Genomic DNA, 238,746 nt, shown 5'->3' on the forward strand with positions numbered 1-238,746 from the left:
AGGAGGCTTAGAGGAGAGGCCAAGACAGAGATGGAAATGTGGGGGCCAGGAGGTAGGGGGTGGTGATGATCACGGGGACAAGGAGAAGAATTGGACCAAGGGTAGAACACCAGGGAAGACTGACATATAAGAGGAAGCCTGGAGAAAGAGGAAAGTAAGTTGGGATGGCAGCAGAGCTCTAGTCTTCCTTTCAAAACCACAGATAAAGACCGCTGTCATTAGCATGTGTCAAAATGTGCAGGAAATTAGTTGTATCAGTGACAACATGATATTATAAAGTAACAAAACTAGCATTACATTGGCAGATTGTCTATACAAGACATTAATCATACTTTATGTCTTAACGCTGATTTTAAAAGTTATATTCTATCTATTCAGGAGGCAGAGATCAGGAGAATCATGATTTGAGGCCAGACCTGGCAAAAAGCTAGCAAGACCCCATCTAAACAAACAATCTGGATATGGTTATGCATTCTGTAGAATCTCAGCTATTCAGAAGGCATACATAGGAAGATCACATTCTAAGAGCAGCCCCAAGATGGCCCTGACAAAAAGCATAGTACTCCATCTTAAAAAAATAACTAAAAAGCGTTGGGGGCATGACTCAAGTTGTAGAGCATCTGCCTAGTAAGCATGAGGCCCTGAGTTCAAAACCCCAGTAGTGCAAATGAATGAATGAATAAATAAATAAATAAATAAATGAACAAATAAATAAATACATATTATGTTCACTTCAGGAGTGACTGAGTCTTCAGAAAAGATAATACTTTTGAAGAATAAGTTTCTTCCAACATCTTGACTTAAGAGTATAAAAGATTCATTCCCTGATCTTTGTTTGCCTTGCAAGTAAATTCCTCTGTATATCCTTTGCTTCGTAAAGCATCACGAAGTTTATCTGTGGATTAGCTGATAAATGAAATCAGGTAATCTCTGCCCTGAAGAAACTTGGGAACTGAGCACTCTGCGAGGGAAGGCTGGAAGACAGGGTGCTCTCCCCTTGAGGGAGTGGAGAGATCAAATAGAATGAAACACAAGGAAATAAAGTAAACAGAAGTGATTTTCTGAACGGTCTTCAACCAATGGAAATGTCACTGGGGAAATACACACTTTACATTCCATCTTAAAAGGAAACAAAAAGTAGGAGTGGGCTGTGCATCTTGCAGGAGAGGAAGGAACAGATGTAAACGGGATATTGTGTGAGAAGCCATTGAGGAGAAGTGGATGATTAATATGCCACAAACAGATTGCGACAGCATGATTTATCTCCATCTCGCAATGGAAACCTATGATGCAGAAAATGAGGTTAAAATGAAAAATGTAGGAATCCTGACAAACAGCAGAATAATGGATAATCTATGTTTAAAGTGAGGGCATCAATTAAAATGAAGAACCAAAATTCTTCACCTAAAGACTTCAAGAATCTTCCGATAAATCTTCACAAGTAAGCAGAGTTGGAATCCTTCTGTAGAGAACTTGGAATTTTTCTCTACCACAATACCAACTACAGATCTGGGATAAAATAATCCAGGGGAAATCTTCTCAGAAGATGATGATGATGCACTCCAAAGAAAGACAAGGTTATGGCAAGAGCAAGGGCAAGAAATGGAAGCCACACAGACTTTCTTTGATAGACACAGAGAAATAATTCAGAGTTCCAAAGAAAATAGCTGCCCTCAGATGATGAGTCATTGTAGAAATTAGATAAAAACAAACTAAAACCAAATTTGCTATTTGACGGTATTCTAATAACATTAATAATCAAAATAAAAGCTCTCTTGCATATGTTCCAAGTGCATATGTACAAAATTTATCTAAGATATAAACCTATGTATAGAATTTGTGATACATTCTGATCAACAGTATAAGAATATTTTAAATCATTAATTCAGTTTCTTTTTTTAGGTTTCTTCTCTTTTTTTTTCCTTTTTTTATTGTTTTATTATTCATATGTGCATACAAAATGCTTGGGTCATTTCTCCCCCCTGCCCCCACCCCCTCCCTTACCACCCACTCCACCCCCTCCCTCTCCTCCCCCACCCCCTCAATACCCAGCAGAAACTATTTTGCCCTTTTCTCTTTTAATGTGTTTCTCTACTAAGGGAAATTATAGTAAATTCTTTGGAAGTGAATTAAAGTTTATCTTCTTTTGAAGTTCTACTTACATTTAGTTTCCAAGAACTGTAATTTTCTACTTATAAGAATTTATGTAGACATTAGATCAAGGGTAAACACAACAAGGGGATTGGACTTTGATCACATGATTAAGCGAGAGCACACAAGGGAGGTATGAGGATAGGTAGGACACCCAAAACACTAGGTAGCATCTGTTGCCCTCAATGCAGAGAAACTAAAGCAGATACTTTAAAGTTACAGAGGCCAATAGGAGAAGGGGCCCAGGAATTAGAGAAAAGGTTAGTTCTACAGAATTAATTTAGAAGGTAGCACACATGTACAGGAAAGCAATGCAAGTCTACTCCCTGAATAGCTATCCTTATCTCAACTAGCAAAAACCCTTGGTCCTTCCTATTATTGCTTATACTCCCTCTTCAACAAAATTAGAGATAAGGGCAAAATAGTTTCTGCCTGGTAGCGAGGGAGTGGGGGGGAGAGGGAGGGGGCGAGGTAGGTAAAGGAGGGGGTGAGGTAGGTAAAGGAGGGGGTGGGGGAAGGGGGAAGAAATGACCCAAACATTGTATGCACATATGAATAAAAGAAAAAATTAAAAAAAAAAAAGAAAGATGGGAGTCCTGCCTCAATCTTTACCACTAGGCTACAGAATGTCCTTATAGTAGAGGAAAAAAACAGCACTTTTTAACTTTTTATTTTCTGGACAATTTCATAGCGAAGTGGTTCCCCCTTATCAACTGGGGATAGTTCTTAGAACCCCAGGGGATTTCTGAAAACTTAGATAGTACTGAACCCTAAATACAGTTTTTTCCTATACATACATATGATACAGTTTAATTTATACATTAGGCATAGTAAGAACAATAGTAAAATTTAAAAATAGTTGCACTGTAATAAAATAAAGGTTACTGAACACAAGCCCTGCTCTACTGTGACAATTGATCAAGTAATTAGTGAATAATGGGCAGGTAGCATCTATATATTGTGGAAATGTGTCATAAGTGTTCAAATATTTCACTTCTTTTTGAGTCAATTTCGTTAAGTCCTAGACATATTCCTAGAAAATCATAATTTATAATTACAAAAGACTGACTGTAACTGATTGACAGATATGGGGGTTCATTGTGTGATTCTCTTCATTTCTGTGTATGTTTGAAATTTTTCTTTTTTTATTTATCATGCATTAATAATATGAGGGGATCTCATTGTGATAATTCCATGCCTATGTACAGTGCACCTTGAACAATTTCACCCCTCTGTTATTTTCTCATTCTCCCTCTTACAAACAGTGTTGGTGGGTTTCATTATGCTGTCTTCATATGTATACATGTAGCATACTTACATCCTCTTCACCCCTCAGTAGCTGAAAATTTTCCATTACAGGTTTTTTAAGTTAGTAGAGATGAGAACCATAAGTTACATATATTTTATAAATATCTTTTGATCTTCTCAATAATTAACTTAAATATAAAAAATATCTGCAGCATTATGATCAAATATAAACTCGATACAACTTAAATCATACTTCCCATATCTATGTTTTAAGGGATTAAATGCATGGTAGTTTTATTTTTGAAAACACTCACTTCAAATACTTTTTTCTTAATAAAGTGGATATAGTAAAATATTTATACTAATTGCAAAAACATACAGCAAAGAATTTTCATGTTATGAAAATGTCAGAATCTCCCATCTTCTTGTCAACACCTATTCCTTAAATCCCTTCGATCAAATTTAGCCTCTTCCCAAAATAGATGCCAGCACTAACACCAATTTCATGTACAATTTCCCTGCTGTACACCTGCCAGAATCCATGTCACTCCTTCAGAACAGGGACCCCACTGAATCTGTCTGAGTTTATGCTCCTAACAGAGTACCTGGCCCATGATTCAGGCTCAACAAACAGAAGGGTGTGGTGTACTACTCCATCTCCTGCCTCCCTTGCTGGCTTAGATGAGCCTTAAAAGAGATGAAGGTCAAAGCCTAGTAAATTGAGTATCTAATTGTCTGATCCTCCCCCACAGGTAGAAAGCAGGCTGCTCTCACCTTTTGAAAGACACATGCTTGAGTCAAAGAGGAGGCTCTGTCCCTCACCCAGTCCATCACCACAAGCAGATGGAGATACTCTCTCCTGTGTTGTCATCTCTTCACTCTAATCTGACAGGTCTATCCAGAATGGAATGAAGAGGCTGGAGTCAAAAGGGCCAAAGAAAGGTCATGGCTTCCTGCTGCTCATACTATTACTGTCTCACAGGGCAGGATACTCAGGATATTTTGGCCCAAACTCAGTCACTTTGGATAATTCAAGAGAAGTATGGTAGGAATACATGTGAGGGCCCAATGTCATAACTAAAGGGCACGAAAGAATAGGGAGCATTCTCTGCGGCCACAATCAGTTTAAGGTATCTTCTTATGAAGCTCAAACCCAAAATGGAAATACTACAAATCTCATCTTCCCTCCTCTTTCTTGCTCTTGACAAGGTAAGAGAAGTTTGAGAGATCACTTACTATTTCTGCCTTTTTTTTTTTTTTTGCCCTTCCACAGGAAGGACAAAATAAAATAAATAATTAAATATGGCATATTAAAAAATGCAATTAAATATATTTCATAGGAGCATGGAATTATTTCAGTTAAATTTGCGATTGATATAGAACATGCCAGTCTGTCATTTAAATTGATTTCTCTGCACAAATTAAAAAACAGAAGAGGTCTTTTGGAGTGAATTCCAATGGAACTCAATACCTAGCCATACTGGGTAGATTTTTAAATTAAGAGGTGGTCTTTGTACATTGGTTTTTGTTTTTGTTTTTTGCGGTACTAGGACTTGAACTCAAGGCCTACACCTTGAGCCACTCCACCAGCCCTGTTTTGTGTTGGTTATTTTGAGACAGGTTCCCTTGAACTATGCTTGGGATGGCTTTGAACCTCAATCCTCTTGATCTCTGCCTGCTAAGTAACTAGGATTACAGGCATGAGCCACCAGCACCCAGCTGTATTTTTAAAAATTTGTTTTGGTGAATTTTTATGATTTCTCCTTTGTCTGGTAGATATTTGCTTTTCTACATGGTAGAAATTCAAAAATTTCACACCCAGAACCAACTGAGGGACCATTTTACGTTCGGCAATATTTAAGCCCTTGTGTCTACTTCTTCTCTTCTTGCAATGATGACAAACCCACTTCTCATATCCCCCTGCTATGTCTCTGGACAAGTTCTCCCATCCCTCCCAGAACACAAGTGTGTAATTAGTCAACTCTAGTGCACAGGTGCCAATAATACATTCTAGTAGCACAGAAACATTATTACAGCTTCCAGAGAGGACTTCCTCACCCCCTAGTCCCATGACCATTGTCATGGATTATTCAGTCAATAATCCATTTCATCCGGAGAATCATGCACCAATATACTTTGTACAATTTTCCTAGTGCCAGAGACATTTTATAGGGAATGTGTCAAGGGGCTACCTACACATTAACAAGCTCTCTTTTCTTTGCTCTGTAGGGAATTGGTGTTTCTTGAAACATTGGAGGAGGGTAAGTTCCCCTTTCCCACCTTCTCTGTTTTTCAGCTCTCTCTTGTCAGCTCAGGGGTGGCAGAGAATTGCTGTGGCTGTTGACACACATAGTAATCACATCTGGCCCACGTGTTTGTGTGCCCCTGAGATGGAGATGAAGTAAGGGTCTCCCAAACTAAGATCAGTTGCTTTGGTTCCTATTTCCAATGTTGGTTGGTTCATTTCTATTTTCTTTTCTCATTACCCACTTTAGTTAGTCACATAGTGAAGAAATTCATATGACCTGAAATGGGTAAGAATGAGTGTGTGTGGTGTTTGTTTAGGTGGCTTAGAAAAAGCATATTGTACTTAAAAGATAAACTAGTAAGTACCTAGAGCTGAAGTCCCATAACTCAGCTTCTTATTGTGTTAAACATCTATTACAATCACATTCTTGTCAGTGGCCAATTGAATTCAGAAGGAAAACATGCAGAGTCCAGGCTTAATCCAACCCTTTCCCAGGTTCCAGGGAACAGCTTGCAGTGGCTCTGTTTCATCAAAGGAAGCCTGGCTCCAGAGCAAAGATGGCTTGCTCATTCTTCTGATGAATTAGTTATATTAGCATGCCAGAAATAAAACAACAATCTGGATGTGATTTCTATAAAGCTTGATGTTTCACAAGGCCAAGAACTTTTGCCCTTGCTACTATGAAATAACTCTGAAGCAGAGGTGGAGTAAATCAGGGCTAATTTTTTGTTTGAATTTGCAGAATAGTGTCAGTTGATTTTCCTTTCTTTCTGGATCATAGTTTTTGACAGTCATAAATAAGCCTCTCGTTTCTTCAGTTTGAAGACTTTTCTTGGTAAGAATCAGCGTATGGAATCTGCCGGACTAGAGGTTCATCTGAGAATGCAGATCACATAGGGGGATTGTGTAATTATTCAATTATTTTGTAATCAATTATTCAAATTTTGTAATAAAGTAACTATTTGATAGATACTGACTTTTAAAGCAGCAATGTGGCAGGTCAGAAGCTATAAACATAGCTTTGACTTTTATACTTAGTGTGGCTAGATATGCACACTTGGACCTCACAACGAGTCAGTCTTTACACTGCCCCCTTCACTCAGTTAGAGGGGGAATGAAGCTAGTTGCTAGAGATTTCTCTATGTTTCAATTTCCCATCAAACAACCTCACTGAGATGGTTTAAGTAAAGCTTCTACCACAAGGTAAGTGCTCAACAAATCGCATCTATACCAACTAGTTACTATAAAATGGATATATAATTGTACTTTGGGTGATAATGATGTCATATCAAATTGGAAGAAATGGTGAGAATTCACCTTATTTAAATTACTGTTAACTCAAAATGTTAATACACTAATTTTCTCTATAATTCACACTGCTTTCTTCATGTGATGAAATTAGTAGATGAAATTTTTTTAAAAAACCAGTTATTACATGTGAGACAGCTGATGTACAGGAAGCTTTCTGAATACATGATGATCTGGTGGCAGCAATCTGACTCAGAGGGTGACAAACAACTCAGTGTTTGGGTACAGAAGAGAATTTCTATTTTAAATATCTTAATCCTTTAGACCTCTGTTTCTTTACCAACCCGTGTTTGAGATGGAGAGAATAGGGATTCCCTGATTCTCCAGTAAGTGGTGGGACCAGGATTAAAAGATGAATTGCGGAAGGGGAGCAGGGGGAGGGGAGACAAAAAAGGATAAAGAGGAATGACCGTGATTAAAGTATGTTATATGCATGTACTAAAATGTCACAATGAAGCCCATTATTTTTTACAACTAATATATGCTAATTTAAAGATGAATCACTTAGATACCAAAACACAGTATGTGCATCTAACTACCGAATTACACTGTTTCCCAAGTTCCAAGATTGGGCTGTGCTGCAAATCCCCAATCAGCAATAATGGAGAGAAGTCATACTGCACAGCAGCAAAAGGCATGGCCTGTTGGAGTCTCCTGAGTTGTGGAATCCACCTCTACACATGTGCTATAAAACGTGGGGAAAATTAACCTTTCCACAGTAGGGTTTCGTTATCTAGAAAATAAGGACAGAACAATACCTGCTTATAAGTTTGTAGGAAGACTAAATATGAAACATGGGCCTGACCTATTATAAGAAGTTGTTACCTGTTATTTATTTTGATGGGCATATGGGAAATATCCTATGGGTTTTGTTTCTCATTTTTTGTTATTAGATCTAAAGAACTTTGCTTTATTTGCAACACATTTTTTTAATTTTGTCCTAAAAATCTGGGAATGTACCTGTTATCTCTCGTACATTGCCTACTTCAAACACTGCTCACATGCATGTTTTTATTTTATTATTTATCTTTTCTATTTCATAAGGATTTCTGGAGATTGAAGGAGATATTTTTAAATCAGTTTCTCTCTCATGAGAACTATAAATTTTAATTTATTTCTCTTTGGGGCAATGGTTCCCAAATCAGTAAGCTTTTAAAAATTAGTTATAAGAACTGCTTTGTAAGCTGCTGAAAACAGTAAAATTATAAGATAAACATTTACCTACAGAAATTGGTTCTGATCACTGACCTAGGCTCTAACCTCAGCATCTAAGGCAAAAATTAAAGATAGTTAAATTACCCTTGAAAATTCCCCAGCGTACAGAATGGTTGTTTTACAACTAAACCCGTTATATCAACTTGTTTCTCCAGCTTTGGAACTTCATTTTTCTTCCACTGACCATCTGATGAGCCAAATAGCTTACATTTAAGGACTTCTTGTATGAAAAATATGTACAAACTAAGCACTTTATAAGTAGCATCTCATTTATTCCTCATAATGACCTTACCAACCTACCTGTGAAGCAATGACATAAAGCAAAGTGAACCACTTGCCAGTGGTCACCAGCAGGTGAACTGTGGAGAATTTTTATCTCACTTCTCTTGGACACCAAAGCCTCTTTATTCCTTCTATGACATGTTTCCTCTAAATTACTGTTACATGGCACTGAGGAGCACAAATTGTCTTTTATTTTGCTCAGGACTGCTTAGTGTCTATTAGAGGAAACACTGAATTTAGAGTTCTTGAACATCAATTGACTATGGAGACATTGGAGGTAGTCCAGAGAAGACTAAGCAAACGGTTTGAAAAAATTCCCAAGAGGGATTTGGTTTAAGAGTGGAGAGATTTAGAGAGGGAGAGAAAGGACATTACTGACTGCTGGGTTTTAGAGCCATAAATAAGTCATGCAGGCAAGCGAGGGAGATGCAGCCCCAGCTGACTTCATTTCTTGGTTGCAGCCTGCCTTACAGATGGGTTGGCCTCCTGAGATACTATATTATGATTATAGGAATCCACCCCTTGACATTACTAATAAATGTAGCCAAGTAAGCAAGATGGGACACGACTCAGCTGATTCCAGGAATGCCTTCATAAATGGCTCTTCAATGAGCACTTTTGCCACACAGGCAGCCCCACAGGTGCCTGCTTTCCATAACAGTTTTCTATGAAGATCGCCAAGGACATCACTGAGAGAGACACCAACTACTTACACAATGTCCAGGCCTACCCCTAGCCTGAAGGAGGTGTGCTGAGGGCATTTAGTGACTACCACTTGATGGGTTTGATGCTTGTTTCTTGATCCCAAGTTTATGTCCAGGTGAAGTCACTGATTGAAGATGCTGAACCAGGAGTGAAGAGTAAAGCAAGCACAAAGTTTATTGAAAGGACAGCAAAAGCTCCCTGTGTGGGAGGGGCTTAGGAAAGCTAAGCCAAAGAACGGCTGAAGTCTAGGAGATGATGTAGGGCTCTGCCTGATTTAGATCCACCTACTCTACTTTGAAACTACATTTTGATTAGATGTCATTTAGTTGACTTCCTGCTCAACCCAATCACCTAGTCATTCCCATCCCTTATCTAACTGGACACTCCAGGAGGGTTTGGTCACATCATCCTGGACTTGAGGCCCACCATTTACAATTTATAGCTACCTTTTGTCATCTTGGTGAGACCCACCATTTATACTTTATAGCTACCTTTTGGCCTCCATACCTCCCTTGTCTAAGATAAAAGCAGCTGCATTTTATTATCTTGGTGAGAGGCCTGTTGTTTTACTTCTTAGAGGAGCATGCTTCCTTTTAAAGCATGTTTACTTTAAAGATCTCTTCTGTTTCCCTTATCTGAGATAAAGTCACTTCTGTTATTTTTTCTCCTCACAGGTTGGTGTGATATTGCTGATGGCTGGTGCCACCTACCCACCTGAGCTGTCCACCTCCTCTGTATAAAAAGGAGCAATTCCCCAAAGTGCCTGATTTGCAATAAAGTCAAAATCCTTTCTTGTGCTTGCTAAAGAGTTCTTTGCCTTTTTAAATTGCTTTTTCTAATTATGTACACAATATAGTCCAACATATAAAAGGGAAAAGACATAAAAATAAGACAAACATCACTTCTGATATCAAAGATCATACATTTTATATATATATATATATATATATATATATATATATATATATATATATATATTCTTATAAAACTGAGATATGTATGGGTAATAGTAACAATAGTGACAACATGGCTTATGTGCCAGATACTGCTAAAGGTTTAATTTACATTATATCCCTAAATAAAAGCAAACCTAGAGAGGAGATACTTGTTTCTTTCTCCAGGCCCAATCCATTATAGCACTTTTAAGGAGTCAAATATTTTCTTTTCCCTTTCCTAAAAAAAATGCCAAAAAACTGGAATTGTTTCAGGGCTGAGTAGTCTAAGAAGACACTAGTCCAGAAGATCCCAAGTTCCTGTGTCACCTGAACAGAGAACTGGACAGAGACACAAATTATAAAACAGTAGCAAATAAAAATTGAAAGAAAAGGAAAGAAACAGTAAGAGGAAGCACCACAAGAAAAGAGAAAAAGTGATGGGATCCTGCCGCGAGACATGAAGGCATTAATCCCTTTGTTTAAAGACCAATTTATAAATTGTAAAGTGGGAAAAATCTGGTCAGTCTTTAGGGAGAGGTTAGGGTGACTGGCAGGGTTAGTTGACACAACCTTATCACATAACTTGGGGATATTTTGTGCATGTGCTTATGCTAACTTCCAGGCCTTTAATTTTATGTAGGAGATACAACCAATGTTTTTTTATAGTTCTTAAGTAGAGGGCTTTCCTGAGAGGTCAAATTGGGGCCAGACCTCCCTTTTACCAGGCAATCCCGGTTCAGAGACACCACTTTGGACACTATCTTCCAAAGATATTTAAGACTGCCGTGGTATTTACAACTTAGAGGGGATTTCTTGCTCTAGAGATGGCTTACGGTGGTGCTGGGGGAGTAGTACAGGGGAAAAAAAAAATCTCTAGCACAAGGATATCTGTTTGCTTAAGAGAAGGGAGTCCATGGCAGGCTATTTTCCTGTTGCTAACCTGCTTCAGAATGATACTTAACATCTAAATTATCTTAATTGTAGCCTCAGAGGTGTGGTTGATATTAAAACCTAAGGAGAACTAATAAAAGTTAACATGAGTGATCATCCTCCAGATTCAACTGATCTGACATTCAACAAAAGACCACCCACTTTAGTCCCCAGGCAAAGGTAGGATTAGCAGAAATTTCTGAATTGTTCAGAGTTTGTGCTTCAGTCACACTTTATTTTGATGGCCTTCCATAAATATCTACTGTTGAGTTTAGCTCTGCAACTTTTACTCATGCAACTGGTAAAGATGACGCTGATAGAAGCATTCCTCTAACTTTTGTGAAAGGTATTGTTTTCAAAAGACCAACATGTCTAAACAAAAAATTTCTTTTCAACTACAATTTCTTGACAGAATTGTGTTTGAAATAGTGTACAATATTGGACAATAATCACTAAAAATCTTAAAGTCTTTATCTGGGACTCCATATTTCCATCATCTTGTTTTCTCTTCACTTTAGTTGGCGTATATTCTCTTTTTCAGTAACTTTTCATTTTTCCACTAACTCTGAACATTAATTCTCCTCTCTAGAACTCAGAGACAATTCCTGATTTGAAATTCCTTTAAGGCAACCAAATTAAAAAATGTATTTTCTCAACTAAAATCTTAGCAACGGCCCACTAAAAGGTTTATGGTTGTGAGAAAACTTTTCATAACAGTTTTTCCTCTTTGCATTATATCCCATTTCTAATGATTACCTATAAGGTAGAAAGCTAGACTTGTCCTATTCACTATCCCCTTGTACAAAAGCAACTATGTCAAGTCATTCAGAAATAAGGTTTAAAAATATGAAATGTGAGCAAAATATATTTAAAGGCTAACCAGCTCTCTTTCTTGAGTGTGCTTCCCCTGGAATTTGTGTTTTGCAATGAGCTGCTAAGCTCAAACCATTGTCATGCAGGGGCAATGGCCCACAGAGCAGTAATGAGGGTTTTGGGAGACAGAACAGTACTTGGCCCATGACAGTGTGCTGTATTTATTTGATTGTTTTTGCATTTACTCACATGTGTATACATTATTTGGCTCACCCCCCCACCCCTACACTCCACCCCACCCACGCCCACACCCCACTCCCGCTTTTGAGCAGAACCTGTTCCACCCTCTTGTCCTCCAATTTTGTTGAGGAGAAAACATAAGAAATAATAAGAAAGACATAGCGGTTTTGCTAGTTTGAGATAAAGATAGCTAAACAGAGAGATTCCTAGCATTGCTTCCATGCACATGTGTATTGCAACTCACATTGGTTCATCTCTGCCAGACCTCTTCACTACTTCCTGGTCCCCTTCCCATAGTGGCCTCTGCCAGTTTAAGATTACTATATTCACTCCTCTACAGTGAGCACATCAACCACATTCAAGTTTTAGGTTTCCTTCCCTTTCTCTATCTCTCCTGTGTGCAAGTATTTGTAGAATGAATGAATTTGCATCAGATGCAGTGACTTGAGGAGTTGAGAGAGAAAGGGGTCTGTTCTCTGTCCAAACCAAGAAAACCTCAGATCTTCCCAGGTCCCATAAATGTCACCCCAGTCATTAAGTTTTTGTCTCACATCTCAGAGGGCCTCAGAGATTGGTTATGGTTGAGTTTTTGCCATGGAGCAGAGCAAGGTCTCTTCCAAAATGCTGTTGCAGCCTCAAATTGTGGACCTCAGATTTTTCCCCTAAGATCTTTGACATAAATTAGAGACAAAGCTGGTCAACAGTAGATATCTCTCTGCTCAATGTTTTTTTTCCTTTGGAGGCTCTCAGGTTTAAAACTCAGGGCTTCATGTTTGCTAGTTAAGTGCTTTACTGTTTGAGCCATGTCTCCAGCCCTTTTCGCTCTGGTTGTTTTTGAAATAGGGTCTTGCTTTTTCACCTGAACCAGCATGGATAATGAGCCTTCTGTTTTATGCTTCCTGCCATACCTGACAGGAATGTGCCTGGCATGTGCCACCATGACCAGCTTTTTCAGTGAGATGGGAATTTTGTGAAGTTTCTTTCCTGGGCTGTCCTTGAGCCATGATCCTCCCAACCTCAGCCTCCCAAATAGCTAGGATTACAATTCTGAAAGAGCAAAATTGTTTATATGGCATAGATATGAAGATTTGTGTCCAAGTTACAGTGACTCTTGTACATTCTCTGAACTGAATACACAGAGGATATGTTCTCTTTGAATGGTTACAACATTATATAAAGAGTACAGCAGTGTACTCGAATAATAGTTGGATAGTTTAATTGCATTATTTGATAAGTGAACATCTAAATAAATATGTTTCCTTATCTTTTATTTGTAACCTACATTGACAATTTAAATTTTCTCCATTTTAATTTACTTTGCAATTAATTTTATATTTGATAAGGTGAAATAGGAATCTCTCACACTCAGCTCTTTTCCATCTTTTCATAGATCAATGCTAATCCTTCATTACTAACCTCCATAATGGTACTGTCTAGCACTAAATATAACTTTTATATCAATTAGTTTTACTTATCACCTTGATAAGTAACTATTGATAAAGTATATACTGAATTTCTGGAACTTAGGTCTTGTTCAGAACAAAATTTATGTAAAAATAATGATCACATACTTTCAATGATATACAAATTTAGGTATTATTGTTTCAAAAAAATTCAATATTGTATCCTAACTTAAATCTTTTGCCTCTTGTATTACAGAATATAAAGATATACAATGGGGTGAAGAATGAAATTTGAAAATTACCTGGGCCTCACTAGGACGGTACAAAGTTCTCAGTTCATCTTTTAGGAAATATCTTAAGAAGATGGATATTCAGAAGCAGTGAAATTCTAAACCAACTAGAGGTCCCTAAGGATCATCTAAGACATTAAGTGAATTAATTTCATAAGAATTTTTAATGTCTTAGAGATTTCCTAATCTACTCACAGCAAGTATTCCTATTACTAAATATAAAAACTAAGCATTTCTGCGTGGATAGAGACACAGATTTCTTCTGTAAGAAGTGACTTCACCTAAAAGCTGGGAGATATCAACCTTTTCAAGGAACTGACTCTAGGAGTAGAGTCAAATGAGAAAGTCTTAAGAAGCTTTGGAAAACCAAAAAAAAAAAAAAAAGCCAAACACAAACAAAAGGACACAAACACCTAGAATCACAACCTGACACTTGCATCAGAGAGGAATAGAAATGACTAAGGGTTTCCCTATTGCTCACGGAAATTGACAGATCCATGAGCTCTGCTGAGCAGCACCTCAGAGGTTTCCTAACCAAATCCCCAGCCCAGGTCCCTCTGCCCTAAGGCTTTCTGGGCTATTACCACCTGAAACAATTGCCAGTTTTGGTACTGGAAGCAGCTTTGAGGGCCTTGACTCTAACATGTGCACAGAGATGAGAAACTCAAAGACTTCTTAAGAGCAAGACTGCACAAAGAGTAAGGGAGGTGAGTGTTGGTAACTGTAGCACTTTGAACTAAGGCTTTGTAATAGACTTGGTATTTATTATTTATTTATTGGTGGTACCAGGGGTGAGGGGTTGAACTCAGGGCCTTGTGCTTGCTAAGCAGGGGCTGTACTACTTGAACCACTCCAGCAGCCTTTTTTGTGCTGGCTATTTTGAGATAGGGTCTCTATGACCTGGGGGGTGGGGAGGAAGGACTGGACTATGATCCTCCCATTTGTGCTCCCCCATGTAGTTGGGATGACAGGCACACACCCACCACATGTAACCATGGGTTGATATGGGGACCTAACTAACTTTTTGCCTGTGCTGGCCTCAAAGCTCAATTCTCCATCTCTCCCTCCCAAGTAACTAGGATTACAGGCCTGAGCCACGGCACCATGTTGGAACTTGGTATTTTAATGGAAAATGTTCAGCTTCTGAGACAAAAACAATTTTCTTTAAGGAAAAGGAAAAAAGGAGAGAAAAAAGGAAAAAAGCACAGAGGGAGGAATAAATTCATTTAAGGAGGTATAAGACTTGTACACTGAAAATGACAAGATGATGTAGAAGGAAATTAAAGGAGACTCAAATAAGTGGGAAGACATCCCATGTTCATGTATTGGAAGACTTACTATTAATAAGATGTCTATCCTACTGAAACTGATTTATGGATTCACTGTAATCCTTATCAAAATCCCAATGTTCTTTTTCTTGCAAAATTGGAAAAGATGACTATAAAATTCACATGGGCTTGCCAGGGATCCAAAACAGTCAAACTAGTCTTGAAAAAAGAAAAAACAAAGTTAGAAGACTCCTAAGACTCGCAATTCCTGATTTTTAAAACTTACCTGGGAAAAAAAAAGCAAAACAAAAAGCCCATTAGTAATCAAAACAGTCAGTACTGGTGTAAAGATTTGTATATAGATCAATATGTAATATAATGTATGTAACAGAACTGAGAGTCCAGAAATAAACTTATACATATATTACCAATCAACTTCAATAAGGGTGACACGACAATTCACTGGTAAAAGAATAGACTGTTTTAACAATAGTGCTGGGACAAATGGATCTCTACATGTGAAGAATCATTTCCTCACAATATATACAAAAATCAGCTTCAAATACACCAATGGTGTAAATGTAAGACTCTTAGAAGAAAACGCAAGGGTAACTCTTCCTTACATTGAATCTGGCAATAAATTTTTAGATATGACCCCAAAAGCATAAACAACAAAAGAAAAATAGATAAATTAGACTTTAGCAAAATAAAAAAACGTTTGTGCCTTTTGTCAAAGGATGCTGTCAAGAAAGTGAAAAGACAACAACAGAATGGGAAAAAAGACTTGAAAATTGTACATCAATGTAGAGGTCATCTGGTATCTGAAATGCATAAAAAGCTCTTACAACTTCACAACCGAGACAAGAAACCCAATTGAAAAATCAGCAAAGGTCCTGGATTGACATTTTTCCAAAGAAGATACACAGATGTTCAATAAGCAATGCAAAGATACAACATAATGAATGATTACAGATATGCAAATCATAATAACACTGAGATACCACTTCATACCACCAGGATAGCTATAATTTTTTTAAAAAACAAATACCAAGTGTTGTCAGAATGTGGAGAAATTAGAGCCCTCAAATACTGATGGTAGAAATGTAAAATGGTACAGCTGATGTAGAAAATAGTTTGTCAATTCCTCAAAAAGTTGACCATAGAATTACCATATAACCCAGCAGTTCCTTTTCCAGGTGTATCCCCAAAATAACTGAAAAGTGGTATTCAAGCAAAAACTTATACATCAATGTTCACAGCAGTGCCATTCATTGTAGTCAAAAGGTAAAATACCAAAAAGTTCACCAAGTGAATAGATTAACAAACGACATCATATCCACCCAATAGACTGTCAGCTATAAGAATGAAAGGTCCACAGTTTCATCTGGGTGAAAGAGATCAGACAAACAATGTCACATATTGTGTACTATCCAGAGAGACAGAAAGATGACTGCTTGCCAGGAGCTGGAGGAAGGCAGAATTGGGAAGGGAAACATGGTTTCCTTTTGGGGAAAGGAAACACTTTGGAACGAGATAGAGGAGTTTACATAACAATGTGAATACATTGAACGTCATTGAATTATACATGTTAAGACAGTTAATTTTAAATTATGCGCATTGTACTTCAATGAAGAAATAGAAGGATAGTCACGTAGAACACAGTGCAAATCTCAGCAGCTATTTCATGAATGTACATTTTCTGACACACAGATATTTTCATGGTCTGCACTGTATAGTGAGTTAGGTTACAAATTAAATTATACACTTAGAATTTAAAAATTATAAATTTAGATAAAGCATAAGAGGGTGAGAAGACTAGAGAATGAAAAACACTGTGAGAAAGAGAGAGGAGGGGGAGGAGGAAAAGGAGGGGGAAGGGCAAGAAAAGAAGAGAGAGAGTTGGAGTTCATTCATACTAGTAACTTTGCAGGCATAATCACTGAGAAGAGGCATAACTTTTACCCCTCCACACCTCCAGTCAGCGCAGAGAATCTCCACTTCAAGTTAAACGGAGAAACCAGGAGGGCCCCCGGGCCACCAGTCACCGGCGCCAAGACAGCTTGGGAAGACGCAGACCAGGTGAGCTTCACGGTACCGGGGTACTCCCTCAGACAAGCCTGGGCCAGAGCAGCATAGCCCCCTGGACAGACCAACCTCCACCCAGGGAAAGAAGAGAAACTGACTAATAAGCAATAAGAACAATAAAGACACGTGGCAAAGAGGGTGAGGTGCAATGAGCGCCAAAGATTGGGGGAAGGGAATCCTTCCCAGGACTGTAAATAAATAAGCCAGGCAAGCCAGAGAGGCTCCAGCGGGAACCGAATGCGTGCCCAGCAACCAGGAGCAGGAAAGCTTGTGAGAGTGGCGGAGGAAGGAAAACTCCACAGGAAAGGAGGGAAGACCCACTTCCCACCTGAGCTGTAAACAAACATGACAGCCGGCAGGAGCAGCAGCACCGCTCAGTAATCAGGAGCAGGAAAGCTTGTGAAAGTGGCGGTGGGAGGAAAACTGCACAGGAGAGGGGGGAAACCCACCTCCCACATGAACTGTAAATAAACATGCAGGCCTGACAATGCGGGTGCAATGTCACCTTTCCCAGTGTGCTTCGAAAGGGGAAAGCGTGTAGCAGAGGCTCCTGCACAGGAGAACTCTGAGTAATCAAAGCCTGCAGGGCCAGGTGAGTACTAAGCTCACCCCAGAGATCTCCTTAAATAACACCGCCAGCAACAGCAGGCTGACAGCAGCGGGCAGGGAAGCCACAACTGCAGATACCATTCTCAGAACTGTCTCCAGACTCTTTTTTTTTTCTTTTTCTTCCTACCTTTGATGAGAGAACAACTGAATTACACCTACATGCTGAAAAACTTACTGAAAATATATTGCATTTGAACTTGAGACACTTGGTGGGGTTTGTGTGTGTGTGTGTGTGTGTGTGTGTGTGTGTGTAGTTTTGTTCTACTTTATGCATCCCCTTTGATGAGACAACTACAGAACAACATCTGAGGCACCATCTCCAGGATTGGAGACTGAGACAGACACCCAAATTATTAAGACCGAAACTTCATTGCATTTGAACTTGGAGGTTTTTTGGTTTTTTTCTTTTTTTTAATTTTCTATTTTCCATTTTATTTTAATTCATTTTTATATATAGGTATTTCTTTCATTTACTTATTTTTTATTTTTATTCTTATCTTTACTTTTTTTTATTTTTGATTTTCAATAATCTCTCTGTCTCTCTAATGTCTGTTCAGCTTACTGTCAATTAGTACACTAACGCTCCCTGTTTGTACCTTTGAAACTTTCTTGTCTGAACCTTGTTCTGTTTTCTCCCTCTTGTCTGTGTATTTGTTTTCCCCTTTTCTTTAACTTCTTGCTTTCCATCTCAGCTCACCCTTCCATTCTAAATATCACCATTGTTATTATTACAAGCTAGAAAATACTTAATTGCACACAGTACAGGGACAGTAACAACACCAAAGACAATGACGGGAAGACAGAAAAAACAGGGAAACCAGTTTCCCCACAGCAAAAAATTAGTACAGGAACCAGAGGGGAATGAAGAAAACAGAAAATCAGATCCAGACTCCAACAAAATAAAGATAAACTATGCCAAAGGACCCAATGAAGCCCACAAGAATAATTTAAAAGAAAACATACTACAGGTACTCAGTGAGAATTTAATAGCGATGATACTGGATAGGGTCAACCAAAATGTACAGGAGACACTCAAGAAATACCAAGACAACAAAAATAGAGAATTTGAAAAAGCACAAGAAGAAATAAAGGAAACCATAGAAGCACTGTATAAACACCAAAGTGAAAGAGAGAACACAATGAATAAACAGATAAATGAACTCAGGACAAAAATAGACAACATTAAAGAGAAAACCACCCAGGATATGGAAAACCTCAGAAAAAAGAATGAAACAGAACTGCAAAACAAAATGGAAGGCCAATCCAGCAGAATAGAACAAACAGAAGACAGAATCTCAGAACTTGAAGATGAAATGGTAATGAAAGGAAAAACCGAAGAACTATTAATTAAACAACTCAAGACCTGTGAAAAGAAAATGCAAGAACTCACCGACTCCATCAAAAGACCAAACTTGAGAATCATGGGCATCAAAGAAGGAGAAGAGGTGCAAGCGAAGGGAATGCGTAATATATTTAACAAAATAATAACGGAAAATTTCCCAAATCTAGAGAAAGATATTCCCATACAGATGCAAGAGGGCTCCAGGACGCCAAACAGACCAGATCAAAACAGAACTACCCCATGACATATCATCATTAAAACAACAAGTTCAGAAACTAAGGAAAGAATATTGAAGGCTGTAAGAGAGAAAAAACAAGTAACATACAAAGGTAAACCCATCAAAATCACAGCAGACTTCTCAACAGAAACATTAAAAGCAAGAGGAGCGTGGGGTGAGATCTTCTGGGCACTGAATGAAAATAACGTCAACCCCAGGATACTCTACCCAGCAAAACTATCATTCAAAATAGATGGAGCAATAAAAGTCTTCCATGATAAGCAGAAACTAAAACAATATGTGACCACAACGCCACCACTACAAAAGATTCTGCAAGGGGTTCTCCACACAGAAAGTGACACCCAACTTAACCATGAAAGGGTAGGCAGCACCAAACCACAGGAAAAGAAAAAGCAAGACAGTAGAGAGTAACCTCAACTTAGGTACACACAATCAAACCTTCAAACAACTAAGACAACTAAATGACAGGAATCACCACATAACTATCAGTATACTGACACTTAATGTTAATGGACTTAATTCACCCATCAAAAGGCACTGTTTAATGAAATGGATTAAAAAAGAAGATCCAACAATTTGTTGCTTACAGGAGACCCATCTCACCGACAGAAATAAGCACAGGCTTAGGATGAAAGGCTAGAAGAAAATTTACCAAGCCAATGGCCCCCAAAAACAGGCAGGAGTAACAATACTTATCTCTGACAAAGTAGACTTCAAACTTACATTGATCAAATGAGATAAAGAAGGACATTCCATACTAATAAAACAGGAAATAGACCAAAAGGAAATAATAATTATCAATCTGTATGCACCCAATGTCAATGCAACCAATTTCATCAAACATACCCTGAAAGACCTAAAAGCATATATAAACACCAACACAGTGGTTGTGGGAGACTTTAACACCCCATTATCATCAATAGATAGGTCATCCAAACAAAAAATCAATAAAGAAATCCAAGATCTTTAATATGCAATAGATCAAATGGACCTAGTTGATGTCTACAGAACATTTCATCCAACTTCTACACAATATACATTCTTGTCAGCAGCCCATGGAACCTTCTCCAAAATAGATCATATCCTAGGGCACAAAGCAAGCCTCAGCAAATTTAAGAAAATAGAAATTATACCATGCATACTACTTGATCACAATGGAGTAAAAGTAGAACTCAACAACAAAAAGTAAAGACAAAAAACATGCAAACAGCTGGAAACTAAATAACTCATTACTTAATGAACAATGGATCATAGATGCAATAAAAGAGGATATTAAAAAGTTCCTGGAAGTCAATGAAAATGAAAACACAACCTACCGGAACCTATGGGACACAGCAAAGGCAGTCCTGAGAGGAAAGTTTATAGCCATGAGTGCATATATTAAAAAGACTGAAAGATCCCAAATCAATGACCTAATGATACATCTCAAACTCCTAGAAAAACAAGAACAAGCAAAACAAATAGAAGGAGAGAAATAATAAAAATAAGAGCTGAAATCAACAAAATAGAAACCAAAAAAAACCATACAAAGAATTAATGAAACAAAAAGTTGGTTCTTTGAAAAAATAAACAAGATCGATAGACCCCTGGCAAACCTGACTAAAATGAGAGAAAAAACCCAAATTAGTAGAATCAGGAATGCAAAAGGGGAGATAACAAAAAACACCATGGAAGTCCAGGAAATCATCAGAGACTACTTCGAGAACCTATATTCAAATAAATTTGAAAATCTTAAAGAAATGGACAGATTTCTAGATACATATGATCATCCAAAACTGAACCAAGAGGAAATTAATCACCTGAATACACCTATAACACAAAATGAAATTGAAGCAGCAATCAAGAGTCTCCCCAAAAAGAAAAGTCCAGGACCTGATGGATTCTCTGCTGAATTCTATCAGACCTTTAAAGAAGAACTGATACCAACCCTCCTTAAACTGTTCCACAAAATAGAAAGGGAAGAAAAACTGCCAAACATATTTTATGAAGCCAGTATTACACTTATCCCAAAACCAGGCAAAGATACCTCCAAAAAGGAGAACTATAGGCCAATCTCCTTAATGAACATTGATGCAAAAATCCTCAACAAAATAATGGCAAACCAAATTCAACAACACATCAAAAAGATTATTCACCACGACCAGGTAGGCTTCATCCCAGGGATGCAGGTGTGGTTCAACATATGAAAATCAATAAACGTAATAAACCACATTAACAGAAGGAAAGACAAAAACCACTTGATCATCTCAATAGATGCAGAAAAAGCCTTTGATAAGATCCAACATCATTTCATGATAAAAGCTCTAAGAAAACTAGGAATAGAAGGAAAGTACCTCAACATTATAAAAGCTATATATGACAAACCGACAGCCAGCATTATACTTAACATGGAAAAACTGAAACCATTCCCTCTAAAATCAGGAACCAGACAAGGATGCCCACTATCTCCACTCCTATTCAACATAGAGCTGGAATTCCTAGCCAGAGCAATTAGGCAAGAAGAAGGAATAAAAGGAATACAAATAGGTAAAGAAACTGTCAAAATATCCCTATTTGCAGATGACATGATCCTATACCTTAAAAAACCAAAAAACTCTACTCAGAAGCTTCTAGACATCATCAATAGCTATAGCAAGGTAGCAGGATATAAAATCAACATAGAAAAATCATTAGCATTTCTATACACTAACAATGAGCAAATTGAAAAAGAATGTATGAAAACAATTCCATTTACAATAGCCTCAAAAAAAATCAAATACCTAGGTGTAAACCTAACAAAAGATGTGAATGACCTCTACAAGGAAAACTACAAACTTCTGAAGAAAGAGATTGAGGAAGACTGTAGAAAGTGGAGAGATCTCCCATGCTCCTGGATTGGTAGAATCAACATAGTAAAAATGTCGATACTCCCAAAAGTAATCCACATGTTTAATGCAATTCCCATCAAAATTCCAATGACATTCATTAAGGAGATTGAAAAATGAAAAATCTACTGTTAAATTTATATGGAAACACAAGAGGCCACGAATAGCCAAGGCAATACTCAGTCAAAAGAACAATGCAGGAGGTATCACAATACCTGACTTCAAACTATATTACAAAGCAATAACAATAAAAACAGCATGGTACTGGCACAAAAACAGACATGAAGACCAGTGGAACAGAATAGAGGACCCAGATATGAAGCCACACAACTATAACCAACTTGTCTTTGACAAAGGAGCTAAAAATATGTGATGGAGAAATAGCAGCCTCTTCAACAAATACTGCTGGGAAAACTGGTTAGCAGTCTGCAAAAAACTGAAACTAGATCCATGTATATCACCCTACACCAATATTAACTCAAAATGGATCAAGGATCTTAATATCAGACCCCAAACTCCAAAGTTGATACAGGAAAGAGTAGGAAATACTCTGGAGTTAGTAGGTATAGGTAAGAACTTTCTCAATGAAACCCCAGCAGCACAGCAACTAAGAGATAGCATAGATAAATGGGACCTCATAAAGCTAAAAAGCTTCTGTTCATCAAAAGAAATGGTCTCTAAACTGAAGAGAACACCCACAGAGTGGGAGAAAATATTTGCCAGCTATACATCAGATTAAATTCTCCCAAAACTAATGAACCAATAAAGAAATGGGCAAGTGAACTAAACAGAACTTTCTCAAAAGAAGAAATTCAAATGGCCAAAAGACACATGAAAAAATGCTCACCATCTCTAGCAATAAAGGAAATGCAAATTAAAACCACACTAAGATTCCACCTCACCCCTGTTAGAATAGCCATCATTAGCAAAGAGGATGCGGGGAAAAAGGAACCCTCTTACACTGTTGGTGGGAATGTAAACTAGTACAACCACTCTGAAAAAAAATTTGGAGGCTACTTAAAAAGCTAGACATTGATCTACCATTTGATCCAGCAATACCACTCTTGGGGATATACCCAAAAGACTGTGACACAGGTTACTCCAGAGGCACCTGCACACCCATGTTTATTGCGGCACTATTCACAATAGCCAAGTTATGGAAACAGGAAAGATGCCCCACCACTGACGAATGGATTAAGAAAATGTGGTACCTATACACAATGGAATTTTATGCAGCTATGAAGAAGAACGAAATGTTATCATTCGCTGGTAAATGGATGGAATTGGAGAACATCATTCTGAGTGAGGTTAGCCTGGCCCAAAAGACCAAAAATCGTATGTTCTCCCTCATATGTGGACATTAGATCAAGGGCAAACACAATAATGGGATTGGACTTTGAGCACATGATAAAAGCGAGAGCACACAAGGGAGGGGTGAGGATAGGTAAGACACCTAAAAAATTAGCTAGCATTTGTTGCCCTTAACGCAGAGAAACTAAAGCAGATAGCTTAAAAGCAACTGAGGCCAATAGGAAAAGGGGACCAGGAACTAGAGAAAAGTTTAGATCAAAAAGCATTAACCTAGAAGGTAACACACATGCACAGGAAATTAATGTGAGTCAACTCCCTGTATAGCTATCCTTATCTCAACCAGCAAAAACCCTTGTTCCTTCCTATTATTGCTTATACTCTCTCTGCAACAAAATTAGAAATAAGGGCAAAATAGTTTCTGCTGGGTATTTGGTGGGGAGGGAGGGGGCGGAGTGGGTGGTAAGGGAGGGGGTGGGGGCAGGGGGGAGAAATGACCGAAGCCTTTTATGCACATATGAATAATAAAAGAAAAAAAGAAGAAAAGAAGAGAGGAGAAAAGCAATTATGAGAAAGCTAGAGCAAAAACCTACTGATAAATTGTTCTCCAAAGTGGTTGGGGCCATTCCCACTCCTGCCGGCTCAAAGGAGGGTGCTCCCTGTTGTGTTGTGCTTTCTTCACAAATTCCACTGGGCAATATAGAGTGGGAACAGCCACACCACTTCGGAGAACAGTTTGTTAGTAGGTAATAATATGAAAATGAACATAACTGAAAGCTGTCTTCTGGATGGTTACCTTAGGAAAGCCATCATCTACATGCCCAGGGAGTCTTCTACACAGCATTAGTTTGTTTTATCAAAATACTAAAAACAACCTAAATAGTTATGGAGATGGATACATTATAATATACTAATAATATTATGCAGTCATTGAAAAGAATGATTTTATGCATATGTAAAAAGCGAAAGCAAGCTTCAGGCTATGTTGTCTAAGAAAGATAGTTGACAAATATAGTTTGATGCCATAAAATACGTATTAGTATATGATATATTTACATATTACTTATATGATAAAATATACAATAATAAAAAGAAAATGAAGGACATAGAGAAAGGAACTAGGGAGAATTATTGAGATATTAAAAATTGAAAGAACCCTGGAAGGAAGGAAGAAGAGGGAGGTGGAAGGAAGGAAGAAGAGGGAGGTGGAAAGAAGGAAGTAGGAAGGGAGGAAGGATGGAGAAGGAAGCGGGAGGGAAGGAAAGCAAGTCAGGCTGGATCTTACCTGGAAGCAGGATATTTAACAAATATATAAACTCCAAGGCTGAGGCAGGAGGAGGAGCAAGATGATGTCATGAGGAAGGTTCAAATTAGAGCTTTACCAGGATGAGTGGACTAAATGAGACATGATTTACTACTCCACCTGCACCTAGTTCCTTGCAGGAACATTCCTCATGTCGCTGTGCAACTTGCATTGTGTAAGCTGAGCTGTGTTTCTGCTGAGCCACAGCAGTCCTGGTCAAGAGAAGGAACAAAAGGACTGAAGGGAGGAAGGCTGTGGGTTGCAGGCGTGATCTTTGAAATAGAAATGCAGCAGAGAGTCTCAGGGAGCCACAGACCTTATGAGTGTCATTGTCTTAGAGCCTTGGTCTTGTGGAGACCCTGCTATGATGGAGGCAAGGAAATGCATGTGAAAGAGTAAGAAAGAGAAAAGCTAGAACATTAGGCAGCAATATTTAACACAGCATTCATCAATGAAGGAATTGCATTCTATGTGTAACTTGACAATTTGGGGTTGAATCCAGAGCCCTGAATCAGGATCCAGTGTGGATTAACTTTGTTTCGGGTTTTACAAAGCTGTAGTCGAGGCACCATCTGGTCTACATTCTCACCTGGATGCCTGACTGGGGAAGAATCTACTTCCAAGGTCACTTAGGCTGTTGATGGAATTCCTTTCCTTCAGTTTGTAGGAGACGGGCTCTGACTTCTAGCTGTCTGGCTGTTGGCTAGAGGCTGCTTTTCAGCTCCTAGAGACCACCCACACTTCCTTACAAGGAGACTTCCCCAGCATGGCCACTATTTCATCAAGACAGACAGGACCATCTCTAGAGGGAGCCTGCTAGCAAGAGGGAGTCTTTTATGATGTATTGTTGTCACAGGAGTGACATCCATCACCTTTGCTATAGTTGTTTAGAAGCAAGTCACAGGTCCCATCTGCACTCAAGAGGAAGGCTCCAAGGAATGATCTAGTGCTGAGAATCATAGGAGCCACCCTAGAAGATGTCACATGGCATATCTTTGTCACGTCTCAGTTTTTTAATTAAAATAATTCTGAATACTTAAAATTTGAAAATGTAGAACACTTGTGTAAAGCACAAGTGTTTAAAAAAATTTTATTAGTATATGATAGTTGTAAAGGGGGATATACTATGGCATTCACATATGTGCTTACAATATATCTTAATTAGATTCACCTCCTCCATCTTTTCCCTTATCTCCCCTCCCCTTACTTAGAACAAATTTTCATTGTTCTATTTTCATACATGAATACAAACTACATCCACCATATTTGCCCTCCTTCACCTTCTCCTTTTGTCCTCCCCCTCCCACTGGTACCCATCTCTGGACAGGAATTGTTTTTACCTTCCTGTCCTGCATTTTTTTAAGTGTTTATTGACTGTTCAAGGGGGTTTCGCTTTGGTTTTTCAGACAGGTATATATTATTCTTTAATCAGAATAACACCCTCTATTAAGGAAGTCAAATCTTAAACCCAGAAAACCCAGAGCACATCTGCCTCAAAGCTTATGGCCTTCTCACATCTCTGGCCATATCTCTAATATATATTATGGACTAGATCCAGTTCAACTGAATTTCCAACATTTGAGCAAATCCCAAGAGCTCAGTGGTTTCTAGTCATTTGTGGGGTGTAGGAATATGAGTATTTTTTGACCCTTAGTTCTAGCATCAATAAAATGGAGTTCATTTTGTCATTTATATTCATTGCTTCTGTGGTTATTTTGTCTCAAAAGAGACACTGACTACTCAGAAAATGCTTGTTCCTGGAATCATTGTTACCAACGCGGTTATGTAAAATGAAAGTGAGCAAGAATGAGGTAGATGGAATTCTTGAATAAGTTGTGTGCTTCACTGGGCCCTCACCAACCACCATAGGGCTTGGTCACCAAAACAAAACAAAATTTTGCTAATTTCATAGGAAGAAAAAAAAATGCACTTGATTACTACTTTAAATTGCATGTATTCGTTTATCACTTTTTTTGACTTTTTAAATACTTGTATTTTTAATTTTCTTTCCTTTAGTGATGGTCTACATCCTTTACCATTTGCTTTTTGACCCAATTACCCATGCTCATTGATTTGAATAAAATCTTTCTCTGGCCTATATATTTCCATATTACCATTCTCCTTCTGGTCACTTATCTCTTCGTTTTGTTTATGGCATGTGTGGAGAAAGGGTGAGAAGGCAGACGCTTTTCATTCTAGAGATCAGCTCCATCACTCTCTGCCTAGCATGATAGCGAGTTCTGGATTCATTTTATAACCGTAGGCAGTGTACACTTCGGGTAGACGTCTTTGGAAACTTTGGTCCACAGCGGCCACCAGGCTTCCCAGCAGTTTTGCCCGCGGGTGGGCGCACGGCGAGTTCCCTGGGGGCTCGGCTGCAGCTACCGCCCGGTTGTGTCCCGGAGCGCGCGCCCGCGCCGGCCCTCGCCCGCGCTCCGAAGGAGGCTGCGCTCACGCTGCGCCCTGCCGCGGGGAGGGCGCGCGCGGGGAGGGCGCGAGGCGCGCGCTCCGAGACGGGCACTGGGGGCTCCGCCGGCCCGCCGAGCCTGCGCGCTTCGGGGCGCGGGGAAAGTTCTGCGGGCTCCAGGCCGGAGCGCCGCGCAGGGCCGGGAAGGAAAGGTAAGGAGGGAAGCCCGCGGCGCCCAGCCGTCGCCTCCCGGAGCTGTCCGCACCTCGCACCTCGCGGCCTTCGGGTAACTTTGCGGGCGCGGCTTCGGCCCGGGCCCCGCCCAGGGGTGGGGGCTGCGAGACCGCTGACCCCCCAGCGCGGTACTTCTCCTCCTTGCGCCCCGCGCTCCCCGTCCCGCTCCGCCGCGGTTCTGCCCGCGCCGCCCGCGGGAACGGGTGTCGCCCGCCCTAGAAGCTTCCCGAGAGCTTTCTCCTAGGTGTCCCACAGGTCTTAGGCATCCTTGTCCTCTGCACTTGGAGCCCGAAGAAAAAGGCCAGATAGGCGAGGCCGAAAAACCGGTGTAGGGGCCCAGACGGTCTTGGGTTTCACCTTGGAGATGTCGCGCAACCGCCGGCATGTCCTTTTCCCTGCCTGGGAGCAAAGGCCCTGACTGCGGTCAATGTCTCACACCGAGTTGGGGGCACGAGAAGCTGCTCAAATGTAGCTGTGACCTGTTCTCTGCACTTGGGGATCTCCCTCTGCCACAAAGAACGAAATTTGCAAACCATTCAAAATTCTTATTACCAAGGTCTGTGGCAGTGGTATAGTTTTGAGGGTCTGTATTTTAGGAAGAGATTCAAGGCACAGAATCAAAATATAGTAAGAAGACTAGGGCAAAAAAAAAAAAAGGTTCTGGCCAGGAGACATGTGCAGAGAGTGAAAATTTCTGTTCATAAATAATAATCTACTTGAAAGTAGATTTCGACGTCAGCTTTTGAACATAATCTTAATTACTAAACTTCTTTCCTGACTTTGCACTGTGATTCCTGTACTGTGTTACCTTGAATTTGCAAGCCTGAAAAGTGCAATCGGGTTTTATGGCGACTTTAAGATATATGCCTAATTATATTAAGTTTAGTGGCTATTTTTTCCTCTCATTTGTAATTATAGGAACTGTTGCATGAAAAAAATCATTCGTATGATATTACAGTTACTTGGCATTGTTCTTTGTGGCAGTAGAAAACTAGACAAGAACTACATAAACAAAAATTGGATCTCAGGTTCCACATTTGCAGAGTAAAGAGATCTACCTGGCCCCAGATCCCAGATCATTTCTGAGGTTCTTTCTTGTCCTGAAAAAACTGTGTATATGTCTTCAGGAGTTTGGGACACAAACAAGAATTGAAATCTAGATTAAGATAGTCTCTGTTCTCAAAAATTTATACATTTACATGAGAGATTTGATAGTTAATCATATTAGTTTCTCAAAATAGCTGAATCATTGTGCTTCTTGTGCTTCTAAATGGTTATAGTCTGTGCTATTAGATAAAAATGTGTCATGGGAACCCCAAATCTCACACCACTTCCTGCAGGACTAATGAGGTTTCACACACAGAGCATCCAGTGTTCCTGCTTGTTTTGAAGACAGTGTGCAGAGTTAGGAGGAGTGTTACAAAGTATGTGTACGGTACATAACATGTAAGCAGCATGGCTGGCAAGAAATTTCAAAACTGCTTTGCAAAATATCTATGACGGATTTGCAAATCTGCAAGTTGCACTTGAGGTTGTTTTTGTAATTATGATATTGGTCAACGGGGATTATGAGTTATATAGAGTATGAATTTACCTCTCATTAATAGATGAGTATACTGAGTTATTAGATTTTTTTAAAAGAAAAGGGAAGATGTTTCTCCTTTTTATCTGAGCAGTTATGGAACTGTCTTAAAGTGAAGGTGACTACAGGTATTATCAAAATAAAAGAACCAAAAATTGCTGACTTCAGTTATCTACAGTGTAACAATACTGTGTCCTCCTCCAACCCAGAGTCCGGGGATTAATTCCCACATGCCTAGAATGAGACGTCAGTCATTTTGTGTTAGCAGAAAAATGTGCTGTAGGGGCGCTCACATGCTACAGCTGGGCAGGGTGGGATCACGGAGGAAGGGGTGTGGAGCAGGACTAAAAGGACAAGCAACTGACTGAACATACAGGAGCTGTTCCCATCTCTTTGAGCCTCATTTTCTTCTCTGAACAGTGCCAATACAGTACTCTGATCTGAGGTTTTGAAATCCAAAATGTGAAACTTTTTGAGTACCGATAAGATGCTCAAAATGTTCCAATTTTGGAACATTTCAGATTTTTATTTTTTGAGTCAGGAATGATCAATTAGTAAAGTTTATGCAAATATTCCCAAGTCCCCCAAAACCCTGAAATTTGAAATACCTTTGGTCCCAAGCATTCTGGATAAGGTCGACTCAAACTGCAAGGATAGATGGCAGAGTTGCTGTGATGCTTAGGTGGGTTGGTCTATACAGTCTGGTGCCTGAACATAATAGAAGCCCAGGTAACCTTTGTTCTCCTGGCTTTCTTGGAAAGCGTTTGTTCCTTGACTGAGAAAATTATACTGAATAGTATAATTCAAATACTGAATAGTATTTGCTTTTAATTTCAAAATATTGATGTGGCAAAACCTTAACATTTGTTGAATCTGAGTAATCTTAAATTATATGTATTTTTCAGATATTTAAATATGGGATAATGCAAATTACAGGGAATGGATAAGCAGAGAATGGCTCCCTATTATAAACAACAGAGCATTGGTATTTTATACTGTACTTCCTGTAGTCTCACTTCTACTCATATCCCAACTTTTTTCATGCACTTATGTTTTCATGTGAGGATCAATAATGTTAGCATTGTTTTATAAATCTCATTTCAGATATTATCTAGTCTTACGTTTTATAACTAAGTAGAATCACTGCTCATCATGGCATCTCAAAAATCAACCTTTAAAACTTTTATTCTTCCTTTCTTTTGCTAGAATTTTCACTGTGTGTGTGCGCGTGCACGCGTGTGTGTGTGTGTGTGTGTGTGTGTGTGTCTTTCAAAAAGGGCTCAATTCCTGTGTCTTTTTATGTTTGAAATGTGCATCTTTTATTCCTGTATTTGAATTATTATTTGGCTAGTTGTAATATCCATGAGCCACAGTGTCCTTTCCTCAGGATTATGTAGTCCTTGCTCCATTAGCTTCTATTGTGACCATGAAGAAGTTCTATGTCAGTATCAAAGTTTACCCCCATGCAGTTGACTTGCTTTTTCTGCCAAGAATCCTTATGTTTTCTTTCTGTCCTTGAAGTTTAATAAGTCATCTAGGCTGTCATGGTTAAGTTCTGTGTCAGTTTTTCATGGAACCTGTTGCATTCTTTCTTTTGAAATAATCTGTTGTTCTCAATTTCAGGATGATTTTTTTCCATCACGAATGCTTTTCTTCTCTACTTTGTAATTCTTTCCTTCAAAGACACCAATTATTCTTACAATGTCTTGTTTTTCTCCTACATATCAATTATGTTCTGTTTTAATTTATCCTGTTTTCTTTTGTCCAGATGATTAAAAATGTCACTCACTTATAAATGACAAGTTAGCATGGTATAAACAACAGTAGGAATTAGGATGTTAGTATTCTAACTTGCCAAGTCTTTGATAAGAATTTTCCTTGCTTGAAGCAGGAAAATATTACCTCTTCCTCCTGACCACCCCTTTCCCCGCCCCAGTATTCTTGTAACCATGAAATAACATATATAGAGTACTTCATACAGGTTCTGACACAGTTACTACTCAACAGATGTTTCTTATTATATTTTTCCTGCATTGGAGATGGGGGATGAATGGTGTTTACAATCAAGTTCCAAGTACATGTTACATTATAATTGTTCTGGAAGCCACAGTGCATGAATGATAGATAGTGTCTTATTTCATCTGTTATAAAAGGATATTGAATCTCCACGGGAAAAAAAGAAATAAACAAAAACACTTTTAAACTTTCTCTTTGGAATTTTAGCTTATTGTGGAGTCTAAACTTTGTCTTCTGTCCTTTGTGTTCATCTTCAAGTTTAAATTAAGTCTTTAGCAATTTATGGAAACTTGGCAACTAGTGGACCATCTTTGAGCAATACTTGGTTAGATCAGAAAATGGAGAAACAATTCCTGATAAAGAAATTTTGTTTGGGAAATGGGAAAGTTGTAAGTGTAGTCAATTTAGTCTAGATTCATTTGACCTAATAGAGACCTTAGCTCTTCTGAGTTCTCATGACTGTAGATTGGCAGCTTGCGGTTAGATCTGGCCTTTGAAGTTTTGCCTGGTTTAAAAGTGGCTCTTAATAGTGTTTATAAAAATATTGCTAACATTTTAAAGTCAGGAAGGTTCTCATAAATCTGAACTTCTGGCTTCTCCTGAACAATCAGGTGATCTGACACACCGAGCTCCTTCACCATATTCAGCTGTGAGGTGAGCAGGGGCTGCCCCTTAGTATGAGACAGGCACAGCCCAGTGGCTGTCCTTGTTCCATGCCTCACTCATTTACATTGGTTGGGTGCTGCAGGAACCATTGATATGTCCTGGTGATGAGCATACATTTTTCCCCTTATTTCAAGGGTAAACTGAGGCCCAGAAAGGTTACACACCAGAGCCGGGAGTAGGGCTCAGGTCTTTTGTATCTAGGTTGTACTTTTGACCACACCAAGCTGCCCTCCTCTTTGATCACAACCTCACACTCATTTTTGTAAAAAAAAAAAAAAGTTCTTGTCATTTTCACATCAGTGTGTAGTGCCAGTCAAGGACTGATTTCTGTGTGGCCAAAGAAATCTAATGAGAAAAGAAATACTTAAATATTAGTGTGCATCAAAGTCTTTGTGGAACTAAAGTCTTAAAACAATTTTTAAAGCTACACATGCATCATAGCAGGTATTTTTGGCAGACACATTAAATATTCACCATTAACATGGCAAAAATGTAAAAGATCAACAGGCTGGTAAAATGTTTTCAAAGACTAATTTAATAAAAGGATGCATTTTACTGATTCATGTTTAATTATTTGATGAACCACTTGAATACTTAATGAAACAGTGAATTTTGTCAGTCTTGTTTAATTTATGTTTTTATACTTAAATCCATAAGAAAATTATAGTTTTGTGATTATAAGAATTTCAGTATTTCCTTTAGGCATAATTAATTTTGTTGCTAAGAATTTGGGGTGGGGGGGATACTACTTAAAGTACACATTAGTTTATCTCTTCATAAACCTACAAACTTATTCTTTGTTATCCAGAAAAAGATTTATTAATATGTAATGTGTTCCTCCTGTAGCACATACAATGTTTGTGAATTCCTGTGTGTGAGGGGGTAGTGTTTCATCTTTGATGTAAATTCTAAGAAACAAGCTTGTTTGCTTGCTGGTTTTTAAGACTTTAGACTGTCTTTTAAAATCTAACAGTTATTTAAAGTTTAGTATGCAACAACTGATTTTAAATGAGTTTTAAGTAGTTTAATGTATATAGCTATGCTTTTAGCTGTATAGGATAGACCTTAAGATTTGGAAACCGAGCTTAAATGGTGTCAGCATTTGAATTTCACTAAAGTGCAGGCTCCATGAGGGCAGGAATTTGAATTCTTACATGATGACTAATAGTATTTTCCTGGCTGTTTGAGAACTGATGATAATAGTTAATTATGCTATCATGCAAGTTTTGAAAGCAAACATTACACACACAAAAAAAGAAAGCATTGTTCTGACACAATTGACATATTAGGGAACAATTTGAGTATAATGCAAGCTTCATGTTTCCTTATGTGTTATTTACTCCACCAGAATGATTGGCTAAGTGCATTAGACTGTGACCAGCTGAACTAAACCATGCAAGAATACACAAAATGCAAACACATCTCAAACATCTGTCAGCTACCCTGGTTCGTCATGTGTTTTCCTCTGAGGATATGTGTTGCTATCTTTCATAAGCATGAACTTTCCTATATAAAAACATGCTCATTCAGCATCCTAAGAATGTCTAAACATTTTGGTTAAAAACGCCACATAGTGTGTGCAAAAGGAAAGCTTTAATTGAAGAGAAGCTAAAAATAGTCAAGTGTACTGGAAGAATCAAGGGATTGTGTAATATCTCCTGAGCAGCAAGAAAAAGGGAATAATCCACGTTGCAGGTCATTAGAGGCAACACTGGCAAAGAAAAGTCTGTTGCTGGATTAATGCTCCGAGTATTGCTAAGTGAGTAACAAGAAGGCTCAAAGAAATGGGAATATCGTGGACATAAGGATTGAGACTAAACAGTTAATAATCTCCCTCACAAAGAGAAAGCCCTGGCTCTGTATGACACCATGCAAAGACATCACCCTATGCAGCACAAGTGCTCTTTCAGCCCTTGACGTGGCTGGTTTGGCATAAACTTAGCACTTTATGACAATAAAGGTGCTATCTACTCCTGGTATTCCCTGTCCTGAAGGAGTTCATTTGTGACAGAGAGCCAAAAATGACTCCTCTGACTCAGGTGTGTGGTTCACCTGGTTATTTAGCTAGAAAAAAAGAAAAAAATGTAGCCAATTAGTGAGCATACATGATCATGTTGCAGCTGTCTGCCAGGAAGAAACTTGAGAACCTGACCTAAACATAGAAAAGTGTGAGTTCATTTGCTGCATATAGGTCACTCGGAGAAAAGGGGAACATGTTTCTAACATTGATTTGTATTAAAAAAAAATAGACCACTTAATGCATCTAGCTTCTCTTACCTCTTTTATCAGAAGTCTCACTTTGGTTAACTTACTGCATGTTGTCTTAGCAGCTGATTAAAAGGGAACGGTTTCCCGAGTATACTTTTAATCATTTCTAGGATGCGGAAAAGCCAAAAGAACTCCAACAGAACCCAACATTGACTTAAGGCCATCAAATGGCAAGTTTGAGGAGAGGCTTCCTACTGCTGCTTCAAAATGAATATTTTTCAGAATTATCAGACTGAGTGGCTCAACTGCTGAGACCCACCCTCTTATCCTTTGCGATAAGAAGCTAGTTCCAAAACTAGCTCCAAAAACTAGTTTCTTAAGACATGTAAATTACTTGAATTTAAAACTGAAGGGAGAAAACAAGAATGTTGATTTATTCCAGTAACTCCGCATACTTTAGATTCAGATTGTATATGAAGCAGTGTATCATGGTGGCTAAGAGAGCAGACACGGAAGCTGGGGATGTAGCTCAGGAGTAAAGCACTTGTGCAGCTTGCACAAAGGCCATCACATATATCCTTAGGTAAACTACTTAACCCCTCTACCTCAGTTTTCTCACATGTAAAATGGGGATGATAATACTATCAATTTTAAAAAGTTGTGGGAATTAAGTGACATGCTCTTTAAAGATCCTTAGTGATGTACCTGGTGCATTGTGAGTGCTCAGTAAATGCTAGATGTTGGTACTAACCACTGGATATTGCACTGTCTCTCATTGGTCAGCTCATCTCACAATACTCTCAATTGTGTGAGGACTCACATAATTTAAAGAATTTCAGAAATATTGTTTTAAATTTTTCTGAGCTGTATTTTAGGTGTCAATGTATCTGAAACATCAAGTATTTGCCTTATCTGTATGGCTGAATTTTACAAAGATCTTGGTTGACCTGGAAGTCAACCAAGGAAGTATGGTATTCAGGGAGTTTTGCAGATTGGTGTATGAAAGTCACAATTATCCTGGCTCAAAGTGCTTTCACATTGTTGGGGCCACCTGACTAATAAAGGAAAGCCTCTAGTGTGTTGCTGAGAAACACAGTGAATTTAATTCCCAGGGCATCTCATAGAGTCTTGCTTTCCAGATGCTCTTGAGGAACTATTCCCACCTGACTTTCTTGCTTTAAATCTAGCAGGATTGAGTGTCCTCTGCTTCATAGATGTATTTTCTAAGGCTGTTGTAAAATACAGATTTTCAGTTTAGTGAAAAGCCTCAGAGAGTACACTTAACTCTCTGGATGTTTAGTTTCTGTTGCTGGGTGAAAAAAAAAAAAAACCGTCAGAAGCTTAGTAGTCTAAAAAGGAGTCCATGCAGTGTTGAACTGGATCCATTGCCCAAGGCTTTACAAGCCTACAATGAAGGCTTTACAAGCCTACTTCACTTCTTATTTGGAGAGTGGGATTCTCTCCCAAGCTTTCAGGTAATTGGAAGAATTCAGTTCCTGGTGATGTTAGGACTTAGGTCCTAATTAGCTTGCAAGTTATCTTGTTGTTTGGGGACTTCTTTGAGCTCATAGAGGCCACTTGTAGCTGGCAACCTGGAAGTTTGCCTTCTTCCAGGACTGTGGGAACACAACTCTGACTTCCAGTCCTTCTGGAGTCCTATGGTAGAGTCTGGGAATGACTGTTCTGCCATCATTTGTTGTAAAACACTACCTAATTAAGGGAGAACCTATCCCATCCCTTTCATAGTCTCTAGGAGACTCCACATTCATTGATAAGGAGAATCAAAGGCATAGTACAACTTACATGATTAGCAGTACACAGTCTCCCTCCATTGTGTAAAAGCAAAAACTGGTGTGAACCTTTGGAATCCAGAAGGGCACAATCCAATTGTCTGTATACAGATTACATGATTGTCTGAGGTTTTCAGGCCTGTGAGGTGTCATCAGGAGATGAAGTGAGAAAGTTAAATCAAGTAATGTAATTGCTTAGCAAAGTGGAATTCTCCTAATGCAAAAGGAATAAATATGCTTCCCGTGTATGGTAAAAGGACCAAGAGCTATAAGGGTTGGTCACCCCTGTAGGCAGAAACCAGATAGTGACATCTATGCCTTGGTCACATCTGACTGACTAGTGTGTGAATATCGTAGTCAATATAATTTTCATTTCTATCAGCTCTCTGTTCATAGTCTTGGAAAAGTCTACCGTAGTTATACATGTGTGCATTATCCATATTCACTGTTTGTACAGCCTTGTGCCAACTCTCATTTCCTCTCACCGTTACTTGAGAGACTCTAGACCAACATTGTCCAATAGAAATATAATACAAGCCACATGTGGAATTTAAAATTTTTCAGTAACAACATTTTTAAAAGTAAGAACAAATAGAAATAGCTTTAATAGTAGGTTTTGTTTAACTGTCTCTAAAACTCTCATTTCAAAATGAAACTAACATAAGAATTATTAGTGACATATTCTTTACTTCTGTCTTAAAACCCATTGTGAACAAGAGCATCAAGTTAAACTTGACTGAGTTCCTCTTTCCTCTGATCTTTTCTAACTTCCAGATCTTGTATCATCCCAAAATGTTTTCAACCTTTCTGTGTTCCTCTGTCTCAATAGATCCTTTCCCTTCTTCCTTATAGTCTAATATATGATTCCTTTTAAAAAAAAAATCCAAAACCTAAACATAGATTCAGGTACTGGTCATATTCCACTTGGATTTCTGACATATTATCTGCTTATTCCAGAACTGTATTTCAAACACTGCATCATTATCTTTATTAGTCACTGGACATTTATTGAAGACCAGGCCTGGCTTATTTTAGGAGAGAATAATTCCAGATATATATTAAAATATACATATAAAATGACCACTCATGTATATATTTATGTATATATATATATGTATATATACATATATATCACACAATTTATGTTTTCTTTGTAAAAATGCTTGAATATGTAACCTATGCTTTAAACAGGAAAAAATATCTAATGGTCACTATAGCAGTATATAATGGAAGCCATGTAGACAGATAACAAAGGCCATAAAAACTTAGAACCTAGAAGGTGCCTATTAGTTCACCTGCTACAGAACATCCACAGGTCTTGAGCCCTTTTGGAATGACGAGTGTGAAAAGGGAAAATACCTCCTGGCCTGAGCAAAGAAGGAAAATGAGAACATGTTAGCAAGCTTCCCATTACTGTAACAAATATTTTAGATAACTCAATTTAAAGAGAAAAGGTTTATTTTGGCTCACAGTGTTGGACATTTCAGTCCATGATTGATTTGCCCCGTTACTGTTGGGCCTGTAGTGAGGCAGCACATCATGGCAGGGACCATGTGGTGGAGCAAAGCTGCTCATCCCATGGTGGCAAAAAAAGCAGAACACAAAAGGTGCCAGGGCCCCAACCTGCCTTTTGTGGGCATGTCTGCTCCCAGTGACTGGGAGGCTTCCCACTAAGCTCTACCTCCTGAAAGTTTCTACCATCTCCCAGTAACACCAAGCTGGGGATAAAGTCTTTAATGCATGGGCCTTTGGAGACCTATAAGATCCAAACTAGAGCAAAACACACAGAGAAACGTGCCTTTCCAGTCCCTTAAAAATGAGGATCAATATCCATACCTTTATTCTTCAGAATAAAGTTCTGGTGCATTCCTCACTCCCTTCCCTATCCCTTAGAATAGTTTCATAAGTTCTTAACTCTGGTGCACATCAAAATCCTTAGGAAGTTTGTGGGGAAAAAATGCTAACATCTGGGCCACACAATAGGTCAATTAATTAACAAACTCTGAAGTTAGATCCAATCATAACCCTAGTATTAGATCTGTAGTCTTAATTCAGCTCTATCACTCAGCTCTGTATTTTGGCCCATGTTTGGAATAATATATAGAGCCATGTTATTTTATTGCTTAGAGGGCCTCATTATGTTGTCCAGTTCTTCCCAGTGAGAAAACAGGTCTAGTAAGGTTAAAATCACAAAATTACTTAGGGGCTCAGCTAAGACTAGGACCCTTCAGGTAAGTAGGAATATAAACTGGCTAGCTCAGAAAACAGATAGCTAGGGACCAAAGAGCACCACACTAAGTAATCAACATGGAAGGACAGCCACAGTCAGCCAGGATTGGACCAAGCCAAGGTTGCACAAACAAGGGTAGTGCAGAGATCTTTTAGGACCCACATAAAGTAATAGCTCTCAAACTTCAGTGTATATAAGAATCCACTGGGGGCTTCTTAGGCAGAGATATTCTGGATCCTATCTTAGAGAGCCTGGCTCAGTTATTCCAAGTGGGACTGGAGAAGGGGCAGTTTTAACTAGCCACCAAGGCGATTCTGATGTGATTAAATTGAGAATACCTGCTGGGAATCACTACATACTAATCTAAGGAAGAAAATTATTGGCTTCCAGAGACTGGCTTCTGGGCCTCTGGAAAGTGAAGATAGGTTTGTTTGTAGGTTTATACCTACCACCAATAGGTCAGAACACAGGATCATGAAAGAAATACAGAGATTACCCTGGCAAGATGGAGACCATTCATAATTTGTAATTTAAAAACTGATAACAAAGTAACTCATCTGTATTTCTGTCTACATTGTACTACATTCTAGTACCATTTAAAGTGGATAGAATAGGTGATATTTTCTCTACTTTTCTGGTTAATACACATGCCAAGGTTCACCTGTGTAGCAGAAAGACTAAGACCTAACTAAATCCTGGTCCCATATGACAGAAGAAGAATGTGGTATAAACTGTGTGTGAGCTCTGGAAGCAGGCAGACCCTGATGGAATCTTAGCTCCATTATAAGTAGTGTGAACCTTGAACAACTTACCTTCTCTGAATTTCAATTTTCCCATCTGTAAAATGCAGAGTATGGTATCTTCCTCAGTGGGTTATCAAATGAGATAATTGAAAAAATATGCTTGGCACGCAGTTGTTGAGTAAATGTACCACCTTGAGGATAAGTAGAAAAGAAAACAGCTTAAGAAAATGAGAATTTAGCATATGGAGCCCATACTGAAGTTGGGATCTGATTCTAATTAATGAGTAGAATATTGATGGAATTTTAAGCTTGTGGGTTGCCTAGCAACCAATGCTAACTCAATGCTACTGGCTACCAGAGTTGTTGTTTTTAATCAAAGCAATAATTAAACCGCTCTTCAGAAGCTCAAGATTGTAAGCAGACAAAAAGGATTCCTCCATGACTTTGGGATTGTCCCAAATACTTTGAAAAGGTGATGCCCCAACTTCTCAGTGTATTTGTGCTGAAATATCTTGGACGTTGAGAGCCTCCCCACTCCGTGCTCTCAAGGCACAGATGTTAGAACATCTCATGCCAAGTGCTTGCACTTCTATCCCAGCATATTCAGTCAACATTCATTGTGTGTGAGGGGTCAGATGTTGCTCTTCAGAATTTTAGAGTCTAGGAGGGGAATTGATGTTAACTAAAACAGCAAAATATTTCAGGAGTTGGCTGTCTGTGTCTCTAGCAGTATTCTAAGCATTATGGATTGAGTACAAGCTGATATAGCAGGTCTTAAATACCCACTGATAGGGTTTTTATTTTCCTGGCAAACCTATCGTGAAAGAATATTCCACTTTGTTTTCCCAACACATCCATACTACCTGAGTCACAGCCTTGACAGGCAGCTTGGCCTACTGGCCAGGGTATGAAGCTGGACAGAGTACAGCCTGAGTTTCCGCACTGCTGCATGTGTCTTACTGCCTCCTTTACCTGAAGTCAAGGACTTTGTCAATCTGTGCCCTGCTTTTCTCATTTGTAACCTGGGCGTGGTGATTTAGATTCTTCCTCCTCTAGGAAGTAAGTATGATGCAATGAGGTAACAAATGCAAAAGTAATGTGCAGATAAACACAATTTCTGAACTAATCTTCATCAGTTTGCCACCAGGTTTATATTGCCTGTCATTGATCATCCTTGTATCATCCTTTACATTTCCTTATTCCTTTAAAACTCACAGTCTTAAAGGGAAAAAAACGGGTGAATGTAGAGCTATAGCGTTTGCACTGAATTTTTTTCATCATTTGTGTTAACTTTTGCAGGGAAGATCAACTTTGTTGCTTAGGGAAACCCATAGTGCTACTTGGGCATTTCAGCATTTATATGCACAAATTTGACTTAAGGCCTAAGGACTTTTAAGGCATGCAGCTGGTGTATGAATCATGTTCAACATTCATGTAGTGCTGCTGGCACACATCAGAGAACGGCTTCTGCCCATCACCTGCCTCTGTCAGTTCTCCTTGTAATAAAGTACATCTGTTTTGGTGACTGAATAAAAACACACCAAGTGGAGAAAGGTTGGGTGGGGAGTAATTTAATCAGAGCAAGTAAGCATGCTTGAGCAACACAGTGTCAAGGATAGAAAGATGGTCTGGTAGCAGCTTAATGACACAGAAGTATCTGGAAAAGGCCGGAAGCACAGTTCCTCTTATAATTGTACTGGGTCACACTTCTGGAATGCAGGAGCTCTGATACAGCCCTCAAATCAAGATTTTTAAGGGGATAAGCGTTCCATAAGTTCTCATCTGAATTGCCACAAACATTTTACATGGCCTTTCACATTAGCATCATTTTAATATTGGGTTGAAGATTATAAATTTTTAAGGAAGTTCACATCAAAGTTCAGAAGTCCTATTAGCAATTTGTTTTCATATGGCTTTCATGGCTGTGTTCAGTATCCTGAAGAAATGATTGATTTAAAATACCCTGGTTTTAAAAGTAAAACAGCAGGGAGACTGACATTTGCAGACTGGTATTTCGCAGTTCTCATACTCGTTACATTTTAAAAATCTTTTCTGTGTTGTGACAATCCAGTACTATGGAATTTTGTGGTTTAGAAGAGCAGAAATGGAAACGTGTTCAGGCTGCTGCTCTGCCTTGACTCCCTTTGCCTCACAGAATGACTGCAGTAGGGGAAGAGAATAATTAGGAATCTGCAGAATGATTCTGATGTATTTAAGAACAAGTTAAGTAAAAATAACAAGATGATTGGAGGTGGAGGTCAAAGTAATTTTGTCCCTTCCTCTCCCTTCTTTTCTTTCCCTCCTTCCTTTTGCTTTCTTTCTGATTCAGTTGGCAGAGTTCTTAAAGCCATTACTTCCTGAGAAAAAGAATTCCCAACCAGGAACTTCCAACAACGGCAGCTCCTTTCTTCCTAGTTCTTAGTAATTATGCTGCCTCTTTTTTACTCCAGCTAAGTTATTTTCACCTCTGTGTGTATGTATACCTTTTCCCTCCATGGGACAAGGTCTGTGATATCTGCTAAATTTATTAACAGGTACTTGGACTATTTAAAAAATAAAACACTAAATGTAGCATACACATCCAAGGCTTTTGAATGATACTATGTTTTTTTGTTTGTCTCTCCTGACTCAGATCACATATTAGCATTTTCACCATATGGCTGAAAGGGTAGAAAGTATATGTGTAGAGGAACAAAGTTGGTAACATTTTTGATCATCTGGTAAATAAATGTGTAAGTATAACAGGAGTATTAATATTTTTCTTTATCTATGTAGCTACAGACATTAGCCTGAAATGACCGCTAGTACAGCCAAACAGCACTATACTAAATTTATATTTTCTCAGATGATTTAAACTTAATTTATTAAATTTTCAGTCCATTATGTGTCCTTAAAATCTGGCTAATTGTGTGTTTCTTCTGTTTATTGATTTAGTAGGGTTCCTTAGAGTGACAAATTTAAAACATCTTTCATGAGAAGCCACGAATGGATCCAGCACGTGGGCACTAGCACTGAAGTCCTCTTCTGCCACTGACCACTCTGTGGCTTTAGCTAAATTACTGGCCTTCCTGAGCCTCAAATTCTTCATGTGTAAAAAGTGGATAGCATCAGATAGTATCCCTCGGGGGGGGGGCATGGAGAACATGGATCCATAATTAGAATTACATGGGGAGCTTGTTCAAATTGTGAATGCCTGGGCCCCACTCTCAGTGACTCTGACTTTAGTGTATTTGGAAATAGTCAGTGAATCTGCATTTTTAGTCTTTGTCTCAGGTGATTCTGAGGTACAGTGAACTGCTACTATAAAGACTAGCCAATCATAGAGCACTTACTACCCTGAAGAATATGTAGCCAGCTAATTCTAATAAATATGCTTTTATATGATAGAAATTTAATTAATACTCAGCAGTGTTTGTGCTTTAAATATTCTAACTTCATAGATAGGGGGTCAACTTGCATAAGTAATGCCATTGATTCATTAAATATAGTACCTTTCCATTCTTTTTGTTTAATTAGATCCTTTATCCTTTTTTCTCTTGCACAGGAAATCGCAAAATATTTGTGAACTCAGTCAAAATCAGGAGCCCAGATAAACTTGAAGAAACGTGCGTGCAGTTCTTAGTTTCTCAAGATTCATACCCACTAAACCTTCAATCACTGCCAGCTCCAGTGTCCCCCTGGTTTTGAGAAGACTGGACAAAATTCTAATGATGAAAAAGCAAAGGACTTAATAACTTGGTTCAGTTTCATCTAATGCCCATTGAAAAGTGAACCAGACAATAGAACAGCCATGGAAAAGAATTCAAGTTTATGGAAGAACCTAATAGATGAACACCCAGTCTGTACAACCTGGAAGCAAGAGGCGGAAGGAGCCATTTACCATCTTGCCAGCATTTTATTTGTAGTAGGTTTCATGGGCGGCAGTGGATTCTTCGGGCTCCTTTATGTCTTCAGTTTGCTGGGGCTTGGTTTCCTCTGCTCTGCGGTCTGGGCATGGGTAGATGTCTGTGCTGCCGACATATTTTCCTGGAATTTCGTGCTCTTTGTCATCTGCTTCATGCAGTTTGTTCATATTGCATATCAAGTTCACAGCATAACCTTTGCCCGAGAATTCCAGGTGTTATACAGCTCCCTTTTCCAGCCCCTGGGAATCTCTTTGCCTGTCTTCAGAACAATTGCTTTGAGCTCCGAAGTGGTTACTTTGGAAAAGGAGCACTGTTACGCCATGCAGGGGAAAACTTCCATTGATAAACTCTCCCTGCTTGTTTCAGGAAGGTTTGTACTCTTGATGTCTGAATGTCTTTCCTGTGTTTTAGTTGTTTTTCTTTGCACTGTATTTTTCTGTCTGAGTATAGCATAGTACTATGTGGCATTTAGCACTCTGTGACCTGGAAAAGTCTTTGAGACATGAATCATAAATGTAGGCATTGAAGGGACATGGCATTATTTACTTGAAACCAGAAATAATCTAGAGCCTTACTTCTTGGTCTTAGAAATCAAATGACTTGGATCTTAAAGCTAATGTATGAATTTATTTATGTGGATATATTTACTTCCTAGCTAACCAGCAAGAGTCAAGAAGAGGATGATGCCAGCTTGAATTAATAGAATACTTACGTTGGTGCACAAAGTATTTTAAATAGACTCTTTGAAAAACTATTCTTTTAAGTAACAGAAAACTTTTAATTTTATAATGGTCATACATGTTCAGGAAGTTCTGGCAATTGGCCACTTTGAAAAGTTTGAGGGTGGAAACAATAATGTGTTAATTCTATGTTTTTAAAAAGCTTATAGAGGTACTTATAGCATATCTCCTTTATGTTCTTAAATGTCCTTCTCCTTAATTTAAAACTCTGGGTGTACTGAATCTTTTTTTATTGAAGTATGATATACACATAAGTGGACACATCACAAATGTGCAACTTGAATTTTCTGATGAATTTTGCTCAGTATTCCATATTCACAAGTGAGGAGCATTAGTACATGAATCTTATGTCATGTGATTTATTGTAGTATATGTATTTAATATATTGCCCTTCAAAATTCTAAAGGGAAAAAGTCACCAGAGATCTGGAGTACATTTCTTTACTGCCTTCCCCCTAATTATGTACTCTTTCTCTCCTTGCCTGATAAGTGTGATGTCCTTGTGTTTTCATAGGATCAGAGTGACAGTTGATGGCGAATTTCTGCATTATATTTTCCCATTTCAGTTCCTGGATTCTCCTGAGTGGGATTCACTGAGACCCACAGAGGAAGGCATTTTTCAGGTAAGGGATGACCCAACAACACAATGTCCCTTGACCAAGCAGACAAATAATATGTTTTTAAATAAGTAAGAAGCCCAAATTAAACAGTAGGTACCCAAGAACAATTTATAGTTAACTTTGGGATATATTTCACAGCGCATGTGTGTCCCAATTCTAGTTGAGTGTTGTTGACTAATGTCACTCACTTTATAGGTCCAGCAACAAAGAGAATGGGTATTACGTATGTCAGGAAGGAGTGAGTCTCTGATACATATGCAAGATTTCCTTTGTGAAACCTCATATTTGGTGATTAAAATGTAATTAATTGAGATTTCCATATAGACTAACACTACCAATGTGATAGTTTAGAAAACACCAAGAACAAAAAACTGTTTGTTACAAAATAAATGATTTTTTAAATTTAAAATGCTGATGGATTTCAGTATTTTCTAGTAATGTCACTTCTGTGCTGTCACATCTGGTAGCTTTGAAAGACTCATTTCAGTAGGTTTTATTTATTACATTATATATTTTCATATGAATTAATACATACAGTATGCATGTGTATGCAAATATAGTCATATGCATATGCAAAACAGGTAAATTCTAGGGTTAAATGCCCACAGTCTTTGTAACTGACTTGGATATACATACTTGTATTGCATGAGCCAACCTTATTTTTTGCTTTTAGTATCAAGTAGCTTTGCCTTTAGTAAAATGTGAAACATAAATACCCAAACTTAGAAAAACCAGTAAGCTGGAGATAGGTACAGCATTATAATTATCTGTATTATAAATTACATAAGTAGGAACAAATTATGTAGCTTTTAGATTTTTACAATATATTGTAGGTGAGCTGAATATTTTTAACCTAAAAAAGAAGTAAGTGAAATTCATTTAAAATTTGGGACAGAAAGCCAGGCACTGGTGTCTCATGCCTATAATCCTAGCTACTCAGGAGGCAGAGATCAGAAGGATCTGGTTTGAAGCTAGTCCAGGCAAATAGTTCGCTAGACCCCATCTCGAAAAATCCCATCACAAAAAAGGGCTAATGGAGTGGCTTAAAGTGTAGGTCCTGAGTTCAAGCCCCAGTACCACAAAAAACAAACAAAACAAAATTTGGGACAGAAAAAATGTGACTGAATTTCTTCCTTGCTAATCTCCATTTATATGTGGTGTTGTGTTTTTTAGGTAACACTCACAGCAGAAACTGACTGTCGATATGTTTCTTGGAGGAGAAAGAAACTATATTTGCTTTTTGCTCAGCATCGTTATATCTCTCGCCTGTTTTCAGTTTTAATTGGCAGTGACATTGCAGATAAACTCTACGCCTTGAATGACAGGATATATATAGGAAAAAGGTATCACTATGATATTCGGTTACCCAACTACTATCATATGTCAAGTCCAGAAATGCCCAGAGCACCCCTGACAGGACAGTTTCGGAATTCCAGGCAATATTGTAATAAATGACATCAAAATATGAAGTTTTATAACTATCAAAAAAAAATCTCTTCGTCATTCCCCAAATGAAGTAGCAAAGTACATAAAATTGAGCTCACTAATATTTTTATAACAAATTCAGAGACAAGATGCCATTACCAGCTGTTTTGTCTCAACTTCTTTGTTGCAAATAAATTTTACAAAGTTTTCTTGTGTTTTTTATTGTTCTGATTGGGGGAGGAGGATGAAGAATGATGGACAGTTTGCCCTTTTTCTGCATCAGAACTATGAGAATGTAATTTTCCATTCTCAGATTTTCTCGAATGTATTGTCTTGCCCTGTTGATTTAGGCTTTGCTTCTTAGGAAGTAGCCAGCTAGTGTTCTCAGCAGGAGAGCCGTTGCTACTGTTCACACAAGCGTTTCCAGAATTTGCTTTTTTGCTATACCCTTTGATGAAAGCAAGATGCATTATTGTTGTGGGAAGCAATTATTTATTTTACATGCAAAGTCATTTGATATGACTAAATAGTAGAATAAATGTAAGAAATAATAAATAAGCCAATCTTAAGGACTGTTTTCTTGCTACAAATAAGTCCTAAGCTTATTCTTTATAATACCATTCTAAAAGAGGCATTTCATAGAAAACAAAACTGCATAGTAATTACTGAGCAAAAAAGGAGGTCTATAACAAATAGTAAAAATGTTGCACAGCATTTCAATTTCATAGGCTGAGCTGTTTGACTGGATAAGGAAGGCCTCACAGTGAATACTCAGGCCACTACACACACACACACACACACAAACACACAAGTCTGCTTGACACCACTCCTGCAACCTTGTGAAGAAGAGTTTAAAAACAGATCCTTAGTTGCAGATCTAATCCTTAGCTTGAGAGAAATTGGTTGTCTGAAGATCACATATAGGCCATGTTTCTTGGTAGAAAGATACATTATACATTTAACAAATGGGTACTGAGCCCCTTCTGTGGCTCTGGGTGCTGAATGGGCACTGACAAATAACTGGACTCCATCCCTCATGGAGCTTAAATTCTGGAGTGAGGGAGAAGATATTAAAATAAATCAGAAAAACAAACAATTACAAAGTTGTAGTGCCACAGAGAAAGATAAATCAGAGAAAGTGGGTAGGAAAGGGCCCTGCAATTGTAATAGGGTGGTCAGGGACAGTCTCAGCAGGAAGGTAATTTTGAATGAAGACCTGAAAGAGGCAGAGGGACATTCTATATCTGGGCAAAGGGGACAGCATGTGAGAAGAGTAGTGGAAAGGCCAGGAGCAGAATGAGTTCGAAGGGAAGAGGGGGGTGGTGGGCAACTGTGGGCAGACAGGGTGGGACTTAATAAGTCATGGTAGGGACTTTGACTTTTATAAGTGGCCAGAAGCCATTATAGAATTTGAAGTAGAAGAGTGATGGGATCTGCCCTATGTATTTATTTATTTATTTGGTGGTATTCAGGGATTTGCTTTTGCAAGGCAAGAGCTCTAATGCCCTATGTTTTAATAGGATCAGTGGGTAGCCTACTGAGAACAGACTATGTGGCAGTGAGGACCATAGTGGACTTAGAAAAAAAGTTAAGGGGCCAGATGCCCACTGAACATTGAAGTATGTAGCTGAATATGAGTCTGTTCAAGAGAAAGGTCTGGGTTGGATACAGCTTTGGGATAGTCAGAATATAGATGGTATGTGAAGCCATCAGCCTAGGTGAGATGGCCAAGGAAATGAGTATACATTCAAGTTGAAATGGCTCAAGAACCTTACCTCCATTGTTAAGAGGACAGGGAAGTGGGGAAGTCAGTAGAGAGGAGAAGGAGCAGCCAGTGAGGTAGAAGAACATCAGGAGAGTGTGGGGTCCCAGAAGACAAGTGAAGAAAGTGTTTCAAGGAGAAGGAAGTGATGAACTGTCTCAAATGTGGGTGAGAGGTTGCATGGTATGAGATCTGAGAATAAACCATTGGGTTGAGCAACATGGAAATTATTGGTGAACTTAACACCCCAGCTTTTGTTGAGTGATTAGGAACAAAAACTTGACCAAAACAGGCCTAAGAAGAACAGGAGGCAAGATGTTGGAAGGGCAGGTTTTTTTTTTAAGCAGTTCTAGTGTAAAGGTAAATAGAAATGGACAGTAGTCTGAGCAAAGAAGTGGAGTTGAAAGAGAGGTGGCATTACTGTTTATTTAAGATAGGAGAAATAATGGCACATTTGTATGCAGACAGGCATGATCCAGAGTGATAAGTGACTTTATGGAGATGACCTTGAACAAGTGAATGATAATGGGATTCAGTGTTCTTAAACAGGTCCATGAACAATTCATCATGGGTAAGGAAAGGAGACTGAGTAGAAGAGAGTCTGGTTGCTGCAAGGGGAGTTTGGAGCAAGCTTGTGAAAGTTCTGTAGTTGTTCTTTCTGTTTTCTCAGTGATCGAGGTAGCAAAGCAGCAAGGAGCACAGGGGAGAGGGATAGTGATTATAAGTAAAGCATATTACTTTTTCTGTATGCTACCATCTGCCATAGTGGGACTGTGTGACAAGGTTTGAGTCATTAGTCTCGATGAGCTACTGAACTACAAGATCAGCTTGAACTAAGGGAGCAGCTGGGATGGTTTCCTTTGTCTTGCTGTACATAGTCATCATGGGTAGCTCTACATGCACAGTGGCAGAGATCTGTCAGCGCAGTCAAGTCCTTCAGGTAGCACCCAGTGGCTTGTTAGTGGGCTTCATAGTGGCTCTGGGAGAAACTTGGTTCTTTGTGTCTTTAAGATTTTGTGGTGTTAAGTATTAAAATGAAGAGCATCCCACCTTACATTAATACCAGGTAATAATTTAACACCTTAAATCAGAACCAGGTAATATTTTAACAGGGATTAATTATCGGATCCTTTTCTAATTATAAAAGTTAACTGAGAATAAAGCCACACAGAAATGGGGTGTAGATTTTTCACTCAGATCATAAGGTAGAGGGAGAATGAGAAAATTTTATATTAGGAGTTTTGCAGAAATCTATTTTTAGTATGGAGAGGAAGAGATACAAACATAGTGGGATAAACGGTGCTGAAAAGAGGGGTAACGGAATACACTGAACTTCAGTCTTCACTTTCATGCAGGGCTGGCCCCGTCCCTCAATACTAGCAGATATGTGATAACCCAACACCTTGTTTTGTACCCAGGATTTCGCTCTTGAACAAGTAACGTGAAAAACCCCTCAGTGACCTCATTATAACTATACTGTATGTCTGGCTTGAAATGACTCGCAGACCACATCTTCCTGTCTCAAAACACTATTCAACCCATATGTAAGATAGAAATGACAGATATCCTAAAAAAGTACCTCAAAGTGCAATTCCATGGTGTACTGCAAATTTAATTTCTATTAAAAATTAGGCTTATTTTAGCCTCAGCTTAATTGTTTCCACTCTTAAATTCCTTTTATCATTGGTAAAAGTACAGTAAAATGAGGAACAGGGTTATGTTCCTATGTTTAAAGTGCTTTATAAAAAGATCTGTATATTCATAAATAAATGGAATGCCTTGCTCAATTGTATTAAAATTTCAAAATAACAGAGCATTAAAACAAGCTGGGGCTCTTGTAAGCCACCACCCATTGTGATCACCCAGATCACATTCCCAGAAGGCTGGCCCTGGCCAAGAGTTGCCCCAGTGACTACAGAATTGGAGTGACTGTTTAGTGATTTTCTGTCGTCAATTTTGTGATCAGAAAGGACTCTGAAGAGTAGTGAGGAGGAAAAGAACTAGATTTGACATAAAATGAGCCCCTAAATACCCGCACCTCAGTCACCAAGCTCCCCGAGTTTGTGGCCCCTCTTGCAGGCCTTTATTTCATCTGGATATTTGGAGGCTTCCTGTGCCCTTGGAGCTATATTCTCTTGAACCTGATTGACCTCTGTGTGCAGTTACAAGAAAGGACTATGTGATTTGCCCTGGAGTACACACCAGGGCATTAATCTCATGCTCTTAAGTCTAATCTACTGTAAAGAACAGCATGAAGTCCTCCAGCACGTGTGGACTGAGGAGTTCTCTCTCCTCTTGAACAGAGGAGCAAAAGGAAATTCATTTGCTCTCTACTCATCTGGATAAACCCTGGATGTCATATTGTTACATTGTACAGACCCAGAAGGACAGAACTGATTTGACAGAGCAGTTACAAAGTGAAATCTCCTGACGAAGCTGAAAAAAGCCATAAGAAAAACAAACTAAGCAGACATGACTTATTATAAAAGCTATATGTATGATGTGCACGAGATGCCTCATTTGACTAAGGCCATAAATCTGTATGTACCACTGCATGGCACTTTCTTACTGAGTTCCATGTTCCTCTATATTGTGAATTGCTTGAAAAAATTAACCTTCAGAAACGATGTTCTTCATTAATATTATTTTATAAAAGTTTTATGCATAAAGAGATCAATGAGCCCAATTCCACTATTTTTTTAATTCTACTAAAATTTAATACATATGCCAAAAATATAAGTATTAGTATCATAAGCCTATTATAATAAAATACAGACTTAATTTGATAGAACTATATATTACTTCAAGACCAGAAATCTTACAGTTTCATGAAAGCAGCAAGATTGAAACATTACGTTAGTTTTTAGTCATCTCACGAAGAATATTACCATGATTCCAGTGACAAACATACATTTGCATATAATATCAGCATGATTTGAACATAATTTGATGTTATATTATTATGCAAAATTTGCTTGGTTTTAAAACCTGCTAGCTATTAAAGATTGATAGGGAACTTAAACATTTTTGCCCTTAAGAACTGATTTGTGCCTTGAACTGTAATTTCCCCCTTTAATCTTTTATTTCAATCAAAACTTTGGTGACCTTAATAAGTATAATTTTATTACATTTACAGGACTTCAAAATATTTGTTTTTTGCATACTTTTTAAGCAAGATTTTAGCTCCACGTGATATAGCACCAGATGTTTTCCATTTTTAAAAACTGAGATTACTACTCATTAAATGTAACAGTATTTGTCCAATTATATTATAAAACAATGTTTTACATGTATTTAGTACTTTATAGTTTACAAAGTGCATGTGTACATGTGATTTAATTTTCTTGTTTCTTGAAAGAATCCCATTTTTATGGATGAAGAACAGAGAGGCTGAATCACAGTAAATGGTGAAGAACTACAAGCGTAGTTCTTCAAATCAGTGTTCTTGCATTTTTTCATGCTACACTGTTTTCCTACCTTACAGAGTTCTAAAATGTCCTCAATCTGAGTTCAAGGAAAACTGAATGCCAAAATGCTAGTTACACACCTTCTGAATTTGTTAGTGATAGCATGAGAACATTAGCTACACGTGAACCTTTATTCTGAACCATCAGCAGCTAGCTTGAGCTAAAATGGGGTCTACAAGTAAAATATGTCATTACTGTAATGCCATTGTGACAATCAGTTTGTATAGTGAGAGTATGGTCAAGTTTCTTTATGCATTTTAAACTAATTAGTAAATTTCATTTTAGTTATTTCCACAGCTCATTTGAGATCTCAGTAGATGTTTCACTAAGAAGCCTTCATCTCATTTCATCATGCTTCATGCCATCCACCACTTTTCTTATATTATAGGAAAATTAATCCAGTGCTTTGTGGCTCTCTCTCTCTCTTTCTCTTTTTCTCCTTCCCCCTTTTTCTCTCCCTCTCCTAGCAAGTAGAATAAAAACTTCACTTTAATTTTCAATGAAACTTTGTAAACTAAACTTTTCCAAATAGTAGCCAGTAAGAAAACTCCAAGATATGGAAGGTATTTTTGGTGTGATATAAGAAGTTTCTGAAGAACAGGGCATTATTGTGGGATGTATGTTGGTCCCCTTGAGAAAAAGTTTAGCCAAAGCACAATATCTGTTTTTCTGAGAAAAGGTATTCTCCTTTTAAATTCTTCAACACTAGGCTACATTGCCTGGCTCATGATAGCAGCTTTGCAACTTCTTGTTGCATAGAGGGAAAGTCATTGTACCCGTTCTTCAATCTGTGTCTGAATTTTAACATTGAATCCTCCTTCCAATTTGATTTCAATTATGCAGTGCCATTGGCAGTTATATCATGAAATAAAATGTAAGGCCTGCAAAAATGCTTTTTTTTTTTTTTTTCCTTGCTGATGCTGTTGAAGTGAGTTTGAACAGCACAGGTTCAGAATGCATGGTTAGAAGTCTTTAGGATCCCAGATCACTCTTTGGGTTGAAAGACTGAAACTTGATTTACTTAGAGACTTTTTGTATTGAAAATGTTTTAAAAAATAAATAAATAAACTTAAGCACATTAAGCGAGTATTTGAGCACACAGTGTTTCATGAATCAGGCAGTGCCAGACCACAAAGGGTTCAATGCTCTCCTGGGTATGGGGGTAAGAGAGAAACTCAAGACATTGAAAATATATTGGATTAGTTAAAGTGGAAAGTCTGTATTAGAGCTTAGTTGGTGGTTTGTGGTTGGTAAAGTCTCTAATTAGGTGGTTTCTGCTTGGGTAAGCCTAAATTTCATTTTACCGTGTATGTTGGGCTTTGGTTTGCCAAAGGCACTGGAGCCCTTTCAGCCTTAATTTGTCCCCCAATTAATTTTTTTAAACAGAAACAGGTAATGGCTTATTATGTCTTCTATAAACAATTCCAGTTTAAGCGATAATTAATGTGACTTTTTTGTATTTCATTTTTTCCCCAAAAAGAATAGTTTGGGAGCTCCTCTGACTTCACATTAAGCTTTAATTATGTTACATTTAAAATTATATTTTTGTGCAAAAAATACTCATAATCTAGTGCCTGGAATGTAAAAGTGCTCACCAAACTTTTTTTGAAAAAACTGATATAGTGTGCAGCAGCTATAAATTGAGGAGACATTAACTCAGTATGTGCAAAACACCCCTTTCTGTTAACTTGCCATTGCTCTCATCCTGTGCTAACCCCCTTCCCAGTGATGGCAGAAAACACTTGATCCTGCCACTTAAAGGAAGTTTCTTTCCATTTTGAACAACTATGCTAAATGAATCCCTCATCTTTTTGTTTCTCTCTTTGCTTGAGATGTTCAGGGGTAAATTTGCATAGCAAGAGGGGTGTTTTGGCTTCACTCTGTCCTCTGAGTCCTCCTTGGACCTATACACTTAGCTACTTGGTTTCTGGGCTGCTGGCCCTGCCTTTGCCTCTAACATGGAGGTCCCTGCATTCTTCCCCTACTGCTACATCCTAACCTCAGGCCTTTCCCACCCATTAGACCACTCAGGGCTTCTGAATGAATGAATTCTGAAGGAATCTCAGGGTTAAACCTTCTCTTCCCTCCATCAAATATCCCTACTTCTTCCAAACCTATCTTTTCACTTTGTTCCTGTTCCATCATAAATCACCGAAACAGGAGAACAGAGGAGAGGAAGGTAGCAGGGGGAAAATGTGAGAGTGGGCAGAGGAGTATTATGTCACTATCATGGTGGGAAGGTCATTGTAATTCCTATAGGATTATCCAGTGTGGGAGAATACTAAGTATAGAAAAGTAATATGACTGTGCTATAAATAAGTTAGAATGGAAAGAAGAAAAAGGTAATAATTCCACTGTCATAACCCAATTTTTATTGACATGTTGGTGCATATGTCTTCCGTTATTTTTCCCATTCAGAATAATTTAAGTTGTGAAAACAATTTTTTAAAACTATTTCTTCTGTTGGAGAAATGTTTATTTCTTTTATTGCAAATGGACTCCATCATTTGATCAGCAAATGTTTACTGAGTTCCAACTATATGGGAATCACATGCTAGGTGCCCTAGAGATAGGAAAGATGAGTTAGACATACTTTCTATCCTCCAGGAACTTACAACTTAGAAGAAGAAAGAACACTTTAGCCTAAATTTGTAAAAAATAGCAAGTGAAAAAGGCCATAACAGAGATAGCGACAAGCTGCTTTGGGAATCACAGATTTATAATGTCACTTTAAAACAAGTGGGAAGCACACACCATGTTAAGCCATTAATAATGTAAGTACTGAACACCAAGTGATTAACGGTAATATTTTCTACCAGATTTTTTTCCATTTAGCATCAATTTTCTAGGTATTAGAAGTTTCATTTATTCATTAAACCAAGTCATATGAAACCTTCAAAACAACTTCATGATTTCCCAACCACATTATAATGCTCTTAGAAGCCATTTTCTGAGCTTATAATATATTCATACATGTCTCATCAGATAAAGTGTTGTGCTTGGTATAAAAAATGGTAGGAAATTCTTAAGTTGTGGGATGCAGTAAAACTGTGCAAGAGTTTTGTCTTCTGTGAGAAATTTTACCCAAAGGGTTGCTGCTTCTCCTGTACTCTAAACAGAGACTCAATTTCTCTAAAATCTCTTCCTTTTCAAAGTGAGACCTTTTCTTTTAAATACAAGCATGTGACATTCTCTGTAGTTTTCAAGTCAAATATAATTATAATCATTTTGTGCAGTTCTAAATCATGTCAAATATGTTTGATGGTAGACTAAAGAAATGTTTCATTGTGTTTGCCGTGTTGTCTGCAAAATGATAAAAATGATGGTATGCGCCTCATAAATATTTTATTAGGCTTTATATATACATTAAGCTGGAGAAGTCTCTTATTTTCATGAGTTTATTATAATAATTTAAATATTAGCAATAATAAAAATTTGCATTTAAATAATTGTTTTCTCCTGGGAACTCTGAATGCATTTGCACCTCAATTAATGCTGGCTAGCAGTGTCATCCCAACTTTATTGTTCCATCTTCCTAATGTATTGCTTTGGGTTTTTTGTTTCTAGCCTGACTATTATCAGGCCTCAAATTTGCCTCCAAAACCAGCCTTTTTTTTTCTCAAAATAAATTGTATGACAGAATGATATTTCACAATAGGAACCATATGCCTGAAAGTCCTGCTTTTATCAGATATAGATTAAAAGTCATTGTGTGGCATCTAAAAACTTTCTTATATCATCCAATTAAGAATTTCCAACAGGTATTTTTCCACAATTAACAACTTTTCACTTCTGACAGCTAAATACCTTAGATACCTCACATGAACAAGTTACTTACACGTTAAAAAACAAACAGTTCCTTGAAAGCCACCGTTCTTAGGGAATAAATGGTTGTAATACTTCTCTTTTCTGGAAGTAGGAGTGCCATCCATCAGTGGGCCTTGGGGGTCTATGAATTCCTAGAAATTTCCAAAATAGAACAAAAGACAAATGAGTTGTCTTTAGCGTTGGTGTAAGACCTTTTGACCTTTCCTTCTGGGAGTTTCTGCCTGGGCCTAGAACCAGTTTTGTTTTGAAGATCCAACCTGGCCCCCTGCCTTTAAGGCTTCTTTAGGATTCAAGTGAAATTCAGAGCCACTTTTCTGATCTTCTTTTCAAACTTAACTTTTTTTTTTTTTTTAAAACATGATTCTGTTGTGCCTGGCTAGTTATTATGAATTCCTTCTTTTAGGGGTAATTTCCGAAAGGGTTAGGAAGTTCTAATTACATGCTTCATCTGTGGACTTTGTTATTATTAATATTTCAGACAAATTCATGAATATAACTTTTCTGCTTTAGAAGGAAAACTATGTAAGAAAGAATAAACAAAGGGAATATCAGCTCCTTAATTTTTGACACTGTACTTACTGTATCACATTCTGCCAATTCCAAGATGGTGCATTACTGTAATTTAGTTCTACCAACTGCCCGGTTTCTAGAATCTATACTATTGCATATTTTATGACTTTGCCTTTGAAGCCAATATCTCATTTCTGGCTACTCCAGGGAAATCCCAAACCACTGGAAATTTTAGCATGTACTAAAGTTTTGCAATTTGTAAGCAAGCAACTTCTGTTTGAAATATCTGTGTGTGTGTATTCCATCTGTTTAAAACAGACAAATAGCAGGGCACAGGTGGCTCATGCCTGACATCTTAGCTACTCAGGAGGCAGAGGTCAGGAGGATTGCAGTTCAAGGACAGCCTGGGCAAAAAGCAAAACCCTATATCAAAAATATCCAATACAAAAAAGGGCTGGTGAAGTAGCTCAAGTGGCCAAGTAAGCATGAGCCCCTGAATTCAAACGCCAGTACTGCCAAAACCAAAACAACAAAACAGACAAATACATAGAAAATGAAACTCCACCTTAGTTATTTCATGTGTTCATAGGCCCATGAGTAAATGAACTATGTTACATCCGTATAATTCTGTGATAAAAGGAAATTGGCTATCAAGTTAGAAAAACACATGAAGTTTTTTGGAACACAACAGATACCACAGAAATACAAAGGATTGAAAGAGACTACTATGTTCCGGGAGCAGTGGCTTGCTCTTGTAATCGAAGATACTCAGGAGGTAGAGATAGGAAGGATCGTGGTTTAGGGCCAACCAAGGAAAACATTAGCAAGACCCCTTTTCAATAAGTTGAAGGTGGTGGTGTGCACCTGTGATCCCCGCTACAGAAAGGAATAGGTAGAAGGATCACAGTGCAGGTCTACCCCTGGCAAAAATGCAAGACCCTACCTGAAAGTTAATTAAGTAAAACATGGCTGAGGGCGTTGCATAAGGCAAACCCCAGTTTGAACACCTGCGTTCAAACCCCAGTATCAACAAAGGGAAAGATGGGGAGAGGGAGAGAGACAGAGACAGAGACTACTACTATGAAAATCTTATGCCAACAAACTGGATAATAGAAGAAATAAATTCTTAGACAACCTACCAAGATTGAAGAAATGGAAAATCTGAACAGAATTAGTAAGAGCAAGGAGATTGAATAAGTAACAAAACATCTCTCAACATAGAAAAGCATAAAACCAGATAGTCTCAGTTATTAATTTTACCAAATACTTAAGGAATTGACACTGATCCTTCTTGAATTCGTCCCAAAAATTGAAGAGGGAACTGTTCCAAACTCATTTTACAAGGCCAGCATTACCCTAATACCAAAATCAGACAAGGACACTATAAGAAGAGAAAATTACAGACCACTATTTCTTAATATGGATGAAAAATCCTCAACAAAATCCTAGCAAACCAAATTCAACAAACATTAAAATGATCACACCCCATGATCCCTGGGATACAAGGATGGTTAACATATGCAAATCAATCAATGTGATATACCACACTGACAGAACAAATGACAAAAATCACGTAACTCAATAGATGCAGAAAAAAATTTAACAAAATTCAGCATCTTTACATGATAAAAACTTTCAATAAATTAGAAGCTGAAAGAATATACTTCAACACAATAATGCTCATATATCAGAAACCCACAGTCGATAATAACAGTGTGTGAAAGCTTCCAGTTTTTCTTCTAAGTTAGGAACAAGGTAAGAGTTTGCACTCTTACCAACACAGTACTGGAAGTCCCAACCAGAGAACTTAGGCAAGAAGAAGAAATAAAAAGACATCCAGAGTAGAAACGAAGTAAAACTGTTTGTAGATGACATGATCTTATATAGAGAAAACTCTAAAGATTCCACCAAAAATGATTAGAGCTAATAGAAGTATTCAACAGGGTTGTATATGAAATCAACATACAAAAATACTAATAACATTCAAAATACTAATAATGAGCTATCTGAAATATAACTGATACAATAAACTTATTTACAATAGCATTAATAGTAATAAAATGTATAGGAATAAATTTAATCTAGCAGATGAAAAACACTGAAACCCATACATCAAAAAAATGATGAAAAGAAATTGAACATAACACAAAAAACTAGAAAGGGAGCCCATGTTCTTGGATTGGAAGAATTAGAATTAAAATGTCCATAATATCCAAAGTAATTTATAGATTTAAGGCTATTCATATCAAGATAGCATTTTTTTACAAAAATAGAAAAAAGTCCTAAAATTTGTATGGAACTACAAAAGACTACAGACAACCAAAGCAATTTTGAAAAAGAAGAATAAAGCTATAAGCATCATACTTTCTAATTTAAAACTATATTACAAAGCTATCATAACTAAAACAATATGGTGCAGGCATAAATACAGACACAGAGACCAGTAGAACATAATAGGAAGCCAAGCAGTAAATCTACACATATATGGTCTACTAACATTTAATAAGGGCACCAACAATACACAATGGCAGACTCGGGGTACAGCTCAGTAGCAGAATGCATGCTTGGCATGTGTGAGGCCATGGGTTGAATCCCTCAGCACCAACAAACAAAACCACAGTGGGGAAAGGACAGTCCGTCTTCAATAATTGAAAACTGGACATCCACATGCAAAAGAATGAAATTGAATCCCTATCTTACATTATTCCCAAAACTCAGAATAAAGACTAAAATATAAGACCTGAATCCATAAAATCCATAGAAGAAAAGACAGAGAAAAAGCTCCCCAGCATTAGGCTCAGCAATGATTTTTTTTAAATAACACCAAAAGCACAAGCAATAAAAACAAAAGTAAACAAGTAATAGTACATCAAACTAAAAAGGTTTTGCATATCAAAGGAAAAATTGATAAATAAAAAGATAACCTCTGGAATGGGAGAAAATATTTACAAACCACATATCTATAAAAAGTTAATATCCAAAATCAACAAGAAACTCATACAACACAACAGAAAAAATAGTGATTTAAAAATAGGCAAAGGAAGAAGGGTTTGGTGGTATCTGCCTAATCCCAGTGGTAAGGAGGCTGAAGCAGGAGGATTGTGAGTAGGAGGCCAGTCTGGGCTATACAGTGAGACCCTCCCTCAAGAAAACAATAACAAACAGAATGGAAAGGATCTAAGCAGACATTTTCTTAAAGAAGACATACAAATGGCCAACTGGTTCATAAAAAGGTGCTCAACAATACTAATCATCTAGGAAACGTAGATCAACATCTCAGTAAGGAAGTGAGGCTGACCCAGCTGGGACATTGTCTCTCCCTTGATCGTCAGGATTGACCTGGCTCATCTGACCAGCTAGGCAGGTGTCCCCTTCCTCCCTCACCACTCTCTGTGCACCCCTTCCCTTCCTTGTTGAAGAGGATGACCTTCCCTAATAGGAGAGGACCATCCTTTGGTCAAGGGGATACGAGTAGCTGAGGTCCCTCCAGACATGCTCTCAAAATCACAATGTGATAAACTTTGTGATACTTGTAGGATGGTTATTATAAAAAAGATAAGAGATAACAAGTACTGGCCAGTATGTGGAGAAAAGGGAAAACTTGGGCACTGTTGGTGGGAATGCAAATTGGTACAGCCACTATGGAAAACAGTGGGAAAATTCCTCAAAAAATTAAAAATGTAACTACTATAGGATCCCACTTCCAGGTATATATGTGAAGGAAACAAAATCTGCATTTGATGAAATGTCAGCACCCCCATGTTCATGGCAACAGTGTTCACAATAACCAAGACACAGAAACAATGTCAATGGATGAATGAATAAGGAAAATATGAAATAAACACACACACACACACACACACACACACACACACGAGAATATTATTTAGCTATAAAAAAGGAAATTCTGCCAGGCACCGTGGCTCACATCTGTAATCCCAGCTCGTAGGGAGGCTCAGATTGGAAGGATCACAGTTCAAGACCAGCCCAGGCAAAAAGTTAGTGAGAACCATCTCAGTCAATAAATAGCTGGGTGTGATGGTGTAGATCTGTCATCCCAGCTACTCGGAGGCATACAAAGGACTGGGCCCAAGCCGACCTGGGCAAAAACATGAGGTCCTATTAAAAAATAACTAAAGTGAAAAGGTCTGCAGGTGTGGCTCAAGTGAAAAAAAGAAGGAAGGAAGAAGAGAAGGAAAGAAAGGACAAAAAGAAAAATGTGCCATCTGTGGCAAACGTGATGAACCTGGAGGCATTGTGCTAAGTGAAATGAGAAAGGCAAATGCCACACTCATAGAGACAAGGATCAAACAGGGGCCAGGGTTGCGGGAAATGGGAAGAAGGTCTGAGGGCATCCACTTTCAGTTACAAGATAAGTAAGTTTTGAGAATCTAGTGTAAAGCATGGTGACCATAGTTCACAATACTGTGTTGTGTATTTAAAATTTGCTTAGAAAGTGCATCTTGAGGTGATGGATGTGTTAACCAATTTGAATTTGGTAATCATTTCACAACAGGTATGCGCATCAAGTAAAAAGAAAGAAAAGAAAAGGCATGGAGGAAGTGGTCATGCACACTCCTTAGTGGAAGAAGCAAGCTGAAAGGCACTGATATTTTGCAAAAGGTGAGAGGTTTGGGAGGAAGATAGAAAGAGGGAGAAAGAGGGAGGAAGAGGTGGAGCACAGGGGATTAAACCCATTCTGTATGATACCATATTGGTGGGTACAAGACTTTAGACTTTGGGCAAAATCTATTGTGAAATGTGTAAATAATGATGTATCAATATCGTTCTCCAACTATGACAAACATACCACACTAATACAAGATGTTCATATTGGGAAACTGAGAGGGGAAGTATGTGGGAACTTTGTTTACTATCTGCAAAATCATCTATAAATTTACACTTCTCTAGAAAGTCTATTAGTATTTTTTAAAAGCGAGAGAAATTGTAAGCAGTCAATGAGGTTAGTTGTCCAACTGGTCAATAAGAAAGTTAATATAACATTTAATGAGAAGACCTTGGGTTCAGATGTAATCTAGTTAAATCATTCAGTAGTTATCTTTGACCAGAACTGTCTGCTATAAGGCCATATTGGAAATAGCTATGGTCTCCATGCAGTTAGGAGCAACAATTGAAATAAGCCAACACTGATGTAATCCAAGGGCAAATAATACATAAAGATAACACTGCTTAACACTGCATGTGTATCATTACAACCTGTGACTCCCTCAGATCTTGTTTTAACTTCACAAAACTTACTCTGTCTGAACTTTGAAATCTCAGCAGGGTTTTGTCCAACTGGTAAAAGGCAGACTAGGATGTCCACAGAGAAATAAAGACATAATTGTTTATGCCAATTTAAGTTGCCCTAGCTGGTGTTTACAGAAGAGACAGGCTGCCTGCCTTATATTTCGTTATCTATGCCTCATGCCCTTTTCATTTATACGTCTGGGTGAGATACCTTCTTGCTTCATAATACTTTTCAAAGACTGCTTTGAACCTTGCAGGTTGATCTCCATGACCAGCAGGAGACCAAGGAGCCAAAGGAATTCCCAACCCAAGGTTTCATGTTTAGAATTCTTACTTAATTTTATAGTCAACATTCCTATATCTTTGATAAGAAACTGGTTTTGGGGGTTTTGTTGGTGGTACTGGGGTTTGAACTCAGGGCTCCATACTTGATAGGCAGGCACTCTACCACTTAAGCACTCTGCCAGCTGATAAGAAATCGAAATACACTAAGATACTCATAATAAATAATGGTTTTAATTCTTAGATGGGTTGCAGTGAGTGGAGGAGGTTTCCTGATCCCCCAACATTCCCTTCCTATAAAAACGTGGAGGAAAAACAAGACTTTCAAAGGCTTGCACTCAAATCTTACGATATCTAATTCGGTTCTCTTTTCACAAAAGTATGCAATCTTTATATTATTCAAACGCCTTCCAGGTACTCTATCCTGATAAGTAGGAGTAAGGGATATCCAGACCTTGGAGCCTGGCTCTCCCAGGTCTACAAAAGCCATTACTTGGCTCCACTTTTTTAATGTTTGGGTGTTTTGTTTTGTTTTTTAACTTTAAAAGTAACAATAATTGTAGGAAATTTAGCAGAAGAAAAAGCAGGTGGAGTTAGAGTTGGGAGAGGAAGAGGACAGGAAGGAAGCAAGGCAGAAAGGGAGGGGGGGAAGAAAACAAGAAAGCCATTTACAAGCCATTCACGACTGAGGAAATTATGTGTCAGCATTTTAGCACTTATCCTCACGTGGTAGGACGCGTAATATTCTCATACACACTGTCATAGCTTGCCTCTATTTCTACTTTATATCTTAACATGGGGGGTAATCCAGCTAGAGGTAGAAGGTGGCAGACGCAGGCTCTGAAACTAGCCTGCCTGCTTACATCCCAGCTCCCCTTCTTATTAGCTGTGTGATCCTGAGCAGGTTACTCAACCTCTCTGTTATTCCTGTTTTCCATCTATAAAACAGAGATAATAATATAGAAATTACTTCTTCATAGGGTCCCTTCTGGAAATAAATGGCTTAATGTAGTTAAATCACTTACAACAGTGTTTGGAACAAAGTGTACTCTATATTAAGGATTGGTAAACCTTTTCTATAAAAGGTCAGAGAGTAAATTCTTAGGCCTCAAGGTTTTCTGTTGGACTATTCCATGAAGCCTCTGTAGCATAAAAATGGGTGTGGCTGGATTCCAATAAAGTTTTACTGACACTGAATTTGAATCTCATATAATTTTCACATATCATTAAATATTCTAATTTCTTCATCCACTGAAGAATGTAAAACCATTTTAGCTTGTGGGACACATAAACTCAGATAGCGGGCTGCCTTTGGGCCATAGGCTGCTGACCATCGCTCTGTGGAATTTGTAGGCATTCCTACAATGTCTAAAATGTTTTTATGAGTATATGATAGTTGTACAGGGGGTTTCACTGTGATATTTCCATATGTGTTTACAATGTACCCCGGTTTGCTTCATCCGCTCCACTATTCTCCCTCTTCCCCAGCCCCCTTTTAAAATGACTTGGACAGGTTTCAATGTTCCATATTCATATATGTGTAGAAAACACACCCTCCTTTATCCTCTTCATTTACTCTCCCCCTCTTGCTATCACCCTACCCTTGACATGACCTTTATAAAAGTCCTGTTCTTCATTGTCTAAGTGTCTACTGAGTGTTCAGTGAGGTTTTGCCTTGATATTTTACCTGTAAATACAATGTACTTTAATCAGTCTAACCCCTCTATTACTCTTCCTCACCCTTTCCCCATACCCTTTATTGTTCAAGTTCCAGTGTGTTTTGCTGTATCTTGTTCCTACATAGATGTGATGTATTTCAATATTATCAATTCTCTAATATTCTCCTCTCACTACTGGAAATGCCTACAATATATTTCTATAACTTATTTTTAGTGGCTGCTGAGGAAAAGATCGTTTGGATGTTCTATAATTTTATTAATCCCCCATGGTTAGAATTTAGGTTATTTCCAATTCATTATTATAAGCCATCCTCCAATGAACACCATGTAGTGAACTCTTTGGGCACCTTAAATGTATTTAGTAGTGGCCACCAAAAAGTTGGAGGGCATCTAGAAAGACTGTGAAGAAATAGCTTTGAAAACTAATCCTGTATAGTTAGCATAAATTTCAGACATGTTAGAGATTTATAAATATACTATATACTTAGCTACATAGAACTTAAACACTCCAAAACCATACTAAGCCCTTTATATGTATGATACCATTTAACTCTTAGAACAATCCTGTGAGGTCCAAGTGCAAGCTCCATTATTATCAGCATCCCCATGTTACAAGGCTAAGTAATTTCTCCAAGGTCACACAGTGTATTAATCAGCTCTGTCATTGTGACAAAACACCTGAGTAATCAACTTAAAAGAAGAAAAAGTTTATTTTGGCTCATAATTTCAGACCCTGGCTGATTGGTAGGAGTTGCCTTTTGGGCTTGTGGCAGCACAGGACATCATGGTAGGGAGATGCTCACTTCATAGCAACTGGGGAAATAAAAAAAGAGGAGGAGGAGGCTGGGAGCCAGTGGCTCTCTCCTGTAATCCCAGCAACTCAGGAGGATCCTGATTTGAAGACAGCTGGGGCAAATAGTTCCAGACCCTATTTCAAAAACACCTATCACAAAAAAAGAGCTGGTGGAGTGGCTCAAAGTTTAGTCCTTGAGTTCAAGCCCTAGTACTGAAAAAAAAAAAAAAGGCAGGGCAAGGTCCCAATATCCCCTCCAAAGGCACACCCCAGTGACATATCTTCTTCCCACAAAGCCACACCTCTTAAAGGTTCTTCTACCTCCCAATAGTACCACAGGTTGGGGACCGAGCCACCCATGCATGGTCCTTTGGGGAACAGTCCAGATCCACACTACAGCACACAGCAAGCTGGTTCAGAGACAGGGTTCAAACCTGGTATGTGTGGCATGACAGCCCCTGTTCTTGAACACCAGGCTGCACCCCTCTTTACTAGGGATCTGTGACTACGGTTACACTTCCAGGTACTCACTTTACAGGGCACCTTCACACAGTGGCGGCTCTTAGATCACGTTTGGCACACATGAAAGACCTCATACTCCAAAAACCGATGCAAATTCCATCACACATGGGACAGTTGTGGAAAATCCCCACTTAACCCTTTTTTTTTTTGGCTTACAACCTTCCCCCACCAAGGCCAACTCTTCAATACTTTTGATATCTTTCCTCAAATCGTTGTCCAGTAAACAGTAAACATTGGCGCATATTCTCATTCTTATTTCCTAATTACTGGTTCCAAATCTACCAACTCGAAATGGCAAATTCAGGTGGGGGTTTGCCTACAATAGAGGGCCTTGCATGCACCCTTCTTTGAAAGCAAAAGTGGTGGCAGTGCCTGGCGTGGCCTCCGGGGAGGCGGTGGCAGCAGGAGCAGGAGGAGGAGAGGCGCTGGCTCCTCCATGGTCCCTACCGCGGGCGTCCTGCGTCCCGGTTCCCGGGGACCAAGCGTCCATCCTCCGCCTCCAGACACAGGCGCGGGCTGCGCGCTCCTCCCGCCATTCCCTACTTGTGCTGAGTTGCAGGCGAGGGTCCCAGGAAGGAGTTCTGCAAGTGGGTCGTTCATCTTGGAGGGAGATGAAGGTTCTGGTTCTCATTTCCTACCCCGGTTTCTCTCTCTGCTTCCCGAGTTATCCCGTGGGGAAGAACAAACCCGGGGGCGCCGCGATGCCGCCCGCCCCCACTCATGCCCAAGCAAGGACGCGGGATTGAGAAGAAATCGGAGCAAGGAGGACGACAGCGCGCGTTTCGAACCCGCAGCGAAGGTGTGCGGACTCCGCCAGCAGCAGGAGCCTGGCGGGCGTGCGGACCTTGCCTTGCCCCGGGCTCCGCCCGCCGGGAGCGCGTGCGGCCGGCGCGTGCGCGGTGCGGCCCAGCCCGGGTCACCACCGTCGCGATGCCTATTTTAGTCAAAGCCGCCGCGGGCGCGGGGACTGGCCCGACCGAGACTCGTGCCCGTCCGTGGAGTCGCCACGTCCGTGTCCGGGGTGTCCCCGGTGTCCCGCGCCGCCCGGGCTGCGTGCCTCGGACAAGCCAGGTAAGGGGCAGAGGGCGCAGCCGTCGCCGGCTCGCCTGGCGCGCCCCGGGCTAGATCGGGCCGGGAAAGTTGGGAGTTCCGCGGGAGCAACTTTGCCCGCCGGCCGGAGGATGCCCGGATTCCGCACCCCGGCCCCGGAGCGCCGCCCGTGGCCCCTCCTCGCCCGCCGCGCCTTCGCTGGGCTCCCGGCCTCGGGCCGCCCCTCTCCCGGATCAGGGCGCCCGGCCACAGGTCCTCGGGTCACGCAGCGCCGCTGTCCTCCACGCCCGGTCGCGGGCAGCCCCTTGCTGAACTTGGCCTCTCTCCATTGCGCCCTCCGCCCCCGAGCACAGCACCCCTCCTTGAGCTGGGGCGCCCACCCCGCGCTCCCCAGCGGCCCCTTCGTCACCTAGCTCGGTTGACCCGGGCCCCGGGGAAGCGCAGATCACTGGGACCAGTGGTCCTTGTCACTGATCCTGCACCATCATTATGAATTGTGGGAAATGGGTTGTTGGTCAGATGAGTTCCGCAAACTGCCGGCTTTGAAGCTGGAGTAAGTGTGAAAAGACACTTAGCAACATAGTGACATTTGCTGTTCCGAAGATGTGCAGAAAGACTGAGTTAGCAAAGCAGAATGAATTAAATCTAGTAGTGCTCTTACTCGGTACTGTTTTATCTTCATTTGTGTAATTTGGCGAAGCTTCACCATTCAGCTGTTCAGACTTGCACACACCTATTCGAAAATATAGGTGTCCTGGATTTTACTAGAACAATTAATTTAAGAGATTAGACTGAGGCTCCGATGAAAGATAACTTCTTTTGATTTAGTCAAAATTAATCTGAAAATTTACCAGTTCACCAGTCTAGCCTTCCTCGGAGAATGTATATTCTGTGTTTAAGGTTAGTTCATCGTAAGTCATTTAAATCCATTAAGAGGTAATCACACAAATAAACTGAATCCGGTAAGATCCTGATCAGTGTTTAATGACGGCCGGTAAGTGACATTTCACAAGACTCTCTTAAAATATGTGTGTGTGTGTGTGTGTGTGTGTGTGTGTGTGTGTATCTGTCTATAGCTGTATATATTTACTAAGTTGTGGTACGTTAAAATGTGTTTTAGGAAGACCCTTTTAAAAATTGTTACTACTGTTTTCTTGAATTGGTGGATTGTAGTTATCAATTCTCCGAGACTAGAAATTGATGCTTTTAGTGTCACTTTTAGAACTTTCAAAAGCCTGGAATTGAATTATAGTGGACTAGTTTTCTATGGAGGTGTAGTCAGGTGGCTATGAGAAAGAATATGTATTGATTAATTTGTTCTATAATTCTATACTAGAACTGTGGGCCACTAAAACTTGGAGTTTTAAACACCATGTAGTTCAGCTGCCTCTATTCCAAGGAGGAAGCGGAGGAATGGCAGCCCCTTTCCCTGGCTTATGTGGCTCCCTGGTGGCTTGTGAATAAACATCAACTCAACCTCAGGAAGGCAAGGCACTCTCCAGTCTTTACAACTGAAAGTGATTTCCAAAAGCCTCGTGGTTATGGCTCTTCCCGGATGGCTTCGGTCTCTGCCTGGTCTGCAGCAATCTCTTACCAAGGCCAGGCCTGGGAAGCAGGTAGATGAATAAATGTCATCCCTGCCTCCTAGAGGACATGGGATATTTGGAACAAATATAACAGGAGTGCAAGCACATCCTAAAGTGCCAGTAGAAGTCATTACTAACTTATGTAATGCTAGGGGAGTTGACATTAGCTATGAGTTATAGAGGACATTTAATATCACTCTTTGTCCTGCAGAAATTATGAGATGAATTCTGACTTGACCCTCAAAAGCAAACTTGGTATATAAATGGAGTTATTAAGATAATGATTGCTCCCTCTCATCTCAATAGCCTTATATTTTTATTTATTCAGACTTTTGGAAAGTAGTTGAATTCTTAATGTCTTTTTTTCTTTTTACACAAAATCAGTATTTAAGACAACTATTGCTATTTGTGAGCTATTGCAGAATTTTATTAAGAGATCTTCAGTTGATCATTTAATTCATAGTTTATAAGTTTGTATTTTTTTTCATCTTTAGAAATCTGGAATTCTTTCAGCATCCTTTCAAAGTGCTCAGCCTACATCAATTATTCTGCCACTTAAAATCTTAAAGTATGTTGAAAACAATAAATAGAAAAGTAAGGTTAACTGAATGACCTTATTTTATTTATTTTCTTCTTTGTCTTTTATTAATAATGACATGTGACAAAAACTTAACAGTTCCCATAAAGTTCAGAAGTGTCCATCAAATTGCAATTGATAGGAATGACCTTATTTTAAATGAAAAACCTATTTCTAAATTAAATTTAAAGGTATTTTGAGTCCCCATTTGCCATTCTTTTCCTTAAACAGAATAATTTGTGCATTCTGTAAACCTACCCAATTTTCGTCAAGGACCAAATTTGTATAATTAATGATGAAGTTTTTTTGTGAAATAAGGACCAAGGGCAAGTAATACAGTCAGGAAGGAGTTCTACTTTGTGTTAAGTTTTATGTAAGCATGTGCAAAATGTACATTCCTTAAAATGGATCTTGGTACTAAATAGTGACGTATGTAACCGTGACCCCCTCCTTCATACAAGTAAATTCTCAGTTTACTACTTTTTAATTTGTGAGATGCTACAAACTAGAACCATTATGAGAATGTGAACAGATCTAAGTTAGACAATGAAAGAAATTTTAAATGTTATGTCTTGTATATGTATAAATGTTTATAGAAATGTATATAATTAAAGATGTACATATATGATTATGTAGTATATATATGATACAATGACTTGATGGTGCAAAATAGAGCCTTCTAAATATACAAAGCCTTCAAATAGTAAATATGGATGTGTTTGTTCATTTTTAAGGTATTAAAAAAATCAGTTTTGGCAGTTATTTTTCCTGTGCTTGAATTCAGTGTCACCAGTGTCAATATGAAGGAAGACTATACTAAATAACTTTATAATTGCAATGATTTATGAAAATTGGTAGTTGTCTTTTAGACTTGTTAATTCACCTCCCTCCCCAAGTATGTATATACATATAATATGTAAACACATACGTGGATATATATTATCAGAGAATAGTTGTGCACTATGTGAAATATTTTATTTATTTCATTTCATTTAATCATAAGGCAAAGTAGGCATTATTATCACTTGACAGATAAAGAAATGGATACACTTAATATGTAACAGACCTGGGACTTGAACCTACCTAATTCTTAAGCACTAGAAAAGTCTGTTTACCAACATTCAATTCATAAGAATAATTTTGGTATAATACCTATCATAGGGTTGATAAGATAATTGCCATTTTTATGATTGTCCTTTTGTTTATTTGTTTTTATAGGAATTTTCAACATGAATTATACAGAATCCATCCCACTGACAGAATCAACTGTACTAGGTTTTACATCTGAGTTAGAAAGTATCATACCTGTGCCTTCCAATGAGACCACTTGTGAAAACTGGAGAGAAATACATCATCTAGTTTTTCATGTAGCAAATATTTGTTTTGCAGTTGGTTTGATTCTTCCAACTACTCTTCACCTTCATATGATACTTCTTAGAGGGATGTTAACCATAGGTAAGGCATCTGAGATTTTATGCAACTTTTTGAAAACTGACATCAGATAGGCTTTGGATTGGGCTATACAGTATCCCTTGTCACGTTTATAGAATAACAAGAAATGTTACATCGTTGTTATCAAATTAGCAGACATCAAGTAACTTCGAACATAGCCCTTCTCATACTGTTTATCTCCCTTACTTATCTTGGTGTAAAACTATGTATGCTTTTATATAGTATTTAAGTTTTCTATATACCACAAAACCCATTCATATGTAAGAGGGTGGACTTTGGAGCAGATTGTGTGATTCCAGTCCTGGTTCCACTGCTTGCTAACTGGAATCGGACAAGTGGTTTAACTTTCCTACCATCTGTTTCCTCATGTGCCAAAAAAGGGTGAAAACAAAATCACTTTTTTTTCTGGGGTTATTGTGAGAATTAACTCAATGTATGTATTACATATATGACATATACTACACATATGTATATGTGTGTGTGTATATATATATAAAACATACTGTAAGCACTATACAGTCTCAACCATTAGTATTTGAAAAGACCGTACTTGGTGTGGTCAGTAAAGCAACATTGGGAATAAAGCCAATTACCCATACACAGTAGTTCAAATAAAAGAAGGTCAGGTATAAATATATTTGGCCCTAATAACCCTGACTAAGCAAGTTAAAATGATTCATATCAAAATAGTAATACAATTGCATCTATTACTTTAGCTAGTGATGCTTGACAAATTTTTCTGCATATGGTTCTTTCCCTGGCTGTCCATTTATTCAGGCATGTTTTTGACACCTGTAATATGTGAAAGAAAGATTAAGGAAGGCAGTTTCTGTCCTGTAAAAACAGATGGGCATTCATAGTGTGGAGTGTGGGATGCTGTGATGCAGGTGTGCACCCAGTGTCTAGGGAAGAGGAGAAGACGAGGTTGTGGCCCAGTAGGAGATGGAGCAAGGTCCCACCGAGGACATGAGAGTGCAGCAGCCTTTGAAAGATGAGCAAGATTTCTTGCAGTGTGAGCCTGGAGTACCCTAGAAAAGGGCACAGAAGAGAGGGAAATTCAGTGTAATGGGGTGACTGAAGAGTAGCTCTTTGTGCCTAAAATATATGAAAAATGACAAGAAGAGTCTGGAAGGGTAGATTGAAGGCACCTTGTGGAACTTAGTGGCACAAGGGGAAGGATGTTGTGTATGGGGAAAAAAAAGCTACTTTACAGAAAAAGCAAAATCCAATTATGACTTTTAAGAAAGAAGTTTTGAGGTGGAATGGACCGAAGAGATCATCTTGTCCAGTACTTTAGTCTATAAATGAAGAAAGTGAGGCATAGACTAGTAAAGTGATAAGCATTATACAAGGACTCCCAAGTCATTCTGATGAAGTAAAAAATTATAAATGAATAACTTTTGAATGTCAGAAGTTAGCTTTTATATGCATGTGTGTCAATATATTTGTATCTTAGTGATAATTTTATTTTAAATTAAAAATATATAGTCACTTTCCACCATAAAATTGATCAAAAGAAACTAAGGATATTTCATATAACTTAAGAGAATTGGTAAGAAAAAACAAAGATTCCAGTAGACGAATGAAAAATCACCAAGTGAAAATTCAGATGGCTAAAAATTTTGATAAAGCATTTGTGCTCACCAGTAATCATGAAAATACAAAATAAAATATAATATATAATTCCTCATTATCAAATTAAAGTCTTCAGATTTTACAATATTTACAATTTGATACTGGAATTCCCAACTAAATTTGTACAAACCTTTTGCAAAAGAGTTCTTCAATATCAACTGAAGCCATGAGTTCATTTCCTGATTTACCTTTGGGTAGTTCACCTAAGTCAACAATCACAATTATAGGCTTTTTTGTGTATAAAGTTTCTTTTGCTACTTGTCAGAAATTATACCTACAAACTATCATCTGTCTATCTAGAGGCAGATGGTTAAATACATGATTTTTTTTATGAGTTAAATGGGAGAGTTTATTGAGATGGAAAAGTAGTCAAAAGTACAGCTCCCAAAGCTGGGGAGGGTCCCAATAGAGGGTGCCCATAAATTATGTTTTAATCAATTGTAGTAATTAAAAACTGTGCTTACAGAGAGCTTTAATAAGATGGGAAAGTCATTGCAATAAGTAATAAAGTAGGTTACAGATCTGTATTTGTGACAGGTTTGCTGTCAGGTAAAACTTCAGGGAAACTGTAATGTAGTATTAACTATCAAGTGTGAGTTTTCTTTTAGTAGTAGAATTATGGGCTTTTTCCCTTTTTAAAAAATACATTCTACACAGTTGTTCTGCAATGAGAGCATGTATTTTGTTTTAGTAAAAAACCAAAGTGAAACTTACTTTGATATTCAGCTTAGGTATTTCTAAAGTGTGTCTGATTTATATAGAGAGAATAAATTTATTAAGCCACTTGCTAAAAGCTATCTAACATGATTACTTTGTTATTCAACAGGATGTACCCTTTATATTGTCTGGGCCACTCTCTACCGATGTGCCTTGGATGTAATGATCTGGAACTCTGTGTTCTTGGGTATCAACATTTTGCATCTTTCATATCTTTTGTACAAGAAAAGACCGGTAATTACTAAAATTATTAAATAAGGAAGTGATTTTAAATGTAAAAGCTTTTTGAAGTAATTTGTTCAGGTTTGAGAATGAGTATTTAACATCTTTAATCCCTTCAATATCATTTCTCTGAAGATTAGACTTATATATGCCTAAAAGCAAAACATTTGAGAACTGTGAAATTTGTTCTACAAATAACTTTTAAAACTTTAAATCATTAGAACATGAAAAAATACGAATAATATTCTGGGTTTATTTCAGTCAGATAACTTGATTACTTCTTTGCTGATACTCAAATATCACTTGAGAGTATCTTTGCCTAGTTATAAAATTACTAATTGATAGTCAACTACCATGTACATGCTAATGATTTGCAAATAGTTCATGCTATTTTTTAATGTAATGACTATATTTTTTCTTATGCCTAAAATATTCACCTCAGGAAATCACCTTTTTTAGTGGGTAGTTACCATAACACCAATATTTAGCTTATTTTCAACTCTGATTTATCTTCTTAGGTTTCTTTGATCATACCAAGAACAAAAATAGAGTAGGGCTGGGTGTAGTGGTGTATGCATGTACCCAGCACTTGGAAGGCTGAGTCAAGAGGATCTCAAATTTGAGGCCAGCTTGGGCTACATAGTGAGGTTGAGGCCAGGCTGGGACTACATGCAAGACCCTGCCTCCAAAAAATTTAAAAAAAGAGTGGGAAAACAGAAGGGCTCCTAGAAATCACTGCAAGCATGTTTATGGGCTTTCCTAAGTACTAGCAAACATTTAAAAAGGTAAAATATATAATGCTTTTATCCTAATGCACAGGAGACTACAGTTTGATACACACACACACACACAGTAGACATTCCACTAGACCATAACCTCTTTAAAGACAGTCCTAGTCTGTGTTGCCTTTGCTGTATCCATTAGTCTTCTGGGTTAGGCTGGGTAATAACCTGAAAGTCTTGGTGATACATAATAGCAATGGGCTTTTTTCTCACCCACCTTATAAATTGACTCTTGAAGCTGTATGCCAGCTGTGATTCTATTCTATTACCCTATTTATTTCAGGGTCTCTGCTGTAGCAGCAGGTTTTCTTTGGACCATGCATTCTTATGGCAGAAGGAAAAGTACAAGAGAATAAAAGAAAAACACCCATTGTCTCTTAAAACATCTATTTAGAAGAGACATATGTCACCTCTCATATTTCATTGACCAAAGCAAGTATCATGATCAAGCCTACTAATGTGGCAGGTAGTGTAGTGTAAGGGGATACATAATCTTCTCACAGGGGTGGAACAGCAAATAATTAGGAACAGAAATATAATCCAGCACAATTGCTATTGTAGCTCCTATTCCTGTCAGTCATGATTGGCATACTGTAGGAGCTCAGAAAAACTTCTCATAATTGGTTGCTTCCAAAGAGGAGAGGAATTAAGACTTCATGTCTTCTTTTCATAAAGAAAAGAAAAAATTGGGTCTTGAGCTGAGGCCTGAAGGATTGAACAGAATATGAATATATGTTCAGATCCTATATTCCTTCTGTGCCACACTGGATAATGCACATGCTGGAAGTAGGACATATTCATTAATAAACTATTTTAAATGTTCACTACTAGAGCTCTGGAGTTAGAAGATTGGGAAGATAGATGATTATAATAATAAGGATGACAGTTCCAGAATATCAGAACTTTCTGGAACCCCAAAGTACCAAGGTTCCTAAGTTGCTGATGTGATTGGTAAAATAGGTAAAACTCAGTGTCTGTGCTTTTGTTTCTTCTTGGACTATCAACCTTCTTTTTTGAAATATATAAATGCTGGTTCATTATCAAGGTGAAACACCAGGACAAATAGGATCATTGCAAATGCTAGCGTGGCACTGGGTGGGAGCAACTCCTGGGCCGTGGTTCTGGAGGATTTGCAGTGTGTCTATCATAGCTTTCACTGGGACAGAGTTTGTTCACAGTACAGCACAGTTTTCCATTCACCCAGAGACAATTCTTGGCCTAGAAGAATCTGATAACAGAGGCAATGAGCCAGTTTGTTTTTCTGTTCCTCCAGTAGCCAGTCTTATTCACCAATGGGTTCTCCAGTCTGCAGAGTTTATTACAGTTTAGGATGAAACTGCTAACACTGAAACTCTTACACCCTTTTATCTTCCTTTACTTTGCTTGCTAAAGTAAAGCAGTGATTGCAGCTGTGTGTTTGTTTTTCTTTATTGGTGCATTAAATACTTACATAGAGATAAAGTGTAGTATTTTGTAAATTTGCTTTCCCATTGATTATTATTTTTGCATTTCTTTTTTTTTTCCTATAGTATTTAAAAGTTAATGAGGTTTCTTCCTGTGAAATAAAGATATTGTGTACTTAATAGAAGGGGTTAAGGTGGTGTGTTGTGACAACATCCAAAACTTTAACAGTTGTTTTATGGCCAGTAGAAGGAAGTGTGATCAGTAGGACCAGTCTTCTTCCTTATGCTCTCCAAAATGAGTTTACCTGCAAAAGCACCCTGTTGGCAAATAAAAGATAAGTCTTTGTGTAAGACTCCATTGATATAAATTCAGAAGGGTGATGGTGTGTGTTGCAGATTTGTTTATTCTCAGAAACATATTTAGATCACAAGCATCAGCATTTTAGGGTGCTGCTCCTGTACAGATCTCGTTATTGCTGCATTTCAGGTCAAGATTGAAAGGGAACTCAGTGGTATCTACCGGAGATTGTTTGAGCCACTCCGTGTGTCTCCAGATTTGTTCAGAAGATTAACTGGGCAGTTTTGTATGATCCAAACCTTGAAGAAAGGCCAGACTTATGCTGCAGAGGATAAAACCTCAGTTGATGACCGTCTGAGTATTCTCCTGAAGGGAAGGTAAGTGCTATGTGGAAGTAGGAACTGGGAGTCTTTTCATGGAGTCTAGGCAGGAACTGAGTAGATGGAAAGGTTGCCAGCCAATGGAGGAAGCAGCCACAGGGTGCACTGTTGGAGAAATCATTTGACAACTGAACTTTGAAATGCTGTGGAGCAACACGTTACAGTTAAGTATGATGTACTGCTCTGAATCTTGATACCAAAATTTTCGATAGTGAATATTTTTAGCCATTTTTGAATTTGATTAAAGTTAATGCATGACAACTGAAGTAGGTTTTCATCTGGCATTAAAATTCAAGAAGCTTATGCATACCACAGAGGTGATTTGCTTACTTTTTGAGTATCACAAAAATGTAATTTCTAAGAATATGAGTATTCTGAGGAGACAGCCTGTGTGTTGTGTGGGTATAATTGTTATTTTTGTTTGTTTGTTGTTACTATTTTAGATGAGGTCTATTTATGTTGCCTACGCTGGTCTCAAACTCCTAGACTCAAATGACCCCCTCCCACCTCAGCCTCCCAAGTAGCTGCCCAGCTTAAGGCATAATTTTATTAATAACATACCTTTCCCTCTCAAAAGTGTCTCAGTATGACAAATGATAGTCAGTCTAGCTGTAAGAGTGATGATAGCCATTATAATGAAGCCACTATGTGTTCAATACTGGATGCTATTTTTTCCTTACATTATGTTTTGAAATAAATACATGTGTCTCAGGAAGTGCTTTCAATAATGTCTGTCATCTGTGGAATCTTTAAAGGTAGTACAAAATAAAATCCCATTAGGTTATGGTGGCTTTAAGGATTGTCATGTTATTTGTGAAATACTGTTTATTAATATTGGTTTCTGTTATTAGGATGAAGGTCTCCTATCGAGGACATTTTTTGCATAACATTTACCCCTGTGCCTTTATAGATTCTCCTGAATTTAGGTCAACCCAGATGCACAAAGGTGAAAAATTTCAGGTATGTTTTGGCATGAATTTTAAGATTGAAACTACTTTGTTTCTCACTCAAAGCCCAATAAATATTAATAGAAAAGTGGCCATGATTTATTGCAAACAGAGGTTACTACATGGTATACATATTATAATCCCATTTTTAAAAAAAACTTAAAAGACTATGTATCTGTGCACAAGTAGAGATCTAGAAAGATATATCCTAATTTAGCCATGGTACTAACACTATTATTTCCAAGTTGTGAATTTGCTTGCTGTGTTATTTTGTTTGTTTTTTTGCTTATTTGAATTTCTATAGTTTTTCTGTAGAAAACGTGTAATGTTTTCATTATGAGAAAGGAGGAAAATGTCAGTTGTAGATAACCAGTGTTCCTAAAGCATGGCATTAATTATTTTTACTAGGGAAAAACAGAAAATTGGCTTGTCCTAAAGAATTTATTTTATTAATCTTTATGAAAAATATCTAATCACTTTGCCATTTTATACTAAATGAAAATGTTTAAGGGCAAAGAATGAAATTCTTCATAGTAGCAGGAATTTGAATGTGGACTATTCAGTGTAATTCTTTTTGTACTTTAAAAAAAATGCTCCATTTCGTGGCACTTGGTTCTGATTTTTTGTGTAAGTGCATCACCTTCCTTATTGTATTCATTACTGGTGAGGAAATAACCAAGAATATGGGTGAGAATTTCCTTTAGTCTCAGCCTCTAAATAAACAGCAGTAAATGCCATACAACTTGTGATGCCATAAAGTGGAGATAGAAAGGAAATTTCATAGGCACATGGTTTAGTTTATTTCACTTATTTCACCCCTGCCCCACTACCACCTGCCTACATGACTGGCCTGGTTTAGGCAGCTTGTTAGAGTTCGGTGCTGTATACTTAGAAGGTCTCATTTGAGTTCGCCAGCTATGTGTAATACTCTTCCCATACTGGCTGCACTGAACATACAGAAGGAGAAAGCCAATGCTGTGTTCTGGCTGTCCTAGTTTTCACTGTCACCTTGTTATTGTGGGAATCAGTTAGGCCCTGAGATTTATGTTCTAAGTATAATAATATCTTTAATCACCAACATTTACAAACTGGGGCAAGACCCTTCTTTCTTCTCTCCTTCTTTTTTCTGACCTCCTTGCAGATGCCTCTTCTAAAGCCCAACACTGATCAGTTGTATCTCCTCCTTTGTGTATAGTAGCAGGTGGTTTCATAGGGTAACTCAATCCCCTATTATTTTGACGGGACCAGGATTCTTGGGTGGAAACTAAACCTTGTTTCTAGAAGCAAGTGAGGGCAGGTATGCAAACATATGCTACCTTTGCCACTGGAGTTCAAAGTGTCTTTATAATTAAGTTAACAACAACAAAAAATTCCTACCATGAGGTACAGTTTCTTAGTGACTAGGGATTGGATTTTTGTAGTTGAGAATTGTTCCTGACAACTAATACGAAAATTCTAGAACATGACCAAAATTGAGGTACCTGATGAAAGACCCTGATTCATCCTTTGGTAATACCAGCAAGCTTTTTCTCTGCACAGAGCCTGGTGTGGCATTTCATAATTGTCCAGTGAATGAAAACTACATTAGCATCATTGAGCCTGTGCCAGTACAGGCAGAGCAAACACTATCAGAGAAAACCCTCAGGAGAGATTGTGCTTTGATTGTTTATAAAACATTCCAGTTGGCAGATACTCAAGAGTCAAAAATAGTTTTTGCACATCTGTGTAAGAGTGCTGAAACAATTTCCCAAGTGAACTCCCAGGGTCAATGTCTTACCCCTCTGTGACGGCACAGAGGATGCTTAAAATGTGAGTGGTTACATGTCACCCATATGCTTTTACCCTCTAATCTCATCCTTCCCTTACTCTGCCTGGAAAGGAAGCATTCTGACAAGAAGCAACGTCCCTTGATTTTTATTTCTTTAAATTCATGCTGTGCGCAGGGTGCTGATGAACTTGCAGTATGACAAAAGGAAGGTAGAACAGGCCAGTGGCCTCAGTGACTGTGACTTGAAATTTCAGGGCAGCAATAGAGTTGCTCAGGTAACGCAGTAATTAAAATGGTAATAGGTGCAGTGGAGAGGAAGAACACAGATCCTGAACTTCAGTTCCTTCTCCCTCTGTGTTGTGGTTATTTTGGTACTTACCGACGAAAGCTGCTGCTTATAACTGTTGATAGAATCTTCGCCATCATTATTACAAAGGCAGTGTTTGTGCTTGGTTTGGTTTTCTTTGTGCACTTGTTTCATATAAGTGAGCAATAGATTACACGTTTTTTTCTCTTGTACTCCATCTCATGCTGCTGCCTTCCCATAACCTGAGCATGTCCTGGTGCTGCAAAGCCTGATAATCAGTTTCGCTGACTTTAAGGGAAGAGAAATGTCTTGGAGACTTATGTCCGTGCTCTTGTAAAATAAATGAACACCAAGTTTTAACTGGTACTTAAAGAAAATAGTACCTTAATATTAAGTAAATACTTACAGAACCGTAGGTATGTATGCCATAATGGTTTTGAATGCATGTCATTTGTACAGTTGATTTCTATTTAATAAAATACCAGGGAGCCAAAAAAAAAAAAACTGAGTAAAGATTTCAGTGAAGCTGTAAAGCAGTTTAATCTGCCAATTTAGATTCTGCTGTATTTTAGTGCTCATGAGAACTCAATAAGCATCAGTTGAATGCACACTTCTGGGACATTTCCATGTTCCTGGTGTATGAAATCTCCGATGGCATTTATGGCTCGACTTCCTTGTATGAAAAGCTATATAATGTAAGAAAGTTACAAATTCTGCCCTCAGACCAGTTGACCAATCCTGTCATCAGACTGCTATTTCCATTCCAGTTCATGCAGAGATTCCCTCAGGCACCCTAGTCTCCCAGGATGGAGTCCTCTGTCTTCTCCTATGGCAGGATGTAGAACTGGTTTGGAATCAAGTGTGAATATCTCAGTCCAGTCAGTGCACTGAGATAATCACAGCAAACACAGTTGTAAACATGTAGTTTCATTCTCAATCTGAAAGATACTCTTTTGTGTCTTGCATGGCGATATTTGCTTCTATTTCTTTAGTGCAGTTCTTCATAAGAAATTAAACATGACACTGCTGAAGTACCCTAACAACATAAGAAGTAAATTTATTTTACAGACACTTTAAGCATTCTTGGGCTGGAGGAGTGATTTAAGCAGTAGAGTGCCTGCCTAGCAACTGTGAAGTCCTGAGTTCAAACTCCTCATCCCCCAAAAAAATAAATAAGTTAAGAGTTGTTATCAAATTTCTCCTTTCTATAAGGACCTAGTCATATTGTACCAGGAGCCCACCCCAAAAATTCTCATTAAAAATATACTTTACTTCACTGTTGTGATGAGAAATCACTAAGCTGCCTATTTGGCAGAAATGAAGTTAGCTGTCAAGTAAAATGGCATCAGTCATCATGCTAACTACTGGCTTCCAACTACATGCCTGCTTTTATGGACCTGTAAATTGCTCATGTGTGCTGTAGATAGAGTTTATTATTTGAGTGTGTTATTAAATGTATATTTGGTAATCATTTAAGCAGGTATAGATAATTTTCAACTCTTAAAAAATGGATTTGTGGTACATGTGTGAAAAGTTGTATACAAATTGAAATGTCTGTGTGCTGATCCTCAACACAATAAAATCGCAATTGTGAAAGAAAAAAAAATGGATTTGTTGGTAAAGAGAAGTTAAATGTCTTGTGTGTCCCTTGAGTAAAAGTTTCTCCTGGATGTTTTGTAAATCCTGTTGTAACTTCTTGCCCTTCTGTATGTGAATTGTATTTTCCAAAGTCACAGATGACATCTGCACAATGAAGGGACTTCAATTCTTCTTACCCTGTCTTTCACACTCAAGTGTGTGGCTGGCACAGGTGAATACCTAGTGTCACCTTCTGTTATTTCTCTTGTGGGACATTTTTTGGTTGCCTTCTATTTTCCTACCCACCTCCTACTGTTTCTAGGACTTCCTCAGGGCTAGTTTGACCTTAATTCTTCTTTTCCAATAAATCTTGCCATCTTTGGTAACATTTTTTTTTTATCTATTAACAGCTTCTTTACTAGAATGCAGACATCATGATATTATGTTTAGTTGTTCTTTATTAGGGACTGTTAATGGAGTGTGCAGCCAACCTTGGGGTCACTCAGCTAAATGACTTTCTCTATGATTGTTCTGATGAATATCAGTTGCACTGAGAAGGATTTGGCCTGGTGGGAAAATGTCTAGGCTGGCAGTCAAAAGTGCTCAGTTCACCACTAATTAGGATGTGTTTGTAAGTTTTTTGATTTTTCTCATTTGGTATCAGACAAATGGAGAATATTACCTGTGTTATTTTAATGGTAATTTTAAGGATCCGCTTACATGATAGAATTAAAAGCACCTTAAATATTTAAAAGAACAATATATTTATATAAAGTAAGTGGCATTATGTATAACTGTCCTTCCCTGGTTATTCTCTACCACTTTTACCTGTTCTGTGTTTGTCAAAGCACTTACTGTCAACTAACATTGTCGTATTTCTTTATTTATCATCAGCTTCTTCCACTAGCATGAAGGCTTATGGAGCAAGGATCTTATCTTCCTTTTTTCTTCTTTCCTCCCTTGTTTTTTAGAGACAGTGTCTTGTTGTGTGGTACAGACTGGCCTCAAATCCATGATCCTCCTGCCTCAATTCCTGAGTGTTAGGATTATAGGTGTGTACCACCACGCCCAGCCATTGGATCTAATCTTTCTTGTTCACCATTGTAACCTTAGTGCTTTGAACAGTATCTGCCATAAAGTATGTTTGTGATAATGTATATTGAAAGAATGAGTTAAATTTAGTGTTTTATAGTCTTAAGGCTGCAGATTCTTTTTTAAATCTGAACAAATTTGGCTTTGGCAATTCCTACTTTTAATGTAATAAATAAGCCTATACCTTCTTTTTCTGGGAATGTTGACCCACTTAACCAAACCCTCTAATTTGCTAAGATCAGATTTCAGACTACTGATGTAAGGAAAGAAGCTGAATTTTTCATTTTCTCTCTTGGTAGACTTAATATTTTTTGTCATCTGAAATTGTTTAATTTTGTGAATAACAAAGGGGAGAAAGCTCCTTTGGAAAATATTTACTCTGAGACCAGATAAGACCTTTTGTCAATTTAACAAACCTTCATTCATCTCCTACAAGGATGGGTATTTGTTTAATGTTGAGGATGTAAAATGGTTTTTGCCTTCAACAGTACCCGTGTTTATTTGTTAACTCCTTCATATAATAAACGTGTTGAGCACCACTGTTTATTGGAAGCCAGGTGTTCAGACCTGAAGACATACAATCCTTGTCATGAGGATTCTCAGGAGACACTAATATGTCAGCAGATGGGTTTGGATGTGTAATATGAGTGTCATAATGAAGAGGAGGAGCCCTAGTATGGGAAGAGGACCTGCTTGGGAAGAAGGGCTTATGGACACTGAGCTGTGAGGGCATGGCCCCTCGCTCTAGAGAAAGGAAAGCTTCAGCTCTATAGTGCTGTTACAGTGCCCTTCCGCTTTCCTATGTAAAAATACTTCAAGAGAGAGTATGGTTCCCTAGTTCTGAGCTAACTGGGGGACCTCTGCATATCCCCACAGGTCTACCCTAGAGCTAGCTTTCAAAGGTCACACCTGAGAAATACAGAAGGCCCCTCTGCAACTGGACTCACCAATAATGGCCTGAGGCCTTGAAGTTTTGTCATTCTCAGCATATATATTTATGGAGTGAGCTGGGCAAAAGGACTTTCATCTACCATTTGCCTCACCAATCTTACTTCAGCTCATTTGCTTGAAGCTCTGTTCTTTTTTTTTTTTATTCATATGTGCATACAATGCTTGAGTCATTTCTCCCCCCTGTCCCTACCCACTCCCTTACCACCCACTCCCCCCTCCGTCTCCCCCCCACCCCCTCTATACCTGGCAGAAACTATTTTGCCCTTACCTCTAATTTTGTTGAAGAGAGAGTATAAGCAATAATAGGAAGGAACACGGGTTTTTGCCGGTTGAGATAAGGATAGCTATACAGGGAGTTGACTCACATTGATTTCCTGTGCATGTGTGTTACCTTCTAGGTTAATTCTTCTTGATCTAACCTTTTCTCTAGTTCCTGGTCCCCTTTTCCTATTGGCCTCAGTTGCTTTTAAGGTATCTGCTTTAGTTTCTCTGCGCTGAGGGCAAAAAATGCTAGCTAATTTTTTAAGTGTCTTACCTATCCTCACACCTCCCTTGTGTGCTCTCGCATTTATCTTGTGATCAAAGTTCAATCACCTTGTTGTGTTTGCCCTTAATCTAATGTCCGCATATGAGGGAGAACATACAAGTTTTGGTCTTTTGGGCCAGGCTAATCTCACTCAGAATGAAGTTCTCCAATTCTATCCATTTACCAGCGAATGATAACATTTCATTCTTCTTCATGGCTGCATAAAGTTCCACTGTGTATAGATACCACATTTTCTTAATCCACTCATCAGTGGTGGGGCATCTTGGCTGTTTCCATAACTTAGCTATTGTGAATAGTGCTGCAATAAACATGGGTGTGCAGGTGCCTCTGGAGTAACCTGTGTCACAGTCTTTTGGGTATATCCCCAAGAGTGGTATTGCTGGATCAAATGGTAGATCGATGTCCAGCTTTTTAAGTAGCCTCCAAATTTTTTTCCAGAGTGGTTGTACTAGTCTACATTCCCACCAACAGTGTAAGAGGGTTCCTATTTCCCCGCATCCTCGCCAACACCTGTTGGTGGTGGTGTTGCTAATGATGGCTATTCTAACAGGGGTGAGGTGGAATCTTAGTGTGGTTTTAATTTGCATTTCCTTTATTGCTAGAGATGGTGAGCATTTTTTCGTGAGATTTTTGGCCATTTGAATTTCTTCTTTTGAGAAAGTTCTGTTTAGTTCACTTGCCCATTTCTTTATTGGTTCATTAGTTTTGGGAGAATTTAGTTTTTTAAGTTCCCTATATATTCTGGTTATCAGTCCTTTGTCTGATGTATAGCTGGCAAATATTTTCTTCCATTCTGTGGGTGTTCTCTTCATCTTAGAGACCATTTCTTTTGTTGAGCAGAAGCTTTTTAGTTTTATGAAGTCCCATTTATCTATGCTCTCTCTTAGTTGCTGTGCTGCTGGGGTTCCATTCGGAAAGTTCTTACCTATACCTACTAATTCCAGAGTATTTCCTACTCTTTCCTGTATCAACTTTAGAGTTGGTTGTCTGATATTAAGATCCTTGATCCATTTTGAGTTAATATTGGTATAGGGTGATATACATGGATCTAGTTTCAGTTTTTTGCAGACTGCTAACCAGTTTTCCCAGCAGTTTTTGTTGAAGAGGCTGCTTTTTCTCCATCGTATATTTTTAGCGACTTTGTCAAAGACAAGTTGGTTATAGTTGTGTGGCTTCATATCTGGATCCTCTATTCTGTTCCACTGGTCTTCATGTCTGTTTTTGTGCCAGTACCATGCTGTTTTTATTGTTATTGCTTTGTAATATAGTTTGAAGTCAGGTATTGTGATACCTCCAGCATTGTTCTTTTGACTGAGTATTGCCTTGGCTATTTGTGGCCTCTCGTGTTTCCATATAAGTTTAATGGTAGATTTTTCAATCTTTTAATAAATGTCATTGGAATTTTGATGGGAATTGCATTAAACATGTAGATTAGTTTTGGGAGTATAGACATTTTTACTATGTTGATTCTACCAATCCATGAGCATGGGAGATCTCTCCACTTTCTATTGTCTTCTTCAGTCTCTTTCTTCAGAAGTTTATAGTTTTCCTTGAAAAGGTCGTTCACATCCTTTGTTAGATTTACACCTAGGTATTTGATTTTTTTTGAGGCTATTGTAAATGGAATTGTTTTCATATATTCTTTTTCAGTTTGTTCATTTTTAGTGTATAGAAATGCTAATGATTTTTCTATGTTGATTTTATATCCTGCTACCTTGCTATAGCTATTGATGGTGTCTAGGAGCATCTAAGTAGAGTTTTTTGGGTCTTTAAGGTATAGGATCATGTCATCTGCAAATAGGGATATTTTGACAGTTTCTTTACCTATTTGTATTCCTTTTATTCCTTTTTCTTGCCTAATTGCTCTGGCTAGGAATTCCAGTACTCTGTTGATAGGAGTAAAGATAGTGGGCATCCTTGTCTAGTTCCTCATTTTAGAGGGAATGGTTTCAGTTTTTCCACGTTAAGTATAATGCTGGCTGTAGGTTTGTCATATATAGCTTTTATAATGTTTAGGTACTCTCCTTCTATTCCTAATTTTCTTAGAGCTTTTATCATGAAATGGTGTTGGATCTTATCAAAGGCTTTTTTTGCATCTGTTGAGATGATCAAGTGGTTTTTGTCTTTGCTTCTGTTAATGTGATTTATTACGTTTATTGATTTTCATATGTTGAACCACCCCTGCATTCCTGGGATGAAGCCTACTTGGTTGTGGTGAATGATCTTTTAGATGTGTTGTTGAATTCGGTTTGTCATTATTATATTGAGGATATTTGCATCAATGTTCATTAAGGAGATTGGCCTGTAGTTCTCCTTTTTGGAGTTGTCTTTGCCTGGTTTTGGAATAAGTGTAATACTGGCTTCATGAAATGTGTTAGGCAGTTTTCTTTCCCTTTCTATTTCGTGGAACAGTTTAAGGAGGGTTGGTATCAGTTCTTCTTCAAAAGTCTGATAGAATTCAGCAGAGAATCCATCAGGTCCTGGACTTTTCTTTTTGGGGAGACTCTTGATTGCTGCTTCAATTTCATTTTGTGTTATAGTTCTATTCAGGTGATTAATTTCCTCTTGGTTCAGTTTTGGATGATCATATGTATCTAGAAATCTGTCCATTTCTTTAAATTTTCAAATTTATTTGAATATAGGTTCTCAAAGTAGTCTGATGATATCCTGGACTTCCATGGTGTTTGTTGTTATCTCCCCTTTTGCATTCCTGATTCTACTAATTGGGGTTTTTTCTCTCCTCATTTTAGTCAGGTTTGCCAGGGGTCTGTTGATCGTGTTTATTTTTTCAGAGAACCAACTTTTTGTTTCATTAATTTTTTATATGGTGTTTTTGGTTTCTATTTCATTGATTTCAGCTCTTATTTTTATTATTTCTCTCCTTCTATTTGTTTTGGGATTTGCTTGTTCTTGTTTTTCTAGGAGTTTGAGATGTATCATTAGGTCATTGATTTGGGATCTTTCAATCTTTTTAATATATGCACTCATGGCTATAAACTTCCTCTCAGTACTGCCTTTGCTGTGTCCCATAGGGTCTGGTAGGTTGTGTTTTCATTTTCATTGACTTCCAGGAACTTTTTAATTTCCTCTTTTATTTCATCAATGACCCATTGTTCATTAAGTAATGAGTTATTCAGTTTCCAGCTGTTTGCATGTTGTTGAGTTCTAGTTTTATTGCATTGTGATCAGATAGTATGCATGGTATAATTTCTATTTTCCTATATTTGCTGAGGCTTGCTTTGTGCCCTAGGATATGATCTATTTTGGAGAAGGTTCCATGGGCTGCTGAGAAGAATGTATATTGTGTAGAAGTTGGATGAAATGTTCCGTAGACATCAAGTAGGTCCATTTGATCTATTGTATATTTTAGATATTGAATTTCTTTATTGATTTTTTTGTTTGGATGGCCTATCTAGATGATAATGGGGTGTTAAAGTCTCCCACAACCACTGTGTTGGCATTCATATCTGCTTTTAGGTGTTTTTGAAATTGGGTGCATTGACATTGGGTGCATACAGGTTGATGATTATTATTTCCTTTTGGTCTATTTCCCCTTTTGTTAGTATGGAATGTCCTTCTTTATCTTGTTTGATCAATGTAGGTTTGAAGTCTACTTTGTCAGAGATAAGTATTGCTACTCCTGCCTGTTTTCGGGGGCCATTGGCTTGGTAAATCTTCTTCCAGCCTTTCATCCTAAGCCTATGCTTATTTCTGTCAGTGAGATGGGTCTCCTGTAAGCAACAAATTGTTAGATCTTCCGTTTTAATCCAGTTCGTCAAATGGTGCCTTTTGATGACTGATTTAAGTCCATTAACATTAAGTTTTAGTACTGATAGGTATGTGGTGATTTCTGTCATTTAGTTGTCTTAGTTGTTTGAAGGTTTGATTGTGTGAACCTAAGCTGAGGTTACATTCTACTTTCTTGTTTTTTCTTTTCCTGTAGTTTGGTGCTGCCTGTCCTTTCATGGTTATGTTGGGTTTCACTTTCTGTGTACAGAATCCCTTGAAGAATCTTTTGTAGTGGTGGCTTTGTGGTCACATATTGTTTTAGTTTCTGCTTATCATGGAAGACTTTTATTGCTCCATCTATTTTGAATGATAGTTTTGCTGGGTAGAGTATCCTGGGGTTGACGTTATTTTCATTCAGTGCCCGGAAGATCTCTCCCCAAGCTCTTCTTGCTTTTAATGTTCCTGTTGAGAAGTCTGCTGTGATTTTGATGGGTTTATCTTTGTATGTTATTTGTTTTTTCTCTCTTACAGCATTCAATATTCTTTCCCTAGTTTCTGAACTTGTTGTTTTAATGATGATATGTCATGGGGTAGTTCTATTTTGATCTGGTCTGTTTGCTATTCTGGAGGCTTCTTGCATCTGTATGGGAATAGATTTCTCTAGATTTGGGAAAATTTCTGTTATTATTTTGTTGAATATATTACGCATTCCCTTTGCTTGCACCTCTTCTCCTTCTTTGATGCCCGTGATTCTCAGGTTTGGTCTTTTGATGGAGTCGGTGCGTCCTTGCATTTTCTTTTCACAGGTTGAGTTGTTTAACTAATAGTTCTTCTGTTTTTCCTTTAATTGCCATTTCATCTTCAAGTTCTGAGATTCTGTCTTCTATTTGTTCTGTTCTGCTGGATTGGCCTTCTGTTTTGTTTTGCAACTCTGTTTTGTTCTTTTTTCTGAGGTTTTCCATATCCTGGGTCATTTCCTCTTTAATGTTGTCTATTTTTGTCCTGAGTTCATTTATCTGTTTATTCATTGTGTTCTCTCTTTCACTTTGGTGTTTATACAGTGCTTCTATGGTTTCCTTTATTTCTTCTTGTGCTTTTTCAAATTCTCTATTTTTGTTGTCTTGGTATTTCTTGAGTGTCTCCTGTACATTTTGGTTGACCATATCCAGTATCTCTCTATAAAATTCTCATTGAGTACCTGTAGTATTTCTTCTTTTACATTATTCTTGTGGGCTTCATTGGGTTCTTTGGCATAGTTTATCTTCATTTTGCTGGAGTCTAGGTTTGAGTATCTGTTTTCTTCATTTCCCTCAGGTTCCTGTAGTAATTTTTTTGCTATGGGGAAACTGGTTTCCCTGTTTTTTCTGTCTTCCCGTCATTGCCCTTGGTGTTGTTACTGTCCCTGTACTGTGTGCAATTAAGTATTTTCTGGCTTGTAATAATAGCACTAGTCATATTTAGAATGGAAGGGTGAGAGGAGATGGACAGCAAAGAAGTTAAAGGAAAAGGGGAAAACAAACTAGAAAAAACAAAACAAACAAAAAATGTTTGAAAGATGTAAACAGGGAGAGACAGTGTACTAATCAACTATAAGCTGAAAAGGCATTAGAGAGACAGAGAGAGGATTGAAAATAAAAATAAATAAAACTAATAAAAAAATAAATAAATGAAAAATATATGTATAGAAAAAAAATCTCCAAGTTCAAATGCAAATAAGTTTCAGTCTTAATAATTTTGGTGTTCGTCCTTCAGCTTCCAGTCCTAGAGATGGTGGCTCAGATGATGTTCTGTAGTTGTCTCATCAAAGGGGAAAAATAAAATAAAACAAAAGCACACAAAACAAAAAAAATCCCACAAAGTGTCCCAAGTTCAAATGCAATACAGTTTCAGTAAGTTTTTCAGCATGCAGGTGTAGTTCGGTTGTTTTCTCATCAAAGGTAGGGAGAGAGAAAAAAAGAAAAGAGTCTGGAGACAGGTCTGTGAATGGCTATCTGTGGCTGTGGCTTGCCTGCCCACTGCTGTCAGCCTGCTGTTGCTGGAGGTTTAACTTATTCAGATCTCAGGGGTGATCTTAGCACTCACCTGGCCCTGCAGGCTTTGTTTATGCAGAGTTCTCCTGTGCGCGAGCTGCTGCTACAAGCTTTCCCCTTTCCAAGCACACTGGGGGAGGTGACACTGCACCCGCTTTCTCAGGCCAGTGTGTTTATTTATAGCTCACGTGGGAAGTGGGTCTTCCCCCCTCTCCTGTGGAGTTTTCCTCCCACTGCCACTTTTACAAGCTTTCCCACTCCTGGTTGCTGGGCGTGTGCCGCTGCTCCTGCCTTCTCCGGCACAGCTTGTTTATTTATAGTTCTGGGAAGGATTTCTCCTCCCCCCCTCTTCAGCGCTCAGGGCACCCCACTGTCTTTGCTACATGTCTTTATTGTTGTTATTGCTTATTACTCAGTTTCTCTTTTTTCCCTGGGTGGGGGTCTGTCTGTGCAGGGGGCTATGCTGATCTGGCCCTGGGTTGTCTGTGGGAGTACCACATACCACTTAGCTCACCTTGTGGTCCGCGTCTTCCCAATTCGTCTGGGCACTGGCATCTCTTGAAGCTCTGTTCTTAAACCTCATTGTAATTAACAGAGTGTAAAGAAATGTTTAACCATAAATTATATATCCAATTGAAACATCTGCCTAGCACACTCTACAGCAATGATATTGACACAGTGGCCATTCTTCTATACCCAGACTTCATAAACAAAACTCAGAGGATTTGCTTGTGCTTAGTCTACAGATTGCTTGCTTTTAATATAATTTTATATATAGTTATAGAAGCTTGTGCACATTGGCTTTTCAGCTAATTTGATAAATCGTTGCTATGATAATGTCTGCTAAACATTCTGTATTTCTCCCAAGTTACTTCGGTCATAATACACATGTGTAAATGTACTTTTTTCTTTGTATATTTGTTTTTCTGACAGGTCACCATTGTTGCAGATGATAACTGCAGATTTTTATGTTGGTCAAGAGAGAGATTAACTTACTTTTTGGAATCAGAGCCTTTCCTGTATGAAATATTTAGGTATCTTATAGGAAAAGACATTACCAATAAGCTCTACTCATTGAATGATCCCACCTTAAATGATAAAGTAAGTACTTACCTGAATTTTCACAAAGTTAATATGCATAGTGAGTGTACTTCACTTTCCCCAATGTGTTTTCCTGAGTTTCCATTAAGTAGACATGTGTTAAATGCAGAGGGGATACTTAAAATGCAGAGATTCTACAGTGAATCATTTCTTGAGAATGAGGAGCTATTCTGAAGTTGTTATATTTGCCACTACTTAGGGGTCTATAAGTATCAAGGATTTAATAAATCTGTAAATCTTTTAGGGGTCTATAAAGGACCGGCATTTATGGGTACAAGGTACTGTCTACTTCAAGAGTCTTTTAAGCAATTTCTAAGGAGGATGGTAAGGGGAGTGTGGTGAGAGGATTAGGGGTGAAGTAGGCCAGGGAAGGCAGCAGACAAAAGCTGCCTGACAAACAGGAATTTGGCAGATTAGCCTTGGTGGCTTCTAGGTTTGCACATCTCCCTGGTCAGACCCCTCCCAGGATACCCGTGGGTGATAGGAAGAGGGAGGACTTTCAGAGCTGCATAGGTCTTCAGCAGTTTCTAATTTGATCTTAATTTCTCACTTTTGGATATAAGGAAACTAAAAGGATGAGAACTTACAAGACATTGTTTCTGTGTTAGGTACTGATCTCTAGAACACTGAGTATGATTGTGTCATTGTCTCAGTGGCTGCTTATCAAGTTAAGTGAGAGCTAGGGATGTAGCTCAGTGTTAGAGCACCTGCCTGGCATGCATGAAGCCTTGGGTTCTAGCCCCAGCACTGAAAACAACAAAACAACAACAAAAACCAGATTGTGTTTGTTATTTCAGATTTATAAATGTTATTGAACATATTACAGTTTTAATTATGTCTTTACGGAAATGGCTAATAACAAAAGTGATAACTTTCATTTCTGAGGCACTTGATGTATACCAGATATTTTTATTTTTGTACTAACTTAGTTCAAGGAAAAATACATGCTACTTACAGGGACTATATGATTCAAGTCCCATAAATCTCAGACATTTTTAAATTTTGCTTTGCAGAAGGCCAAAAAGTTGGAGCATCAGCTCAGCCTTTGTGCACAGATCTCCATGCTGGAAATGAGGAACAGCATTGCCAGCTCCAGTGATGGTGAAGATGGCTTTCACCAGTTTCTGCGGGGCTCCTCTAGCTTGTCTTCTCTTCGTAAGTCACACGAAGGCTGATAATCCTTCACGGTCTGGCAGGGGCCCCTGGAAGAGACAAATGGCAATTGTAATTAGAAAAATAACTTTGAAAGTAACTATTTGGTTTCCTAGCATTTTTCCCTCTATTACATATATCAGCTAAAATCCATCTTTAGAACTCTTACTTCCAGTTCAAAAATTGTTCACTTGTTTTGCTATATACTTTCCTTCAATATTAGTTTTCTGGAATAGTATAACAGAGTTCAGGCTGGGTCCTGGGGTTTATACCTTAATCCCAGTTACATAGGAGGTTGAGGTGGGAGGCTTGCAGTCCAAAGCCAGTCCAAACAAAAAAAGCGAGAGACCTCATCTCAAAAAAACACTAAAAGCAAAAGGCTAAGGTCATGGTTCAAGTGGTAGAGTACCTGCCTAGTAGCACAGGACCCTAGATTCAAACTCCAACACTGCTTAAAAAATGATAGGAAAACAGTTGATAGATGTTTTACTGCTGGTTGATTGTCTCAGTGTGAGTGCCAAGAGTTAAAATGTGATTGGGTGAGGGGATATTCCGAAAATGATGTTCAACACCTGTGTGAGGTATCTCATTCACACACCTACCAAGAGAGGTTTTCCAAGACTGCTAGCTAGTCTGACTGTTTCAAGTCATTTTAGGTAACACTAATGACACAGATGTTGAAAATTAGACAGTAAAATGAGAGAAGCTAAATTAGTTTAAGAATTCAATGCTTAAAATTCATTGAATATTGTGAGTGTGAGAACTTGAACAAATTCACATGAAGCTGCAGAAGTCAAAATCTTTCATTGCCTAAACTAAAATCTTCATATTTACATCATTTTAAACCAAAGCAACTTTTAAAAAAATGCAAGCACTAATCAACAACCCTAACCGTATGGTTTTTAACTCTTGGCAGTACTGGAGTTTGAACTTAGGGCTTCTCGCTTATGAGGCAGGTATTCTATTACTTGAGCAGTGCCTCCAGCCCTTTTGGCTTTGGTCATTTCGCAGATGGGTCTTGTTTGTTTGTTTGTGTTTAACCCAGGCTGGCCTGGACTGTGATCTTTTTATTTTAAACTCCCTCTGTTGCTGTATTGACATGTGCACACCAACATGTCCACATTTTTTCTGTTGAAATGGAGTCTCAAAAACTGTTTTGCCTGGTGTGGCCTGGAACCCAGATCCTCCCAATCTCAGCTGCTCCCAAGTAGACAGATGTGAACCAGCAGTGCCTAGCCTTGTACTGACAATTTTAAATATTAAGTATTACATTGTCAGGGGAGGTTGGGATTTATAAGGCCATATAATTGTCATGCAAAAGAGGCAAAATGTTACCTCGTTCCTTTTAGGCTTTTCTTTTGGCTGGGCCTGAGAATTAAATTGACATAAGATAAATTAACAGGAGAAAAAGCATACACATTTAATACAAGTTTTACATGGCATGGAACCATCATAAGAAAATGAAGACCCAAAGAAACAGGGTCAAACATTTAAATGTACTGAATTGGACAAAGATGGGGAGTAACGGAAAAGCAACCAAGTTATGTTGAAAGAGTTAAATAAGGATATTTATCTTTTTTTAAATAAAGATGGCACAGAATTCTGACTCACCTTCCTGTTCTTGGTAAGAATGCTGTTTTCCTTTTAGTACAGGGAGGGCACCTGGGAATTTCATTTCATTTCATTCATTGTAAGAAATAGAAGGAAGGTCAGAGTAATAGTCTTCTACCTGTTTTTTAAGTGCCTTCAACTCAAAATAGGCAATACGCCATAATAGTATGTTTTTAACTTCTTCAGAAGTAGGCTTCCAAGGCAAAGTCTAGGCATAGAAATGTGTTCTGTACAAACCTAAAGAGGACTGTGAGGACAGCACACATTGAGAGCTTGGAAATGATTGCATTTTGTTCCATGGCTATTGTTTTGAAGGTGTTAAGCGTAGAGTGTGTCTTCCCACTCCAGGACCTGGCCAAAGGAGCAGTCCTCAGGACTGTTGCCATTGTTGTGGCTGAGGGAAGACAGCAATAGCACACGAATCCAAGACACTTAGAACTCTGGCTCTGGGGTGGTGTGCGCCACTGCTCACGTTCCCGGGCCAGAATCTCTACACCGGGGGTATGTTGTTGAGTCTTCCTGCTGGGCAGGAAGGGGCTCATGAGAGGGCAGTCTTCAGTCACCCAGGCCACCCCAGTAGCTATTACTTTACTTTTCAGATGAAGAAATAGGAAATGCTATGCATTCATTTCAGTTCCACAGTGTGGGTGCTGGGATACAAATCTAGGAATCCTGTCTGATTGTAGAGCTCATGCTTGTAAGGCCAGATTGATAACCACTCATTGCCCAGCAAGCATAGGAGCCAATACTGTGCCTCTGGGTTTTGGCGGGGTGGGGCGGGGCGGGGAGGGGGGGCGGTGGTGCGGAGATTCGTTTATTGAAGGGCAACTAACAAGGAAACAAGAGACAAGCTCAAGTCTGTCTCCTATCTAGTCCCCATTAAAAGAAAAAGGTAAGCAGCTGGAATAAGGGGAAAGAGAAGGCTGTTTATCACTAGGAGCCCTAAGTGGGATATCTGTACCCTGTAAGCTGAACTAGGTCCAACTTGTGGATAATTCAGAACTGTTGCCAGCACCCCTTTCTTTAATCTAGGCCTATGAGGCCCTGTTTGCATTCCTCAGCTTCTGTTCCTTGGAAATCTTTGGTTCTGCAAGGCTAACAAGGTCATTTTAGGTCAGGTCCTAGGGTCTTGACCCTGTGTCCTGAAAAACAGCTTGACCAGTTTTTATGAGTAGGGAAATTGTTATCTTATGGCTTGGTTTCAAAATTGCCTCTTTGTTTTAGAAAGAAAAAAGGATGCAAATAACATTTTCTGATGCTTTATGACTTACTGATCACTTTCATATCCATTCTTGAGTTCGAACCTGACAATGCTGTGAGCCAGTCACAGCAGGTGCTGTTATTCCAGCAGGATGTGTACATTGCATTTGGTGGATATATTGCCAAAGTCTGTTTAAATGCTCCCCTTCTATGCATCTTTCTCTCTGTTTCTGTGTTTTGTTTTTGTGTTTATTTTGATTTGTGTGTGTGTGTGTTTTGTCTGTAGAACATTGCTTCTTAAACATAGATGTGACTCACCCAGAATCTTATTAACGATCCTAATGTACCAGGTGTGAAGTGGACCTGGCAGTCTACATGCTAACACATGCCCAGGTGATGCCCATGTGGCTGATCTGTGAACGACACTTTGAGAGGCTGCAGAATTCCCTGCATTATGAAATTCTGCTGATTGCATCCTGTGCAGGTGGTTACACCACCCTCCTATTTCTTGTTTGTGGTAGGTTGGACTAGTTTTTCCATGGACTCTGGTGAAAGCACTGCTCTTAAAGGTCTCAGCCAGTATGATGCCACAAGCATACTTCATAGCATTGCACAGCAAATGCAACTCACAAAAAGGTGAAAGGAAACTTTAAGTGAACCGTTTGAATGAAATTACTGCCACTCCCACTTCTTATAGTGTACTCTATTTTTACACATGTCACAGTGCCAGCTACACAGCAAGATCTCTCTATAGTCTCCCACACAGATTCTGTGTTCCACTTCAAAATGTTATTTAAAAGGAAAAAGATGATGAGATAGTCTGGGGAAAATTGAGTTCTATTATTGAATAGCTCATAGTCCAGTTAACTCTTTTCTCTCTCCATTGCTTTGTTTACTGGTTTCATGTTCACATGTGTGATTGTGAGATAGGAAGAGAAGAAGGTACTGGATTTCCAAGATGTGTCACCAGGTGTTTGGTCAGATACAAGGTCATAGAACCTTGTCATCTTCTTGTTGTCTTTGCTCCTTATAAGGTTTTACCTCCTCACATACAATGATATAATGTATAAAGCTCTCTCTGCCTCTCAGTCTCTCTCTCACACACACAGTTTGACAGTCCATCCCTAAAACATGTTGCCAAGCACAGGCATTGCCATGAAGACAGGAAGGCTTCTTGTTTCCTTGAAAGATCAATAACTTTTTTTAGTTAATTGGTGTCAAATAATCTGTTGTTTTAGGATTGTGTGTGTGGTTTTTTTTCATATCATGAGACGATATGGGCAATATAGTCAGTTGGAACTCATCTTTGACAGTTTGTGAGTTTAAACTATGCCTTTTTCATGAAATAATTAAAATTTGTTATTAAAGATATTATGAAATATTTAGAGAGATATTTCTTCCTGAGAAAAAGTGTCTTAAGTAATTTTTGTTATTAGTGTCAAGGTAGTACTCTGGATGACCTACTAATTCCACATGACCTAGTTGTACACATATGTTTAAGTCAAGTTAGCTCATATCTGGTTAGTACTCTAATCTGCAGACTAGCAACACATCTGACAAAGTGAGTTTCCCTCACATCTCACAGGTATTTATTTACCTGGAAAGATACCAAAAAGCCAATATGACAGTCTTAGTTTCAAGTCTGTTCTCATGAAATAATTTGTTCAATTCAATTTGTATTTCATTGCCACTGTGAACAAACATAGACTTATAAACAGTAAGTTTTGCATGAATTATACAGAGAGAAGTAGAAAGGCGATGTGATCAGGCAGCTGGTGTATGGGCGAGGAGCCCGTGGGAAATTCTCAGATTCACCAAAAGGGCTAGAGAAAAGCAACACCTCCGTTTTGAAGATGAGTAAAGTATAGCTTTGGGAGCTGAAATAACTTGGTGTGGTCATTGGCTAGGCTTGAAACAGAGGTGTTGAATGTACGGCAAGTTCTCGCTTTGCTTTCTGCCCTGCTACAGTTACCATGTCCATGTGAGCGTGAAGTTATTTGGGGATATGCGAGGACAGCCTCTTTCCTTTGCACTGTCATTTAATCCTCACAACCACCCTACGGATAGATGTTCATTTTTTCCTTTCTAGTGAGAATGAAATTCCTTTGCACACTTGGTCTCCAGAGCCCCTGTGCTCCCCAGTCCACTGATGGTCACTATTCCCTCATGGTGTGTTCTTTTTTTTTTTTTTTAATTTTAATTTTTAAAAAATTTTTATTTTATTCATATATGCATACAATGTTTGGGTCACTTTTCTCCCTTTCCCCCTGCTCCCTCTCTTGCACCCCCCTCCTCCCTTACCCCCTCGCTACCTGGCAGAAACTATTTTGCCCTTATCTCTAATTTTGTTGAAGGGAGAGTATAAGCAATAATAGGAAGGAACAAGGGTTTTTGCTAGTTGAGATAAGAATAGCTATACAGGGAGTTGACTCGGATTGATTTTCTGTGCGTGTGTGTTACCTTCTAAGTTAATTCTTCTTGAACTAACCTTTTCTCTAGTACCTGGTCCCCTTTTCCTATTGGCCTCAGTTGCTTTTAAGGTATCTGCTTTAGTTTCTCTGCATTAAGGGCAACAAATGCTAGCTAGTTTTTTAGGTGTGTTACCTATCCTCACCCCTCCCTTGTGTGCTCTTGCTTTATCATGTGATCAAAGTTCATGGCGTGTTCTCATCTGAAGTGCCAATGAAGAGGTTTTACACAGGTAGACATTTTAATGTAAATTAAAAATTTTAAATTATCAAATTAATATACCTACCTAGAGTCCAGATAGCAAAAAGGGAAATCTTATGATGATAAATACTGACCCTCTCCAACTTAATTTTAGTCCTACTCCTAAGGAAAAATTACTTTGGAACAATTTTTGTTCAAATGCTAAGTGATGTGCTGTTCTTCATTGATGTATCCACTTCACCTCCATCTTCTAACCTAGGTCCTCACTGCTGACTTCCCTTCCCCTTTTTGCTCACTAGTTTTTATTTTTCTCTTGTTTGCCTTTGTAACATTGTAAACATACTTAACCCTCCCTTTCTTTTTCTCTCTGAACCATTTTTAAAGGCAAGGATATTGGTTTCCTTACCTTTTTTATTATTTTCTATCTTCAAACTGTTATGGGTCTCATCTTTATTCTGTAACTATTAAGATTGCTATATGTTCTGTTTTTAAACTATAATTAAATCTGCCTTGCTTTGTCTGTGGTATTTTGTTTCATAAACTTTAAAACAAATAAAGGTTGACATTTTGGGTCAACCTTAATTTGTGGCTGTGTCTACATTTATTTCTTTTTGGTTCCAGTGTCATGACTCTTACTTTGTTAAAGGAGATGGTTCCTAATATCAAGTACAAATGCATTCTTTTCCTTTTGTACACAACATAAAAACCATCCCACAAGTTTTTGTAATCTAGATACTTTTTTATTTTTGATTGCCACATAATATTGTATATATGTGGGGTACAATGTGATATTTTGATACGTGTGTACATTGCATAATCATCAAATCAGAGTGGCTTCACCTTATCATTTCTTTGTAGTGAGAACATTGAAAATCCCCTCTTCTAGCTATTTTAAAACCTGCAATGCCGTGTTGTTTAGTATAGTCACACACTGTGCAGTGGCACATCAGAAACTTATTCCTACTGTTATTTGTACATGTCATGCCACAGTTTACTCAGTACTCAGAGTGTTTTTTCCCCCTGACGTAGTTTTATTGCCTTGCTTTTATTGAAAGGAAACATCTTATCCACTGAATCCCCAGTTATCTTCCAGTTTCAGGTTATTCTTTTAGGTAGAAGCTCCTTCATTCTTCTTAAAGTCTCTCAGTGGTTGTTCTCTATTTGAACTATGCCTTTTCAACTGCTTTTTATTTTTGTGGTAATTCTACTTGCCTTTCATTTCCTTGTCCCTGTCTTTTCTGTCTTCTATCTCCACTCTCGCAGTGCACCAATTCCGTATCCTTTCTCTCAGAGCCCTTTCTCTCAGAGTCTCCCATCCTTCTGCCTCATCTTGCACTGGTTGTTCTCTGAGCTGTTGCAGAGCTGCCATCCTGGAACCTGCCTTCTCTCTCCCCCTGGCTTCACTCACCGTCTCCTTGACAATACAGCTTCCTCTTTGTAGGCAGGAAGGGCCTGTAGGACTTCTGCCTTTCCTTGGGCAATGTACCCTGGTGCCATGCAGCTGAGGGCTTGATCACCCAGTAAGGTAGTCAGGACATGATCTGAGAGTGACCTGTTGATCCAGAGAAAACCTCTTCCAAGAAGTCAGTAACCTACACCAATCTCCCCTTCTGCCCTAGTTTTGTACACTTTGCTCAAGTTCCTCAGTGCTGCAGCTTAGTCTATTTGAGGGAAAATTAGGTGCAAAGGCTGTGGTTACTCTTCATTTTTATTTAGAAAGCTTCAATTCAAGCTGGGTGTGGTGTTGCACACCTGTAATCCAGCATTTGGGAGGTGGAGGAAGAAAGATCTCAAATTAGAAAACAGCTCAGACTACATAGCCAGTTCAAGGCCAACCTGCGCTACACAGCAAGACCCTGTCTTAAAAGAAAAAGAGAGGGCTGGCTGTGTGGCTCAAGTTCAAACCTCAGTACCATCAAAAAAAGAAAAAAAAGAATGAAAGAAAGAAAACTTCAATTCAAACTAAATTTAAAAAGTCTGGGATGTAGCTTTGTTGGAGCTCCTGCTAACATCCCCAACAAAAAAGAATTTATAAATAGGCTATGGCAGGAAAAGAATGATAACCCTTTCTAGCAAAGAAAGCCATTAAATCCTTCCCCATTCCCATTCATCAAAAATTGTATAATCTAATTAAAATTCTGGGGCCTTATAAGGTTTTTAATTACTTGCTAAAGCAGTTGGTCAGATGGTTAAACATAATAAAAATAATAACGCTTTGAAAGGAATGAAGAAAATGTCATCAAAGTTAACAGGGGAGAGGAAAAAAATCTTAGAACATTATATGAGATAGATTATAAAAGTGTGTTTGTTAAGCCAAGGGAAAGTCACTTGACAAACTTCACATCATGCTACTTTACTTATTTGCAGCTTGGGATTGAATAGCTAACCCATCCTCAGGAACAGAGTGACCTTCATTCTGGATTTAAGAACAGTCAACGTATCTGTTTACTTTTCTTTCCTAGGAGAGGCTCTCAGGCTCCCATGTAATTAGAAGCACACTGAAATAGAAATGTGCTTAAGAGGCACAGAATTCTGACACAGGGAATTTCTCTTACTAAGTTTTACCTCCTCTGTACACCAAAATTTTGACGGATTGTAACATCTGATTCCCCCTGGCTCATGTGTAAAAAATCCTCTGTGGCTTTTCAACTCCAGACTTGAAGAATACAGAAAAGGGTCTGTGGGGTACCTCAGCCTGTTCTCCTTGGGGCCCTGGGTCTAGTTTGCACATCAGGCAAGGACACTCAAAGACACATAGTGGAACCTCATGGAAAGCTCCGGCCCTCCTCAGCTCAGAGCCTGCACTAGCCACTGTCTGAACAAGTCTGCTGAGACTGTGCTGGACAGATCCAAGTCTTCTTCTGGGTGTCCACGGTTCTGTCCCCCCCTATGTCTGGTATAGGTGGAGGTGTCTGCTGTTTGGTTCAGGGATCTTACTGCTGTGTCTCAGACTTCTGCATTTGCTCAAAACCCAGTTTTTGAGTTTGAGATTTTCTTTCTGACCCTCAGGTGAAGCCTGGTGCTGCACCTGAGTATTCTGTGAGTATGGCATCAGCACTGGCTGCACATTCTTGGTGCAGTGGCATCAGCAGAAAGGACATGAAGGTCCCTTTAGCAGGTGATTTTTTTGCCACTTGGTGTAATATGAAGTATCTCCTAAGCAGTAGTCACTGATGACATAACTGCTTAAGAGTTTCACACCTGATAAGTATGGAGTGCAGTTCAGTCTGAGACTATTTCATATATTTTTATAATAAATTGCAGTAAGTAGTAGCCAAAGCCCAGCTAGTTAGAAGGTGATTATAATTAATAACAAAAAATAATTATCTCTTTCTGATCATAATACAACAGGATATAGTTAGCCACATCTGTCTCACAACTGTAAAAGTGGTTTTAATAAAAGAAGAATAAGAATCAGTTTTTTGGAAATTTTATATATATGGAATTATTTTCCCATGCTCTAGAATTTGGAGTGTATGAGAAGTAAAACACTATTCAGATTTCATGACCTTATAGCAATGTCCTCAAATGACACAGTTACTATGAAAAAGCACTCAACTAAAGCTAAGCTGTATTTGTTCCTCTCCCCTCCTCCCCTGCTTTCACAAATAGTAGTTGGACCTTCTGGGAAAATTTCTAGTGACATTTCAGTGTGTAAAATTAATGAACAACCATACAAACTTGCAAAAAGAATGTTTTCATGTTCAACTTGTGAAATGTAAGATAGTTCCCTTTAAGTGTGATATTCCCTCACTTTCTGCTCATAAACTCCAAATTGGCTTTGAATTTATTAGGGGGCAAGGAAATAATTTCCAGCTGTGTGGTGATAGACTCTGAGTCTTTCCCCTGAACCAGAAGGTCTTCCAGTATGTTGGAGAGACCACAACTAGGGGCCAGGTGAGCTCCTTGCTCCTCAAAGCCAGTCTCTCTGCTATCTGTGATTGTTGTTTCTGGCAATTAACATCATACTTGGCCTTCAGTGCTACATGAGGCCCAGTCTAACTGAGAGGGCTGTAAAGAATGGATTCTCTCTGTGTCTTTGATGGAAGGGGTCAGTTAGCCAAGAGGCTCTGGATAGCTTCTAGCTGCTGTAAGTCAAGCCTGTTCCTCCAGTCTGTCATGGTGGAAAAGCAATGAAGCAATGTGGTGAAGACTGGGACTTGGGAGGTTCATAGATTGTAACTCAGCCATAGGTCTGAAGTATTCTCAGTATTTTGTACAAAAAATCTTACCAGCTGTTTGTTAGGGCCACATGATTTTTCATTCCAGATTTTTTTTTTGTGGTACTGGGGTTTGAACTCAGGGCCTCATGCTTGTTAGGAAGGTGCTCTACCACTTGAGCCACTCTGCTAGCCTAGGGTGTATTTCTGTCTGTGTAGCTCACTCACTGGTGAAGAATGAAGTCATCCATAGCGGCCAGTCTCTTTGTCTTCTTTCTCAGGTTGTTCTTGCTTCTGAGTGTAAAGTAGAAATACCAGTGTGAACATGGTGGGAATGGATGTCTTTGAGAAGCATTTTAAGTTCCTGAGAAATAAGACTGAGTCACAGACTAGATCTGATCCAGTTTTACTTCCCCAGCATTTTACCTAGTGGCTAGCACCTTGTAGTCACTCACTGATTGAGTTTTCTTGCTGATTGGATGAAAAGGCATTCGTGGGTGATTGAACTGTTAAGCCTTATTAACGTTTCCTTGAGAGGACAAAGCTCTTGATCATGCCATAAGCAGAGTCAAACAGGCCAACTATGTGCAAGTAATTTCCTTCAGCAGCAGTGAGGGAAAATTACTCGGTACTTGGCCACAAACATGCAGCCCAGTCCCTGGCCTCCTGTGTGACACAGATGGAGGCCACATGCATAGGAGTCAAGACCAGAGGCTTAGGAAACATTTCCAGGCTTCAAATTCTAGCATAATGGGGACGGTGCAGAATAGAGTGATAGCAGTCCCTTTTCTTAATGGCATCTCACCTGGACCTGAGAGCTGCCTGCTCTTGAGAAAGGCTGATGGTGCACCACCAGTGGGGGTGTGGCTTGGCCCATCCAGGATTAAACATGATGTCTATGTATGCTTCCTACACCCTCAACATCAGTTTTTGGCATTCCCATGGATTCCTTTTTTTTGTCACCATGCATTTAAGTAATTGCAAAAGTCTTGGCTATGCATGGGATAGTTCTGCTGAGGGAAGCCATGGTGGCAGCCCTCAGTACTTGGTGTTCAGTAGGGGAAAAGTGCAAGTAGAGTGACCACAGTGTGATCCAGAATTCAGATAAGGGAAGAGGCTTCCCACAGAAGGATGTTAGGAAGGATTATGTGTGAGACCCCACCTTGAGGAATGGGTAGAGATTTGGTGGGTGGGGATGAGAGTGGAGGGACCATTCTAGGCAGAGAGAAGCAAGAGGGGCAAAGGCTGGGTTGGATTTGGAGATCAGTGAGTTTGTAAGGAGTTATGGTAGAAGGGAGAAGGAGTCCTGCCTACAAGAACCCTGGATGTCCCCCGCTAGATGCTGCTTCTTATCTTTTTAATGTCATTCCCAGGCAAATGTGGGAACAGAATAAACTCTTTCACAGAAAAACTGACAGTTCTGGGGAAGTTTTCACCTGACTATCCAGTTATGCTAGGTCATATAACTGGAAATTATATTTTTCTTTCTGAAAAATGAAGAGATAGGTGGGAGGTGAGAGTCAGATACCATTTGGGCTCCAATGTTACCAGCTTAGTATACCATGGGCCGTCATCCCTGGTTTGATAGATGGGCTTAAAAACTACCCACCAATTAGTTCCACTTCCTCAGTCAAAATAAACTGGGTGTGTTTCTTTTATGTGTATTATGCAATTATGACTAAATACTAGATATTATTGATTTGGCTTACTTAATGCTCTTAGACATGCCATCTTGTTGTTTGTCCTAGAGTTTTATCTAATCACAGATACCCAGCTTAAGTTAATATTTTATGAGGTTCAATCATATCCGGAGACTAGAAATATGATGGAAGCCATAGCTATTGAAAAGACAGTCTTGCTGCTCTCAGGACAGCTCAGATTCAGAAACACAAACCCTGATTTGAGCACAAACCCCATTTCCTATATTGGCTATTCATATGGGCAGTGATGAATTCTGACACATTTTCTCATTATTTAGACCATTGCTATCCAAAAACCATACCAGTGTTACACTCTTACAAATACAGAGTGATTACTGTATTTCCCAAACTGATCTGAGAACTTCATAAATATTCAGTCATTTAATCTTTACAACACCTATATGAGGCAGGTAGATTGCGTTCTTGTTTTTTTCTCTTTCACAGATAAAACGGAGGTACAAAAAAGTGAAGTAACTTGGTTCAAGGTCACACAGCCAGGAAGCAGCAGAGCAGGGATTTGAACCCTCAACATGTTTCCTAAACCTTGGTCTTGACCACATACATGTGGCCTCTGTTTGTGTCATTCCCAGAGCCAGGGAGCAGGCTGCACATTGTGGCAGAGCGCCAGATATTGTGCCTTCAGCACTGTGCAGCCTTCCAGGGAGCAGCCTGTGACACGTTAGGTGGTCCCTGCTTCTGCTCGCTGACTACAGGGTGCTGTCGGTGCTGGCCAGCCCTGCTGTCTGCTGATCACCCTTGCCAGTGAATCACAGCTGATGTTCACAAGCTTCTGTGGACATCTTATAGCTGGTCTGCTTCACATCTAAGATCCCTCTGCTCACCTTTGCTGTTAACAAGTATTTAGAGTTAGATTTCAGCCAGGTGTGGTGGCTAATGCCTGTAATTCCAGCTACGTGGGAGGCATAGGTAGGAGGATCATGGTCCTAGGCTGGTATGGGCAAAAAGCATGAGACTCTATCTGAAAAATAACTAAAGCAAAAAAAAAGAGGGGGGTGTTTCCTGGGAGATGAGGCTCAAGTGATAGAGTGCCTGAGTTCAAACCCAGTACCACTGTGAGAGAGAGAGAGAGAGAGAGAGAGAGAGAGAGAGGGAGAGTGAGAGAGAGAGAGTGAGTGGCTGGATGGAAACAGCATTTAGGGACTTGCAATCCTTGTGCTAACCCTAGATTCCCAGAGTTTTCTTTGCTACAGCACACCAGTACGAGGCAGGTTGTACATTCAGCTGTTTTCCTTTCTGTGTCCTCACAGATGTGTCCTCTCCACACCAGCGAGCCTCTGCCAAGATGAAGCCAATACAGGAAGGGGTAGAAGATGACGATGAGGTCTTTGAACCAGTGTCTCCAAATAAATTTACAGTCCATCAGTTGCCTTGATCAGAATTCAAGCTACCAAGATGGAAACTGTCCTGAGAGATCCTGAGGACACCAGCACTGTTTCATGGCTTTTGGTTTCTCTGCTTCAAGAGGCTAGGGGCAGGAAAGCAAGAAAGGGTCAAAGATGGAACAGTTATTTTACCTGTCCTTTTTACTGGTCAGTGTTTTAAGTTTTACTGAGCCTTCTGACTAAACTTCATTCTAGTTTAAGATGGATATTTTCTAGATTCAGTATATTATTGTTTTAGGGGTCTGTCAGTACAAATGTCTTTCACTTATTTTTCCAATTTGTGACCCATTTTCCTCAAAGAACATTTTCTCTACCATGGCAATTTAAAATGTGTTGTCCATTTGATAATTTTAACAAACAATATAAGTTGACATTGAGGCCAAAGTAAAAAAAAAAAAAAAGGAGGGAATCTTATGCTTTGTTCAGCTGACTTTTTATGGGAAATTTTAGAGAAGTTGCAATTTGACTGGTTTTCTTTTTATCTCCCAGGTCAGAAGTGTCCCTCCACTAGGTCACCTTACTTATTTGGGCACTGTATAGATAAGGACCAGAATCATCTGAATGTACTTGCATTACCCTTGTGTTATGCTATTTATCAAGTAATCTGAAACCTGAAGCTGGACCCATAACAAATGGAAGTGTGTCTGAGCTCAGGGCCAGCTTTCAGCTAAGCTCACTGCCTTGGGATCTGGAGCCATTTTGCTCCATGTGCTCAGATGTGGGAATGCTTAGTGGGAGAGTAAATGGCTAAACAAGTGCTGTAGGATGAGGCAACTAAAGATCATGTCATTCTTTGGTCTGTTTTTTGTGTCAGATCACTCCTCTAGAGGTCTCCCTCAAGAGCGTGGCAAGCCGGGCATGGTGGTGCATGTCTAAAATCCCACCACTTGCAAGGTGGAGGCAGGAGGATCATGAGTTTGAGGCCATTCTGGGCTAGCCAGGGTGACCCTGTCTCAAAAAATAAAGACAGAAAAAAAAAAAAAGTGTGCTACATACTATGTGCCAGAGCTGTGGCTATGAACACAACTGTAGGATGGACAGCTCACCTCAGGTAGTGTCATAGATGCCCAACCAAGGTATTGCTATGAGGGCCTTGATTACAAGTATCTCTTTCCTACTAGGATTGTGTTTTAGGAAACAGTGGTATTTGGTGAGAAATAAGAACAATTTTGCTTACTCAGTCTGTCTTGTCAGTGTGGCACATGGGCAGGCCCCTCAGTTGAATGGGGTCCGTTGGTTGTCTGTGCTAGTCGTAGCCTGTTTGTGTTTATTTTGTTTCTTCCACTAGAATGAACATTGAGTCAGTTCCTGTCATATTAAATAGCTAAGAAAAGTTGAAGATCAATCACCTCTTCAGGTGAACCAAGCCAAAAAGAGCATCTCTTGCCACGAGGTGACTTCTGTTACAGAAGTAAGAGAAATCTCTCTTCTCTACATCCATTTTTTTGAAGCCAGTCATTTTAGTTTTTCACTTGAGTTGAATTTAAATGCTAAGTCACTCCTTGAGGAAATGTACACAGACTGGGAATCCAGCTTCTCACACCTTTATCAAATACTGGCTTACTATAGAGTGAAAAGGCTACTTTCACATTACTAAGGTAGCAGGTTTGCATTTGCTAAGCTAGGAGTTTATTTTGGAAAAATGAAGCAGTGGTGAATGGGTTAGCCTTAACTTGAGGACTGTAATGATCTGTGGGGTGAAACTATCTACATATCAGGAGCCCACACATAACTGTGGTGTGATGATATCCATACTGCTTTACTTCAACCTTGGAGTAAGGTTGACATACAAGTAGTTTACCCACACACAAAGCTAATTTACAAAATCATGCTATAGAGTAACTAGATATTACACCCTTCCCTGAGCAGGAAGGAATTTCAAATTCTGTTGTAGCTGCATTTTTAATGTGCTCTGGATTCATGGAACTTTGGAGTTTTCATACTCTGTCCTGTTTTCTGGCTTATGTCACTTTGTCAATCCCAGAGAGCAGAAAAGGTCATCTGTAGTAATCAGCCTGGTTTTGCTTAAGAGGTTATTTTCTATAGTGCTGGGAATAAAACCTGTTTTAAAAGCACACTGCTAAAAAAGTAGGTGATAGAAAATCATTTACTATTTTTATTGAAACGTGTGTGTATCAGTATCATTGATAATGAAGATTGCAAGGTTAAGAATCTTTAAAAAGCCACTTAGCTTGAATAGGAAATGTGAAACGATTTTTAAAAACACACCTCCAAGGAAGATAATGAGACTCTGAGAAAAGGAGCCAAAAACCATTGAGTAGCCCTCCCGTGTAAGACTTGATTGCAGAGTAGAGATAAGAAAACAGAAAAGACTTGTGAGTGTAAGATCTCCTATGGATGATTTAAAATTCATTTATACAAAGGAACAAGTGTACCTTTGTAGAGTGCGTAAATACATAGATAAAACATGTTCTCTGTCATTGTCTCCAATCAGATGCTTCCTGTGTTTTCTTGGCATTCATTCACTTAGCTGTGTGATCAATGTTCGGAAATGGTCTGCAAAAATTATATAATCCCAGCATACTATATATAACACTGGGGATATATACATATATATATATATATATATATATATATATATATGTATATATCCTTAAATACATGTTTAAATGTAGTATCAAGTATGAATCTGGAATAATAATATTTATTCCAGAATGTATGTGTTATTTGAAACATTTTGAAAGCCCTCATAATATTTGTATTTTTAAAATTGATAGCACAAACAATATAAATCCTCAATGATTTTTATCTATATTAAACTAGTAGTAATAGGTGCTATATCATTATTTTTCAGTTGCTATCCTTGACTTTCTGGACTCTCCATTTTTCCCCATCACTTGGTTTTATTTTAGCCCCTGGACGTCTTTTATGCTCTGCTATTCAGTGTGTGCACTCAGAAATATCACCTTACATCTGGTTATCCTTCCATGTGTCTGAAGCTTTGCTGTTTTTATGACTCAGAGCTGCCAGTTTCTGCTTCCTAGGTCCTATCATTGCCCCAAAGACAGAGATGCTTGGATGCTGGAAAAATCTTTGGGAAAAACTGATGTAATTTACATCCTGCCCTCTACCCAGTGCACCCAGGTAATGATGCCACTCTCCAGTAAAAATTCCATGCTGGTGGCTCCCAGCTGAGCATGAGGCTTGTATGTCAGTCCCTACCTTTGGGGCATGATGCCCTTCTCCCTACAGACCCCAGGGTGCAGCTCTAAGAATTCACACTTAAAAAAACAAAATCCATTTCTTTGGTCATGTCTAAAGCTGCTCCATAGCAGCTGTGAGCCTGTTAGACCTCAGGTTTCCCTTCCTTCCCTTTTCCCAACCCTGGTTTCCCAAGCTCCTGAGGGATTAGATTTCCCACCTACTCAAAGACCCTGGTATTCGGTAGACGCTGTGCAGGAGCTCAAACCTGAGGCACACTCACTGCTTTGTTCTGCTCCTCACGGGACAACTGTCACTGGAGTAGCCATGTTTTGATTGTCATGACCCCAAACACCCTGTGTACAACAGCATAGTGTCAGTATTTTAAAACCTGCTTTTAAGTGTCATTTACAGGTTTTTTCTGTTGTATTTGCAACCAAGTTTGAAAGTACAGGAGGATTTCAAGACTGCTTTATATAGACATGTTGTAGGAAACCTCCTAGGTGCCATTTACATTGATAACATTTACTTTATAATAAAGATAAATTGTGTCTGAATGTAGCCTTATACTGTAAAATATTGTCATATTGCCATTTGATCACATAAATTTCTTACTTAGAAAAATGCATGTATTTTTTATTCCACTCATCTTACACATGTGTGACTTGGTCTGACTCCATACCCAAAGACCAGGGTTGGTTCAGTTACCTCCGGAGGTTATGAGAATTGCTCTGGTTTAGATAGTCTGAGGAGATCTGTAAACATGGTGCTTTTGGGTTAGTTTCAGTCATTCCAGAAGCTGTGAAAGGAGAAGGCTGTCAACAGTGTTGAGGGGACGCAGCCCCTGAGAAGCCAGCAGAGTTCCCTGTAGTGAATATGGATTTCACTCTTATTCACCATGTCTGAACGTTCTTTTCAGTTTCATAAGGTCCAAAGATATAAGGAGTCACTTGAAGGAGTCAGAGAACCTCCCTTGGATCTGATCTGGGGCGAGCAATGGGGACTAATACTTGTTTTCCCATCATCCCTCCATGGTATCACCCTGAGACTTGACAACTCACCTCTTGACACCTAACAGACTCATCTCAGTCAGCTCCAAGGCTAGAGCCAAATGGAAGGGGCACCTTATACTCCCATAAAAGGAATTGATTCTGTGGCCCAATGAGTCATATTGCATAGGCCTCGTAAACTTCTTGCTGAGCCTGCTGCCGGGCAACTTCCCCTTACCTAAGCCTGAGCAGTAAAGCCTGGCAGTTTCCACTTGGGGGTTTTCTGTGTCAGATGTGGCTACTGTCTACTGCACAGCAACATTGATGGATCCTGATTGGATCTGTGGGAGCAGAGGAGGTGGTGAGAGAAAGGGGCACTTCAAAGGTTTTTGCCTTGCATTGTTATACTTCATTTCCTGGCTAGAGACATGGCAGAGGACCAGTTTTGAGAGAAAGCGTGGTATCTTTTTCATACTGAGTTTGGAATGAGTGAAGAGATGTCAAGTAAGCAGTTGGATACAAAAGCAGACTCGGGAGGGGTCAAAGATGAAGACGGTGCTGTGAGCTTTGCAGCTTCCAAAAAAATAAATAAATAAATGTTTTTTTAATAAGGTGTTTGTTTTTCCCCAATAAATACATAATAATGAATGAATGATTTTTTTTATCTCTTGTTTTGAAATGTGCTAACATTGGAAGACCTGCGTAACTCAGTGAGCCAGTATTTTTTAAATAATCAATACATGATATTTTAAAGTCATTTTTAATAGGTATAACAGCACAAGAAGGAGATTTGGGGCTGGCAGAGTGGCTTAAGTGGTAGAATGCCTGCTATCAAGCATGAAGTCCTGAGTTCAAACCCCAGTGCTGCCAAAAAACAAGCCAAAAAAAGTGATATAATTTCAGATTCCACATTGCAACTAATCTTTAAAAAACTATGACTTGTGGAGTCATCTTGTGGTATCAAGAATACCTGCAAGTATCTCTAAAGGCTACTAAAGTATTCCTTTTTCAAAGTCTGTCAGGCCAGATTTTCTTTATATACATCAACCAAAATAATATGTTATAGCACATTGAATGCAGAGATGTGAGTCTCTGTCTTTTATTAAACTGGACTTTTTAAGTGCAAAAGCAATGTCACTCTTTTAAATTTTTTCAGGTTTGTGAAAATTATTTTTCAAGACAAATGTTCTTTATCTTAACAAGTAATGGGATTTTTGTTTTGTTTTGGCATTACTGGAGTTTGAATTCAGGGCCTTACAATGACTAGGCAGGCAATCTACCACTTGAGCCACACCCCCAACCCCTTTTTGCTTTAGGTAGTATATGAATTGGGTCTCATGGTTATGCCTGGGCCGGCCTGAACCTCCATCTTCCTATTTATGCTTCCTGCATTGCTGGGATGACACCAAACTTTTTCATGGTTAAAATGGTATCTCCCTAACTTTTTGCCCTGGGTGCCCTTGAACCACAATCCTTCCTAATCTCTGCCTCCCAAGTAGCTGGGATTACAGATGTGAACCACTGTGCCTGGTTGAGTTTATTATTTTTAAATGAAATAATACTATCATTCACTAAACACCTCCACTCTGGCCTCCGCAGCTCTCCCCTGGTTCCTGTGATAGAACCCCAAGTCGTTTCTTTGCCTCTGCTCTCACATTTTCCAGTCAACCTTTGTGTTCTATCAGAGTAATCTTGAAAATTTGCAGAGGTAGAACCCTTCTGATGGGGACTCCTTACTTGCAGATAAAAGCTCATATTCTTAGCACAGCCACCAAGGCCCTTTCCATATTCAATCAGTCCTCTCTGCCTGGCGGCAACTTCATCATTCTGTGAGCTCAGCACACAGGAGTCCACCTCTGCCTGAATGCCTGCACCTCCCCTCCAGAGGGGTCCTCATAAACTCTCACTCCTCCCAACTGAACAGTCTCACGCTCTATGGAATCAGCTCTCTCCATGCCACCCTCTGCTGCCATGGTTTGCACACACAGGGTGGCTGGTTGTATTATAGTTGGCTTCACAAACAATCTTGAATCACAAACATTTGGGTCTCATGCTTGTGCCCAGGCTGGCCAGGACCTCCTTCCTAGCTATGCTTCCTGCATTGCTGGAATGACGGCACATGCAGACTTTTTTCTTGCCATCATTCCCTAAACAAAACAATTTAACAACTATTTACATAGCATTTGCATTGTATTATTTTTAGTAATCTAGTGATAGTTTAAAATATATAGGATGTATGGAGGTTATATGCAAGTACTGTACCATTGTATATAAGAAACTCGAGCATCTGCTGGGATCCTGTGACTAAACCCACCCTCAGACACCAAGGGGTGACTACTGTACAGCCATGGCAAGGACACTTCTTCAGGTTATTGGTCACTTTGGCTCAGTGTTGAATTTAGTGAACCTTTTTTACTTAACCCTTTTGTATGAGCACCCAGCAGTACTATGATAGTAGCAAGACAGACATTAGTGTCTCCGTTTTGGAAGGGAGAAAAAGGAAGTGCAGAGACGTGACTGCTTCAGGGTCACATTGCTAGCAGATGACACAACCTGGAGCCACACACCTGGTTGGTCTGGGCACTTTTGCAGTTCTACCTTACAACTTTGAAAAACCTATTTATTTCCAACCATGTTCTTATTCTACTCCCACTCTGTGCTGAGGCTTTGTTCTCATTCCACTTCTGGGCCATTTTCACAGTTCCAATGTCATCTGTGCCAGCCTTCCTCTTGGCTGCATCACTGGATCGTGGATATTAAACGTTGCATTGTTACCTTGCTATTTACTGGGACAAATGTATCCCTACTGACTTTCAAGGTCTCCTGGCTTCCTTCATCCTGTCATGAGAGAAGAAACCTGTCTCCAGCATTCAGCTGCGCCTTGCTAACGTCCTGCCTCCATTTGCTTGTCGAGCACAACAGTGCTGCTGGATGTAACATCACTGGGCCATCTTGAAGCATCGTGGTTCAGGATCATATGCTCGGACTCCTTGAATAACAGGCCAAGAGAACCTAATGTGGTCTGAACTAAACCATGTCATAGCCAAGTATACGAAAGTCCCACAACTTCACTGTAGCTCTTATAAGGAAGAAGCCTTGAGCCTTAGCTCTTGTAGCTCTTTAATTCTTGATATCTGCAAATGATAAAAAAAAATTGCAGAGATCTTCATATCTGTTGGTGTCAACATATAATAATGCCATTTGTGCAGAGACTGAGATGAAGCCTCAGAAGGAACTGAGACATGGAAGGTTCAGTCTTCCAGTGGGTCAGCTACACTGTACAGGAACAAAACACACACACAGGATTGAAGCTCGAATGGAATGAGTTTGCCAAGAACCCAGCTGGTCAATGGGCTGGGATTCCCTCCTAGCTCTGGCTACAGGGTCCACTCGCTTCTCTTTCCTCCCATCTTCTTAGATGGGAAGTGTGAATCCACCAGCATAGGTCATGTTCTCAGATTTTTGCCTTAAATTATCATGGAGTTTCCAGGCCAAAAATGTATGTTTCTAGAAAGAGGCATTTTCTTAAGAAAAAATAAATATCTGATATTGTCCTTTAAGATGAGCTATTAGCTTATGTGAAAATATGGGTGGGGTCCGGGCAGAACCCTTATCTGTGCATCTCACCTCATCCTTGCTGTAGATCCAAGTAGCTGTACAGCACAGATCTAAGGAAGGAGGGAGAGTCCTGTTGTGGACATGGCTTTGAGGCCAAACAGGTGTGGCTCTGAATACCAGCTCTCCCCATGTGATCCTAGATGAGTTGTCAAGCTTCTTAGAGTCACTGGTCCCACAAGTACACTGGAACCCCTCCTAACACATGGTGCTCAGAAGGTCAGTCCTCATCCCCTTTTCCCTTTCTCTTACGATTGTCAAGTTCTTAAACCTGGAATCTTGCCAACTGCTGTTCTTACAAAGAGCCTGAGCTTCTGTGCCAGTACCCAAGGGACAGTTGGGGGAAGCACTTGTTTACAGGAGAAATGGCTAAAGGTACTGGTAGCCCGGCACTCCCTGAAATCCCTTTGGATGTGTTTGACTGGAGCAGGGAGAAGATCCAATCTCTGCCCCAGGCAGAGACCAAGGTGGCTATACAGACCAAGGTGGCTGATAAATGGAAAATTGGCACCTGGTTAAGTGATGACCTTCACAAGCTTGAGGGAAGGAACGTGTTAGGCTGTGGCTAGCATTTGGCACTTTATTTTGAACTAATCCCCTTTCTTGTCTCCATAGCAACCACTTATAAACTGGGAGCAGATGGGATGGATCTGCCCAGAACACCTGATGGGTATGTTTTGACAAAAGAAGATGGAGAAAAGTTCATCTTGACTCCAAACGATGTGTGGGAGGAATTTTCAGGAGACTTGCATTTGGCTGCTTATTAATGCTGTGATATTGGACCAGTCACAGATCCTATTTGGGCCCCAGTCTTACCTGAAAAATGAGATTAGATCAAGTAAAGGCTCTTCAGCTCTGGTTTCAAGTATGCACGCTTCTCCTTGCTCCGTCTGTCTTCTTGTCCAACTGGGACAGGACTTTTTAAGATTTATTTTTTGTTTTGTGGGGACTCAAATCCAGGGCCACGCTCATGCTAAGCAAGTCCCGTACCAATGAGCTATATTCCCAGTGAGGAATTTTTTTTGAGGATGATTTGGGTGACTTGACAGTCTCCTGACTGTCCTTCCTATCCAGAGCCATGCATCCTTATCCCGTCCCTCATGCTAAGTGGGTGAAGGGTCTTCATGTCATTAGCAATACCCAAAACCGTATTGAGTCCTTTCATTGCCAGTATCCAACGACCCCTTTTATACATTTAAAGACTTTCTCAAAAGTTATCCTTGAACCAATCAGCTGGCTGAAAAACCTTTCTAGAATAGTGTTGACTTGAGGGCTTCCTTCTGGAGGAGACAGAATTGTTGAATTCCAGAGGAGATGAAGTAAATTTCAGTGAATTCAAAGGTTCCCAAATTGACATGGGCATTACAATCACTTGGAAGCTCCCAGCAACCTGGACCCTGGCTCCAGAGTCTGATTCAGTACATCTAGGGTAGAGTCCATAACTGCGTATCTAAGGAGTTGTGATATGGTGATGATACTCCCATAAAAGGGATCTCGCTTTGAGGTCTCCTTAACTAGTCAGTCTCACCCCCTTATTTGGCAGCTTACAGTTCTGGAGGGCAAGGCTATATGGGCCACAACTGATGAGGGTCTTCTAGGTGGAGTTCCAGGGTGGCACAGGGAAACTTATGATGGTGGTGGAGGAGGACAGAGAAAGAGAAAGCAAGACAGAAAGCGAGGGGTAAGGGGACAGAGAGACAGAGGAAAGAGAGAGAGAGAGAGAGAGAGAGAGGGATTTCTAGCTTGGGTTTTTCTTTCTGTAAAGCCACTAATGCAATCACAGGGTCCCAGCTTCAGGACCCCTTCTAATTCTAATTTCTTCCCGATGGTCCCACCTCCAAATGCCATGAAGTATTTGGGGAATTAAGTTTCCGACACACCCAAACCATAGCACCAAGAAAAAGTAGAACCTGAGTTCTTGTTCACAGCTCTGGCTTTCAACAAAAGGCCACTTGTGACTCTGGGTCACTAGTTCTCAAACTTTTGATAGAAAACTCACTCAGGAAGCGTGTTAAACTTCTAGCTCCAGAAACCCACCCCCACCTGCACACAACACTGATCCCACATACTTGGCATTCTTACCTGGGCTATAGGTTGGAATCAGATTCTGGTGCAATTCATCTGGGCATCAGGAGCCCTCAAGCTTCCCAGGTGACCCAGAGGAAGGTTCTCAGCCTCACCAGGTGATTCTAGTGGAGCTGCTGGCAGCCCAGACTTGGCTGGCTGGCGCAGCCAGTCCTGGTCTTGCATCCTGCTGGAGGAAGCGGGTGTGTGTGTGGCAGGGGGGGCGAGTGGGGGAGACGGGGTGGGTTTACAGAATGACCAGTGGAAATGGCATGGAAGGCAGCATTCAGACCAAAGCAAGTGTCGACAGTGTCACTGGAGAGTGCTTTTCACCCCTTCAACTCCCTTAGTCACTTTTTGGCTCCCTGAATCTTCATAGTCAGAAAGACACTTCCTGCCTGGGTCTGCTACATGAGAGGAGAGACTATTAAAATCAGAACTCCGAAGTGTCCAAGCCTGGTTACCTGACCTGAGTAGTTATGTAATCTCCTGTACCCAGTCCTACAATCTTTTGTAATGCAGGGATTGCCTTAAGGAGGGTTTTGTGAGCACTATGTAAACTAAAGGGAAAGCTATTAGTATATTAATTTGTGAAACACAAATGAAAATTTCATGTGAGGGAAATACCTCCTCACTAAATCGTATCTGGAAATTCTTTTTGAACTTGCATCTAGCTGCACACATTTAAATCCAGTGCTGGAGCACCTGGGTGTGATCACGTCCTCTTAGCTAAGGGAGCATTCACAGACCTGTGAGATGTCTAAGTGAGAAGAGTAACATTGAAGTGTTAAGTAGTAAAATTCCAACCAAGAATCTTAGATGTCTTGTACTTCTCATAGTTTGCAAAGTGGATGAGAAGTGTGTGGGGAAATGTGATACGAATACCTAGTGCAGTGTTGGATTTTGTTTTTTTATTACCAGAAAAGGAGGCCTAGGAGCACTCAGGTAGATGCTTTGCCCTAGACAAAGTTCCATCCAATATTGCTGGTCCTGTTAGCATCATGCACTGCATGTTCACAGCCACAGCCTCCTACATTAGGGCCTGTAAGGGCCTTAGAGTTATGTAATTTTCTAATTAGAAAATTTCCTAGGAGGCTTATTCGCACATGAAATAGAAGTTCCAGCCATAGCTATGAGGGGACGGGAAGCGCATTCTTTTTTTTAGGGAGCGAGAGAAGAGTGCCCTCTGGTGGTGTCAAGTCGCAACTGAAATCCATCATGTTCGCTCTTTCCTCAAGCATACAAAACGCCTGTTCTAGTTTTCAACATTCAACTTGTTAACCGCAAGGAAAAAAAAGTTTACCTTTTAACTGACACGTTTTGGTGCAGGTGTTAGACAAATCTATTTCTTCAAATATTTTATCACTTCAGGAGAAAACATTAGTCATTTCTGCTAGCTTTTTGAAATACTATATTCAGTTCAGTAACCTACTATGCAGTAGTAGTGCAGAGTTCCTTATCTGAGTTAATACCCCTGAGCAACCTCTCCTCATCCCTCCTTCCCTGCAGGACACTTGTACTTCCAAAAACCCACTGTACAACAGAGTACATTAGGACACTTTTTTTTTTCTTGGTGGTACTGGGGTTTGAACTCAGGGCCTCACACTTGCTAGGCAGGTCCTCTACCACTTAAGCCATGGCCCCAGCCCTTTTTTTCTTTAGTTATTCTTCAAATGGGGTCTCACATTTTTATGCAGGGGTTCAGCCTCAATCACAATCTTTCTACCTATTCATAGCTAGGATTACAGAAGCGAACCACCATTGTTGAGATGGGTTCTTGTTAACTTCTTGTCCTGGCTGGCTTTAAATCCTGATCCTCCCCATCTCTGCCTCCTAAGTAGCTGGAATTACAGGCATAAGTTACCATGCCTGGCCTAAGTAAGACTATTTTGATTGAGTTATGTTATTTTGGTCATATTTTACATAAGCCCTTTAGAAAAATTTTGTGGGGAAAGTGCCATTGAGAATGAAATTTTAACTAAAAAAAAACATTGTAGGCTGTTAATATGTGCATCTAAGAAATGAGATCTCTTCGATAATCTGAACACAGTTTGTTGCTTGTTTGTTATGTTGGGTGGGACACCTGCACCTGTGGACGAACTCTGGATAGTTGTTGGGCATGTGAGTGTGGGGTCTCCTTGAGAACCTCCTGGTTTTATTTCTTAGTGCTTGACACAAAGTCCACTTCAATTCTGAGAACTTCCCATTACAGAGGAGGTACAAGTGGTGGATACAGTGTTGTGTGTTCACAGAAGAAAAGCCTTGGGTTCTGGTCTTCCTGCTGGCCTAAACAGGCCTGATGTTCTTCTTTGTTAATTACATTAACTACAGAAACATGTTGGGTTACCCCTAATTAAAGTTGTCAAATTCTTCTCTCACTCACACATTTCCACTGCATGCCAATGGAACTCCCTGGAGCAAACGTGGTGAACGAAGCTTCTTCAAAACAGCACATTGGGTGCGACAGTGACACAGTGCTTTTCTAAACATTTACAGAAATACACGTAGTCCAGAGCCCTGACTTTACAGTCATGGTCTGTGGCGTTTCATTACAATACCAAAGGTAATTCTTTCTCAGAATTGATAGACACACAGATGATGCTTTTGTGTCATCCCCCCCATCGTTACTTAGCAACCAAAAGAAGTTTCCCCTTGTTCTTTCATGAAACTGGTTCTGTATTTATCTACTCTTCTCTACCTTCAGACTCTCTCCCCTCTGGTTTCTATTCCCTCTGCCTTCAAACATGAGCTAGGGCACCCTAAAGGGGTAAAGAAGGTCATGAGAAGACGCTACTAGGAGCGGAAGCAAAGGTCGTTTTCCCCTGGTGTTAGGGTCTTTTTCTTTTATTGTCAGATTCATTAGCGTTTCACATTCACATTCACATCCACTTCAGGCATAACAAGCAAAGAGCAGAAGCCCAACAGGGTTTCTAGGCATCACTTAGGCAAGATTTGGGGAGGCAAGACTATCTTTCATAACATTGTTAAGGTAACTTCTTTAACTTGCATTTAATAGTAACTTCTTGCATTTCCATTCATTATTTCTATTTAATGTATTTTTCTCATAATGAAATAAAAAACAGTAAACAGAAAAGGAATTATTTTCATCTTGAAAATTCATGATTCTTAACCTCTTCTAGTTGCTGCACTATATTTATCTTCCTTTCTTACTCTCACTTTAAGCAAGTAGGACCGATCATTTTGCTACTTTTCTTAAGTCTCTGCAATTTGGTCTCATACGTATTTGTAGCAAATTTTTCTGTCCAGCAATTTGGACACTGTCTACTGCCCTGTCTTCTCACTTACTCATCTTCTGTTCTGTTGCTTCTAGTCTGCTGTTAACCTCATCTGTTGAATTCTTTTCAGGCATTGTTAAGTTTTGGTTCTAGAATTTCTATTTCACCTCTGTATTTTCTTCTGCGTTTATTTAACCATGGTTAATTTTTACAATAATTGCAATATCTGAATTGCTTATGTACATCTTCTTGTCTGTTGTTTTTTTCAGCCAACTGGTTACTTTGTTAGCAGACTTCCTACTTTTTTTTTTTTGGTGGTTCTGGGGCTTGAACTCAGGGACTCATGCTTGCTCAACCATTTGAGCCAATCCAACAGCCCTGTTTTTTGTGTGGGTGTTTGTTGAGACAGGGTCTTGTGAACTGTTTGCTCAGGGCTGGCTTCGAACCACGATCCTCCTGATCTCTGCCTCCTGAGTAGCTAGGATTACAGTATGAACCATCAGAGCATGGTGGCTTCTTACTTTTTGATTGGATGCCAGACATTGCAGATGAAAAGTTTTAGGTGTTCTAGGACGATTTTATCTTCTTCCGTGATTAAGATTTCTAGCAGGGTGCAGTGGCTCAAGCCTGTACTCCTAGATACTTGGGAGGTGGAGGTCAGGAGGGTGGCAATAGGAGGCCAGCCCAGGCAAAAAGTTCATGAGACCCTATCTCTACCAATAAAAGCTGGGCATGATGACACACATCTGTCGTCCTAGCTACACGGGAAACGTAGTAGGAGGAACTCAGATCAGACTGACCAATGTAAAACCATCTCAAAAACAACCCAAATAAAAAAGGGCTAGGGGTATGGTGCAAGTAGTAGAGAACCTGCCGAACAAGTACAATACGAGTTCAAACCCCAGTACTGCCAAAAAAACTTTTTTTTTTTGTAGTTAGTTTTAGGCTTTAGGGTTGGTTGGTCAGTTTCAATTTTGCCCTTTTTCCTAAGTTATGATCCTTAGTATTAGGGCGTGACCCCTATCTATTCCCAGGATATAGCTCTTTAGGGGTCTACATACACTGTTGTGGGATACACAAGAAGACCCCTCTAAATCACGGAGGCACCATATAGCTCAGAAAATCTCTTAATGCCTTGGTTCCAGCCAGGGGCAGGCTAGGTGTTACAAAGAAGTTATCTAGGATAAGGTACCACCCTGAAAACAAGCATCTTCTCAAGGTATTAGACCCTAGGCAGCTGCTCTTAACTACTGTTTTCTGAGTCTTAGGATTCAGTTAATGTCTTAGAAGAATCTGTGTGAAGATTTTGGGGGCTTACTTCTCTTATCGGCATACCTCTCCAGGATTTGTCCTTCACATTTCACAGCCCTGAATTGCAATGTCTTCTGCTCAGTAAGATTGCTACTTTCTGTGTAGGTTCTCTCAAGACACCTCAGGCTGAAAAATTCTCTTAGGGAAAAGACAGGGATTTAATAAAAGGGGTGCTGGCTTCAAGAGCTTCCCAAGGTTCACAGCCTCCAAGCTCCTGGCCGCAATATAGTTTTTCTACTTTACCCAGCCAATTAGTATCCTTACTGATGGGCTGCACTCAACCCACTAATTCCTTCACTCTGGTCTTTCTTCTATCTAGGGTTCCTCTCCTTCATCAGAATCAGGCCATCCTATGTGCTAAACCTGAGTCTCACTTCCTCAAGCCAAATGTGCACTTATCAAAAGTGTTGTTTCTAACAATTTTTATTGATATGACAAAACATTATGTATGCTAGATGTTAAGGAAAAAGAATAAAGCTCCACCATACATCATGTAAACTAATTTAAAAATCACCCCCATGTGTGTATATGTATATATATGCATATTATCTGACCAGAAGAAAAATTAAAAATGTTAATGGTTATTTCTAGGTGTATAATTTTTTGTTTTAAAGGCGTTTCCGTATTATTTTAAAATTAACACAAATGTTATTGGTTTTCAGGTGACTGGTATGTGTGGGTTTTTTTTTTTTTTTAACCAGAGTCTCTACAGTAAAATAAAATGCTTTAACACAAAGCTTTGTATAATAAAAACCTCTTCATATTCTAAGTGGGTCACCCAGTTTGTACAAACATATGAACTGACTTAACACTTCCAGAAGTATAGAGTGGAAAATGAGTTTAATTATGGGACTGGCCAGCTTATAGAACAACAGTTTTACCAACTTGTTTTACAGCATATCATTACTGCATACATAATCTGATCAATCTACATTCATAGATACCTACTATCAGTGTGCACTGACTTTGATTGTTCTTTTCAAATTCTTTGTATTTACTAGGTGAACCTGTAAGAGAATTCTAAAATGCTTTCTCCAAAAGGATTTGGAATTTTCTTGTAGGCCTGTCTTTCTGAGCACACGAAGTGTGTGCCTCAAGCTTACTCCCCAGTTGTCCTGATATCCAAGGACAACACAGAACAACTCCCCAGGATGACAGGACACACCTTTCCTTATTTGTACTGTTCTAAGTTCCAAGCTCCCCATTTGAGAATATGCTAACGCTATTTAACTTTTGCTCACCTTGGTGTAAATTCTAATTAGATGGCCCTTTATCACATGAATCATGAAAAATTTCCAAAACCCATTAAATGCCAACGTTGTAAATTTTATTTTTAACCAAGTAATTTTTAGCTTCAAAATATCCATAATTGACAGAATAAGACATTAGGCATGAAATGAGAATATAAAACCCATGTTTGCAGAGAAACAAAAATAGCGCTTTAGTCCATCAAGATGACTGATCACAAATGAAGTGCTGTTCCAAACATTGACTTCTTTTTTGTCCTTTGAACACAAACAGTTCAAGTGGTTTTTAAAAAAGATTTTCATTTGTAAACAACATGAGTCAAAAATGGGCAATGAGATAATCTAAATACTACAAAGGATAATTTTAAAACACTAGATAAAACACCATATTAAAAACATAGAAATCAGGGTTCACTTTGGTCTCTAGTATGGTTAGAGTTGTTAATACCAAAAAAGCAAAACACATTAATTAAAGACAGCTTGGTGATAGGTGTCAGTGGTGGATAGATGGGAATGATTTAAGAGGTAGTCAACACAATCATTTTTAAGCTGGTAACTCTCACAAGGGTTAAGCCACAGGTGATTAAATATCGTAATACTTTCTCACATTACAGTACTTTACCATAACTTTGTAGCTCTGTTCCAAGCATAACATTTAACAATGAGTCATATGTCGACCTCTAACTGAACAACTAGGACACAGATCTCACAACCACCACATCTTAAAGAGGCTGCTGACAGTTATGTAAGACAGAATTTGATGCTTTCAACAAGTTGTTCTTTTCTAAAACAAATAAATCTCATTAAGACATCTAGAAAATTAAAGTCAGTGCAGCTGCACTTGTACTTTCCTGAATTTTATAACCAAAGGGGAAACACACACATATATTTTATGATAAACATTTCTTAAGCGAAAACAGATAAATTAACTTAAATTAACTTTAAGACTTAATGAGATTTCCCATGTCCTGTATAATTCATCTTACAGTGAATGTTACAAAGTCTATTAACACTTATGGGCTTCTATTCACAAACTAAATACAACCAGCAGTAACTTGGGGCTGCATTGGTGCAAAATAAAACTGAACCAGAATACAAAAAAATTATTGGCAATAAAAAATCCTCTATTTGGAGGTGGACTGATGCTAATAACCTGATGTTTTTCGATCTTTTTCTTTACATTGCACGCTAAACTTCCAAGTTATAAGCAGATAAAAATCTTTCTAAATCTTTCAATTGTAAAAATACATCCAAACATTAGAAATGCAGGTATAAAAATGTTTCCACTACAATCTGCCATTAGCAAGTTAATTAGCTCAGAGGGCTAGGAGACTGGGAGATGCATCTTTCTTAAGAATTACATTTGTGTTGACATTAGGGCAATTCACAGACCTAATGCCCCACCATCAGTAACTCCTGCAAACTGGTGCAGTAACTCCTGCATACAGATCCTTTCCCCTTAGTAACTAGGAATGGCATTGCACTTTGAAGTTCACTCCTTGGCAAGTCAGTTCTAGATAGTTACATGCCTAGGGTTATAATGCTGCACCATGCATGTCTTTTGCTGCAACAAATACATGTAAATGCATGGGACTGGTATCTCTTATACTGCCCAGCAAAGTACACCCAAACATTAATCCCTCTTTCTGCTCTCTCTTCCCACCCCCCACCTCTGGGCAAAGCAGCTATTTCCAAGAATGCTTCTGTGTTTTGTTTTGCTTAAGTTGAAGGGTGCCCATAATTCTTTAAATTAAATACATGATAACTTTAAGGAAACATGTAGAGACTTTGCTAACTAAATGAGATGCTTTGTTATTCACAAGTGTTTGTCAGAAACATCCAGTTATGAATTGCTATCTATGATACTGATCGAAAAAGGTGTGTACCAGAGAATTATCAGCCAACTGTAAGGCCGGAGCAGCATTAAGGTGTGCTACGAATCAACAATGAGGTAGCGTTCTGCTGTAAACAGAATGGTATTTCATTCATGTAAATGAACAATGTGCTCACATCAGTGATAGTCACATCTGTAAGGAGTTGAGGAATTCTATTTTAGAGGACTTTTCACATGAAATGAAAATAGAAGTGATACCTGATATTCAAGATCGTGGTCTATGTCAAACACAGAGGTAGTTACCAACATCAAGTACATGTACTTACATAAAGGTCTAAGTTATTTGGCTTGTTTTGAGTAAGCAGGACTGTAGCCTAGTCTGTAAAGAAACAACATTATATGGTATGGTATGTTCCCTGAGCAAAGTTCTTTGTCCTGAGTATGTTATGAAATAGTGACAATATTCTCATATAAAAAATAAACCCCAGCTTTTAACCATAAGATAGGTTTGGTTTGTGCTCTTAGTGGTTCAGTCTCGTTAGATGCTGAAAAAGATGTCAAATTGTACCCATAAGGTCCACAGTTCAAGTGTTTCTGTTTTGATTTTTTTTTTTTACCATGATCTCAAGCTCTGAACTTTTAGATGTAAATAGGGAATGTCCAATTTTCAAGTCCATAATTTCCTATTTCTATAAAGTCAAGGAACTTTGGTTTGTATTTTCAAAGTGACGTATCATATTTTGCATTTTTATTGTTAAGCTGCTTATTATACGTGCTAAAAATTAAGTAATGCCACTTTGATTTGTCTACATAATTTAAATAAGCTTGAAATCCTCACATAAGGCAAGGAAGTATTTCTCTACAGCTACCACATTCAATATCGTCAAAAGTAAGCTTTGCATCACAGAACACGGATATTTCAGTATATACCGTGGAGATTCTCACAAGCACTGTCTAGAAATGCAAGCTGAGTTGTAAAGGACTGGGAGCCAGCCTGAGGCAGTTTCTTCTTTTGGTGGCTTGCTGAAAGTAACAATTCCAGTCTCCCATGACAGGACACAAGAGGGAGCAGGAACTATGCAGCAGAATGTTTGAGTCATGCTATTTTCTTCTTTTAGTTAGCTGAACTTAACACCAACAGACCCATATTATTTATTGCCAATATTAAGCATTAATCAGTTGTTACCTTCTTGGAGATGTTTCAGAGATTTGCCTTTAACATCTAGAAAAAGGATGATGCCAAAATTTATTTTTCGTGACGGAGGCCTAATGGGACCAACACTGTGGTTGGTCCCCAGTCAGTCTGTTGTTACAACTGAGAGCTAAACTGAAGAGACTCTCATCCTCAGCACTGAATGTTCACCCTGAATTCTCCATGCAGTTAAGTACCTTCAGTGTAAGTACTGAAGGTAACTGCTATGACATTAATGTTAGTGTACAAGAAATTTCTAGAAATGGGGTGGGGAGGTTTTGGTATTTCTGCCCCAAGGTTGTCACTTTGGTAGCCTGCCACCAAACACTATACTTTTTAGTATTATTCATAGGCCATATCTATTGGGCAATTATGAGCATCCACTTAATTTTCATTCTAAACCCCAATATATTACTCAATTCTGTGGTGCTTTTGTTTGTTTTATAAACAAGTTAGAGAGCCTCTAGAGGGAATAAAAACAGCCACCAAAAGATTGGAGTTTTCTTCTAAGGTCTTCAGTAGTAAATAGGGAGGGCTCCTGCTCAAAGTGATGGTTAAAGACTGACTTAAGTGAAGGAAGGGAAGCTGCTGTTGCAACAATCCCTTAAAAAAAACCTCAGAACACATAAATCATTACAATGAGCAGGTATCAAAATACCACTGAAAATAATCAAGTCACTACATTTACACATTACCCTCCCCTTCATTTCTTAATAGGCATGTAATTTACAATCAAACATAAAATTAAAAACATTGAAATATCGGCACAGAAATCACACATTCATTGTCTTTTCTAGAGGTATGTATTCCAGAATCAAAAAAGCTTATGGCAGTCAGAAGTATATGGAGTTAAGATACTACCTTCAAATAGAAGAAAAGAAAACAAAAATAAAAATGCTCCATATGTATCAAGAAAAAGAGGCAATCCCAGACTTGGGAGAAACTGGGAATCTTAAAAAACCTTTAGTACCATATGATTGGCAGCTCTGAGATCTGAAGTATCCTTTGGTTCTCACAAAAGGTAACAGTCATGTTTTTATTTTTATATATTATAAAAACAGTTATTTTAAGAAAAACTCCAGGGGTTATTTTTTAAACTATCTTAAATGCTTCACATGGATTTTCAATTATTGGAGATGTCCAATTATATGAGGGAGGATGTGTGCTTATTTCTATACACACATATATAAAGACAAAAATCTCTATATATGTCTGCACTCCTTTGTAAAAATCCTCATACACACACAGAGATTCAGACTACTCTCCCCCTCTCACACATGCTCATAGTATCTCATTCTATGAATTATATAAACATGACACCCTGCTCAAAAGTAATTTTCTTAGAGTGATTTGTCTTTAAAAAAAATTCACAGTTCCTCAACAGTAGTTAAAATCCCAGGTCAGCTGCTATCTGTGGAATACTGTTCCCCTGTACTTGGATGAGGTAGACTTCCCAACTGGGTGGAGAAAATGAGACATTAACAAGGATTATGTCTTTTTCCTTTTTTGAACTGAAGGCCCCTTTTTGTTTTGCTCTTCTGGTGCTGCAGATGCCTTCACAAAGAAAGCTTCTTGAGGTGACCTGCCTGACCGCTCTGAGATCTGTGACCTGGCCTCCCGAGGAAATGATGGTGATGGGCAGCCATGCCCTCCTCCCACTTCTGAAGGGGAAGTAGAAGCGCACGGCTGGGACTCTGCTTCCTGTCTTCCCTGAGAACTGGTGGGCAGCTGTGCAACAGTTTTATGTGGGCAGTTTGCCACCATGTGCATGATACTCTGACAGTAATGGCACTTCTTTGGCTGAGGAGGTAGACTACATTCCTTAGCATGATGGTCAAGGCCGCCACAGTTGTAGCATCTGCAAGCAAGAATGAGGAAAGTATCTTAGAAGTAGGTAGCATGTATCATTTAAAGTTTTTTAAAATGATAACTTAATAGTTACTATTTAAATATGTAAAATAACAGTTTATATAAGAATGCAGATCATTTTTAATTACCAAATATACAAACTGACAATGAAATCAGCCTAATGTGCCTTCTTAGAAGTATATGATGTTACTGATACTAAGTTATATTGATTGCTTTAAGGAGGAGCATCATCAAAATGTGCCACAGCTTTATAAAATTAGTTGTTAGCCACAATAGTCAGTGAAAAACAACAGTACCAGAACATACAAGAACGATCATTTGTGACCTGTTCAAACTACTCCAGGAATGGGGGGAGGAGGCAAAGAAGAATGATGGGAGGGGGTGAATTTAACTATGATATATTATAAGAACTTTTATAAATGTAAACGTCACAATGTACCCCCAGCACAACAATCACAAAAAAAAATTTCCATGAAGAAGCAACTCATTTAAATTTGACAGATTATTTTAAACAACAGTTTTGTCCAATAGAGGGCAGTCAATGGTCAAGAACAACTAAAATACCCCAACAAGCTGTCTTTAAAAATGAGCCTATAAAAACACAGCTGTTTGCCATGATATGAAATGGCAATTTGCTCAGTAATTGGTAAAATTATAGACCAAATTAAATTTTATGAGTTTAACAATTACTTGAGTATTAATTGTTCTGTGAAAATCAATTGAACTAGAATTTTTCCCTTTGTACAAAATTAAGTAATGCAGTGAAATGTGGTAAGATATCTACTCATAGTCAGAATGATGTCCGTCAAGTTACTAAGTAACTTTAGAGCAATATAGTAATTGTCTGACCCAGATCAGTGCCATAAAAAACACCCCCAAATTAATAAAGGCTGATACTAGTTCAGTGATTAGATAAATTTCCTTTCTTTTCTTTCTGTACAAATTAGTTTTCCCTTAGGGTGAATTCTCCTAAATTGAAGCAAATACAAATCCACCCTGAAATTAATATTTGAATGCATACTGGGGACATGGCTTTGTACTAGATATTTGAAAATTTAAAACTTAGCTTCTAAAGGATGAGCAAGGAAATTATTTAGAAGATATAATTGCTTGATTTCAATCAGAATTTTTCTTTTAAAATTTAATATTAAAACAATGAAAAAACGTAAAGTGGGGAAACAGAAAACTTTACATTTACCAAGGTTTTAACTTGATTCTTGCATATAGGATTTGCTTACTGATTTGTTTCCAAATGAAATATTTTAACAGTTTTTTATTTTAAATTCATTTTCCAAATTATATTTATGATTCCCTGATTCTCATTAGGGAGCACAAATAACAATAGGTCATAATGTTTAAAAAATAGCAAAAAAATGTAGTAACTGTGAGAATTAGTTTAAGACCATAATGACAACAAAAATTAAAATGTAAGTACTTATACTTACAAGTGTGTGACAGAACATCAAGCTTACTAACTCAATAGTACTTTATATTTGAAAGACAAACTACTAAACTACTCCTAACCTAATAAGCAGTATATGTAGGATACTTACTACTATCTTCTTGGATCAGCTAAGCAAGACAAATTTTTTCAATTGGCAAAAACAAACAAGCACACAAAAACAAAAACAAAAAAGCACCAGGGTGACTACTGTCTGTCTGCCTCTCTAGTTATCAATAATATCTTACAGATTTTAGAATAACAGAGTCACAAGATGGGCTTCTATTCTTTGCAGTAACTGACAGGTATTTATCTTTACAGACTGCATCATATTTTCAAAAATCAAAAGGAAAACCCAAAAAATCCAGTGTTCTAATAAAATTGTTTATTGCACAATATATACCATAATGATTAATAAAACACTGTAATGCAGGTTCAATAGTTTTGGCCATGTGTTCTAAGAGATGGCACAAAGTTATAGAATTATAAAAATTATTGACTAATGCTTGAAATTTAAGTCTACAAAATAATATGCTCAAAAATGGTATCTTTGAAAAATATGATACTACTTATATTGTTTTCCCACATAGTTCTCTTCTATAACAGATAAGTGGGTTCTTAAATTAAGTTTTCCCATCTGTAAAATATGTTCTTTAGAATTAAATTCACTTCCTGAGGATAGCATTGGATATCATTTTCGAAGAGAGACAAATAGGTGGAAGGCTTCAGTAATGGAGCTGGCTCTCCTGTGGACATATCAGTTTTTATCAGTCACTGTGGGATGTGCTGCATTATTCAATTCAGGGAACCATTCTGCCCACTCATGGACCAATGGCCTGATGTCAAAATTCTACTGTCACAAGCGAGGTCTTGATCACTTTGTGAATTTAGCATTACACTTGGTTGTAAAAGGGTATTATACAATTTTGGTTTCCTTCCATTTTGATCTGCATAGTTAATTCATTCCCTTCTACACTGAAAAGATTGCATTCAGTGATTATGTGCTTAGCCTTAAAAAGGGGGAGGAGTGGTATTTATCTTCTTCTATTTAATCATTCACTGTCAATCACTCGTACTAAGAGTGCAGATCACACCCCATTATGAAGGAAGAAACCTCTTCCTTCTCAAGGGACTAATACCAAAATGGAAATGTCCAGCTACCTTTTAACTCATAAACAATACCATAGCCACATACTTCATACATGCTTAACACGTGTCAAGTTCTGTTTGTTCACATTCCACACTTCTCCCAATCGATTTGTTTTTGTGAGTAAGAATAAACTTTACATTGTGATGTGAGCATAAAAATGACAGGTGTGCCCAAGTATAGCTACATGCTTAAGAAATATAAGAATGTATAAGATGATACAAAGAAAACTGTAATGCTTTACTATACACTCCCATAGCCCAACACAGAAAATTATCTGCTTGCCTAGTATGTGTGAAGCCCTGGAATCAATTTCTGGGTGCTATTAAAGGGGATGGGGGGAAGAGGAGGTGGAGGAAGAGATAAAATGACACAAACTATGCAATTTCACATATTAAATGTAAAGGTAAAACAAAATTTTATCACACTCTATAAGTATTATTTATTTTAGAAGCTTTTAAAGATGGACGATAAACAATCAAACTGACTCAACTGTTAAAGACTACCAAAATAAGATTATTTAAACTTTTAAATGAAAGGAGAATGACTCCAGTAGATGGCTGAATAAATGAAAATAAACACCTACATTAGTTAGTAAGTTAATAAAAAAAAATCTAAATTTCTGAGAATTCCATTTTTTAAAAATGAAAACTTTGATTGGAAATCAGAATTTAGATCTTCATATGACCCTTAGAAAACCACCTGTTTTGATCTAAACAAGAGAGTAAATAAATTATGTTTTCAAATAATGTCAGCAATAATGGCTAAAACTAAGCCCAACTGAGGATCACTAGATTTAAATATGTGTGGACATTATTTTTTAAATAAGATAGTTCAGTGTCTTAAATAGCTTCATCAATTGTATGTTGAACCTTGATTTCAAATGTGACTTAAAAACTTTAGGGAGAGAAGTAATACCTTGAAGAGACAGATGTGCTTGTCTAAAAGTATAATGGAAAAAAAATGTACATGGAGTGCGTCTTAGTGTTTGAAAGTGTTAAGAATTATGGAAGTTCAAATTAATTTCTGAGGGTCTGGTGAGACACTTGAAGGCAGCAATGCAGTGATCTGTAAGTTTCAAGAGAGACTGAAGGAAGAGCAAGGCAACATGAGTGAGAGAGAGTACAGTAGGAAACGAAGCTCATGCTTAGGGTAGGAAGATGTAAATACAGAGAATAGATAAAAATCCTTAGAAAAGAAAGATGAGAAAAGGACCAATAAAGTTTCCAAATGGGAGCCAGAAGGACTCAAGAGAAGTCATAGACTGGAAATAGTTTCAGGAACCAAATAGTAGAAAAGATAACTTTCTGAAGAGATTGTTTATCATTTCTAACCTTGAAATAGTGCAACTAAAACCCAGAAACCAGGGATTGGGTGTGTAGATTAGCACACATGAGGTCCTGAGTTCCATTTCCAACATGTGCATGCACACACAATCCAGAAATTATACTAATAACATTCCTCAGCTCTATAGTTTTTGATTCTAATGTCTGAACACATGGCTTCTAATTTAATTATGTATCAATCAACCCATCACATGGGAATGTTAGACTCCAGCCTAGTGGTAATGGGCAGTAGGTGAAATAAAATGTTTTCAGAGAACCCAAGAGAACTGAAAGGGAAAGGACCCAGAGTGTATCTTTTGATGGGAACAGTCTACCCACCCTGCACCTCCTGAGGGCAAGAGATGTAAACTGAGATCAATCTACCACAAGTTGACCCCATTTTATTCTGATGGCTTCTAACAATCTAAATATACGTGAGGGTATGGTTTATTCTCTTCACAGGATCTGCCATAAAATAACCAGAGGAGAGGTAGAAAACTGATGAATCACAGAACTACAGAGGTTCTTCATCAGTGCATACATTTTCTGACTTCTATCAAAGCAATTATATTTTAATGAATTTGCTTCTTTTACTATCCAAATTCCTAAGACTGTAAGCCAATTAAACAATAAAACATTTGAATAAATTTTATATATTCTTCCTAAAGAAGTAGTAAAAATATTGAATTTTCAAAACTATGTTAATGATAGTATTTTCTTTTTAAGTTTCCTAAAAAACAAATAAACCTTTAACACCAGAAAAATTTCTATCTTCGCAATACAGAATTTAGCATTGTCCTTCTCCATTACCTTAATCCAGGTTATAATGGAATAATCTGTACACAGGAGGGTTTTATATACTTATATACTATTAAGGAGATACTAACATTCTGTTCCTGACATAGTGTTAGAGACTTTTAATGTATTATATAAAATTTAATCTTTCTCCAAATTCTATGAAGTGGGTACTACAATACCTACATTGTATTGATAATAAATTAAAATTTAGAGGATTTACCTCTGATAGAAATAATATCTTTCACTTCCATTATATAAAATGTTATAGCCAACAATACTGATATAATTTTATATATGTAAACCTGAAGAATATAGAATCTTGAATTTAAAGCACCAAAACACACACACACACACACACACACACACACACACACACACACACACACAGAGTATTTGAAGCAGATTTCTGTTGAGATCTGGGCTACTGTTTGGGACTTGCTGTTGGAAGGTCAGCTTCTCTCCTTGAGTTATCCTGCCTATAAAATGAAAGACTGGGATTAGTCTAGACCAGATTTTTTTCACCCATACCAATACTAGGTTTTATTTCTATCCTTCATTTATTTCACTTGTTGAAAACTTTCCAGATAATTTTTCCACTCTCTTTAATCATATATTCCAAGACTGTAAGTTAGAACTTTAGGGTGGCATGCTATAATCAGTGCTATCAAACTGACTCAATGATATTCTAGTCAAAAGAGAAAAGACTAACATTTCAGCCCAGAAAATCATACTGTGATGTGAATGAACTGCAATCACACTTTACTGGCTGGAGTAAATGTAAACAGAGACTGGTAGTTCTCTTGGGGAAGAATTTGACAGCAATTTCAAAATATCAATTCCTCTGCCCTAGCAACTCTAACTCTAGGAATATTCACTGAAACACAATGATGTAAGCTGGAGCACTGTCCATATTGGTATAAAGTTTTAAAAAGTGAGCAATAATAATACTTATAATCAAACCCAGGTGGTCTGGCTACAGAGTCCATGCTTTTTACCACTAATTTATAAATATATAAAGCCAAGAAATAAAACATTAAAAAGAATCAAGTGAAAGAATTTTTAAAAATTGAGGTAGGTTTATCATTGGCAGGGCAAGAGCTCCAAAATGAACTGTTAAGTAAAAATAGCAAAGCCACAGCCTAACACAAAAAACTAAAAAAAGCAAAAAGACTGGGGTCATGGCTCAAGTGGTAGAGCATTTGCCTAGTAAATACAAGGTCCTGAGTTCAACCCCCAGTACTACCAAAAAAGTAAAAAATGAAAAAATAAAAAGTAAAAAGCAATTATAATTATCTAATTCCTATTGTCTGACCATTATTATTGTTAGTGACGACAATGAACCTGTATATAAACTGAGTTCTAGAATTATCTTGGGAATCTTAAGAAATACTAATGCCTGCGTCCTACTTCAGACCAATCAAATTGGAATTTTTGAGGGTAAAACTCCAGACATCAGTATTTTAGGTAAGTAGATAGTAGTTTTCAGAATCGCAACTGTATTCAAAACCAAGTCTAGATATTGTAAGCAATGTAGGTAGAACAGTAATTCTCAAAACACTGTCTTCAACAGGTCACTGATGTCTCAGAAAGAAGAAGAGGGAATCATGGGAGGAGGAAGGGAGGGAGAACAAGAGAGTAAGGGAAGGCAAGAGGGAGTGAGGGAGGAAAGTATGTGTATCTGATTTCCTTTCTGGGAACTAAAAACGACTCCTTGAAACTTCTGCTATGATAGCTAAAAAGCCCACAACCTTTCACCATCATGGATCCCAGCCTCCCTTCCTTCCCTCCTTTCTTTCCCCCACTTTTTTTTTTTGCAGTACTAGGATTTGAACTCAGGGCTTCATGCTTGCCAGGCAGGTGCTCTACTACTTAAGCCATGCCCTAGCTCCTCTGCTTATTTTAAAAGGAAAACACAACAAAACCCTACTGAGTTTAACTTCAGAAGTGGTTTCTCCATACTAGAGTCATTATTCACTTGTTAGTTCATCAATCAAGAAGAGTCTCAATGTCTGGATACCTGTATCATCAAAATGAAGATAATTTATAATTTTTTAATCAATTTCTGCTTTCCCTAAACTTCACCATCATTTCCAATTAACACTTACTAACCTTTATTAACATTTCCCCATAATAACTCTTAATTCTCCAAATTCAGTTGCCTATATCTAAAATAATCTTGAAAAGCATATAAATTTGTTTGGTACAGATACACTCTTGCAAACATTTCTCCTAATAGCCAAGTTTTGCTGGTTTGAAGAGATAATCCTTTCTCGTGGATGTAAATATAATAACAGGAGTTATATATGTTATAAAAATGACTATGTATTAAAGTTCTAATATTTAAACTACATGTTCTCTAAGAATGCCATTATTAAGGTAACTATTGTCCACTCTTACTCTCTCTACTTGAAAGGAGCCCATGATAGATAGTTTTAAAACCTGCTTAGCTAGACTGCCCCAGTAAGTTCTCAATGTTATTAAAGTGAAATTTAGTCAATCAATTGCCAAGAAGTTTTTCTAGTGCATAATAAAGGGTAAGTGTTTGGATGGCTTTGTACAACCTAGTTCTGTGGTGGCACGGAACCAAAGTGAATTCAAAACTCTGGAAGTGTTTTGAATTTCAAAAGAAATTTCTCTGTCTCCTCCAAATCTCACTTTTCAGACTAATTAAACTAAATCTGGTTTTGTACTGAGTTCACAAGATTTCTTTTTAACTTGCCAACTACTCTGCTAACCTCTTTTAGTAGGTGTTATATGATGAAAACTTATCTATATACCTTTGTTAGTGGATTCAGCTGCTTATGATACCCACTAATCGCTTTCATAAAATCAGTAAGAAAAAAGCACTCAAGAATATATATCATGTGCATAACTTTCCACTAGATGACAGTGAAAAGTATGTGAATAGTTAGCAGGGTAATAAGATTTATGTATTTCACCTCACTTGATATCATCTCCTGTTTTTGGACTGCCTTAGATTCATTAGCTTTTGTGGGCTCTCTGATTAATGGCATGGTCTATCTTATAACCCCAGCTAAAAAAGCACCACAGTACCTTGAAGATCAACTAAAATATACCAACAGCTCTTTTCCCAAGCCTTTAATCATCTTATAAAAACAAGATAAGATGGAAAATGTGAGGGACAGCTATGTGACCAATGTCAGTGCAGGTCACTGAGAAATAGGGATGGAACATGCTGTAGCTGATTTAAGAGAGAAGAGGCCTCAGAAGGGGAAAGAAATCATGGGAGGTATGGGGGTCAAGACAGCCTTTTGCATGTCAGGGCACTTCAGCCAGGGATGGTTATAAACCAGATACTTAAAAATTTTTTCATTCCATTCTATTTAAAAGCATTTGGTAGACTGTGCAGCAATTCCAGAGAACAATAATCACTTGTTAAGCATCTTCTTTCTACTTTGTACATAACTTGAGAAGGAGCATAATAATGAATTCTAGGTCGTAAGTTAAATCTTTATTTGAAATAGAAATGTTATCTCTCTTTTAGGTGACAAACAACATCCCAGACAGATAATCTGTTCAGGCTAATGGAAGAACTGAAAAAACAAGGAGAAAGATGTACTCAAACACAGATAACCTAATGCTTTCCAATTTCTTGGGAGTAAAAGCAGTTTGTTATGAAGTAGGGCCCAACCCCACACGCAGTGGGCACTCTGCCAGCACTGCTTTCAGAACAGGAGACAGTGAAGGAGTGCTCAGATGAGGAGCAATGCAGCTTGCACAGGCACAAAGAAAGCCAAATGCAGTTCTAGCTGCAGTAGTGTTACAACTTCCAAATTGCAAATTTTCACCCTTTTTGGAAATTTATGGTTTACCCACATATTTGGTCACACTGACTTTAGGTATACAGCATTTTATATTATTGCTACTATCAAATACAAAGGAAAGATATTCAGTATTTAACTCATCTGGAAATGGTTAAAATTAGGTGCCTGTTTAGATAGAAAAATCAGATTATAATATGGAATTTGGAAATGTTTACTCTTTTTTCTATTACAGAAGTCTAGGTGAAAACACATTCCTCAGGAGTGATATACAGAAGTCTGGGTGAAAACACATACCTCAGGAGTGCTTGTTTCTCACAAGAACATTCTAAATTCACCAATTCAGAGGTGTGACATCTACTGTAAATAAATATTGGCAAGTCCTGAAGAAATACAATTCCACTAGTACTCTGTGTCAACTTTTATAAATGTTTTTTAATCACATAGGTTTTTTTAGACTTTGGTTTTTTTAATAATTGGTATTATTTTTCATCTATGACATTATTTTACAAATCATTCTAAAGTCGTGTATATACTGTAAATTTTCTATGTATGCATTGAAAAAGTTTTAACTATTAAATTTTGAATGGAGCACAAGAAACTTTAAAAGAGGAATTTTATCAAGTGAAGCAATAGTTGCTACCCAGAAGTGAGCATAAACACTTAAATAATATATGAAAGAATTTAAATACCACAAATAATACCCTTAAAAATATCTCAGGTACATGAAATAAAGACATCAAAATAATGAAGTGACCAGCTCATATTTTATCACACCACATTTCTCCATTTTAACAGAAGGAAAACATCACAAGAAATTCCAAAGGAAAGAAAGACGTACAGAGGTCAAGAATCAATTTTGGTGGCAGATTAACTGAACAGAAAAAGGCTAGAGAACAGTTTCAGTTTATATTGGTTGTTTGCAAGCCAGAAGCAAAAAAAAGAGGGGGACTAGCAGAAGTATGTGCTGTGCTATTCAGTGCTTTGTGTTACCACAACTGAGTTATCTTTGATTAAAAAAAAAGAAAGTAGCTATATTGGTAGTATTCGAGTTTTTATGAAAACAGTGTTTAAACATCTCCCTATTGCTGTATTACTGAACTGCTAACACTATTATTAGTAATATTATTACTAATTCATTAATACAGTACTAATTCACACTGTTTGACAATGTTCATATGAATGTTTAAAAATATTAATAGAAGATCAGCTGACTTACAGCATATTGCTTGGTATGTCCAAAATGTGCCCAAGAATAATTCATGTGCAAGAGGCAAAAAAAAAAGTTGTACCAAATCATCTCTTATCTTGATAGCTATGCAAGAACCCAAAAGAGATAGGACTGGGTATGGTGACCTACTCCTATAATCCCAGCTACTTTGGAGGCCAACATTGGGAGCATCCCAGTTGAGACCAGTCCAGGGAAAAACTTAGCAAGACCCCCCATCTCATTTCAGGTATGCAAGGAGGTATATGTAAGAGGATATCAGCCCGAGGTGTAGCTCAAGTAATAGAGTGCTTACTTAGCAAGCATGAGGCACTGAGTTCAAACCCCCAAAAATAATAATAAATAAAAAAAATCCAAAAGAGTCAACTATTTTGATAAAATCACCAAGGGAAAGACTTCTAAAGATCATTAAGTTTGATCTGTCATTCCAGCACCAGCCACTGCTAAGGAAAATGAAGCACAGATGAAAAGTAAATAACCTGTGTCATTTCTCCCTCTAGTCAAATGATCTTTTATGCCAAAAATCAGTAGTTCTTAAATTGTTTACCATGTATGTGGGTAGGTGAAAACTGAATAATGAAAACTGCTACCATGTTCAGATAACCTACATAAATTGTGATACTTCCCCTTTTGTGTAAGTCTGATCTTGAAAATTAGATCTGAGTGTGATGCCACATAAGGTACAACTGTCTCTTCTTTTTATTGGAGCAAACCTTCCTGTCATGAAGCTTTCCATGTGACTAAAACTTCAGGGTGATGCTCCTAAGATATCCATGAGGATCTCTGCTCTGATCACTGATCCATTAAGGAATCCTGCTTCCCTACTTGAACATTTTAAGGCTGTGACCCTAAGAACACATATCCACTGATAGGAAGTATGAGAAGAACTTTAAATTCCTTTGATGGAGCCAGACTGTTTACACATGTCCAAAACCCTCAATGATTGCTGATGATTAGGGCTGGATTGTACTTGTTAACAGTTTGATTTGTTCTAAGAAAAGTGGCTTTTTCTAATAAGGATACTTCCATGAATAAGGATACTTCCATGAATTTATCTGAAAGATGAGTTTTCATCTCTTTTGGTCACCTTCTGGATTTGGCTAGTGGACAATTACATGAAGATTTTATTTTCTTAGTGGGACAAAAGAAAACCATTAGATATTTTTGTTAACAAAATCTTGAAAACTACCCTGCAAGTTGTGGCGAAGTAAACTTCTTTGAACAATACTTAATTGTTTTATTCTCAAATGAAACTTATTTCATAAAAAATATGATAGCTGCAGGTGGGCATGATGGCACACACTGGTAATCCCAGCACTGAGGAGGCTGAGGCAGGAGGCCAGGCTACATAGCAAGAACCTGTCTTTGAAAAAAAACAAAAGGTAGCTACAAAGACAAAGTGCTACTTAATTACCACACTGAATGCCAACTTCTCTTCACAAATGTGACTTCTATAACTTGATTAAATGCAACATATGTGCAGGGAAAAGGTTGTGCTACAGTGGAAAACAATATATTGTCTACATGGAGCACACACACATCTGGATTACCTGGCTCTGATTCTATTGGGAATATTTTACATGATTGATAAATGAAGCAATGCAGTTACTCTTCTCCACAGAGGCAAATCCTATCCTGGCAGGCAGAGGCTCAATTAATTTCCCTTCCCTGATGCAGAAGCTACTTTTGCCTCCATTTACACATTCGTTTCAATATTCCTAATCGCCAAATACATCTGCTCTTTGGGTTTTCCTTTGAACCAGTTCTCTTTTAACTGAGTTGAATAAAAGCTCTCATGGTTATTCACTGTGTATATATGATCATGATGTTGCTCTACTTTTGAAAATGATCAAATAAACATTCAAGTCACTGTGTGAGATGCAGAAAGTCATTATTGACACAGTCTGTGCTCTTATGAGCACACTTACTCTAGAAAGGAAGTAAGATAAATGTACAAGTAATTTTAACCTGCAGGCTAAAACTAGACTCAATTTTAGTTTTTGTGTTTGTTCTCAGTGATCTTACCTTTCCTATATTTTGAAACATTTTGTTCTTTCACAGTCCTGGGTATTATTTCCAAATATACTAAAGGAAAATTAAAATAGTAAGAATATGATTATTCTTATGTTCATTATAATAATATTTAATCAGATAAAGTAAATTCTCTTATGAGGATATGATTAAAATATTAATAATGTAATAGAATAAGAAAAGGAGACTAAATAATAAGATAAGATGCAACTACCTATGGGGATAATCATCATCATACCTTAATCCTTCCTTCAGTGTTCTTACTCTACTTCTCAAAGTATTGTCTTGTTTCCCAAGATTGTGTAAAAAAACATAGTGAAGTGGTATTTTCCTAGTGTTTTTAAAATATCTTTTATTGAACAGTTAAGAACTTAGAATTTTTCCTTTTCTGTCCACAAAGGCAGAGGCTTGATGAAAGAAGATATTTCACAATTGTTAGACAAACAAGAATGCAAATGCAAGAGGACAATAGCACCCAGACACTAATGATGAAGTTATTGAATAAGCAAAATCTCCTGAGTCTTCACATATATACTTAATATATATTAATATACTTAATACACTCACTCAAACACAAGAATCGAGGGAACAATATATTTTTAGTCACAAAAAGGAAATCTGTTATTTAATTTGGTATTCATTAGGGAAACTATGGCATAATATTTTTGGACAAAACTTTTGCAAAAAAGAACATGTGACAGTATTTGTTCACCTTTTATGAGGCTTGCACTATGAAATTTACTTGATATGGTTCATAGAGACATGCTGAAGACACTAAAAAGAAATAGCATAGGAATGAAAAAAAATTCACTCAATTGATCAATGTCAAAAATGAAAGTGTTTTGTAATTACAGGCTAAAGAAAATGACTACACTTTTCGACAAAATTATGAGGCATGAAAATTTCTGAAGTACTCCATTTGAGGATGTAAGTGAAAGCACAAACAGAAATAGTAAGTAGAAGTCTCTTAGAAATGTATTTGAAATCTAGATGAGTAGTTACAAAACAGGTGCCATCTATGTGGCAGTTACTTGCTTTTAAAGGATAGTGTCCATTTGGGATACATACATCATCACACTATAATAATATGAGATGAAAATTGAGTTTATTATCTTTAAATTCTTATTAATTTTCAGATTTTATAAATCGGGCATAGTGGAGTATGCCTATAATACCAGCTACATGGGAAATGAAGATGGAAGGATAAATGTTGGAAGTCAGCTAAGATAAAAAATGTTAGCCAGGCTCTATTCCAAAACCAATCCAAGCATGATGCTACACAGCTGTAATCCCAGCCACATAGAAGGCAGAGGTAGGAGGAACAGTTAGGCAATCTCAGGCCAATAAATAAATAAGTAATAAGTATTAAGATTCTGTCTGAAAAACAAACAAAAGCAAAAAGGGCTGGGGGCATGGCTCAAGTGCTAGAATGCTTACACAAGTGCAAGGTCCTGAGTTCAAATCCCAATAACCCCCCCAAAAAATTTTCTGATGGGGCACGGTGGTGCAGATCTGTAATTCCAGATTTTCAGGAAGCTGAGGCAGGAGGATTGTAGATTCAAGACCCTGGGTTCAATCCTTAGTACTAACCACCCCCCCCAAAAAAAAGAGTCCTCTAGATGCTGACAGCAAGTGGTTAATGCTTCTTCTTCCTGGAATATTTATGGCTAATAAAATGTAGAATTTGACAAAACACAGAAAGTGTTATGCTTCTTTAAAAAAAAAAAATACTAACTCACAACCATTGGGAGCAATAGAGATGACTTTGTAAAGGAGTTAACCTGGCTGCAATGAGCTTGTTAAAGCTACAGGAAACTGAGTGAGGTTTCTATAGATGCAGAGAGAAAACATACCAGGCTAATAAATGGCAACAGTGGGAAGACAAAAGTGGAAAGTGAAAGATGTTTTTAAGAATGCCAGTTTGGGCTGGTGGAGTGGCTCAAGTGGTAGAGAGCCTGCCTAGCAACCGTGAGGCCCTGAATTCAAAACCCCAGTACCTCCAAAAAACCAAAAAGAAAACGAAATAAAATTTTAAAAAAGGCCAGTTGGTAGCAGACATGGGAAGAAAATAGAAACTAAGCAGAGTATATATTTTACAATTTATATTTTAAGAAGTGGAATATAAATGGGTCTTATAGTGGAAAAACAAAAAGGAGCTTTCAAATTCCTGAGCCCAGGGCTCGGTGTGTGACTCAGGTGGGCATGGTAAAATCACCTTCAGAGGGAGGAGTTTCTCTGGATTTCCTCATTCACAATGTTTCTTTCATCCGTCCCAAGCACATTTTTAAAGACAAATGTAACTCCTGCTTACTTGCTGACAGTCTCAAAAGAAATATTTAAAAATGCTTTGTAAACTGAAAGTTCCACACGTAAATGGCAGGTCTTTCTTTAACCCTGAGTATTGTATTTCTGAAGCACCACCACCACCACACTCATGTTATTACCATTCCTGGATTCCTGGTAGAAGAACTGAGTTCTCATTAATGGGGTGGGGGGGGGGGTGGGGAAGAAGGGTAAGGGCAAAGAAAACACTAAAATATTTTTCCCTTTAAAAGAATACCAAAGACAGCAAACTAATAATGATACTATATATATTTTGTGGATTCTCTATGATTAACTGTTTTCCAGCCCTTGTCCCTGGGATTTTCTTTACTATTTCCTACTCTTGTGACTTGTTTCTGTTTTTTTGCTTTCTTTCGGTGCTGAGGTCGGAACCCAGAGCCTTGCACATGCTCTTCTATTGAGCTCCACCTCTAGTCCCTTCTTTTGCATTTTGACGAGATACCAGTAATTTGTTTTGTTACAGATGCCATGCATTTCTTCCTACATGTAGTTCATTGCCTAAAAAGAATTTTTCTGAATCCCTAAAAATATAATTTCAGGGTAACTTAGTTTATATTAATTCTACCAGAGAATTTTACAGATGAAGAAAATTATAAAAAAATTAATCTTATAGTACAGTTTTAAGTGTGTTGGGTATTTGCTCACCATTGTTGTATCCTAAAAGCTATTCTTTCACCCACCTTTCAAGATACTTTATTGTATCAGTCTTCTTTCCCTGTCATTATTTTCCTATCTTATTCTCAATATTGGCCTAGATTCTTCAGGGTGTAAAGTTTTTACTATCATCTGCCCTTTGAAAAGTTAATTCATTTCCTTCAAATAAACTGTTACCTTTATGCTGAACACTGACAAATTATTCCTACTTTTGATGTCTTCCCATAATCTCAAACTTAACTCATCTATTCAAGGTCATTTTACCACCTACCTCCCAAATATCTTCCAATATTGATTCATATTCCTATAAGTTCCATCATTCATCACTGCATTCACAGTGTTTGTGGTACAGTACTTGCTTGGTTCAAGGAAAAGGAAAAGGTATTATTAAAATCTTTCCTATATTTCACCTTTTAGAAAGACAATGGAAATATCTTGTTTGCTCTTAGGTCAACTCTTCTAGACTGATAAGCAGCCTTCTCAGCTTCTTGTCCATTTGGGGTAGTTTTGGGGCTCCATGTCAAGTTATGTCCATCAGCCCACCAGGCCTACTCAATCACCAACACAGATAACCACATGAGAATTATTTTAGATAAGAAAAATGAAACAGACCAAAAATTAACTCCTAAATCAGTTAACTTCACCTCACATTGTAACAAAATATAGAGAATAAAAGAAACAGAATAAAAGAGAAAAAAAATTATGAGGCTGAAAATGGAGGACAAAAAGAGTATTTAGTACCAGAAGGGCAGCATCATTAAAGGAGATAAAGACTGTCTAGTGCCAAAAAGAAACAAAACATGAATTCATACTTACCATCTTTTGTGGACCAAAATGTTACTGTCATGTATTCTAATCAGTACTGCAGAGTGACAGGCATCTTGCCGTAGGTAACTCTACGGCACAAATTTAATCCCATCAGCAAAAACTACCAGACAGCTCAATTTCCCTTTATTTAGTCATCTTTTTTCAAATCATACTAAACTTCAGTTAATCATAATATGTAATTTTCAAGGAAGGAATAAATGGCATATGTTGATGTACAGCTTTGGGGTCTGAAACTGAAAAGATGTTAAGGTTGAAGTCATAAATTTGAGAGACATCTCTAAATGAATAGACAGTAAAGCCAAGGCTCAGAGGTCACCTAGCAAAATGTGAAGAGTAAAAATGGAACAGCAGACAAAATGTTCGGGAATATTACTATTTAATAACTTTCAAGTAGAGGAACCAGTCTGGTGTCTAATAAAGAATAGTTAAAAAAGGAGTAGGAAGTTAAGAGGTGTTAAAAAAGAAAATATACTCTCATATTTGGGAAAATGTTAATAGAGAAATCAAACAAGATGAGATATTAAAATAAAATTAAATTTCTTCCAAGAGCAGTGAAGACCTTTCCAAAGCTGTAATCAACATTTTTTTTTTGGAAAACCACCAAAATTCAATAGAAAAACCATGAATAAACATGGGCACAATTCTCAAAGAAAGAAAGAAAACTGGCACAAGTATTTTAAAAACACCCATAATAATCATAAGAAAAATTGATGAATTTAATTTCCTTTAAAGTAGCATATAAAATATTTTGAACCATAACAGTACAAACAACTAAAAGTCCTGGATAAAATTTTTTTGAAACACTTGTTGAAATACTTTCCTGATCAGGTAGGAAAATAAGTAATGTTTAGCAGCCAAGAGTAAGTGAAAGCAAGAAATTAGGGAGGTAACTGGAGCACTGACATGGGCTTTCACATCTACAAAATACTGGCAAGAACCTTAAGTTTTTCTTTGCAAGGTGGATGAGGCCCTGTTTACACTTAGCAGTCTAGTAGGAGATTCTGCCCTACAGAGCTGGAACACCCTAAAATTATCCTCACAATGGAAAGACAAATGAAAATGAAAATTGTCACAACGAAGGGGATGGTAACAAAACTTTTCTGCTCCCATGCAGTGCTGGTAAAAAGAAAAAAAGAGCTTTCCCTTGAGAACTGATAACTACAAAACAGACTCTGTATGATGTTGCAGCCCAAGTGGGGCTACGATTCAAGCTGAGAACGTGTTTTAACATGGTTTCCAGTTCGTATAAGTAATTTTAGGCACATGACAGAGCAAACACAAATTTTCCCCAAAGAAAACACACTTTCAATCTAACAGCCAAAGAATTCCTACAGATAAAAAGTTCAAGGAACATGACTTCCTGGCTTAAAAAAAAAAAACCACAAAAGAAAATAGGGTACCATGAACTAGTTAGTACAATCAAACTCCAAGACTTCAGATATTGGGTTGGTCACCTATGTTTTAATATCTTTAAAGCAAAAGTTCTTAATATTAGGAGTTTAACTATCTCCTTTTTATAAATTCCTGGTCCTCACCTGAATGAAAATGAATATAATCTATATATGCACATAATTTAAATAATATATATTATACTTAGCTATAATAGGAAAAGGCTAATTTACAGTAAAATTGCATACACTGGAATTTTTAAAAATATAACGGCAAACTAGACATGATGAAATTATCAGTACTTATATTCATCTATGATAAATAAATGTAGGTTTAAGAGAATCTATTCCAATACAAGTACAAGAAAATAAAAGACACAGGTGTAGGGAGTAGTAACATGAATGTACATATACCACAAGAGAAAGGAAAATCACCTTGATTTGAAGGAACAAAACATGTTAAACATCAACTTAGAAAAAAATGAGAAAATACAGCACTTTAAATGAGCTGAATCTTATTAACATGTGTAGTATCCAAATATTTACCTATGCTGTCAGATGACAGATGACAGTGATGAATATATCAGAAACCTATCACATATATTTAATACTGCCACATGGCTGAGACATAAATTTAGTGTTAATATATAAAAAGACCTCGGAGATCATATCCTTGATGATGGAGAATAGTTAGTAGACTAGAATATAAATAATAACAAAAATTGCAAGAGTTTTTCTTGAAATGATACCATAGTAAGACTGAAAGCCACACACACACATATTGAGGAAAAAAAAACTTCAAGACAACTATCATAAATATGCTCAGTAACTTAAGGAATGAATGAAAAAAGAGAAAATCTTGGCAGAAAAAAAAGGAACATTAAAAAAAAAAAAAACAACAAAACAGGAAATTCTAGACCTGAAAGTTACAATATTGAAAATGAACAAATTCACTGACTGGGTAACAACATCTTTAAGACTGCAGAAGACATGGTGAAGGTAAAAATCAATAATGACACAAACTGAATTACAAAGAAAATAAAGGATTGAAGTATGAATAGTGTCTCTATGACATGGAGAACAAAATGAAATAGTCTGATATATATGCAAGAAGAATTTCAGAAAGATAAAACAGAATGTGGCAGAAAAGAATAATGAAGAAATAATGGTAAAAATTTCCCAAGTTTTATGAAAAACATTTTGGGATCAAACCCAAAAAAATCAAAGAACTCCAAACATGATAAATACAAAGAACCTGGATAAAACACATCTTTTTTTTTTTTCCATGTACTATTGGATTTACAGAAAATTAGAGAAATATGCTGCTCAAAACAAGCATAGAGGAAAAAGCCAAAGCAAGAAGAAATGAGTTATAACCAAATGGAAAAGTTAGAGCTGCCCTAAAGACAAATGGTGACTGACAAATTAGTGCTACAATAAGCAACCAGGTAAGTCATGAGCCATCAAGTTTGCTTCCATACCAGAGCAGGGATCCTTGAAACTGGTCACAACTTCAGACAGAAGCAAACAAATTCCCTTTAAAGGGAAGCTTCCCAGTTTAAAGCATGCTCCATTTCCACAGATTATAATAAAATATGTATACTCTCATAATGAAAGGTCATTAAACTCTAGGAAATAATCCACCATGAGAATCAACATAAATAACAAACTTGGATTTAGCCCTTCAAGAACACTACTGAAACTGTCAAACAAACTATAAAACAGCCAAATAAAAATTTTTTAAAAAGAAATAAAAATGAAATCACAAAAAAATAAGCCACAAGAAACTAGCGAACAACCAAGCACATTTGAAAGTATAAAAATTCAATGGAACTGTTAGATATGAAAACAATATTGCTCATATTTAAAGCTCAATGAAATTGTTAAACAGTATTGTAAGAGGTGCTCAAACCGCTTTTGCTGAAAAGCACTGACTCCTTCTTGGGCCCATGAATTGAGTAATAGCAAGAAAAAAGGATGGCATCTGTCCTCCATTTTGTATCTATCTTTGCTCTAAGACATTCCCTTTGTAATAACTTTACAATCTCCTTGAATTCTAGGAAAGACTGATAACATCTTTATGGCGGAGGCTGAAACTATCCCCACAGTAAACCTTCCTTAAGATGTACCTCCTAGCCTGGCTCCAGATGACAACTCTGGAAGCTCTCCCAAAACAAAAACTAAGATAATGACCAACCAAACTATACCTGTGATTGAACTGTTTAATTATGCATACCTTTGTCACCTGCCCCCAATTCTTTTGTCTACTTAAACATAGAGCTCATGTCTGTACCCCAAAGATGGCTAAAGATGAGCTAAGTGCTTACTCTGTCTCTTCCCACAGCATATCCCAAGCTGTGCAATAAATTCCCTTTCTCTGCCTTCACCGTGTGGCACGAGGCTGGACCTGGCATATGGAATCTCAGGACTCAGGCCTTGGGTCCAACACTCTGGTTTCAGCATTTTAAGAGTGAGAGGCAGATTTAGTAATCTGGGAAAAAAAGTCTGAAGATACTACATGGAACAGTTTAAACAGATTGGAAGATTACAAATGTAAACAAGTGGTTAGGAAATACTGAGAATAAAAGCAGAGACAGACAATAATGAATGGTTCCTGGGCATAGCTGTGGACATGTTTCAAATGAGCCAATAAGAACTGATGATAGATAGATTGGATATGGGGTACGTGGAGAAGAGAGGATGCCTCATTTCATAGGTGAGCCAAGATGATGCAATTTCTAATGATGCAATTTAGGTGAAGGATGGTGCAAGGTGCAGAGATAAGGATGAAGAGCAAGCAAGGTTGGAGAATCAAAATGACTCTTCTGGACATGGTAAGTCCAAAAGATGTGAGCATATCAAAAAGGCATTTGGGTGACTCATTCTAAAGTTCAGGTAGAGACAGGAACTGGAGACACAAATTCGGGAGCCATCAAATTCTTATTGTAGAGATTTTCAAATGTATATACAGTTGATTGCAAATGTATACTCCTTTTTCATGAAAGACCATATACTATAATATTGTTTGGCTCCTTCACTCTTTTTCAGTCTATTTTTCAAAATGATTTTTATTTTTATTATAAAGACAGTAACATTCTGGTATGGAAGCAAACTTTTGGTTTAGACACAAACCAAAAAAAGAAAAAAATACTAGCTTTATCATTCTCCTTATTTCTCACAGTTTTGGAAACTAGAAGTCCAAGAATAAGGCATCAGTAGATTTGGTCTCCTAGGGCCTCTCTCCTTGGCTTGCTGATAGCCCTTGTGTCACTATTCATGCCTTTTCTCTGTACACAAGCATCTGTGGTGTCTATTCTTCTCCTCATAAGGATATCAGATGTATTGGACTAGGTTTCCACTGTTAGGAACTTAGCTAACTTCATTACCTCTTAAAATGACCTATCCCCAAATACAATCGCATTGGGGATTAGGGCCTCATCTCATATACATTTGGGGCAAGAGGCACAATTTAGTCCATTATCTGATATTATTTCTTCCACCTTTCTTTTTCTATCCTTATGTCTTATAAATATATAAAACATAAACAAGATATAGCTGACTCTTGGTTTTTAAATATTATACGACAACATATAAACTGGTACATTTACTTTATACACAAGGTTTTTACTATTTGCCTTGCATTTTCTGTTTTTCTTTGTTTTGTTTTCCTTTCTCCTTGTTTGCTGTGGAGGTTCTTAATTGCTTTCTTATTTCACCTTTCCCCCACAGTAGCCCAAAGGTTACATAATGTATGTCTACTGTTTAGCAGTTCCCTTGAAATTCTAAAATGCTTACATAAGTTAACAATCTTAAATTAGACACCAAGTTAATTAAAGCTGACAGTCAGTGATTACACGCTGGTACAGCCATGCTGTTTATTTCACTAACCATTTTGATTGGTTAGTACCTGTGGTTTAACAGTTGTTAAATATTTTTATTATTACTTCTGTCTTGATTTCTTCCCAACTTATAGGCCATATTGCAATTATTTTTTTTTTTGCCTTGCAGATTTCATTATTACTGTAATCAATCATCATTACCTATATTTAGCAAACTTCATACTCAATATACTTACATCCCTAATCTTTCTTCTGGGATCATTTTCCTTTTTCCTGATATGTATCTTTTAGATTTTTCTATAGGATTATCTTTTTATAGTAAATTGTATTTTTAAAAATCTGAATATAGTATGCTATGGTGGCCCATTGCCTGTAATCCTAGCTACTAAGGAGGCAGAGCTTGGGAGGATGGCAGATAGAGGCCAGCCCCAGTAAAAAGGTCATGAGACCCCATCTCAACCAGTGGCTGGGCATGGTGGTGCATGCCTACCACCCTAGCTATGTGAAGAAGCATAAATAGAAGGATCATGGTCCAGTCCAGCCTGAGAATATTTATCTCAAAAATAATCAATACAAAAAAAGGCTGATGAAATGTCTCAAGTTGTGGGACACCTGCCTAGCAAGTGCAAGGACCTGAGCTCAACCTTTAAAGAAATTTTGAATACATGTTCATTTTACTTCTCTTCCTGAAATTCCTAGTCTCTCCCCTACCCCATCCACAGGTATGTATAGGATGCACTTCGGACATACTCTATTCTTGCCTCACCAGAGTCTATTTTCCATACAGTGGCCAGGCATAGGTCATGTCACTCACTCCCTTTCCCCAAACCCTTCAATGGCTACTGATCCCACCAGGAGTGAATCCCAACATCATACACAATCATAGCCTACATGGCCCTTTATAATCTGGTTCCTGCCTTTTCTTAGTCCTCATCTTGGACCTCCTCCATCAGTCAGTTAGTTCCCTCAGTCATAACGGCTGGCCTGCAGCTCCAGAAACATGCTGGATTCACTGCTGCCTTGGAACCTCTGTTTAGTTTTGACTTCTTTTTTCTCTTTTATTATTGTGATGGGTGGGTGTACACTGTGGCATTTACATAGGTTATTACAATGTATCAAATATATCATACACTTTTAGGACTGGTGGAATAGCTCCAGGAATAAGAGTGCCTGCTTAGGTTTTCTCCTTTTGAATGGCAATCACTTCCCTTGGCTCTTTACAAGGCTTGTCCCTCACTTGACTCAGGTCAAGCATGTTCTGACCACTTGCCCTGAAACAGTCTAATTGTTCACCTCTGTCCCCTTGCACTGCTATATTTTTTCCACATTATATTATACATTTACTTGTACATCTTTTTGTTTCTTTGCTTCATGCTCTAGAACATCTGCTCTATGATAGCAGATTCTTACATGACCCACTCTCTGCTCTATGCTCAGTGCCTAGAACAATGCCTAGCTACTGACTATAAAAATGTTATTTCAAAAAACAGAACAAAAGCTGCACTTTGACAAAACACTGTAAATAGATCCTTTGGAGACAGACGTAGTCACGTTTACAGTTTTGAGTTCTGACAAGGTTTTGCTCAGCACTATTACCAACTGGACCTTGAAGAGCTCGGTAGCTCTTGCACTGCCCGACACGCAGACTTCCTTCATAAATCAAACGTGAGCAATTATTCTTTAGCACTATCCAAGTATGTGTAGACACAGATAAAAATCAATGCTATTTCAATTATTTGTAAAAGTATAAATTTAAAGCAGACTTAGGGATGCTCAAAACTGAATTTAACAGGTTTACCTATATAAAATATACACAGAATAAATAAACAGTGCCCACAGGTGTTCGCAGAGTTTTCCTCAATCTGCTATGAAACTATTTTATCTGCTTGTTCTATTACTGCTCCTAACAGCTTCACCATTAGACTATAAAACATTTACCCATGGCATAATCCCATCTTTCTTTGACAATGCCTGTTTAAACTTATCATAGATCCAAATTTTATTACACAGCTGCAGATATTAAATGTCAGAAGCAAAATTTTTTCATAAACATGAATAGGATATTAACATGCTACCATTAAGATAACTGCCACTGACAATATTAATTCAATGTTTATAGCATAAAAACTTAAATCAAGGACTGGAGGCATGGCTCAAGTGGTAGAGCACCTGACTACCAAGTGCAAAGCCTTATGTCCCAACCCCAGTACTGCCAAAAACCCAAAAACAACAACCACAACAACTCAGGAAGAAAGCAAAAAGCCAAAAGCAGTTTATCAGCCAGGATTACATTATGGCTTCTTACAGAAATTAAATTTTCTATTCATAGTACTGCATCTCAAATTTGCAAACTGTAAAACAGAATCCTGTACCACAGGTATTTAGTGAATAAAAAAATTTGAATTCTTATCAAAATAGCAATGATATTCTTTTGGGTAGGAATGGGAAGACTTGAAAAACTGATTTTAAAATGTTCATCTACAAACAAATGAAATAACTACAAGAACATTTTAGAATAATAAAGGCAGATTTTATTTGTAGGTATTTTATTAAAAGGTATAACAGAAACTAAAGACAATTGGTGGAAGAGAAGGTAAGACGAACAATACAAATGTAAAGAGTCAAAACTAGCTAGCATTTGTTGCCCTTAACGCAGAGAAACTAAAGCAGATACCTTAAAGCAACTGAGGTCAATAGGAAAAGGGGAACAGGTACTAGAGAAAAGGTTAGATCAAAAAGAATTAACCTAGAAGGTAACACCCACGCACAGGAAATCAATGTGAGTCAATGCCCTGTATAGCTATCCTTATCTCAACCAGCAAAACCCCTTGTTCCTTCCTATTATTGCTTATACTCTCTCTACAACAAAATTAGAAATAAGGGCAAAATAGTTTCTGCTGGGTATTGAGGGGGGGGAGAGGGAGGGGGCGGAGTGGGTGGTAAGGGAGGGGGTGGGGGCAGGGGGGAGAAATGAACCAAGCCTTGTATGCACATATGAATAATAAAAGAAAAATGAAAAAAAAATGTAAAGAGTCTTGAAACATATACTAGACATAGTATTAGAAGAAATCATTAACTTACAAAAGAAAATTCACAAATCAATGGAAAGAATCCCCAAAAGATGTTGAGAAAGAGATTACTTAGAATACAGGTGTCTTACATAAAATCACACATTAAATTTTCAATGGACTTAAGAGTTAATAAAAACCAACCAGAAAAAAAATAGATCAATATTTATCTGACCAGTGGGTAGGTAACAAAGGCAGAAACAAAAATGGAGTAAAAAACAGTAAAATTGAACATACCAGGAATTACCACAGAGGAAAATAAGTATTACTATTGGCAGGCAAAAATATTTCATACTTTGAAAAGTATAAACATATTGAAAAACCATTAGAACCAATAAAAGAAGTTGCACAGTTATAAACTCCAACAAAATCTGCCATACACACACACACACACACAGCACAGCATAATGAAACCTACCAAACACTGTCTGAGTAAGTGGGGGAGAAAGAGAGAATGGAAATACAATGGAGGGAGTTCAAGGTACTCTATAGGCATATATGGAATTATCACAATAAAATACCCTCAAGTTATTAATTTATGCCAATTCAAATATTGAAAAAGTTTGGTTTTTTTTTTTTTTTTTTGGTGGCACTGGGAGTTTGAACTCAGGGCCTCACGCTTATTAGGCAGGTGCTCATCACTTGAGCCACTCTGCCAGCCCTGGAAAAAATTCTTAAGAATAAAAGGAAAGATCTTATTTTCAATAGTGTACATACACACACAACCCCACAAAGATAATATACAGTGTAGACTTTATACATGTGTTCAGATTTATGCAAATTTCCTGTTAAGGCTAACTGCGTAGTTCTGGTTGTCTTCAATTTGGTCCTGAATATCTCTTATTAAACTTTATTCCTATGTCTTTTCTTTTTGTTTCTTTGATAAATATGACTTATTCTCCCAGTGAGCTGAAGAAAGTGAAGAGAGGAAGCTTCTGTCTTTGCTTATCCACTGTCAAAAGAGCTAAAAGCCAGCACTGTACTCCTGTTAAGGATGGAAAACCCACACTAAGAAAAAACAACTCATAGGGACAAATTAAACTGAAGATGAATTTTTAGAAAGCATGGTTCCCACTGATATCTGAAGATAATTTTACCACAAACTGATAACAGTTGAGAATAGAAAAGAAGGCTCTCTGGCACTAAAAATATGATTTTAAAACTCAAAATTGAGTATTAAAAAAATGAAAGTTGACAGTCAATACCTGAGATCTTAATCAGTATTTTGGAAGAATTCAATTAATGTTCAAAAGAATAATCTTATAGCAAAAAGCAAGGCAGGAAATGGAAATGCTAACAGTAAAGATTTATTTACTCCTAAACTGATCTTTAAAACCAGATTAAAAACCAGTTTTCAGAAGGAGAAAAGGAAACATGTAAAGAAGAAACATAAACAGGTAACATTAAGACAGCTTTAGTACAGGTGACACTTTCTGTAACAAGACCTTTCAATGAAGGAAGTGGTATGCTACAAGCTCCTGTCTGCTAACAGACTGCAGAATGGCCATTTTGAGTAGCATTGCTTATGTGTATCAGTTGTTTTTTGCCTACCCTCATTTGATATCTCTTCTCATATGATACTTGTTCTTTCAGAAAATCTACCCTACCCTATTTTTAATACTTATGGGACTTGCCTGACTCTCAAATATAAGGAGTGGGCAAATGACTCATACCTAGCAAATCTGTGTTTCACATTCTTTACCAGATCAATAAAATCAATCCTGGGTTTTTGTTAGAATTGCTGGAACTATATCCCTCTTGATACTGGAATTGAACACTCAAATCCATATGCACCCAAAACTACTTTATTTCCCAGAATTAGAAACTATGGAGCCAGTAAATTTCATTCTCCCTCTTGAGTCAGTGTCTCTCAAACTTCATAGTATATCAAAATTATCTAGAGGGGTTGTTCAAAAAAAACAAAACACCAAACAAATAAACATCATCTGGTGACAAAGATCTATACCCTAGAGTAAGTCATGGATGCCTTGAGAATGTGCATTTCTAATAAAATGCTAATCCAGGGACATTTTATTGATTACTGCATTTCAAGTACCTTTTCTCACTCTGTCTTACTTTCTAGCCTTGTTTATATTATTAGTGCTGGACTATTTTATGTCAGTTGGTTACAGCTGACACCTGTATTTCCCTTCTGTAGATGGTTGCACAGTCAAGTCAGCCAGAGAAAAACGTCCAAGACTGAAAGAGCGTAAGTGAAGCAGAAGCTATTATTCTTGAAAAGTCCACATTGTCAGACATGGTAACAAACTGAAACACATCCAGGACTTCCCAGATGTTCTTGCTTCTCTTTCTCCAGTGCTCTGTGCCTACAAGTCTAACAGCAAATCCACAGAGACTGTAGCCAGAGGCAGTGGCTTGCAGGGGCCTCTCCTGGGATTCCTTCTTCCAGTTTCCCCAGGCTTTTTGGAATTCCCTGCATGCTCTGACCTGTTCTCTCAGCCAAATACTTCATTTTCCAAGATCTGAAATGCTACCTGTCGTGTTCCATATATATCTGTATATCTATATATAGATATAGACATAGATATGTGTGTGTATATGATTATATATAACCTTTCTCAATGTCATATTTGCCTTTTGAATGGAATTACATTGAACTTATAGATTAACTTCTGGGGAATTACCTTCTTTAAAATACTGAGTCTTAGGACAGGGTTTCAGTTGGGTAAATAAATAAACAAACTAAGCCTTGGGCTGGGAAAATAACTCAGTGGTAGAGAGTGCTTGCCTAGCATGCGCCAGGCTCTGGGTTCAATCCTAAATACAAAAGAAAGGAAGGAAAAAATGTGTATCTTGCTATTCATGAGCAAAACTACTCTTCTCTATTTAGGTCTGTTCTATATATCTCAATGTAAGTTTATCACTTTCTTCATAAAAGGCTTTCAAAATTCTGTCAGATTTACTGCTATGTACAGTATATTATAGTTTATGTATCAACTGTAAAATGAATCTTTTTTCTTGGAGCTGAGGATTGAATCCAGGACCATGTCATGCATGCTAAGCACACATTCTATCAATGAGGTACATTCCCAGTCCCCAAAGAAATTATTTTTTGGAATTATGATTTCTAATTGTAAGTTCTTGGAGTATGGGAAAGTCCTTCTATTCCTGATGTTAAGTTGTTCTTAGTTCAACTTGTGTATTGAACTTATGATAGCCAGCAGTCTTGTTAAATTTTTATTTATTTATTCCAATAACTTATCAGCAGACAGACTCAGATATAAAAATCATATTGACTGTGAATAAAAAAGTACTTGGTTTGTTCTTTTCCAAACCTTAAGTCTTTGATTTTTTTTTTTTCTTCTTTTATTACATTGGTAATACCTCTAGTACAATGTTAATAAACCCAAGAGGGGACTCTAAGTGGATATTGGAACTCAGGGGACTAAAATCAAACACTGAAATCAAAGAACCAGCCAACTAGAAAAAAAGCAGGAACTGGGTTAATAGCAGTAAAACAACTGCTATCCATGGAGCCTTTTATGAGTGGATAATCAGACTAGCTAGTGAAGAGACAGGCTAGGTTTAAGAAGTCTCTGGTTCAAATTCAGCACAGGCAAATGAGTTCCTTCAAAGATGAACATATCTTGTTTTCTTCTTTAATAAAGATGGCTACAAAATTCATTTGCCTTTAGTATAAGATTTCTGGAAAGCAGAGTTTTAAATTTATATTCAGGTTTCCAATTATGTAGGTCACAAGTAGTACATACAAGTCGATCTCATTTTTGTAAAATATAAATATTTTTATAGAATATATAATTTTTGTAGATGGGTACTAGTTTTTTGCTTGTCTGTTTTGCATTTTCTATAGCCCAGTCAATGAGTAGCTCTCCCTCCCCAAAGCAAGGGAGACATGTGATTTTCTTCCTTATTAACCTGCAGTTTAAAATAACAGGTAAGACTAAACTTAAAGCATTTCAGAACCCAAAATTCTTGAAGTCTTCCTTGATTTTTTCTAGACTTTAAGAGAGCATTTTTTTCTTAGGTTTTTAAAAAAAAAAATTAACACATGTTCTCTAGCCAGGCTGAGGATGTAGCTCAGTGGCTGACCACCTGCCTAGCATCCTTGATGACCTAGGTTTGCACCACTATGCTCAGTTTAATCCTTGTTCTCTGCTTATATTCAAAGTACCAACAAAATTTTAAAAGCTTTATATTAAATAAAAATGTATACATCAAAAATAGCACCTTATATAAAAATTTATTGCTTATAAATCTGATTCTACAAAAAAGGTAACCTGCTTCACTTAATTACTAATTCTTACTAATGAATATGATCAGATAATTCATGTGTTACATGTTATAAATTATAACACAAAGTAATCTTATTATAAAAACAAAAATAAAAAAATCTCTTATGAAAATAGTTCAAGTCTCAGCTCTTAATTTGTTGAAACAAATTTCAAAAATTAAAATTCCAGTGTAAATGTGGAAGAACCTTCCACATAAAGGGTTGTCAGCTTTATCAGAACAGAATTTGACTCATCCTCTTAATGGAGAATAAAGGCTGCTAAAACTGTGTGATTCTCGTGGATTAGTACTTGAATTTGGGGCAATGGACTACTAGTATTTCAGTGGAGGGATTTAGCAGCATAGATGTGTAAATTTTCTGTTGATTAGTCTTCAATTTGATCATACCTTATTCTGTTCCCACAGTAACAAACTAGACATCATAGCTAGCAGACAGAATACAAGAGAATCTATCTTAACATTTAGGACATTTACACAAAAATTAAAATTTTAAAGTTATACTTTAAACAACATACTTAAAATTACAGGTTAAACTGATTTTCCTTTTGAAAGAATCTCAATGCTTTGAAATACTACCCAATTTTCACAAGACTGAAACCATGTAATATTTGATCTCATTTTTACCAAGGCTGTATAGTCTAAAGGAAGAAAGCTAAGTAAAGTTACTTCTTAAATCTATAATTTCTGCTTGCTATGTTACTAGAGTTGCTTTTACAACTTTTCCTCCTATAGGCATTATTTTACTATTTATTATGCTTAGAACAAAACAGAAATCAAAATTCTGCTTATTTGCCACTTGGCTTTTGACTATTCCCATCAGGCATCTTGGGAGACCTATGCAGCACCAAAATGAAGCCGAGCCCCACACAATGTCTGGCAGAGGGTGATGAGAATGGCACATTGTCTGCTTGGTCTGAACAGAGGTCACAGCAGGGAGAGCATCTGCTAAGATAATGTGAATGAAGGAAACAACTGTAATTGCCTCATTAAGAGATCTCTGGCCAAATAATCACAAAAAGAAAGGATTAGGAAAACCACCCTAAAATTAGGTCTATAATGAGGAATTTTTGGAAAGAATAAAAAATTCAGAAAAATTAGAGACACTTGGGTATTCTATTGGTTTTACTAATTTCCTTAGTCACTACATAGATGAATGAAAACTTGAAAGCAACAGTTCAGTTATTCAATGGTAGCCCTTAACAGTCATTAGTAAGACGCAGAAGATGCAAATTCACAGCTGTCCAGGATACAAACAAGTAGGATTGTGGGGAATGTCTTATAGGGGATCAACACATAGGAATCAAGAAGGAATACCTACTGGTCTACATTTTGGAATTACAACAAAAGAAAAACATAATTAAAAGGCACAAGGTACATTTAAAGAGGTAAAATATAAAATTTTAAAGAGCAAAGTCTCAAAAAGGCAAAGGAAGAAAAAAACACATTGTTTCTACCTGATTAATTGACCTTTTCCTATTTTCTTCCTCTGCCCTTTAGAAGTATTTTTCCTTACAAGCCAACAGTAAAAAAATATAGCTAAACCCCAGTCACTTCAAATTATGAGGCAGGGTAGGTATATTATTTTACAAGATTATTGATAAATAAATATTTTGTAGTAAAAACTTAAGAAACGTTTTTCCAGTTTAAATTAAATATCCAAACTGGACACAAAATTAACATGCATTGACACTGTGACAAACTATTTTTTCATTTCCTGATATTCTGAGGTTAAGCTGTATGAATTTAATTTACATTATACAGTTAAAATTTATTATTATAAAAATAAAATTTATTATTCACTTGAAGTGAACTATAGTTATTAAATTTTTCTAATAATAAACACTGTAAAATTAGCTTGTTATAACCATAAGCTAAGTTTAAAATAAGGAAACTATTTGATGACTTTGATGTTTTGCACCCAAAATGTGCTGGCTAATTTTTCCATTCCATTTACCATTTCGGTCTTTAAACTGCCTTAATCTCCTGCCCTCAGATGTTGACCTTGTAAGAATAGGGGTCATAGGTCAGAATAGACAGACCTCAAAGGATCTGGACTATCAATTCATGCCTGAGAGATTTCTCTGCCACAATAGGAACCTACTAAACAGCAAATTCCTAAATCTAATCACACGAGTATCAGGGTGAAACAGTTATTTATTGGAATTTGTTTTACATTTTTCAGGGATCTCTAGCGCCCAAATAGCATTTTAATTTTTCTTTTGGAAACAGGTTCTGGAATACAGTAAACATGAAAACAAAATTACTGAAAGAACTTTTAAAGTAAAACAGATATTCCTTATTAAACAACATCAAGTCTAAGTACAGGTTTAATATTTTCAGGAATGCTATGAAGATTTCAAAAACATACAGTCCTAGATTTCCCAAGTCTAAAATAACTAGAAAACTTCAAATTACAACAGTGAGATAATGAGTGGAAAACACTGCTGCAGAGGTGGGGGTGGGGAACAGGATTACCACTATTTAATTTCAAGCTCACTTGCTCTAAATGTGAATGAAAGCACTATGTAAATATTTTTCATTGTAACAAAATATATAGCCTCCAATAAGGAAAGCCTAAGTAGATTAAAAAAAAAAAAAAAAACCAAAAAGCTCATATAAAGCTCATATATTCCAAAATCTTCTTGAAAATTTAAAGAATTTGAACCCATAAAATTATGGTCTTGTAAAAATAACTTTACTATCACACATCTCCACTTTCTTAAAAAAAAAAAAACCTCCCAGGCAAGTTAGCTGTTCTGGGGCGAGACTAAATCGGACCTCATATAATCAGTTTCTGTTTCTGTTCACCCTGGCCATTCTGGCCACAAATGGTGAGAATATAATAACATACCATTTAACATTGAACTACCAGGAACATCAAGTAACAATCACTTCTATAAAGAGCATCTTTAAAATGATAAGTAAATAAGCCTTTCTACCTAATAGAGTCAAAAAGAAGAAATTTCTTACACTTCCACACCAAACATCTTAACAATCAACTTCTTTCTAAACAAAATACATTACCATTTTACCTTGTATAGAAAATTAAAAAGCTTACTCGTGTACTAATGCAGTTATGCAAACTAAATATTGCACCAAACAAATGAAGACTGTAGAACATTGGCAATTTTTGCTAAGTTATTAAAAAAAATCTCAAGTCAACACCATTGAGAAGAGAACTTGCATTATTAAGAATAGCACTTCTTAGAGTATGTGGTTGGGTCAAAAGAAGCAGAAAGGTTAAGGAGAACAAAGACCACAGTCATTATCCTAGAGGGAAAAAACAGAATTTAAAAGGAGGTAGAAACAGAAACCAAAAATAAAACAATAAAAAGCCACAGTTAGATGTATATACCTAACATACACATCTACTACATCTGCATGCATTTTAAATGTTCTTAAAAGTTGCACATACTTTATTCACTATTAAGGATTAAAATAATTTAATATGAGTAGATTTTCAAACCAATTGTTTCACTCCAAGTCCTTTCACTCATTCAAAATATGCTAATACAAACTAAAATTTTATTATATAAAATATTTAATTGTATGTTATATGCTGACATGACTTCATATAAATACTAAACTTTAACAATAGCAAACAAAAGCATCATTTTACCATCCTCCCCTACAATTTGTTAAGAAATTATTTCTTTTTCCTCAAGGAAATTTTTTTAAGAGAAAAGGTACCAAAGGTAGGCTAGTTTTTTATAAGAAACAAAGGTTTCCTAGTCTTTTCCTAGTCTTTATGATATTATAAAATATTTTAAGATCTTATTCTTTTGAAAACAAACACAAGAAAAACAAGTGGAAAAAGTAAATGTAAAATTATCATATTTGAAATTTTAAGAAAACTTTTAAGTGGAAGATTTAAAATAAAACATATCATCTACTATTTTGGAGTAACTAAACACTAGCAACTGGAAAATTTTAAATGGAAATTTTAAAGTTTTTATGAAATGGAATTAAAACATTTATCAAATTTAGAATTTGATTCCATCACTCAAAAGAACTTATTTGTTTGGTTCTGATATTTTTATATCACAATAAATTAGGCAGAATTTTAAGACAGTTAAAAAAAATTCCACTTTCTCTCAAAAGTACTGTACTCATAATTTAGGCACAATTTTCAAAATTATTTTATATTTTTTGTCACAAAGACATAATTCTTCACAAAATATGGTTCTACCTTACATAAAAACGGTCAGAATTAAATTCTCCTGAGTGATGGAATAATACTCTGAATTTGTTAAACATATTAATTCCACTTAGTAAAAATTTTAAAGTTTCCATTTTAAATCTGAAATGACAAATTAAACTTTCTAACCTAAAATCATTGGAGAAAAAATACTCTTTTCAACAAACGGTGTTTGATCTATTCATATTATTCACAGGAAAAAATTAATCTTGATCTAAACCTTACACTTTATACAAAAACTAGTAAATCTAAATGGATCACTGATATATAAGCAAAATGTAAAATTTGAAAACTACTAGAGAAAACAAGGAAGAAAATCATTATGAAGTCAACCAAAGAATTCTTAAACTTGACAGCAGATAAAACATTACATCAAATAAAAGATTGATGAACTGCCTTCATCAAAATTTTAAAAATTCTGCTCTGTAAGAGGTATTAAAGAGGGTGGAAAGTCAAGCCACAGAATGGAGGAAATTTTCAAATAATTTATCTTGGGAAACTCTCACTGTGCAAAAATAAGAAAACAAGAAACTCAGTAAAACATGGGCAAAGACACAGACATTTCACCAGAGAATATAAAGATGACATAAAAATACATAAAAATATAGTCAATGTTAGTAGTTATTAGGGAAATGAAAAACTATGATAGTGCTGGCAGAGTGGCTCAAGTGATTAGAAAGTGGACAGAGTGCTTATGTAGCAAGAGTGAGGCCTTGAATTCAAACGCCAGTGCAGCAAAAAAAAAAAAAAAAAGAAAGAAGAAAAATTATGATAACCTCTTAGAATGGTTAAAATTAAGGACTGGAGGTGTGATGCAAGTGGTACAACACCTGCCTAGTAAGTGCAAAAGGCCTTGAGTTCAAACTCCAGTAACAGTAAACAAACAAACTAATAAATAAAGTGACAACACTATATTGACCAAGATGACTAGCTGGCGGAACTCTCATATATTGCTGGTAGGAATGCAAAATAATACAATCTCTCTGGAAAACAATTTGACAGTTTCTTAACAAAGTTAAACATATACCCATGCCTACATTATCCAGCAGTCCTACTCCAAAAATGAAAACAAATGTTCACACAAAAACCTATACACAATCTTTGTAGCTGCTCTGTTCATGATGCTACAGCTAGAAAATGTTCTTCAACAGATAACGGGCCATCTCCACATAATGTATTACATATACGGCAGTTTTAAAAAAAAGAATGAACTACTGATACACTCAACATCGTAGATTAATTTCAACATTCTGCTAAGTAAAAAATCCAATTTCAAAAGGTTATGCAGTGTATAATTCCATTCATATGCCTTTCACAAAAAGACAAAACTAAAATGAGAAATGAGGCTATTGGTTGCCAGCCAGGGGTTATAGTAAGGGGTAGGTAACCATAAAAGATAGTAAGAAGCTGGTTTTCAGGTGGTGATAAACTGTTCTGAATACAAATTATACTGGTGACTACAGGTATGTATACATGCATTAAAATTCATAGAACTGTGCACCAAAAGAAGAAAGGGTTGGCTGGGTGCTGGAGGTTCACGTCTGTAATTCTAGCTACTCAGGAGGCAGAGATCAGGAGGATCTCAGTTTGAAACCAGTTCAGGCAAATAGTGCACAAGATCCTATCTCAAAAGAAACCACTACCTTCATTTATGTACCTACCTGTGTCCATGCCTATAAAGTGCTTTGTACCAGTTTTGATGAGTGAGCCATCTATACTAACTATTGGCTCTTTTGGTTGTGCTTTAAATCTCAATCTTTACATCCATTCAAAAAAAAATCACTCCAGCAACTGTCCTCCTCTCTCCTGAATGTTAAATCTTTCCTTTTATTATACTACTCCCCATCAATAAATACATAAATATGCTATAATTTCCACCCCTGAGCTGTTTCACATATTAATAAGAAAATTTCCCCAAAACCTGTCTACATCCTGTCTTTGCTTCCTTTCCTTTCACTCTGTTGATCACAACTCACACAGGCTTTTATTCCCACCAGTCCACTGAACCTATTCTAGTCAGGTTCTCTAAAGATTTCTATGTTGCTAAGTGGTTCAAGTTTCAGTGGTCATCTTGATTGTTTTACCCTCAGCACTTACTGAATGTCCCTGATACCTTCTCCTTCTTGAAGTTCTTTTTTTGTCGTCTAAAACAAAATTGTCTGATGTTTTTTTCCTATTTCCCTCTTTGTTCCCTTTGCTGTTCCTCTTCCTCTATGCTGGAATGCCCCAGGGTTCAGGCCTCTTTTCTGTGTCTACTTGCTCTGATTATGATTAGTATTATAGCTTTCAGTCTCTTTTCACCCTCAAATATTGCTGAATTTTTATCTCTAGCCCTAAAACTCCATTATCATGCCTCCAATCTACCAAATCTACTTGGATGTTCACTATGGACCTCTAAGCATGCCCCAAAACACTCTATGGACTTACTGCTCCTTCTGCAGTCTTCCCCATCTTAGTAAACAATCCCTCCATCTTTCCTGGTACCCAAGCCAAACAAACCTTGGAGTCATCCTGGACTCTTCTTCTCTCACAGTCCACATCTGATCCATCAGTAAATCCTGCCGTCTCCACCTTCAAAACATATGGGAATTTTCGCTCACCACTTCCATATCTACCACCCCAATCCAAACCACCACCATTTCTTTCTTGTAGTACTGTTTGTAAAGCTTTCTTTAGTGATCTCTCAGCTTCCATCCTTGCCTCTCCAAATTCTGGAATACTCACAGTTTCCAGAATGGCACTGTAAAAAGTGGTGTGGTGTGGCTTGGAAATGTCCCCCAAAAGTTCATGTGTTGAGGGCTTGGCCCCTAATGCAGAAGTGTTCAGAGTTGGGCCCTTGGGAGGTGACTGAATCATGAAGGCTCTAATATAATCAATGGATTAATCCACTGATGAATTCATAGCTTCACGGGCTATTGGGAGGTGGAGGAAACTTTAGGTGGTAAGGTCTAGTTGGAGGAAGTAGGTCACCAGGGATGTGCCCTTGAAGGGTATATTTTGACCCATCCACCCCTCCTTCCCAAAAGCCATGAGGTGAACAGCTTTGCTGTACCATACACACTCCCTTCCATGATGTTCTGCCTCACCACAAGCACAGCGACAATGAAACAAAGAAACTATGACTGAAACCTCTGAAACTGTGAGCCAAAATAAACCTTTTGTCCTTTAACTTTATTGTTCGCAGGGATTTTATCACAGTAATGGAAACATGATCAACACAAGAAGGTAAATCAAATTTTGTTACTTTTTAGTATCTTACCATTTTCTCCAGAATCAAGGTTCTTACAATGGTTGACAAAATCCTGTATGAAGGAATGCCCTTCTCTCTCATGATTCAACTCTCGGCCTCCACCATTCTCCTTCTTACTGATTTCAAACCAAACAAAACATAAAACACTCTAGAACTATACTGTTAAATATCTAATCTAAAAATGGGGAAATAAAAGATTATTTTATTTTACTTTACTTTACTCGTATATATGTATGTATGCATAAATTATTATTATCTCTCTGGGAGCAGACAATCACCTTAATGGCTAAATTCATCATTAAACTTTCACACATTTTTATGGACTTCCTTTTGCACAAAAAATTCCTAAAAATGTGGATAAAAACAGAATTTATTCTCTTACTAGATAACTTTGTCAAATCAGTGGGAAAGTAGACAATAAATGCTGTAGTGGTAACAAGGTGTCAGTCTGGAAAGAAAACTAGATCCTTACAGATCTTTCTTTAAAAATAAACTACAATGGGAAGACATAAAAAGCTAAATTAACTAAATGATATAAGAAAATACAGATGAACAGAATATGTATTTTTTTCTTTGTTTTGATACTGGGGATTGAATATAGGGCCTTGCATGTGCTAAACATATGCTCTACCACTGAACTATACACACGGCCCTAATATTTCTTTTGAGATGGTGTCTTGCTATATATACCAGACCAGCCTCAAATTCACAATCCTCCTGCCTAGTCTTTACAGTGTATTTACTACTGTGTAGGTTGGTAAGCCAAATAGTAATCAAAGTCAAATAACATTATGGAAAGAGTCACAAATTAATTTTTTTAAAGATTCTAAGCTTCAATTATATTTTTAAAACCACTATCATTAAAGCTAAAATGTATTTCATAAGTTGAAAAAAAAAGAAATGTTTTATTTGTTCCATATGTTTTAAGGCAAAAGTTACACACCTTAAATATACAAAGTATAAATCAACAACAACAAATAAACATCTCAATAAAAGATAAAAGGTCAAAGAACCAGAACTGTGCAATTTGTATAAGGAAAAAATGAAAATGAATACTAAGATTCAAAAATATATTCAACCTGTAATGTAATCAAAAGATAAAAAGAAAAAAAATGAGCTGCATCTCTTAAGCTATGTAACTGGAAAAATATTAAACAAGATAAAATTCAATGAGCTGTCTTGTTTTTGGAGTGATTATATTTAGTCCCTAATTGTTCTGGACAGCAATTCAGAAACAGGTATCAAAATTTTTAAGGTGCTTTTACTGGTCCAGAATTTTCACCAATAAGTATTTATCCTGAGGATACAATCAGATAACTTTTCAAAAATGTACACGTAAAATATTCAAAATATTAAAAATAGCCTAAATATCCATTAACACAGCATTTTTCATTTAAAGTAAATTTTGGCATATTCACGCAGTGGGAATTTTAAAGGCATTAACGAATGACATAAAATAGTATGTGATACATTAAATAAAAAAAACCTGCAAGTTTCAAAACAGCATATACTGCTTAGATTTTCTATATGAGGGTTATCTTTCCCAAACAGACAAAGCAATTAAGTAATTTTTATTTGAAATAAACAGATGGAATGCTGACAAATTTTGGATGTACAGAGTGGCAGCTCTGTCTTTGGGAACTTCAGCTCCTTATTCGTGGTCTCAAGAGCGGTCTGATGAAAATGGTGGCCAACAGACTATTCAGCAATTTAAGCTAAATGCCCCTCAGTACACTACAGATAATTCAAATTGCGATACAGACTATATTTTTGGCATATTCTATTTAACTACGGTAGTGGCATTTTCTTTTGGCTAGACTATATAAAATCCAGTAACATATAATAAAATATAAAGAAAGTTTTGAAGATCTTTGCCCAATACAATAAACTGAAAAATTAGTCAAGTAAAATGATTACCTATCTCCCTTTGGTTTTCGTTTTTGTAGTGTCTTCCCTTTGGGTCTTCTTTCACTTCCTAAACAGGGGCTTCCACCTGGTCCTGTTACCCGTATTGATTCAAGGCCTTTGGAAGATTTTTTAAATGTGAATTCCACTGGTTCTCCTTCTTTCAAGCTTCTAAATCCTTCCATGAATAGTTTACTCTGTAAAAGGTGAGGGAGCAAGAACAAAGGAAAGATCATGTTTATCACTGTTTTATAAATTATCCCTGTAATCTTAAGATTACAAGCAATCTTGTATTTTTACAGTAGTTTTTTTTTTCTTAATTCAGTGAAACATATCATTCTAATGTTTTCAATTGCAATGCTAGCAGATGGAGAATAAACTACTACCATTTTTTAAAAGTACTCTGTAATACTTACAAAAATTTAAATGTGCATATTCTTTGACCAGCATTCCCACCTTGAGAATTCTACTATGTATGAACAAACTCACAAAGTCTCACTAAAAAAAAAAGACACCACAGCACGGTCTGATAAAAAACACAACTACCCTAAATGCCCATTTAATCCCATTGAATAAATAATGATACAGCCAAATAATGTAACATTATTAATACATTAACTTTTTTTTTAGATCTATATACACTGGTGTAAAAAAGTACACATACTATTGTTGGGTAAAAAACTAAGGTTAAAGAATAGTGTATGCCATGTATATGAAGTTTTTAGAAGACATGTTGATTTCTGTAGAGATGGGATACAGAACAGGACACTCAACTCATGAAGAGTAATTTTTTCCAGTCCTGTTCTGAGAAGGTGGAGAATTTTACTTTACTGAACTTTTTGAGTTGTTTATGATACTTTTAATTTAAAAGACAGTTGATATTTGCAAAAAAAAAAAATTTTTTTAATTGTAACCTTGATTTCAAATACTCATTAACTCCTTCACTCCTATTTTTTTTAATATTTATTTATTTATTTATTGTTTTTCCATTTATACATACGTGTATACATTGTTTGGGCCACCTCTTCCTCCTGTCCCCCAACTCCCCTCCCCTTGTCCCCTTCCCCATCCCTGTCGCTTCTAGGCAGAATCTGTTCTGCCCTCTTATTCTCCAATTTTGCTGAAGAGAAAACAAAAGCGACAGTAAGAAAGACACAGCATTTTTGCTAGTCTGAGATAAAGATAGCTATACAGAGAGATTCCTAGCATTGCTTCCATGCACATGTGTATTACAACCCACATTGGTTCATCTCTACCAGACCTCTTCACTACTTCCTGGTCACCTTCCCATAGTGGCCTCTGCCAGTTTAAGATTACTATTATTTGCTCACCTACATTGGGCACATCAGCCACATTCAAGTTTTAGGTTTCCTTCCCTTTCCCTATTCCTCCCAGGTGTGTTCTCCCCTTAGTGTGGTGACCCATGTCCAATAATATTACCACATTTGTTTTAGGGCTATAATCACGTAATTCACTCTTATTTTTTTCACCACGGAAAATGTGTATTTTACATCTTTAATTTGGAATATCATGAAGTTTGTAAAGACTTCTGAACTTGGGGGGCAAAATGAAGGAAGCACAATATGGTAAAAGACCTCAGTTCAAGTCCAGTTCTTTAAGTAAATAGCTATATAGCTGTAAGTCAACCATTTTACATCTTTCCTGTTCATCCATAAAATCAAATGATTTGCATACGCAGTAACGGTGGATCTGAAAGACTCCATGAAAACAGGTCAAATAAGTTTGTGAAATGCTGTATTTTGTTTTCCCTCGTGCAAGTCACATTAGCATGTTAGTATCAGAAATGTCATCTCCTGCCCTATGAACACTAGAATAAAAGTCTTGTTTAACGGTGTGTTTAACTCCACAACTTCCTGAATGAATTGATCCTAGAGCCCCTTCTTTACGAGGAAAGATGACTAGCGTACTTTAGGAAAAATACTGGATCAGAAAGTCTTCACTCTTCCCAAGTTTGTGATTCTAAAGGCATCTACTATGATCTGGATGTGGTTTGTTCCTCAAGGATTCATGGTCTCATGGCAGTAGGGTCTACTGGGAGATCTTTAGGTCAATTAGTCACCTGCTTTTGGAAGGCATGTGAGACTTTGGTGTCTCACTGGCTTCTTGTTTTGTAATGTGATCTCTTGCTCTCTCAGGTGTTGCTGCCATAATGCCATCTGCCACTGGTCCTTTACCAGAAGCTGAACGAATGTCCTCTCTACCTGATTTTGTACTTTGAACCTCCAGAGCTGTGATTAAATAAACTTCTTTTATTTATGGACTTCCTTTCAGTTACCTGAAGTCATCAGTGATCAGAAAATACTAAATGTAAAATTCCAGAAATAAACAATTCTAAGTTTTAAATTACATACCATTCTGAGTAGCATGATGAAATCTCAGACTAACCCACTCCACCACATATCCTGCCCAGGACAAGAATCATATCTTTATCCCACTCCTGCTCATTAGCAAGTAGCCATCTTGGTTATCAGATCAACTTGTGATATCACAGTGCTAATATTTCAATAACCCTTACTTTATAATAACTCCCAAAGGACAAGACTAGTGATGCCGACAAGTCACATAATGCAAAAAAGAAGCTGTAAAATAGTAAGTGCTTTTTCTAAGTGAGAGGGTAAAAGTTCTTGACTTAATAAAAGAAAAGAAAACAAAATCATATGCTGAGGCTGCTAAGATCTATGTAAGAATAAATCTTCTAACCATGAAACTATGAAGGTGGCAGAAAAAATCATGCTGGTTTTGCTGTGGAATCTCAACTGCAAAAGTTATAGCGACAGGTAATTAGTGAAGATGGAAAAGGAAGTGAATTTTTCAGGCATTTACAGGAAAAGACATAGTACACAAAGGATTGGCATATAGTATCTTCCCTTTGCCATCCTTGTTTTCAGGCATCCATTGGGGGTCTTGGAATGTATACCCACAGATAAAGGGGGACTTACAGTTAATTACATATAACCACTACTATGGAACAAATAAAAGTGGTAGTTCAAAATTCAGTGAAAAAGGAGACTACTCATTATAAAATTAACATGATACGTGAAAATAGTTATTAAGATTTCTAAGTGGAAATCATTTGACATAGTGGAATTCTTCATGCTAAGGTCTACAACAGCGTTTTTTCTGTTGTCTGATAGTATGTTGGGTGGAAAAAGAATACCACCTGGCTACACCCCTTAAAATAACATCATAAATTAAAAGCTATTTTAATAATTCTAAAACATACCTTTTTTCTTCATTCTCTGCATTTTTATAAATAGTTCTTCTGTTTTCACTCTTTCTTTTCATTCATGAAAGTACAGATGATTTACTTCTTTTCTTTCCTTTTTTTGCAGTACTGAGGTTTGAACTCAGGGCCTTATGCTTACTAGGCGCTGGCCACATTATTTCTTTTAAATAAGATGAATTAGCCAGGCACAGGTGGCTCACACCTATAATCCTAGCTACTTCCGAGGCTTAGATCCAGAGGCTCAGAGCTTGAGGCCAGCCCAGGCAAATATTTTGTGAGATACCATCTCCAAAACAGTCAAAGCAAAATGAACTGGAGGTGTGGCTCAAGCAGTAAAGCACCTACTTTGTGAGCACAAAGCCTTGAGTTCAAACTCAAGTCTCACCAAAACAAACAAACAAACAAACTGGAACATAGCACAACTACTGAAACAAGAAACAGGTTTTTTTTGTTCTTGTTGTTTTGGTTTGGCAGTACTGGGGTTTTAACTTAGGGCCTCACTCTTGCTAGGCAGGAACTCTACCACTTGAGCCACTCCGCCAGCCCTATATTGTATTGAAAATTTTTGAGATAGGGTCTCTTGAACTATTTGCCCCATGTGGCTTTAAACCATGATCCTCCTGATCTCTGCCAACTGAGTAGCTAAGACTACAGGCATGAACCATCAGGTGCCCGGCTCAAGAACAATTTTAATTACAGCTATCAGATATTCCTATTTTTTTGTTTCTGTAACAAAAATTCAATCACTTATTTGTTGACTAATAGTTCCTAGTGTATGGGTGTACTTTCACCAACTTCATTTGATTTCATTTTCCATTATTAATATTTTTGATAGGTACCATTTGTAAGTGAACTACTCTTTCAAATCTAATGTAAAATTCTGGCCATACAGAACACTATATTCTGGCTATTATCCTGATATTATGAAGGAATATTTTCTTATTTCATTATACATGTTCTTCCTGCTCCCCAAATTAGTACATAAGGCAATTCAGACATATAATACTTGACAAAAAATAATGAGTATCTCTACAAAACTCTCTTTAAGATGAGGACAATAAGAGTCCTACAATCCTAACTGATGAGTGGCAGAGCTAGGACTCAAAGGTGCATCTTTTGACACAAAAAGCCCATGTAAGTCACCATGCCTAGTAACATTCTCTGGAATATTTCAGTCATTCCTCAACATAGTCATGATATTAAAGTTTCGAATCCTGAAGCTGTGGATTCCAGAAGACCTCTATACTCATCCCTTGCTTACCTTTTATCCCTTAAGTTTCTTACCTTTATCCATTTTTACCATAAAACTTCTTAGCTGATCAATCATAAGAAACTGATACTTTTATGGTGCATGTTTTATTTTATTGCTTTTCTTTGGAACTAAATAGTTAATAGACTAATGGCTAAATAAGCTTTAAAAATAAAATCTACACTTCTATCATATTTCAACTAAATGAATTATAATTTCCAGAAGCCTTACTATAAAAAATACATCTTAAGTAGTAGAATATTAAATTTATATACACTGTGTACAATTTAAGGGCATGTATTATAAATTTAGAGCAGTGTTCTCAACCAGATTTTCATTAAACCCTCGTCAAAGAGCCTTTTTTGGACTGGAGGTATGGCTCAAGTAGTAGAGTGCTTGCTTTGCAAAAGCAATGTTCTGAATTTAAACCCCAGTCTCATTAAAAAAAGAGCCTTTTTTCCTATTTGCCTCCCCACATGAAAATTTTCAAACCATAGATATACTGAGTATTTACTTATATATTTTGGCACTTAGAAGGACCACAAACCACTATAATTGCTATGATGTTTTTGCTCCCACAATAATCGCTTTTCACCTTCTTTTTTTGTGTGTGTGAGTTCATTCCCTTTAGAATGTATGTCCTAGAACAATCAAAAGTAATGCAAAAAGGTACAATTAAAAAGTCAGTGGATAAATTACAAAGGAGTTTTAAAAATATGAATACAGAAGTCAGCAGAAATGGAGGAAAGGGTACCTCTAAAATGTGATACACAGAAAATTATCAAAGTGGTATCTCTAAATCTAACCATATAAACATTACATTAAGTATCAATGAACTTAATACTCCAATTAAAATACAGAGATTGATACAGTGGATAAAAAAATCCTACTTGTCATCTGTAAGAGAGCCACTTTAACTATAAAGATACAAAAAGACTAAAAATAAGGGGATAGAGAGATAAAACATGAAAACAGTAAGTAATAATAAGATTACTGCTCTGTTATTTTACTAAAAGTAGACATTAAGTAAAAAGTATTACCAGAAATAAAGAATGATATTCCATAATGGAATAAATGAAGTCATAACAGTCATAAATGTGTCTGTGCCTAGTAATAGAACGCATAAAGAAAAAAGTGACAGAATTACAAAGAGAATTAGAATCCCAATCATGGTTGTAAGTGTTGGAGATTTAATAAACTATTTTCTGCAGTTAAGAGAAAAATCATTTATGACACAGATCTTAAAAAACTCTATTCACCACTTTGCTCTAACTGATACTCATTAAAAACAACAAATGCAAAAAGCAAACAAGTATGCCCATCAATTGCAAAATAACAATTTTTTGTAATTCCAGATGGCCTGTTCACCAAAATAATAATAAGGGTAGGTCATTAAAAAAGTTTAAATGCTTAGTTAGTGGCAGACTGCATGCTTCCACATGTTCAAGGCCCGGATTTGATTCCCAGCACAAAGAGGGGAAATTTTTCAACCTATTTCAGAACATTTTGCAAAGCATGTTCTTGGGCCAACACACTTAAAATAAAAACCACTTAAAATAAGTGAATGAATATTTGTAGTCAAACAATGCCCTCCTCGTTCCCCTTTTATTGTAGACAGGGCCTTGCTATGTTGCTGAGGCTAGTCTCAAAGTCTGAATCTTCCTACCTTTGCTTCCAAAGTAGCTGTGATATAGGCATGTGCCACCAAATATATCAGATAAATCAAAGAAGAAATCACAAGGGAAATTTATCAATTTTAAGCCAATAATGAAAAACATATCAAAATCTGTAGGATGTAAATAAAACCATCAATAGAGGAAAACTTGTAGATTTAAATAATTATACTAAGAAAAAAAGAGAAGAGGCTAGGGTATAGTGTAATATCAGAGTGCTTGCCTAGCCTGTGCCCAGACCCTGAGTTCAATCTCTAGTACTGAAAAAAGAAAAAGGCTGGGGGCTGGGGGAGCCTCAGTGGGGTCTTACTATAAGAAGCTAGAAAAAATGCAAAGTAAAATCATAAAAGGAGAAAATAGTAAGACTAGAAATCAGTCAAGTAGGAAAAACAACAAAGAACCTAAGGAAGCCAAAAACCAGTGATTTCAAAAGAACTGGTAGCAAAAGAAAAATAAAGAACAAACTACAAAAATTAGGAATCAAAGTGGATTTATTGCTACCAACCTTAACATTCATTAAAATAATAAAGGAATATTATGAATAAATAATCACTGCCAATAAGATTGACAACTTAGAAGAAATGGACAATTCTTTGAAAAATAAGATTTACTGCAATTTCAATTTTAGTTTTTGGTTTTTATTAATGCCCCTGTTCTTTCCTATGTGACTGGAATATGTTGGGGCACTTTAGGCCTCAGAAACAAAAACCTCTCCTTTTCATCTTCTCCTGCTCTCCTTTCACCTATTCTTTAATTTTCTCCAAGGCAGGTCACAGAGACTAAAAATATACTCTAATCTTCCCTTGACTTGGAGTTGCTGGTCATCAAGAAATCTCTGACCTACCTTGTCTGATAGTTGATCACAGGACCCCCATTTCAGAAGGGATCCTGCCTGTATCTTCAAGGAAGGAACACTGCACAGACAGGGTAAGAATCTGAAACAGACAGGTCTTGCTGCGCTTCCCCATGCAGTGTTTTAGCTTTATGAAACCCTTTTTGTCCAGTCACATTTCCACATGATTGTCCAGGCTTCAATCATGCTTATGTAATAGCCTTCATAAAGCACCCAAAGGACAGGGTGTAGAAAGCTGAACACATGAAGACTTGCACCCACCATCCTTAACAACATGAGGACAAAAGCTCCTGACTCAGGACCATTCCAGACCTCACCCTATGTATTTCTTTATCTTGCTGCTTATCTGTATCTTTAAAATTATCCTTATAATAAACTGGTAACTTTAAGTACAATGTATCACTGAGTTCTGTGAACTACTCTAGCAATATAATCAAACTCAATGAGAGAGTTGTAGGAACTCTAATTTGTAGCCAGTCAGTCAAAAGTTCCAGAGACCCAGACTTGCAACAGGAACTAATGTCAGGACAGTTTTGTGCACTAAGCCCTCAACCTATGGGATCTGATGCTATCTCCAGCTTGAAAATGTCAGAACTGAATTAGAGGATGCCTATTTGGTATCTGGTACAGAATGGTGTATTTGCTGATGGGGAGAAACCCAAACACTTGGGGATCACAGAAGTGACCTGTATTGTTGAGTGTATAGTAGGAGAAACCAAGTATAAATTCACTTTTTCTACCCTTTAAAACTGGCTCATGATGAAGTAGAAAATGATCATGTAAAATAAAATCAGATGAACAAGATAAAATAAAAACTTAAAAGAACTCTCAGCAAACTATCAATAGAAAGGAAGCATACCCCATCCACTAAACAACATCTCTAAATGAAGTACTGAACATGTTCCTCCTTGGATTAGGAATAAGGCAAGAATGCTCACTCTCTTCATCTTTATTCAAGTACATGCTAGAGGTTCTAGACATTACAATTAAGAAAGCTGGCAGCAATAATGAAAAGGAAGGGTACATGTCTCTGTTTGCAGATAACATGACTATTTATACAGAATACCATAAGGAATAGTTAAGCAACCACTAGAATTAATAAAGGAGTTCAGGAAGTCTGGTGACACAAGGTTAATACACAAAAATCTATTGTATTATGACATAAAGTCATAACAGCATACAACTACAAAATAAAAAATTTAAAATATGTTGCATATATAAAAAATACAAAATAACTGAGAAAACATTAAAAGATGTATAAATGCTTTATGGTAAAAATTACAAAACAGTGCTGATAGAAATTAAAGAATTAAATAAATGGGGAAGATATAACATACAATGGACTAGAAGATACAGTATTTTTAATGTATTAATTCTCTCCAATTTGATCTATAAAATCAACAAAATCCCAACCATAAGTCCATCAGGTTCTTTGCAAAAAATGATACACCAATTCTGGATTTCATATAGAAATACAAAAGATAGCTCATAAACCATCTGACTAAAAGACTCAATATAAAGCTATAGCAATCAAGGCAGGTTTTGGAATATGGGTGGATAAATATAAAGTAACAGAACAGAGCCCTGAAATAGACCCACACCTATACAGTAAGTAACCTGACTTCTGACAAAAGTGCCATTCCATCCATTAAGGGAAAAATGTCTTTTCAATAAATGGTGCTGATAATAGGCCTTTGTCAAAGAGCTACATCCCTAATCCTTTTAAAGGTAAACACAAGAAAATATTTTTGAGACACTGGGATAGGGAAAGGTTTTCTAGAACACAGAAAACATCCATGATGGGATTTCATCAAAATTATAATCTTCTGGGCTGGGCATGTGGCTCAGAGGCTAAAGCACTTGCCTAGCATGAGCAAAGCACTGCAAAAAATAAATAAATAAATAAAGAGAAAAGGAGGGCTATGATTTAATTTACAGGGGTGAATTCAGCAAGACAAAATAGTAATTCTAAATTGATATGCATGTAATATTGGAGAACCCAATATATAAAGCAAATTACTAATAGATCTTAAGGGGAAGATGGACTCCAATACAGTCTAAGGGACTTTATCAGTCCCTAGGTTCAGTCTCCAGTACACAGGGAGGAGAAAAAGAAAAAAGAAAAAAAAAAAAAAAAAACTGAGCAAAGAACAGGTTAGCTAGGCAGAAAATCAACAAAGAAACAGCAGTTAAATTGCATCTTAGACTAAAGGGACTTAACAAACATGTATGGAACATTCCATTAATTGCTGTAAAATATACATTCATCTCACTGGCACATGGAACATTCTCTAGGATAAACTATATGATAGGCCAAAAGCAAGCTTCAAGCAATTTTTAAAAAATCAACTCATATTGACCATCTTTACTGGCCACAATGCAATAAAACTAAAAATCAAGAATAAGAAAAACTTTGAAAACTATACAAATACATGGAAATTAAATAACTTTCTTTTGAATAACCAATGGACCAAGGAAAACAATTCAAGAGAAGAATTAAAAAATTTGTTAAAACAAATGAAAATAGAGACATAACATACCAGGACCTATGGGATACAGCAAAGGCATTAGTGGAAGTTTATAGCAACCAATGCCTACACAAAAAAAGCAGCAAGCATTCAAATAAACAATCTTTGCATCTCAAGGAACTAGAAAAAGAACAAACCATACCCAAAACTAGCAAAATAAAGGGAATAATAAAGATTAGGGCAGAAATAAATATAATAGATACTAAAAAAAAGTAAAAGATCAATAAAACAGAACTTATTCTTTAAAAAAAAAAAAATACACAACCAAAACTGGCAAACCCTTAGCTAGACTAAGTAGGAAAGAAAGAAGATTCAAATACATAAAAACCTAAATAAACCAATTATAAATAACAACATTAAATGAGTAATAAAAAGTTCCCCATCAAAGAAAAGATAAGAACCATATAGCTCCACTGTTGAGCTTCAGTGCTGGTATCAGTTCTTTTTTAAGTTATTCCAAAAACTTGAAAAGGAGAATCTTCAAAACATATTCTATGAGTATAGCATTACACCATCAATATTCTTATCTAAACAAAGTCAGATAAGAATTTTTAAAAAAAAGGAAACTACAGTTCAATATCCTTGATGAACACAGATACAAAAATCTTCAACAAAATACTAGCAAACCAAATTCAATAGCACATTGAAAAGATTGTGATAAAACAGGACTCATCCCATAGATGGAAGGATGTCTCATTTTCATGATAAAAGTGCTCCAAATAACAAAAACGGAAAGGAGGATGAGAATCAGTAATAAAGGGAAGGAATTTGATGAAAGTGTATAATATGCATGTACAGAACTAATCACAATGAAAGTCTTTGTATAATTAGTATACACTAATAAAAGAAAAAACTAATTAAAAAATAAAAAATAACTAAAGCAAAAATGTACTCAATAGATTATAGAAGGAACACACCTCAATATAATAAAGGCCATCTATAAAAACTCAACAGCTAACATACTAAATTGGGAAGGCTGAAAACTTTCTTAGATCTAGAACAAAACAAGGGTACCTATTTTCACCACTTTTATTCAACATAGTAATGAAGTGCTAGCCAGAGGGATCACACAAGAGAGAAATCAAAGACATCTAAATTGGAAAAGAAGTCAAAATTATCAGTGTATACAAGGAACAGGATCTTAAATAAACAGAAAGCCCTAAAAATTCTACTGAAAAAACAACCCTATTAGAAGTACTGAACAAATTCAGTAAAGTTGCAGGTTATAAAATCACCAACTCCATCAAAAGACCAAAACTGAGAATCATGGGCATTGAAGAAGGAGAAGAGGTGCAAGCAAAGGGAATGCGTAATATATTCAACAAAATAATAACGGAAAATTTCCCAAATCTAGAGAAATCTATTCCCAGACAGATGCAAGAGGCCTCAGAACACCAAACAGACCAGACCAAAATAGAACTACCCCATGGCATATCATCATTAAAACAACACGTTCAGAAACTAAGGAAAGAATATTGAAGGCTGTAAGAGAGAAAAAACAAGTAACATACAAAGGTAAACCCATCAAAAATCACAGCAGATTTCTCAACAGAAAAATTAAAAACAAGAAGAGCTTGGGGAGAGATCTTCCGGGCACTGAATGAAAATAACTTCAACCCTAGGATACTCTACCCAGCAAAACTATCATTCAAAATAGATGGAGCAATAAAAATCTCCCATGATAAGCAGAACTAAAACAATATGTGACCACAAAGCCACCACTACAAAAGATTCTTCAAGGGATTCTGTACACAGAAAGTGAAACCCAACATAACCATGAAAGGACAGGAAGCACCAAACTACAGGAAAAGAAACAGCAAGAAAGTAGAGAGTAACCTCAACTTAGGCACACACAATCAAACCTTCAAACAACTAAAACAACGAAATGACAGGAATCACCACATACCTATCAGTACTAACGCTTAATGTTAATGGACTTAGTTCCACCATCAAAAGGCACGGTTTGACGAACTGGATTAAAAAGGAAGATCCAACAATTTGTTGCTTACAGGAGACCCATCTCATCAACAGAAATAAGCATAGGCTTAGGATGAAAGGCTGCAAAAAGATTTACCCTCGAAAACAGACAGGAGTACCAATATTTACCTCTGACAAAGTAGACTTCAAACCTATATTGATCAAATGAGATAAAGAAGGACATTACATACTCATAAAAGGGGAAATAGACCAAAAGGAAATAACAATTATCAACCTATATGCACCCAATGTCAACACACTCAATTTCATCAAACATACCCTGAAAGACCTAAAAGCATATATTAACTCCAACACAGTAGTTGTGGGAGACTTTTAACACCCCATTATCACAAATAGATAGGTCATCCAAACAAAAAATCAATAAAGAAATCCTAGATCTAAAATATACCATAGAACAAATGGACCTAGTTGATGTCTACAGAACATTTCATCCAACTTCTACACAATATATATTCTTCTCAGCAGCCCATGGAACCTTCTCCAAAATAGATCATATCCTAGGGCACAAAGCAAGCCTCAGCAAATATAAGAAAACAGAAATTATACCATGCATTCTATCTGATCACAATGCAGTAAAACGAGAACTCAACAACAAAAGTAAAGACAAAAAACATGCAAACAGATGGAAACTGAATAACTCATTGCTTAATGAACAATGGGTCACCGGTGAAATAAAACAGGAAATTAAAAAGTTCCTGAAAGTCAATGAAAATGAAAACACAACCTACTGGAACCTATGGGACACAACAAAAGCAATCCTGAGAGGAAAGTTTGTAGCCATGAGTGCATATAATAAAAAGACAGAAAGATCCCAAATCAATGACCTAATGATACATCTCAAACTCCTAGAAAAACAAGAACAAGCAAATCCCAAAACAAATAGAAGGACAGAAATAATAAAAATAAGAGCTGAAATCAATGAACTAGAAACCAAAAAAACCATACAAAGAATTAATGAAACAAAAAGTTGGTTCTTTGAAAAAATAAACACAATCAACAGACCCCTGGCAAACCTGACTAAAATGAGGAGAGAAAAAACCCAAATTAGTAGAAACAGGAATGCAAAAGGAGAGATAACAACAAACACGATGGAATCCAGGAAATCATCAGAGACTACTTCGAGAACCCATATTCAAATTAATTCGAAAATCTTAAAGAAATGCACAGATTTCTAGATACATATGATCATCCAAAACTGAACCAAAAGGATATTAATCACCTGAATAGACCTATAACACAAAATGAAATTGAAGCACCAGTCAAGAGTCTCCCGAAAAAGAAAAAGTCCAGGATCTGATGGATTCTCTGCTGAATTCTATCAGACCTTTAAAGAAGAACTGACACCAACCCTCCTTAAACTGTTCCATGAAATAGAAAGGGCAGGAAAACTGCCTAACATATTTTATGAAGCCAGTATTATACTTATCCCAAAACCAGGAAAAGACACCTCCAAAAAGGAGAACTATAGGCCAATCTCCTTAATGAACACTGATGCAAAAATCCTCAATAGAATAATGGCAAACTGAATTCAATAGATGCAGAAAAAGCCTGTGATAAGATCCAACACAATTTCGTGATAAAAGCTCCAAGAAAACTAGGAATAGAAGGAAAGTACCTCAACATTATAAAAGCTATATATGACAAACCTACAGCCAGCATTATACTTAATGGAGAAAAACTGAAACCATTCCCTCTAAAATCAGGAACTAGACAAGGATGCCTACTATCTCCACTCCTATTCAACAGAGTACTGGAATTCCTAGCCAGAGCAATTAGGCAAGAAGAAGGAATAAAAGGAATACAAATAGATAAAGAAACTATTAAAATATCCCTATTTGCAGATGATATGATCTTATACCTTAAAGACCCAAAACTCTATCAAAGCTCCTAGACACCATCAATAGTTATAGAAAGGTAGCAGGATATAAAATCAACATAGAAAAATCATTAGCATTTCTATACACTAATAATGAACAAACAGAAAGAATATATGAAAACAATTCCATTATAATAGTCTCATAAAAAATCAAATACCTAGGTGTAAACCTAACAAAGGATGTGAATGACCTCTACAAGGAAAACTATAAACTTCTGAAGAAAGAGATTGAAGAAGACTATAGAAAGTGGAGAGATCTCCCATGCTCATGGATTGGTAGAATCAACATAGTAAAAACATCTATACTCCCAAAAGTAATCTACATGTTTAATGCAATTCCCATCAAAATTCCAATGACATTCATTAAAGAGATTGAAAAATCTACCATTAAATTTATATGGAAACACAAGAGGCCATGAATAGCCAAGGCAATAATCAGTCAAAAGAACAACGCTGGAGGTATCACGATACCTGACTTCAAGCTATATTACTAAGCGATAACAATAAAAACAGCATGGTACTGGCACAAAACAGACATGAAGACCAGTGGAACAGAATAAAGGACCCAGATATGAAGCCACACAACTATAACCAACTTGCCTTTGACAAAGGAGCTAAAAATATACGATGGAGAAAAGACAGCCTCTTCAACAAAAACTGCTGGGAAAACTGGTTAGCAGTCTGCAAAAAACTGAAACTAGATCCATGTATATCACCCTACACCAATATTAACTCAAAATGGATCAAGGATCTTAATATCAGACCACAAACTCTAAAGTTGGTACAGGAAAGATTAGGAAATACTCTGGAATTAATAGGTATAGGCAAGAACTTTCCAAATGGAACCCCAGCAGCACAGCAACTAAGAGACAGCATAGATAAATGGGACTTCATAAAACTAAAAAGCTTCTGCTCAACAAAAGAAATGGTCTCTAAACTGAAGAGAACACTCACAGAGTGGGAGAAAATATTTGCCAGCTACATATCAGACAAAGGACTGATAACCAGAATATATAGGGAACTTAAAAAACTAAATTCTCCCAAAATTAATGAACCAATAAAGAAATGGGCAAGTGAACTAAACAGAACTTTCTCAAAAGAAGAAATTCAAATGACCAAAAAACACATGGAAAAATGCTCACTATCTCTAGCCATAAAGGAAATGCAAATTAAAACCACACTAAGATTCCACCTCACCCTGTTAGAATAGCCATCATCAGCAACACCACTAACAACAGGTGTTGGCAAGGATGTGGGGGAAAAAGGAACCCTCTTACACTGCTGGTTGGAATGTAAACTAGTACAACCCTCTGGAAAAAAAATTTGGAGGCTACTTAAAAAGCTAAACATTGATCTACCATATGACCCAGCAATACCACTCTTGGGGATATACCCCGAAGAATGTGACACAGGTTAGTTACTCCAGAGGCACCTGCACACCCATGTTTATTGCAGCACTATTTACAATAGCCAAGTTATGGAAACAGCCAATATGCCCCACCAGTGATGAATGGATTAAGAATATGTGGTATTTATACACAATGGAATTTTATGCAGCCATGAAGAAGAACGAAATGTTATCATTTGCTGGTAAATGGATGGAATTGGAGAACATCATTCTGAGTGAGGGCAGCCTGGCCCAAGAGACCAAAAATCGTATTCTCCCTCATATGCGGACATTAGATCAAGGGCAAACACAACAAGGGGATTGGACTTTGATCACATGATAAAGCGAGAGCACACAAGAGGAGGAATGAGGATAGGTAAGACACCTAAAAAACTAGATAGCATTTGTTGCCCTCAATGCAGAAAAACTAAAGCAGATACTTTAAAGCAACTGAGGCCAATAGGAGAAGAGGACCAGGAACTAGAGAAAAGGTTAGTTCAAGAAGAATTAACTTAGAAGGTAACACACAGGAAATCAATGAGAGTCAACTCCCTGTATAGCTATCCTTATCTCAACTAGCAAAAACCCCTGGTCCTTTCTATTATTGCTTATACTCTCTCTTCAACAAAATTAGAGATAAGGGCAAAATAGTTTCTGCAGGGTAGCGAGGGGGTGCAGGGGAGAGGAAGGGGGTGGGGGAATGGGGGAGAAATGACCCAAACATTGTATGCACATATGAATAAAATAAAAATTAAAAAGAAAATGATGTTTTAATGAGTGTTCTATTAAGTAAGTAGCAAAAGTGTTAGACTGCATCAAGATTCATCTTATCTGCTGACTAGGATATGGAGAAAGGGAACTACTGTGCACAGTGTTGATGTAATTTAGTAAAGCTATTACAGAAAACAGAAAGGAATCCTCAAAAAATTAAAAAAGAAAAAAAAAACTGACCATATGATCCAGCAATCCAGCTACTGGGTATACATTCAAAGGAAATAAAATTAGTGTGTCAAAGAGATGCTTGTAGTATTCCATGTTCATTGCAGCACTATTCACAATGACCAAGAAATCCAAAACAAACTACTCATCCATCAGTTGGTAAGTGGATAAAGAAAATGTGGTACCTACACACAATAAAATACTATTCAGCCATGGGAAATAAGCTAGGCAAAGAAAGATAAATTCCAGATGGTCTTACTCATGCAGAATCTAGAAGAGTTAATCTCAGAAGTTGAAGGTACAATGGTGGTTAGCAGAGACTGGGGAGAGCAGGGAGTGGGAAGGGCTAGGGATCAGCTCACTAGTGGGTTCAGAGGTACAGTTAGCAGCAATTAAGAAGCTCTGGGTGCTATTGTATAGCAGGGTGACTATACATAAGGTAGAAGAAAGGACATAGGACATTTTTCCCATAAAGAAGTGATAAGTGTTTGAGATTATGTTTAAACATAATCCAACGTTTTAAACATTACCCAATGTGCCAAAACACATGGTACCCCATTAATTTGTATAATTTTTTATTTTTATGTAGCAGTTAAAAACTAATTTAATTTTTTTAAATCCTGTGAGATTGAGTATGAGCCAACAGGATGCCATATATACTTTGAAGAACTGACCTTTAAACAGTCCTATTTGTATGATAGAATTTATCACTATTGTTTTGAATGAATAGACACGTCTGAATAACAGACATGTATTCCCTGTCTATGTGAACTCAAAGAGTTGTTAGAGGTCTTAGAGTCTAAGTGAATAAAGTGATCCACCAAGGGTCATGAAATACTTCCACTCTAATCTGAATATGGTACTATTCTGCCATTTGGGGCATTTCATGCCACTGAACAGGGAAAACGGGGAAGATTTTATAACTGCAATGGTTGACTCTAGCCATCTAGAGAAGTAAGTTCCTACTAAATACAGTAGGCAGAAAGACATATGTCGAGAGATCAAGGGATACTTTAGATCACTACCTACTACTCATGTGTCCAGCAAACCTTTCAAGAAGAAACTCAGTGAACTCAAACCCAGAAGGAATGAAAATTTAATAAGACCTTCAGTTAAAGAAGTACAACTTAGATGCAAGTTGAGGAACATATCGCAGAGAAAGAAAGTTATAAATATAAATAATAGCCAATTAAAGAATTAAAGAATCAAGAACTATTTGTAGAAGAGTCAGGTATGGTTGTTCACACCTATAATTCCAGCTACTCAGGAGGTGGAGACTGGGAGGATTATGGTTTGAGGGCAGCTGGGAGAAAAAGTGCGACCTCCAGGTCAACAAGCAAGCTTAGCATGGTAGTACGTGCCTATAATGCAGCTTCTTGGGAGACAGAGGTAGGAGGAATAAGAGGATTGAGGTCTGAGGCCAATCTGGGCAAAAAGTGCAAGACCCTACATGAAAAACTACTAAATGCAAAAAGGCCTCGTAGCCTGGATCAGGTGGTAGAGTGCCTGCCTCTCATGTATGAGGCCCTGAGTTCAAGCCCCAGTTCTACCAAAAAACCCCAAAATCCAAAAAACTATTTGTAGGGTTAACTACATTTTCTCCCCTAATTGTTCTATTTATAAATGCTTAACTCATCTCTTATTTTCCCTTTCTCTGAAATATACACTGTGTTACTGATAGTTTGGTTAACTTAGTCCATATATATTCTATGCTTTCACAATAGGATTGTATGGGAGGATGAGAAAACCAGAGATGCAAGCAGTGACTTGGTAAGTAAATCCTTCTCTTCAGAGGAGAGTGAGCATGTCTTGAACGGTATGTGTATAACTGCACTATGTGAAGCTCAGGATGATACTTTTGCTGTTCTCCTGCTTAGAGATTAGGTTAGAAGTATGCTTACAAATAATGAGGAACCAAAAATGTGTACTACAGACTACATTGAAAACTACAGACATCTGAGGCCACCCAACCTCAGATAAGACAAATTCCACATTTCTCAGATCCCTTTGTGGCCAGAATTTCAAAATTTTCACCCAGATTGCACCAAGCAAAAGTTTCTGCATGACAATTCACACAAAGCTTAGAAGTAGACTGGCAGTATTGAGAAAATAAATAAGGAAGAAAGTATTTGCAAATCCTTGACATAAAGAACTCTTACAAAGCAAAGGACCCCACAAAAATGGGTGACATACACACAAGTGCTGAAATCTCAACAATCTCTGCAGATTGCTACAGACTGAATGCTGTGTCCTCCTCAGGTTCATAAGTGAAGCCTTCATGAAGGCAGGGCCTTTGGTAGGTAATTAATTAGGTCTCAAAGAGAATGGGACTGCTACCCTTGCAAGTAGAAATACTAGATACATATCCACTCGCTCAGCAACAGGATGTTTTATTGTATAAGACAATTCAGCAAGAAGGTGGTGTCTGTCTACAAGCCAGGGAATGGCCTCATCAAGACACAATCTATGGGCATCTTGATATTGGACTTCTCAGCCTCAACTATGAGAAAAAAAGTTTTGTTGTCTAAGCCACCCAGTCTATAGTATTTGTTATAATACCCACAGTGACCATGACAGGATTATAGCAAGGCCAGTTCCACTGTGTGTGTGTGTGTGTGTGTGTGTGTGTGTGTGTACTGGAGACTGAACCTAGGACCTTGAACAGTGTGCTCCACCAGTTACATCCCGAGCCTCTGCCCTAATTTTAATTTCATGATTTTAATGTACTATCATTATACAAATAACCAAAGCTGAGACAGATTTTTCATTAGCTATTAGTATTTGTGAAGAGAATTTTAAAAGAGAAAAGGAGTTACTTTAAAGAAAGCATTCATTAAAAATCACATGTAAGTTGGGAGTGGTGGTGCATGTCTGTGATCTCAGCTACTTAGGAGATCGGGAGGAACAAGGCAAGCCAGGGTAAAAAGAGAGACTTCATATCAATCAATAAGCCTGGCAAGGTGATGTGTCTGTGGTACCAGCTACACAGTAGTAGGATCTGTGGTACCAGCCACAGTAGGTCTGTGGCTGACCCCAAGACCCTGTCTAAAAAATACGTTAACATAAAAAGACTGAAGATGTGGTTTTCCTGGTAGTGTCTGCCTAGAAAATACAAGGCCCTAAGTTCAAACTCCAGTACTCTTCCCACCACCTCAAAAAAAATCACATTTCATAGCTTGTTGTGGTGGCACACATCTGCAGAGGGACTACTCAGTAGGCTGAGGTGGGAGAATTGCTTGAGTTCAGGAGCTCAGGAGGATCACAGTTCGAAGCCTGCCTGAGTAAAATAGTTCAACAGACCCTATCTCAAAAATACACAATACAAAAAAAGGGCTGGTGGAATGGCTCAAGTGGTGGAGTGGCTCAAGTGGTATAGTCTCTGCCTAGCAGCAAGCCCTGAGTCCAAAATCCCAGTACCACAGACAGACAGACAGACAGACAGACACACACACACACACACACAAAGTAAAGGAAAGCCTACAGACATGAACTGCCCATCAGGCCTGCACAGAACAGCAAGACTGTGGTGAACTGCTGCTGATCTGATACACTTGCAACCACTGAGAGTATATTTTCAGTTCTGTTAGTAGTGTTTACATACTAGGTTACTAGTAAGGTAACCTAAGTAAGTTATTTAGGAGAACCTAATAAGATTACTTACTACTCAATTCTCCTTAATATACTCCTTATTCAATGAACAATCATCATCATCCATCCCATTTTTAGACAGAAACTTCCATCTACTTCAAACCATAACACCAGTCACCAATATTTTAATTCCTTAACAACTGTATAATCTATTCCCTTCTTTTTATTTTCCAAAAAATAAAAGTCTTTCAACTTCTAATCCAGTCTCCATATTGCTGCAAGAGTGAATGCTGTCTGTATAGGTCCCTCTCTCCCCATACCTCCATATTATCCCCACCAACACAGCGACTTAACATCTGTCCTGTGTCCCCAGTGTTCAGGATGAGATTTTAACTTCTCAGTCCTTTATTTTTTAGCTTCCGCTTATATTCCTAGTCTTAACTCTACCATATTCTTCTACATGTTCTCTATGATTTAGCTACACAGTCTATATCTTCCACACCAGTGTCTTTACATGTTTGTTACTCTGATTAGAATACTCTCTTCTCTTCTTTGGACAAGTCTCATTTTAGACAACCTCCCATTCTGTTTTCATAATACTTAGCACACATATATCTGTGACTCTGTGACGGACCTTCCTATTTTTTTTATTTATATTTGTTTATTCACATGTGCATACATTGTTTGGGTCATTGCTCCCCCTTACCCCACGGCCCCTCCCTCTCCCCCCACCCTCTTCACTTCCAGGCAGAATCTGTTCTGCCCTTATCTCTAATTTTGTTGGAGAGAAAACAAATGCAATAATAAGAGAGACAAAGTGTTTTTGCTGGTTGTGGTTAAGGATAGCTATACAGAGAGATTCCCCAGCATTGCTTCCATGTACCAATGTGTTACATCCCAAGTTAATTCACCTCTTACTGATATTTTCAGTAGTGCCTGATCCCCCTCTCATGTTGAGTTCTGTCACTTTAAGGTTCCTGTATTAGTTCCTCTATAGTAGGAACATCAAATACTTTCATGTTTTGGGTTTCTTACCTATCCCCATACTTCCCGTGAGTGCTCACCCTTTACCATGTGACTTAAGTCCAACAACACTGCTGCACTTTCCCTAGATCTAAAGTCCACATGAGGGAGAACACACTATTTTTGGTCTTCTGAGCCTGGCAAACCTCACTCAGAATGATGTTCTCCAGTTCCATCCATTTACTTGTGAATGTAAGATTTCATTTTTCTTTGTGGCTGAGTAAAATTCCATTGTGTATAAATACCACATTTTCTTAATCCATTCATCAGTAGTGGGGCATCTTGGTTATTTCCATAGCTTAGCTATTGTGAATAATGCTGCAATAAACATGGGTGTGTAGGTGCCTCTCGAGTAACCTGTGTCGCATTCTTTTGCTGACCCTTCTATTGATGCCTATTGTAATCATGAGGCTTTTTTTTTCCTGACTCAACTGCAAGAGTTCCAGGAGAACCTATCACTTCATTCCATACATTCAATGGAAAACTGAAGCAGATAGGTTATGTAGCTTGCCCAAAGTAGGTCAGAGGAATTCCTCTCTACATCCAAATCTGCATGATTCCAAAGAAAATGAAGGGTTTTATGCAGAAGAAGTTAATGTACCGAAAACAATGATTTATGAAAAGTTGCTGCAACTCAAGATCCACAGAGTGCTTCTTGTATTTCTGGGCTATGATTTATGATTTCTAGAGCTAACTTTTCTATCTTAAAATAATTCTGAATAAGGGAAGAGTTCTCTTGGTAACTTCCCTTTCTCTTTTTTGTTACCTTTTCCACTCAAAAATCATAAGCACTTTTTGTGTGGTACTGGGGTTTGAACTGAGGGCCTCATGCTTGCTAGGCAGATACTCTATCACTTGAGCCACTCCTCCAGCTCTATCTTTGTGGGTGTTTTGTTTTTTTTTTTCAAGATAGAGCCTCACAAACTATTTGCCCAGGTTGGTTTGGAACTGCGCACAAGCCACCAGCACCTGGCAATCATAAGTCTTTTATGAAAGTTATATACCTACAGGATCAAAATGAAGAGAATTAACTATTATAACAAAAAGAACTTTAGAAAATATTTCACTTAAACCTACAATTTAGAGAAGTTAAATCCCAAATTAACCTGTCCAGGCTGGAGGTCTGGCTCAAGTGGTAAAATGCCTGCCTAGCAAGCATGAAGCCCTGAGTTCAAACCCTTGTGCCACCAAAAAAAAAAAAAAAATGAATTTCCAAATTAACCTGTCCAGAGTCTTATAACCAAACAGAGGTAAGCTGGGAGAAGGTCATGTGTTTCCTGTCTTGTTTAGTATTTTTTTCACTATCTACACAATGCTGTATCCTGCAAGCCAAAATTTACAGTATTCACAGTTTAACAAAGTAAATCTCTATGCTGATTAACTTGAATGAAACTGTCCTCTGAAATAATACAGTTAGCCACCTTTAAATCTGCTGTATTTGTAATGTACTGTCAAAGTTGTAATAACAGCACCTGCCTAATCTGAAAACAAAACAAAACAATAGTTCCTCTTCAACAGACTTACTCTTTAAAAGCTACGGAGGAGACAATATAGATGACCTGCTCCAAAAGCATATGCTCTAGATTATTGACAAATAGAGCTTTGTACAATCACGGTATGTTCTATATTTGCTCTATTCAAGATGGTATCTACTAACCGGTCATGTGGCTACTGAGCACTGGAAATCATGTTAGTGCAACTAAGGATCCAAGTATTTTATTTAATTTTTATTGATTTAAATTCAAATGGCCATACATGGCAAGTGACTTTCATTTTGCACAGAACAGTCCTAGAGTTATGATCTGAGGTATTTTGCAATGGAGGTTTGAAAATGGATTCCATTTTCACACTGGTCAATCCTATTGATGTCAAAGAAAACACAGGTAGTGACTATGAGAGAGCATATTATTCTGACATGTTTTTATTTACCTGAAAAAACCCTTTGTCTTCCAATCTATGTGCAAGAGGGAGGGAGAAAACCTTTAGGGGTGGTGCTAGGTTGGGTAAAGAATAAACAACCCTCCTCCACTAAAAAAAACTGGAGTATCTCTTTAAGTGCCCCACCTGCTCCAATGATAGAAGGGTCACAAAGCCTCAGGGGATCTTTCCAGGCATGAAACAAGTTCCACAACTCTGCTCTAACTCTTTCATGGAATAAGTCACTGGATACACATAAGGCAACATCCTAGTTCACCATCTTAATATTTTACATTATTACAAATAATTCAAAATAAACAGAAAAGAAAAAATATAATTTTAAGCAAAGAATTCATTAACTTATGATTGTGCTATAATTTTCTTCCCTCCTCCTCTTGTATTTTCTTTTTTTTTATATTTTGTTTTGTGGTATTGGGCTTTGAACTCAAGGCCTACACCTTGAGCCACTCCACCAGCCTTTTTTTGTGATGGGCTTTTTCGAGATAGAGTCTTGCAAACTATTTGGCTTCCAATTATGATCCTCCTGATCTCTGCGCCTCCTGAATGAATAGCTAGGACTACAGGCTCTATTTTGTCTTAATAAATTATCTCCTTATTATATCTCTTCATTTTGTCTTAATAAACAATCTCCTCATTATAAATATGGATTTTGTTTTGTTTTGTTTTATGGGACAAAGCCTTACTATACAGCTCAGGATGGCTTCGAACTCACAATCCTCCCGCCTTCACTTCCCAGTTTTTCTTTAATATCAAGAAAAACTGCCAGGAGAGGTGTTTCACCTCTCCTGTAATCCCAGCACTTGGGAGGGGGAACATGAGTTTGAGGCCAGTTTGAGCTACATAAAGACTCTGTCTCAAAAAAACAAAAAGGAAGAAAAACTTGGAGCTGGATGTGATGGTCCATGCCATCCTAGTACACAGGAGGAGCATGAGTTCAAGACCAGACTGGGTTACATAGTGAGATCCTGTCTTAAAAAAGAAAGGAAAACTTGGAAAAGAGCTCATTTTATTCCTAAGGATATCAAGAGTATCTGTTTAAGTAGCTTACCACTTTTCAGTAAATACTGTTTTTATTTCTAAGACATTTTCATTAGCATACTTCCCCTATACTTACTTTTCCCTGACCTCTATTTATTTGCTCATACTTCATCAACCTTGTTAGTGATTCTTACTTCTCATATACACGTTCCTTTACTTTTACAATCTTGACCATTTGTTTTTTCTGACCCTCATCTAATCTGAACAGTATTTTGGAATTTCAGTACCAGCTATTGGAAAAAAGCTTACACACAGGGATTATTCATCATTGCATGTAATCAAGAGTTCTCCCAGGTTTCTCGGCTAGCTCTATAAAGGCACACAGAATATATGGATGGATAAGCAGTTACTACAATAAATAAGTCAGGCACAGATATTACTGACAATGTGAAGTTTGCGTTACTTACTATATGATATCTCCCAAATGCCATTTTCAAATACAACAAAATTGATTTGTGTGTGTCCTGAGAACAGACAATTTGTGTATGTTCCATAGACATAGCATGTAGCACTATAAGGTAGCTTGCTTCAAAAAATAAATAGTATTTAGCCTGGGCTCCACAGACAGGCTCTAAAATGTTTATATAACAATGGTCATCTGATCAACTTAGATGGTTTGTTCTGTTTACTCTCTGTTATGGTTTTGGATGGAGTTTGTCCTCCAAGGGTTCATGTACTGGACGGTTGGTTCTTGGTGGAGCAATAAGAAAGGCAGTGTGACCTTTAAAAAGTGGGGCCTAGTGAGAGGTCCTTGGCTCACTGACCACTGGAAGGGATTCAGATAGTTCTCATAGAACACTGGATTAGATGTGGTGAGAATGGGTTGCTATAAAAGCAAGCCTGGTTCCTCCCTCTCACTCTGGGCTTCCTATTCCCTCCCTCTTGATCGTGCTCCTGCCCCTGTAGTGTCATTTGCCATGAGCTCTTTGCCACAGTCAAGCAGATGCCAGTGTCATGACCTTGAACATCCAGAAATGTGAGCTAAATAAACCACTTTTCTTTATAAAGTTACCCAGTCTCAGATATTTTGTCTTAGTAGCAAAAAACATATTAATACTCTGCAGGTGATGGTGGCAATGAGTAGAGCAACAGTAACTGCAGGTCAAAGGCTTCTAATATAGAATGAGATTTAAAAAACAGAAAATACACACAACATAAAACATACACATACATGTCAACATTTACTTACATTTTCTCACCTGCTATCTGTTCTAAAATCTAAGGGAATTAGTAATGTAAATTGGAATTCAGTAAGAAGCAATTCTAAATACAAGAGGTGATACATCAAGCAGTTGAAATCAGTGGTGTGACCTTGGTAATATAACTTATATAACAATAGCAATACTGCTGCTATAAAGAACTGATGCCAATTGGTATCAACACAGTGTTGATGTAAGAATATGTCAACTGCTTACAACAGTACTGGGGATATAGCAATTCTATGCTAGTCTTTGTATTTATCATTCTAGGTTAAGAAGCATTTTCTGGTTTTTTTTTTTAAGTTTGATAAATACTTTCAATTCAAATTCTGTTCAACCTTTCTTCACATTCCTTAAACTTAAATGTTACTTATTAAACTCAAAATGTAAGTTCAACAGAAATCCAGCTACAACACAACCCTTAATAATGTAAACAGAGGCCTCTTGAACAGTTACCCTAAAAGGGCAAAACTAGTTCTGATCAAATCACAATTTGCATTACTTTGCATGTAAATGTACAAACATCATGCATTTGTAAGTCTTTTTGCCCCTCCTCACAAACAGTATTTATTCATGTTAGAAAATACAGATTTAAAAAAAAAAAAAGATGGTAAAAATCACATGAACTCTCACCACAACATTACCATTTTTTAACCTTTTGTTACCATTATAATCAAAATTCCTATTTTTCACACATATAAACAGATGGGGATATATAACCTTTTCTTAAACACTGGGTTCCTACCCAATGTTTTATATTCTGCTTTTTTCATTTAGGAAGGTAACATGAGTATCTTTCCAGTGCACTGAACACTCAACATTTTAAGACCATGGTTTTAGCAGACAAATGAGCCCCTTCTCTGCCCCGTTTTCAGACAAACACTTACTCTTATATAAAAACAAAGACACAAAGTTGTGGTTGAGGTAGAACGGAGATGTGTTTCACCTCCCCGCTCCCAGTGGTTCTCAAAGTAATGCCAAGGAAATCAAGAGAACTGATGAATACAGTTTAACAATCTAAGTTTTAGAATTTAATTTATTTAAATTGGCTACACAGTATTTCACCGCATTGATGCTCATAACTCACCAAATGAGTGCATAATTGTTTCTAATTCTTTTTTTTGGTTTCTAATTCTTTATTTTAAAAAGTACTATAATAAATATTTTTGTGTATATCCTTTCTTATTTACATACTTTTAACAAAGGTTGCCAAAGACATTGGAAAAGCATATTAGAATATATGTCTGTCAGAGGCAGATGAGACTGTCCATTTCCATGTAACTTTGCCAGCATCAGGTATAATCAATTAAAACATGAACAACAACTTTGTCAAACTTTCATCTATTAAATGTTGTTTTTAACTTACATTTCCTTAGTTTCTGTATTCATACTTTTGTTAATTTCCATGTTCCTGTTTTTTACCCATTTTCTATAAGAATGCATTTTTTTCCTATGCTAATTTCCAAAAATTCTTTTTGGTGGAAGAATATCAGACCTAAACACATTTGTCTATACGTCATAAATACTTTTCTTACTTTGCAATTGCCTCCCAATTTCCTGAGAAGTTTCCATCAGTTATTTAAGTCTAATTATTAACAAAAATGCAATTAAAATAAAGATCTATGATCATGCATAATATCCCAGAATTTTCTTGTGGACCTTAGTCTCCAGATACATTCATATAACTTACTCACGTTACTTAAATGTATGACACTAATGTGTAAGCAAACTCTCTTTATAAAATTAAGATATATTTGGAGTACAACATTTTACTAACTGAATAAACAGCCATCATTATTTTTATAGTCATCTTAATATAAAATTGACCTTAAGTATTAATATCAGTGAATGACTGATACTGGATTCTAAGGGAAAAACAAACAAGAAGAAATTAATTTTTTATATATGCAGTTGTAATATGACACAGCTGGAAAGTGTGGAGAGTTAAAAAAAAGAACAGTTAAATATAACTAGCAAAGGTTAACAAATTTTAAACACAAATAAAAATTTAAGTATTTCTGAAAACATTTTAACAAAAAAAATTAAGCCTATAATGAGTCCAACACTGAAAAATCTAACTGAAGTGATAATAAAATGTTAACTTTTATATATCTCTTAATTGAACTTTATGCTTTATAACTGAAATGTAGTCTCAGAGCTTTTGATGATATGATACATTAAATTCTACTGCAGTGTGCTTCAATCATTTCTGGGTTTTCTTCCTTAAGAGTTTAATAACATGAAACATTCCTTAAAATATAATCATGAATTAAGTACATTTATTTTAATATTATTATAGCATGATTTAATCTGTATTACACAGTCCATCTAAAACTATTCTATTTATGATTAAAACAAACTAGATGGATAACATTAAATTTTACAACATAGAGTTTAAAACAATTTTTCAGCAATCAGGCTTCTCCAATAATGGAACCTTTCTCTCCTCAGTTTTATAATTGTGTACAGATAAAACAGCTTTTTCAAAAGCATTTAAAGGAAGATAGCCTTCTCAATAAACCACAAGGGAATAAATTAAGGATGAAAGGCTACAGTTCTTTCCGGTGAGTACCAACAACACTAATGGCAATGCTGGGCACAGAAACCCAGAAGTGTCAGCTTTCCCTAATGTTCTCAAATTAATTCTTATGAGATATGGCCCATAAATTATGGGCTATATGTAGATTATAAAATCTGATTTTAGTGTAAGTATTAACTTATCATGAGAAAATTCTACCCATATCACTGTTCTCCAATATTACCACCAAATGCCAAACATTATTACCTGAAAATACTTATCTTTTTAGCAATCAGATCTGTATTGCAACTTTCCATTGTCTTGTAGAAGTAACATTGGTGCATGTTACATACTTTTGTTGATACTGTTACAATTTATAATTCAACTGATAAACTATGTATAGATAGACAGAGTTGAGGGTTCAAACTTTCTATTCTCTTATTTTAACTCTGATCAGTGTATATAAGCCAGATTTTTTTTTGTTTTTGTGTAGTCCTAGGGATTGAACCCAGGGCTGTATCCTCAACCCTTTACAATCATGTAAAAATATAGATACAAGGGCCAAAGATATAGCTCAGTGGTAGAGTACTTGCCCAGCATGGTTGAAAACCTGGGTTTGATCCTCAGCACCAAATAAATAAATAAGCAAACAAGCAAAGTTTTTTGAAGTACTTATCGGCAAGATAAACGTTCATTAAAATCATTTTAAGATATTTAACAATTTGAGAAGGCAGCTTTGTCCATAAACTAATTTTATCACACCACAAACTAGTTAAGGAATCTACTTCAACTACATTCCAAGTTTATCAATTACAACCATGCACCAACTGGTATTTCCTTAAGTGACCACTCCCTCAAACCTCCCTTAATTACTGTCCTTATTGTATCCTAACTACCGACTTACTAGAGCACTTCCTAACAATACCCAACATTTGTCTCTGCCAGCAACTTTTGCTAAGTTCTCCTCTTCCCTTATAACTGTTATAGACTGAGAAAGACAAAAGGGAGCTGGCCTGGCACTATCAGTTGGCCCTGATGTTGTCCTGTTGAACATAAACAATTTCAGACAACACTCATAGCAGACAAGGCTACTGTGACCTTATCTGAACACAGACAAAAACAAGAACACTGTTCAAACTGAACAATGACTGAACACTAGTCATTTCTAGTTAATATGGCTGCTTTCTCACCAATTCTTATTTTAGCCAACTATATTCATCTCACTTTCTAGATAAGAATTATTAAGATAACCCAATTCCAGAATGGATGCTTTCTGACAGCACTGAATCCAGAACTAGCCCCTGCTTTTTTATCCCTCTCCCCAAACCATCTAACATAAACCCAAACCCAAATCCTAGTACGTCCTTTATAACACCCACTAACTGAGATACTCCAAGATTCCACATTATATGCTTATGTTATGTATGTGTTGGCAGAACTGGGGTTTGAATTTACAGTCTGACATGTGCTAGGCAGGCACGCTACCACTTGAGCCATGTCCCTAGACCTTTTTAATTTAGTTATTTTTGTCCCTAGCCCTTTTTACTTCAGTTATTTTTCAGGCAGGGTTTAACTTTTTTGCCAGGATCCTGCCTCATATCATGATCCTCCTATCTACAGCCAGCAGATGCTCACCATGCCCCATTTATTCAAATAGGGACTCACTAACTTTTGCCCAAGGGGTGGCCTTGAACCAAGATCCTCCTGATCTCTATCTCCCAAGAAGATCAGATTACAGATGTGGGCTACCACACCTGGCTATTATAAATAATATTTTTAAAATCTTGACAAATCAAGCACATTTTTCTCAATTTTCCCAACATTATCCCTGCCACTTTAATCACTTCTTGTTTAAAGTTTCCGCTCCTATTCCAAACCACAAGTTCTTTAAAAGACAGAGCTCATGACATAATCTACTTGTTTCCTCACTATGCTGCAGAGATGGAACCAGGCCTTGTTCATGCTAGCCAAGCACTCTACACTGTGTTGCAACTAAGTCTCTAACACAATGCTTTGCAAAAACAAAAAGACAGAACTAAACACGTAAGTAATCGATTAGCTAATTCTTGGTAAAATTTTTTATTTTGCCATGAATCTTTTTCACTTATGCGTAAGGTTAAAAGCTTTTAAATGTTTCAGTCATGTACTGATACAGTTTAATAGTAGTATTTTTGGAAATTAATTGCTTCTTTGTACAGGAAACAATAGCATCACAGGATGATCAGTTTATCACTTTTGGAATTGCTTACTTGTGCTGACGCTTCTAACAAATACATAAGATTTAGGCTCTCACTTTTTCATCCTGAAATGAACAAATTAAGCAATAGCCATTTATTCAACAGTAAAAGCAGACTTAATAATGGTATCATAAACACATAATTTCAAGGACTTTTAAATGTGAAAGAAAATATTTTAAAGTTTTCAAAAATAAAATGAAAGAAAAAAACTCTATAATCTCAGAATAGAGAAAAAAATTCTAAAACAAAATATAAAAGGCACAAGTCATCAGTACAAACACTGACAAATTCAATTACATTAAAAGAAACCCCTTCTCAATGGATACCATGAAATTGCCTGGATAATAGAGAAATTATCATTCAAAGTGGTCTAAAACAAATTGAGAATATACATGTTGCAATCTCCAGTATAACCACTAAAATAATAATTTGAATAAATGTACACATAATCTAATACAGAAGAAAAACAGAGTATAAAAAATACTTGTGGTATTCAAAAGGAAAAAAGAAAAGTTACAACTAGAAAACAAACAGCAAAATGATAAGCATAAATGAGATATTAACAATTGTATAACATAAAAGTCAACTAAAGACTCCAATTAAAAGACTAAAGTTTTCAACCTAATTAAGAAAAACTCAAATATGCAATGTTTAACAAGAGGCATGCTAAATATAAGGTCATAAAAGGGCTAAATGCAAAAGGATAAAAATATGCCATGTGAAACGCCAATCAAAACAATACTGATATAACTATGTTAGTATCATATGAAATAGATTGTAAAGCAAGAAATACTAAGAAATGTAGGATATTTCACATACAAGTGCTAATTGAACAGGAAAATACAACAGTTCTCATATGCATGAACCTAATAACAGTTTCAAAAAATATATAAGCATACATTAATGGAATTAAAAATGTAATAGAGCCATCTTCAATCATTTGGTGAAATTTGAACATACTTCTCTTAGTAACAAATAGGAAAAACAAACAAAAAATGATAAAGGATATATACATAGTTAACCACCCTAACCAACACATAAAATACTATCCTAGTCAGGGATGGTGGTACACACCTAGAATCCTAGCACTTGGGAGGCTTAAGCAGGAGGATTATGAGTTCAAGTCCAGCCTAGGCTACATAACAAGACCCTGCCTCAAAAAAAAAAAAAAGAATGAATAAAATAAACAAAAATAAATTAATTAAATAAGATGCTATTGTTCCAAACTGCAAAATGTAATATCCTTGCTAAGTATACATAAAACAGACCACATCCTGGGCCACTTAGCAGAGCTCAACAAATCTAAAGGACTGAAATCACACAGAATATGTTCTCTGATCACTATTATAGAAAGTAATTGCAAAATGAGAACGTATTTGGAAACTTAGCAATAAACTTCCATTCAAATAACTCATGAGTCAAAGAAGAAATCACAATGAAAATTAGAATGTATTTTGAGAGAGCGCCGAATCCTAACCACTAGACCACCAGGGAGCGTCTAGAATGTATTTTGAACAAAATTATAATGAAAACATGACACACCAAAACATGTCATAGGTGATATAAATGCACTTATAAAAAAGAAGTAAGGTTTAAAATTCAGTAATCTAAACTTTCATTTCAGTAAGCTAAAAAAAACAAAAAACCCCAAATTAGGAAACTAGAAGGAAATAATCAAGAGGAGAAATCAATGGAATAGAAAATAGATACACAACAGAAAAAAATCAACACTCAAAGGCAAAACTGATAAACCCCTTCCAAGATAATCAAGATAAACAGACAGGGTTTCAAGTGTAACTTAGAGGTAAAAATGCTTGCCTAGCAAGTGTGAGACCCTAGATTTGATCCCCAGGACCACAAACAAAAAAGAAATGGTGGTGGATCAAATTTCCAATATAAGGAATGAAAGTATGAACATGACTGCAGAAATTAAGAAGAGAGTAAGAGAAGGCTATTATGGACTACTGTAGACAATTAATTTGAAACTTTGTATAAAATACATAAATTCCTTCAAAAATACAACTTGTGAATAGCAATATGAGTAGAATTAAGTGATCCTATATCTAGTTAAGAAGTTGAATCAGTAATTAAAAATCTTCCTACAAGCGGGGTATTAGTGACTCATGCTTATAACCAAGTTACTTGAGAGGCCGAGTCCAGGAGAATCTAGGTTTGAGTCCAACCTGGGCAAAACTGTGACCCTATCACAAATATAACCAATACAAAAATGGACTGGCGGAGTGGCTCAAGTGGTAGAGTGCTTATCTAGCAAGCATGAGGCCTTGAGTTCAAACCCCAGCACTGAAAAAAAAAAAAAAAAATCCTACAAAGAAAAAACTCCAGGTCCTATGGCTGCACTAGGGAGTCCTTTCAAACATTTAAGGACAAAATGAGATGTCTTACAAAAACAGAACAGGAGAAAAAGACGTTATTCCTATGAATCTTATGAATCACATTTTATCTTAATACCAAACAAAATTTGATATTTCAGAGAAGAAAAATGATACAATATATCTCATGAACATAAAAATTCTAAACAAAATATTGGCAAATTAGATGTAATGATACATATAAAGAATAGTTCTTCATAACCAAGTGTAATTTATTCCAGAGTGATAAAATTAACTCAACATTTGAAAGCCAAGCAAAACATTTCACCATATTAGCAAAATTACAGAGACATGGTCACTTCTGTATATACAGAAGAAGCATTTGATAAAACATCTGCTCATAATAAAAACTAACACCAAAGTATGAATAAAAGGAACTGTTATAATTTGATATAGCTAACATCATGCTTAAACATTTTATTCCTGAGTTGTGAGACAAAGATGTCCACTATCACTGCTTCTAGGTAATATCCTAGTAACTGACAAAAGAAAATAGGGCTGAGGGTGAAGCTTAGTGGTAGTGTTCACCTAGCATGTGAGGGGGAGGGGAAAACACAACAGAAAAGAAAACCAAGAGAGAAACTGAGATAAGAAAATAAATAAAACAAAATTACTGTGACCTGGAAATGACATGATTATTTATACAGAAAAAAATTAAATCTATAAACTATTAGAATAAGAATTTAGCAAGGCTGCAAGATATAAGGGCAAAATTTTTTTAAAAATCTACTATCTTCTCTAGTAACAAACAAATGTGAAATAAGATTTTTTAAGTACTATTTAACATGACTTCCCAGAAAATCAAATCATAGGAATAAATCTAACAAAGATTTGCAAGTACTCTGCTGAAAATCAAAAACATTCCAGACAGACACTCTAAATAAATAGAATTTAAATGGTGATGAACTGAACAACTCAATATTGTTTAAGATGTCATTTCTCCTCCAAATTGATCCATAGAGGCAAAGTAATCACAATCAGAACCCTCACAGAATTTTTTTGTTAGCAACTGACAAACTAGGCTAGCATGGTGTGCACACCTATAATTCCAGCACTCAGGAAACTGAGACATGAGTATCACAAGTTAAAGGTCAGCCTGGGCTATAAGAGACCCTGTCTTCGAACAAACCACTCAAAAAAAATAAATAAATAAACAAACCAAACCAATCCTCTAATTTATAGAGAAAAAAAAATGAAACAATACTGAAAAAGAATGAGATTGGAGAACTTAATCTACCAGATGCTGTATTACTATAAACTTATACTAATTAGTAGTTTAATGCTAGTTCAAGGACAGACTAATGAACCAGCAGACTACACATATGCAGTCACCTGATTATATAATAAAGAGTTTATTGTAATTCATTAGGGAAAGGATGATCTTCTTAATATAGAATGCTGGGCCAATTAGACACCTATAATGCAAAACTACTTGGTTAACTACTCAAAAATTAACTTGAGGGTTGGGAATATAGCTTAGAAGTAGAGCAAATGTTTACCATGTGCAAGTCCTTGGGTTTCATCTCCAGCACTATCCAAAAATAATAATAAATTAATTTCATATGGGTTATAGATGTATGTAAAGATAAACCTATAAAATATATAGAAGAAATCATAGGAAAATGTCTTCATTTCCTTGAGGTATGCAAAGATGTTTTCAATAGGACATCGAAACACTAATCATAATAAACTGGACATTATCAAATTTAAAACTTCTCTTCAACTACCATTAAGAAAGTTAAAAAGACAGCAGGGCTCCAGTAGCTCACGATAATCCTAGTACTCAGGAGGCAGAGATTAGGAGGATCATGGTTTGAAGCCAGCCTGGGCAAATAGTTTGTAAGACCCCATCTCAAAAATCTATCGCAAAAAAAGGGGCTGGTGGAGTGGCTCAAGGTGTAGGCTCTGAGTTTAAACCCTGGTACCACAAAAAAAAAAAGGAAGCCACAGATCAGGAGATATTTGCTGAACACATATATGATGAAAACCAAGGTATGTACTAGCAAGCATATATAAAGTACTCCTACAGTCAATAAATGACAATCAATTAAAAATAGGCAAAAGACTTGAACAGGAATCAAAACAGGCTTTGCTATATTTCTCCTAGTTCCCTACACTTGACTTACTCCCTTTTGTCTTACCATGGTTTTCCATGACTTTTCACTCTTCATCACATGCAGTATAAAAACACTCAGGCGTAACCATTTATGAGGTCTTTATTTCCTTATAAAGATTCCTGTGCCATATAAAAGTTATATTAAACCAGGCGTTGGTGGCTCACGCCTGTAATCCTAACTAATCTGGGAGGCTGAGATCAGGAGGAATACAGTTCCAGGTCAGAACAGACAAAAAAAAAAAAAAAAAAAATTTGTGAAACCCTATGCACAAAAACATGCTGGGCATAGTGGTGTGCACCTGCCATCCCAGCAATGGAGGAAGGAAGACCACGGTTCAGGCTAGTCTGGACAAAAAGTGAGACCCTATCTTCAAAGTAACCAGAGCAAAAAGGGTTGAAGGCATGGCTCAAGCAGTAGAGCGCCTGCCTAGCAAGTGTGAAGCTCTAAGTTCAAACTCCAGTACCACCCCCCTAAAAAAACCCACAACTTAAATTAAATAAATTTATATGCTTTTCTGTTTATAAGTCTGTCTTTTGTTAAGTCTAATTTATAGAGCCTAAGAAGTAAGAGAAAAAAAAATTTTTTCCTCCCCTACAAGTTGTCATTATACAGTTTTTCTTAAATTGACATGAATTCACATTGGTAGCTAGAAACTGACGATGACAGAAGTATTTATAGCACGGGGGCGGGGGTAGAGGGGCTCAAGCAGTAAGAGAACCTGCCTAGCAAGCATGAGGCCCCTGAGTTCGAACCCCATTGCTGCCAAAATAAAAAAAAGAAACTGATGAAGAAAATGTTAGTGATGCAAATTACTTCAACAATATATCATGTCTAGAGCCTTGTATAAACAGGACAAAAAAATTAGCGACTAATTTTTCAATACTCAAAACCTGTATCCACTTCAGCAAAGGAACTTCTCACAACTTTTTCAAACAAAATAAAATTGACATATGCTTTTGTCTTTGTTGCTTTACTTATACGTTACTCATTGGTATTAAAAATATTTAACATTCACATAAAAACTATACTTGTTCATCAATTACAAGCATAGTTTGGCTTGAGAGAGGAAAGAAGGTTCAGAAAAAAATTAATAAGCATTTGATGAGAATCAATTCATTACAAGAAATCCACACTAAAAAGTACAGTACATATATTATTTCATGTTAATTATGCCTTATATCCTTAATATCAGAAACATTTATAGCACACAAAATTTTTTGGAAAGCCAATTATTAAGCATTTGCCAAATCACTGCTTTTATAAAATTAATAGTCCACAGTTACCAAAATTATAATCATTGAGTCACACAGGTGTTCATATTTTTAAGTTACCTTTTTTCTACTTGTAGAAAAAAAGAGTGTAGTCCTCAGTAGGAAGAATTTTAAGCAGTTGTTAGTATGGGACATTTTTACCTAAGGAGCTGGGCAGAGGAGAAACCCTAGTATAGTTCCAGCGTGGTTTTTGGCTCAGTTGTGGTCAGTAAGCCATTCCCTACTGGACTAAGACAACTACGTAAGCTGAGAATGAGCAGTTGTACTCAAGTATTTGGTCCAAAGATCAGAAAACTGTTTTTAAAAAAAGACTGAGGATCACTGCTCCAGCACACCAAGATTTGCCCTGAGAGTAATCCTTGCTTGCAGTAACTGCGCTGTCTTTGAGCACATTTCGTTGCTACTCAAGAATAGGCAGCCACATGCTACTAGCCAGAGGCAATTCCCAGCTGCTAAGTGAAATAGGAAAGTAAATCACTTATCATTGTTTTTCTTCATCTTCTTCACTTTGTTTTTTAACCTACCCTAGCCAAATTTCACCTTCCCTTACCACCGCCACCACCATCTACCAGTCTCACTTCTAAGATGTCTAGATACACGATGGATATTTTCTAAATACTCATCTGATTTCTGGCTCATCTGTTATGCTATTTTTATATGATGAACCACCACAACCACTACCCCAGATTTTCTGAATGCCTTAAATATTATTTATGTCTCTGGTTTTGTAAAATAAAAATGTCAATAAAAATATTTAAGGTTTTTAAGTTAGCAATTGCTATGAGATAACAGTAAAAATGTTCATACTGATAAATAAACAGATTACTCAATTTCCCCATAAAAACATGTTCTATGAAATAATTATTTAAAAGGAGGGGGAGAACGAGGGATCAATATCATGTAAGTATAAAAAGCATACTATAGCATGATAAGACATTGAGAAGTTATTCTCAACCTTATTTTCTTCTAACCCTATTTTCTGATTAACTGGGCTGCTCATGACCTAAAGATAGTTTCTTTTAAATCTGTATCTAAGAACAACAGTGCTTGACATGTGCTTTTTTTTCCCCAAGAAACATCTCTATAAAATGGGAAACAAATAACTCTCTTGTTTTTCTGCTATCTTTGCATTAGTTTCTTTGACAGCATGATTCTTTCAAGCGTTAGAACTGCTTTCTCTTAGGCCTTTTGCTGGAAAGTCAACCAGAGTTAGGAAAGAATTACACTCATTTTGCAGTCAATGCCTTTTGAATAGGAAACAACTTTATAAACTGAATTATGCAAGTATTTAAATTAGCTGGAATCATTGACGATACATGAATTAGCTTTTCACTCTCTAGTACAGTAGTAACTGAAAGCTAAGAATTAAAAGTTTATAATAAAAGGGTAAAGTTATAGAAGAAAAGCACATACAAGCTAAGCAGCAATGGGTAAATGATAGAACTTTCAGGTTCGTTTTCTTTTGTTAAAAGCAGCTTCTCCAGTAAAGAAAAATTGATTAATCACAGAAACTGACAAGGATCACAGGAACCTAGTCGATTTCTCTTAGCAGCTAGCACCATGTGTTAAAAGACTTTGAAGCAGAAAGACACGGATTATCAATTTCCTACAGAAGCTCTTTACACCAGGAAGAGGGAGTAAGGGTAGGAATTGAGGAGGGGGGTGGGGGAGCACAAAATGGTTAAGAGGAGTAAAAATGGTAGGCAAGATTTTAAAATAGCAGTTTTAGAAGAGCCGGGAAACAGCAGCACAAAGGAAACAAAGGCTGAAGTGAATTCATAATGTGCAAGGCTATGTCCTACATTCTTTCTGATGCCATGTTTTACTAGCTGAAATGAAGTGCTCCAGAGCCTGCTGTTGTGTTCATCCTCAGTTCTGCCCGCCATTATCTTAGGGATGAACCAAACACCAGGAGATAAGAGGAAATATACAGCATGAAATGTATAGCAGAAAATGACAACATCTGATATACATTTTAATACATGGTGGAAATAAAATTCTTAACAGTAGGTTAGGGATAGGCTGTGTTGAGAAAAACAACAGTAAAATGGAGATGATATGAAAAGGTTAATTGAGTTTATGTGGAAAAAGGGAAATCTCACTGTACAGAAAAGATACATGAGTGACAAGCAATGAATGTATGTGGATAAACATATAATGAATCAATCGCTGTAGTGCAAGGAACACTTAAAAACAGTATGAAGGTTGTTTCCTTTAATATTAAATGAAAACTATTCATTTTAACACAGGTTTTTAAAATTCTACAATACCGGATAGAATCTGAAGTACATTTAAATTTAGGTCAGTACATAACCTTCCAGTCACAAAAAAAAAAAAAAAAAGGAACTTGGGTATCTCTGAAATCAATTTGGGAAGATAAAGTTGAGAGCTGCTCCTAGGAGCTCCCCGTATCAACAAAAATGTTAAGATCAAAGAATGTTTCTACTTTTAAACACTTGCATAATCTTTTCTACCCCAAACACTTTTCCTCCTTGCTCTGCAACCAGCCAAAACATCATTCTTTCTCAAATAAAACTTCACTTTCTTTCAAAAACAAGTGACACTGACCAGGTATTTAATATGTTTTGGTTTCATATATAGATTCATCAAAACTATATAAACCTATAAATTTTAATAATATCACTTCATGGCATTTTATTGAATTAAAAATAACTATACTATAGAATTTTAAACTATATTATAGAATTTCAGAAATGAAAATGATCTCTAAACATAATTAGCAGATACTAGTTGGGAGAACATTAATTTGCCCATGAACTTAAACTAGCTGAAGATTAAATGACTAAAATTTTTATACAAAATAAATCCATACATTAATTATTTCTGTTTTTCATGTGAAAATAAAGACATAGTGACAGGGTATAGCTCAGTGGTAGAGCTACTAACATATTTGGGTGCCTGGGTTCAAGAGAAAGAAAGAAGGGAGGAAAAGAGGGAGTAAAGAAGGAAGGAATCTGTCATTAAAATGCATAGAATGTTTTCCTTTCTCACTTTCCAAATTAATTTATATACTTTTATTTTTTCCAATTAACTTGATTAATTTAGCCTGTTCTAATTTATAATTGGTAATAATTTGACAAAGGCAATTGAAAGTTATTTTTCCTGTTTCTGTAAAAAAAAGTTTCAGGCAGTGCTGAGGGTATAGCTTAAGTTGAGTCCCTGCCTAGCAAGTGTGAGGCTCTTAGTTCAAACCCCACAGTACCATTAAAAAAAAAAAAAAAAAAGCACTAGGCAATTAGCACAAAGTCATGCTACTTGGAAACAGCATTTGCTTTTAAGTTACAAAAAGGAGAAAAAGGGTAAAAGAAAATACACTAAAAGATATGCAGTGGTTATCTCTGTAGAAAAATAATGGGTGACTTTTTAAAAATTGGCTTTACACTATGTCTCCAAATTTCCTAAACAATATTGCTACATTTATAATCACAACAATAACAGATAACATCTTAAAGGTAAAAATGCTAAAATGTTTCCTATTTAGCCTTCAGTCCATATTATTATTCACTTTGTTACTCATTATTCTCAATAGTAATTTCTAATCCTAAATGTGAAATCCTTTAAAAACATTTTTTACTGTGCATTTCTTAAACAAAAGAAGCAGTTATTAACTACAAACATCAACTATCTGACAAAATACTTACCAAAGTCACCAAATCAGAGGTTCCCAGACGAGGACTTTACCCTGTGGGGACACAGGGATGTCTGGAGACATCAGTTCTCACAGTGGGGCGCTATGCTGCTGGCACTGGTGAGCTGAGATCAGAGCTGTCGCTGGACAGTCTAGGGGCACAGGGCCCTCACAGTACAGAATGACCCGGCCCCAAAGGTCTCATTTGACCCAGACTGAGAATGCAGATTCTGAACCCTCGCTCTCCTACTAACAGTGCTACTGCGTTAATCTCAAAATCCAGTTCTTACACTGCTTTACGATTCAAACTTACACAGTCATCATCTCACCGTTCATTTTCATCCCTTTTCCACAAAGTAAAACATCCTTTTAAATTATCAAGTGTTTGTTGTTGTTTGTTTGTTTGTTTGAGACAGGATCTTGCTAAGTAGCCCAGAAAGGCCTGGAACTTGTGTAGCCCAGATTGGTCTCAAACTCATGATCCTTCTGCCTCAGCCTCTCCAGTGCAGGAATTACACAAGTGCACCATGCTGGGCTTGACGTCTTCCTTTATTATGCTGTTCATACACCAATTCTCCTGAGATCGATTTCTGGAGTTTAAATGTTAATGAGATTTTAAAAAAATTAAAAATATTGTATTTTGTACTAAAGATTGTTAGTCTACTTTCTTTCCTACCTTTCACATTGGAGAAAGAAATATAAAAGAAATGGGGATGGGAGTTGGCATATAAGGGCATGCATTTTTATTCATTCTATTTTGCTCAGTGCTGTAACACACATATTAGCTGTTCAATGACTGTTGAGTAACCTGATGAAGCTAAGTCTTTGGTTTTCAGTTCTGAGGAGTGAACCTACGGCCTTGCAAATGCTAAGTAAGCACTCCATCACTGAGCTCCATCCCAAGTCCAGAGCTAAGTCTTCAAGGAGACTGCCTGCCCCACGTTACCATGGAAAGTGATAAACCTGATCACCACTGGAAGACCCTGACATCAAATCATATCATATACGTGCCTTTAATTCTAATTCTTCTTTATCTGACTTGCCTAAACTTGTTTGTCAGGTATGAATACTAGAGAAGTATTCTCAAGTCTGTTCGGATCATTAAGATCTCAAGTATAAATGATATTAAGTTGTGTGGCATTGAGATTAAAAAAAATAGAACTTGATTTATCCAAGTAAGCCAAAATGTTGGAAAGACTGAGTTGGGGAAGAAGGAAAGGCATGTCTCCTCCACAGTGGGAATCAGTATACATAAAAGGAACTGTGACTAGTGGAAGTTCTCCCCCAGGAAGTAGAATAAAAACAAAGAAAAGCCAGGTGTGGTGAAGCATACTTGTAATCCCAGCTGCTCATGAAGTGAAGGCAGGAGAATCATGAGATCAAGCCAGCCTGGGGAAAATTAGCAGGAGAACTTATCTCAAAAACAAAATACAAACAAAAGGGCTGGGGGGTGCAGCTCAAATGGCAGAGCACTTGCCCAGCACGTATGAGGCTCTGGGTTAATCCCCAGTACTATCGAAAAGCAAAAAAGTTAAGAATAAGTTTTAGTGATTATGTTAATAGTATAGTATAAGTAACTGCTACCTTCAGAATGAACAGGCAAACCCTTAAATCTCATTCCCACTCTTGGATCTACAATAGTTGTCAGACTGCCAGGTTCTGGTAAGGTTTAGGGATCAAAACCAAGGCCTTACCCACGAGAGGCAAGCATGCTACAACTAAGCTACATACCTCAGCCCACAATGCCAATTTCTGTATTTAGCTCTATTAGATTTTGCTTTATGTGTGGTTTAGATTCCACTTATCTGCTATAAAAATTAAGTCTTGGCTCTGTCATCCCTTATACCAGATATACCTCTCTGCATTGTATCAATTGTAGCATATAAACATTTTTTACTATTTATCTATCTTTCTATCTGTCATCTACCTATCAATCATCTATTTTGGTAGTACTGGGAGTTGAACTCAAGGACTTCCACTTGCTAGGCAGGCACTCTACCATTTGAGCCACTCCACCAGCTCTTTCTGTGCTGGTTATTTTTGAGAACAGGTCTTACTTTATGCCCAGGCTGGCCTGAACCTCAGTCCTCTTATTTGTGCTCCCCCATATATCTGGAGATGATAGGCACATGCAAAGGCCCCTAGCCATTGGTTGAGATTGGGAGGGTCTCACAAGCTTTTTGCCAGGACTGTGATGATCCTCTGATCTCTGCCCCCTAAGTAGCTAGGATTGTAGGCTTGAGCCACTGCACCTGGCTAATTTTTTAAAAATTAAAATAAAAACAGGAGAGTCAAGATACCCTTTATTTCCCTTCCAGGCACTGGATTAGACATTTAAAATATATTAACTCTTGTTCTTGTTCCCCAATAAATTGAATATTGCTATCTAATTTCCATAGATAGGAAATCTGAGATAAGGTAATTTGGCAAAATTCAAGCATTGCATAAACTTGGGTTCAAATTCAGTATCTCCACTCCATTGTACACATTTACACTATTATATCTCAGCTCCGGAGTGATTATGCCACCTACAAACATTTGCTGAACATCGGGTTCAATGTTCTCTGGACTTAAAAAGAGGATTAGACAGAGAGGTTCTTTTCCCCCAGTAAGTACATATACTTTAAATTCAGTAGTATATTACAGTAGTAAATATAACACAAAACTGACCATTTTTTCTGTTAAAACAAGCAGAAACATTAAGTGTCCTGGAGCTGTAAATGCTGAGTTTATCACATCATTCCATGAATAATGAACATGTAAGAGTTATGTTAAATGCTAAGGTTTCTTAAACAAGATGAGTTCATACAAGTTCTCTTGGACAACAGGAATCTAGCTAGGCTGGGTTCTGGTGGCTCATGGCTGTAATTCTAGCTATTCAGGAAGCAGAGATCAGGAAAATCAACGTTCGAGGCCAGCCCAGGCAAATAGTTTGTAAGACCCTATCTCAAAAATAAACAACAGTAAAAAGGACCGGTGGAATGGCTCAAGAAGCAGGGCACCTCCCTAGCAAGAGTGAGGCCCTGAGTTCAACCAAAACAATGTACCACCAAATGTTTTACCAGTACCACCAAAACAACAATAACAACAAAGCAACAATGAATCTAGCTAGTTTCTTGTAACACATCATTTTGTCCAAGGGAAAACGGAAAAAAATGTTACTAATGCATTACACGTTTTTTCTTTGCTCAAGAAATGTTCTGAGTTGGCTTGAGAAGCACAAGCCTGTAATTTCAGCACTCCAGAGGCAGAGACAGGAGGATTGCATCAATCTAAGCAAGTTTGAGTGGTACCACAAAACCAAAAAGCTGGAGAGGGCTGGGGGGAGGGTGGAGGCTTTAAGAAGTAGAGTGCTCTGCTTAGCATGCTCTTAGGGTACTGGGTTCAACAGCCAGTACAACAAAAAGGAAAAAAAAGTTTTGAATACTGGGGCACAGACATACACACCTGTGGTCCCAATACCTGGACAGACTGTGGCAGGAGGATCATGAATTTGAGTTTGAGACTCTGTCTCAAAAAAACAAAGAACAAAAACAAAACAGCAAAAATGTTTGGAATAGGAACTGTAAGTAAAGCATACACTATGTATTGTAGGAATACAAAATCTGGTAAGACGATTTCCATGTAAGAGTTTACAATTTAGGCGAATGTGTGGCATACACTCACAATTCCAGCACTCAGAAGGCTGAGAAAGGAGAATAGTGAGTTCAAGGTCATCCTGGTTTACATTGTGAGACCACGTCTCAAAAACAAACAAATAAGACAAATAGTTCTACTGTTTAGTAGAACAAGAAAACAAAACAAAACAAAAACCCCCAAAACATATAGAAGATAACTATGACAAATAGCAGTATTTATAAGGAGTTTTGGAATTTATAGGAAGGAAGCAGGCAATTCTAGCTAGAATGATGAGGAAAGGTCTCAGGAAAAGAAGGAACTGAATCTGGTGGTAGATCTGAAGGATAGCCATGACTTCCAAAAGTGAAAGCAGGAAGGAATTTGGGGGAAAGGGCAGTACTGCCTATGTAAAGGGAAGAAGGAAAACAATATAGAGTTAAAAAATGGCAAGTCCTTCCTGACAAAGCAAAGAATTTAAATAAGAACTATGAAAGGAAGACCAGAAAAAAAAATACATTAAATCAGATCATGAAGAGCCTGGATGTCTAGTTAAGAACTCTAAATTTTATTCAAAAAACCAAATAGTCAGTGAAGGCTTTGGAGGAGTGAATACTTTAAAGAAATCCACAAATAACAATGTTCAGGGAGAAGACCAATAAAGGACAAAGCTACCTGCTAATAAACTAGCCCTCCTTGGCTTGAGCTCCATGTTCCACCACTCTTCCATCAAGCCTCCCTCAGCTCTCCACATACTAGTGCCCTCCTCAAACTCTGGCCTTTCCAGGAAGCTTTCACCTCTTCACACCTTTGCACATTTTCAACATGGATTACTCTCTCATGCTGGCACCTTTGAGGTAGATCCAGGGCTCAAAGTTTCTCTTCCTTTGTAAAGCCTTCTCTCCTACTAAAGGCATAGACAATTCCTACCATAATGCTTTCTTAACCTAACACTTAGCATTCTGTGAGCACTGTTCTTAAAGACAAGGACTGATTATTAACTGACCTGTGTCATCTTGATACTTTGTAAAGCTAATATCCAATAAAGTTCCATTTTTCTCTCTTGCCACAAAGACTCACTACATACAACCCTTTCTTCTATTAAAACGCCCCTTTCCTCAGTTTTCCTTTCTCTTTGCCTACTCATTCATCATCCCTCATCACAAATCTGCTCATAAGAGGCCTTCTTTAGCCAGACAGCACAGTATACCTTTCTTTTCATTGACTATACCAATTTTAATCTTACTTTTATGTGTGATTAGATTGCCTGTTTTCCCAGTTGTTCTTTAAGCTCCATGAGGTCACAATCCCCACCTTTTTTTTTTTTTGCTCACAAATTAATCTCTAGTACCTAGCACAATGTAAGTACATTAATATGAAATTAAAATAGCTAAATGTGGCTGGAACCCAGAGATGTAAGAGTACTGCTCTGGAGTCATACTGCTAACTCAATTGTGTGAAATACAGCAATTAGCAACTCTATGATTACTTTCTTCACTGAAAAAAATAATGGGAAAATAAATGTGCCCATATTTCAGAGTAGTGAAAATTTAATAAATATAAAATGCACAATATTTTTGGCCCATACATGCACTCTATAAAATTATGATTCTATTATGTTGAGTGGCTCATATTTGATATGACTATCACCATTACTACAGCACTGACTGGCTGTAGCTTAAGGATTCTCACGTTGGTAAAACAATAGCCTTAGTAAAGGGGAGTTATTCTAATGGCTTTGTATAATCATTTAGGAACCATCTGCCATTTGGGTAGCAATACAGAGTCTATGCCTAGGGACTGGTAATTGTGGGTGATCAGTGACAGCAAGCAGGTAAAATGAAATAAAAACAAATGTTAATCCAGAATGAGTTTTGGACCAAAAAGGAGAAACATAGGATTATAATCTGTACTTTTAAAATTATTCTGTTAAAAGAGAGTTTACGCACTTAAAATTTATGGTAATTTTACATTACCATAAATCTAGTTAGCTGTTGTATTTGCCATTAAAAAATATTTTAACTTAAATATTAATAATGAAAACCATAATGGTAAAATAGACACAGTGTGTGGGGGGGGTATTAGTAGGAGGGGGGAGGGTGAAAGAAGTAGATTAAGGTGACAGTATATGGTTGATGGATTTCATATACCTATATGAAACAGAACTAAAAAACCTCTTGCAATTGCTTTGGGTGGGGCAGGGAGGCTGAGGAGGAGAGACGATAGGGGAAATGTAAAAAATGTACAATATAAGTCTAATCAGAATTGTCACTACGAGTCCCCCTACCCCCCATATAATGAATATATCCTAATAAAAAAAACCTTTATAATAAAAAAGTAAGCAAACACAAAAAAATTTAAATGTCAAAATATAAGCATTATACAATGCTCATTTTATCATCTTTCAGATATAAATTGTGAATTCTAAAATCCTACTTAAGCTAATTATAAGATTCCATGACCATACTGCTTAAGTTTTTACAAACTAGGATGAATAAGAATAACAGATTTAAACAAATGCATGTGCATCTAGTTAAAGAGATTACCCTTTAAGATGAAGAAATGCTAGCAGAAATATCTAGAGCTCAATGGAAGGAACTTGGGTCTTTTTACAAGCTAAATCTATGGTTTATAGTATATGCCATAAGCCTCTAAATCTGCATATTCTTACTTATCCTAGAAAAAAAAGTTAATGTCATAAACAGTCTCTCTAAAGGAACTAAACAATTAAGACATTTCTAGATCTAGTATTGTCAGCCTATTTTATGAGTCAAGTTTGTGGTTTTAAAAACCTTCCTTATAAAAATATGGTAGATATACAAATATAATCTTTCGAGGACAAATGATACAAGGTAACACATTCATATATACTTTCTTTGGCAATTTAGGAAACAGGAGTGTACAGAAATTTTCAAAGTACCTAATCACCCAATGTACTTCTTAAGAACTCACTCTCTGCTAAGGTGCCTGTGGCTTATACCTATAATCCTAGCTACTCAAGAGGCTGACATCAGGAGGATTGTGGCTTGAAACCAAGACTCTATCTTGAAAAAACCCATCATGAAAAAGGGCTGGTGGAGTGGCTCAAGGTGTAGGCCCCAAGTTCAAACCCCAGTACTGCAAAAAAAACTTCACTCTCCTCTTATGTTAGCACAGTCACTGGCCACAGCCTGTACAACAGGTATAAAACATTTAACCAAACCTGAGGAAAATAGTGAAGGAATGGATTTGACTTCACAAAAGTAGACTTTTCTTTTTCATGACAGTGATACTGAGCTGTGTCAAAAATGCATTCTAAATTAATTTAGAACAAATTCTAAAACTCTAGTATCTGTTATTAATCTCTTCTCAATTACACTCTTCTCTGAGGAATGCCCCTAACTTCTGTGAAAGACAGACACTTTGTGCTGAGTGACTGTTTTTTCCTGGTATCTCTAGAGTTAGGGCCTCAGGCTTCCTTCCCAAAGAAGGGGGGGTGGGGAGGGGAAAAAAAGAGGAGAACGCAACTAAAGAAAGAGGCCACTCAGGGCTGTACTAATTCCTGGTGGCAAATCAGATTAGAATGATAGGGCATGGAATACTTTGGGGAAAGCAAAATGCATTAATAATTTTAATAATCTGGGTAATTTCTTTTTTCAATTTATAGCTTAAAATTGAAGAACTAAATCAAAATAATGAATTCTTTTTAATTAAAATCTCACTCTGAAAACATTATTCCATGTCTTATGAGATTTTTAAATATATATTGAATACTGACTCTCATAGGAAATTGTGAATTAATTACCTTAAGGAATATTTATAGCTTGACAGTGACCAGATACTTTTGAAACTAAAGTCAGAGAGGATGAAAAAGTGATTATCACCTAACAAGACAATCTCCCAAACATCATGTTAAGACGTTTTACTATTAGAATATCTTTTAAAAAATAAATACTATACCTGAAAAATATGCATTGACACAAACATTCCCATTTGCTTGGCCCTTAATGTATTTCAACTACTTGAAAAAATATTTCTTATTTATTATTAAGTTTCTTGAAGGAGAAAGAAAATCAAGAAGCCAAATTACTCATCAACCTTATACTTAAAAGAACTCACATGAAAACAAGCAGCAATACATAAAATAGTTATAACCTTCCAGCCCTCTGTCAAAGAGGGCTTATATTTCTGAAAACATGAAGGTGCTTGAAGTTAGACATGTCTATTTCAGAAAGTACTTTTCTCCACAGAAATTAAAGAAATAGTCTACAGGAAGAAAAGAGTTATAAAAAGGAAAACCTTCAACTTTTCACCTTTTAATATCAAAATTTATTTTTAATTAATGTCAAATTCTATTAAGTAAAAAATAAATAAAATCATGTTATCACACAAGACTCTGGCAGCAATTTTTTAAACCACTTTTGCTTGTGAAACTTTTTATTTTAAAAGCCACAGTGACAAGATACCATAAGGATTATTTAAACAACAAATATCACGGCTAGATTCAAACATTTAATAACAGTTGTTAGTATTTCATGAACACTTTGCTATCCAAATGGTAGATGAGAAAAAAAATCATGGATGTCAATGATTTAGTATCCTAAACTTTTCCCAAAAGCAAAATTTTAGTGGCAAACATTAATTAAAATATCAATGAAAATTTAAATTATTAAGTAAACAGAAGTAGAAATATTCATTGTAAAGGACACAAAATAATTCACTTACAATAAATTTTAGTGTCAATGAAAGCGTGGACAAAGACATTACACATTATAGACTTTATAACAATTTATAAAACTTTATAAGTTTTTTAAAAACTGATAATCCACTGTTAATAACAGAAACTTTCTATTAGCTCAAGAAATCATTCATTTAATTTTTAAAGTTTTTTAAACAATTTATCCCAAAGTCTTAGTAAAAATTAACTAATTTTATTTCTTTCCTATTCCTCCTAAAAAAGAGCTGAAAAAAAAATCACACTTACAAATCTAGTTAGCCAAGTTATCTTGGATTGACAGCAAAAGTATAGAATTAAGAATCATCACTTTTTAATATCGCTGCCTACGAAAATGCAAGGATCCTATATATACACACTCACACATACATATATAGTGAGAGAGAACAAAATTGTATTAGTGAGTGTGTCTGAGGGGACTAAGGGAGGCGGCAGTGATAAAGAAAATGCTGGAGAATGAAAAATATTGAAACAACCCATCTGTATATGAATATAATATAATATACTGTGCTATAAATTGTTTATATTAGGGGAGCATAGTGATAGAGAAAGAGTAAGTAACGGGGGCAGGGTGTAATTTGATTAAAGCACCAAACATACAGGCTTGAAGTACCAAGACAAAACCCCCTTGAACTATCAATATACTCTTCAAAAAAAAAAAATGAAGGACAGGAAGGAAAAACAGGTCTTTTTTAGGGGTGGTTACCAATGGGAGGTGGTGAGCACAAGGAAAGGGAGAATGAGGGTAAATACGGTAGATTTTTTTTTGTGTGTGTGTGGTAGTACAGTTTGAACTCAGGGCCTACACCTAGAACCACTTCACCAGCCCTTTTTTTGTATGAGTTTTTTTCGAGATAAGAATCTCGCTAACTAGTTGCCAGGGCTGGCTTCAAACTGCATTCCTCCTGATCTCTGCCTCCTGAATAGCTAGGACTACTGACATGAGCCACTGGTGCCCAGCAGATGTATTTTGTATCCATATATGAAAACAGAAGAATGAAACTTGTCAGTTCTAAGGAAGGGGGGAGGCAGGAAGGGGAAGAATGATGGAGGGCGTAAATATAACTAAGATATATTTGTAAGCACATATGTAAATATCACGATGTATCCCCCTGTGCAACTATTATATGCTAATAAAATAATTTGTAAAAATGCAAGGAATAATTTTTCATTTAATAATATGAACCATTTTATTGAAAGAAAACATTTTAAACAGAAATGCATATTAGACTTTAAAATCATATTCCCCTTGGAAGTCTTTGAAAGAACCTACTTATATGGAAATATCACGAGCTGAAGAATATATTTTAAAAATCATTGAGAGGTTACCACTTAGGAAACTACTGATGTTTCATAAATTTATTATTTGGATTATATTTACTAAAACAGTATTCAAATATTTGAAATATAACTTAAGTACAAATTAAAATAACTTTCGGGATTAAATATTTAATGGCTTACAGTAAATTTTTACATCATGACAATCACCATATTAGAACTAAGCATCAAACATTTATTCTCATTTAACTTTAAAATGAAGTATTAGTCTGTTAACACAAATACTGAAATAGTTGAATAGCCTTTTCTCCCAAGTAGTTAGCTATACTATGCTAAGGGACGAGAGGAGCAAGAAGAACCATATCTAATTAATTCCTTTTCACATTTACCCTATATGCAGTTCTATAACTTCTTAATCTTTTTTTTCTACAGCCATTTTTTTCTCTAAAGTCATTCTATTACCCCTACTCTCTTCACTGTAAGTTCTGAGAAATGAACAAAAGTTTAGAAACTTGAAATGATGCTAAAGATAACTGACCAAAAAATATGTACTGAGAATCTACCCTGGTTATAGATTAAAGTCAGTATTGTTTTAAAAATCTATTAGGTAATAAAATTGCTTTGGCCTCCTTAAAAAAAAACAACGTGGATGTAAAATAAGTTACAGTCATTTAAATACAAGTAATATGACACACTTGAATTAAGTAAGAGGCACATTTCAAATAAACTTTTCCTATAAACATAATACACTGACATCTTTTCATTCTAAGATTCACTTCAGCTCTATCAGTGGCTAACTAAAAAGAAAGTCACATGATCCAAGCAAGGAAAGAGAAAGGAGTTTTCTTTGCTTTCTACAGGAAGAAACAAAAGCTTGGTATTAACTATCTAAGGCCAATGGGTGGGACCTGCAAGCCAAAAAGCAGTAATGGATTGAGGTTAATCTTAACAGGGGCCCAACTTTAATTTTTTAAAAGCATCAAAAATGTGAAGAATACAACTGACGCATAAAATAACAAGCCTTTAATATAAATTAGGTTTTACTAGTGACAAAATTGTTTACAGACATAATTCAGTTTATAAACAATGTTGCCGCTTTTGTTGGGGCAAAATCACTGTGATTCCTACAGAGATACACCCCATCCCCCATGGGCACACAGATACTTCACAAACCTCTTGAATAAATAGGAGTATCCAATGTCCAGGGTGATGGGTGGTCCTGAGGTCTTGAACCAGAGCTGTATACTTTTAAGGGATACTGAGATAAGAACAAAGTATTTTGTATTTGTTTAAACCTGGGCCTACGTGTGTCTTGCACCATTATTGCTTCATTCAGGAGAGTTTTTAAATTCAGCATAAATGCTAGAAATTAAGCACATCAAAATAAAATACTTTGGGGCTTTTTATCATCTGACTCAAATTAACTAATTCAATTTTCTCCAAAGTAATCACTACATTTCAAAGGTGTAAACTCAAACTGAGAGAGAACATCATATCAACATACTTTTACTACCAACACAATACCTTTCATAATACTATAAAATGTGTTCAAATAAACTATGTACATCAAATAAACTGTAATACAATGAAAACCTTCAAGATAGTGAAATTAACCCATGTGGAGTTACAATTAAGCATCAACTTCTATGTCAACTTTTATACTGTAGGCTTAATATAAGTCCAATATAGTTGGGTTTTGTTTGGGTTTTTTTTTCCCAGAACAGAAAGTAGAATTTACAAGTAGCCCAAGGAAAAGATAAGCCAGTCCTGACCCTGGCTCTCTGGTTTGATGAAGCTGGTCTGCAACCTGAGCCAAAGGGCGCAAATTCCTCACCATTCAAAATTCTTGAGTGACAGAGAGAGGAACCAGGGAAAGAGGCAAATATGCAAATCCTAACCTCCCTAGAATTAGTGCTTAACTAAAACTTAGCAAACAAACAAAAAAATTAAGCCAATACTGTTATTAAGTTTCTGGTACAATTTTTGCCAATCCTAAAGTAGGAAGTTGTATTTTTCAATTGTTAAAATTGAGAAAGATCATTCACATTTTAATATTTAATATATTTAAAGTTGCTGAAAAAGCATAATTAATTTACAAATACTGAGGTTTCTATCTTGTGAGCAAAATTAAATATTATTAAAATCATACTTAGGAAAAAAGATGACATAATTCATTCCAAACTTTACACTTTTATCACTGACCTCTTAAGTATTTAAAGTGCTAGATAACAACCTATGTTATCAGACTTTTGTTACAGACTGAAGGAACTAAAGATAAAGAAAATGCATTTGAATGAAAAAAATGTTAAGATGAAAGATTTTAGGCATGATAGGATCTGGAAACACTCTAGTCAGGTATTCCTTAGGCAAATTACAAATTAAGGAAAGAAATAGTCATGAACTAATCCAACAAAAGTAAAAGTAATTTGAAATTTACATAGAGTATTTGTATTAGCTAATATAAACTATAAAAAGGGAGATTAGCAAAATAAACTTGCAACATTTTAAGAGTCCAAATTTAGATTAACAAAAGTAATAAATTTAAGCAGGACTTGACTTTAAAAAACAGACTATTATAACAAAAGACTAAAGCAATGGTAAAAATTAAGTGTTTTATTAATGGCACAATAAATTAATGATTTTGAGTATTGACAAAGGTCAATAAAAACCAAGTATTTTAAGTCTACTAAGAAATCATTCTATTTAACAAAAAAACTTAAAACTAACATTTACTTTGTAGTTATCCCCAAATAAAATTAGTAGCAGTTTATAATTTCACTATTTAAAAATTAGCAAATAGTACACAGGAAAACAACTGTCTGTTTTTATGTCTTTTACTAAATGAGTAAGAAAAACCTAAAAGATCTTACTTAGAAGTGTGTGAAGGGACTTGTGGAATGGTTCAAGCAGTAGAGCATCTTCCTAGCAACTGTGAAGGCCTGAGTTCAAACTCCAAACCGCCAAAAAAAAAAAAAAGTGTGCCAAACTTAAAAAAACAAAAAATATATACGAGCCAGCAAGCAGAATCCTTGAATATATAATACAAAAGTGCTTTATACTTAGTAAGTGATAAGTTAAAATTACTAAACCATGATTTTTCTGAGTAACCATTTTCTTTTTCTACTTATGTATGTATATATGTGTATGTCTGTTACGCATGTTGGACTGGGCTTTGTGCTTATAAAGTACTACTCTACATCCTGAGCTACACCTCCAGTCCATTTTGCTCTAGTTATTTCAGGATTACAGGCACGAACCACAGGAACATGGCAACATTTTCTTTAAAGTAACTACTTATCTATGACAATGAGCCACCATCTTGAAAGGATGTTTATACAAACAAAAAAACAAAACCCAGTTGACAGAGAAATTCCATAAATTTCTGACAAGAAATATGAATATCAATAAGCCTAATTATGCACCTCAAGTTACCAGTGACTTTATATTGTATTACAAAGTATTATAAAGATAAATGAAATTAATACTGAAGATTAATAAAATGCATGAGTTTAATCTCTCCTTTCACAAGCAGAAAAACTGCTCTCGTAGAGGTCATTTCCAGGCACAGGAAACTGAAAAAAAAAAAACAAACTGAGAAAAAAATGTGGAAATTAACCTTTTTTGATAAAGAATACTAGAGTGTAGTCTGTGCCTGAGACAAAGTTAGAAGAACCAGGTCAGTTAACCAGTTATGAAGACACCCATTTGCTCAAGGGTGACAACAAATGGGTAGAAGGAACTTCCTGAAGTGATGAAAATCTTCCACATCATGATAGGGGTGGTGGTATATGATTTGTTGAAACTCATCTAAGTATACATTTATTTAGTGAATTCATATATATAAATCGTACCTCAATAAAGCTAATGAGACAAAAAATAATAAAATTAATGATAAGCTTAGTATCTTTTTAAAAGTCTAGCAATCCTTTATATGGTGAGAGTTAATAAAAATAGTGTTCCAATAAAGATTAAAATTAAATTTGGGCTTGTCATAGCCTTTCAATTGTTGTTATGTTTACTATTTCAATTGCCTATTACACCTTAACCCTCTGAATTAGTGAATATTGACCACATTTTACTCATAAGAACATTAAGACTAACAGGAAGCAGCTAGCCAAAAGCCAGAAATACACCAAGTGGCACAGTCAGATCTCTAACTCTCATTTCCAGTGTTTTTCTCTTGCTGTGTGTATAACAAAGCTGAGTCCTTATGCTCTGGCAAGTTGTGTTAAGTGCTTTGCATATGTAATAATATTTAACCTTCATAATAACATTATACAAAGTGAGTACTATTTTGATCTTTTATAGGACACTGAGATACTGACAAAGTAATTTACCTTCCCTACAGATGTCTAATAAACTAGATTTGAATACTGGTCTATTTGACCAGAATGTACACATATGTATATGTATGTATTCCGTATGCATATGTACATAGTACATGTATGTACATAATATACATATATATTCCATATGTATATGTATGTATTCCATAGTATACATTCTGGTCTCACAAGGATTAAATTATAGTTAACAGACCAATAGGTATTAAATTATCACAACTAATAGCTACCAGAGGCTAATTTGAAACAATAGTTTTTCCTTAGCTTACACTGAAGAATAAACAAGCTCATTATATACACCTGAAAATACAGGTTAAAAATCCTATGGCTTGAGAAACCTAATTTAAAAAATACTTATCTAGCCAGGGACAGTGGTTCAAATCTGTAATCCCAGCAACTCAGGAGGTAGAGATTGAGAGGGTTGTTTTGAGGCCACTCTGGGCAAAAAGTTAGTGTGATCACATCTCAATCAATAGACCAGGGCTTGGTGTTATACACATCTGTAATCCCAACCAGCTAGGAGACGTAGGCACTATGATTACATCAGAGGCCAGCCCTAGGCAAAAATTCAAGACCCTACCTGAAAAATAACTAAAGCAAAAAAAGGCAGGGTTGGGGGAGGGAGTGGCTAATTGTAGAGCGCCTGCCTAGCCAAATACAGGCCCAAGTTCAAACCCCAGTACCTCCCCAACCTTCATCCCAAAATTTACATACACACCCATTACCCAAAATTATGTCCAAGCTTCAGATTATACCATGGTATTTTACACAATTTGTTTCTTTTTTAAAACAGTCTCACTTCGTTGCCTAGGCTGGCCTTGATCTCCTAGTCTCAAGTGATCTTCCTGCCTTGGTCTCCCAAGTAGCTGGGACCACAGGTGTGTTAAGTAATATCAACCAACGTTCTCTCTCATAAAACTGTAATAAAAAGCCTAGGAGTTCACCACAATAAAAATTAAGCTACATTATACAACACATTTTGCCCAATTTTAAACAAAGGTCATAAGAGACCAACATAACATTCAACTATTAGTATATACAACTGAAAACAATTTAACAGTGATTTTATTCTAACAAAACCAGTATTCATTTTATTTATTTATTTGCAGTACTGGGGTTTGAACTCAGGGCCTACACCTTAGCCACTCCACCAGCCCTTTTTTGTGATGGGTGTTTTTGAGATATAGCCTCTCTCAAACCGCTGGCTTTAGACCACAATCCTCTTGATCTCCGCCTCCTGAGTAGCTGGGATTACAGGTATGAACCACAGGCATTGGGCTCTTTATTTATTCAAAACATACTTACTGTCAGTTTGTAACACTACCTTTACTTTTCAAAATAACTTAAAATGCTAGGTATTATTACTCCAGTTTACAATTAATTATAGAGAGAAATGTAAGACCTGGTCTATCAATTATCTATAAATCTTATTTTAGAAGGCAATTCCAAACTGTTCAATAGCTAAAATATTAGGGTAAGAAAGCAATCATCTAATTTGTTGCTCTTTAAAAGATGAATCTTGATGTATCAAAATGTAATCTACTACATGTCACTTATTTAATAGAATACCCCTTAAAAAATCATTTTTGAAGTATACCCCACTGGTCCGCAACATACTGTTTTTCAGGGGCAGTGGGGCAATACTGGACTTTGAACTCAGGACCTCACCTTTTGCTAGGCAGGTACTCTAACCATCTGAACCACACCCCTACCTTTTTTTTTTTTTTAGTTATTTTTAGGCAGGGTTGAACAGTTTTTTGCCCAGCTGGTCTGGCACACACTATCATGCTCAGTATTTTCCTTGAGATGGAATCTAGCTACCTTTCTTTTGCCTTGTCTGGCCTTGAATAATTCCTCTAGATCTCTACCTCCTAAATAACTGGGATAAGAGTTATGAGCCCCCAAACTGGGCTAGCAATGTACTTTCTTAAACACCACACAAACTACTGTTAACAACTTTTATGGTATTAGAAGACAATATAATCAAATTATTTTGGGGAGGAATACAAATCATTTATTTTTATTGCACTGTATACGGCACAATGGTATAACCTATAGAAACTATAGAAGAAGCTCAAAGTCTTTTTACTTAAAATTCACAAGAAAATATTTCAAAGTATAAAGAACTAGTAACAGTTGATAATGATTAAACATTTATTTCATAGTTAATACCAAATCAAGTCCACAGGTTATCACATCTAAGGGAAGTTTCCAGTTTAACATTAAAAAATCAAATGCTCTTACTTTGTTTAGGTTACACTTGATTTAGAACTAAAAAGATAGTACAATATATTTCTATTTAGCAACATTTAGGTAACAGCCCTCTCCCTCAAAAAACTGTTCAGTTAATATATGTAAAACTATCTACAATATTTATGTAATTTCTAAACAGGAAGAACTAAAAAATGCAAATAATGTTTTACTACAGCCTGAAAGCAACAAAAATTGCAATTAGACTTTCTTTTTAACCATAGGAAGTTTTTAACTTTTCATGAAAACTGTGAATTCAGAGGTTAAGGGAAAGGCAGGGTAAAGAATGATATACTTATAAGTTGTTTATCACTTATCTTCTTCTTTAAAAACAAATTCCTTCATTTATGGCTTTCATTTGTTGTGAATGGTTTTTAAAGAAGACATAAAAATAAGTGCACAACACCAAGAGATAGCTCTAAGGTCTAGAATGGACCTAGGATGATGATTGTGGGTCAATCTAAGTTCACCAATTGTAACATATGTCCTATACTGGTGGAGGACTTCATAATGGGAGAGGCTATGCACTTGTACGTGGAGGGTCAATTTGGGAAAATCTCTGTACCTTCCTCCTAATTTTGCTACGAACCTAAAACTGTTCTTCAAAAAAAACACTGAGGCTCTGAATTCAACGGAGGTGAAGGGGAAAGAAACGAAAAGAGAGAAAAATTTAAAACAACTACATCTTAAATATATACCTAATTCACATTTTAAGTTTAAAATACGAATGAATAAGAACATTGTTTTAACTTAAGTACACAAAAAGAGTATGGGAAAAGTTCCATTGGAAAGTCAAAAGGAAGTATTCAGCATCTTTAAAGGTACAATAAAGTCTTCAAAATGTTTATTTAAATGCTTTAACATGTGATTTTATGATTAAATAATTCTGAGATTTCATTTTTCTGAATGAAAAATGAAAGTTTGCCATTCTTCTGAACTGAGCAACTGAGAAAATCATCTTAAATTTTTCATAGATTACAAACTATCTTCAGAATATCAAAATACATACATTACCACTATACAAATAAGCTATAAATGTTTACGATCATGTATATTTAAGGTTCCAATTTTTCTTTGAGATATAGTCTCACTATTTAGTCTAGGCTGGTGTTGAACTTTTTGGATCCTCCTGCCTCAGCCTACAGAATTCTTGAGTTTACAGGTGCATACTACCATGCCTACCAAAGTATTTTTTACAACTGGTATTTTGGGCTGGGGATGTAACTCTGTGGTAGAAAGATGCCTAGCATACCTGAGGCCCAGAGTTTCATCTTAGTACTAGGAAAAAAAAAAAGGCATTTGAAACTGCTGTGAGAGTAACAATAATCACACATATATCCTGCACTTACAAAATGTTATCATGCTAAAAACTATGACAAAAGTTAAATATGGATAATTGATTAGCAATGAAATACTTTGAAAGCCCTTAAACATCAACATACTAGAGTTAAATGTCTTTGTAAACTGTGTAATTAATTCTGAAATGAACTCTAGGCTCAATCAATTGACTTAAATGTGTATAATGCTAAAAATTTTCATATATTTAAATACTCATCTCCAAATGTTTTCATATTTCAGTACTAATAATGCTTTAAATTTAACTGTTACTATACTCATTTTTTATTTCTTCTATTTTCACTACTTCTTGAGATTATACATCAAGTAATAAAGGAGCAAAAAATTACAATCTTTGTAATGTGGATATTTGTATTATCCACAAAGATGAAAATATAAATCAGATTTAAGGAACATTAGAAGAAAACACCAATACTTGAAAAATGATTATTTCAAGGCAAATTAATAAAACTTAAGACTACTGTATAATGGTAGTTTAATTGTAGTAATTATAAAATTACTTTTTCTTTAGAAAAAAATTCTTCCATAAATTATTAAATGAATGAGTTTATATAAAATTCTTTGTATCATATTTGATGACAAGAATCCCAAATACATATACTCAATGTGTGAAGAAAGTATTACTATGCAAATAAGCTGAGAAATAAATAAGAACAGATTCTGTACTTCTCCAGAAGAAAATAAAATTCAAATTCATATTTTCTTAGGTGAGATGGACTTTGGAAATATATATTGAGATCTATGTAATGAGAAACTTACATGATTAACAAACATCAACAGGTTGTTATTGAGTAACATTGCTCTTTTCCAAAAAGAGATCTAATGTTTAATTACCACCAAATGTTTAAGTCCTATTAAAAACCTGTACTTTAAAAAAAAGCCAGTGACCTTTTCCAGGCAATTTAAACACGTCAGCCTACAATCTAACCATATACAATTTTTAAAAACTTACTAATATAAAGTAACCGATGGGAGTATTAATTACTTGCACTTAGAAAATAATTGTACTCTAAATGAAGTCACCTTAGTAAGAACCTAGACTTACAAATCTGTATTAACCACATATCCTCCAAATGAGGCAAATCTTTTGAGTTTTACAATAGATCCTTAAGAAGTGCCTAAAAAGTATCCTATTTTACAAACTAAATCATCTTTAAAAACTTTTCAGTTAAATATTTTAATGAACACCACAAAAACAATGAACTATAACCAAACTCACAAATATAATACTTACATATCTTGTCAATTTTTAAAAATAAAACTTTCACCAATGCTTCACTATTAACATGGATCAGAATACAATATTCACTTTCCAACCAGAAAAATGTGATCATAAATTACAAGTTAACATTAAAAAATCAAATGAAGACTGTTATTTTAAATTACTAAAGTCACACACTACCTCCAACAGCAGAATCACACTGCATTTATCAACATATCTAGAGATCCGGAAAGCACAACACCTATGCATGTGTTTTAGCCTCAGGATTTAAGTATCACAAGAACTACAGGAAATTTTGACTAGATTAATGACAATAAATTTAAAATAAAATTTTGCAACAAATCTACAACTCTATTTAAAAACACTACTTCATAGCAACTTTGAAGTCAATATTTTTAAAAGAAAAAAATCCTGGGTACTTTGGCATGAATTTTAAATATTATTTTAAAGAAACTAAAATAATTATTTCCCCAAATATATAGCATTAAAATGGGTTCAGAATACTTAAAAAAGAAATCCAATGAAACATGTATTTTTGCACACATACAAAAAACCCTATTCAAACATAAAACCTGGCATATTTTCAAAAATGCTTACACAATAAAAATGACAGCTAAAATTTTAAAATTTTTATGAAATGGTCCTGAACCGCAACCTCATTTTATCACACAATACCTACACCGACCATGTACAACCATCTCATCTTTACAAATATTAGGACTTCTGTCTTTTTCAAAATAATCATTCATACAGTTTATGTGTAATTTATGTCAATCTCAATAAGTTCTTTATGCATCATTTAATACTACCGTTTTCACATCACAATGATACACAACAGATTAATTCAAGCCAAATATTAAAAAATCAATGTTTATAATCTAGAAACTGTTAGCTATCTACTAAGAAAAAACTTTACTAGCAATATATTTATCAAATTCAGTGAATATAGGAAAGTTTATCAATATATAATCATCAAATAGCTTAAATTTGGATGTTTCATGGTTCTATACATTAACATTGGTTAAAAAAAAGTCTATTTTAATATTTTTTTAAAAAATACATAACCAAATTATAACAAGGTGTGATCAGACAAAGAAGAAAAGTGCTATTTTTTCATTCATCTATAAAACAAATTTATGAGATCGTAAAGAGCAATTTAACAATCCAAAGAAGGTTCAAGGGGGAAGCAAGAGTCTGAGAGAAAATGGATTTATCAGTGATTTCATTCAGTCTAAGCAGAAAAAAAATAAAATTCAGCATTATTTTGCAAAGCAAAATTCAGCAGCCTATGTGTATTTAGGCATTTAAACCCAGTTTCAATGCACAGATTATGCTGATCTTCCACATAATGATGTCCAGGCATTTATAGAAAAGAAAACACACACCATAACAAGGGCAGGAACCTACCCAGCACCACAGGACAAGGGGAGAAAACTGAATAGTCTCCTATGTTCTTATTGTTTATACATGTAATTTGAAGATGATAGTCCTTTGGGGACAGAGGGAAGATGGGGTGTAAATACTACCAGAACACAAAACAGTATCAAATAAACATCAGTTTTCAACAGAGATACTATGTCCACCTATATAGTATTACCAACTCTTAGTCAATTCTTTTTAACTTCAATGTCCAGCCAAAACAAACCTCTTCACTCCTAAGCCTCTTTATTTCTAACTATTACTTCGCTATGAAAACTTCTATTTTTCTTAACTTCTTTTGATGAAACAGATAGGCTTGCAAAATAAATATTTTTACTATTAAGAGACTAATGAATAGAAAGAAATGACAGAATAAGAGATACCAATTTATCACTTGCTGAGCAAACTTTTGAAAATGGGAAGCAATGACATTCTGTTTGGTATTTAAGCATCTTTAAAAATTATAACACAACATAAGCAGTGGTGGAAATTTACCCCAAGTAGCAGACCAGTACATTTTAAACACACCATCTACAGCTGCCTTTGGCTGGATTTTTTTTAAGTTCTCTTAAAGAGACAGTATGCTTGGACCAATGCTCTACCAGGAGCACAGTTCTTAAATGATTACCAAGAATCCTCTCTGGCATTTCTTCAAATCCACTCCAGGCCAACAATGTTGTATTTCATTTTATTGTGAAATCCAATTGTTTTGATCTGAATCCGTAAATGACTATTGGGCTGACGGGATAAAATAATACAAGGGGCTACTATTAGCAGATGTGACTAAAATAAGGGCAACCTATACATTTCTTACAACAGCAAAATGTTTTCCTTTTTTAAAAATTTTCTTAAAATGATTGTTTCTTCATTCATCTTTCCCTAAGTCACTAGACACAGACGACTGAGTAAGTTGCACCCATAACACCGGAAGCTGCCAGACTGCAATTTCACTGTCTGAAGAGGAGGAAATGCTAATAACGTCAACCAAAGTCCAAATAGTGACATATCAAAGATTTCGATTTCTGTTTAGGAAAAGATACCCTGGAAGGAGCTTGTACCCAATACCCTAAAACTGGATTGTCACTCGATTTTGAGAAAGATCTTATCTTTCAATATACCTAACATTATTGCAGGTTTATTAACAAAACTACAAATCAAGTCCTCCATATGGAAAAAGGCAGAAAAAAATTGCTTACTTGGTGTACAAACACATCGACGGGAAGGTCCAAGGGGCGCCCCTCTCGGCTCACCATAGAGATAAACCCGAATCCCATGCGCACGTTGAACCACTTACAGTGGCCTGCCCCGTGCAGGACCGGGGACTCCTCGTCCGCCGGCTCCGTGCGCCCTGGCTCCTCTCCTCCACCTTTGCTCGCCCCGCCTGGGATGGAACCGGACAAAAAGTCAGTGAGCCAGCATTTCCACATCGTGCTCCTTGAAAAGGGGGGAGGGGGAGAGCTTGAGGGAGGAGGGAGAAAAGCTAGAAAAAAGCGTAAAAGCATTAGTAAACGGTTCAATTCCCTACACATATTTAAAATGAAAAGGGTTGAAAGAGAAGCGGGAAGCCACTCTTCTATCAATCACACCAACTTCCACATTTCTGTACATACGTGTACTTTTTCACTTAACTTCGATTTTCTGGTCACATATTACAGTACAGCATGCGATACTTTACTTGCATATTGCTGGTTATACATTGATCCCATTTACAAAGAGAAAATTTCAGCAACACTTTTCTCTGGTGAGTACGAGAAGGAAAGAGAAATCAAAACCCTGAAGATGGTTAGAGCTGCAAGTTAACACACAAGCTGTAGCAGGGAATCCAGGGTTGTCGGCAATGCGCACTCCCCTCCCCCCATAACTCTCAATTAAAGTTGGGGTGGGGTGGGGGAGGGGGCAGGTGTATAAAAGTTTTCTAGGTTCACTAACTGAAACTGCGCTTACTCACACTCACACAATTCAAACAATAGCCCCCTAAAAGCTTTTCAAGTTGTGAATCAGTGTGGGCGGTACAAAACATTTTTGGAGATCTGTAACAATAGGTTTGTGAAAGCCTCATTGCCCGATGGGTGGGTGGGGGGCAGGGGGGAGTTAGTGCCCAGTATTAGGATAAAAGGGGAAGAGGGACAGGCAAAGAAGGGTAAGAAACGGGGTGAGGGGAAAGCAAGAAGAAAGAAAATCATGGTAAAACAATAGAAAAGAATATTAACCTTCGGCCATGTTGCCCCACGGGCCTCAGCTCCAAACTCGAGAGATGAAAAGTTTCCCCTTGGAACAGAGTGGTCTTCGGCATCAACCTAACATCTTGATTTTGTGCGATCACAAATTTAGCTCGCATGGTCTAATGTGCTTTCCTTCTTTTGATTTTTTTTTTCCCCCTTCTCTCTCCAGTTTCTGGCCCCCCCTCAGCACACGTGACTTTGTCAATTACATGCTTTCTTGCTACTAATTTCACCTCGGATCCTTACGGGGCTGGCAAGAGGAAGAGATAACCAATCACCATTTCATCTGTGCTGACATCAAAATAATTTATGAATGAACACGAAAAAACTCCAGCATGTGATCTTAAAGACAATTTGGGACGCTCCTTTCCGATTAATCAGAACGCTGATTTCGTGCTTGTATTTAAGCACAATGGAGGTGCTGTGAGCGGTGGATTTAGCACAGCGCACAGTGCTGCCTGTGCACGCGTGCCCTGCACACAAGCCTGCCTGGGGGGGGGGGGCAGCCCAATAAAACGAAAGGTCCGACTCCCCCAGGAATTCAGCGACCCCACAGCAGCCAACCTCCCTGGACACTAGCGTTTCATTTAATTCTTAGGGGAAAACATTGTTTATAAAATATAAATTTATAAATTGCATCCCCATTAAACTTCACATAATGTTAATGCACACCTCCCAAAAGGCAAAGACACCCTATTAATGTATCCTGAATTTTTTTTTCAATTTAAAATAAAATTCTACCGGAAAAATTGCTATTGCCTTCATGCAGTCAAAGGGTATCTAGGTTTATCAGTTGGGAACATTTTAAGGAGGGCTGGTAGGGAATTGTACTTCACAGGTTTCTCCGCCATCTCTTTCCGGGGGAGGAGATGTGATTAATGACTTCCTAAATAACAGCCCAGTTTTCCAGTCTAGTATAGAGCGAACCTCAATCAGTGGCGATTGTTCCCCAAGAGCAGAAAGCAGAGACCAGAGTCGAGGGGGAGGGGAAAAAGAGGAGAGCGGTGGAGGGAGAGGCAGGGGCTGGTGGGGAGGGGAAGAAAAGGGCACGTGGTGAAAGGTAAATTCCTAGAATACTGACCGGACCCTGGCATTTTAAATGTCCACACCAGAGAGGGGGAGAGCTGAATAAACGAAAATTTAATAGCGCACTGGGCTCCTCCCCTCTCTTTGCCAAAAACCCGGTTTCAAAATGCTTCATTTTTACCTTTCAAATTGTTTCAAAAGATCATTATCATGAGATTCAACATTAACCCCTCATCGAATATTCTACTAAATACTATGGATTAACTAGAGATACTCTACTTCTTTTAAAGGATAAAATATCACCCGTTTTGAAACACTGAAAGGCACCCGCCAGTCTTTCTTCACCCCACCCCCATTCTCTTAAACAAGCAGTTTGCGGAAAAACTGTACAGATAGATACCACTTCCCTTCCGCAAAGCCAGCAGCTGACCCTCCCCCACCATGCCGCAAGCCCCCTCCGCATCTCTCCCAGCAAGCCCACATGCTAAGTGTTTCACACAACCCAAAATGTTGGGATTCTGAACCGAGAAGCTACTGAAAAACCCACATACACCTATTAACACCTCTTTGTCGTTTTAAACAACTAAGAAGAAATTTAAATTAACTGGTTCAGATCTGAAAGAAATGGATGTATCTAAAAACACAAATTATTTTCAGCAGCTTGTGGTAAAAGGTGTCAACAACAACTGATCAATTTGGAAAGATGTTTCATCTATTTCTTTTGTTGTTCTCAGAAAAGAAGGCAAGCTTTTATTTACTTTGAGGGGAATAACAATGTGCCAGCTGGTAGGGAAAAAAGAATAAGTGTAAAAATCCAAATGATTTTGTAAGTGTAACAAACTCTATGCTCTGAAAAAATTATTTGGTAACAAAACATTGGCCAGGCATTATTTTACAGTAGAAACTGGTAACTATTAATTACACTGATTTATAAGATGGCATTGAGGGTTAGACATGACATATACAAAATAAACTAATTTAAACATTTTTGTCTTAAACAATCACTTTTTAAAAATCAACATCTGTAACAGAGAAAAATAACCTGAAAAAATATTCATGTAAAATGTGTTGAAGTTGCTACAATTTACCAAAAAGTCATTATCGTAAAATTCACAGGCCAGTAGTTAGGTTTTTTTAAACATTTATGATAAATCTACAAGTTTTTAATTAGAAAAAAGTTTACTCATAAAAATCAGAAAACAGTAAGTGGATTTTGAGTTGTTTGTTAAATTCGACAAAATTCAAACCTATCAGTACGTAAATGAAAGTGTAGAATACCACAGCTAAACCACACGGGATGGTACAGTTATGAGATTCACAGTTGTGCCAGATTGGGGGCCTCCAGTATTAGAGGAATTAAGGTAGGGTTCACTGGACTGGTCACTGGTGTCAGAGGTTATCGACTCATTCATTTCCTGAGAGGTACATCAGCCTTTCAAGTTGTATAGAAGGCTTTTTTTTAAACAGGGAACCCTGAGAAATCTTATAAAATTCATTCACAAAGAATTTAAGGCAAATGCATTTACATACTTTAGGGGTGGGATTACAAAAAGGAGAGAAGGAATCAGGGAAGTCTAGAGAAAGAAGGAAAAGAAGAAAGAGAGAGGGAAGGAGGCTCTGGAAAGGCAGAGGAGTGAAGGAGATGTAGAGTCTCACACACCATTTTAAGGACATGGCACTGTCTTTTAAACAGATTTGTCTTTTCTCTCCCTCCCAAATCTTTCGAGCCTAAGATCCTTTTATAAACTGACCATAAGTTCTTAAAGCCCGTAGAATCCTTCTTTCACATAAAATGGTCCTATGAGTGTCCTACAATGCTTTCCAATTTGTCACCTTTCTTAAGTCTTCTGGTTTTAATTTTTCTCTCATTTCCTATTTGTTTTTAGTGCCAGAAAGATCCGTGTTTGACTCAAAATGCTTGTTTTATACCTGCAAAGGCCAAATGTTTTATAGCCTGATTTATCACAGTTCTTTCAAAATGTCTTTAAAATGAATTCAAGTAGCTACAAAGAATCATCAACGCAGTGGGGTGGAGAATCAAAAAAATAATCAGATGTCCTTTAGTTACCACAATTTCAGGTTTCCCCATTTTAAAATGGAGGTACACATATTCTTTCACAAACCCACAACTGAGCAAGGAGCAAAAAGAAGAGTGAGAGCCCACCTTCGTTATTTTCAACTATAAGCAAGGAGTGATTTCTATTAAAGCAGAAACAATGCTTCAGTTCTTCTTAAAACTAGGAGGAGGGGCTGTCCTCTCCTCCCCACAAATAAGGTTGGTCTGTAGCCCCAGCACTGTCTTTGCAGCCTGGGCGCTTACACGCAGCTTGGGGCTCCAGGGTCCCCAGGACATTCCCCCACCAACACCACACACACACCCACACACCCACACACCCACACCCACACACACACACACACACACACACACAACAAACCTGCCCTTTCCAGTCTATAAATTCCTCTCATCTTCCTCTCCTGTCACCTTTCCCTTTATTGTCATACCACCACCTCCTCTCCAGAAGTCAGTCATTTTGAAGAAGCCTGGAGATGTCTCACTAATTAAGGGATTTTTACATTTCTCACCTTGTCCCCAAGAACAAACAAAAGAAACCCTTGCCTTCACAACAAGCGCAAAAACACTAGGTACAATCAAGTATTTTTACCAAATTTCCAACATGCATGATTTATAATGATCCCTTTATAAGACGCCATAACCTTCTAAATCTAAGATGGGGAGGTAAAGGGGAGAGGGAGAATGGGAGAACCCAAGAAAATGATTTTCCCCGCCCCCACTCGCCTCTGTCTTCCATCAGTCCCGCGCTTGCACCCACAGCTCCCACCCGAAGCCACGGCCACAAGAAATGCGCCTTCCTCTGCCGGAGCTGGGGAGGCCGCCCGCCCTCAGGGAGGGGTGCGCTTGGCCTGTGGATCTGGGGACCTAGGTCTACACACCCCCGTGCGGTCCTTCCCGCGTAAAAGCTGCCGACCGCATGTCGGGGAAAGAGACCCGATTCCACCCACTCTCTGAGTCTCTGTAAACTACTTGGCAGTAACTTTCCTGATACCTTAAAACATGGGACCTGTAGAAAGGAGGACCCGACCCGGAGTGTTGGTGGAAGCTCTTGGAACCTGGGGCGCTTTGTTTTTGTTTCCAAAAGCAAAATTCCGTTCTCATTTGATTTTCCTACCTGGAGACAAAATGCTCTGGCTTAAAAAAAAATTGTTGCTTTTAAGAGTTTTTCACAGCTGTAAAAAACTCTTAAATTTTTCTTTATATACCCTAACATATTTCTCTGAGAATAATTACATAAAATTATAGTACAGGAACCGATGAGCACAAATTTTAACTTTTCCATTGAAATTGCTTTTACATTTCAAAGAACAAGCATTTGGAAATGCTTTCTTCTTTTTGGTCAGTTGTGTTTCAGTAAAGTATTTGAAGCAACAAAATAAATTCAGAAAAGGGACATTATTTTAAGGCCACCATTTTCCTTAAAAAAGTCTTTTTTAAAAAAACAGAATAGCAAAATCTCCTGTTGTATTAACATATTTCTCTCCCAGTAAAAAAATAAATAAATAAAAATTTTAGGCTCCCTCTTCCCAAATATTTTTCAAACTGTGCTCAACAAATTCTTAGATTTTAATGAAAATAGCAACAGGTTAGAAAAATCATAGGAGTAAGCTTTACTGCTATTTTGCTCAGAATAGCACAAAAGAAAATGTCATGATTTGTTTGAAAAATGAAAGGCACTAGTTACTATCTGTATTACTTGAACATGTATGTTTCATAAATTATAGATTTTTTTGCAGTAAGTAGAAAATTCTGAGTATGTGGGGGAAAAACATGAAATAATGCATACATATAATTATTTCTCCTTCCTCTAAAGGTTTATCATTTAAAATTTAATCTTATCAAAAGAAATTATCAACTGGAAGGAGAGCATGGACTCAGGTATTATTTCTATACTTACACTCTGACTTATTTGTAGGCAGAGGACAGGTATATCAGACATTGGGGAAAAAGAACAGTGGGGGATAAAAGATGACAAGTGAGAACTCTTCAGGCTTTAAAGATGTCTGTGTGGGAAGCTAAACTATGGAGAAAAGCATCCAGATATCTGGTCCCATTCTCTAACTTGTGGTCTCTGGCCACTTCTCTGGGCCTCACTTTCCTCTTTTACAGAGTAATGAGATAGTCAAAGTCTTTCAGCTTAAAATGTAATCCATACAAATAACTTGCTTTAGTGAAAGTGGAACCTTTCCTCTCCAAACCCCCTTTTTAATCACAAGGAAACAGAGACATGAAACTTTATTGCTGTCACTTAACACATTGGTGTTAACATTATTTCACAACAGAAAAGAAAATACATCTCTGGACTAACCCCAGTTTGCCCCCAGGAAAAAAACCACAATCAATAATAGAGGAAACTAGTTGGTATATTAAAATATTGTAGCAACTTTGAAGGATTTTGTTTTTCACAACATTCCTTAAAACACTGTCTCCATGTTCAAGGATATACCACAAAGTGTTGTCCAAAGGCAATTCCTATCATGGCTTTTTCCCTTTAAACTTTTGATCCTTACTATTTTCTTCTGGCTACTCACAATCTTTACTTGATAAGTTTAATAACAGAATAACATAATTTTATTTGTTCTATGAATACATATATCACAGCTTGTATGTGTGTTTTCAAAGGAGTACAGGTCAAAAACTGAATCAAGATATATTAAGGGCAGAAGCCAGTGTTAACACATTATAATCAAATAAAATTTTTGCCTAAAAATAGTATTATATGTTAATTTCAGAAATATGAGAAAATAAACTAGGTTTATTTTCTAGTCTAGGCTTAAAATGTTGCAAGTTCAAATGACTCAGGGGGTTTTTTTGTTTTGTTTTGTTTGTGGTACTGGGGTTTGAACTGAGGGCCTACACCTTGAGCCACTCTACCAGCCCTTTTTTTGTGATCGGTATTTTCAAGATAGGGTCTCTCAAACTATTTGCCCGGCTGCCTTCAAACTGAGATCCTCCTGATCTCTGCCTCCTTTCACTAGGATTATAGACATGAGCCACCAGCGCCCACAAAAGGATAATGAGCAAAGTTTGATACTCATTCATGAAAAGCAATATAAATGGAGCTCTGGATTAGGGAAATTGCCCAAAAGTCTAATATGTTGTATTGTGCTATTTATGTTTAGATGAATTATTTTAGAACAGCACTATGTCTCTATTTTTAGTGTAATGATTAGATATTTGTTAGTACTTATTGAGAATCACAAAAAATGAGTAAGCAATTATACTTTTCCTTCATCTCCATGAACCTTTAAATATCTGTTATCTATCTTGCTTGGGGAATCACAAAACCCAATAATGCTAAAATCAGGAAGAAAGGAGGTAATGAGAAGATGCCATCCATGTTCCAGCAGACATAGCAGCTTTATAGACAGTGTTCTAAATGAAGTATAGTAGGACAACCATCTTGCCAAATTGCAAAGTCAAAATGGAGATATCCTAAGGATCAGTCAAGCTCTCATATACCTCTAGTGATCTTTTTAAAACATTAGTTAAGTAAAATATTTAGAAATGACTAACCTGGGGCTGACGAAATCTGGTTGAATGACCTCATCATCTTCTGAAGAACCTAAAATCAAAGAGCTCAAGTCAGTACTACATTAATTGCCTATTTAATTGCCTCTTCTTCAGCTTAATGGCTCATTAGAAAGCAATAAAATGCCCAGGTTTTGACTCTGTGAAATGACCTGTAAACTTTTTTTTTATACAGTTTAAGACTCATCTAGCAAAAACAGATAACCAATTAGCATAAACTTGTCTATTTCTATTAAAGGACATTTGTTGTAAAAACATTTTAGACAAGAACATTCAGACATCATAAAGATCACAATTTCATGAGCAGTGTTATTTTAAAATTTTTTAATATTTAATTTTACAATGTAATTCAATAATCTTAATATTTTTTCAACCACAGTTCAGATCTACTTAACCTACAATGTATGGTTTTTTTTTTTTTAATTTTGGAAGTACTGGGATTTGAACTCAGGGCTTCACACTTGCTAGGCAGGTCCTCTACTATATGAGCCACTCCTCCAGGCTGTCATTGTGTTTCTTAATGAACATGACTATTCTCTTCAGATATTTTAGCAGATAAATCATGAGAAACTAATTATGGTATTGTACCATCGATACTGGATCTCTGTTACATTTTTGAGAGAAAATTAGTAACACATTTAGTCACTAAATATAAAGATCTAATATGCATTAATACAAAATTTAAAAAGCAAAAAGTTCATTTTAAAAATAAGTAGTGTTTCTAATATAGCCACTAGCAGATCCCACAACACAATGACACTTGCAATAAACAGGCCACACAAGCAATAGCACTGGGAAGAGAAACTCCTGGTGGCCACTGAATTATCATTTATATCCTTGGATTGGAGTTACTGAAGTATGAAAAACAGATTGGTTTGAATATGCAGCCTCTCATCTGCTACTACCCAGTGTTGTTCTTCTTTCCTTAACTCAGTTTTAGACTTTAGAACTAGGAATACCATATAAATGCAAATAAAATAAACTATTAGGTGTAAATTCTTTAAGTTGCAATCTAATTTTCTTCTCAAAAGGAAATAGAGGCTTTTCCATGTACAGAGTTCTACTGAATGTTGACCCAAGATTCTTCTTACAAAGGTTAACAATCCCACTAAGATTTGAAAAGAATAGAGGAAGAATGTGAACAAAAGGCACGTGAACTTTTGTACATTAAATCCTTCAGTTATCCTGTGTTTACAACAAAAAGACACAAGATAATGGCAGACCCTAACAAAGTTATTTAAACTTACTGAAATTGAGCTTTCCTTTACATTGAGCCTGTATCAAGTCTCAGTTTACACATTTGGTTTCTATGTAGGTATATTTAATTATTACATGCTTTTTCAGCAAAAATCTGGCTTATGCCTTTTATTTTAATAGCCCATAAATCTATGCTTAATTCTCTGTAGCTGCTCACATTTACATTCAAAGTTCAAGCCAATGTACTTTAAAAGATGTGCAAATGCAATAGATAAGGATTGTTAACAATTTTAAAAAATAATTTGGAAAGTTATAATTGATAGGTTTAATGACGCCAAAATCAACGTAAGAAGGCTGGCTAAATAATGTTATTTAATTAAAGAGTTCTAACTATGGCCAGGCATGGGAGTACCTATCTGTAATCTCGGCACTGAAGAAGCTGAGGAAGGAGGACTATTAACTAGTTCAAAGCCAGTCTGGGCTATTACATAGTGAAACTCTGCCTTAAAAAAAAAAAAAAGACAAAAAAGAACAAGAAAACGACAGACAGAGAGAGCTCTCTAACTATGAGCTTTTGGTGTTTTTGTTGTTGTTGTTTTTTGTTTTTAAAAGAAAGAAGAAAAACCTAGAAACCAGTCAATATGAATGATAAGGATGTTCAGATTTTTTTAGTCTAAACCTACATCAGATGTTTTTGGTTAATAATTTTAATATTAACATCCCTTTCAGCAGAAAAGTTAAATGGAATTATTCATACATTGCACTATTCTTGAGGTTTCTTCTTTTTTTATGTGGTGCTGGGGATAGAACCTAGGGCCTTGAGTGTGGTGATCTACCAGTGAGTTACACTGACACTGTTGTTACATAATGGTTTAAATTTTTTTAAAAAAAACAAGAGTTGTTAAACAGAATTAGATTTAAACATGGAATATAATCCATCCATCTAATATTTACTGAACGACAATTATAGGAAGGAGATAGTTAAATAATATATGATTTGGACTTTAAACGTTGGTTATTCTTAAGCTACTTTTTTGAAAGAATTAAAATAATTCCTTAAATGCATGATACTCCAAAAATGGCTTTTTATGTTTTATATATGGGTAGTTTACTTAGAATTGTAATTATCAGTAAAACATGTCATAAGAATTCATTAGAAAACAAAATCTACTTGAAACTGAAATCCTGAAATACTCTTCCACCCCTTCCTTAGCTAGTCTGTATTCACCATGTAAATCTCCACCTAAAGCTGGTTTCCTACTGTTTCTTACCTAGGAATATTGGATTGGACTTTATTGTAATAGCCTGTGAAAGATGTTCTTTCTCCCAACTGGACTCTGCCCTATGGTGGTAAAGACTGCAGTATATAATCAGCTCACTATTGTAATCCTTGCATTCTTTACTGTTCAATACATTTTTTTTTTAATAAATCAATGATAATGAATTTCTGTACCTGGGCTGATAATCTCTAGGATGGCTTTTATGGAAAATAAAAAACATTTGTACCTAAAACATTTTTAAAAATCACCTTTTCATATGGAAAATGTGACAGGCATTGATCATTTGACTAATGCAAACATAAAGTAATTCCAACTTTATTTTATTTTAAATATATAGGGGCTGGGAAGGTAACTCAGTGGCAGAGCTACACATGCCTAGCATGGGTGAGGCCCTGGGTTCAATCCCCAGCAACATATGCACACATTCATTCATTCATTCATTCTCATTCTCTGTGTCTCTGTCCTACCCCTCCACACACACACGTTATATGGACTTACTCTTATAGAACTGCCAATTGCAAACATTTTTAGACATCATATTTCTTCCAATTCAAATACACTCAAACACACTAAAATATTCTTAAGTATTTTATATGGTATCGATTGTTAGAAGCCATTATTTTAAGTAAATGTAAAATCATTGCTATTATGAATTGTTATTTCAAAAACTATCAAGCTGTTAAGCCCAGAGAACTGAGTAATGAATAAAAAATAGTACTATATAACACATTACTCAGAACTTTATTTCAATTCTTCAAACTCAAGTACTACCAAAAAAAAACTTTATTTCAATTTAATTTATATCTTAACTTTTACTTCTAACATTTACAAAAAACTAGTTATTTCAAGTTTGTAAAGTGATTTAGCAATCAAGAATAATATTCACCATAATAAAATATTTCATTAATCTTATCAAAATTTCTGAAAAAATTTAAAACTATTAAAGATAATTTGCTTGTTATTATCAGTATCTTCTAAAATATAATTGTAAAGTACATTATAATTAATTAAACAGTCATCTTATAACTCATAACAAAAATCAGTCTATACTGAGTACCACCTCAACTTATCATTTGTACTAAATTCATTTTTGGAAAGCAAAGTAGACAACAATGTAATTTTTCTTAGAAGAATAGCTAGGGGAAAAGAAATTTTAATGGAGACTACTTAAAATCACATAGCAAATGTACTACCCAAACACCAGAGTAAAACCTAGAGCAAAATATGTATTTACATTGGCTATAACTTAAAATACAATAAATACACATATCAAATAAAATAGATGGGGAAATTTAACACTGAAGTAAACATAGATGCTTTATCAAAATGAGGACAGAACACTGTCCTCTAAAAGAATGTTTACTATGAATTAAAACTTGACTGTATTTATTTGCAAATTAGTCAACAGGCTAAATTCAAATGCAACCTAAGCAAAATCAGGATAAATTATTTTGCAGTTTAACCAAACATGCTACTATAATTTTAGATGTAACTGTACACATTGCTTATGTTGAATCCTCAATCATATAGAGTATAAAGAAAACAATGTACCAAACATGAAATTAACACAAATATTTTACATGCAACTTTATGCAGTTAAAAAACTTTAGACTATTGAACTTTTAAAATAGGAAGTTTCATATTTGATAAAATATTTTGAGAACAGAAAATTTTGTATTACTTAATGAAAGCACATTTCAAAGTTGTATTTTTTTCGTATTTACAAACCGTATGAATTAACTTACAACACATTATATGAAACATTAGAGGGTAGTTTTTGTAATACTGCTGAATCACAGAGATGAATTTAACTTTCTCAGATGTTTTAAAAATTGAAATTTTATTGGTTTTGTAAGATACAGACTTATTTCTCTTCAAATGCTAGGAATAAGTTGTAGAAAATAAAAAACTAATGAATAATAACTTCAGTCAACTAGCATATAGTCAAGATTGTGTAAAGGCAAAGATCATGGTTTTGCCAATGCAAATGCTTATACTTTCCAACATATGAAACAACAGGTTTCTGTAATAAAGCACACAGGTGAGTGAGTCACAGCTTAAGTTACATCAAATAGAAGAAAAATTGTAAATGTAATAGTAGTTTTAGTTACAAGAAAGAGTCAAAATAGTAACAAAATTCCTGTCTTTAAAAAGCTAATCACATATATTTTGAAGACCCACCAGAACCCTATGATAAAAAATTTAAGGCAGCTTCTTCAAAAAAATAAAATTATTCCAAGTAAAACTGAACACTTCTATTTAATTACAATATCAACAAAAGAATTTTATTTGACATGCATTTTAAGTTTTAATATTAATCGTTTAATTGATTAAAATTTAATCATTAAATTTTTTATTGCCAGAGATTTAAGAATTAAATGAGAACTTTTACACTATTCTAAATATTTTCAACATAAACATTTAAAAAATATTTTCATAAAATAAAGATAGAGCTGTTTGAGAGGTTGCTCATGATTACATCACTGACAGTGACTTAATGGTGCAATAAATGTAATACTCTATAAATAACAGCAGTTTAGTAGAGAGTAAATCAACAGATGCAAAAATAGCCATAATTTACAGATTTTTTCCTAAAACTTAAAAAATACCAAAAAACTATAGACTATTTTTAAACTACACATAGTCAAGAATATTTTAGTTGAAATTTTTGAAGATTCTAAACAAATGTATAATTATTTGAAAAACATAAAAGTAGTATTTCAACTCTTACATTCCTAAATACATCATAAAAGAGTGATTTGAAAATATCTACACATTTTAAAACATGTTTTTCTGCCATTAAAGTAGTCATTCAACACTAAGACCTTTTTCTATATAATTAGGCTTTTGTTCAGCCATGAAAAAACTAGAAACTGATTGCTTGAAAATGAGCTGCATGCCCTTTGTCCAGGCTTGGTCACCTTTGACCCTTAATTTGATTATCCTACGTATGAACCCATTCTATTTTTAGGAAAATAATGTCAAAGTTCTATGTTTAAAATAGTACTTATTGCTGAAATAGTAAATATATTACACATTCCTTTTCAGGTAATTTCTACAGTTGTTTCAAACCAGTGTTTATCTCATACAACAATGAACGTATTATATTACCATAAGTGCTGAAAGCTGGTAACAACAGAAAATTTCCCCTCAATGCTAATCAACATCCCAATTTCAAACTTTTCTTTCCTTTATTTAGATAATTTTTTGTATTATTGTTTCAATATGGAATTTATTTCATGAGTGACTTCTAATTAGATTATATTTGATAAATTCATGTTTTGATGTTGGTTTTCAGAGTGCCAGAATACGAAAGAAAAGTTCAAATTACAGTGGTATCAGCTAAAGTTGTACAGTTTTTGAGTTAATTCACTGGGTGATTAAAATGGTTTTAAAATCTTGTCATAATCTGGAAGTGGCCACTTTCAAAGAAAGAGAAAATCTCTAGCATCAATCCTATTGAGTTTGTTGATACTATTCAAAATCAATGTTATATAATAAATTAATACTCAAGGATTAAATTTCTCTACCACAATTTCTGGGTGATAGCAATTCAACTAGATTAAAACAAACAAAAATAAATAAAAATATGTATGAAATATTTATCTACCATTTCTTTTATCCATGATGCTACCTGAAATGCAATTTCTGTGTTTAGTTTTCAGTTAGATTGAGCAGTGTCCAATATGGCTGTCTTGATTCAGCACTATGGTCAGCGACTTCATAGAGTGTCATTGTGTCTGAGAAATTCAACACAATACTATTAACCCTGTTCGTTGTGGGCACATTTCTCAAACCAATGTAATTCTATATATCACATATTCCTAGATATGTTCATATAAATCAATCTTAAGTATCTGAATGCAAAGAATTTTCATTGTTCTGCTTGGCAAACTAGGAATTCTTTCCCTTGTAGTTCATATAAAACAGTACCTATTTGTAATGAAAATATAGTCCCTGTAAAGTGGAAGAAAATCAAATATTGGTTCTACAGCATTTAAACATACATTTTGAGCATTTAAGAATTTTAAAAGAAAATTAAATTCTCCTCAAATATACCAAATAAGGAAATCTTTCACCTGGCAAACATTTTAATGTCTCATTCATTATCAATAGCTTTAATTAATTCTAAGTTGATTCATGTCTGTATCCCCCCTTTTCTTTTTTCTTGATCAACTTAAATTAACTATGGATTAAGTTAAACGTTTAGGGATCATTTCTCACCTCAGATCGCTAAGATAGTCCCTAAATTTTATTAGCACTTCAATAATTTTAAAGAGACATCAGTCCCTGTATCTGAAGCCTGTGATGCATGTGTTTTAGTTAATAACATTTTCTCCTTTAATAAAAAATTGTAAATTATAACAATGTGTTACGAATTCCAAAGTGATCAGATACCAAGCATCATTAAAGTTTCAGATATGTAAGAGCTGCTTAATCTTTTCTTTCTTCAGAATCAACACAAACCTCCCCCCCTGCAAAAAAAAAACCTTAGATTTACTGTATTTACTAAAACTCTGGTGACTTTTTAGAACTTAAATGTACAATGCCCTTTAAAATAAGTCATTCTAAAAACTAATATTGAGCACAATTAAAAATCTCAATCTTCTTCACTTACAAAGATTGACCATATTTACACACACACACCCCCCAGTAGATTTTGTATTGAATTCCTGATTAATTCCACAACAAATTTTTCATTCTTTCTAAAAGAGGTATGACCACAGAACATGTATCATAAGACATTCTACAATCTGAAAGGGTTAATGGGAATATAATCATTGGATCATTTGGTTCCAGATCTATTGAGAAGTTTCTATAAACAGTTCCAAGAACCAATATGCATTACAAATTGATTCAATTCCTTAACTTCTTAAGTTATTATATTACCAAGCAACGATTAGCTGATCCTATTTGTAAAACAGTAAAGTCCGATAAAACTTACTCGTTGGCATATTGTTCTCCCCCCACACGCACCTTAGTACTAGAAAGAGGCCTGTGTCAGTTTAGTTCCAAAAGCTCTTTAGGAAATTAAGCACATTGGGTTGCAGTAATTCATAAATACAAAGATAAATAATTTGAGAAGCAAGAACTGTCCCCAAAATAGACAAGGTTTAATTACTAATCTAAATGGAATTCTGATTATCACATGTTCTTTTATTAATTTATAGACAATTCCTCTATCAAATCTGTGCAAATCCACTGCAGGAAAAAATGACATAGATCTCACGACAAATCGAATTTTTAAAATCATACAAAATCGGCATACATTTCCAAGAACTCGATTTGAATTTAATTTTCTTGAAAGCTTTCATAAAATTAAATAAATTTGTGGTTTCGGAATTTATTAGACTTAGTATTTTCTAAAAATCATTTTTGCATTATCAAAATATGACAATCTGCACACACAAAAAATAAGACACGACGATTTTCTTGATCAGAGTAAAAATCAGTTTGATACTTTTCCAACCATATTGTAAAATGTTTTAAATTCATTCAAATACTAGTTGTCATGTGTAATTTCACTTCCACAATAAATAGGACCAAGAAATAAAAACTACAATAAAAACAGGAGGATAATGCATTTTCCCTTGCATTATCAATTCCAGGTATAAAATGCTCACGGGAGAATTCAGGTCCATGAACAGTAATATTACTTAGAAACCTTAAAAAAAAAAAAAAAAAAAAAAAAACCTGCCGATGAAAACAAACCAGCGAAAGAACTGCAGGGAAGTCAAGGCAACCCAGGCCCCCAAGATTTCATCCTGTGCTACATGAAACAATCCAAAATGGCGGACTTAATATTACTTACATTTAAGAAATTTCCGCAATGAGGGCAATAAATACATACTGTAAGATGTTACTTGAAAACACTCAACATGTATCAACACGCAATTAAAAAAAAAGTTTTTTGGAGTACAAATCCTTAAAGTGCCCGCATCCAGTGTTGCAGGAGTCAGTCAATGCTACTGCAAATATATCATTTCTTCTTTGTTTTTTTTTTTTTTCCTTCTCCAAAACTGCCTCAATCCAAGAGCGTTTTTTCCTCCGTTTTCTTCCAGTACCGATTTTAATTCATGAATTTACACCCATGGATGCCAGAGCAAAAAGGAGCCCCGACGCCTGCCTGGTACAAAGCAGCTGGGTTTGCGGAAAGCGCCACGGGGGGGGTGCGGGCGCCCCCTGGCGGCAAGACCCGCGTCCAAGGCGCCCGCACAGACCGCAGCCGCACCGCCCATCGCGCCCCGGGTCGCCGCACTCCCGCGCACCCCCTCCCTGCTTTTCTCCGGCGCCGAACCGACTCGGGCCGCGTCGTGCCCACCCGAGCCCCGACCTTGAGGCGCGGAGCTGGCAGGGAAAGGTGTGAACCCGGAAGTACATCGAACGGCCGCGTCTTGGGAACGACACCGGGCAATAAATCCAGGCCAGCGAAAAAAGGGATGCAGCGCCTGGGCTCCCGCGCCACAACTTGCTGCGCGACCTGTCACTTTCCCTCCTCGGCCCGTGCCCGGCTCTCGCGCGTCCTCTAGGCTCTCGGCTCCTCGAACTCCCCTCGACGGGGCTCACGTGCCCCACCCGGGACCGCGAGTGAGGTCCGCAGCGCGCACACCGCGGCCGCGCCCGCCCTTGCGGGTCGCGGGTAGCCGGCTGCTTACCTCCGTAGCCTCATGGTTGCGTCGCCGGCCAGGGAGTGAGCGGGGAAACGGGTGTGTGTGCGTGAGTGGCGTTCCGTCCGGGAGGAAGGGGCCTGGAGTCTGTCACTCACTTCCTGAGGGAAAGCCGGCCAGCGCGCGGCGGGGCCGGGAGGGTCAGCACATTGTCAGCGGAATCCGCTGTCGCCGCCGCAGCCCAGCGGGTGACGGGCCGCGGGGAGCGGGAAGGAGGGAGGGGTTGAGCTGGGGGGGGGGAAGGGACCCGCGGGCACAGCGGCGGCACCAGGCGGCTCGACTGAAGCCCTGCGTCAGGCGGCGGCACGCGCACACCTGCCCGTTGTTCCCGGCCGCGTCATTGGCTGCTGGCGCCGAGCGCGCGAGATTGAACCTTCCATTCATTCCTGGGCAGGCCGGGCGGCCGGGCGCGCGCCGCAGCGACGGAGCTTCCTCCGCCTCGCGCCTGGGCTCGCCCCCTACCCCTAGGGCGCGTCCCCGCGCGGGCCAAGGGCGCGCACGGCCGCCGCCTCCGACGGCGGTCCTGGGGAGGCTCCAAGTGCCCCGCCCCTCCCTGTGGTCCTGCTGCGCGCTGCGTGGGTCCCAGAGCCTGGTGGTTGACTGTTCTGAAGCGTAGCGCGGCGGTGAACCCATAAACGCTAGGGCTCAATGAAACCGTTAGAAGTGCTTAGAAGGTGCTGGAATCTTATCTGAAGCCCGGGTCTTCTTATCCTTCACTATATATGCTCTAGAGTGCAGCCTGTTAAGATAACTGCTAGCTAAAGTAACAATGTATCTCAGAATCCAGCTAACTCTTTGGTAGAACTGATTAAAGGGATTAAATATTTTAGCGAACTAAAACATACAGGGTACAGAAACAAAAAGGGGAAAACTTTAAAAATAGCTTATGAAGATTAGTTAGCTGGATAATTCTCTGCCTGAAAGGCTAATCTCCAAACCATTGCTTATGCTGTTCGTCCAATTTCTGGATTAGGATTGGCAAACCTGTTTAGCTATCAGGAATTGTCAGAGTCTAGAAAAGGGCATCTCTGGCCTTTGTCATCAGCAAACAAGCTGATGACAAACAAACCCCATTGTGATTCCCTTAAGGAATGTCCACATTGGCTATCTTCAGAAAATTCCCTAGATGGCTGCCTAATTCTCCATTGAGCCAGTGGAGAGTATCTTACTTTAATGATACCTTTTCATTGATGAATACATGAAGTATTTCTTACATAACTTAGTGAGTAGAACAGACGATTCTTGTAGATACAGTCCTCAGTTATAATCATTGTATCAGTCAGCTGCAGATGATTTGTTACAGTGCTATACCTACTTTGCATTATGATTCCAAATAGAATTTACAGGATCACTAGAAATGAAAAACAATTAACTATATATCACCATCTGAAATGTGATATGCTGACTTAAAAGCATTATCGTAATTTTTTATTTATGAGTGGAACTTACAATGGAGCACTAACAGAGTGAACTTTTGTTTTTTTAATAACTGTTTTAGGTGCTTTATAAGACTTTCAGTATAACTTCATGTGTGATGTATATTTATATAGTTAATCCTGAGAAGATTTCCAGACAGAAAATAAAAATTGAAACATAATCCAGAGTTGGTATTGTAAGCAATCAACAGGCCATCTTTTTTTTATTTCAAACTAATAATTATTGTGCAGCTGTCACAAAAATGAAAAATGGGACATTGTAATGATTAATGTATTCTCTCATGTTGGGTATGTAGAAAGGAAGATAATGAACTTAGTAGGCTAAGTACCTACTGAGGAATACTTTAACAAGACCAGAAGTAGATAAAAGACCACAAATTATAGATCTGGCAATTACTGTCTAAAAATGAATCTTTATACCTGAGGCCATGGAGATAATTTACCTTATTCTTAAAATTATATCCAATAATTGTTCCCAAAGAGAACAGCCCCTGTCTTAGTGTTAATATCTCCCATATCTACAACCGTGCTGGCACAGAGAGGACAAAAGAAATATCTTTAAATTAATATAGGCGAATTCATCCTCATTGCATTTTCAAGCAAAACTATGGCAAGATATTAGGAAATATAAAATGCAGTGTATTCCATCACTCTTGCCTTTATTTTTTTTGACTGGAATATATAAAAAAAATCCTAGACAACATGTCATTTTACTTATGAGCTACTAGTATTGTTAAAATGTTGAAAATGTAACTTCTTTACATATTTGAAAAATAGCGTTTCAAGAACTCATGTCTGTAATCCCAGATACTCAGGAAGGAGGTATTGGGAAAATCTTAGTTCGAGGCCAGCCCAGGCAAATTAGCAAGGCATAGTGGCACATCTGTAAT

The 238,746-nt window shown here is 36.9% G+C and overlaps 3 protein-coding genes across 5 annotated transcripts; 2 read left to right on the forward strand and 1 right to left on the reverse strand.

Moving 5' to 3' along the window:
* Positions 1 to 27,266: 27,266 nt before the first annotated feature.
* On the forward strand, positions 27,267 to 45,558 carry Popdc3 (popeye domain cAMP effector 3). Of its 2 annotated transcripts, none has more exons than XM_020180733.2 (4): positions 27,267 to 27,404; positions 42,206 to 42,936; positions 43,820 to 43,928; positions 45,099 to 45,558. In XM_020180733.2, exons 2-4 carry the CDS (start codon positions 42,452 to 42,454, stop codon positions 45,378 to 45,380), a joined length of 876 nt encoding a protein of 291 aa, XP_020036322.1. In that variant the 5' UTR covers positions 27,267 to 27,404; positions 42,206 to 42,451; the 3' UTR covers positions 45,381 to 45,558. The 2 variants fall into 2 exon arrangements, with proteins under 2 accessions (XP_020036322.1, XP_073933846.1); XM_074077745.1 differs by having other exon boundaries at positions 27,268 to 27,478.
* An 18,796-nt stretch (positions 45,559 to 64,354) lies between these two features.
* Positions 64,355 to 105,277, forward strand: Popdc1 (popeye domain cAMP effector 1). 2 transcript variants are annotated; one of them, XM_020181823.2, is made up of 8 exons: positions 64,355 to 64,514; positions 67,875 to 68,111; positions 70,570 to 70,694; positions 73,355 to 73,542; positions 74,397 to 74,505; positions 87,428 to 87,595; positions 88,609 to 88,750; positions 101,357 to 105,277. In XM_020181823.2, exons 2-8 carry the CDS (start codon positions 67,886 to 67,888, stop codon positions 101,479 to 101,481), a joined length of 1,083 nt encoding a protein of 360 aa, XP_020037412.2. In that variant the 5' UTR covers positions 64,355 to 64,514; positions 67,875 to 67,885; the 3' UTR covers positions 101,482 to 105,277. The 2 variants fall into 2 exon arrangements, with proteins under 2 accessions (XP_020037412.2, XP_073933833.1); XM_074077732.1 differs by lacking the exon at positions 64,355 to 64,514 and adding an exon at positions 65,968 to 66,109.
* An 11,744-nt stretch (positions 105,278 to 117,021) lies between these two features.
* On the reverse strand, positions 117,022 to 236,535 carry Lin28b (lin-28 homolog B). The gene is made up of 5 exons (XM_074077755.1): positions 236,409 to 236,535; positions 227,261 to 227,309; positions 219,619 to 219,803; positions 159,520 to 159,704; positions 117,022 to 121,999 (listed from the first exon to the last, which is right to left on the reverse strand). Exons 2-5 carry the CDS (start codon positions 227,295 to 227,297, stop codon positions 121,630 to 121,632), a joined length of 777 nt encoding a protein of 258 aa, XP_073933856.1. The 5' UTR covers positions 227,298 to 227,309; positions 236,409 to 236,535; the 3' UTR covers positions 117,022 to 121,629.
* Positions 236,536 to 238,746: the final 2,211 nt, after the last annotated feature.

Source organism: Castor canadensis, chromosome 1, assembly GCF_047511655.1.
Source record: "Castor canadensis chromosome 1, mCasCan1.hap1v2, whole genome shotgun sequence".
NCBI classification, from domain to species: Eukaryota; Metazoa; Chordata; class Mammalia; order Rodentia; family Castoridae; genus Castor; species Castor canadensis.

Bases quoted from the DNA above. Each gene is read 5' to 3' on its own strand.
- Popdc3 (XM_020180733.2), top strand. From the start codon at position 42,452: ATGGAAAAGAATTCAAGTTTATGGAAGAACCTAATAGATGAACACCCA. The intron at 42,937-43,819 runs GTTTGTACTCTT...GTGTTTTCATAG, and splicing joins TCCCTGCTTGTTTCAGGAAG to GATCAGAGTGACAGTTGATG. The intron at 43,929-45,098 runs GTAAGGGATGAC...TGTGTTTTTTAG, and splicing joins CAGAGGAAGGCATTTTTCAG to GTAACACTCACAGCAGAAAC.
- Popdc1 (XM_074077732.1), top strand. From the start codon at position 66,049: ATGGCTTCGGTCTCTGCCTGGTCTGCAGCAATCTCTTACCAAGGCCAG. The intron at 74,506-87,427 runs GTATGTTTTGGC...TTTTTCTGACAG, and splicing joins ACAAAGGTGAAAAATTTCAG to GTCACCATTGTTGCAGATGA. The intron at 88,751-101,356 runs GTAAGTCACACG...GTGTCCTCACAG, and splicing joins CTCTAGCTTGTCTTCTCTTC to ATGTGTCCTCTCCACACCAG.
- Lin28b (XM_074077755.1), bottom strand. From the start codon at position 227,297: ATGATGAGGTCATTCAACCAGATTTCGTCAGCCCCAG. The intron at 219,804-227,260 runs GTTAGTCATTTC...GTTCCATCCCAG, and splicing joins CCAGATTTCGTCAGCCCCAG to GCGGGGCGAGCAAAGGTGGA. The intron at 159,705-219,618 runs GTAAGCAATTTT...CACCTTTTACAG, and splicing joins TCGATGTGTTTGTACACCAA to AGTAAACTATTCATGGAAGG.